The following is a 251,346-nucleotide window of genomic DNA, read 5'->3' on the forward strand; positions in this document are numbered from 1 at the left end:
AAAATAAAAAAATAAAAAAAAATAGATTTTAACAACTGGAATAACTATCTGAAATATGAACTGAAATAAGTCACCTGTAATTTACCTATCTGTTAATTAGTATTAATGTTTTAATAAGCATGCACCTTTGTTGTGATGAACGCCGACAAAATTTTACAGGTAAATTGCCGGTAGATCAAAGGATGTTGGCATTCGAGGAATAAACCCTTTATACAGTGGGTCAGATGTAGTGGTATGCATATTGATATAATTAATTACTGAAAAATAACTAATTAAATGGTCAAGTATAAATTTTTTTTTTTTTTTAAACTGGTGTATAGAGTTATTATTAGAAATGCTTTTAATAATAAGATAAACTGGTGTTTAGAGTTATATGAAAACTCAAACAATGTAATTCTGAAATATGAGCAAATCTAGACTATATACTAGTACTTAATAGAACTTTTAAAAAATAATTTGAAAAAAAAAAAATTTGGAATGGCAAAATGAAACTTGTTAAAAATAATGGAAATACGTTGCGTCTTTACGCATTATACAAGACTAACTATTATTACACAAAATATTCAAAGAACCACAGAGGTGCATTTGCAAAAATGATGTTGACTTGCCCTTATGAAAGCAAACCAGTTGTCGAACGGATCTGATCACCACGTTTTAACTACGTGTACGTTATATGCAAATTTTCGAACATTATTTGCTGAGGCATTTGAAATAATGATCTTTTAATATTTTACACATTGTATGATGGTGAGCAATTTATTTATCTTAACTTGATTCTGATAAAGTGTGTCATTACATTTCATGTAGAAGAAGTAGCTTTTTATACTAAGACTTAGTCTAGCACAAACAGAATTGCACTTAATTTTTATTATCCAAGTAAGGGCCCACAAGGAGCATGCATATTTATGAACAATTATAATTATTTTGACATTAACATCAACAATAACATACACAAATACATGTTTAAACAAGATAAACAAATATAACAAAATATACAACAAAATAAGGTGTTTTTACATGCATCACCTACGGTACAAGCAGATCTACTAACCCCCGTCTTCGTCTATCCATCATGCTTTGGGAGTACTTACTTAGTGTAATCCGCTATATAGATGACGTATTATCTTTAAACAATCATAATTTCGCGGATTTGATACATCGCATCTATCATAAAGTAACTAAAATCATACATACAAAATAACAAAAGTAAATGAGCAACTCGGACTCTACTAAAAACTGGGAGCATGGACCAGGTGCACCGGTAGGGTAAGCGTCCTTTGCTTTTCTAGAAACACCCGCCGAGTTGCTCATAAAAAGTCAAGTCCGGGGTAGACAAATGAGGGAAGGAAAACTATGACCCGTTGAATAAATCAGTTTTCATGGTGCTGATGGATACACCATAACGATCCACGAGTTCATGATGACGACCATAAAACTTCTGTAGTGATGACTTCAATCTTGTAGCAACATAACCCTGTTCCAGAAGCCTATTTGTTAGAGTTCTAGCGCGATACAAAAAGTCTGCGTAGTTTCGGCAAGATTATTTATCTTTTTGAAACAGATGAGAATTTTTATTACGTTGCCAAAACCTGTTCAATATTTTAAGTAGAAGGAATACTTTTTTATATACTTATATACTTTCAATAATGTATTTTATAATGTGTATTGTTGTATTATATGTTTAAAGTCTCTCACATTTATGATTATAGAATGGCACTTGTGTATTATAACTGTATTGGTTTGTTGTTTTAAATGTATTATATGTAATGTCATACAAGTGGTGAGATTATAATAAAATATTGAATCTCCATACAGTTCATTGTCTGGGCTCCAATAATCTACAGACGACAGCGCCGACCTTGTAGAGAGATTGTCACAGGCATCCTTACTAAATTGTTGGATTACAGTATAAACATCAAAGTATACAAATGTCTAAACGGATACTGATATCACGTGTTAAATCGTAAGCTATATCAGTTGACAGAAACACACACACATAACATCACTCAAAAAACAATAAATTATGTGTCCGTGAATGAAACATTATGTAAAAGAATGCTTGAAATATTCCTTTTACTTAGTCAGAAGTGCCCCTCTTAATTTTCTTACGATTCATTTGTTGACACAATGATAAGTGACTAGATAAGGCTCTTAGCAGTGTATCTTTTTCATCTCGTAATGCTTTTAATTCTACCAACATAGCTTCTTTGCTACATTCAAGCGATCCAATCTACAAAAAAAAAAAAAAAAACCAACAAAAAACAAACAAACAAACAAACAAATAAAATAATAAAAAAATAAAGGCGCAGCTTCCAGAGAGTGATAAGGAGACCAAAGTGACATTAACACCCGTACACTCATCCTAAACTTATTGGGATTCGCTATTAGTTACCAACGACAAAAACTGCGCCATATTGTACGAACGAAAATGTTCAAGGTCGTATAAAAACTATTGGTATTCCAATGGAAACAAATTCTGCATTTGATTTATAATTGCTTATTTTTTTTTCTCGAAACCTTGTGATTATGTTCAAACAGTTCTCTTTTTAAATAAACGATGGAAATGGTGGTACCTCTTCAAGTAAGTGTTTAGAATCCCGTTTACGCTGTCGAAATCGTCTGGCGGCCAATCTATTTTGCTCTCGTCTTCTAACAATTTTAATCTTTTCTTCATCAGTTAGCTGCATATTCAAAAGTGATGAAAAGTATGTAATTTGGGGAATGATTAATTCTTTGAAAAAAAACATTGTAGATTATTGCTTCTTCAGATCTTACTACGACAGAAACTATCACCGACATTTTCATGTCTATATAAATAGCCGGAAAGGTAATACGAATTTCGAAAATCCATCACCACAAGAAAGTCAAGTTAAAAAAATGACGAAACATGAGTTTTCAGTATGATATCAGTTTTGCTGTGTTAGTTTGTTGTTTTTTTTAAACATTTGAAAAAAAAAAGGTATTGAATTTTCTTCATTTCAAAAATATGCAGTCTCAACCTTGGTTGTTACAAAGTATGGGAATATTTTTATTGAAAGTACAAAAATTATAAATTGTATGTTTCGTTCTTTTTAATTTATCCTGTATTTATTTTTTTTTATTTAATTATTGTTGTGAAAACAAATGATAATAATATATAAACTAAACTGTCAGTTTTATACATGTTTTATAAGAGTTTTACAGATAGTCACAAAACGTAAACTAAATAGTAATCTACCTCATATTTTTTCTTTTCTGGAAAATCGACTTTTAGTTCTTCCAAACCATTTCCCAATCGTCTGGACTGAATTGTATATTTGAGTTCCTCTTTGACTAAGTGAGACACATTGCCCGTGACCAGTGTTCGTAGTAATGCCTTAGTTACACTGTCATCTTCACTATAACGGACAGCGTTCCATTCCTCCAATGATGACATTTTGTCGTATCACATTCACAACTTTTTCCACTATTTCCTTTTTTCAAAATTAAAAACATAACGTAGTCAAAAAAAGAAATCCTTATTTGTTGGACACTTGCACTACTCCACAAAACAATCAATGCAAGTAAGAAGGCATTACAAAATACATTTAGCTACCTTTATTACCCAACCTCTAGTGTGGCAGGTTTTATTCAATGCTTATATTTGCGACCAAGGAATCGTAATGCAGTAGTACTTTTATGTATAAAATGTTTGTATTAAACATGTATGTTATCTGAGCAGCTAACTTACTTGTACATTTGCCATGCCGACATTTGCAAAATATAAAATTGACATGACACTGCAATATATTTAAATATTTGTACATGACCTTGGATATTTCGGAAATCCCAATTACCACTCCTGGTCTTTATTGACATGGTAAAATCGGTTAACATTGCATTGTTATGTAAAAACTATCTTGATAAGTTCATTAAAGAGTTACAACTAAATGGTCAGAAAAAAGCGTCGATTCAGTATTTGTGGAATTGAAAATAAATACTGAGTTCTGTACAAAGTTATTGCAAATTGTAGACATTTATTATTAAGATAATTATAAAAATATAACAAGCAAAACATTTGCTAAGTTATTTTAGTAATGATGATCAAACTCTAAAAAAAAAAAACGTCATTCACTGTAGAATACGTATGGCGATTAAAAATATCTATGCTCAAAGTGTTTCGATCGTCCGGCTCTTAATCTTAATATATGGATCAAACAAATCCATTAACTAATTTGCTGAAATAATTTGTTACATTTTTGTTTATGGTAAAGAAATATATAATATCAGCATATCATAAAATCCTTGACTGAAATCAAATGTTCAGTTTTCGACGCCAACTTGGGCCGATTGAAAAATCGGACCTAAGACCAATAAGGAGCTTCACAAGGCGCAGCTTGTTACGACAGCAGAGATAGAATCAAGAACAGTTTAGATAACCAAGGATACAAAGATTTAGCTCAATACAGTTTGAATTGTGATTTAAAGTATATATATACAGCATAAGCTTCTAAATGGTGTGGAACGCAGTGGTATAATTTTGCAAATATCATACACGTACTTACATTCTTAAGTCAAGCTTGATTAAATTCTTAGGTATTTTGTCGCACTTGCCCATTTCTTTGCCTGTCAAAACTACAGCTAGGGTCATAACCCCCATTATCAATCATAACCACTTTTCTTGGAGATGGAACCTAGTAGTAAAATAGCACTGAATCGTCCTAAAATCATCAAAATGGTTGTTTGGCAATTTTCAGTCCCTTATTCCAAAATGGTTATGGTCATAATCTCGGAAAATAATCAAAGTCCCAAGCGTCTTATTCTGAAACAATTGAAGTCGTGATCCCTGATCAACACCATCTTTTATTCAATGGTGTATCCTTTTGTCAAATCTTATCAACAACCGTCGACATATATTGAAGTTATCACACGAAAACAATGTCTAAGTACAAACACAACAGTGACATATCAGTAATGAATGCGATTAAATGTTAGAATATGAACCAATCAACATATTTTGAAAACCATGACAAAGGCCACATAAAACAAAACATTGATGTTATTTTCATATCAAAGAATGATCTGGACTTTAGTTGTTTGTTGAAACTAAAGCTGTATTTGATTAAACTGAAATTCGTGCTTGCAGCAGTTAAACATGCAAGTAGAAATAAATTCATAACCAAACATTTAGCTGTTGTGAATTTGATTACAACTGACATTATAAGGATTTTTTCTGCATTTGGATAGTCTGTGATGTGCTTAAGACTGTATATACCCACGATTCACTACTTTGCCGTAAGCGTGCTCTTCTCCGTTATAGCGTCATTCACGGACTTAACCGGAGATTACAGTATATATGTATGCGTATTGTATTATTCAACAGTTGTCTCACCAAAAGCCACGGAGTACGTCAGGAAAGACAAAAATTATTGACCTTTTAATTATATTCTCCACAAGCAAATTTTGTACATAGGAATCACCTTGTCTGCTGGTATGTCTGTGTATCTTGTGAGCACATTAACGCCTCATAAACTTCAGGCAAGTTCAATATGAAAATGGAAGTGAATATCTTCAATATATTAATATAGATATTCTGGGAACACGTCATTAAATATCATTCAGTAGTGCAAGAGGAGTAACGGATAAGGGAATGGTACCCCTCTGAATAACGGACGTACAGACGGAAAGATGGACGCCCCTATCGCAAGCAGTGTATGATATAGATCCGACATGGAATTATGCTAACAATGCCATTGAAGGCAATTAAATTTTGGAATTATCTTGTCTGCACTCACTTGAATTTCATCAGTACGCTTGCAGAAGTTGAATCTTAAACAATTGGGTCAAATGTGGACACAACATGTAAGCTTGATACATCTCTGAATTTGATATTGAAATTAAATATTTGACACCGGATAACATGTTGAACAGAATAGAAGTGGTAAAAAACTAAAGTAATGGAGTGCATGGACAGACAAATACCCCACAAATTTTGTTGCCGGAGCGTATGATAAATAATAAAAAGCTTTGCAAGGCACAGCTTGATACGACCGCAGAGGTCAAACCCTGGACAGTTGGGACATGTATGGACACACCATTTAAACTTGACACAACTTTGAATTTGCATTACGATTAAACAATTTTACCAGAACTAAATGGTTTCAGTCAAAACTTGCAAAATCAATCCCTAGTTCTTGTGGGGATATAGCACATTGTGGTAAAATTTCAGAGCGATTCATTCCCTTTCACTCCACTTATTATTTGGGCATGAGGAAAATGCTTGTTTCAGGTTCCTAATTCCTACAATCCCCAAATGAAAAGCTTCGCAGAGCGTAGCATGATACGACCACACCGACCGCAGTCGTCGAACCCTGAACATTTTGGGCAAGTGTGGACACAATATTATTTTTTGACACTGCATAGGGAATAACAATTCATTGTGGAGACAACAACTGGGTTGGACATAATATAGCACAAACTTGAAATTCAAAACTTTTAAAAGCAGACCAAAAAATTAAGCCTATTTATTGGGGTGTGGCCCCTTTGACCCCTTATAACTCGAAAACCTTAAAGATATCTGAAATCTCATTGCAAAATGGAAGGCAGGGATTTTCATTAGGAATGCAATAAAAAAAAGAATTTGAAATCGGACCCGAAAATAAAAAAAGTTAATATTTTGGAGTGTGGCCTCTTTGACCCCTTATAATTCAAAAACTAAAAGGTATCTGAAATCGGTGGTATAGAATATTTTGGAACAATATCATAGACATTCCTAAGCTTTTACTGAACTTAAATAGTTGAGTTCTATGAAATGCTTGTTTTAGGTCGTTTTAGGTCCCTTTTGGTCCCTAATTCTAAAAGTTTGGGGTCAAAACTTCCAAAATCAATACCAACATTCCTTTAAGGGTTTGGGACCTTGTTATATAAATTTTAATAAAAATCAACCAACTAATATTCAAATCATCGCACGGTAACCAAGTGTCTACGGACGACGACAGCGTCATACCAATAAAAGAGTCTAATAATAAGCCCGCATTTTTTTGCGGTCATTTAAAAACATGGTTTGACTTGGTACAAATTTTTAAATAACTGAAACATTTTTGTAGTCTCTTCATTAAATCCGATCATAATTTCTAACCATACATACGTACATCATACATAGTACAAATATAAATTATCAGGTTTTATGCAAATGTTTTACTTGTAGTAAAACTTAAGTTCTCAAATATCACCGGGATAGAATAAAACTAGACTAGAAATTTCTTCGGTATATAGTGTTTTAAATCTCCTTCCACATTCGAGTATCCAATGAATGATGCCAGTCGTTCGGTTTTTAGCACAAATACTAGAAATTAATTAAATCCTACAGCATGCAAAATATATGTTTTACTTTTTTCTAGAATTTAAGGCGTGTTTCATCACCAAACACAAATCTGTTACAAATTGAGTGTTTAAAAATGTGGATACATTCTAAGCACAATATGCTTATATAGTGGTTGTTCTGCATTATATCACATGGCATTGACAACACCAAGTCAATTTTCCTCCTTTAAGAAGTAAGCCGGTAAAACATTTTTCACACCTCTTAATTCCTTCAGTGGGTCAGCCAATTTCCATTGTGTTACTATAAGGGCATACCAAGAGATGGTTGTGTAACATGGTCTGTAACTCATGACGCTCCTTCCGGAGACGAATTAGTTCCTTAATTTTCTTTGCATTGTCAGCTTCTAATTCCTTTACTTCCTGTCAAACAGAAAACAAATATTTTTATCCTGCAATTATGCACATAAAAAGAAAAGATGCAGTTATCACAAGTAATAAAATATCAAAACTGTTATTTATTATTTTTCTCTTAAAAATAATCAATTGATGTAGGCTCAACATCGTCTTTTCCTGTAAAATTACGTGAATTCACCTCTACTTCAAGTCTGTATGTTTGAAAAAAAAAATCTCCATTTAAATTCTACCTTTGCAAAAATCGGTCCTTTATCTTTCCGTCTTTGACGGAAACGTCTTGCTGCCATTTTATTTTGTTCTCTTCTCCGTCGTATTTTTTCTTTCTCGTCTTCACGCAGCTGAAACATAAAACATGAAATTTCGTAATATTTACAAATTATCTTGAACTTTATCGTATTAAAGACCAGTATAACCCCTCAAATCACATGACTTGTTTTAAAAGATTTAAAAAAAAAATAAAGAAAGACAGAGGGAGGAGGTTTCTGTCCAAACTGAAATTCTGCAATGTATATACTTACTTCTGATTGCTCTGGAAGTTTAAACTCTACGCCCAGTTCCCCTTGTCCTTTGGCCAACCTTCTGGATTGTATTGTATATTTAAGTTCTTCCTTTACTAAAGGAGTGAGAACTCCCGTTTCTAGGGCAGTAAGGGTGGCTTCGATTAATTCATCTGCAGTTCCTTTCTGTACATTTATCTCTGCTATATCTACATTTTCTTCGGATGCCATGGAATTCAATTTGAATGAGTCTGTCCATAATGTTGGATATTCGAACTCAATCATCTTGTGTTCATAAAGTAGGCATTTGCTTTATAAGAAACTTAAGTATTCAGCTGACATAAAATGCACCGTTCTGTGGACGTTTTAAAAATGACACTGGGAATGCTATTCGCAACATAAATATATATACATCACCACGGCTCGACCATGTTACTACCTGTTGTGAAATAGTCATTCATGGAATTTACCCATTTTATTTATAGACCTACATGTTATGAGAAGATGTGAAATTAAAATGACTCGTTCTCCCAGTTTAAGGCTGTGATTCAAACAAGGCATGCGTTCTCATTTTTTGCATCTGGACATTATTATTTTTTTGTTAAGATTGATATAAAGTTGACACGATTCATTAAAATATTGAATGGAAAGAAAACAAATGGGTCTACATACGTTGTGAGAATTTGTAAGATTCGATGTTCAAAGTTTGTACAGTTGAAATACTGGATTCAAACAGGAACTCACACATTGTCATATTTGCATCTGGCATTTATTTCTTAAGATTAGTAAAAAATGTACATGACTTTAACAAAAATTGAACAAGAATCTGAGAAAAAAAATGCATGATTCGCATATGTTGTGAGACTTTGTAAGATTCGAAGTTAAAATTACAACAACGCTGTGCAATAATCTCAGTATAAAAATACACAAAACCACAAAGGTATCCGGTTTTCCATCCATGGTATGGCTTTGAAACAAATAACAAGGGTCTGAGAAGAAAACATACCATAAGAAGTACATTTGACATATGTTGTGAGAATTTACAAGATTCGAGGCATAAGTTCTTACAGTTGAAAGATTGATTTCAAAGGGGGATTCACGCACTGACTTGATTTTATCTGGCACTTATTTCTTAAGATTTGTCAAAAGTTAACATGAATTTATCAAAAATTGAACAAGAGTCCCAGAAAAAAAATGCTTACTCTATGAGTTCATCCGTAAATGTTGCAAGACTTTGTAAGACTCCAATTTCATCTTGAAATTTTGGCGGGAAAATTGCAACATATCGTTTCAAGTTATTTTTAGTAATCTTGATTAACATGTCAATTCTACCACTGTACCAAATTTCAAGTTCCTGAGCACCTAGCCTTCCAAGATATTCCAATGTTCTATATTTTGACCTCTTTTCCTTATTAGGCAGCTATTTCAAAGCGGACGCCTTTTTTCCGGAATTTTGAAAACCTTAGGTACAAACTCAGATAGCACTGGATATGCGTGCAAAGTTTCGAAAGAATCTGCCATATAATTTCTGAGAAATTGTCTGGAAAATTTCATCGATAGGAAGACATAAGATGACAGAAAAATATGTTTATGGTAATTAAAGTTTACGTTTTGTGAAACGTGGGGCAAGTCACCTCCCGTACATATGATTGCCTCAAAATCTATTAATTTAGAAACGGCACATTATTTTCACTCTAAAAACTAAATTATACCCAAATTGGAGCATTTCTAAGTTTTGGCGGGAAAAACCGTCACCATGGCAATAGCGACTTTCACATGGTCTTGAAATCTCAAAATTAAGATTCAACATGTCATTTTTATCCAAAAAAAAAAAAAAAACCAAACAAATTTCATCCAAATCGGACAACTTTTTAATTTTGGGGAGAAATTGGAACATAGGTTTCTGAGATATTGCAATGTCTTATATTTTGACCTTTTTTCCTTATTTGGCAGCCATTTAAAATGGCTGCCTTTTTTTTCGGAATTTTGAAAACTTTAGGTACAACTCCAGTTGTTATGGGATATGTGTGCCAAGTTTCGTAAGAGTTGGACATAAGGTTAGTATACGTTTCACTAAACGTAGGGCAAGTCTTCTACCATACACAAATTGCCTTGAAATCTAAAAAATTAGATGCGGCACATTATTTTCAGTCTAAAAACCAAATTATACCCAAATTTGAGCATTTTAAAATTTTGATGGGAAATTTGGAACGAAACATCGATATTTTGGATGTACACTTTAAGACCTTTCAAATGGTATGCGACAACCCTACTTTCGAAAAATTTTTAATATGTTAGGTAATGTGATTGTTTACATTATACAGTATTTACGTCATACCACTACCACCTTATTGACTAATTTGTCTGCTGGTAAAAATACGTTTCTGAAGTTTAGTTTTAATTCGTGAACATTGATTGGGTTTTCTGTTATTTTCTAAGTTGTTTTCGAGGTAAGACTGGAGTGTTATGGTTAAGACTGGAGTGTTAAGGTTAAGACTGGAGTGTTAAGATTAAGACTTGATTGTTAAGGTTAAGAATGGAGTGTTAAGGTTAAGACTGGAGTGTTATAGTTAAGACTGGAGTGTTATGGTTAAGACTGGAATGTTATAGTTAAGACTGGAATGTTATGGTTAAGACTGGAGTGTTAAGATTAAGACTTGATTGTTAAGGTTAAGACTGGAGTGTTATGGTTAATACTGTAGTGTTAAGGTAAAGACTAGAGTTAAGGTTAAGACTGGAGCATTAAGAGTTGTATACTTTAAAAGAGGTGTGTCATTATTTTGGGTTCGAACTTAATCAAGAGTCCATGTTTTCTGGAACTCAGCGTAGTTTAGTGGTTCCTCTGAATTTTGTGCTTCCCTCTTCATAAAATGTACACACTGTGTTAGGCCACAGTATTGACAACAGTTTCATAAATGTATTAGAAATATTAGAGCATATCATATCGCGTGTTGTAAATGTTGAATTGCTGCGCCGCAAATGCATAGTTGATTCGATATTTTTTTTTATACTAACACAATTCCGCTTGCTCAAAAAACATTTTCTATATATTTGTAATGGCTACTTCAAGTCTACCTATCGAAGGGAAAACTATAAGTGACAAACATCAGTGTCTTTTGTATACTCCTTAGAATTTGTTATATTCTTTAACAATGTTTCAGATATACATTTTTTAAAAAATCAACACCTACATTTAAAGCAAAAATAGTATGAAATTACAATCTCTATTGCGTTTTAAGTTTTCTCGAATGACACTTTCAATGATAAGATTTTATAGATAATTTGGGAATTATCATGACACACAAATATTGAAATCTATAAGACGATTAATTTCAATTCCACGCTGTTTGTTCTTAATTTTTTAATTAGAAGAAATAGTCATTTATTGTCATTCCGTGTAATAAACCGTAATAGTTATGTAAATAGAAGTATATTCAACATCTCTCTTATTTGAATATATATATACAAACGTCTCAGAATGTGTGACGACTCTATATATACAAACGTCTCAAAATGTGTGACGACTCTATTCACTACATTGCTCCATCGGATCAAATTGATACAGGGAAGATATATAAACGTATAGAAAGGTCTGAAAAATTCCAACGATGTTAGAACTGTCAAATTTGCGATGCAAATTTTTGGTCGTTCCCTCCGCGGGACTCGAACTCGTACCGCTGTGACATCTATGGCAACACCGCCTGCACAAAGTCTAGCGCCCTAGACCACTAACTGGACTTTGTGCAGGCGGTGTTGCCATAGATGTCACAGCGGTACGAGTTCGAGTCCCGCGGAGGGAACGACCAAAAATTTGCATCGCAAATTTGACAGTTCTAACATCGTTGGGAATTTTTCAGACCTTTCTATACGTTTACATATCTTCCCTGTATCAATTTGATCCGATGGAGCAGTGTAGTGAATAGAGTCGTCACATTCTGAGACGTTTGTATATACATATATAGATATGCTCCATTTTCAATACCCTTAAAAGCCTGTTAATTACTCTTCCTTAGGACCAAATTAGTAGTGTATGATTTGCTAAGAATTTACATCTATAATGTCTTTGTTTTTACATTAGTCCTAGTTAAAACAGTTCTCTAGCAAAGGAGATGAAACTACATAATAGAAAACTGTCCCACTTACAGTCATGTACTCAACAAAAAAAAACATTTAACATTCTTATGGAACAAAAATATAATACCGGTATATAAAGGACTTGAAGGCTAAATTCATCCACACTGGCTCACAGCTAACACTTCAAAATCAATATTTCAACTAAATCTTGTATCAAGTAATTTTATCTAATTCTAAATAGTCACATATATTTGTAGCCTGGAAAGTGTTTCCTTGGACAGAAACTGTATACTTGTTTTGCAGCTGTATAAAATACATCAAGAGGCGCTGTCAGTATCATTTGGTTTCAGAACCAACATAACGTGTATGTACATTCAGCATTTCCCAACACTCTCATTAACTTTTCTTTAGAATCTTTATTTGTATATATACTTATATATATATGTAGACAATTGATGTGAGATGTTGGAATTCCGTTCTGTCATACCCCAAGCCAAGTAAGAAAAAAGCTTACCAGACAATCTCTAGCAATACTGGAGTAATAAATAGACCATCCGTTTAGGCCTAAAATAAAATGGTTCCGGTCACCATATACTGACCCTCCTTCAGACCCCCTACTCATAAGTTTTTATTTGAAATTTTGAAGAAAAAAATAACGTAAAAATTCTGCTGTCTTTCAGAAGAAAATTGAAAACACACATGCCATTAGCGTGCTCCCTTTTTGGAATTCGGCACTTGAAATATTTTTTTTTGTTTGTACCACCTCCGTCAAAACAAAAAATTACTCATGCGCCGAATCCGAAAAGGGATTAGGCTGTGGACTAAGCCTATTACATGTTTAGTCTTTGCATATTTGGTTTTCATTGTATCTTTATGACTTATTTCATTTCAAAAATATTAAATGAAAATAAAAATTCATACCTACCGACCCTACAAAATTTTAGAACAGTGCTCGGAAACATAACATTATTTTTTTCGGCCTTGGAAATTTCTCATCAATTGACTGGCATGCACCAATATCTGTCTTACATGCACTGGATAGTGTTGATTTTATCCCAAAAAGTATTTTGCTGGGTCAAAGATTCAGCAAATGCTGCTGTTGTGCATATTACTAATTGATTCGCGAGGTCACCGATCAACGTTAAATCATGTAATATACTCCTACAACGTAAGAGGTTGAAATTCCTTTCCTCCATGTCCCAACTTCTTACTTCCGAGCGCCATATTGCATAACACTCGTTCCGCCGTTCCTTTAAATCGGTAGAATTATAGTAAACTATTTTCCATTTAAAACGTTTTGTACAGTTTCTTTACCATTACACGGGAGAAGGTGACTAAAGAAAAACAATGACCTACCTGATGAGAAAATCCAGCAATCCTGAAAATCCTTTGTAAAAGGAACTTCATATTTGGTTTTTAGCCTTTCGACTGTGTAATTCCAGTTGATAAAATTACGGATTTTAAAATTTGCGAAACAAACATATCAAATTAACCAACGAATTGCCTTTACCAACTTTAAGTTCGTTTTGTCAAAAATATATTGTATTCCGTAAAATTAGTGACCTAATTCAAAATTGCTGGTCATTTTGACAACTGTCTTCAACACAAATGTTTTTCTAGGTATTTAACAAATATAAGGATTTTTATCGTTCGATTTCCGGTAGGTTAAACTTCTTTTAAGTAAATAAAAGACCTAAAGTATTTTAAAACACATGTTAGCTAATTAACATTTGCGTTGGCTTTCAACATGTCAGATGCAGGAGGTTAGGATGGCACCAAGTCAGAAAATAGCTTGCCAGACAACCTCTAGCATTGCTGGAGTACACGTGATACTGAATTTAATGAATGAACGTGGTCACATGAAAACTAATTTCCCCGAATACACACTGAATGACCCACATTCACGGGTTTGACTATGCCCGGGGACTGTGTGAACGCTTTGATGCTTAACACCGTCCGCGAGAAGCCCCAAACGACAGCCAAGGACGTTAAGAAACACCTCAGTCCGTCATGTATTGCACAAACGAGTGCAAACCGGGTCTATCAGTATTGAGTATACGAGTATATATGTTAGCACGAAAACGAAAATCAAACCAAGTACAGGAACAGTCAGCTGATTGTCAGTGTCACTCATATCGTGGAAATGATTGGCGAACACTGCGTTACGAAATATTTTTTTGTGGATTATAGTGCTTTATATCCACAAAGACAGTCGGATTATCTCCTTGAAGAAACTATGTTCTAGCCTTATTATGGATTAAATGAAGGATGTAACGGATATACGGAAAGTGCTATCATTTTCCACTTTATTGTTATAGTTTTATTTAACAAACTGTAATTTCGGTTGTTAAGTAATTCAATAATCTTGTTTTCAAGTGAGAAATTAAGAGAACATTTTTAATAAATTGGGCAGTGTTATACATACCTTGAAATAATCAAAGTGCTGTTAGCACTGGTGTTTTTAGTAGCCCTATATACTCAATTTCAAAGATTGCATGTGTAAAATAATACTGTAATCATAAATTTGCAGTTTATCAGTTACAAAACATTCACGAACGGATGAAGATTTAGACTGGTAAGAGTATTAAATAGAACATGTCAAACACATCTGATGCTTCTTAACACATTTTTGTAAAAACTTAATTTGATTAAAGCCCATTTATTACTAAACATCTTTCAAGACGAAATTTGAAAAAAAAAGAAGTCTCTCAAATCTTCAAGTTGTTTAGTCTAGATCTTAATTTTATTTGCAGCGGAGAGATTTTAATTGATATGAAAGGAATTATATATCGACTATATACTGTGAATTATTCAGAATCAGTAAGAAAATTCCAAACATAAACCGTTGACATAAGGTATTTTGATTCTGAAGGATGTCATACTAAGATGTAATTGCCAGTTGGTCAATTCTCATGCTATTCATAATAATCAGTGTTGTTATCACTGTTTTTTTTTTATTCTTGTGAAAACAGTACTATACGCACAATTTCACATGACCCAAAGATTGTAGTATGTAAAATAAAACTTAAATCATAAATTTGCATTTCCCATGTGATAAAGAACTGCGTTTCTCTTAAAAGTTTCAACTGAACGTAACATTTAATCTTTTACACTGACTTCAGAGATATGCATATATGTTAACCTTTGTAACAGTTCATGTGGGAGATTCTTCCCCACTGACATCTAATTTGGGAGATTTTAACTTAAGACCATTTTTTTATGTAAAAAAAATAATTATTTAGTATTTTTAACCAAAAGCCTACCTTAAATCTTACATTTTTTATGTGGGTGGGGGGGGGGGGTCTTCCCCTAATGTGGGAGGATTAGCATGAACTATTGATCAATAGAAAAACTGTTTCTTACTTCACGCATATTTACAAATTTTTCACCTTTTTTCAAGTTTTTTTTAAACTTATTCAAAAACTAATTTGTATTTATTCAAAAATTCTGCTTAAGAAAATGATTTCCTAAATAAATATTTTAATCAATTTGAATTTTCCCGCAAATATTTCTTGGTTCAATTTACTACTCTTCAATTATAAAATATTGAAGAAAGAGTGAAGATTTCGACTGAGAAGTGTGTTAAATAGAACATGTTAAACACATCTGATGCTTCTTGACACAATTTGTAAAAACTTAATTTTCGCAAAGATTTTCATTGATCATGCCCAGACAATAACTTCATGACTGGATTTCTTTGAAATGGAACCACAAAGGGAAGGCTAGGATTAATTTGGAGGTTTTAACTGGAACTATTTATGAGTGGGAGTCCAAAAAGGGCCACTTTGACCCTGATCAAATTGGTATCATGCGTCAAATATTTGATTACAATTCAAATTCAGACCTGTACCAAGCTTAAATGGAGAATCCGTACTTGCCCTTATTGTTCAGGGTTCGACCTCTGTGGTGGTATGTGAAGCATTTCATTTCAACTAGAGGATGCCCGCGAAATCGCGGTCGATTGTGCAAAGTGTAGACACAGTACTAATTTGACGAATCTAAACAAAATGAGTAAAGGATTCAGATCTACGATCATCTGAAATACATCAATGGTGTACAGTTTTGTGGAAATTGCTTTTAATTTAATGGTTTATGAGGAGTTGACCGTTTAACCTTTCAGGGGGACTTGGTTTTCTTTCGACTCCTATTTTTATTATAATATACATGTACATTTCTAACGAATTAATTTTTAGTCTCATTACTACTTTTTTATTTCTTAACTATTCCTTACCAAATTATCTTTTCTCCAGTCAAGATCTAAATATTTTTATCAACCAAAGAAAAAACCAAGCCCCCCACCCCCCCACCACGTAAGTTAAATGGTGTGTCCCTAAGCAAAGTTTCGTATCCTCATGCCAATACACTTGCCTGAAAAAAGGTTTAATCTAGGACTAAGAAGCTGCTTTATTGGTCCCAGATTAATTTGACGCAAGGGTGTGGGAGGACCTGATGTTTTACGACGACGATGACGACTCCGACAAATGCAAAGAGAAGAGGTTTAAAGTTGATATGGCTCGTTGAGGAAAAAAAAACTCCATAAAAATACATTAGCAATAAACAATCTGACTGCTCCAGACATGCGTTGCGTCAATGACGTATTTTTGCAGCGATCGATTAATTCTGGATTAGCAGTCTGCCTGTAACCCTGGTGCTATTAGCTGGTTATCCTGAGGCTTCGCCGAAGTTTTCACTCCATGGCCAGTGAGCAGCAACAGAGTAATCTTGATTATTATTTTATCAAGAATTCTGCTTATGTGCACGTTATAAGGGGCCCTTCTAAGTCTGGTTTGAGGGTGTTAACGTTTTTTTTCATTGTTGAAGATCCTCATACAACATCAAGACGCAGAAGAAGCACTAAAGCCCTGTTCCTTGATATCAGATATTTTCAATGTATCGTGTGAGTTTTTTAGACGCACATTCACTCCGTAACCACCCTTTTATATGTATATAGAAATATGTGATAAACCCCTTAACTGGAACTTGTTCGCTCGTAATTTTTTATGGTTGAATAGGCGAGAAAAGTCGAAAGGGGACTTTCTAGCATTTTGTCCTATTATTCTGCGAAATTTCCCTTAGTTATCAAAGAATTACGCCCAATAATGGTTTCAAGTAGGTTATCAAAATCTAACTTGTGCTTAACAACTGTACAAAGTTTTGTTTATCAAATGGAAAACGCCGGGAGACGAACGGACAGACAAGCAGACACTCAACTGAATTTTTAGGCATAATAAAAAGTTTAGGCTTCATTCACACTTTATCCGAACTGTGCATTTTGATCGAACAGAACTTTTTATCATATATATAAAGCAAGACAACTACATGTATACTATTAGCTTTTCAGACTAGGTACTACATTTTTAAAGCCATTCTAAATGTGAGAAAATGTCATTTCCTGTTGTTTGTGATTGATGATCCAGTGTTTTATTTATTTATTTTTTTTTTAGGGGGGGGGGTTGAACACCCTTTAATTTTTGTGTAAGTTCTGTTGCAACCAGTTTAAAGTAAAAAGGTGCATAATAAATTCTGTAATTTTAATTAATTCAAACTTTTACTCAAAATAATGGGTAGGGGGTTTACCAGTCATGCCAGTTTACACATAAAAAAGGGAGGGGTCCGGACTTCGGGGGCAGATGTTTACACATAGAAGGGGTAAGGTTTATTTCTACACGTTCTACGGCTTTCCATGTCTGGACGGTTTTGCACCTTAGAAAAATGGTGGGTGTACAGTGGGTGAACGTACAGTACTGTGTAACACAAGTACACGTGATCCAGACAGTACTTCGATTGAGCATGCGCGAAAGCGTATTATAACACACGGATTAATGACGGTCTCCGAATTGGGATATTTTCCCAAAAAAAATCAATCATTCGACCTTGTATGGTTCCAGAAGAGTTGCGGCTCAAAGAAATTGGTCTCTTCCTTTAGTAGTACAGATATTAAATGAATAAAATAAAAAGCTTCGCAAAGCACAGCTTGATATGACCACAGTTGTCGAACCCTGAACAGTTGGGACAAGTGTGGACAAAACGTTTTAGACACATTTTAGCATAGGGACTTACAATTCATTGTGGACACAACGACTGGATTGGCCACAATATTGCACAAAATATGAAATTCAAATAAAAATGTTCAAAATCAGACCAAAAATTAACAGAGCTGCGCTTTAAGCGCTTGACACGCCCGTTGCCCTTTTAACCTGTCTTTATGCTTTTAATGAATTGATATGATCAACTAGAAATACTGTGAGCCTTGTCAAATACCCGACCCCCCCCCCCAAAAAAAAGGGAAAAAAATGCACAATAAAATTGTCACCATCAAGGCTGCCTCATGTTTAACTAAGTTTGTTGTCTTGATTTTTAACTCATACATTTCTATCTTGTTAAAACACACTTTTCTGACAAGGTTACCAAGTATCTTTTATATTTATTACAAATGGTCCGTTTTCAACGATTTTTCAACGGAATAAATTTCTGTGGCCGTTTCCGCCTTTTTTAAAGAGTAAAACTTCATAACACGAGTTTTTGAGTAATTGTGGGAAAACTTGAAAATCCCCTCTTTTTTGTGTAAAAATTCATAACATGGAAACGAATAATGTGAAATTTATGAAAAATCGAAAAGGAGCTTACGTCATTAGATATGATCAATTCACCAAGTTTTATAAAAGTTGTTGAAAGTGTTTTTGAGTTTTTGTCCGAAGTGTTGACGACGGACGGACAGCGGTATACCATAATACGTCTCGTCTTCGACGGGCGTATAAAAAAGGAGATTTTTTGGGAGTGTGGCCCCCTTGACCCCATATAACTCGAAAACGGTTTAAAAAAGGATCAAATTTGCTCATACATTTGTTCTCCGAAATCAAATAAGGAACACAATAAAAATATTTATCAAAAGTGACACAGATGCCACAAGTTGTTACAATCTACTGGTAATCAGAGAATGAATACATGAATGCGAAATAAAAACTAGAGGCTCTAGAGAGCCGGAATCGCTCATCTTGTCAAATATAGTCTTTTCAGCATTCTGAAGCTGGACTCTTGATCCTATTGTAGTATAGTCACAAGAATCATTTAATCAATAGAGAGCATCTTAGTTATCCACCCGGTTTTCATTTTATAAATAAATCTCTCAGACATTTTCTGACTCATCAAGGGCAATAACTCGAACATCGGTCAACAGATCCTTATGAAAATTTGGGCATATGTTCGTCTCACCATGCTGACAAATTTCATGAAAATTTTGCTAAACCCATTAGTTTTCTAAATATTTCAACGAATCTCAATTTATAGTAAGGTGGCTATGTTTTTCGACAGATCAAAAATCTCCACACGGATATCCTAACAAACATTCATGCCATATAACGAGAATAGATAAGGAGTATAAGTCGAAGAGACAACAACCCCACTGGGATGAAAATGTCAGCCCAAGACCATTCATTGGTCTTCAATTAACGACGAGGAAATCCTCACACGAGGGCAGGCTGCAGTTGCCCCTAAAACACTATTCACAGGTACAGCGAAAGAGTTGCCCCATTTTACTCAAGTAACATAAACAAGAGGCTCCCAGGAGCCTGAATCGCTCACCTTGTTAAATATTTGCCTTTCAAGGGCAATAACTCAAACAAGGAGTTGTCCAACAATTTTTACTCAAAGATTTTGGCAGGATTTATCATAAGAATCATTTCATCAATGGAAAGTATTTTTCTATCTATTATAGTTTTAAGATATTGGCTGAAAACTGATAAAAACATCATTTTCCAACTTTCAAACACAATTATTCTAACAAGAGGTTGTCCAGCAACTTGGATCTCCACATACTTTAGTAGGCCTTATCATAAGGATTATTTCAGCAATTGAAGGTTTATTTATATCTATCATAGTTTTCAAGATATTGGCTGAAAACAGTAAAAAAAACATTGTTCCCCTTTCAAGCGCAATAACTCTAACAAGGAGTCGTCCGACAACTTTGACCCAATCAGACGTTTGTAAGCCTTATAATAAGGATCATTTCAGCAAATAATACAATTTGGTTGTACCTAACGGTTTTCGATTTATATGCAAAAAATCTTCGGTTGACCCCTATGTTCTAAGGAACATTCATCCCTCCTATGTTCTATTTTTAGTACTGGCGGCCATTTTTTTTTCAACAGATCAAATATCCCAAAATCAGTTCTATGCAGAATACCATTAAGAGCATTCATACCAAGTTTGATTCTAACTGGTCAAGGAGTTTCAGAGGAGAAGAATTTTGAATAATTGTCAACAACGACGGACGCCAAGTCGTGGCAATAGCTCACATGGCCTTTGGTCTGGTGAGCTTAAAAAAACTAAAGTTGCAATTCATGACTTGGGACATGCGCAAAAATGCGGAGGAGTTAAAGTACTTTGGCGTGATCACAAACCTCCACATTCAAAATCTGGTCACTGTGGAAAAATATTACACAATTAAACACACCAAAAAATCAGTTCAAAAAGGTCCGAGTCCCCTGTTACATCGGAAATAAAGAAATTGAATATAAATTACACAAATGTACAAACTAAGGACTACTAGCACTTAACTGACATGCCAACTCCAAGCACTTTAAACCTACATAAAGTTATGTCCCCATCGTATGTAAAATCAATCCCAATTCTTCTCATGCGGAGTTGAGAATCACTGTACATCATGCCATACAATAAGGATACAACCCATTTCATGTCAAAAACTGCTTTAAAATGCCATCTTTGGTTATAATTCATACTACTAGTAGTTTCAGAGGAGAAGATTTTCAAAGTTCAATATCCCCACTAAAAGATCGTTGAAGATGTTCTACAGAACACTCATGCTAAGTGTTGTTTCACCCCATCCAGTAGTTTCAGAGGAGAAGATTTTCAAAGTGGAAAATTTAAATTCCGGGAAAAAATCCAATTCAGGACCCATAACTCAAACATTCATCAACAGATCTTTCTGAAAATTTCGACATAGGTCCATCCCAACATGCTGAACAATTTTACTTCTGCCAGAATTTAGCTAAACCTACCTTTTTTGAATGATTTGCAAAATTCTGCAATTTTACCCCTAGATTTTTAGTAACAATAGTAGCAATATTTTTTGCCAGGTTTTTCGCCTCATCTAAAATCTCCACACAAGTTTGGTTATAATCTGTCAAGTTGTTTGAGAGGAGTATATGTTTGAAACAGTGTACGGACGACGGCGGATGCAGGATTCAAAGAGATGACAAATGCTCACATGGCCTTTAGGTCAGGTTAGCTAAAGAGGTCACACATTGAATAAAGTACAAACTTTCATACTCAAGCTCCATACCAAATTTCAAATCAACCTCATGATTTTTTTTTTAATTTTAAGTTGACGTGTGGTCAGTTAGATACATCACCTAAATGAAAGTCACACACATGGTGCAACCATCAGACTGAAGATTCATAGTTCCCATGAAAAGTTCTCAAGTTTAATAATATATGGTTAAAATTTATGGGAGACAGACAGCACTCAAACTAATTGACCTAACACCTGAAGATTTGGTTATTGAAATACCAGATCAAAAACTTTCTATCCCAATTATAGTTTCTTAAAGATAACGTATTAGTAATTAAAGATTTAATGACAATGCAACAAAAGATAACTCGTAAATTACTAGGAAGCTGACGGCTGTATTCAACAATAACATACGGTAAGTCAATATACAATATGTTTCAGGTATACAGAATTCTTCTGTCTTCCATTGTTAATACCACTTTTCCAGTTTGGTCTGTCTTCTAAATCTTAAGTAATTTTAATTCTCTTGATCCTATGATAATTAATATACAAGTGTCCAACTCCTATTATTAGACCAACACAGTATCCTAGTAACGTTCCTATTACACAAGTGATGGGCCATTCCTGAAAAAAAGGTTAATATTGTAAAATCATATCTTTAACATCTAAAAAACATAAAATTCTACTACAGTGCAAGATTTTGCTGAACAAAAAAAAATCTTGATACGACCGCAGTGGTCGAACCCTAAACAGTTAGGGCAAGTATGGACACACCATTCAAACATTGAATATTGATTACGATTAGACATTTGATACGGGAAAAAATGACCAGGACTGAAGTGGTCAATTTTTGGCCCTTATTCTTTAAGATTCTAGGCAAAACACACTAAATACATCCCAAACTTTTTGTGGCGATATGGTACATTGTAGCACTATTTCAAAGCCATCCATTCCCTTCCACTCAAGTTATCATCCAGAAATCAGAAAAAAATACTTGTTTCCGGTCCCTTATTCTTACTTGGCTCAAGCCTCTACCCCCAAAATCAATCCCAGCCTTACTCTTGTGATTTCGCACCTTGAGGTAAAACTGATATAAGTTTTACCTCAAGGTGCGAAATCACTTTTACTCAAGTTATTATACGGATATTCTAAAACGATTGGGGCCAAAAATACCACGAAAAACAAGTGTCATAGCACAATTTTTAGCGTAAAAATTAAATTATTCCGTATTTTTCACAGAAAATATAGTAATTTAAACAAAAAATCTTCCACAAATCTTATATGGCTAAGTTTAAACAGCCGTCATTTCTACATTTTTGCCCAAACATAAATTCCTGACACTATGCACATCTCCGTGTGATTATATTACACCCCACAAATTTTCATAACAATGCTCCAAGCTGCTAAAAAAATTATTCGAACAGACAGACGGACAGACAAGATGAAACATATATACCTCCAAACTTCTGCATGTTATTTTTGATTACTTCTTAACATCAGGTTATGGTAATGTATAAAGTAGTTACTTAAGGTAGAACATATCTATTACACGGAGCATATTTTTCTATCATACAGACATACATATTTTCTATTGTCTAATAGTGTTTGAAATGACGTAAACAGAATATATTTAAATTATTTCAAATGATTTTACACAAAAGTTAGAATGGTAAAATTAAAAACAATAATTAAAAAAAAAATTAAACAAGAGGCTCCCAGGAACCTGAATCACTCACCTGGTTGATTGTTTGTTTGTTGGGGTTTAACGCACAAGCAGCGATATTTCAGCTATATTCGGGCGACTCACCTGGTTGAATTTTGCCTTCAAGGGCAATAAATTTACAAGAAGTTGTCCAACAATTTTGACTCAAGAAGACTTTGGTAAGACTTATCATAGGGGTCATTTTAGCATTGAAAGTTTCTTTCTATCTATTATAGTTTCAAGATATTGGCTGAAAACAGTAAAAAACGTCATTTTACCCCGTTCAAGGGCAATAACTCTTACAAGGGATCGTCTGACAATTTTTATCCCTGAAGACATTTGTAGTCCTAATAATAAAGATCATTTCAGCTATTGAAAGAATTTGGCTAAAGCTAATGGTTTTGGAGGCATATGCGAAAAAACTACTGTCTGACCTCTTTGTTCTATTTTCAGTAACGGCGGTCATGTTTTTCGACAGATCAAAAATCCCCAAGTCAGTTCTATGCAGGATACCTCAAGGACCATTCATACCAACTTTGGTTCCAGTTGGTCAAGTAGTGTCAGAGGAGAAGATAATAGAAAGAAATAACATTAATAATAGCAAAAAAAAAAAACGTTGAAAGGGGCAATAACTCCGACATGGCCTGATGGATTAAAATTAAAATTTGACCGCAGATAGATCTCATCATGCTGAACACATGTACCCACGTCAGAATTTAGCTCAACCTAATGGTTTTGGAGATGTATGAAAAAAACTACTATCTGACGCCTACATTCTGTTTTTAGTAACGACGGCCGAATTTTTTTGGACGGATCAAAAATCCCCACATCAGTTCTATGCAATATAACCCAAGGAACATTCCTACTAAGTTTAGTTCAAATTGGTCAAGTAGTGTCAGAGAAGAGTTTTGAAAAATTGTTAACGACGACGGACGCCAAGTGATGGCAATAGCTCACATGGCCTTTGGCAAGGTGAGCTAAAAAGGGGGAATTAACTAGGAAAATGTTCAATTGAAAAGTAGAAGAAATTTCATTTTTTTTTTATTATTGCAAGAAAAAAGAGTTCGGTAACCCCGAATTTTCACTATAAAATGTACAAGAATGCCGGTTAAGTGTCGGTTAAAAAATTATCTACCAGTTATTTATAAGTTTGCAAAATATTGAAAATTCCCTACAGAATCCATATAAAATGAAGTAAAATACTGGCTTAAATAAGACTCAATTATCCCAGAATCAAATTCTGTGACATAAATGTACCTTTACATTAAAATTCTGAAGTATGTTCATTCGGGGTCATCTTTATCTATTAGAAGTATTAAGTGTGATATACCTAATTAAGTGACACACTTTTATGTTACATTCAATGGGAGTGAAAGAGGAAAAGAAACATTATCCTGAACAATACAGTTATACTACTAACCTGCCAAGGCCTATCCCAGTCTAAAGGTATAGGAAATGCTCCTAACCAGGCTCCAACTATACTACTCAATGTAGAGAAATATACAACTGATTCAATACCAAGCTCTGGACTAAGAAAAAAAAACATATTGTATCTTTATAATTTGGGTAGCGTGCAATGGTTTTTAGCAACCGAGATCTGTCAGAAGTAGCGTCACCAAATAAGGTCCATGGAATCAAACTGATTTGAAAATGATGTATATCTTACTTGTTAACTATCAATGCCGTTCTTACAATGCGACTCTAAGAACCAACTCTTTAAACTGAAGGGGGCTGGGATTATTTAAAAAAAAATGTTCCAAATTTGTGTCAATATTTTCTCTATTATTTAACAATGTAGATTTTCAAAAACAAATTTTAAAGCAGGCTGCTGCTGAAAAAAATAATGTAATATTTGACTAATATAAATAACAGAATGGATTTAACTTAGGTTAATTGCTCAAGTATATACGGTTTCTTACTAAATAAGTGTAACATATTTACTTCTACTACTTAAATGTTAGAATTTCTTATGTGTTTTTTTTTATCTTTGACTTCTTTGGTGAGTAGTATTGTCTATGCTATCTGTACCTTGTGTAGCAACCAAAAAGAATGGGGAGCAGAATTTACACGTAAGTTAATTTATTACTTTTCATCTTGCAGGAAAAACAAGTAAGTTTTAAGCAAATTGATATCAATTTTTTTAAGTACAATATTTTTTTTGGATAAATTTTATCTGGTAGTTTTTATTTTTAATTAAATGACTTGATGTACTCTACAGTAAGATATTACATGTAATTCATTCTGTCTTCAAACTTCACTTGATAACGAAAACTTTAACAAACTATAACAATGGCATGATTTTAAACATATATATAGAACAGTTCACAACGGTTTTCCCAATCAGTTTCAGTTTTTCATTCTCCTTATATCTGATCATGTTGATAACCAGCAAAACTGTGTGTTTTACTGCTGTGTTTTTTTTTAAAATTGGAGATAGATCTAGATTTTCAAGTCAAGAGACAAAAACAATACCAGAACCTTAAGAGGTAATACATGTAGTAGTAGGTATCACTTGTGTAAAGAAAATGTTTAATAAAAACCAGAAGAAATGACACAGATGCCCTTGTCATTCCTAAAATTTTAAAATTTAAAGATACAATATAAAGGTATTGAATTAAGCACATAGCACCCTCACCCAACCCCCTCCCCCCAGGAAAAAACTGAGATAATGTAATTCTCTAATAGAGAAATACCGATGTTTCATTTTTCTCTCAATGGAACTGAAATTCCAATCAAAAATAATCATAAACACCTAGGTATTACATTTACTAGTGATGCAAAGTGGTCCATGCATATTGAAAATATAATAGCTAGTGCAAAAAGTATCTTAATGCATTACAAAAATATATATTCCAAGAAGATCGTAACGTATTGGAAAAAACTATATCGTATATTCAACCATTGTTAGAATAAGCCCCTGAAGTATGGGACAACTGTAATCCCTAGTTACTCGCCGGAAGAATTGTAAATGGGTTACCGGTGTTTACAAAAATTATAGACATATGTAAAGAAGTCAATTGGGAGACACTAGAAAACTACAAATGCTATGTATAATCGAACAATAGCATGCCTCTGAATATCTGTGTTATCTTCTACCTAATTAAGGTACAATCAATATCCAACTATTCATTGCAAAACGGAGAGGACATTTTATTGCCGCACTGTAGATTGTCTGTAACAAGGGAATCTTTCCTTCCATCTACTATTTATGAATGGAACAATCAAGACATTACAATAAGAAAGATTGATTCAATATCCAAATTTAATTCGGTCTTAATCAGGAAAAAGGATTGATCCAATGTACCAAGATACTTTTCATACGTGCCTAGAACATGTTACGACAAACAGTTCCGGATTCAGAAAAAGGACCCCACTGAGAAAATAAATACATTAATGAACTTACCAGACGTGTACTATCACCTTCGGCCAGGCGAGCTAAGAGTAATCAAGGGAACCAAGATTTTAGCGGAAATCAAAAGAATTTAATCCAGGGACAAAGACGGCAAAAAACAAAAAGTAACTAAAATAATACACACAAAGTAACAACAGTAAATGACAACTCGGACACCTAAAAAAAGCCGTCATTATTCACCTTTCAAGGACAATAATTCTTACATGGAGTCGTCAGACAACTTTGATACCTTGGAGACTTTTGCGGGCCTAATAATAATACGGATCATTTCAGCAATAGAAGGATTTGGCTAAACCTAACGGTTTTGGAGATTTATGAGAAATACTTCTGTCTGACCCCCATGTTCTATTCTTATTAAAGGCGGCCATGTTCTTTGACGGATAAAAATCCCCACATCAATTGCAGGATATCCCAAAGAACATTCATACAAAGTTAGGTTCTTACTGGTCAAGCAGTGTCAGAGAATAAGAATTTTGAAAGAAATAACATTAAAAATAGCGAAAAAAAATGGAAAAGGGCAATAACTCCAACATGGCTTAACAGATTAAAGCAAAAATTAGATCACAGATAGATCTCATCATGCTGAATACTTTTACCCTGTCAAAATTTAATTTTTCTAAACCTAACGGTTTTATGTGCTAGTGGGTTGTCCACAGGGCAGTGGTATGCGTCTAGTGACGTAGTGTGGTTGGTACTATTCCAGTCACCGGTGGCTAGCTTGCGTTTGTAAGTGCAAAGTGAGCAGTATGTGCAAGTCTTTTCTGTCTGTACATAGCCTCTACACCGTCACGACTCCATGTAGCAACAGCACATGGGCTGAGTCATCTCCTGCAGTATCTGCATGGGGATCTCGGATCATCAAGGGTCCCAGAGATGCAGTGTGTAGGCCCACCGGTGCGTGGACACGTCCTAGCAGTAATCATCCTTGCCCCATCGCCTTGTGTGTGACTTTGGAAGGTCGAAAGCTATAAAAGTAAATCCAGACAGAAAATCCCGGTAGATAGAACTCGATAGCATATGCAATCGTCTACAGGTTGGATAACCCTAACAGAAAACCCCGTCCCTTCACGCAAGAGGTTTTGCTTAGGGCTAACAACCCCAACATGTGAAAAAGGAGAGTTACAGAAATAGCAACAAGGACCTTAACCAAAACTGCTGTGAATGAACGTCTCCAAAATGCTGGTAATCCACCATGTACGAATGATGGTAGTCGAAGCCAAAAGGAAGCTACTCACATGATAAAGGAGACGCTTAGCACTGCAAAAACAAAGATCCAGGTTACATCCTGGAATGTAAGGACAATATATGCTACAAGGAAGTTAGCTCAATTTACTGAAATGAAACGGTACGACCTCGGCATATTGGGTATCTGTGAAAGCAGGTGGACTGGATCTGGGAGAATAGTAACAACCTCAGGATAATTGCTTCTCTATTCTTGTCGTGAAGATAGTCATCATCAGAAAGATGTGGTTATTATACTCAAGAAAGGCTAGAAAAGGACACTGATTGAATGGAAACCAATTAATAACAGACTGATAAGTGCCAGAATACGGGGAAAACACACCAACATCAGCATTTTACACTGTTATGCCCCAACAAATGATTATTATTAAAGACAAACTTGGAAATTTATTTGAGAATAACCAGGAAAAACGCTGGGTTGGAGCCCTTCAGTGAAGTTTAAAATCGACCAACACCTCATGAAGAATCTAACATTTCTGAGTCTGAGCATAAAATCAAAATCAACATTAAAACACCAGAATTTCCTGAAATAATATCAGCCACAAAGTTTGGAGAATGGTAAAGCACCAGGCAGCGACAACTGGAATGCAGAACTTTTCAAAATTGATACATTGTACCAACTTGACTGCAAATGTTTTATATCCAATTTTCACGTGGAATGAAGCTGTTATACCTAAAGTTTGGAATAAAGAAGCCATCATCAAAATACCAAAAAGGAGAATTTCATGATTGTAACAACTGGAAAGGAATCACACTCCTTTCCATACCAAGTAAGATCATGGCAAAAATTATCATCAAGCGAATTTCAGAAACCATTGACAGCACTCTCAGGAAAGAACAAGCAGGATTCCGCAAAGGAAAAAGGTTGTACTGACCAGATTTTTATACTCAGAAATATTATTGAATAATGTACTGAATGGCAAAGACAACTCTATATTAACTTTATTGACTTTGAAAAGGCCTTTGATAGCATCCACAGAATCAGCCTATGGAAAATAATAAGATCTTATGGTATTCCACAACACCTCATTAATCTTGTAAGGGCATTTTATGATAACTATGAATGCACTGTTGGGAATTCAGAGATAGTCTTCCAAGTAAAAAACAGGACTTAGGCGAAGATGCGTCATGTCATCAACCTTATTTATCATAGCCATCGACTGGGTCTTACAACAAACAAGTCTGACACCCCAAGAGGCATCTGATGGGGAATCTTTTAACCTTAGAGGATCTTGATTTTGCTGATGATCTCATCAACATATCCACGAAAAAACCAACAGATTGCAATCTTTTTTCCAACCAAACCGGCTTACGAATCAACACCAGAAAATCTGGTCATGATTCTCAACAACTCCAACTCAGCAACAGTACTACTAAATGGACAAGCATTACCTCAAACAGATACATTTACATATCCTGGCAATACAGTCAGAGCAGATGGTGGTGCTGCTACTGAGATTAAACAACGTTTGTCAAAAGCAAGTGCTGCATTCATCAACTTGCAGAATTATGGAAATCCGGACAGTACACTACACGCATCTTGATTGATTGATTGTTGGGGTTTAATGTCCGAGCAGCAATATTTCAGTTATATTCAGACAACACTACATGCATCAAATTGAATCTATACAACAGTTTGTTATACTTACCCTGTTGTATGGTTCAAAGTGCTGGAGAATGACTGAGGCTGACAAACAAAACTATCCACCTTTCATACAAATTGCCTAAGGAGGATCCTTCGAATACTTTGGCCAAATAAGATCACTATAAAGTCCTCCATAGATGTAATCAAGAAGATATAAGCAAGATCATAAGAAAAAGAAGGTGGGGATGGACTGGACACGTCTTAAGATGTGGCGTACCTTTGTTGCTGCCCCACATGCCATTGGGCGTAATGAGCAACAACATAACAGTTTTGGAGATATATGCGAAAAACTATTGTCTGACTCCTATGTTCTGTTTTAGTAACGGCAGTCATGTTTTTGACCGATCAAAAATTCCCACATTAGTTCTATGCAGGATACCCCAAGGAACATTCATACCAAGTTTGGTTCTTACTAGTCAAGTAGTGTCAGAAGAAAAGAATTTTGAAAGGAAAAAATATTAAAAACAGCATAAAAACATTGAAAAGGGCAATAACTCCAATATACTTCACAAATTGAAACGAAAATTCCAAGCAGATAGATCTCATCATGCTGGACGCTTTAACCCTACGTCACATTTTGATTAAATCTAATGGTTTTTGCAAAAAAAAAAAACTACTGTCTAAAAAGCAAAAGGAATATCAATGTACACGAAAAATCGACAAACATTGGACTACAGGTTTTTGGCTTGGGACAGGAAAAATGAAGTAGCACGGTGGCAGGGTTGAATATGTTTGTGAGGGCTCCTCTAACCTGTGACAGCAGTGGTGGAAAACTACAATAAACAAACTACAAAAAACTGTTCAATTTGGATTTAACTCTTGAGATCAATACAGAATATAAACACTTTAACAAATAGAACAAAAGACAACAAGCTGTATCACTTACTTTTTTGTGTAAGTTAGTTCAAAATCCAAAAGCAACTGATAAGCACACCTTGTTTACTCAAACAAAAATATAGCAAATCTCAAATCAATCCTACAATCTTAATTTTCATTGTGATTAGATATTTGACACAGGATAAGACTTTTACCAAAATCAAAGTCGTTCAATTTTTGACCCTTTATTCATGAATGGTTCCCTTAACAACCTCCAAAATAAATCCTAGCCTTCTTTGAAGGGAGTGGCACCTTTGGGTACAACATCAAAGTGATAAATTTACATATAGTCAAGTTGCTGTCCAAACAAAACGAAAATGCTAGTTTCTAGTCTCTTTTTGACCCTTGAATCCTAAACAGTTCGAAGTCACAAGCCCCAAAACCAATCATAGCCTTCCTTTTATGGCATGGCATCTTGTGGTACAATTTAAAAGAAATCCATTCACTTGCAGTCAAATTATTGTTCAGACATCATGAAAATGCCTCTTTCTTACCACTTTTTGGGCCCTAAATCTTAATTCAAACTGTAGATGTCACAACTCTCAAAATAACTGAATTCTTAAAATGATCTATGTCATAAACCCCAAAATCAATCCTAATCTTTTTTTGTGTTTTTTTTTGTGACATAGCACCTTGTGGTAAAATTTCATTATGATCTATTCACTTATACTCAAGTTTTTGTCTGGACATGAAATGTCAACAGACAACAATGATGAAGATGATAACAGCACGATAACAGTATATATATATATATATATATATATATATATATATATATATATATATATATATATATATATATATATATATATATATATATATATATATATATTTATTACACAGCAATTGTTTCATGGTCCTATGAAAAGCAAAAAAAAACCTGTTTGGGCAAACATTAAAATATGTATGACCAAGTCAAAAACCTTATACACACTACAAATTATCAAACAGAAGCCGCACACATGAAATCATTTTAAATCCTTCCCATGAAAGGATATCAAGATGTTTGTGATGATTCATTGGACTAACTACCTAAAAACGCATTAATTTGTTCAAGCAAACAGGAAGTTGTAAAAGATGAAGCTACATACTGAGTTTTAGATCATCCTGACATCATAAATGGTTGAGATTTTCGTGTCAAAAATTCAAGAAACCCCAATATGAAAAAGTAACAAATCAATCTGAAATGCAGTTGATGTGTGACCAAGCTGATAAGCATACACACCTTAAACTTCAAGATGAAACTGCACAACATATTTTAAAATCATTTCCATTGAGTTTTGCTGAAAAGTTTTGCAAAAAAAAAAAAAAGAAATTTCAATGCTATCCGAATGCACCATTTTTTTGGACGGGCACCTGACATGTCTATCATGTGTTTACTGGTTTCTTCCATGGCCCTAAATCTGTTTTTCAAAACATGGATCCTTAGCATCTGCTATCACTTTGAATTTGCTGTCTCTTTTACATCAATTAACATGGAAAATTTCTTTACAATCTATTTCCATTAATATTTAATAGAGACTGATCATTCCATTGATTCTATTTATATCTACTTTAACCTTTTTACTTAAACAACAAAATAATTGTTTCCAATTAATGTTAAAAAGTTTAAAAAAATTCTATATTTTTCCATCATTGTTGAATATATGAATTTTTCAATTGTTTGGAAGTACATTATTATTTCTCAAAACTTATGTCCCCTATATATTGGAATGATTGCACCTTAACATGTCAAGATTTCATAGTGCCACAACCATCCAATGCAACATATCCTTCTTTATTTAAAATTCCATACAGAACATTTCACCAATACTTAGCTATGACACCGTGTCCAGAATCTAATGATGCCAGAGACGACCAGAGTGTACCATTTCATGATAATAAAAAAACCAAAATGCAGGTGACTTTTTTTAACACTATCATACTTGCCTTTTGAAAATGTCTATGAGGGTTTTATATGTCAAGTAGTCCTTAGCAACCAAGAAAACCATTTCAAGGGCTTTCAAATTAATCAAAATGTTATTTTCTGGTTTCTTGACAGAAAAAAAAACAAAGCTAATACACCACTTACTTGAATATTGCTTTTTGAATATTTAAATTTTGGACCCCTCACACTCCCCTCCAACAAATAGTGAGAGTTGGCAGGTGTGCACTATAATAGGTATGAACATACTAAACCTTGATCTTTTTAAATGTAAGCCTTATTGTACACAAACCTGTTAAAAACAAACATCCTGGTCCAATGTGAAGTATTAGTACCTATAACACATATTACTGGTAACACAACTGTTACAGACATGGTCATTCCTAAGTGAAATGTTTCTGCTGATGATCTGAAAAAAAAAAAGACACATTGGAAATGAAGCCAAATTGTTAGCACATAACTTCTTTATTTGTATTACATTGTTGTAAATTCTTATACCCAAAAGAAGAAAAAGTTACTACTTCTGTTCTGAGACTTGTAATATGATTAAGTTCAGAGTTTGTAAGATAGTTAAACATATGAATTTGACCATACAATTTGTCATTTTGGGCCAAGAAATTTACCCAATTTATTGAACAGAGTCATTTTAATGCATTTTGATACATTTGTTTTACTGCATATATGAGGGAGTAAAGTGACTTTAAATTTAATGAGCTGTGTGTCAAACAGTGATGTGTAGCAATCTCATTTTTGTTCTTTCTTTTATACTTTTATAGGTTTATTTCTAAAAACTGCTATTAGTCCAATACATTAGTGTATTTCCTAACTGTAGTAGCACCCTGTATTCCTTAAATGTAGTAGCCCCCTGTATTCCTTAACTGTAGTAGCTCCCTGTATTCCCTAACTGTAGTAGCACCCTGTATTCCTTAACTGTAGTAGCGCACTGTATTCCCTAACTGTAGTAGCCCCCTGTATTCCTTAACTGTAGTAGTGCACTGTATTCCCTAACTGTAGTAGCCCCCTGTATTCCTTTACTGTAGTAGCGCACTGTATTCCCTAACTGTAGTAGCACCCTGTATTCCCTAACTGTAGTAGCACCCTGAACAGTAAGATTTTAAAGGTACTCATGCATCAGTTTTTGTCTTCCTAGAGTCATCTATTGAAAGTTTAAAGAAAAACCATCATAGTGAGGTTAACTCTTAATAATGATTGTAAACAGAACCAGAAAAACTGTGAGAATGGCTCACATAGTGATACATGTACCTCTTCCAAGAAACCATATAAGAAACCCAAAAAGCCATTTCGATAGCAAAACAATATAAAAAGTGCACAATGACATCATGAGATAAAGGATATGTATAAGATTCAACTTATTCCATTCAACAGTTCTAGAGGAGTTACAAATTGGAAGAAGCCCCGCAACCTGATCAAGTTTGTTTTGTAGCAGGAAACCCAGAAAGACATTCAAATGGAAAAACAACATATTAGGTGCAAAATGGCATCATGCAATAAAGATTTGTAAAAGTTGCATCAAATTTCATTCAGTGATTCCAGGAGTTGGTTGGGGACAGACAAATGGATAGCATGATCCCTGTATACCTCCAGCTTTGCCAATTGTGGGTGAGTAGAAATATCTGAGTCTTTTTGTTAATGAGATCAAGAAAAGTTGCTCTAAAACGCGTTACTAAAGAAGGGTGAAAACTCCTGTAAAATTCTTGAACATAGCGGTGTTAAGAATGATCCAGAACAAAAAGTGTCTTTATAATTATCCTACTACAGCTCTTAGTGGGGTTGTGTCTATAGGAGTTCATACACTGACAGTGTAATGAACAAAAACCAAGTAACTCCAATAAAATTTGTCAAGTCATAATGGCATGCATATAATCAATTGTAAATGGTTCCTAATAAGAATTATCACAAATCAAAAACATTAAATGGAACTTTTCAAATTCTTGTCTAATGGTGTTGTATAAAATGCACTATAAGATGTCCAAGTTGCTTCACATTTATAAGATTTGTTTAATCAAAGCAGTTGTGTGATTGAACATTTTTTGAATCAAATTATTACTAAAACATTAAGTATTGAACATCAATAAAATTCATTTGCCAGATATGGAGGGATTGTTGAGTTTACACAGAAATTGATATGAACTGGAAATTGTAGACCCCTGCTCTGCACTCAGCTGGCAAGTGGTAAAATAGTAATTAGGGTCTAAATAGAGAGTCTGGATCACTCCCAGTCAAAATAGTCTTTTAAGCTTTCTAAAGCTGGACTCTTGACCTTACTGTACTATTGTCAAAACGAATCATGCAATCAATATAAATCATCTTAGTTATCCACCAGGTTTTCATATCATAAAATAAATAACTCACAGTCATTTTTTCACTGTTCAAGGGTAATTACTCTAACATTGATCAACAAATCATGAAAATTTTGGGACAGGTCTGTCTTACCATGCTGCTCAATTTTATCCCATAAAAACAAGATTTTCCGGTAATTCCACAAATTCTCAATTATTAGTAATGGTGGCCATGTTTTTCGACAGATCAAAAGGATATCTTAACAAACATTCATACCTTGTTTGATTTTAATCCTCTCTACTAGAAGACTCAGAGGATATTTTCTAAGCAGGAAATGTAAATATCTGTAATAAAATCCATTCCAGACCAGTTACTCATTCATCTGTTTACAGATCTTTCTAAAAATTTCAGCATAAGCCCAAATCAACATGCTGAACAATTTTACTCCTGATTCAGATTTTAGACAAACCTACTATTTTTGACTTATCTGTATTCTGCAATTTGACCCTTATGTTCTATTTTTAGTAACAGCAGCCATTTTTTTTTGGCAAGGTCAAAAATCCTCACACACAAATTATCAAAGATGTTCTACAGAACATTCATGCTAAGTTTTATTTCAATCCATCCAGTATTTTCAGAGGAGAAGATGTTTAACATTGGAAATGTTAAATAATTAAAATTCATCTGTGTACAGATCTTACTGAAAATTTTGTATAGGTCTAACCTATCATGTTGAACAATTATAATTGCTGCCAAATTTTACCTAAACCTAACCATTTTTGAATTATGTTCAAAATTCTGCAATTTGATCCCTATGATCTATTTTTAGGAACAGCGGCCACGTTTTTTGCAAGATCAAAAATCCTCACACAATGAATATTAAAAATACCCTAAGAAACTTGATGCAAAGTTTGTTTCAATCTGTCATGTAGTTTCAGAGGAGAAGATGTTTGAAAAAGTTAACAGACATCAATGGAGGACAATGACAATGGAGGATGGACAAATAGTGATGGCAATAGCTCAAATGCCCTTATCGCCAGGTGAGCTAAAAACTATAAGTTTGTCATGTACTGGTACTCTAATTATTCTTGACACTTACTCAAATAATGGCGCACCAAACAGAATAGCCAAAACATGGAAAAATATTGACGAACAAAAAAGCAACAGTCCATTCTTTAGGATACAACGTAACTGAAAAAGAAAAATAGCATCATGATGGTATTTCATCACATTCTGTTGACTGAAAATTCATTAAATAAACAACACCTTAATACACCTGTCCTCATGATTGAAGGAAATGAAGTTTTATATTCCATATCATATGTTATGCTCAAGCACCATGTTTGACTTTTTTACAAATGAGATGTTTGAGAAGCAAAACACAGATTTTTTTTTACCATGTTAAACTTCTAACAAAGTTTAAAGTTTATTGAACGAGGGTTCTCAAGCTACAGTGTAATTATGAAAAAAAAAAATCCTAGATGAATTATTAAAAAATCCTTTGACTCTAAAACTGTAAATTAAAAATTTTCTCAAGAAAGTACAAAAATATAAACAGACCATTAGATCATTATAAATAATATGCAAAAGTTAACAGATGCCAACAACAATGATGACAGATTGATACCAATATATGACCATATAAAGTATATAGACTATTATAACTAACAATTTTGAAAAGTTTTCTTTAGGGGGTTCTCAAGTTATGATGTGACATGAGAAAAAAATCCCATAATAAATATGGAAAAAGTCATTACAAAAACAAGAGGCTCCCAGGAGCCTAAATCGCTCACCTTGTTGAATTTTGCCTCTCAAAGGCAATAAATTAAACAAGAAGTCAAGAAGTCTTTGGTAGGACTTACCATAAGAATCATTTCAACAATTAAAAGTATCTTTTAATCTATCACAGTTTTCAAGATATTGACTGAAATCTGTAAAAAAAAAATTCTTTCCCCTTTCAAGGGCAATAACTCTTACAAGGAGTTGTGTAGTCCTTATAATAATGATCAGCCATTGAAAGAATTTCGTTAAACCTAACAGTTTTGGAGATATATGCCAAAAACTACTGTCAGACCCCTATGTTCTATTTTAAGTAATGGCAGCCATGTTTTTTGACGAATCAAAAATCCCCACATCAGTTCTACGCAGGATACCCATAGAAACATTCACACCAAGTTCGGTTCTAATTGGTCAAGTTTCAGTGAAGAAGAGTTTGTATAATTATTAACGACGACAGATGCCAAGTGATGGCAATAGCTCACATGGTCTTTCCCCAGGCGAACTTAAACAATAGGAATTTCATCAAAATAAATACATATCTTCAAACAATTGTTACAAACAAGTGTATAGTTTGAAGTAAAATTGTTTCCAACATATGTGATGACATGTAAAACCTTGACCCAACCCCCTTCTTTTAATAAAGTCCTATAACTCAGAAACTAAAATTTCTCCAAACAGTAAACAGACAGTTAGTCTATCATAACCAACAATTGTATAATATTTAAAGGGTATTCAAATTATGTTATGTTATATTATTAATGTTATCTTGAACACCTCACTCAGCTGGGTGTGTTGAAACAGATTTTATATTCCACTCCCTGATTATAATCAGTTCTTGATGCCAGCCCAGCAGGGTGTGTTAAAATAGACTTTATATTCCACTCCCTGGTTAAAATCAGTTCCTGATGCCAGCCCAGCAGGGAGTGTTAAAACAGATTTTATATTCCACTCCCTGATTATAATCAGTTCCTGACGCCAGTGCAGCTGGGTGTGTTGAAACAGATTTTATATTCCACTCCCTGATTATAATCAGTTCTTGATGCCAGCCCAGCAGGGTGTGTTAAAATAGACTTTATATTCCACTCCCTGGTTATAATCAGTTCCTGATGCCAGCCCAGCAGGGCATGTTAAAACAGACTTTATATTCCACTCCCTGGTTATAATCAGTTCCTGATGCCAGTGCAGCTGGGTGTGTTGAAACAGACTTCATATTCCACTCCCTGATTATAATCAGTTTTTGATGCCAGCCCAGCAGGGTGTGTTAAAATAGACTTTATATTCCACTCCCTGGTTAAAATCAGTTCCTGATGCCAATGCAGCAGGGTGTGTTCAAGTAGACTATATATTCCACTCTCTGATAATAATCAGTTCCTGATGCCAGTCCAGCAGGGTGTGTTAAAATAGACTTTATATTCCACTCCCTGGTTACTATCAGTTCCTGAAGCCAGTGCAGCTGGGCGTGTTAAAACAGATTTTATATTCCACTCCCTGGTTACAATCAGTTCTTGATGCCAGCCCAGCAGGGCGTGCTAAAATAGACTTTATATTCCACTAACTGGTAATAATCAGTTCCTGATAGCAGCCCAGCAGGGTTGTGTTGAAATAGACGATCCCAATAAGAGGATAAGATATTCTTACTTAAATCTTATCATACACCTAAAAATTATATATAAAGGGAGATGGACTCAGGGTGAAAAAGTTAAAGGGGCAACAGGTACTAAGGCAAACAAAATTTGAGGCGAACAGACCCAAACTCAGCTTTCAGGTATTTTTGTTCTAACAAAGCATTTGTGAAATATACATGTATGATATATTAGAATATGGGAAAGTTGGTACTGCAGGTTAACCCAACTCTGGCGGTCAAAATATTAAGCCTCCCATATAAATTCAAAACTACAATTGATGGAAATGTTTGGTTATATACACAGAATCTGGGTATTCTTCTAATAAATGTTGAAAAAATTATCACGATTGTAAATGCTGACCTACTTAAGGAATGGAGTCATAGGCTGCCGTTATTGTTTGATATACCATATATGGAAATATGAGTTGATTTGAATATGTTAATTAACACTCTTGACCTGAACTTAATGACGTGTGATCCACACACACAGGCCCCTGTACTTCGTTATGAAAAATCCAAATTTGTGATTGTGCCTAAATTGGTTGCACCAGAATAAGTTGAACCACTATATACATGTAGCTACATTTTTGTATATTTGTACACGCCTTGAGACATATATGTTTTCAGCACACATGATACCTAAACACATGCTAAACGCCCGCCAAAGGCACAATAAATGAATGCTTCAATCATGCATTTAAACAAACACTACCATTGTGCATTAAAATGAACACTCCCATTGCGCGTATAAAACGAATGCCCATTGAGTGTGTCTAAACACATGAAAGACAAACAATAAAAAAAATAATAATATTAAATATTAATGACGAAAGAAAAAATCAAAAATAAAATAAATGAAAATACGAAAAATATAAAAATAACAGCTGAATAAAGGAAATAAAGAATGAACAAAAATAAATTTATGCTCCTATCATGCTTTAAAATGTACACTAACAGCATGTATTTAAACAAACAAAAAAACAATATGTAAACCTATGGTACCAAGTCGATTTGCCTGGTCTTGTCTCAGGTCGTTTTGCCTACTAAAGTAAGTTGTTTCGCCTAAATATGAAATATGCGTTAAACATTGAAGATTTCTGTACACGGGGGTAAAAATCATTATTATAAAATAATCAATTAAGGAAAAAAAAAAAACAACCAATGGATAGATTAAGGTTTACATTAAAATATAGTAATTTCAGAATCAATTTTTTTTCTTATCCATGAAAATGGTTATTTAACAAAAATTAAAAGTAAGAAAATGAAAGGATTTCTGAAAATCAAAATGCCATATGACTAAGTTCCTGCAGGCAATTAGTTAGTTTTGCCATTACCGGTAAATTAATTGAATAAACAAGCATTACTTTATTGTTGGTTAAATATAAATGATATTTCATTTACATTACATATTACTGGATGTTAAACTTACGTGACTGTTCATAGTCCATTTAAAGTAATTTAATATATGTAGGTAATTATTATACTGACTTACCATAACTATTATAATTATTCACCTACAGCTGTACTTATTTTTTTTACTTTCATGTTCAATATATACATATCTGTTAACGAAAACATTATTACCATGGTAAATGATGAGTTGCAAATGACAACGAAAATGTAGACAAAGCAACCCAAATTGAGATAGCATATAGGCAAAACAACCCAAGGCAAACAGGAAAGTAAGCGAAACAACTCTGAAAGCGAACAGGTTTCATTGCTGAACGATCTGGATTCTAAACGTACAATAAACGATGCAGGAACGCTTAAATATGAAAGTTTCTCTCAAGTAGTGTACCACAAAAAAGTCAATAAGTCTCTGTTTTTCATTTGCTTACTTTTAAACTGATCCCTGTGAGTTTTGAAGTACCGGCTGTTGGTAAAAAGTAGTTTTGATATACAACATTTGCCACAGCAATAAACGCCACAATGAGTTTAGTAACAAAAAGTCTATATTTGACAATACTGAGAAAATTGTCACGTGTAACACTTGTTATGGTAAAAATGAGTATGAGAAAGGATAGCAACAGATGAGTTCGAGTCAAAGAATTTATAAGGTCTTTCTGTGACAAACGGCTAACTATGGGGGCTGACATTTTTGTTTTGAAATAGCCTCCCTTGTATTTACATCCGGAAGCTGTCAAAACAGTAACACGCGAGCGTCACCAGGTCATGTTACAACACATCCTACATCATAATTTAATCAATTGTTCGATTTTAAAGACATTTTTAAACTGTAAGTTTCGTGAAATAGACTTAATATGACGATTTAGACTTTATATCTGGCATTACAACAATTGATGTATACGTACATGTATCTATATCGCATTTCATAGCTTTTCAAAGGGTCGTGGCATCACGCTATAATTAAGAGACACACGGCTGGCCAAAGTGGACATGATACACATATAGTTAATATTTAATATGTTAATATTTACAATACATTAAAGATAAAAAGTTTATTTATGATGTGTATACACCCCGAAATGTGTAACCCGCACCCATACCCCTACCCCTACCCCGTACCAAAATCACCATCTCACAAATTTTTCTATTATTATTATGAATTTAATACTGAAACTTGGTCCTAAAGTTTTTAAATGTTTAAAATGAATTGAAATTAAAACTAGCAAAAAACATTTATGATACATGTATTTTCAAAGTAAGTTGATTTAATGTCCTAAAAGTCCCAAAATGTGTAACCAGAAGGTACTGTACCAAACTAATAATTGACTATTTCTCACTTTCCAGCCGAAAACATCTAGAGGTTAAAACTTAACTTTAAGACTTTGGACTAGGATTTATATATACATTGAAGCATATATAGATATTTATATTTAACTCCTTGCTTAAAAATGGATAACATTTTGAAAAATTGTGTCAGAATCTGAATTCCATAAGGTACTGTAGCATGAATCCCCGTACCAGCAAAGAACGGATACAATGTCATCAAGAATGAAAAAGAAAGTGTCATAAATAGAATCTGATGTGGTTTTAATATATTAGCCTTGGGATATTTTAATGATTACATTTACATGTATTATGGTGTTCAAATGTAAAGTATATAATAGAATTGTACAAATAACAAAAATACTGGACTTTGATTTTGGGTACAGGAATTTTGGGTTACACGTCATTACTTTTGAAAACTGAAGATCAAAAAAAAAATCAAATTTTTTAAAAATATTTTAAAAATCATTTATTCTAGCTTAACCATCATATTATTTTGTTTATGTGTACAAATTATGAGCTGGAAATATCACATAATAATGAAGACATGGGTAAGAGGAAGAGTTGGTATGGGTTACACATTTCAGTATGTACAATGAAAGAATACATTTATGAATACTGCAAGGATTTTTATAGCAAGAGTGGAGAGCTGTACAGCAATATACGTGTGGGAGTAAGCAGTGTGCAAAAATTCATCATCCTGAAGTGAAATGTCGCAGAGAGAATGTAAAATAAAAATAAGTATCCCAAAAAATTCTTTTAAAAACTAAAACAATTTCTTTAACATAAAAAAATCTAATTAAAATAGCAAAAGAAGATTGAAAATATGTACAATGTTTACATTATGAGACATCACAATGCCATCAATGTCATTCATTTACTTTTGTCCCAAATTAGGTCAGAAGACAAACAATATTAAAACATCAGAATTTTAGGTAAATGAACAAATGCATTTGGGGTTCAAAACATACATATATATTTTTATATTTCAATAGGTCATATTATTCAATGATAATTTTATTTCAAATAAATATGAATAGTCAGCATTCTCTGCTTAAAGGCTAAATTGCCCGACCCTACCCACCTCCCCTATTTCCACTGGCAATCAAAATTTTTTTACCCCATTATCTTTCTGTCCTATCCCATTTTTCATTTATCATTATTTCAAGTTCATTTTATCATCCATTTCATGTTCATCACCTGAATATAGCTGAAATATTGCGGCTCGGGCGTTAAACCCCAACAATCAATTGATCAATCTGCTTAAAGGACTGCTGATGCATGTGCCTACAACAGTTTGTCATCTACAAAGAAACCTTAACTGCTCGATTATAGGCAATGCCTACTCCATATTACTAAATCTAGACTACTATAAAAATCCTTGATATTTGTAAATTATTTTTTAATACATACATGTATATGAATGAACTTAGTAACTTGCATATACCGATGCTTACCGTAGGCATTATTTACATTGGATATTCTTAGAGTTCCTGGAATTTTTTTCAAAAGCCTTCCTAGAGTCAATTAAGTTGATGAAAATAACGGAATTAATCAGCCTAAAAACTAAGAAATCTTCAGAATGAACTGAGCCATTTGCAAATTTACTATGTAAATATAGTTATGAATTACTGTAGATTTTAGAAATCCTGTGATCTGTGCTTGGTATTATTATCATTACACAAATGTAGCTGTAGCCAAACAATCAACACACAACATGCCTGACCCTATCAATTATATTGTACATACATTTTGCAAGAAAAAAAATTAGTTAAATATTTCGAGTATGTTTCAATCTTTTATTACAGTTGTGTGATCTGATGTACAATAAAACAATAGAAGATTTACCTGATGAGATATTGCTTTATATATTCTCGTTTTTTAAAATTGACACTCTGAACAATTCAGTATTGGTATCTACAAGATGGATGACTTTAATCAATCAATCAGACTTCTTATGGAAAAGATTGTGTGCTTCTTTAAATGAATGTAGAAGATTGATACAGAAGGACAGACAGCTGGGGAAATCATGGCAGGTATGAAAAAACCTATACGTTCTATATGTAGAGACATCTATACATACCCACTCTATATGCAAAATTATACCAAAAATTAAAAAAGTATATTTTTGGGGCATTGAACCCTTTGGCCCCTTATAACTCGAAAACCATGAAAGATATCTGAAATCTGATTGAAAAATGCAAGTGGGGAAAATGCTTTAAAATGTTTCAGAACCTCTGGAAAAATTTGGGTAGGGGCCCCCCTATGCCTTGTTATTCCACTAGGTCTGAGGGGGCATTAGCTCAGTATACATTGGCTGAAAGAGAACATAAAATGAAGTTAAACCATGACTATGCAACATTTCATCATCACCATTCAAGACAGGAGACCATGTTTATTGTATAAACAAAATATCCTTGAACTCAAAGCAATAAATGCTGCCAAGTTTTTTTTTCACGGATCAAAAATCCAAACAGTCATTTTGTGCATAATACCCTAAGAAACATTCATTCCAACTTTCATTGAATTCTGTACAGTAGTTTCTGAGAAGATTTTTGAAAGTAATAACATCAAAAACAGCAAAAAAGGACAATAAATCCCAACATCAAAAATTTGACTACAGAAAGATCTTGTCATTTTCAACACTTTAACCCCCATATCAGAAATGTGCTAAACCTTATAGTCTTGAAAATATATGCAAAGAACTGCTGTCTGACCCCTATGTTTTATTTTTAGTAACTACAGCCCTCGTATTGAGATTAAACTAATCAAGTAACCTAAAAACCACAGCTTAAAAAGTTGAATTGCAAAGTCCCATAACTCTTGTAAAATTTGTCGAATCAAAATGGTGACGCAAAAATGATCAGCTATGTGTACAAATGGTGACTAACAATCCAACAAAATTTGAACAAAATCCGTCTAGTGGTTTCTACAGAGTTGCTTCCTCAAAAGTGGCCGGACTGACAGATGGACACTGGTATTTCTATCCCCCCTTTTGCATAGCTGCAGGGTACAAAAATATAATTTCCAATCAGAATTGAAGTTGGCCTCCACAGGCTATCTTGTTAAACCAAGTGGAACCAAAAAAGGGGTTGTTTAAGAGTCTCTCCATTCATCATTGTAGTCAAGTTTGGTTTATTTACTGATTGATAATAGGGCACAGACCATTTTCTTCTCGAGGGGAGGGGGGGTCTGGAATTTTATGTTGAGTAATAAATTCTTTTCACACAAACACAAAAATAATAATTTTTTTTTTCAGCAGCAGCCAGGGTTAAAAATGTATTTGAAAATCTATATTGTTAAGTAATGGGGAAATATTGAATCATTTTTTTTTCTGTTCATGGCTTAATAAAAATAATTCTTTTGCTCAAATTTGGAATAACTTTTTTTTTTCAAAATAATCCCAGCTGCCCCATCCCCATTCCCTCAGTTTAAAAATGGTTGGTGCCTAACAGAGGATTGTGGCAAAGTATTAACAGAGACTTACATGGAACTTTTGTCCAGATTAACTTATAACCCATTAAAATGAAGCTCATTCAATTAATAAAATATTAATGTTTTTGATAATTTTTTTTTAGTTTGTATCTATTTTTCTTTTTCTACATTCAGGAGGTGTATAGAACAAACTATAACACAAATGATGTGAAGAGGAGATGGAGGAATGGGGACATGAGTAACCCACATTGTTACCATGCTTTACCAGCCAAACCTTTCTGTAGATTTGATGATGAAACCTGGGGCGAAATTTTCCAAATGGAATTGGATCGTTGTTGATATGAGTTTGAAAAAATATATTTTACAAAAGACTAATTGTCAGTAAATTGGATAGAATATGATTCTATCAAATTCTATGACAATCTGTGGTTATTAACCAAAATCCAGCATACTTTAGAATCAATCCTTGTCTATTAGTACATTAGTTTGTGTGTCCAAAAAGAGTGCCAGACATGGTACAGTGCTTGGAAAAGAAATTGTAGAAATGTAATGAACTATAAAGCACAATCGAATAACTATTGGTAACCATTTTTTATTCAAAGTATGTATTTATTTTTCAGCATTAAGTCGTGGTCTGGCACCACGCTATAGAAGTGTGTAGCTAAACATTTGTATGTTTTTGATAGTTAGTGGATATAATACTTTATTGTGGAATTGTTATTTACTTGTCACTGGCTTGGCTTGTAAAAAAATGTTTACACAAATATTTATATGAATATATTCAGAACTGTATACAACTACATATTTTTTGAAAATTTGCAGCTCAGTTTTAACGTAATAAAACTAAAGGCTCAGGAGAGCATGTATCATTCACGTTGAAAAAACAAATACCTTTCAATCACTGTTCAAAGACTGTATTTCTTCATTATAAAGACATAAGGAACATGTCATCAGTTTAAAGTTTCTTCCTTTCTATTATGGTATTTAAAGTAGAAGCGAAACGAAAAAAAAAAAAATGGCATTTGAATAGGAGTGTGGGATACTTTTATAGGCTTTGTCATAAGAATTAATTTCACAGGGGGTTTCTATCTGAACTGTATTAAATGGTTCTCAGAAGTATTTTTTTTGCTTTTCAAAGGGCAATACTTCTTATATAACTTCTACTGTATTTAGACTTTTGTATAGTTTTTATACAAGTGCAAAAAATTTGTAGTCATATAATGTTCTGGGGCAGTAATCGTCTGGGGACATTTCGTTTCTATGCAATAACTTTAGTTGTGGTTGACCAATTGTTCTGAAATTTTGATATGATTTTACTTACTACTAAAGGAAGGTTTCTATTTAATGTGGCCCCTACTGTTTTAGAACAAGAGGCTCTCAAGAGCAGGAATTCCTCACCTGGTTTACTGCTAAAATCTTTAAAAAGTTGAATACATCCAAAACCTTAAAATGGTCAAACACCTTTGACAAAATGTGCACAGATGAAATTTGTCATGATACTGAAATTTAAACATTAATCATCCTTCTACTTATAATAACTGAATAACATGCTAAAAGTGCAAAAAAATCATGAAAACATGCAATCAACAGCTTTTTCCAAAAATTTGCACCAATTATAGATCTTTACATAATTTTACATATTTTAAATTTACATTAATCATTAATCTGCTATTGGTTTGTTTACAACAGGCAAAACAGGGAAAACGGTCAAAATGACACTTTCTGGGGCCACAATACCAAGAAGGGTCAACAGATTTTTCTGAAATTTGCACCTACAATAGGTATTCTTGAAGTACTGAATATTTTATCAATTTACAACAATCTACTTTCATTTTATAAATAATAGGCAAAAAAGGGTAAAATTAGCTAAAAAGGGACATTAACTGCAAAATTAGTAAATTGATTATCTTTAAATTTTCAAGGAAGATAAATCTCTTCAGGCCAAACAGCCCAAGACATCTCAGATTTCATCTATTTGTTATGGTTTTTGAGATATAAACTAAAATATATAGTTATACTCTTGTGTTCTATATTTAGTAACAGTGGCTGGCCATGTTCATATTGAATACAATTTTGGGAGAATGGTAGACATACCCAAGATAATTGTCACTAAGTTTGATCAAATTCTGTTCAGTAGTTTCAGAGGAGAAGATTTTTAAAGAAAAATTAACAATGGTTGACAGAAGAGGATGACAGATGCCTAGTGATGTCTAAAGCTTTAATTTTTGCCTTTCAAAGGCAATAAACTAACAAGAAGATGTCCAACAATTTTGACTCACGAAGACTTTTGAAGGACATCATAAGGATCATTTCATCAATTGAGAGTTTCTTTCTATTATAGTTTCAAGATATTGGCTGAAAACTGCTAAAAACATCATTTTTCACCCTTCAAGGGCAATAACTTTTGTAGGTCTTAATCATAAGGATCATTTCAGCTACTGAAAGTTTCTTTTTAACAGTTTTTCAAGAAACTGGTAAAGAGTAAGCAAGGGAACCAAGGTTATAGTGGTAATCAAAACAATGTAATCCAGGGACTAAGACCAGACATGGAAGACAGACATACACAATAAAGAACATTAAGTAACTAAAATCATACATACAAAGTAACAAAAGCAAATGAGCAACTCAGACTCCACTAAAAACTGGGAGCATGGACCAGGTGCACAGGTAGGGTAAGCGTCCGCCGAGTTGCTCATAAAAAGTCAAGTCCGGGGTAGACGAAAGAGGAAAGGAAAACTATGAAACATTGAACAAATCAGTTGTCATGGCGCAGATGGATACACCGTAACGATCCACGAGTTCATGATGACGACCTTAAAACTTTTGTGGTGATGACTGCAATCTTGTAGCAACATAACCCTGCTCCAGCAGCCTATTTGTTAGAATTCTAGCATGATACAAAAAGTCTGCGTAATCTTGGCAAGCTCTGGCATAACGTATGAGTTGTGATACGAACACTCCATACGCAGGTGCTGAAGGGATGTTGCCACATATGAAAGGAAAGTTGACAATATTGAATGAAAAGTCATCATGTTTGTCGTAAAGTTTGGTCAATAGTTTTCATTTACCATCGATCTCTAAGTGTAGGTCAAGACATGAATCTGACTTCACAGTGTCTATAGTATCCTTTATCTCAAGTTCTTTGGGGTAGATGCAATGTATCAAATCCCCAAAAGATATTTAACATTGTCAAATATTTTTATCACATTGATTCATTGTCAGATATTTTTATCACATTGATTCTTTTCAACTCCTCAGGGCATTCATATTCTATCTACATACCAGAGTAACCATGCTCAACACTTACTTCGGGATAAATTCATAATGTCATCCATTATATGTACATATAATTTTCATTCCACTAAAAAGACCATGAAAATTATATAGAATATACTTCCTGCTTTCACAGGATATAATTAAAAACAATAATTAAATGTGTACATGTATTATGTATAATCTATGTTATTTAGGTCCTGATGCGATGATCATGAATATAAATGAGGATTTGGGCAATGGGGCACACTAAATAGGGCAATGTGATATGGGACTTAAGAAAATGGGTATAGAATGGCAGTTTGATCTCATAAAAGCTATTTACATTATTTAGACATTTTTTTTTCACATTTTTAGTTTTACTAAAAATCACTCCTTCAATGTTTTCACAGATCTAGAACACCTTTCAAACTTGATAACGTTGGAAATGATATCAATGAAATATTTTGTATCTTGTGAAAGCTGCATTGATGCAACAGTATTATAACTTCTCTCATGAAAAACTCTCCTTGAAAAAATTCACATCATCTCCATTGAGATCACAGCTATTATATAATTGGTCCTAGATAATACAGGTATCATCTGGTTTTTGATTGATGTGTGTATGGTAACAAATCCTTCATAGGAAATCCATGTAAAACCAGTAGAATTATAAGCATTGCTGTCACAGGTGTCACTAATAACCACTGGAGATCTTCCATAATTAACCGGTTAAACCTAAAGTAAAAACATAAGTATTTGACTACATGGATAGCTAAATATAACAGTATATTCCTCATATAAAGCAGAATATCAGAAAGGTCATAAATTTTATCATTTTGAGGTTTTATTTTAACTCTGCATTTGAATAATTTCAGTTTATATGCCATATGACTGTGAATCATTTATTTCAAGTTTTGAAGTCCTTGCAGTAAATGGTTTTATCATATCGTATTCACATAAGTTTTTAGAATATCTAATGTGGATGCACATATAATAGCAATGTCTTAAAAACCCAGAAAATATAAAAGAGGAGGAAAATGTCAAAACAATTGTTTTTGAAAAACAAGAGGCTCCCAGGAGCCTGAATTGCTCACCTGATTAAATTTTTGCCTTTTAAGGGCAATAACTCTAACAAGGAGTTGTCAGACAATTTTGACTCCATTTGATTCATTGGACACATTTGTAAGCCTTATAATAAGGATCATTTCAGCAACTGAAAGCTATTGGCTAAACCTAACAGATTTTTAAAGTAATAACATCATAAACAGAAAAAAAATGTCCAAAAAGGGCAATAACTCCAACATGGGTCAACAAATTTTCACCAAATTTTGACCGCAGATAGATCTCATCATGCTAAACACTTTTACGGTTTAGGAGATATATGCGAAAAACTACTCTCTGATCCCTATGTTCTATTTTTAGTAATGGCAGCCATGTTTTACAATGGATCAAAAATCCCCACATCAGTTCTATGCACAATACCCCAAGCCAGCACTCCACAGTTTAGTTTAGTTTCGCACTTTTGGCTAGGGATGAAAAATGACATAAATGGAAAACGGTGGTTGCTTTAGTGATTAAAAATGAAGAATCTATTGTTGATAAAACATTTTCTGAAAAAAGGGGACTTTTAAAAGTATTTTGCAATGTTTTATATATTTTCAATGTTGAAGGGGCTTTTTTTCAATGACAATTTGACTTCATTGTGAAAGTGAAAGTAAGTCAATTTTTTACCATGCTAAATTTAATAAGTGGATTACAAAGTGAATAGCTCAAAATCTAACCGGCGATGCCCATATGAGGAAGGGGTTTTTGAAGGGAAAATTTTGAACAGTTTCAGGGATTGAAATAAAAATTTCAGATATTTTGCGGTAAATTTGATATTTTTAAACCTGATTTTATGAACTTTTTTGCAAATTTTCGCATACTTTTGCATGGTTTCTATGGTAACCCTATATGCTGTGGGTAATTTTATTCCAGAAAATTTTTACTGCATCCTGAAGGCCTTGGCTTGAGCTATTTCTAGATATATAGATTTACAGATGCTTGACAATTTTTTAAAGTGATAAATGTTACAAAGCATCAGATGACAAGACCGAAATTAGGCAGTTCTACAATACTGTGGAGTGCTGGCTTAAAGAGGGCTGCCTATACCCCTACACATTTAAAAAATTGCTTTACATCTTAGAAACTAGTGTTTTTATGCTATGCTTTGATACAAGGGTTAAAACAATGTAACTTATGGTATGGACCTATGTTGTTGTTAGCTAATAAGTCCCTAGCAACCAAGTATGCAGATTTTTTGCAAAGTTAACAAAACAATCATTGAACTGATTCATGTGTGAATATGGCTCTTGCCATCACAAAGAATGAAATATATTTTTAAAAGCTAAATATTTGCGCAGGTTACATGTAAAATAGTTAACCGGGCAACTTTTAAGTGCACAATAAGCAAAGGTTTAATAACCTTAGACCTGGAGTGGACTTTTTAGTATTTGGTTTTCAGTTCTTTCAGATTTCTGTGATTTTTCATGTGATGAGCTTCGAATGCACTATTTTGGCATAAAACCTGTGTTAAAAGCTTACAAAACCCCAAATTTAGGGTTTATAAGTACATATGGGTTGCGATTTTGTATGTTTTAAGTGGAAATTTTCATTTAAAAGATGATTATAGCAAAACAGTGAAATGCATATCTGCACTTAGGTATAAGGAAAGTTCTCCACTAATGACGAGGAGATAGCCTAGTATGAGAATGCCTCTAAAATTGTTATCAATTGTCCAATTATGATAAATTTGGTATCATTTTACTCATAAGAAGGTAAGCTTTCAAGAAATAACTAGAAAATTACAATATTTAATATTGCATTCTGCTTAAGCCAGCACTCCACAGTTTAGTTTAGTTTCGCACTTTTGGCTAGGGATGAAAAATGACATAAATGGAAAACGGTGGTTGCTTTAGTGATTAAAAATGAAGAATCTATTGTTGATAAAACATTTTCTGAAAAAAAGGGGACTTTTAAAAGTATTTTGCAATGTTTTATATATTTTCAATGTTGAAGGGGCTTTTTTTCAATGACAATTTGACTTCATTGTGAAAGTGAAAGTAAGTCAATTTTTTACCATGCTAAATTTAATAAGTGGATTACAAAGTGAAATAGCTCAAAATCTAACCGGCGATGCCCATATGAGGAAGGGTTTTTTGAAGGGAAAATTTTGAACAGTTTCAGGGATTGAAATAAAAATTTCAGATATTTTGCGGTAAATTTGATATTTTTAAACCTGATTTTATGAACTTTTTTGAAAATTTTCGCATGGTTTCTATGGTAACCCTATATGCTGTGGGTAATTTTATTCCAGAAAATTTTTACTGCATCCTGAAGGCCTTTGCTTGAGCTATTTCTAGATATATAGATTTACAGATGCTTGACAATTTTTTAAAGTGATAAATGTTACAAAGCATCAGATTACAAGACCGAAATTAGGCAGTTCTACAATACTGTGGAGTGCTGGCCAAGGAACATTCAAAGTAAGTTTGGTTCCAATTGGTCAAGTGGTGTCAGAGGAGAAGAGTCTTGAAAGAAATAACATTGAAAATAGCAAAAAACGCTGAAAAAGCAATAAATCCAACATGGCTAAATAGATTACAATGAAAATTTGACCGCAGACAGATCTCATCATGCTGAACACTTTAATCCCGTGTCAGAATTTGGCTAAATCTAACGGTTTTGGAGATATATGCGAAAAACTACTGTCTGAACCCTACATTCTATTTTTATTTATGGCGGCCATGTTTTTTCGACAGATCAAACATCCCCACATCAGTTCTATGCAGGATACCCCAAGGAACATTCATATCAAGTTTGGTTCAAATTGGTAAAGTAGTTTCAAAGGAGAAGAGTTTTGAAAAATTGTTAACGACGATGATTGACGCCAAGTGATGCCAATATAAAAGAGAAATACTGTAAAAAAAACTTTTTAACAGTATAACTCTCCATTTTTCACTTAGACTTAATCATGCCAAAACCATAAAACTGGATCATCTTCCCTTGCATTCTTTTTAGATTCATCAAAACTTTCCTATAAAGTTTCAAAGAAACCCATGGAACAACAACAATAACTGCTTCAAGTAAAAGTACAGCATCCATATTATAGTTGAACAGGAACAAAATAAAAAAAAAAAAAAAAAAAAAAACAGGTGTAACAGCAAATACAAGACAATTTTAACAAAATTTATCAGATAAAAGTTACATACTAAACCAAAATTGACAATATTTTCATTAATTTTCAAAATTAGCCTCCAAAAACCAAATACTTTATCAAAATAGAATGCTTTGCAGGATGCAGCTTGATACTATCACAGAGGCTGAACCCTAAAAAGTTAAGAAAAGATTGGGCACAACATTAAAACAGTGCAGCTCTGAATTTGGATTAAGAAAAAATGTTTGACTCAGCAAAAGATTTGACTGAAATCTGCAGTTAAACGAATAAAAGAAGAAATTAATGCAAAATTTAAAAATTAAAAAAAAAATTAACCCCATTTTTTTCCATAATTCTTAAAACTCTAGAGCAATAACCTAACATCAAAAAAAATTTGTCTTTGTGGTGGGGCAGAATACATCTACATTTGATCAAATTTTTCTCACCTGACACTTCCATGTCACTTTCCTGATCGTTACAATATTTACCTGATAGAGTAAGAATCTATGACAATGAGTCCATGTTTGTTCCTAAGAATAACTACTATATGACCATGGCTTGGTTCCTCATAGGCGGGTATCTTTACACTGTAGACCCCAGGCAGTGCATGACTTGTGCTGATCAATAAATTCATGCCAAAGTAAACCTGTTGACATAATAATGACCTTTTCATTTTAACACATTACAATGATTCCAACTCTTCAAAATAAAGTGCTGCACCTGCAGTACATAATACCCCTATCCCCTTTCAGCATATTTTTATACTTTAAGTGAATATTAATGATTGACTGATGCAAGAGGAGCTCCCAGGAGCCTGAATCGCTCACCTGGTTAAAGTTTATCTTTCAAGGGCAATAAATTTAACAAGTTGTCCAACGATTTTGACTCAAGAAGACTTTGGTAGGACTATCATGAGGATCATTTCAGGAATAGAAAGTTTCTATCTGTTATAAATTTCAAGATATTGGCTGAAAATGGTAAAAATTCATCTTTCAAAGGCAATGACTCTTACAAGGAGTCACCTGACAACTTTGATCCCTGAAGACTTTTGAAGGCCTTATAATAAGGGTCATTTCAGCTAAAAAAATTTTGCTAAACCTAACAGTTTTGGAGACATATGTGAAGAACTACTGTCTGACCCCTTTGTTCTATTCTTAGTAATGGCAGCCATGTTTTTTGATGGATCAAAAATCTCCACAACAGTTCTATGAACAATACCCCAAGGAACATTCAAACCAAGTTTGGTTTCAATTGGTCGAGTAGTGTCAGAGAAGATTTTTGAAAGAAATAACATTAAAAATAGCAAAAAAAAAATGTTGAAAAAGGGCAATAACTCCAACATGGCTTAACAGATTAAAATGAAAATTTGACCACAGATAGATCTCATCATGTCGAACACTTTTATCCCATTAAAATTTGGCTAAACCTAGCGAAAAACTACTGTCTGGCGCCTTCGTTCTATTTTTAGTAACAGCAGCCATGTTTTTCGACGGATCAAAAATCCCCACATCAGTTCTATGCAGGATACCCCAAGAAAAATTCATACCAGGTTTGGTTCCTATTGGTCCCATAGTGTCAGAGGAGAAGAGTTTAAAAAAATTGTTAACGATGACGGACGCCAAGTGATGGCAATAGCTCACATGGCATTCAGCCAGGTCAGCTTAAAATGAAAAATCCCTCTTTTATTGTGAATAAACTCCCATGATCCTAAAGTGAAAATTTTATAAAAAAAAAAAAAATCAGAAAGGAGCTAACATGAATAAGAATAAACATTTTACCAAAGTTTCATGAAAATTGGTAGAAGCATTTTTACACCCAGGCACAAGAAGTGGTGAAGTATTATATGAAAAACTCTGAAAAGTTGAGTGTCTGTCAGTCTGTCTGTTCATCTCTGAAGGGTTTCCAGGTGATAACTTGAGAACAGATAAATGTTTTTTTTTAAACTTGCTCAGTTGTTAAGGGCCATAAAATACAGGTTAAGTACAATTTACAGCAAAATCTACAATGCCATTTTGAACATTTTGCCATCCCCTTTTTTTTTCACTTTTACATGGAGGGGTACCACTTAAAGTTCCATTAATGCCCTATTTCAGAGTTAGCGTTCAAAGCGTGAACAATGGATAGATAATGGTATACCATAATACATCAGTAAAGGGGATCCATAAAATATAATTACTCTATATATACAGTATCAGTGCTTGTCCTACATAGTTTCTTGATATCTGATTCTACACTACCCAAAGATTACATTTCAGATTTTTTAGTGTTTTAAAAGAAATTGAATGCATCCAAAATGCTACGGAAAAGGAAAGGGGTATTTTTTACTTAAATTTAATGAAGTTCAGTTTTTCACATTTTTCCATCTTTTTTAATTGTCAGGAAATTGTTAGTTTTATATATTTTTCCTCAGTTTGATTTTCCCTGGCTGTTTTAACAAAAGGATTAATGTTCTATGTAAAATGTTGTACACATTTCTTGACAGTTTACTTATTTTCATATTGTTATTACATGTGTTGTACTTTCTAAGTCCCTCCCTCCGATATTTATTTTTAAAGAAAACATTTCACTTGTATTCATTAAACATATTGTTGATTTCTGAACAAAAAATGTCAAAAATATATTTTACATTTTTTTATCTAAATAAAATTCACAATCATATCATAATTGTACTTGAATAGGTATACCTTGTTAATGTGCACATGGTTTAAGAACTTTAATAACTATAGACAATAACTCTAATATCAGACTCAATAAAAGCTCTTCAACCTGAAGACGAGGATTTTTCTTACTTTTTTTCAGAGTTTTTGAGATATACTTTGAAATAAGTGGCTTTACCCTGAATCAGGGTCCATTTGCCTACTACTTTTTCACCCTGAGTCCATTCTACATATACAGTCTATGATTTAAGTAAAAATATCTTATCAATTTATAACTGTGGCAACAAGAAGAGATATACATGCATATTTTTGCTCTTGCATTTGAAATGATAAAAAAAGTTTATTCTTATAAAAGTGAAAGTCTGTTGTCTAACAATAAAATCTAAGAAGAGATCAAAGAAAGCAATGACCTTACTGTCCTCAAGTACAAGTTAGTAGGATTAAGTTTATTTACATTGGAATGTTACAACACACACAAGAGGTCATTCAGTTAAAATTAATTTCCTAAACAAGAATATCTTCAAGATGTCAGTTCATTTATTATACATAAATTCATGTTATATTAAACTAATAATTAAAAAAAATATTGCATGATTTGTGTTCACTACTGGTAATTGATAGTAATTTAATTAAAAACAAAATTGGATGAATTACAATATAAGAAGGATTCATAATTCATTGGCACCAAGGACTTTATATAACCATAGACCTTTAATATTTTATATGATATAACACTCCCTGTAGGCACCTGTAATTCTTTGTGCAGCTCTTCTTTAGAGAAGAGTATGTTTTTACAAATGTTAACAATGATGACCACATAAGCTTACATGGACATAATTAAAATAAAAAAAAAGTATTATTGCTAAAAAAAAAATACAAGAGAGATTCAATTAAGAATTTCATCAATTTCTTTTTTTTAAAAAGTACAATCTGAACTTTATACTTCTGTATTTTGTTTGTAAACAAAACATAACATTATTGGTTATTAATTGTCAATTTATGAAAGGGGAATGGGAAATGGTTATATCATAAAGAAATATGTATCGTAAATGGTAAATAGAAAATGGTTCATCTTAAATGCTAAATGGTATTTGGGAAATGGTTAGAGTGGGTAGTTTACACCATGAGAGCACATTATACTGTTTTGGTTAGAGTAGGTAGTTTACACCATGAGAGCACATTATACTGTTTTGGTTAGAGTAGGTAGTTTACACCATTAGAGCACAGTATACCGTTTTGGTTAGAGTAGGTAGTTTACACCATTAAAGCACAGTATACCGTTTTGGTTAAAGTAGGTAGTTTACACCATTAAAGCACAGTATACTGTTTTGGTTGGACAATTCTATCATTAGTCTGGTACCACAGTATGGTAATACTGTATGAGTACTGAGAAAAAAACCTGAATTAACTTACCATAACTCTGTAAGGTCCAGGATTTTTTGATTCATCAGAAATATGATATTCTAGAAAGAACTTGGATCCTGTAACTTCTTCTTCCATTCTGCTATATTCTGTGATATATAAATTAGGCTGTAAGCAAAATAATATTAGTTTATTGTAAGGACAGTCACTGTAATATTCTCAGAACAACTATAGTTTAGATTCAGCACTACTGAGGAATAACTCTTCTCATATAGATCAACAGGTTTTAAAAATGTATACCAAAAAACTCATTCAGAATGACATTACACGCTCAAACCAGTACAGGTGGTATGAAAGTTGAACTAGCAGCAAATAAATACTATTTATAAACTTTATCATTTGTTTATTATTTCTAATAAACTATTACATTTTAAAAAATCATCGCATTACAACAAAACACACTCACAAAAAACCAATTCTCCATGTTTGAACTCACTTCTCCCTATCACAACAGAGAGAGAGAGAAGTCACTTCTCCCATTCACAGAAACCTAGATTATGCCCCGAAATAGGTAAGGAAATAAAATTGTATGTTTTTCTTATCTTTACCCTGCCTACCCAGCAGTGGGAAGATAGGTAGGGAAACAATGTTGTGTGTTTCTCCTATCTTCACCCAGCCTAGCCAGCAGTGGGAAGATAGGTAGGGAAACAATATTGTTTGTTTCTCTTCACCCAGCCTAGCCAGCAGTGAACAGATAGGTGGGGAACTAGATATCATTGAGATGGAATCCATCTCTGTGGACCCCGCTGATGTAAAAATAACATGGCCTCTGGTGGCTATCTTGTTAAATTAAATGGAACTGAAGGTTAAGTAGCCTCTTGTTAAAGGATCTTTTGTGAAGGCTCTTGAAAGCTGTTAGAGATATCTGGAATCTGATTGGCAGGCAAGGATTATCATAAGTAATCCAATAAAAAAAATTGAAATCAAATCATATTTTAAAAAGTCAATTTTTTTGGGGTTTGGTCCTTTGACCCCTTATAACTCGAAAATGTTCCAAAACACATTAAATCTGGTTAATACATTTGTTTACCAGAAATAAGTAAAGAACACAATAAAAAAAGGGAATAATCAAAATTGGATGAAAAACAAACATTCTACATGTGTTTTAACAAAACAAGTATTTTTATCCTTTTTGGCCACTTTTCTAAAACAGTAAAGACCACAAACTTAAAATAGTGGCTAGTAAAATCATATCAAAATTTCATAACAATTGTTCAACCATAACTAGAGTTACTGCACGAAAACCAAGTGTTTACAGACAACAACGACAATGATAACGACAGCACCATACCAATATACAACTACAACTTTTTATTCGGTCCTTTAGAAAGTCGACTTTTTAGGGTGTTGCACAATTTTGTAGCCCTTGAACTCTACAATTATTAAGGGTAAGTCTACCATGTAAAAAAAACTTTTAAAACAGAATTTCAAAAGGAACACACTGACACCTGAATTATAAAATTTGAATAAAAAATGAACTTTCCTATCAATTCTAATGAAAACACCTATTTTCCCAATCAAGTTTGTTTTTCAGACCAAAAACAGTTTAGGCAATGAGAAAACAAAGAAGTTTCTTGTAATGCTTTATTCTTGTCTTATGTTCTAATCGATAGAAACCTTTAAGAGCTACGATTTTATAATTCCTAATCTACAATGTGTTTTATTGAATGAGTGATTTGCAATTAAAAAAAAGGTAACAAGGCAAGTTGGTATGGTAAGATGTTTGATTTTGTTTTGAAAATAAAATTTCATGAGTCACCTTGTTTTTGGAGAGTCAGTTTGGGTTGGGAAAACAAACAATAGTTGAATTCAGGCCTTAGATAGAAGATATTCTAACCTTTAAATCTCCATATATAAAATCATTAGGGCTTCTAGTCTCACTCTTCACACTGTATTTTAAGTAGTCTTTGTTCTTTTCCTCATCAATAAATTTGTCTGCCTTTTCACCGCCAGTATTCCCCAAACACAGAAGAGTGCCATCATTTGTAGCAACAAGGATCTCCAAACCAACTGATTCCTCCACAAGATCTGAAGACAGAAGTTGAACAAGAGTTGTCTCCCCTAAAGGAAACTTCGTCCTGCATTTCTGATCCATTGACATAACATGTAAGTACCCATCATCTGTCAAAACCATCTGTAAAAAAAATCGAAGTGCTGTTAGCACTGGAGGTTTTTTTTATCCTGGTGAAAATAGTAACATACATACACAAAGACTTTTACGTCACTCATAAATTTGCATTTCCCATTTAATTCAGCATTGTTCTTTTCTTAAATGTTTAAACTGAATGTTAATCTTTAACACTGAACACAGAGATATGCATATTGTTAACCTTTGGAATAGTTCATGTGGGAGATTCTACCCCAGAGATACTGTCTCATGTGGGAGATTTATGTAAACTCAAATTTTTTATGTAAACATTCAATTATTTAGATTTTTTCAAAATATTGCAACTTTACCAAAAATCCCCCACAGATCTTACATTTTTACATGCCAGTCTTAATGTGAAAGGATTATCAGGTATGAATTTGACCTGTAGATCAATAGTCAAACTGTATCCAACTTCACACACATTTAAAATTTTGTTTTATTTATTGATCACATCTTTTTAAATATGTCAAAAAAGAAATATTTGCAATTACATTCTTGAACTCTGCTTAAGAAAATAATTTACTACAATTTTTTTTTCAATAGACACTTTTTATTAATTTTAATATTTCTGCTAATTTTACTTGGTTATAATTAATGCTCTTTACTTTCTGTTTATCAACTATATGGATGGACATTTTGACTGATAAGTGTGTTAAATAGAACATGCTTAACACATTTATTACTTCTTGACACATTTTACAAAAACTTAATTTCTTAACATCTTTCAATGCCAAAAAGAAGTCCCTCAAATCTTCATTTGATTGAAAGGCTAGATCTTAGATTTATTTGTGGAAATGATAGAGTACTATTTAGCTGAATAATTGTCTGAAACATATTTACTGATTTTGAAAGAAATATTGATTGATATAAAAGAAATTACATATGAACTATATTTTGTGTAGTGCTCAGAAACAGTAGGGAAGTTCCTCTGATGAACCAGTGACATAAGGTATTTTGATCCTGAAAGAACTAGAAACCAAAAAAATATTTTAAAAGTTTCAAAGCCAAGAATACTAAATCAAGAATTATTATAGTAGACTAGTATACTGTAAACATCTTTCACTAAACTAAGGAAAGTTATTGTTTATTTACCAGTATTATTCCAATACAGGTTAATCATGTGATTCATAACATGCAAGCTTGTAGTTATTACTTAAATAGCTTGGGTAACATTTACCATTATATATTATCTACAATGTCATTAAATGAACTTACAATATCAAGTATATTTGACATTTAACAATTTGTTAATTTTCTAACACCCAAAATTATGCTGCTGAAATCTTGGTACTTTAAACCTAAGATATAAATATCATCCTTGACTTTTGAGATATATAGGCACTTTCAAGGTGTGGTAGAAGTACTCAAACAAAGACACACAGATCCTTCACTTCTAAGTCCCCAGTCCTGGTGCATGGTACAATTTTAGCAAAGAATTTATTTGGTAATCAAATCTTAAAATCATCTTGAAGTTGATGAATTAAGGTTCATAGGAAAAAATAACAGCTGTTATAAACAACATTATTATCTGTTGTAATTTAAATCATTAACATAAATCTATTCTTTGCACTGTTTGAAAGCTGTCAAGACTTCAAATTTGAGGGAAAAAATATTTTCTTTTGAAATTTTTAGAGTGAAAGTAACTTTTTCCAAATGAAATATCCTTTATTTTTTAGCAGTATGTCTCACATCAAATTATGACATTTTAATATATAGTATATAATAAGTGCAGTTCCATATAAAAGTCAAGCAAACATATAAAAGTGTGTAACACATGGTGATTTCCTAATTTTAATTTAATTTGTTTTTTGAATATTCATATAGAAGTATTCAAATAATACTGGTAGCATTCAATGATCTGATAAGTCACTAAAACCAAATTAATTTGTAGTCCTTTATTTGAAAATATCTTAGAATCTCCCTTTTAAATTGTGCAAAGTGCTTTCTTTGTGAAAAAAAATCATCTCAGAAAGATATTAGTCTAAAGATAGTAGCTTTTAGTATAACAAGTCAAAGTATGTTAAAATCTGCAATTATTAATGTGTATTTTTAATTAATTTACAATTATCGATATTTTACTAGTTATCTCCCCTACTCAGTGAATTCTAAGAAAAAAAAACATTTTCACAGGAAAGTGACGATATCAGAAATTTTTTTTTTTAAATTTGAAAAGTATGAATATGACTCTACTAAATAACAGAAAAATCAAAACTTTGCAAAATCTCAAAATATAAGTTTAATTCCATTTCAACAAGCATGTTTCTTTATTTCTGATTAATAGCGTAAACCTATTAATTTTTGCAATTGCTACTTTTTACAGATTCTGTCTAGTGAACATGTTTGAGGTTATATTTTCACATTTAAAAAAATGATAACTGTTGAAAATCAATTTCACAAGCATTATTTTTTACGGTTTTCTGACCACCATGAAAATTAATATTCTATCATACATTTTTCCTGTTTAGTATGTGGATACATCAAACAAATAAAAAAACAAATAGCCTTCTTTTTTTAAACTTTCTCTGCTTGCCTAGAAGAAAAAGTTAAGCCTTAGTGTTCTATTTTTACCAAGTCAGGATTGTTGTGTTTTGTTGAAATTTTTGTCAATAGAACATTTGATGAAATCTTCTTTCCTAGCTGAACTGGCCAGTTTGGTAATATGGATCCATTCTTACCATCAACTGCAAAAATATCTCTGAAAAATAGAAACATTACCATTAACTTTAAAAAACCTGTAACATGTCTAGACCTGTGTCATCATTATAATATGTTTGTCAGCACATAACTTCAATACATGTATAAACACTATGCAAAGTTTAAAAACTATAGTATGAGAAAGTACTAACCAATCAATAGCATGTATTGCTGAACAGAACCTTAACTTTAACTGGTTCATATTAAATATTTGTCCACAATAGAAGGTTCACATCTGTAATATGTATATAAAAACTGTGCAAAGTTTGAATAATAATAGTTTCATGCTTACTGAGGTGCAGATTCCACAAAGTATCTTCCATCCAAAACATATAGTGATGAATATGTCACTGTCTTATGCTTAGGGAGTGTAAGGCAGTGTAGTGTTATCATAACAGCTGATTTTAATCAGATTGTGAAAATGTATGAGTTCAACACACTAAAAAGGTAGGAAAAAAATAATAAAATGTGTAACAGGTGGTGCATAATCTTCAATATGTATATGAACACTCTGTAAAGTTGGAATAATAGTGGTTCAATATTTACTGAGTTAAGATTTCACAAAGTACTGAAATTGTAAGTAATAAGTGAAGGATTTCCATAATAAAAGGCACACATGTTCAATAAGTATATACCAATAAAACACTGTGGAATAATAATGGTTTAATACTTAATGAGTTACAGATTACACAAATCATGGCTGCTATCAGACCTGCTTTCACCTTTGGTGAGGCAGATGAAACAGTGAATTCACTTACTGATGATAAAAAAGAGTCTGAATTATTTTCCTGTAAAGACCTGAACTTTTGTTTTACTCTATGAAAGCAATCATTCTGCATTTACACTGCCTACGAAGATACTTACAGAACTAAAAGTTTTTTTTGAAATTTTATTGTTTTCAAGACAAGCAAAAAAAGACAGCAAAACAGATATTCCTGCACAAATATGTTTGCCTTTGTGAGTTGGTTGACCAATAATTATATTTGTGTAACATACCTAGAATGGTGATTTGTGACACAGAAACCGTTTTAGATAAATTATTTGTAATACAATGTACTGTAAAGTCTTTAAAATTGAGATGCAATTTCTTGTAAAACCTGTTAGTAAAATAAAGTTTGTTTTTCTCATACAAATGTTCCAATCACAGTTTCGAACAAAAAAAGACTAAATACTTTACAAGTTAGTGATCTGACAAGGTTCAAAGTCCCAATTTTGGCAACAAAAATGGCCACCTTTATTTTGTCATCATATCAAAATTTGAAAGCAATCAATTAAATACTTTTTAAGTTATTGAATGGACAAGATTCAAAGTCCCTATTCCCGCCACAAAAAGGGCCTCACTTGGAAACTGATATTTGTGAAGATTGAATTTGACCTATTTTCAGTCATCCCAAAAAAATTTGAAAGCAATTGGTGATGTACTTTAAAGTCATTGAACAAATAAAGTTTAGCAGCCATCCTCCTGCCTAGTGGCCCTCCTGCCCAGTCACTGTTTATCCCCTGATTTTTATCCTTCAGAAAATCCTTTCAAAAATCAACAGCATTAAAAAAGCAGTGTGTGGGCAAAATGCTTGTAGAATACTAGTAAAAATAAAGACATGATTTGACATAAAACCATCATATAAGTCTCAATCATTCTAGATAGACATATTATCTAAAGAGAATTAGACACTGCTTTAGACAAATAAATATATTAAGAACATATCCTTAAGTTATATACGACCTGAATTAGTGGTCGTCAGAATCTTAAGTTATATAAGGTAACATAACCGACATACCCTGAATTAGTGGTCGTCAGAATATCTAAAACTTGATCATTGTTTACATCATACAGACGGCTCCCATCTGTGGAAGTACCTGTAATCAGTGTCTCCCACTGTAGTTGACCATTAGTGTTATAGCACAGTATAGACCCACTGTTATCAATAGCAATAAGGTCTAATACACCATCACCATTCAGATCAGCTACAGTTATCTGTAATACATGTTATAGTCAATTTTTTATAGTTAACCAGTGTCAAATAGTACAAAATATAACACTTAATGTGACAATCCAGTGGTCTACGTTTGTTTGAAAGTTCCACAGGAAACATCTAAATGAAATTAGCATCCTAACAATAAAGAATTGCAGCTTTTAGAACATAACAAATTGTTTAAAAAAGTCATGTTTTCAACTTTCAAAGGGCAAATGGAACATAACCACTTATTTTCACTCACTGAAAGTTCACTTGCCCTATGTGACAGGAAATGGGAACTCAATAACACACTCAACCTACACCTCCTGTTTGGTTCATTAACAGTCAAATACTCAATCTGACAATTTACACCTCATGCTTGGCTCACTGTCAGGCATGTACTCAATCTGACAACCAATACCTCTTGCTTGGGTCATCATGTTGATCCCATTATCTGTTACAAATTATGTATGTGAGTTGCTGGTGAAAGTTTTCTCATACAATATTTTCATCAAAAAGCATTCTATAATCATTGTATTGTACATGTTAGACAGACAACAGCAGTATACCATATGTAAAGCATAAGTAAAATTTTGGGCATAAAAATCCAAGGCAAATCTGGATTCTATTAAAAAATTCTACTATTTTCAGGAAGTTTTTCCTCATGTATCATGTCATATATTCATGTGAGTACATGAATATCAACCATTCAATTAAACTAAAAGGAATACTTCGTACATACCTGTCCATGTATAGATCCTAATGGCTTTGGCCATCCATTTTTTACAGTGCCTTTGTGATCCAATATGTACAGGTTACCTGCAGAGGTACCAAGGACTACCTCCAGTGCACTGAAATCACCCTCTACATCAACTAGTGTTGGAGGGAACAGATTGTATGCCGGAAACTCTGCACTTATCTAAAACGATATCTTAAAGTAGTTAATTTTTTTTTTAATTGAAAATTAGATGTAAATTTGATTTGTAACAAGCCCTCTGATTGGGTGGTTCACATCTGGCAAGTTCATTTATTTTGAATAACCTGCCTTGGGACTGTGACATCTATGAGTCAAAACTATCATAGCTCTTTCCCTTCATTGAACAAGAAAACAACTTGACATTTATTATCTTAGGGTAAATTTTCACTGATTTAAAAAATACTTTGTGGTTAAGAAAAAAACCTGGTAAAAAACAGAAACAATCTCTAATTTGAACATTTTAAGGATAATTTGTGTAGTGTATCATAGAGAACTGTGCCAGTGTAGACATTTTATCTGGTGTCAAGAGTCATCTGACTGATCTCAAAAATGGTTAAATTTTCATTTACCACTCTTTAGTTATTTTACTTAGTAACATCTATTAATTTTTACCTGGGTAAGGTCCAAAATCTTAGTCCACACAGGCTCCAGAGAAGTTAAATTTACTACAGTAATTCCAGACAATAAAAACTTGCCAATGTCTTCATATTTCATACCATTTAACTGATCTTCTTTACTGTTTCCTTTAGCTCTAAGAAAATCATATTGCTTCATTTGTATTTAGATACATATAAAGAGCTTCATGGAGCACCGCATGATACAACAGCAGTAGTCAATTCCTGAACAGTTGAGGGCAATTGTGGACAAACTTAAGCATAGGAACTTATAGTTCATTATGGACACAACAACTGGTTTGGACTTGATATAGCACAATACTGAAAATCAATTAAAAGTTTTCAAAATCATACCAAAAATAAACAAGAGGCTCCCAGGAGCCTGAATCGCTCACATGGTTAAATTTTTGCTTTTCAAGGGCAATAACTCTAACAAGAAATTGTCCGACAATTTTGACTCCATGAAGACTTTGGTAGGACTTATCATGAGGATCATTTTATCAATCGAAAGTTTCATTCTATCTATTTTAATTTTCAAGATATTGAATGATAACTGCAAAAAAACGTAATTTTTTGCATTTCAAGGGCAACAACTTTTATATGGAGTCGTCTAACAACTTTGATCCCTGAGACATTTGTAGACCTTATAATTATAATCATTGCAGCAATTGAAAGTTTCATTCTATCTATCATAGTTTTCAAGACAAAGGCTGAAAACTAAAAAAAAAAAAAGAGAAATTTTTCACTTCTCAAGGGCAATAACCCTGACATGGAGTCGTCTGACAACTTTGATCCTTTGGAGACTTTTGTAGGCATTATAATAAGGATATTTCAGCAATTGAAAGATATTGGCCAAACCTAACGGTTTTGGAGATATAGGCAAAAATCTGCTGTCTGACCCCAATGTTCTATTTTTAGTAACGGCGGCCATGTTTTTTAACCGATCAAAAATCCAAACAGTCATTTTGTGCAAGATACTCTAAGGAACAATCATTATAAGTTTCATGCAAATCTATTCGGTAGTTTCAGAGGAGACGGATGCCAAGTGATGGCAATAGCTCACATGGCCCATGGCCAGGTGAGCTAAAAAGTCATTTTTTGGGGTATGGCCCCTTTGACCCCTTCTTAATGGTAAGAGATAACTGTTATCTGATTGAAAAACACAAGCAGGGATTTTCATAAGGAATTCAATAAAAAAAATTCAAAATCAGACCAAGAAAGTTTGGCTTGGTCCAATTTTGTACTCCTTTAACTTTAAAGCTAAGCCTACCCTGTATAAATTATTCAAAACAGACTTTTAATAGGAACAGATTGACATCCAAAATATAAAAATCATATCAACAATAAGCTTCTTCTATCAACCTAATGATAATGCTTATTTTCCTCCAATTAGCCCCTTATTTTCAAAAGGGGTAGGGTAAAAACTATGTTCCAAGGAAAAATGTGTTAAAATTTCACATTGGGTGGATACAATACACAACAGTTATAAAGCTGAGACATTGGGTGGATACGATGCATAACTGTTATAAAGCTGAGACATTGGGTGGATATGATGCATAACTGTTATAAAGCTGAGACATTGGGTGGATATGATGCATAACTGTTATAAAGCTGAGACATTGGGTGGATATGATGCATAACTGTTATAAAGCTGAGACATTGGGTGGATACAATGCATATTTATGTTCATTTACCTTGTAAAATGTAAAAGAATCAAAATACAATTTTCGTTTATTTTTGCGCAATGAGGTATAAAATGTGGTAAAAAAATACAATAATGCTTCAATTATTTTTTTTTTAAACAAAATCTTAAAAGTCATATTAGAGTTGATGAGTGGGGGGAGGTTGCACAAGGGGTTTTCTCAGCCCATGTACAAATGGTCATACAAATAATTTTGGGCATATAGGCTGGCTCCACTTTCCCAAAATTGGTGGTGAAATTGACAGCTGGCAATGTTTTTTAGCAAAATTTTTTAAGCTATAGCAGTCCCCATCAATCAGAACCTTATTTGAGGAATGAAACAATTTCATAGAGAAATAAATTTATATTCAAGTCATTGTCCATAAACCAGATAATGCTTGATTTTGGTCCTTTAATTCCAAAATTGTAATTTAAGAATTGTTTTCAACTGTTAGTTAAAATATTGGATAAACAACTTTGGGAAGTAGTTATTGTTAGAGTGTAAACCGACCCAAAGTCTTTCACATTCAATATACAAACCGATTCCTATATTTTGATTAAGATAAAAAAACAAAACAAAAAGCAAAAATAAACCAACAACAAGAAATTGTTTTTTCTTGACATTAATAACATGGATCAACATTTTTTTGAATCATTAATCAATACTGTCAATGTCACCAATTAAAAATCGTATAATTGTAATTTACATGCATGCTTTAATGTATCAGGATACCATTGAAATAGTTCTGTAATAAGGGGACTTGGATAAATTACCAAGTTAGATTACAGAATATGGAACTACTCAATTACACTGAACTGTTCAACATTTCAAAGCAATTAAAAGATATGGTCTCCTAAATCAATGCCAACCTTCTCCTCCTTCTCTAAGTGGTACTGAATCTTGTGTTTCATTATTCAATATCCCCCTTGGCTTGCATCTAGGGAATTGAGAACTTCAGGAACATAATACAATATCTCCCTGTGTAGACCCGTAAATGACAATTTCTGTGACAATAAGATAATAAAGATAATAAATTGAAGTAAGAAATATATCAAACTGTAGCGACAATTGATATTTACTTTTGTTTTGTGCAGTACCATATCACAATCAACACTTACCTGAAATCATCCTCTTCAAAAAAGTATGAGACAGAAATGACAAGCTCCTCCAGCCTCATATCATTGTTGAGATCAACTAACATAGGAGTAGACAATACATGGGCATCTACTGGTACAACATGCTGATACTGAAATAAAAATATCCTAGAGCACTATTAAGACAATACATTGCCATCTACTGGTACGACATGCTGATACTGAAATAAAAATATCCTAGAGTACTATTAAGACAATACATTGCCATCTACTGGTACAACATGCCGATACTGAAATAAAGAAGATCCATGAGCACAGTGGAGACAATACATTGCCATCTACTGGTACAACATGCTGATACTGAAATAAAAATATCCTAGAGCACTATTAAGACAATACATTGCCATCTACTGGTACAACATGCTGATACTGAAATAAAAATATCCTAGAGCACTATTAAGACAAAACATTGCCATCTACTGGTACAACATGCTGATACTGAAATAAAAATATCCTAGAGCACTATTAAGACAATACATTGCCATCTACTGGTACAACATGCCGATACTGAAATAAAGAAGATCCATGAGCACAGTGGAGACAATGCATTGCCATCTACTGGTATAACATGCTGATACTGAAATAAAGAAAATCCATGAACACAGTGGAGACAATACATTGACATCTACTAGTGCGACATGCTGATACTAAAAAAAAAAAAGATCCTAGAGCACAGTGGAGACAATGCATTGCCATCTACTGGTATAACATGCTGATACTGAAATAAAGAAAATCCATGAACACAGTGGAGACAATACATTGACATCTACTAGTGCGACATGCTGATACTAAAAAAAAAAAAGATCCTAGAGCACAGTGGAGACAATACATTGCCATCTACTGATATATCATGCTGATACTGAAATAAAGAAGATCCATGAGCACAGTGGAGACAATACATTGCCATCTACTGATATATCATGCTGATACTGAAATAAAGAAGATCCATGAGCACAGTGGAGACAATACATTGACATCTACTGGTACAACATGCTGATACTGAAATAAAGAAGATCCATGAGCACAGTGGAGACAATACATTGACATCTACTGGTACGACATGCTGATACTGAAATAAAAAAGAACCTAGAGCACTGTGAAGATAATACATGGCCATCTACTAGTACGACATGCTGATACTGAAATAAAAAAGAACCTAGAGCACTGTGAAGATAATACATGGCCATCTACTAGTACGACATGCTGATACTGAAATAAAAAAGAACCTAGAGCACTGTGAAGACAATACATGGACATCTACTCATACAACAAGATAATACTGAAATAAAAAAGGTGCCCGATACATGATCATCGACTGGAACAAAAAGTTAAACAGTAACATAAAATGAATGTTACTTATAAAGATGAAGAGAGTAGCAGAAGAGACAAGCCTTATTACAAGAACTTTTTAAAGTAAGTGGTTTCTCTTAATGACCTCTCTTATTCTGAATTTTGCATTTGGGCGGAATGGCACTTCATTTGGGTGAAAAAATCTTTCTTTCATGGGCTTGTATTGCATTTAGGCAGAAAAAAAAAGATTTGACTTTTAGGCGGAAACCGATTAATTTACCTGTGCAAGTAATATATATATGTTGTAATATAGAACTACTTTACAATTCTGCAAGTTGTTTAGGAGTTGCTGACATTTATATTTTGGGAAAACAGACAGACAGACAGACAGACATAAAAATACTTGACAATATGTACATCTCCATATGATACCCTACAACCACGTTAAGTTTCATGCCTGTCTGAGGTGACAATAATCTATGGTTTCCTAGAGAACAGTCGCTTGGCTTTCTCGAAATTTACATGAACTGAATATGCTGTAAGATTTAATTTTGCTCATCACATATTTTGAAAATGAACGCCAACAACTCTCTGTAACACTGTTCCGATTTACTAGGTAGTAAAGCAGACAATAAGAGGGGGCATAGTTGCCATATTTACATCTGTAAATAGAGTAAAGTTGATAAAATATTTAGGACAACTTTTAAAGGTTTCATCTACAAATATTTCATCAACAGTTTTACATACGCACTCCAAATTTGAATCAGTGGTGAGAATAACACATTGTTCATCATTTAACAGCATAGAGTTTTCTGATTTGTTTGTCTCAATTTTCAAATCATTCAAACAATGATAAGAATCGGTAGAACTTCATGGCAAAACAGAACACTCTGGCAAATCACCTAAACTACTGTACCTTATAATCTCATTATTTTCTTCTACCAAAACATCCCATAGAAAATTAAGAGCAACAAACAAAATGGAAAGGTGAGTTAATTCTCTCATGAATGGGGAAAATTTAGGAAATTTAAATGATGAACATCTGATAAACCACTGCTCTCAGATAGCAGCTATCTATATAATTAATGTTACATTTAAGGATGTTTGACTAAATTTTGGATTTACCTGATCACCTTCAGGTTTTCTTGTAAAGGCGTATTTCTCTATTGATGGAACATTCAATATCAGCTCATACTGGTACCATGCTTTAGACACATAGACTGGCTCAATCTAAAAGTATAAATAGGAAAAAGATTATATCACAACTGGGCCAGTTTCATTAAAAACTGTAATTGAAATTTCCTAAAATTCTTCCTCAAAATTATTATGCCTGAGCTTGTAGCAACTGTTCTTACTAAAAGGTTATGCAATATAGTGGAAACAGTAACTCATCGAGACAAATCTACATACCAAATATCAAGTCAATATCTCAAATGTTTTTCAGGACCCACCCTGATATAACTGTATAATGTTGGGGCAAATATGGACAAACAATTCAGATTTGAGTGCCATTAGACTTTGAAACAGAAGAAGAATTTAAATGGCATCATGTTTTTACAATGTCAAACTGATTAGTACAGAACATTATGGAACAATATACATCAAACCTCCATATGCTTTTATTGGAGTTACATTATGTGAAAGTACTTTAATTCTTGGATACCAATTTTCATGGAATAGGGAAGAAACACAAGTTCTTTGATTCTTGAATTCATGGTTTTGAGGTTTTCAGTATACACATCAATGGGATTCTCATTTTTGTTGGGAACCAAATTTTGTGGTTTGGTCTTTAGCATTTCCCATATTACATGTATTTAGAATTTTTTTCCTTATATGTATAAACTGAATGAAAGTCTTTACTACTGATATCTGAAATATAAATTGTAATCAATAGTTAAACAGCACTGAACTTCACACACATTTTCAAATTTTGTTCCATTTCACTTTTTTCACAATTTTTTTAAACTTTCCAAAAGATAATTGGCAAATTACATTAAATAACTATTTTAATAGTGTATTTATCCCACACAATAATTACATGTATACTCAAATTAAACTAATTTCAACTTAAGAATATAATTTCCTTGATGAACATAAGATTTTCCATAACTAGACATTTTTTTATCAATTTGAATTTTCCTGCCAATTTTACTGTGTTAAAATCACTGCTCTTCAATCCCTGTTTATTAATAAAATATTGATGAAAGAATGAAGATTTTGACTGATAAGTATATTTAATGGAACATGCTCAATGCAATATGTTTCCTGATGCATTACTGCAAGAACTATGTTTCCAGAATGTAAATTTATTACTAAACATCTTTCAAGGCCAAAAAGGAGTCCCTCACATCTTCAGTTGATTTGAAGACACTGGGAGATCTTAATTTTATTTGCAGAAGTAATATAGAATATCATTGAGTTAGTTCTGAATAGTTGTCAGAAAAATATTTACTGGTTATAAAAGAGGTTTTGAATGATATAAAAGTAATTACATTGTAGTGAAGTGTAGGGAAGTTCCTGACATGAACTGGTAACAAAAGGTATTTTGACCCTGAAGGATAGAAAATTAAAAAATCTGTACTGACCTTTCTTGTGTAGTTAAGAACCTTGTTATATAATTTAGTAACAATCAACCAACTGATATTTAAGTTATTGCACTAAAACCAAGTATCTACAAACAACAACCTGGCCAGCATGGATTAGGGCAGCATCATACCATTATATGACAGAATTTTTTTGCAGTTGTGTAATAAGTCTGGACATCTGAAAATTTTATCAAAATATATATTACCACATAATCCAAATGATCTGCAGAAAAACTAGGCCTTGAGTTGCCATTTTTCATCTCAGTGGGGTTATTGTCTCTTTGATATATTCACCATATCTATTCTTGTTATACAATAAGGGGATATAATTACCTGATATGTCTTATCCTTTAACCAATGTCCATCTGGTGTGTAAAACCTCAGTTCTCCTGAAGACAATGTAAACAAAATGTCTAACATCCCATCATGGTTTATATCAAACTGAAAATTCAACATAATTTAGCATTGAAACCTTGATGATTCCATTAATACTTTCCATATGAATGATTATACAAGAATTTTGAAAATAAGAACATGAAGGTGTTACACATAACATTGTGCTAAGAATACCTGAATCATTTATATCAAATTAAGTCATATGATACACAGGAAGTGTGAGGAATAAGGAGTCATAAAAAAGCAATATGTACCAAATATTTAGCATTCCCTCCCAGGTGTGTAGCTGCCATTAGGCAAAAAAGCTTTTGCCTGCACTTAATTTTGCCATTTTTTTTTTTCTTTGAGATAAAATACATCCAGGAGAGGCATAAAACGCTAAAAACACTAAAACGCTATCTCCGTGGAGCCCCCAGACCCCCTGCTGTAATTTTGCCTACACTTCAATTTGGCCTTAGCTATGCGCCTGCCTCCAATTGAAGGACTGATAGATGGACAAAGTTTTTTTTAAGAATTGTTTTAATTTTTGACTAAGTTATGTGAAATATCTAACTTTGGGGCAGTTCAAGCTTCATGAACCGTGAAGCAGTTTATGAACAAAGGTAAACCGTCCCAAAGTTGGTTAGGCATGAATGAATTGGTAAAAAATTAAAACAATCATTATAATTTAATTTTGTAACTTCTAATCAATTCCATTTTAAAATTAAGCTTTGTTCCTTCATACAAGCTTTATTCAGTCAGGAATTATTTTAATTGAGGACTGTTAATCAACCACCATTAATGACACCACAGTACCAATTTAGTCTATGAAAAATAAACTATCCTGCCCAAAAGAAAAATAATCAAACAAAACCTTTGTGACATATAAAATTAAATTATTGCAATATCGCCTCAACTCAATTGAGTTGGAGTATCATAAAATTCTGAAAACAGTTTTGAAGAAAAAAGTACCAATACACACCTGTTAACATTTGGAAATAGATGAACTTCATATAATAATGCAGCAAAAGATAATGATATCACATAAAATAACAGAACCATACAATGTTTATAAACGGTAAGGAACATTCATTATACTTTACAGATGTTATTCTCCTTATTATATTTGTACCTAAACACTTATTCCACTTTTATCATAGCATTTTGTTCTTTTCTCTCACTTATTAATTTTCCTCTATGTTTCCTTATTTTTCTTTAAACAGTCTTCTTTTAACATTGTCTTTTTCAGTCTATTAATTCATTTAAAATCTTTTCATTATCTATGGCGCAGTATTAGCATCAAAAATAAAAAGTTTTGCCTAGCCTAAAATAAAGATATGCCTAGCCAAAACTATTTATGCCTAGCCTAAAGTAGTTTAGCCTAGCCTTAAGTAATTTTGCATATGCTAAATAAATTTTGCTGAACCAATCATCTGCCTTGTAACAAAGGGTTGCATAATATTCCACGAAGCCTGGATGTTAATCACGTTCTGATTGGTCAATTAATACAATAGTGGCTAGGCATAGTTATTTTAGGCTAGGCAGACCTTTTTATTTTTGATGCTAATACCATGCCATAATTATCATTAATAAATCAAGCACTGTTTAATAACAATTTGACTTTTCTGTTTCTATTATGGTTAATAAAAAGAAGTATGAATTTCATTTATGTATTTTGGTAAATGTAATTGATGAAAATAATGGCATTATGACAAACTGTGTATGTTTTTTGTGTTTTTTAGTTCTGATTATAAAGAATGGGATTATGTAGGAATAGCCTGTTGCTCAATATAATTCATATTATCTTGAATTAATTTTGTAGAAACAATAAAGAATAAAATCTTTACATCGAATTCATAAAATGTCTTATTTATACATAAGTTGATATCTTTATGTATAACTGAATTAAACAAGCTGTCAAAAATCAAAAAAATTATTGGAAGTGATGACATAAATTACCTGAATTGGACTGGCATGAACTGAGTTATCTAAATTGACAGCTGGCCAAGATGAGTGGTGAAGAATTTGTCCATTTTGCCCACTTAACACAGTGAAACTTTCACTGAAGGGTGCAGCAATGATTTCCTGCCTACCATTACCATCAACATCACCAATCAGAGGTGAAGCAGCAAATGGTGAATGGGCAAGCTCTGCTGTCCATAGAGTGTCAAGGTCATAGCCACACCTAATAACAGATGTATTAAGTATTTAAAAAACAGTAAATATGTGCCTACATAAATTTGGAGCAGTTTTCTGCTTGCTCAGACATCACAAGTTTCATAAATTGAATTGATTACATTAATCTGTTAATTAGTTTACAAAAATATATATCTATAAGGTAATATTATATTTTACAGTGGGTTGACTTTTACTTATGACTTTGTCGAACTTGAGTAGCCCAAGGTAAATACCAGTTTTGCAAAATGAATTCATATATTGAATTAGTAACAATAGAGCTTAAACTCTGTGGCAATTTAAATAGACAGTGTTAGGTATTTTTTTGCAGTACGCTATATTACTGAAATACATACATTTGTGTAAAGATAAAATGCATTAAAAGAGGAATGTCAAAATTTACTACTACATTTGTAGCTGAAATGACAACATGAACAATCAAAATATAACTTGGAAAAATAAAACAATTTCCGCTTATATTGTTTGGTTCAGTCATACTTTTATTTTGTCATCTAAAATGTATGTTAAAAAGATATATTGTCTACCTCAACACAAACATGCATTGTTATAGACAACTTGTGTTGACTTGGACATTAAATAAAAATGTCATCATTTGTGCGCTGATTTTGGACAAAACATGGCTACATAAAATGTTATAGATTTATCTACCTCAACGCAAGAAGTGTTGACACCGACATTTTTTAACAACACCCACAAAAATTTGATGTTGACATTTTTCCTCAACTCAGCACTAAAAGGGTTGGCATATTAGCCAATTATTGTTGAACTGAAAAAAAATCATGCTGAGAAAAACAGACACATTTTAGGATCATGGTAGACAAAATAGAGTGTTTCTTTTACTACTGGATATCATCTTACACTGTCAAAGCCACCAAACACTAAAAACTACAACACTACATCCCTGAAACAGCATACAAGTACTCTAATTTAGCAATTCATGTACATGTACAAACTATAAACATCTGATTTAAGAGCTTTTTAAGTTAAATCATACCTTATATTTTTTTACTACAGCTAATGTTAAGTGAACAATTACATGTAAATTCTAATTAAAAAAAACACAGGTCATCACACCTGATTTTGAGATAACTGAACCTTAATAATGGAGATTTTTTACCAGATTTGATGGAAACTTTTTGGGGAATTTTTAGGGGATTTTAGGGAAAACATGAGTTTGTGATCACTAATGGATGAAAACTTGTTGGTAACAAAGTCTGGTATGTGCAACCCACTGCTTTGGTTGTCCATTTGTAGGTTGAAGGTCAATGTAAAAAGGGGCCAAAAAGCTTACTTAACTATATTAAGTCTATGTGCATGGATCTCTGTGCACATTTACTTTACTATACTAAGTCTATGTGCATGGATCTCTGTGCACATTGACTTAGTATAGTTACATGTAAGTAAGCCTTTTGGCCCTTTTTTTACATTGACCTTCAACCTACATAAATAAACAGAACCAAGGATTTTCTATATTTAACGCCTTGACAGAACTAATTAATGGTAAACTACATGTATGTATGATTCATTCCTCACCAAAGTCTGATGATAATGCAATGTACGCAGGACCATACCTACCAACTTTTGAAAATTTCCATGGGGGTTTTTCAGGCATATATCATTGCAGTATATGAGGAAATGTAACAAAAATTCAATAGTGCAGCTACCAAATTTCAAAAATCATCACAATTTACAATATATAGTATTTCTTTTAACTATTGCAAACAAAACTTTTGGGAAATATACTGTACTGTTGAAGGAACAAAAAATAATTGAAAATTGTAGGGGAGGTAACTCATTTTGTATAAACAATGGTAAATTTATAATTTGTTTATGTGGTTCTACAAATTTTAGACCTATTAAATTGACAGTATTTGACACATTGATTGTGGAGCAGAAGTTATTCTTAAAAAAAGTGATTGGCTGTTCATAAAATAGTGGTAGATCCAATCAAGATTTATTTTCTAATTGTCAATCATCATTGATAATCCCGATCAGCTGATCAGGAATTATTTACTTGTCATTAAATAATCCTTTATCTGTTTAGACAGCAATTAACACCTTTTGTCAGATTAATGATGCTTCTAATCAAAGGAATGTGATTGAAACAAGAATTTGGGGTTTGAATTAGAATTTTTCTGGGTAATTTTGACAAAATCAGGTTTTGGGACAAATTTGACCTGAAAAATCGTGTTAGATAGATTGGTCAAAATCGTGAAAAACACACTTAAATCATGTAAGTTGGCAGGTATGTGCACAACTGAAAATTTCACATTTGCACCAGAACTAGGTACAACAAAAACAATAACGGCAGCGGATGACCCTTATTATAGGTTGAAGATCACTGTTTAGATTTCAATTTAATTTTGAATGCATACAACAATTTTTAGGATGTACAGCAAATCAGATTGGTGAACTTATGAAAAGAATATTATACCCTATATGAAATTTTGAGCTATTTCACCCCTGATCTGACCTTGATGGCCTATGATCCATATGCGCAGGCCCTTGACGGCCTTGTTATTTGTTACAAAAAATATCCGAGTTTTTAATTGCACCAGATATATACCAAAGGTTGTACCCAAAACAGGTTAAAGCATAAAAAAAAACATGAAAAAAGTTATTCCAAATTTGGGTGTGCCCAGCTTCAACTCATTTTTTTTTTTCAAATAAAATTTTGCTTAAATAAAATTGAACATTTACTAAGTGACAAATCAATTTCTTTCCGTCACATGAAAGTAGGGTATTTGGTTGTAATACCTTAAACGCTCCACACGTTCTGATTGTACTTTAGAAGAAATTGGATCCAAGCAATTGACTGTGTTAATCAAAATTAATAGTATTTTAGTAATCATAGTTCAGGATGAGCTGTCCATTTTCTTTTGGATTATGCCCCTTAGAGAGGATGAACTGTTTTTGTTATCATTCGGAAACCAGTCTACTTTCACTTTGCTATGTCCCAGATTTTGCACTCTGAACGCCAGCTGCTCATACCTACACACCTTTTGAGTCTATGATAGAACGCACATGTCCTATATTGTGGAATCTGACTCTCGTTCATCACAATGTTGTCCAAAAGACCAGCTGCGTTAGCTTTGAGGTGCTTGAACACAGCCCAAATTTCTTATGTAGGTTTCAAGTCAAGACTCAAGTCAAGTCAAGTAAACTTTACTTACAGTCGATGTAAATCAAACAATAAACATTAGCTCTTTTAAAATCGACAATAAATAAAACACAAGACATACATATTAACTTAAATCAACATGACATTTACAAATTATAAATAACATCCAAGTAATCAAGCACATAAAAAAGCATTAAAATAAAAGCAATTCAGACTAAATTTAAAAGCAGATGTTACTAAGCAGCTAAAAGCATTAAAATTAAGATGCCAGCAAGATTAAAGTAATAATTGAAAGATTTTAAGGAGATGATGTTGCACCTGTCAGTTGCGTAAGCCAAACTATTGGCAAAAGGAACAAGAACATCACTTCCCCTCCCACTTTTTTTTATCAAACTTTTAGATTGATCAAGTCCCATGTCCCCTCTTAATTCATTTGGAAGTTGGTTCCACAGTTTAGCTGCCCGATAGCTGACAGAGTGCATGCCATACCTGGTTGCATTTACTCTTGGTATGTTCACCAAGTTTGTATACCTAAAAGAGTAAGAACTTTCTTTAACAGTTATCATATCATGTAAGTATACAGGAATAAATTTGTTTATTATTTTATGTACATGTATAGCTAAAAATCTCAATTGTCCAACTCTTAAGGATGGCATCTTAGACTTCATTAACAACTCTTTACATGTACTTTTATCATCATTATAAATAAAGCATAAAGCTCTTTCTTGAATCTTTTCTAACTTTTTTGTACAGGTATAGCTCAAAAGGATCAAACACCTAACTTCAGAAGTGAAGCATCTGTAAAGATGTGCAAGATTTCTTATAAGTTTTTTTATAGATCAAATTGTGTTTTGATAACTTACTCCATTATCATCCAGTCCATACTCCAACAACGTAAAAGGTTGGAATTCTGTTCCTCCATACCCCAACGTTAGGATGGCACCAAGTCAGAAAATAGCTTGCCAGACAACCTCTAGCATTGCTGGAGTAATCCAGTCCATGATATTTGAATTTTTCTCATATATGTCAGATTTTATTATCATACCTTTAATTCTATAGAACGGTTCATGTAGGAGATTCCCCCACTGACACTGTCTCATGAGGGATATTTTTACACCAAAGCAATTTATTTATTATTTTTATATAAAATTCAATTATTCAGTATTTTTCACTGAGAATATAGTAATTTTAACCAAAAGCCTCACGCAAATCAAATTTTTTTATGTGGAAAATTTAAATATTTCATTGATTTTATGAAAGTCTCTCCCCCTTATTTGTGAGGGTTAACAGTATGTATTATGAAGCAATACACTAACTTTAAAGCCAAAAACCTCCCAAAAATCTAATATGGAGTAGACATTGCCTGAATCAGCAAGCACCGTCTGTTCAAGACTCATAAAAATAGTTAAGGACATAAGGATGATCCTTTGGAATAATTGAACTTCTTACAATTGTTTCTGACAGTGTGAATCAACATTTTTTTTCGTGTCCAGGCAATAAGCAATCTCAGAGGGTGTATTCTCTATTTTAAAGCTGTACACTCCTGTCACATTGAATGTTAAACCCCACCCTTTATGCAAATTTGTGCGTAAACTGGAAACAGCTTCACAGATTTGTAATGAATAGTGCTCATGCCCTATGAATTTTTTTCACATCCGGAGTAGCAAAGCCTATAAGCTAGCAGAGTGATACATAGTAAAGCACTGGAAGCAGTTATAAGTCTTCAGAGGAGATTGGGCAATAACATGAGTAAAGATATAAATCTCTATGAAATTGTACTACTAGATTCCATACCACAAAAGGAAGGTTTGGTAGATTAAAGGTCAAAGGGTCATGGCCTTTACCTTTAAGAGTAGCTTAAGCAATAAAAAGCAATAAGGAATTAGACTAATATATAAATTGCTTATATCTTTTGCCTAACTCCCAATTTTGAAGTTTTTTTGGCCATTTTGATTCTTATCAAAACTGTATAAAATATTGAACCACAATCTACTTTAGGAGCTGTATCAAGTTTGAATTCTACTTCTTCTTAAGGGTTTCCAGTATAAGTGTTTATTACTTGTCCCAACTATTGAAGGTTTGAGCTTGGCAGCCTTATAAAAACACACTGTGAAACATTTTATTGTCTTTGGAGTTGCATTTCACATTTAAAAATGTTCTTATATATTCTAGCTTAGAGAGATACTACCCAATTAGAAGAACTGTTGCCCAAATATCCTTTTTTTTATTATTATTTCAAGTCAACATGGTTTTTCTGTGAAAAATAGTAGTATAATTATACTTAATTTCATTAACCAGGGTAAAACCCAGAAAAGGAAGTAAATTTTGTTAAGGTTCACCGAGAAGGTTAGTAATTAACAGTCTAGTCTAGGGTTGAATTACATGCCATTCTTTTAATATGTAATTGTTGAAGATGTACAACTAGAATTATATTTTTTTAAAAGGTACAGAATATGAAATTCCATACAAGAAAAACACAAAAGATAGTATTTTAAAGATCTTCTGGAAACTCTTAATTTAAGATTATTTTCAGAATACCACATCATTAAAACCTATGATTTTTCAGCTCTTTATACTTGAATTCCCCACACTCAGTTAAAGTCCGGACTCCAAAACATTATACAAGTTGTTACTTCAAAAAAGAGGGTACACCTAGATACAAATATGTAGTTCTTGGTAGAGATTCCACTTACTTATTTCCAAACCAACTTTGTATTTGTCCTGTGTGGTGGACGCGTTTTTCAACAAGGGCTCGCCATTCCAATGGGAACCAATTGTGCTCCTCTACTTGTTGATTTATTCCTTCACTCTAGCTGATCTGACCCATAAGAAAGAACATCGTTTGGGTAGATCCTTTAATCTCAATTTCCGCTATGTAGATGACGTATTATCGTTAAACAATCCCAGTTTCGGGGAATTGATACATCGCATCTACCCCAAAGAACTTGAGATAAATGATACTACAGTGTGAAGTCAGCCTCATATCTTGACCTGCACTTAGAGATCAATGGTAACGGAAAACTACTGACCAAACTATACCACAAACGCGATGACTTTTCCTTCCGTATTGTCAACTTTCCTTCATCTGTAGCAACATCCCTTCAGCACCTGCGTATGGAGTTTTCACATCACAGCTCATATTGTACACCAGAGCTTGCCGTAATTACAGAGACTTTTTGTATCGCGATAGACTTCTTACAATTAGGCTTCTGGAACAGGAATATGTTGTTACAAGTTTGAGGTCATCACTACAGAAGCTTTAAGGTCGTCGTCATAAACTCGTGGATTGTTCCAGTGTAAACATCTGTACCATAAAAGCTGATTTGTTCAACGTGTCATAGTTTTCCTTTCCTCTTTCGTCTACCCTGGACTTGACTTTTTATGAGCAACTCTAGAAGAGTAGAGGAGGCTTACCCTACCGGTGAACCTTATCCATGCTCCCAATTTTAAATGGAGTCCGAGTTGCTTATTTACTTTTTTTTTACTTTGTATGTATTATTTTAGTTATTTTATGTTCTTTGTTTTATGTGTCTGTTTTCAATATCTGGTCTCTTCCCTTGAATACATTCTTTTGATTTTCGCTAGATTCTTGGTTCACTCGATTACTCTTATAGTCCAAATTTTGAGCATTCATAACCTTTTCTTATATATACTTTATTTTTTTTCAGGATGCAATAAGAAATGGAATTGTTGGTATGGTAGGGAGGTGAGTTCTCTTTGTATTTTGGATGATGTAAAATTGTATATTAGGTATGGTTTACAGTATCAAAATGTCAAATTTTCAACTCATTTCAATAATTATTTAAAAAAAAGATATTTGATCTAAATTTTATATTAAAAAAAAAAATAATAAATAAATAACATAACTGGTGCAATACGTTTTTTCACTAGCTGTGAATGTAATATTACTGCTACAGTACTGACATACACATACTTGAATTTATAGTTGTCAGATTTAGAATATATAGTGTTTTTTCAAATCTTTGTTAGTTTGTTGATTTTTAATTCTATAATTTTATTGTAGCATGTCCGTCTTCACTATAATATAATTGATAGCACTATAAAAACAACGTACATTCGTAGCCCAATGAACAAAAGTTAAAAATTACTATATTCATACAGGCTTGGTATATAGCCTTGGCCTCCGATCATAAACATTCAGATCATTACTTTTTACTAATTTTTATTCGATCTAAAACAACTATATAAATCACTGAGGGAGACCTCACAGTCTGTATCGGCTTGCCAAAAAATATGAATAATGTTTTGCAGGACACCATTGATTCGACTAAATAAAGTTAGTAAAGAAACCGGTAAGATGTCTATTAATTTTTGTTCATATCCAATGATTTATTAACTGAAATGTGTGCCTAGTACGTGGACATAAAAAGGAAGTAAATGGTGTATGACTGATTTTGAAGCGGTGTGTCTTTTTACAACCGAACATGCTAAAACTACCAAGGAACCCGCAATAAACTTGCATGTTAAGCAATACAAATTATAAAATTTTGTTTTATGGGCTTTTTCCTCAAAATGGACACATCAAAGAAGGAATATAAGGTGGTAAAAAAAGCAAAATGATTTTAACCACCGCACATCTTTAAACTGATTTTAGTGTCTTACTAATAATTTCATTGGAAATCTATTGAAATGAATTTTCGGTGCATTCTTTATCTCTAATCGCATGAAGACTAAGATATTGAATAAATTAAGGAGGTAGTCCTAAGGCAAGGGACATAACTCTTACAAATAATTGGAACGTTCGTATTCACCATTTTAAATCAATCTCATATAAGTATCAAAGGTATAATACCACTGTTAAGGGGAACCAGTCGCCTGCACATAGCAGAAAGTAGTGCGTAAAAACAAAGTAGTTCCTATGATGCATTGTATATTTTTTTGTGATTTAGCCAGTATATGCAAACTGGGTATCATCTGAAGGCTTATCATGTCAGGTACACACTGAATACAACAGGTTTGAACTCTGATGTAGAGAATAATTTGTTACTAGAGTCTAGATCTTAAGATCGGAAGACCTGCCACAATCATTGCTTCCTTTGTGACATATTTCATTAGTGGGTTATATATAATTCACATAAGGCCATCTCAGATGCCAAAAACTTTTAATGGTTGCATCCAGTCTGATTGCTATCAGCTAGAGACATATCTATGAGCATCTGGGAAATTCTTCCCCTTTTCCTTACACACATATCTTAGATTTTCAACACAGTTCTGTAGTAGTTTAAAGATACTCGGATGTATTTGATGAATAAGAAGGCGCACCTTTCATGGTCAATCCTCATACCGAGTTTGAAATCATTTCCATGAGAAAATCTCTATGAAAATATTTTTAGAACCCCCAAAAAACCAAACCAAAAGTCTTACACTAGTACGCCAAGCCCCATTTCAAAGCGTTGGCTTTGAGACAAACCTTTAAACATTGTATAGATACAAACTCGTACAGCAAACAGGAAGGTTATGCGTGTCCAAATTGAAAGTCTATACACGTCGTCAAAACCCATTATGTTGTAAATAAAAGCCCAGACATAGGTTCATGCCATTACCAGGAGTTTCTGCGACTAAAATTTACGAAAATTGAATTGAAGCAACAACGAATTAGTCCAATAGATTAATCGTTACTGTTCGACTGAGCTGTAAAATCCCTCATGCTGAAACTGCTTAGTTTGCGCCGATTATATTTATCCCGTGAGAGGGGAGCTGGCATTTGATGTCGAACAAGACATATTTATCGCCAAGCGCAAAAAAGCTTTATTCATATTTCAACAGCATCCGAAATCAATAATTTTATTTGCAAATCTGCCTTGTAAAGTAATAGGGAAAATATAGAATCGTTATATTTTTTCAGTGGATGAATAAAAAACTTTTTCCACAAAATTTGGTGCCGTGCACAATTTTAAAATCTTTTAACCGAAGTGTTGCTGAGATTACTCGGGCGATAATGACACGACAGATGCACAGACACGTACAACCAGATGTAAAACTTATCGCACATACGCCTAAAGAAGTGCATAGAAATATATATCCGAATGTAGTTTTTATAGCCAAATAAAGCTATTTTAGCATTGACTACGAATATTGCGGTTGAATTTCGGCATTTGGTTCTCTGATAAATCATATTACATGCTGCAGTTACGGTATTTTTAAGAGAAATATAGACATTTTGTTTCCATATTTTGATATATCATTTGTTTTCATTTTCTTTTTAGGTTGTGAGATTCTAGCAAAGGCTGAATTTTGTAATGGTGGCGGTTCAGTAAAGGACAGAGCTGCATTATTCCTTATTAAAGATGCCGAAGAAAAAGGTTGGTGTTAAAATATGAGAAAGACATAGAAATCAAAAGGTTCGTCTGTTATTGCTTGAGGAGGATCGATAGTCGTTCTGTTTTGCTTTGTATCAAGAAATTAGGTGTAACTTTTTGCATGAGTAGGTCCTTACCAGAAGGGTAGGTTTTAAAGTATGAGGAGGACATATTGCTATGTTATTCTTCATTTAAGAGTCTGTCTCAGAGAGGTCTGTGCAAATTCGTCACATAGCGATAATTTCGAAACAGATTCGTTTCTTGCTTAAAATTGTCATATGGACATGTACAACTAACACAAAATATTTTTTTCAATTTGTTTTGTCTACTATGGATATAGGGAGGATATGATATATGCCTTATACCGTGCAAAAAATAACTGAGGAGACCTGAAAATTAGTGTTTTTTACCCATATTTTTTTCTTTAACCAAATAGAGTAGCAAAATTTTATTTTATCCTGTGGAATATATACATTATATATGACAAAAGATAATAAAAAAACATTAAAAACATATTACTCTGAATTTGAATTTCATACCATTAGGTCAAAGATACCCATAAAACCTAAATTTGTAGTATTTGCTTAAACTAGACAGTAAAAAGGGTCCATATCTCCCATGGGGGATATAGTAAATACATTTTCTGTCCATTTTACCAATATTTAGTTGTCAAAAAATTGAAAAATTGACCTTTGGCAAATTGAAGATAAATAGTTGGGGTAAGGGCAAAAGTTAAGTGCACATGCACTTACCTAAAAAATTCAAAAAATAAACAATAAAACAACAACAGCCTCCACAAGTCTGACAAACATGGAAATGTCTTATAATTCATCAGATAAACTTATTTCAGGTATCTAGATCAATCAAATTTATTTTTTTTTTAGAAAAAAAGGGGGATGATGGAGAGGAAAAGGGTAGGGGGTTTTGTGATGTTTGCAATTTCGATGACCTTTTGAATTTTGCATCATATTTATCAAATGCCAACATGACATTAACCCTATAATACATAGTTGTTCTGCCCTTACTTAAATGAAGTATAAATCGAAGATATGGATCTAAACCTAAAACCATTCATGTGTATATAAGTTGCAATGACCTTATTCGTATTAGATGGTGTCATACTACATGTACCTCAGTCTCGCACATGTGTCGTGCTACCCAAAATACATCTACTGGTCATTAGTCTACTACATATAGCATAGACATCGACCTAAACCAAAAACTTAACCAAAGTCGTTTGTGAGTAAAATATAAGTTGCACTGACCTTATTCATAGTGGGTAGTGTCATGCTACCAAAATACATAAGAACTTAACCAAAGTGTGATTGACGTATAGGTTACAGACCACCAATTCAACCAATGAGCATTTGGAAAGTACGCAAAAATAGTCCTACGCAGAAATTACCCCTGTTCCTCATAGTGCTGTGAAAAAAGTTCTCATCTTATTTAAAAAAATTAAACAGTTTCTGAAAGGAAAAACATTTCTGTACATTTTATAGGTGCATTTTGCTTCTTGTGATGTGAAGCCTAATCTCCATAATGGTTTCTAAATATACCCCTATCTTGTGAAAACACTGGGATTTCCCATGTATTTATAGACCCTTCACTTCCAGTGACCAGTACTGCACTGCAAGTCTGCTAACCCCACATGCCATTCTGAGGATTGTGAGCTGACATATGTAGAATCATGCTGATATATAGTCCTCTGCAGGTTAAAGTTAAGGTAAAGTCCAGAGAAGCCATTGAATATTGTGAAATTAGCATAGAAGCCTATGGGAAGTGGAATTAGTGGTTTCTAGCCTTAAGCTGAAGCCATGGCAAAATGAAAAGTTTCTTGGAATAGCTTTAAACTACTTGAAGATCTTGTAAACTTTGCCATGAGAGGAATACACTACAAAAATCCTTCAAAATATGCATTTTTTTAAGTTATAGGTCCAAATTATGGAAAATTGGTCTTTTTGGCTGATTTTTATGTCCTATCTTGTAAAAAGTGTAGAAAATTTAGTAAAAATATCAAATATTAAACTTTGAGGGCTACATTTACCTCAATATGGTGGTAATTAGCACTTGAGATCAAGTTTTGTGTAGATTTGAGCAAAAATTTGGTAAGAAATGAGGAAAAACTCACTTTTATTACTTCGGTTAAGGATATATAAGCATTTCCTTATGGCAACATGGAAAATCCATTTTTGAGTACTTTTTTTGCTTTAGGTGTCCTTTACTGGTCATGTTTTAATGTGAAAACACTGTATTTACAAATTTAAAGCCAAATATATCACCTTTTGTGAAAATTTAAATATTTAGGATTTTTGACATGTGATCAAGAAAAAGGGGGAGGCATGTCAGACATAAATTTTCAAAAAATAGACCAATTTTTCAGAAAATGATTACTTTTAAAGGCTATCTCTTTATTAATATTGTTGAAAAACAAGTCATGATTGATTTGTTTTATTTGAAAAGTCAGAAAAAGTTCTTTGCAAATATTTAATGCATTTAAGTATGGTAGAATATTGTCACTTTTTTGCTTGCGCAACTTGGTTACCCTATATTTAAAAATCAAATATTTAAAAAAGTGCTTGTCACATTTCACTGAAACTTTGCAAATGCATTCAGTATGTGTATAGGAAGATACTTGTATAGTTATTTTTTTTTTCTAAGACAGAAAGTGACTCTTTAGGTTACAGACCACCAATTCAACCAATGAGCATTTGGAACGTACGCAAAAATAGTCCTACGCAGAAATTACCCCTGTTCCTCATAGTGCTGTGAAAAAAGTTCTCATCTTATTTAAAAAAATTAAACAGTTTCTGAAAAGAAAAACATTTCTGTACATTTTATAGGTGCATTTTGCTTCTTGTGATGTGAAGCCTAATCTCCATAATGGTTTCTAAATATACCCCATCTTGTGAAAACACTGGGATTTCCCATGCTATTTATAGACCCTTCACTTCCGGTGACCAGTACTGCACTGCAAGTCTGCTAACCCCACATGCCATTCTGAGGATTGTGAGCTGACATATGTAGAATCATGCTGATATATAGTCCTCTGCAGGTTAAAGTTAAGGTAAAGTCCAGAGAAGCCATTGAATATTGTGAAATTAGCATAGAAGCCTATGGGAAGTGGAATTAGTGGTTTCTAGCCTATATACAAATGTAAGAATGGACAAGTTTAACATTTTATGTCTTGACCACCTAAAAAGTTTATGTGAGTGATAAATTCCTATCAAGCTGCGACTGTGGTTCTGCAACCATTTTTAAAATTGCAATTGGAAGTCAACTGCACTCTCTTGGATCCACAAGTTCAAGTGATAGTTGAATGAATTTTCTTATATTTTCTATAGTTGATTTGTTGTTGTACTTGTTACATTTACTAGTAACCTTTCTTATTCAACAAGAAAATGTGTCTTGAAAACCCAGATTTCAAGCTTGGAACATTTTGGCAGAACTTCCCATCAAAAAGTTTTTTTATCCATGTTACGATGTGTAAGGGTACAAAGTTTCAAAAAAATAAAATAAAATAAAATAAAATGTACATCGTGCTAGGAATGTCTCCAATCAAATATCTTAACATTCCCTATAATAGAAGCTGAGAAATATATTACGAAAAGTGTAAAGGACTGACGTACTGAAGGACAGATATGGTGATAGAGTAATAAAGGGAACCAAGGTTATAGCGGTAATCAAAAGAATGTAATCCAGGGACAAAGACCCGACATGGAAAACAGACATACACAACAAAGAACATAAAGTAACTAAAATCATACATACAAAGTAACAAAAGTAAATGAGCAACTCGGACTCCACTAAAAACTGGGAGCACTAAAAAAATTGGCAGGAAAAGACACCAACCTTGATTATGGTTGCCCGGAACAAAGTTGCATTATCACAATTCAAATCATGATACCATGTTTCCTTTAAAGATGAAATATACCGTAATTGAAATCCTGTATCCAAACAAGCTATTTTTTAAAGAGGCTAAATGGCCACCCTGAAAAAATTTTGTTACGGCTATTCAACTCAGAGTATAATATTTATCTTTAAAACGACTTTTTTGTTCACTTATCTACTTCATAATTAATGAAAAGTTAGCAAAATGGGCATCTAAGTAGCAAACATGCTATAGATCATTCGAGGATTTGCGTCAACAATGTGGATCGGACGGTAAAACATCTGAAAATTACTTGACAAGTTGACTTTTATATGTGTCAGAAAATACAAGCGGGGGCATCAGATGTTTCTCTCAGACACAACAATCTTCTCATAAATGAATTTTGACAACCAAACATTATGCGGTAGCTGTGTTAAAATAGAGTGCGGGGCATTTCTTTTTCTAGATTAATGAACAGAATACTGGAAAAGTTGGCCCTACAAGTCCTTTAGTTCTTTTTTCTCAGTATAAGATTTTTCTAGCTAGTAATGTAATTTCGAAATTATTTCTCCACTTAACGGTATATTTAGGAGATGGAATTTCTTGTACTGACTAATGCTGACCAGTTTAACGACTTTTTGGTTTCCTAATGGAGTCCGAGTTGCTCATTTGCTTTTGTTAGTTTGTGTGTAGTGTATGATTTTAGTTACTTTATGTTCTTTGTTGTGTATGTCTGTTTTCCATGTCTGGTCTTTGTCCCTGGATTACATTTTTTTGATTATCGCTATAACCTTAGTTCCCTTGATTACTCTCCTACATACGTATACAAACACTGTCATCCGAATGAATTACGTGAAACGTTAGGTTTTGGTAGATTACGGTTACAACGGCATGAAAAAATAAAACCAAAGATATTCTTAATTCGAGTGAACAGTATGTGTCATCTGTTGACACAAACTCGTTTACTAGAAGGTTTTAAAATGTCCTCTAACTAGGTCTCACTAGAAAGAAATAAAAATACAATGCATCTTAGGACTTTATGTATGAGTAGGTAATACCAAGCTAATCGTATTGTTACTTAACATCTAAACAGCATGTATAAACTTAACTAATTGTTTACTCGATGTTTTGAAAGATGTATCGGCTTCTAAAGTACCACCAGGCCGCAAGTCGAAGCTTATGTCCAATAATTAATAGTTTTGACTATTTGAGGTCGTTTGTCATGTTTAAAACTAACACTCTATAGCAGGGCAATAGATATTGTGAAATCTTGGAACATACTGGAAATGATGAACTGCAAAGGAACTGGAGGTTTAGCACACTATTAAACCTGGTTTACCAACCTTTCATGTCGGAAACGCCTGTACAACGTAGGGACGGGACCATCTAACTTTCTGTTTTTTACCCTGATATTGTCATTTGTTATACGTACTTTCCTTTTTACAATTCCCAGATTTTAACCGTTCGTTAATCTTGTTGTTACCCTCAATCCACTAAATGTATGAAAACAACAAAGGAAGTTGCATTGTTACTAAACAGAGAATACTTAGTAGATAATAAAGGTAACAACAAAATAACCGAACACTTATCCGATCCGTAATCAAGTCAAGGCCAAAATAAATCTGCCAAAATAGATATTACACCACCGGAGCAGGTGGTAATTCCATGTATCAAAAACAACAACTTAAAGGAAGCTGCATTGTTATTAAACAGAAGTACTGAATAAAAAGATAGGTTGAAGAAATTCGTGTGTGAATGAGACAAAGAGAGCTACATTGATAATACTAGTAAACAGAGGTATTGAATATAAAGAGTTCCTTGTGTGAATAAAGACAAAGAGTGCTGCATTGTTATTAAACAGAGATGACCAATAGAAAGAGAAATCAAAGAAGTCCATTGTGAACAAGACAAGATCTGCATTGTAACTAAACAAGGATGCCGAATAGAAAGATAGATTGAAGAAATCCATGTGTAAAGCTATATTGATAATAAACTGAGATGCTGAATAGAAGATAGATTGAAGGACTTCATGTATGGATCAGACATAAAGAGCTGCATTTTTACTTAACACAGATGCCGCATAGAATAATAAATGAAATTTCAGGTATGAATATGACTAAAAGAGCTACATTGTTACTATACAGAAATGTTAAATAGAAAGGTAGATTGAAGAAATCCATGGGTTAATAAGAGGAGGAGAGCTGCATGCATATTGTTACTGAACAAAGAGTTATCAAGGGAACCAAGGTTATAGCGGTAATCAAAAGAATGTAGTCCAGGGACAAAGTTGCCGAACAGAAAATTGATTGAAGAACTCCATGTATGGATTAGACAAAAAGAGCTGCATTGTTACTAAACGGAGATGCAGAAGTTAAGACTTAAAGTTGATGTATTTGGAGAACAAAGAGGGCTGCATTGTTATTTATTTACTAGTGTTGCAGAAGAGAAAGAGAGATTAAATATTTTGAATGAAGAGGAAACACCTGATACTATGAAAAGACGGTCTTATTGATTATGCGAGGAGGACAAGAGTTTTGCATTGTTTCTTATCAAAGGTACTGAAGAGAAAGGTATGTATCAGTGTTTTTTTTTAAGTTAAGGAATTGAGTTGTCTTTCTTAAATCAGTTTTATTATTCCTATTCCACACACATTGAAGGGTGTTTTATCTGTAATGTTGAGGAAACTATTGTAATATGTCTAAATTAATCAAACTAATAATTCGGATCACATATACCCTTCATCAGCTTATAAAATGACTTTAATTTAAATTGAAGATAAAATGAAGAAAATACATTTTTTTCTAAGAAAACACAATCCTAAAAAAGGAGAAAGAAAACAATATCATAATGAAATTAAACAGCAGCGGAACCATGCACAAAGTTACAGTATGGTAGTATATAATCTGTAGATTGGGGCCATCGAAGGATTTCTCTGGTTAAATCCATTCGACAGAATTGCATGCATCCTTTTCTTCCAAAAAATAAAGCCCCGAGAAACACTCACTCTTATGACACGTAAAAACTATTTGTTATGGTTTATAATGGCAAGGGTGAGGCTATAGAGAGATCGTTCTCGGTGTGACCGGCAGATCTCTGATGGACTTAAAGGGAAGTCTGGTTCATATTTGCAGTCACTACAACGACCATTCCCAGTTTGTTGATAGGTTGTTATGTCTCATCAGCACACGACACCGGCACTGGAGAATGTACATATATACGGTATTTTTGGTTTTGCTAGTTATGTTGGAAAGGGTTGTGTATGTCATTCTATTGCCGTATATTTTTGAAGTATTGGGTGTGCAGTATCTGTTCACAGATCTTACATTGTTTGTCTCTACATGCTTGACGCTGTCCGTATTGCTTTGTTTAGGTAGGTTTAAATCTAAGCTCTAACCAGGGCATCTCGTAGACTCCTAAGTCTACGGAAAGCAAAAAGATGTGCCTTGGGGTAGACTTGAGGGTAGGATGCTTTTTGATGGCTTCCTAATTAGACTGAACCAGCTGGGAAATGTTCCTAGAGGCTGGATGTTAAACAAAAAGAACCTTTTGTTTATACTGTAGAAGAATGTTGTTCGCTCGTTAAAACCTATATCAACTGATTTTTAGACACGCGATGTCAAGTGGCCGCTTAGTTCATCTAAACCATTATTTACTGACTTGTTGGAGTGCTCGGCTGTATGGTATGTTTTTAGAGAAATGTTTGGAGGACTACTGTTGGGAGACAGTACTGTTAACTATTGGTGGGTTTACTATGAAAGTCAATCGACACATCGCTCTCACTAACCGAAGTAGTAATATCTTCTTAATTTGTCGAGCATGGTCTGAATAAATACATTATTTAAAAACTGTCATTTAACTCTGATAACATATCAATTTTGTATCTGCAAACTTCGAAAAGAATCCAAACATTTCTTTTAAACATATTAAATATCTGCTATATATATAGGTTACAGACCACCAATTCAACCAATGAACATTTGGAACGTACGCAAAAATAGTCCTACGCAGAAATTACCCCTGTTCCTCATAGTGCTGTGAAAAAAGTTCTCATCTTATTTAAAAAATTTAAACAGTTTCTGAAAGGAAAAACAATTCTGTACATTTTATAGGTGCATTTTGCTTCTTGTGATGTGAAGCCTAATCTCCATAATGATTTTTAAATATACCCCTATCTTGTGAAAACACTGGGATTTCCCATGCTATTTATAGACCCTTCACTTCCGGTGACCAGTACTGCACTGCAAGTCTGCTAACCCCACATGCCATTCTGAGGATTGTGAGCTGACATATGTAGAATCATGCTGATATATAGTCCTCTGCAGGTTAAAGTTAAGGTAAAGTCCAGAGAAGCCATTGAATATTGTGAAATTAGCATAGAAGCCTATGGAAAGTGGAATTAGTGGTTTTTAGCCTTAAGAAGAAGCCATGACTAAATGAAAAGTTTCTTGAAATAGCTTTAAACTACTTGAAGATCTTGTTAACTTTGCCATGAGAGGAATACACTACAAAAATCCTTCAAAATATGCATTTTTTTAAGTTATAGGTCCAAATTATGGAAAATTGGTCTTTTTGGCTGATTTTTATGTCCTATCTTGTAAAAAGTGTAGAAAATTTAGTAAAAATATCAAATATTAAACTTTGAGGGCTATATTTACCTAAATATGGTGGTAATAAGCACTTGAAATCAAGTTTTGTGTAGATTTGAGCAAAAATTAGGTTAGAAATGAGGAAAAACTCACTTTCATTACTGCGGTTAAGGCCATATCAGCATTTCCCTATGGCAACATGGAAAATCCATTATTGAGTACTTTTTTTGCTTTAGGTGCCCTTTACTGGTCATGTTTTAATGTGAAAACACTGTATTTACAAATTTAAAGCCAAATATATCACCTTTTGTGAAAATTTAAAGATTTAGGATTTTTGACATGTGATCAAGAAAAAGGGGGAGGCATGTCAGAAATAAATTTTTAAAAATAGACCAATTTCTCAGAAAATGATTACTTTTAAAACTATTTCTTTATTAATATTGTTAAAAAACAAGTTGTGATTGATATTTTTTATTTGAAAAGTCAGAAAAAGTTCTTTGCAAATATTTAATGCATTTAAGTATGGTAGAATATTGTCACTTTTTTGCTCGCACAACTTGGTTACCCTATATTTAAAAATCAAATATATAAAAAAGTGCTTGTCACATTTGACTGAAACTTTGCAAATGCATTCAGTATGTGTGTAGGAAGATACCTGTATAGTTATTTAATTTTTCTAAGACAAAAAGTGACTCTTTAAGAAGAAGCCATGACTAAATGAAAAGTTTCTTGAAATAGCTTTAAACTACTTGAAGATCTTGTTAACTTTGCCATGAGAGGAATACACTACAAAAATCCTTCAAAATATGCATTTTTTTAAGTTATAGGTCCAAATTATGGAAAATTGGTCTTTTTGGCTGATTTTTATGTCCTATCTTGTAAAAAGTGTAGAAAATTTAGTAAAAATATCAAATATTAAACTTTGAGGGCTATATTTACCTAAATATGGTGGTAATAAGCACTTGAAATCAAGTTTTGTGTAGATTTGAGCAAAAATTAGGTTAGAAATGAGGAAAAACTCACTTTCATTACTGCGGTTAAGGCCATATCAGCATTTCCCTATGGCAACATGGAAAATCCATTATTGAGTACTTTTTTTGCTTTAGGTGCCCTTTACTGGTCATGTTTTAATGTGAAAACACTGTATTTACAAATTTAAAGCCAAATATATCACCTTTTGTGAAAATTTAAAGATTTAGGATTTTTGACATGTGATCAAGAAAAAGGGGGAGGCATGTCAGAAATAAATTTTTAAAAATAGACCAATTTCTCAGAAAATGATTACTTTTAAAACTATTTCTTTATTAATATTGTTAAAAAACAAGTTGTGATTGATATTTTTTATTTGAAAAGTCAGAAAAAGTTCTTTGCAAATATTTAATGCATTTAAGTATGGTAGAATATTGTCACTTTTTTGCTCGCACAACTTGGTTACCCTATATTTAAAAATCAAATATATAAAAAAGTGCTTGTCACATTTGACTGAAACTTTGCAAATGCATTCAGTATGTGTGTAGGAAGATACCTGTATAGTTATTTAATTTTTCTAAGACAAAAAGTGACTCTTTAGGTTACAGACCACCAATTCAACCAATGAACATTTGGAACGTACGCAAAAATAGTCCTACGCAGAAATTACCCCTGTTCCTCATAGTGCTGTGAAAAAAGTTCTCATCTTATTTAAAAAATTTAAACAGTTTCTGAAAGGAAAAACAATTCTGTACATTTTATAGGTGCATTTTGCTTCTTGTGATGTGAAGCCTAATCTCCATAATGATTTTTAAATATACCCCTATCTTGTGAAAACACTGGGATTTCCCATGCTATTTATAGACCCTTCACTTCCGGTGACCAGTACTGCACTGCAAGTCTGCTAACCCCACATGCCATTCTGAGGATTGTGAGCTGACATATGTAGAATCATGCTGATATATAGTCCTCTGCAGGTTAAAGTTAAGGTAAAGTCCAGAGAAGCCATTGAATATTGTGAAATTAGCATAGAAGCCTATGGAAAGTGGAATTAGTGGTTTTTAGCCTTAAGAAGAAGCCATGACTAAATGAAAAGTTTCTTGAAATAGCTTTAAACTACTTGAAGATCTTGTTAACTTTGCCATGAGAGGAATACACTACAAAAATCCTTCAAAATATGCATTTTTTTAAGTTATAGGTCCAAATTATGGAAAATTGGTCTTTTTGGCTGATTTTTATGTCCTATCTTGTAAAAAGTGTAGAAAATTTAGTAAAAATATCAAATATTAAACTTTGAGGGCTATATTTACCTAAATATGGTGGTAATAAGCACTTGAAATCAAGTTTTGTGTAGATTTGAGCAAAAATTAGGTTAGAAATGAGGAAAAACTCACTTTCATTACTGCGGTTAAGGCCATATCAGCATTTCCCTATGGCAACATGGAAAATCCATTATTGAGTACTTTTTTTGCTTTAGGTGCCCTTTACTGGTCATGTTTTAATGTGAAAACACTGTATTTACAAATTTAAAGCCAAATATATCACCTTTTGTGAAAATTTAAAGATTTAGGATTTTTGACATGTGATCAAGAAAAAGGGGGAGGCATGTCAGAAATAAATTTTTAAAAATAGACCAATTTCTCAGAAAATGATTACTTTTAAAACTATTTCTTTATTAATATTGTTAAAAAACAAGTTGTGATTGATATTTTTTATTTGAAAAGTCAGAAAAAGTTCTTTGCAAATATTTAATGCATTTAAGTATGGTAGAATATTGTCACTTTTTTGCTCGCACAACTTGGTTACCCTATATTTAAAAATCAAATATATAAAAAAGTGCTTGTCACATTTGACTGAAACTTTGCAAATGCATTCAGTATGTGTGTAGGAAGATACCTGTATAGTTATTTAATTTTTCTAAGACAAAAAGTGACTCTTTAAGAAGAAGCCATGACTAAATGAAAAGTTTCTTGAAATAGCTTTAAACTACTTGAAGATCTTGTTAACTTTGCCATGAGAGGAATACACTACAAAAATCCTTCAAAATATGCATTTTTTTAAGTTATAGGTCCAAATTATGGAAAATTGGTCTTTTTGGCTGATTTTTATGTCCTATCTTGTAAAAAGTGTAGAAAATTTAGTAAAAATATCAAATATTAAACTTTGAGGGCTATATTTACCTAAATATGGTGGTAATAAGCACTTGAAATCAAGTTTTGTGTAGATTTGAGCAAAAATTAGGTTAGAAATGAGGAAAAACTCACTTTCATTACTGCGGTTAAGGCCATATCAGCATTTCCCTATGGCAACATGGAAAATCCATTATTGAGTACTTTTTTTGCTTTAGGTGCCCTTTACTGGTCATGTTTTAATGTGAAAACACTGTATTTACAAATTTAAAGCCAAATATATCACCTTTTGTGAAAATTTAAAGATTTAGGATTTTTGACATGTGATCAAGAAAAAGGGGGAGGCATGTCAGAAATAAATTTTTAAAAATAGACCAATTTCTCAGAAAATGATTACTTTTAAAACTATTTCTTTATTAATATTGTTAAAAAACAAGTTGTGATTGATATTTTTTATTTGAAAAGTCAGAAAAAGTTCTTTGCAAATATTTAATGCATTTAAGTATGGTAGAATATTGTCACTTTTTTGCTCGCACAACTTGGTTACCCTATATTTAAAAATCAAATATATAAAAAAGTGCTTGTCACATTTGACTGAAACTTTGCAAATGCATTCAGTATGTGTGTAGGAAGATACCTGTATAGTTATTTAATTTTTCTAAGACAAAAAGTGACTCTTTAGAAGAAGCCATGACTAAATGAAAAGTTTCTTGAAATAGCTTTAAACTACTTGAAGATCTTGTTAACTTTGCCATGAGAGGAATACACTACAAAAATCCTTCAAAATATGCATTTTTTTAAGTTATAGGTCCAAATTATGGAAAATTGGTCTTTTTGGCTGATTTTTATGTCCTATCTTGTAAAAAGTGTAGAAAATTTAGTAAAAATATCAAATATTAAACTTTGAGGGCTATATTTACCTAAATATGGTGGTAATAAGCACTTGAAATCAAGTTTTGTGTAGATTTGAGCAAAAATTAGGTTAGAAATGAGGAAAAACTCACTTTCATTACTGCGGTTAAGGCCATATCAGCATTTCCCTATGGCAACATGGAAAATCCATTATTGAGTACTTTTTTTGCTTTAGGTGCCCTTTACTGGTCATGTTTTAATGTGAAAACACTGTATTTACAAATTTAAAGCCAAATATATCACCTTTTGTGAAAATTTAAAGATTTAGGATTTTTGACATGTGATCAAGAAAAAGGGGGAGGCATGTCAGAAATAAATTTTTAAAAATAGACCAATTTCTCAGAAAATGATTACTTTTAAAACTATTTCTTTATTAATATTGTTAAAAAACAAGTTGTGATTGATATTTTTTATTTGAAAAGTCAGAAAAAGTTCTTTGCAAATATTTAATGCATTTAAGTATGGTAGAATATTGTCACTTTTTTGCTCGCACAACTTGGTTACCCTATATTTAAAAATCAAATATATAAAAAAGTGCTTGTCACATTTGACTGAAACTTTGCAAATGCATTCAGTATGTGTGTAGGAAGATACCTGTATAGTTATTTAATTTTTCTAAGACAAAAAGTGACTCTTTAGGTTACAGACCACCAATTCAACCAATGAACATTTGGAACGTACGCAAAAATAGTCCTACGCAGAAATTACCCCTGTTCCTCATAGTGCTGTGAAAAAAGTTCTCATCTTATTTAAAAAATTTAAACAGTTTCTGAAAGGAAAAACAATTCTGTACATTTTATAGGTGCATTTTGCTTCTTGTGATGTGAAGCCTAATCTCCATAATGATTTTTAAATATACCCCTATCTTGTGAAAACACTGGGATTTCCCATGCTATTTATAGACCCTTCACTTCCGGTGACCAGTACTGCACTGCAAGTCTGCTAACCCCACATGCCATTCTGAGGATTGTGAGCTGACATATGTAGAATCATGCTGATATATAGTCCTCTGCAGGTTAAAGTTAAGGTAAAGTCCAGAGAAGCCATTGAATATTGTGAAATTAGCATAGAAGCCTATGGAAAGTGGAATTAGTGGTTTTTAGCCTTAAGAAGAAGCCATGACTAAATGAAAAGTTTCTTGAAATAGCTTTAAACTACTTGAAGATCTTGTTAACTTTGCCATGAGAGGAATACACTACAAAAATCCTTCAAAATATGCATTTTTTTAAGTTATAGGTCCAAATTATGGAAAATTGGTCTTTTTGGCTGATTTTTATGTCCTATCTTGTAAAAAGTGTAGAAAATTTAGTAAAAATATCAAATATTAAACTTTGAGGGCTATATTTACCTAAATATGGTGGTAATAAGCACTTGAAATCAAGTTTTGTGTAGATTTGAGCAAAAATTAGGTTAGAAATGAGGAAAAACTCACTTTCATTACTGCGGTTAAGGCCATATCAGCATTTCCCTATGGCAACATGGAAAATCCATTATTGAGTACTTTTTTTGCTTTAGGTGCCCTTTACTGGTCATGTTTTAATGTGAAAACACTGTATTTACAAATTTAAAGCCAAATATATCACCTTTTGTGAAAATTTAAAGATTTAGGATTTTTGACATGTGATCAAGAAAAAGGGGGAGGCATGTCAGAAATAAATTTTTAAAAATAGACCAATTTCTCAGAAAATGATTACTTTTAAAACTATTTCTTTATTAATATTGTTAAAAAACAAGTTGTGATTGATATTTTTTATTTGAAAAGTCAGAAAAAGTTCTTTGCAAATATTTAATGCATTTAAGTATGGTAGAATATTGTCACTTTTTTGCTCGCACAACTTGGTTACCCTATATTTAAAAATCAAATATATAAAAAAGTGCTTGTCACATTTGACTGAAACTTTGCAAATGCATTCAGTATGTGTGTAGGAAGATACCTGTATAGTTATTTAATTTTTCTAAGACAAAAAGTGACTCTTTAAGAAGAAGCCATGACTAAATGAAAAGTTTCTTGAAATAGCTTTAAACTACTTGAAGATCTTGTTAACTTTGCCATGAGAGGAATACACTACAAAAATCCTTCAAAATATGCATTTTTTTAAGTTATAGGTCCAAATTATGGAAAATTGGTCTTTTTGGCTGATTTTTATGTCCTATCTTGTAAAAAGTGTAGAAAATTTAGTAAAAATATCAAATATTAAACTTTGAGGGCTATATTTACCTAAATATGGTGGTAATAAGCACTTGAAATCAAGTTTTGTGTAGATTTGAGCAAAAATTAGGTTAGAAATGAGGAAAAACTCACTTTCATTACTGCGGTTAAGGCCATATCAGCATTTCCCTATGGCAACATGGAAAATCCATTATTGAGTACTTTTTTTGCTTTAGGTGCCCTTTACTGGTCATGTTTTAATGTGAAAACACTGTATTTACAAATTTAAAGCCAAATATATCACCTTTTGTGAAAATTTAAAGATTTAGGATTTTTGACATGTGATCAAGAAAAAGGGGGAGGCATGTCAGAAATAAATTTTTAAAAATAGACCAATTTCTCAGAAAATGATTACTTTTAAAACTATTTCTTTATTAATATTGTTAAAAAACAAGTTGTGATTGATATTTTTTATTTGAAAAGTCAGAAAAAGTTCTTTGCAAATATTTAATGCATTTAAGTATGGTAGAATATTGTCACTTTTTTGCTCGCACAACTTGGTTACCCTATATTTAAAAATCAAATATATAAAAAAGTGCTTGTCACATTTGACTGAAACTTTGCAAATGCATTCAGTATGTGTGTAGGAAGATACCTGTATAGTTATTTAATTTTTCTAAGACAAAAAGTGACTCTTTAGAAGAAGCCATGACTAAATGAAAAGTTTCTTGAAATAGCTTTAAACTACTTGAAGATCTTGTTAACTTTGCCATGAGAGGAATACACTACAAAAATCCTTCAAAATATGCATTTTTTTAAGTTATAGGTCCAAATTATGGAAAATTGGTCTTTTTGGCTGATTTTTATGTCCTATCTTGTAAAAAGTGTAGAAAATTTAGTAAAAATATCAAATATTAAACTTTGAGGGCTATATTTACCTAAATATGGTGGTAATAAGCACTTGAAATCAAGTTTTGTGTAGATTTGAGCAAAAATTAGGTTAGAAATGAGGAAAAACTCACTTTCATTACTGCGGTTAAGGCCATATCAGCATTTCCCTATGGCAACATGGAAAATCCATTATTGAGTACTTTTTTTGCTTTAGGTGCCCTTTACTGGTCATGTTTTAATGTGAAAACACTGTATTTACAAATTTAAAGCCAAATATATCACCTTTTGTGAAAATTTAAAGATTTAGGATTTTTGACATGTGATCAAGAAAAAGGGGGAGGCATGTCAGAAATAAATTTTTAAAAATAGACCAATTTCTCAGAAAATGATTACTTTTAAAACTATTTCTTTATTAATATTGTTAAAAAACAAGTTGTGATTGATATTTTTTATTTGAAAAGTCAGAAAAAGTTCTTTGCAAATATTTAATGCATTTAAGTATGGTAGAATATTGTCACTTTTTTGCTCGCACAACTTGGTTACCCTATATTTAAAAATCAAATATATAAAAAAGTGCTTGTCACATTTGACTGAAACTTTGCAAATGCATTCAGTATGTGTGTAGGAAGATACCTGTATAGTTATTTAATTTTTCTAAGACAAAAAGTGACTCTTTAGGTTACAGACCACCAATTCAACCAATGAACATTTGGAACGTACGCAAAAATAGTCCTACGCAGAAATTACCCCTGTTCCTCATAGTGCTGTGAAAAAAGTTCTCATCTTATTTAAAAAATTTAAACAGTTTCTGAAAGGAAAAACAATTCTGTACATTTTATAGGTGCATTTTGCTTCTTGTGATGTGAAGCCTAATCTCCATAATGATTTTTAAATATACCCCTATCTTGTGAAAACACTGGGATTTCCCATGCTATTTATAGACCCTTCACTTCCGGTGACCAGTACTGCACTGCAAGTCTGCTAACCCCACATGCCATTCTGAGGATTGTGAGCTGACATATGTAGAATCATGCTGATATATAGTCCTCTGCAGGTTAAAGTTAAGGTAAAGTCCAGAGAAGCCATTGAATATTGTGAAATTAGCATAGAAGCCTATGGAAAGTGGAATTAGTGGTTTTTAGCCTTAAGAAGAAGCCATGACTAAATGAAAAGTTTCTTGAAATAGCTTTAAACTACTTGAAGATCTTGTTAACTTTGCCATGAGAGGAATACACTACAAAAATCCTTCAAAATATGCATTTTTTTAAGTTATAGGTCCAAATTATGGAAAATTGGTCTTTTTGGCTGATTTTTATGTCCTATCTTGTAAAAAGTGTAGAAAATTTAGTAAAAATATCAAATATTAAACTTTGAGGGCTATATTTACCTAAATATGGTGGTAATAAGCACTTGAAATCAAGTTTTGTGTAGATTTGAGCAAAAATTAGGTTAGAAATGAGGAAAAACTCACTTTCATTACTGCGGTTAAGGCCATATCAGCATTTCCCTATGGCAACATGGAAAATCCATTATTGAGTACTTTTTTTGCTTTAGGTGCCCTTTACTGGTCATGTTTTAATGTGAAAACACTGTATTTACAAATTTAAAGCCAAATATATCACCTTTTGTGAAAATTTAAAGATTTAGGATTTTTGACATGTGATCAAGAAAAAGGGGGAGGCATGTCAGAAATAAATTTTTAAAAATAGACCAATTTCTCAGAAAATGATTACTTTTAAAACTATTTCTTTATTAATATTGTTAAAAAACAAGTTGTGATTGATATTTTTTATTTGAAAAGTCAGAAAAAGTTCTTTGCAAATATTTAATGCATTTAAGTATGGTAGAATATTGTCACTTTTTTGCTCGCACAACTTGGTTACCCTATATTTAAAAATCAAATATATAAAAAAGTGCTTGTCACATTTGACTGAAACTTTGCAAATGCATTCAGTATGTGTGTAGGAAGATACCTGTATAGTTATTTAATTTTTCTAAGACAAAAAGTGACTCTTTAGGTTACAGACCACCAATTCAACCAATGAACATTTGGAACGTACGCAAAAATAGTCCTACGCAGAAATTACCCCTGTTCCTCATAGTGCTGTGAAAAAAGTTCTCATCTTATTTAAAAAATTTAAACAGTTTCTGAAAGGAAAAACAATTCTGTACATTTTATAGGTGCATTTTGCTTCTTGTGATGTGAAGCCTAATCTCCATAATGATTTTTAAATATACCCCTATCTTGTGAAAACACTGGGATTTCCCATGCTATTTATAGACCCTTCACTTCCGGTGACCAGTACTGCACTGCAAGTCTGCTAACCCCACATGCCATTCTGAGGATTGTGAGCTGACATATGTAGAATCATGCTGATATATAGTCCTCTGCAGGTTAAAGTTAAGGTAAAGTCCAGAGAAGCCATTGAATATTGTGAAATTAGCATAGAAGCCTATGGAAAGTGGAATTAGTGGTTTTTAGCCTTAAGAAGAAGCCATGACTAAATGAAAAGTTTCTTGAAATAGCTTTAAACTACTTGAAGATCTTGTTAACTTTGCCATGAGAGGAATACACTACAAAAATCCTTCAAAATATGCATTTTTTTAAGTTATAGGTCCAAATTATGGAAAATTGGTCTTTTTGGCTGATTTTTATGTCCTATCTTGTAAAAAGTGTAGAAAATTTAGTAAAAATATCAAATATTAAACTTTGAGGGCTATATTTACCTAAATATGGTGGTAATAAGCACTTGAAATCAAGTTTTGTGTAGATTTGAGCAAAAATTAGGTTAGAAATGAGGAAAAACTCACTTTCATTACTGCGGTTAAGGCCATATCAGCATTTCCCTATGGCAACATGGAAAATCCATTATTGAGTACTTTTTTTGCTTTAGGTGCCCTTTACTGGTCATGTTTTAATGTGAAAACACTGTATTTACAAATTTAAAGCCAAATATATCACCTTTTGTGAAAATTTAAAGATTTAGGATTTTTGACATGTGATCAAGAAAAAGGGGGAGGCATGTCAGAAATAAATTTTTAAAAATAGACCAATTTCTCAGAAAATGATTACTTTTAAAACTATTTCTTTATTAATATTGTTAAAAAACAAGTTGTGATTGATATTTTTTATTTGAAAAGTCAGAAAAAGTTCTTTGCAAATATTTAATGCATTTAAGTATGGTAGAATATTGTCACTTTTTTGCTCGCACAACTTGGTTACCCTATATTTAAAAATCAAATATATAAAAAAGTGCTTGTCACATTTGACTGAAACTTTGCAAATGCATTCAGTATGTGTGTAGGAAGATACCTGTATAGTTATTTAATTTTTCTAAGACAAAAAGTGACTCTTTAGGTTACAGACCACCAATTCAACCAATGAACATTTGGAACGTACGCAAAAATAGTCCTACGCAGAAATTACCCCTGTTCCTCATAGTGCTGTGAAAAAAGTTCTCATCTTATTTAAAAAATTTAAACAGTTTCTGAAAGGAAAAACAATTCTGTACATTTTATAGGTGCATTTTGCTTCTTGTGATGTGAAGCCTAATCTCCATAATGATTTTTAAATATACCCCTATCTTGTGAAAACACTGGGATTTCCCATGCTATTTATAGACCCTTCACTTCCGGTGACCAGTACTGCACTGCAAGTCTGCTAACCCCACATGCCATTCTGAGGATTGTGAGCTGACATATGTAGAATCATGCTGATATATAGTCCTCTGCAGGTTAAAGTTAAGGTAAAGTCCAGAGAAGCCATTGAATATTGTGAAATTAGCATAGAAGCCTATGGAAAGTGGAATTAGTGGTTTTTAGCCTTAAGAAGAAGCCATGACTAAATGAAAAGTTTCTTGAAATAGCTTTAAACTACTTGAAGATCTTGTTAACTTTGCCATGAGAGGAATACACTACAAAAATCCTTCAAAATATGCATTTTTTTAAGTTATAGGTCCAAATTATGGAAAATTGGTCTTTTTGGCTGATTTTTATGTCCTATCTTGTAAAAAGTGTAGAAAATTTAGTAAAAATATCAAATATTAAACTTTGAGGGCTATATTTACCTAAATATGGTGGTAATAAGCACTTGAAATCAAGTTTTGTGTAGATTTGAGCAAAAATTAGGTTAGAAATGAGGAAAAACTCACTTTCATTACTGCGGTTAAGGCCATATCAGCATTTCCCTATGGCAACATGGAAAATCCATTATTGAGTACTTTTTTTGCTTTAGGTGCCCTTTACTGGTCATGTTTTAATGTGAAAACACTGTATTTACAAATTTAAAGCCAAATATATCACCTTTTGTGAAAATTTAAAGATTTAGGATTTTTGACATGTGATCAAGAAAAAGGGGGAGGCATGTCAGAAATAAATTTTTAAAAATAGACCAATTTCTCAGAAAATGATTACTTTTAAAACTATTTCTTTATTAATATTGTTAAAAAACAAGTTGTGATTGATATTTTTTATTTGAAAAGTCAGAAAAAGTTCTTTGCAAATATTTAATGCATTTAAGTATGGTAGAATATTGTCACTTTTTTGCTCGCACAACTTGGTTACCCTATATTTAAAAATCAAATATATAAAAAAGTGCTTGTCACATTTGACTGAAACTTTGCAAATGCATTCAGTATGTGTGTAGGAAGATACCTGTATAGTTATTTAATTTTTCTAAGACAAAAAGTGACTCTTTAGAAGAAGCCATGACTAAATGAAAAGTTTCTTGAAATAGCTTTAAACTACTTGAAGATCTTGTTAACTTTGCCATGAGAGGAATACACTACAAAAATCCTTCAAAATATGCATTTTTTTAAGTTATAGGTCCAAATTATGGAAAATTGGTCTTTTTGGCTGATTTTTATGTCCTATCTTGTAAAAAGTGTAGAAAATTTAGTAAAAATATCAAATATTAAACTTTGAGGGCTATATTTACCTAAATATGGTGGTAATAAGCACTTGAAATCAAGTTTTGTGTAGATTTGAGCAAAAATTAGGTTAGAAATGAGGAAAAACTCACTTTCATTACTGCGGTTAAGGCCATATCAGCATTTCCCTATGGCAACATGGAAAATCCATTATTGAGTACTTTTTTTGCTTTAGGTGCCCTTTACTGGTCATGTTTTAATGTGAAAACACTGTATTTACAAATTTAAAGCCAAATATATCACCTTTTGTGAAAATTTAAAGATTTAGGATTTTTGACATGTGATCAAGAAAAAGGGGGAGGCATGTCAGAAATAAATTTTTAAAAATAGACCAATTTCTCAGAAAATGATTACTTTTAAAACTATTTCTTTATTAATATTGTTAAAAAACAAGTTGTGATTGATATTTTTTATTTGAAAAGTCAGAAAAAGTTCTTTGCAAATATTTAATGCATTTAAGTATGGTAGAATATTGTCACTTTTTTGCTCGCACAACTTGGTTACCCTATATTTAAAAATCAAATATATAAAAAAGTGCTTGTCACATTTGACTGAAACTTTGCAAATGCATTCAGTATGTGTGTAGGAAGATACCTGTATAGTTATTTAATTTTTCTAAGACAAAAAGTGACTCTTTAGGTTACAGACCACCAATTCAACCAATGAACATTTGGAACGTACGCAAAAATAGTCCTACGCAGAAATTACCCCTGTTCCTCATAGTGCTGTGAAAAAAGTTCTCATCTTATTTAAAAAATTTAAACAGTTTCTGAAAGGAAAAACAATTCTGTACATTTTATAGGTGCATTTTGCTTCTTGTGATGTGAAGCCTAATCTCCATAATGATTTTTAAATATACCCCTATCTTGTGAAAACACTGGGATTTCCCATGCTATTTATAGACCCTTCACTTCCGGTGACCAGTACTGCACTGCAAGTCTGCTAACCCCACATGCCATTCTGAGGATTGTGAGCTGACATATGTAGAATCATGCTGATATATAGTCCTCTGCAGGTTAAAGTTAAGGTAAAGTCCAGAGAAGCCATTGAATATTGTGAAATTAGCATAGAAGCCTATGGAAAGTGGAATTAGTGGTTTTTAGCCTTAAGAAGAAGCCATGACTAAATGAAAAGTTTCTTGAAATAGCTTTAAACTACTTGAAGATCTTGTTAACTTTGCCATGAGAGGAATACACTACAAAAATCCTTCAAAATATGCATTTTTTTAAGTTATAGGTCCAAATTATGGAAAATTGGTCTTTTTGGCTGATTTTTATGTCCTATCTTGTAAAAAGTGTAGAAAATTTAGTAAAAATATCAAATATTAAACTTTGAGGGCTATATTTACCTAAATATGGTGGTAATAAGCACTTGAAATCAAGTTTTGTGTAGATTTGAGCAAAAATTAGGTTAGAAATGAGGAAAAACTCACTTTCATTACTGCGGTTAAGGCCATATCAGCATTTCCCTATGGCAACATGGAAAATCCATTATTGAGTACTTTTTTTGCTTTAGGTGCCCTTTACTGGTCATGTTTTAATGTGAAAACACTGTATTTACAAATTTAAAGCCAAATATATCACCTTTTGTGAAAATTTAAAGATTTAGGATTTTTGACATGTGATCAAGAAAAAGGGGGAGGCATGTCAGAAATAAATTTTTAAAAATAGACCAATTTCTCAGAAAATGATTACTTTTAAAACTATTTCTTTATTAATATTGTTAAAAAACAAGTTGTGATTGATATTTTTTATTTGAAAAGTCAGAAAAAGTTCTTTGCAAATATTTAATGCATTTAAGTATGGTAGAATATTGTCACTTTTTTGCTCGCACAACTTGGTTACCCTATATTTAAAAATCAAATATATAAAAAAGTGCTTGTCACATTTGACTGAAACTTTGCAAATGCATTCAGTATGTGTGTAGGAAGATACCTGTATAGTTATTTAATTTTTCTAAGACAAAAAGTGACTCTTTAGGTTACAGACCACCAATTCAACCAATGAACATTTGGAACGTACGCAAAAATAGTCCTACGCAGAAATTACCCCTGTTCCTCATAGTGCTGTGAAAAAAGTTCTCATCTTATTTAAAAAATTTAAACAGTTTCTGAAAGGAAAAACAATTCTGTACATTTTATAGGTGCATTTTGCTTCTTGTGATGTGAAGCCTAATCTCCATAATGATTTTTAAATATACCCCTATCTTGTGAAAACACTGGGATTTCCCATGCTATTTATAGACCCTTCACTTCCGGTGACCAGTACTGCACTGCAAGTCTGCTAACCCCACATGCCATTCTGAGGATTGTGAGCTGACATATGTAGAATCATGCTGATATATAGTCCTCTGCAGGTTAAAGTTAAGGTAAAGTCCAGAGAAGCCATTGAATATTGTGAAATTAGCATAGAAGCCTATGGAAAGTGGAATTAGTGGTTTTTAGCCTTAAGAAGAAGCCATGACTAAATGAAAAGTTTCTTGAAATAGCTTTAAACTACTTGAAGATCTTGTTAACTTTGCCATGAGAGGAATACACTACAAAAATCCTTCAAAATATGCATTTTTTTAAGTTATAGGTCCAAATTATGGAAAATTGGTCTTTTTGGCTGATTTTTATGTCCTATCTTGTAAAAAGTGTACAAAATTTAGTAAAAATATCAAATATTAAACTTTGAGGGCTATATTTACCTAAATATGGTGGTAATAAGCACTTGAAATCAAGTTTTGTGTAGATTTGAGCAAAAATTAGGTTAGAAATGAGGAAAAACTCACTTTCATTACTGCGGTTAAGGCCATATCAGCATTCCCCTATGGCAACATGGAAAATCCATTATTGAGTACTTTTTTTGCTTTAGGTGCCCTTTACTGGTCATGTTTTAATGTGAAAACACTGTATTTACAAATTTAAAGCCAAATATATCACCTTTTGTGAAAATTTAAAGATTTAGGATTTTTGACATGTGATCAAGAAAAAGGGGGAGGCATGTCAGAAATAAATTTTTAAAAATAGACCAATTTCTCAGAAAATGATTACTTTTAAAACTATTTCTTTATTAATATTGTTAAAAAACAAGTTGTGATTGATATTTTTTATTTGAAAAGTCAGAAAAAGTTCTTTGCAAATATTTAATGCATTTAAGTATGGTAGAATATTGTCACTTTTTTGCTCGCACAACTTGGTTACCCTATATTTAAAAATCAAATATATAAAAAAGTGCTTGTCACATTTGACTGAAACTTTGCAAATGCATTCAGTATGTGTGTAGGAAGATACCTGTATAGTTATTTAATTTTTCTAAGACAAAAAGTGACTCTTTAGGTTACAGACCACCAATTCAACCAATGAACATTTGGAACGTACGCAAAAATAGTCCTACGCAGAAATTACCCCTGTTCCTCATAGTGCTGTGAAAAAAGTTCTCATCTTATTTAAAAAATTTAAACAGTTTCTGAAAGGAAAAACAATTCTGTACATTTTATAGGTGCATTTTGCTTCTTGTGATGTGAAGCCTAATCTCCATAATGATTTTTAAATATACCCCTATCTTGTGAAAACACTGGGATTTCCCATGCTATTTATAGACCCTTCACTTCCGGTGACCAGTACTGCACTGCAAGTCTGCTAACCCCACATGCCATTCTGAGGATTGTGAGCTGACATATGTAGAATCATGCTGATATATAGTCCTCTGCAGGTTAAAGTTAAGGTAAAGTCCAGAGAAGCCATTGAATATTGTGAAATTAGCATAGAAGCCTATGGAAAGTGGAATTAGTGGTTTTTAGCCTTAAGAAGAAGCCATGACTAAATGAAAAGTTTCTTGAAATAGCTTTAAACTACTTGAAGATCTTGTTAACTTTGCCATGAGAGGAATACACTACAAAAATCCTTCAAAATATGCATTTTTTTAAGTTATAGGTCCAAATTATGGAAAATTGGTCTTTTTGGCTGATTTTTATGTCCTATCTTGTAAAAAGTGTAGAAAATTTAGTAAAAATATCAAATATTAAACTTTGAGGGCTATATTTACCTAAATATGGTGGTAATAAGCACTTGAAATCAAGTTTTGTGTAGATTTGAGCAAAAATTAGGTTAGAAATGAGGAAAAACTCACTTTCATTACTGCGGTTAAGGCCATATCAGCATTTCCCTATGGCAACATGGAAAATCCATTATTGAGTACTTTTTTTGCTTTAGGTGCCCTTTACTGGTCATGTTTTAATGTGAAAACACTGTATTTACAAATTTAAAGCCAAATATATCACCTTTTGTGAAAATTTAAAGATTTAGGATTTTTGACATGTGATCAAGAAAAAGGGGGAGGCATGTCAGAAATAAATTTTTAAAAATAGACCAATTTCTCAGAAAATGATTACTTTTAAAACTATTTCTTTATTAATATTATTAAAAAACAAGTTGTGATTGATATTTTTTATTTGAAAAGTCAGAAAAAGTTCTTTGCAAATATTTAATGCATTTAAGTATGGTAGAATATTGTCACTTTTTTGCTCGCACAACTTGGTTACCCTATATTTAAAAATCAAATATATAAAAAAGTGCTTGTCACATTTGACTGAAACTTTGCAAATGCATTCAGTATGTGTGTAGGAAGATACCTGTATAGTTATTTAATTTTTCTAAGACAAAAAGTGACTCTTTAGAAGAAGCCATGACTAAATGAAAAGTTTCTTGAAATAGCTTTAAACTACTTGAAGATCTTGTTAACTTTGCCATGAGAGGAATACACTACAAAAATCCTTCAAAATATGCATTTTTTTAAGTTATAGGTCCAAATTATGGAAAATTGGTCTTTTTGGCTGATTTTTATGTCCTATCTTGTAAAAAGTGTAGAAAATTTAGTAAAAATATCAAATATTAAACTTTGAGGGCTATATTTACCTAAATATGGTGGTAATAAGCACTTGAAATCAAGTTTTGTGTAGATTTGAGCAAAAATTAGGTTAGAAATGAGGAAAAACTCACTTTCATTACTGCGGTTAAGGCCATATCAGCATTTCCCTATGGCAACATGGAAAATCCATTATTGAGTACTTTTTTTGCTTTAGGTGCCCTTTACTGGTCATGTTTTAATGTGAAAACACTGTATTTACAAATTTAAAGCCAAATATATCACCTTTTGTGAAAATTTAAAGATTTAGGATTTTTGACATGTGATCAAGAAAAAGGGGGAGGCATGTCAGAAATAAATTTTTAAAAATAGACCAATTTCTCAGAAAATGATTACTTTTAAAACTATTTCTTTATTAATATTGTTAAAAAACAAGTTGTGATTGATATTTTTTATTTGAAAAGTCAGAAAAAGTTCTTTGCAAATATTTAATGCATTTAAGTATGGTAGAATATTGTCACTTTTTTGCTCGCACAACTTGGTTACCCTATATTTAAAAATCAAATATATAAAAAAGTGCTTGTCACATTTGACTGAAACTTTGCAAATGCATTCAGTATGTGTGTAGGAAGATACCTGTATAGTTATTTAATTTTTCTAAGACAAAAAGTGACTCTTTAGGTTACAGACCACCAATTCAACCAATGAACATTTGGAACGTACGCAAAAATAGTCCTACGCAGAAATTACCCCTGTTCCTCATAGTGCTGTGAAAAAAGTTCTCATCTTATTTAAAAAATTTAAACAGTTTCTGAAAGGAAAAACAATTCTGTACATTTTATAGGTGCATTTTGCTTCTTGTGATGTGAAGCCTAATCTCCATAATGATTTTTAAATATACCCCTATCTTGTGAAAACACTGGGATTTCCCATGCTATTTATAGACCCTTCACTTCCGGTGACCAGTACTGCACTGCAAGTCTGCTAACCCCACATGCCATTCTGAGGATTGTGAGCTGACATATGTAGAATCATGCTGATATATAGTCCTCTGCAGGTTAAAGTTAAGGTAAAGTCCAGAGAAGCCATTGAATATTGTGAAATTAGCATAGAAGCCTATGGAAAGTGGAATTAGTGGTTTTTAGCCTTAAGAAGAAGCCATGACTAAATGAAAAGTTTCTTGAAATAGCTTTAAACTACTTGAAGATCTTGTTAACTTTGCCATGAGAGGAATACACTACAAAAATCCTTCAAAATATGCATTTTTTTAAGTTATAGGTCCAAATTATGGAAAATTGGTCTTTTTGGCTGATTTTTATGTCCTATCTTGTAAAAAGTGTACAAAATTTAGTAAAAATATCAAATATTAAACTTTGAGGGCTATATTTACCTAAATATGGTGGTAATAAGCACTTGAAATCAAGTTTTGTGTAGATTTGAGCAAAAATTAGGTTAGAAATGAGGAAAAACTCACTTTCATTACTGCGGTTAAGGCCATATCAGCATTCCCCTATGGCAACATGGAAAATCCATTATTGAGTACTTTTTTTGCTTTAGGTGCCCTTTACTGGTCATGTTTTAATGTGAAAACACTGTATTTACAAATTTAAAGCCAAATATATCACCTTTTGTGAAAATTTAAAGATTTAGGATTTTTGACATGTGATCAAGAAAAAGGGGGAGGCATGTCAGAAATAAATTTTTAAAAATAGACCAATTTCTCAGAAAATGATTACTTTTAAAACTATTTCTTTATTAATATTGTTAAAAAACAAGTTGTGATTGATATTTTTTATTTGAAAAGTCAGAAAAAGTTCTTTGCAAATATTTAATGCATTTAAGTATGGTAGAATATTGTCACTTTTTTGCTCGCACAACTTGGTTACCCTATATTTAAAAATCAAATATATAAAAAAGTGCTTGTCACATTTGACTGAAACTTTGCAAATGCATTCAGTATGTGTGTAGGAAGATACCTGTATAGTTATTTAATTTTTCTAAGACAAAAAGTGACTCTTTAGGTTACAGACCACCAATTCAACCAATGAACATTTGGAACGTACGCAAAAATAGTCCTACGCAGAAATTACCCCTGTTCCTCATAGTGCTGTGAAAAAAGTTCTCATCTTATTTAAAAAATTTAAACAGTTTCTGAAAGGAAAAACAATTCTGTACATTTTATAGGTGCATTTTGCTTCTTGTGATGTGAAGCCTAATCTCCATAATGATTTTTAAATATACCCCTATCTTGTGAAAACACTGGGATTTCCCATGCTATTTATAGACCCTTCACTTCCGGTGACCAGTACTGCACTGCAAGTCTGCTAACCCCACATGCCATTCTGAGGATTGTGAGCTGACATATGTAGAATCATGCTGATATATAGTCCTCTGCAGGTTAAAGTTAAGGTAAAGTCCAGAGAAGCCATTGAATATTGTGAAATTAGCATAGAAGCCTATGGAAAGTGGAATTAGTGGTTTTTAGCCTATATATATGTTTTGTTTAGATTTGTTTTTGTTTGTTATTATTTGTTTTAATGAATGAATATAGAGCTTCTATTTTAGCAAAAAAAAAGAAATTTCATTTGCTAATAGGTACTAAATAATGAATAATTTCATATTTAGATTCATTACTTCTTTTGAACCTATAACCTAAGTAAAGGACATTGGGTAATTTTCCTCAGATTCTGTTCAATGCTGTAATTAGGCCATTTAAATACTTTATGAATCGATTAAATATTTGCCCGGTTGTGTAGTCCTGGATGAAAGGGGTTTTAACACGAAATACTTATTATACACAGCATAAGACTGTAAATGACAATAAGAGATAATATTCAACTAAAAGCGGAAAGATTAACCAAGGGCAGGCTCGAATTGTAAACATTTCCCTACAACGGACATTGGTAAGAACTTCATTTGGGTTACGGGTACTTTTGAAATACTCATTGTAATAAGATATATATGTCCAAGTGGTAACGTGTTTAATTTTTAAACAATAAGTTGCATTTTCACCTAATAGCGCCGTGTCAACCTTCTGGTGAAACTGCATGAAGTGTTTTTCTTCAATCACTGAACGTGTGGTTATAATCTTGGCCCAGATTCTTTAGTGAAATACTTATGACATCCTTTTCATATATCGTTTAGTGTACGTAATGATAAAGATTTTAATCACTGATATCTCTGCACGTATAGCTAAGGAGTAAGTATGTTGATTCCATTCAGGAGTTTGCTGTCCATAATTTTAGATTGGGATAGAATTTAACCTAGGACGTTTTGTTAGATTGTTTTTGGTATTGAATGAAAAAAACTGGAATAAATACATTTACTCAAACGTCGAAGGACGAAGATAATGGCAGGAAAACAAACTGAAAGCAAGCACAAAAATATTGTAGCCTCTTCCACAAGTGGATTTAGCGCTATGTGTTAATTGATTATAAGAACTAATCAATAGTATAGTACATTTTTTAAACAGTTATAATTACTAACCTATTAGTGAATAAAGTGTTCTAGAATAAAAGTAACTGACTCGATAAACAGGATTAGAGTTATATTATGCTTTTATTTTAAGGGCTCATTAAACATGGTGGAACAATTGTTGAAGGAACCGCAGGAAATACTGGCATTGGACTTGCTCACATGTGTTTAGCCCTAGGGTACAAATGTGTTATATATATGCCCAACAACCAATCACAAGTAAGTCACGAAATATTCATCCCGATTGGCACTAATTAATGTAGCGAGCATTGTCATATGTCAACCATTTCAGAGTAATTGAGATTGTCTCCGCTTGAAGTAGGTTTCATGTTGCTCGATTCTGTTTGTTGTCTTTTTTTTGGTACTCTAGATATTTGATTGATTTAAGGGGCTGTTACTTGAGCCAATGTAGAATTAAGGACCAAAACAAGCACTTACCTGGCTTATGTGCTTATTTGAGTGAAAATCCTTTGATTCTTGTTAATTCCTGTTACAAGGTTTTATACCGCATAATGAAGGTTTTGATGAGTTTAAAGGGTTAAAACCTATCCTTTCAACACTTTCTATGATGACAATACTTGCATGACGTCGCAGAATTTTTATCAGCAAAATGAATTTAAGTATTTTTTCGTGTGTTATACAGCAAACTGTGTTGTGCAAGATTTTGTTTTACTGAAAACGGTTAAACTCGTATTGGGTTTTCAGTACAATTTTGGTGAGTACAATACTTCTTGTATTGTACACTAAACTGTATCATTATCCACTGTGGATGTAAGTACAGGAATGGTCCTATACATGCATTGTGTGATTTACGATGCAGCAAACAGGGTAAGTAATTGCAGTAATGTCCAATACGAAGCCATTACGGAAAATTAATGATAGTCGAGTGTCATCCACCAGAGCTTTTCATTATCATTGGTTTACAAATACAAAGGTATAACTATTGCCTATTTAATATTTATCATCTAATGTGGATTAATGTTTTACGCTAATATAAATTCAACTGCAGTATATAACACGGGCAAGCAAATAAGGAAATAAATCTAGTTTCATGTATAAAATGATCAATTGTAAGTCGGATTTGATGGATTACATAATAACTCCTATATCGCATCTTTTTGTTTGCGGTCGTATAATGTTGTCGACGTCGTACGCAGAAATTTGGTTTCTGTATAATAACTTGAGCGTATGAATCTTTATGAAATTCCTCAAGTTTAAATTCAATACCACAAAAGTCAGGGTAGAAGTGTGTGTGTGATTAACTGTTAAGGAATTAAGTACCAAAAAAAAAAACTAAAAATCTGGATTCCACACAAAATCTTGATTACCGGTAAATGTACTTGGATCTGGATAACTCGAGGTTTCTTACTAAAGAATGTTGAGATAGGTATTTGGGGGGGGGGGGGGTTATCACCCCTAACCATTTAGGAATAATGAACTAAAACAGTGACTGGTGCAATCCATAAAATAACTTTAACTTTTAAACACAATGTTTTTATTATTGTTGTTTCTTTCATTGTTTGTGTTGACTTGGTTTTGTGCTAAAAACCGCCGAAAGATCTATATAACTTGACTAAAATTGTTTGGATATCTTTAATATTGTCTTAATATTGGTGACAGTTGCATTTATGTAATGTATTTTTGAAGTTTGAAGAACAATATGTGTGTTTTGTAGCCCTTTCGCCTATGTTGTACTTAACTTGTCTCGGCGGTCGAATTCAGAACTGCCGATATTCTTATTTATCAGATTTACACGTTTGTATTAGTGGGTCCTAGTTTAGAGAATGATTTTTTTTTTTCTGAATAAACCATACTAGACCTACAATTCTGTATTGATATTATTACAATATATGATTTTTTTCAACTATTGAGAAATTATTATATAAATTATTAAATATTTTTTTTCTACTAATATTGCTATAGATATGGTAAACTTACAGAATGATATGTTGTTATTCAGGCCGTTGTTTGTCCCGATTTATACCATGTTTATTGACGTTTTAGCAGGTTCTTAAACAAACCATTCCTATTGAGAAGACACACATGTTAAACAATTGGATAGCCAGTAATTGGTTCATAATTTTACCTTACGGTTGTACGAGTAGTTTTATTTGTTTGTGAATTTGTGTTCTCATCTTTGTTCCTTGTATAATGTGTTATCTATATGTACTTTCTATTATTCACTCATCTTTATAATGCTGGTTATATTAGTCTTTTATTGGTAAACTATCTTGTACTGATCAGCAAAGGAATGAAAAAAAGAGGTTACAGGTATATATTTTCCCAGCTTATACATGTAGATGAGTCTTAATCTGTTGCTGCCTATCGTGGAGCCTTTTTCTATTTGCAGTTGAAGATAGTATTTTTAAAATGAGTTTTGCGAAACTAAATTAAAATTGAAATGAAATATAGGCCTTACAGAGAAATGTGTTTATACCTTGTACAAAAGATTTAAGTAACAGAAGTATTTTTAGTTTGTTCTTATGTGTATGTTAAGCAATGTGGTAAATTCGGACTAATAATTCACAATAACATGTATTTTCCGGTCCGTATTGGTCCGCGTACTAAGTCGTGGGAAATTTTGAGCGAATCTGTTGATTTAAAACAATGCTAAAATATTACTTAGGTTAAATATATTGAAACAATTGTCTACTATAATGTTGACACGTGTACAGTTGTCTACTATACTGTTGACACGTATAAAGTTGTCTACTATAATGTTGACTTCTGTACAGTTGTCTACTATAATGTTGACACGTATAAAGTTGTCTACTATAATGATGACACGTGTATAGTTGTCTACAATCATGTTGACATATGTGAAAGGCAAGGTTTTTCAAAGAATTTTCCATACTGACCGTAGTTGCAAACGTCGACCAATATCAGTCCTCGGACGAAGCTTTTGGAGTTGATATTAAAGTCTTGGTTGATGCACCATTAAAATATTAAAATTTGAATTTAAAAATTAAAATGTTATTTTGAATATGTAGTTTTCATAATAATTGAGTTTGTGAATTAAATAACAAGATAAGCTAGGTAGGAATATTCTTGGGGTAGAATTCATTTAAAATCAACGAATATATTTTTAGCAGGGTATGGCACGCCTTTCTTTGGGTCCGCGTGTGTAATCGTTTGGGATATCATATATGCTATTATACAGATTTTTAAAAATATGCTAGTTTAATGTCAGTCTGAATGGCAACTACATTGGAAAAATGACATATCATATAAGACGTTTTCAGTGTGGACAACAAATGTAATAAAATCAACGGTAACAAGACGATTAAAATTATTTCAAACCAAACTGAAAAAGTAATAAAATAGTAATAAAATGACACAAAGACACATTGATGGCCAACATCTTTTGACTGTAGACAGGCGCATGAGGTACCAGTATCGTATTGCATATCCCTGAGCAGGTGTACGTCAAAACAAGGATGCTATAAAAATATAGTGCATTTTCTTTTTGCCTCTCTACAAACTAATATTTTGTCAAAAGATATGAACAATGACTTATAAAATAGAGCAAACATCACACTGTAAGATGAAGAACTTTTTCAAAAGAAAATCTAACATAATATCATAAAAATGTTCCACTGAAAAGGTTGGTTTGGTGAGTGCAAAACGAAAGTGAAAGTAGGGAAAATGGCTATTTATAGTTCGAGACTACTTTTCTGTCCGATCTTCGTGGACTCACCCTATTTTCTTTGCGGGAAATTATTTTTTCACATGTCCTTAGAAATGCTACATAAGTGAAAGTTTTATTGAATCAATTTACATATTTTTAAAAAAAATCCTAAAAATATGCACTTCACTATAGAAGTCTATGAAAAAATTAATACGATACTGAGACCATGAGATCTGCCATGGGGTTAAAGCCCTTGTTTTTGTTAGGTCAAAAGTGAACTGAAGCAACAAACACAACCACCATTAAATTTCCAATTATCTCCATTGAATACCTCAACATATACCATACAGATAAAAGTGAGATATCCACTTAAAGAACTCTTGCAATTACTGAAAACTACTTCAGAACATATTGAAGAATGAAATACCGTATAAACTACCAGCATTAGAAATAATCGGTCTCTACAATTCCAGTAGACTGTCGATAAATCCATCGGATTTTGTTTGAAAGGATGTGCTTTATAGAATATATTTCGGTGAAAAAAAAAACAAACTGGATGAACAGTTATACTATTTTTAAGAACCTGTAAGTGCTATTATGTTTTTTGTAAAAGTTTCGTAACGGTGGAACATTTTAGTTAATGTTTTCTAGAAGCTTGTGATATCGAAACCCCTGGTGCAAAGCTTTTCTGTGAGGAATTAATTGCATTCATTACAAAAATCTACATGACACTTAATTACAAATATTGGCAAAACGAATCAGTTGTGAAATGTAAATCGCCTAAGATATGTGGAGATTTATTTTAACTTTTATCATTAAGGGTTTATAATTGCTAGATAAAACATATAAAAAAGGAACGCGGTATATGTTCTCTGTACGATACCAAGAAAACGCTCGACATAAATTCGCATTGTTCTTTATTATTATATTAGCCATTTACACTTTCTACAACTGTGTATTGTCATTATTATTTTTTATGTAGACTAGTTGGAATAACTTTGATCCAACATATAAAATCCTTGTAATTTATTAAGTAATTGATAAAACACTAATAAGAACACAAAACTTGAAACTTCTCACTTGAGCAGAATGGATCATTTGTCTTGCATAATATTTCCATACTTCTTCTTGTCCATTTGTCAGTTATATGCAATATGAGATTGACTGTCATGTCGAAATCTGTTTATGTGTTGCACCAAACTGAATTGTACTTTTGGGGAGTTGGAGGATGGTGTGCGCTAGCACAACACGTAAGCTTTAAGTTTAGCATTTATAATTGTGAACGTGTAAATCAATCCATCTAAACGTCAGTTTTGGTGACATAGTACACCTGCTTTCATTTTGTGAGATGTGAAATTAGATACTCTCGAGAGAGGATAAAACCCGAATCTGTAAAAACAGGTGTGCTATGTAGATCTCATAAATGTTTGTAATTAAAGTAGGTGTGATGTTTATTTTTATACTTACCCTTCATACTTTCCGTATTAAATATTTTAAAAATAAACAGTTCTAGCAAGGTTCAAACTGAGTAGATGTTGATTAAGTGGCGGTTCGTGTCATAATAGGGATTTTTCTATCGGCTTACTTTTTTCTATCGGCTTACTTTTGAAAAGTATCGGCTTACTTTTCAAAAGTATTGGCTTACTTTTGAAAGGTAAGCCGATACTTTTTGATAAGTAAGCTGATACTTTTTTCATTGGTGTCATAATCAAACTGACCAATAAAAAACGGTCGTTATAAGTTAATAGGAAAGTGATTCTGCATAATTCTAAATTCAGTAGTAGGTACCGCAACCAGCAAACATCCCTTTGACCTTATTATACTGTATCAAACCGATAAATTAAGTAGATACATAATATGATAAAAGAGGAAAGTTCTCAATATTATCAAATCAAAAAGGTTATGAAGAACAAATGGCTTTTTGGTTGACATCAGAAATTCAAAAATTTGAATGTATTGCAATGATTTTAGAAATGATATTCCCGAGAGAGAACCGAAGAACTTTCGATTCACCGCCTATTTATTTATTCTTACAAAATGATTATTTTGCTGTTTTTTCTGTCTATACCTCGTTATCTACCATTTTCGATATTAGTCTAGTTCTGAGTCTGCAGACTTTCTTAGTTGCTAAGCCTCGAAGAGACTCAAATTTTTTTTTTAAAAACTTCGAGAAAACATTTTGTTTTGTAAATTCTTCAATTAAATTATTTCAGTGAATCAGTCATGATATATCTACATGTACATGTATATAAATTAGTATTGTATATTCGGATAAAACTGTGTATGTTTGCCTCTTGTTACAATATATATTACTGTCTAAGTGTGTCTTTTAATTATTGGGTGTTAATTGACTGAAGGCTGATAAAACTATATAGTGACCATATTTAATGGATAAGATTTAATTAGTGGTGCATGTGGGTGATGAAAACGGAAAACAAACTTGAATTTGCAAGATTTACATAATCATATAATAACTGAACGACATATTTCTTGGAAACGTGCCCTTGATCCATAGAAATATTCCTAGCCAACCCTTCATCAACATTTCCGTGAATTTTACTTGGATGCAATTCATATAATATATGCAATACGAAGATATTGTTACGCAAGTAGATTCAGTGCATATCAATTGACAGGTGGAACATTGAAGACCGTTGGACCCCTTTTAGATATACCGGTTCATTATGTCAGAGGATTTTTTCAAACTTCGTATCAATCTATTGCAAATAAATAGATATATTTCCTATACAAATTATCAGGTTGGACGATTCTTGTGAGATTTACAGCACCCTGCCCACTTCGAGAGAAAACTTGTTATATGGGAACCCGTCCTTAACTCGCCGTGTGCATTTCATCGACTGCAAATAATTCTACACGCTTTCCCATTCAAAGTGGTGGTTCTTAATCCAGGATGAATACCGTGATTCCTTACTTCCGATAAGAAGTAAAATGATCTTTAATTACCGTAATAATATTCTGTCGAATATTGATGCTCAATCGATTTATATAAATAAGAAATAAGTAAGTACTTCGTTTGGGTGGGGGAAAATCACAAGATAAAAAAACCAAACAAAAACAAACAAAAACAAACACAAATAAAACTGAAGGAAAATGAGAATGTGACTGGGAGAAAAAAAGGAACTGTCAATATTTATCGGCTATGGAGATGGGTGCGATGCATATTCTCATTAAAAAACCTTTTCCTATCTTTTAAAATTACAAAAAAGTTAATGTCCTTTATATGTGCCCTATATCTTTATATTATAAATTACTCTTAGAAATGGTTTAAAGCATGGAATCATTCAGTATTATTGTTAATAAAATAAGTAAATTGAATTAAAATTTGAGAAAAAAAACTTCTTGATTTAGGTGTTTTTTTCATCAATACATTTGTAATACAAAAGTTTCTATCAGTGTATAGCATGACAATACACTTGGAATCCTGTCAGAATGTACGGGGGAGAAGCATTTTGCATCAGACTCAAGGTTAACGTTTATGCATCAAATAACCTAAGGCTTACATTCCTACTTACATTGTGATGCGATAAAGTCACCTGAGAAGGAGAGTGGTGACACGGTTTTTGTTGGAAATGGGAAAACCGGATCAATATTTATTTAGAAATCAGAAAAGAAAAAAAATAATCCTGTAAAGCTTTTGGAAGCGGATATTTTATTTATTGTCCCTCATTGATGTTTCTTAGTCGTCGTTCGAATCCCGGCTTCCTTGATTTCAATTTTATATGTAGTTAACTTGGCGTTTTGTTTAAAATGTTTTAAAACTGATGGTCTTGTAGTCCCGTTTTGATGCAATGATAAAACTCAACTTTTAACCAGTTCTTACTAAGCTGTAACGAGATACCGTTATGCTCACCATCTCGAATCGATATCACCTGCCATATTTTTACAAACTAGACACCAGCGTAGTTCATAACAAGGTTGTGAAAGCTATAGAATATCTATTGACTAACAGTTTATTCTCAGTCACTTCTTTTGTGGTGAGACAAATTCCAAACTCTATTAAACCTTAAGGAAATATATTAACCCAGAACATTTTGTTATAAATTTCCATATTTTTCAAATATTCCACCAAAAAGAACTTTGTATTTACGTAGATTTAAGTGTCAGCAAACACATGCCGGTAACTAGAAAGCAGGTTTTAGCGTCAAATAACCCAGAGGTTCTGAGTGCATATGGGCCCCATATCCCCGCTTAATTAACTGCTTCCTGTTTCATCGCGAAATCGGTGCACTGCTGCCATGCATCATCAATTTGTGTGTGTGTGTGTGTGTGTGTGTGTGTTTTATTTGTAATGTCCTTTGTAATCAGAATGGTGTATTCAAAAAAATATATCAGAGTTCAATATTAATCATTTAAAACAGTAATGTTGTGTTTAGATACGTTTGAATTCGACCCCTGTACTTTCCTGTTATCCCATATTTTTACAATCTGACGATTATTTGAGGCGTAAAATTTAAACAATGGATATAAATTGATTCAGTACATGAGTACTTTGATTTATTGGCGTGTTCTTTTTATCTGTATGTTGAAACAGTCTTAAAAAGCAGTATAATTCGATAAATATTCATGCAAGTTCGTTAAAATGCTTGAATTGGTCAACGAACTAGTTGGGAACGAACTGCAATTTTGTTAAAAGCTCGTTCTTTCAGAGCGCGTTCCTTTCTGTATGGTTGACAATCGTTTCCATCTTAAAAAATTATTTTAGAAAGATATGGGTTGCTTTCAGTATCTTTATTTCGATATAAAAACACTTAACAACTGAGAGGGACTTTGGTGTAAGAAATACATAGAAGGTTGGTTATATATAGTCCAAAAAATCGAAAATCCCATTCTTTGCAATTTTTGATCAATTCTGACTTTGAAAATCGACACAAGTCATCAAAAGAACCCCAGAAGTATTAATTATGATAGTACTAAATAAAAAATACTAAATAAGCCATTTTTATTGAAGTGTAATTACTTTAGGGGTTTTAACATTGAAAAAAATGTGTCAATTTAAGCGATTTCTCGATGGGGTAGTTTGTACGTATTTTTTTAACTGCAACTTTTTGGTACCAATGGAAAGCTAATATATTTGGCTGTCTGACAAAATGTACTTCGATTTGAAGAAAATAGAGGTTAGAAGAATAAAAAAAAACCAAAAACATTGGATTTTTGCCTCTAAGATGTACAAAAGTGCCCACAAAATACAAAAATACTTCAGTTTATTTTTTGGCGATAAAATGATTTGTCTATGAAAGGTATAAGGGTTCCTGAAAATCATGTTTTGGTTAATTAGTGGGGTGCGCGGAAGTTATCTCAGGCTATGCACTATTAAAATATGTATATACATGTAGGTAGCTTCACAGTTTATATCATCTAAGTCGGGTTGGTCGAACGCCCCTCCATCTCATGAATATTATTTGGAGATCGATTTCCTACAGGATAGTTCCAATGTTGGACAATATTCAGTGATATCTTTACACTAATTAAAAATTCAAAGCTGCATGTATTCAGCTTGAATTGTGTGTCCATATTTGCCCCGTCTGTCATGCAGGGTTCTACCTCTACGGGTGTATCTAGCTGTATTTCATTTTATATTTCTATGCGAATTTCTTGCAACTTTTTACTTTAACTATAGACTACAAAAGACCAAAATGCATTTTTGATTATGTATTGGAATAAGTTCCAATGTGTTTCATTATCGCTCTCTTTAAATATTATAAAGCTGCATTCAGTAAAAGTTTCTTATTGTTTTCTATTAATAATTTCACTATAATACATCATTACTTTCACTAACGAGTCTCAGACGTTTTCAAGTATGATTTTTCAAGTGTCTAAATTTCGGTATCTACTTTTGAAAGTTTTTGAATGCACCAATAACTCTACACGGTTAATTTTGCTCCCTAAACGTAGCGGGATAACAAGTTGTTTTTGTTCCACCTTGACTTGGCATAGTCTATTACTTTTGTCCGCGGAACTCCTCTGAAACGGCTGAATGAATTTAAACCAAACTTTGCACAGAAATAGGGACCATATATAAATGTTCCCAAACATTTTTAAATTTTAAACCTGGTCACCGTTTAAAGACGTGAAAAATCATAAAAATTGGAGAGAAAAAATGTAGACTTGATGTTTGGTTTAAAAGAACTTCCGATCAGCAAAATTTAAGATTTTGAAAATGGCCGCCATTCCAAGATGGCTGCAGGTCGAGAATTTAAAAAAAAAAAAAACTAAAAACAAAAACAAAAATAAAACTAACTAACAAATTCCTGAAGCCGTAAAAAAGCTGATTTTGGGATCTCCTGTGACAATAGGAATCGGTGTTCGTGTCCAACACAATTGATACTAGTTTTCGTTCTGTTTCTGAACGTGGCGAATTATAGTCTCGCCTTTTATAAAGCCTTTGAATACAACATATGGGTGTGAGCTTGACCTTATAAGGTACTGGAAAGTCTCTTCTTTGTATATTGTTTTATATCTAAGACGGTAGTTGAAGAAATCTGTCAACTTCAAAAACAAGGATATTAGAGAACGACGAGCACAACTGACCAAAAAGCTGCGTCTTATTTTAGTCCCTGCTCAAGTGTCAACAGATGTATATTAAAAAAGATCAGTTTTAAATGAAACTGTTGAAATAAACTTGGGATTTCTTGTAATTCGTCTTTCCAGTAAGGTAAGAAATGCAAATGTTACTTGAAAATCAGGAATTCTGAATATGTAAAAGAGAATGAACTTAAAACCATTTAACGGAAATAAACGAAATCCCGAGGTATAACAAAATCTTTCCTTTCTATTTGTTCAGCTAAATGAACTACATTTTTATGCATTACATTATCTAACTGATCCAAACTCAAAAGATTAAGACATAGGCAAGATGTTACAATGTACTGACGGGACCGTGACGCGTAAGTAGAAACTTAGCTCTCCCTCACCATTGCAAATGTATATATAGAAAAGAAAAGGCGTCAAAAAATGAGGGACGATCAAGAAATCGTTTTTCTGTTCATCATTCCTTTATTCGATTGACGTAGGTAAATCCCGATCAACAAAGGACTCAAAGTCAAACGAAAAGTAAAATCAAGAAGAAACCAAAACAAATAAGAGCAACACTAATCGTGATAAAATTTGAAGTCTAAACACGCCCAGAATGATGTAATTCTTATTTCATTTAAGAAAATTCTCTTGAAAGTCTGTTATCAACAATATTGTGACAGTATTATGCAAAATGCAATTAGTTATGTTCATGTCAATGTATGCGGCATATATATATATATATTAATCGTCTAAATAATAGTCAACAATCACTCTTACGGGGTGATGGATCGTGAAAAACGATAAACGTCTAAATATGTTTAACATCACCAGAAGATGGTAAAATTTAAATTGAATTTTTCGGATAACAGATATCCTTCCTCAGCATAAAACTCATAAAACTATTTAAATTGAATATTTCGGATAACAGATATCCTTCCTCAGCATAAAACTACTCATAAAACTTATAGTTTTATGAGTTTTATGCTGAGGAAGGATATCTGTTATCCGAAATATTCAATTTAAATTTTACCATCTAATGAAAGACCGAAGACTTCTATTCCTGTTTATATGTACCATGCATATGTACACTCATTTTAAGCTGTATTTATGGAGATTTCAGTAGGTTTAGTAGTATTTCATGGTTGTTTTGGGCTTTGTTTCCCTGCCTATGCTTATAATAATTATTTTCTTGTCGTTATCTTTTGAAATATATAAAGCTCGTACATTTGTTCTCAATTTTATACACCGTCTTTTGTTAAAGTCTAACCACGAGAGGAATCTCGGACATAAGGGCTATCTGATTAATCAGGAACTTTATATTGCATTAATATACTAGTGCACTCCCTGGATTAATCCAACGAGAAAGTGACCGCAGAAAGATTATGAGAACTATTTTAGGCATATCTCCCCCGTCTCTTCTACGAAAACCCCTGCTATATCTGCGTTTTTTTCGGCCGGGTGGGAGTACATTTTTCCTTTTTACCACAAAATCGTAAGTGTTACTGCAATTTTCTTGGTAACATTGTAAAGCTGAGACAATGGGCTATACGACTATTTCTATATTTGTTTAGTTTGTTCATACATGCAAGGCCAGGAAGGCTAAGACGCTCAAACAATTGAGTCACAAAAATCTTGGCTTTTTGACCCAGTGGAGTACAAATATAGGCTTATACTGAAAAAAAGAATCCTAGATTATTCTTTGGCGACAAATTGATTCGGTAAAGGGAGGTATAAAGGTACTTAAAAATCACCATGAAGTTGATAAGTGGGAATGGGTGCACGGTGAACCCTCCCAGCCCACGGACTATTGTAGTACACAAATCCCACACGTGTGTCGTGAAAAGTGATCCACTGGCTTATATCAAATCTGTTTACATAATACTTAGTATGTATAATTATATTGATTAACAAGTTAAGTTTAATTTCGTAAAATCATAGTCAAGTAGCATCTGTCGATAAGAATGTAATGAAATCAAAATTTACTGTTGTCAACGAAGTATGCACCAGACTCGAATCAGAATTACAAATTATCACATTTTAGTACGTTCTTATCCATTACGTTTTAGAACGGTTTAAATCCTATATGAACGGGAATTTGATTGGCTGACAGATTTGCAAAACTTGAAAAGTATCGGCTTACTTTTCAAAAGTAAGCCGATACTTTTTACTTTATGCATTAAGTTATTTCTATCGGCTTACTTTTCAAAAGTAAGTCGATACTTTTAAAAAGTAAGCCGATACTTGTTGAAAGTAAGCCGATAGAAATATCCCTATTGTGACATGATCCACCACTCATAGTGATCGAATGCCTCGAAAAGACTGTAAATATTTATACAAGAAGAGTATTTAGAATATGAACTTTTACTTTTATTTTTACCTTCCAAACTTGCAAAGTAGGGGTATATAGTCCTAGGAGTCCGTCTTTCTTTCCTTCCGTCCGTACTTTGTTCCTTCCGTTACACAGGGGGACCCATTTCTTATCAATTATTCCTCCTACACCGTTGAATGGAATTTAATAAAACTTTCACAGAGTCTTACCAATTCCAATTGTGTACCACCTACTTTAGATTTTGATCTGAATGGATTTGGGGTTTCACATTGCAAAACATGGCCTTTGTTACTTATGAATATGGAGACAAGGAAGGGAACCTATTTCTTATCTGTTACTGCTCTACATCTCTAAATGTGATCTGATGAAATTTCGTTCACCTTCTAACTTGGATTTCGTTCTGACTCAATTTGGGGATGTTACATAGCAAAATACTTACTTTGTCATTGATGAATATGGGGACATTTGGACCCATCCGGAATCTGTTACTACTCTTATATGGAATTTAATTAAACATTTACAGAATCTTTATAACTTTTTACCATTGTGCACCTTCTATTTTAGATTTTGATCCAAACCAATTCGAAGGTCAAAAGGTGTATGATGTGGGTATCAATTTAGGGAGCATTGCTCACAGTTTTTCTAGTTTTAGCTGCTTTGCAGCAATATCCACATCATATAAATGGTAAATACTGCATGTATCAGCATATGACCTTATTTTCTTAATGACCAATAGGACATCACATTCACTGAAAATGTAGTAATTTCGAATTCGTATTTTTGAGATCTTTAAATACTAGATGATTTTTTTCTTTTTAATTTGAACACTAAATTGTTGATTGCCCTAGAACTCCTGTTAATAATTATTATAGATAAGAAATTCAAATTTACTGGTAACTCCCATCAAAAACATCTTTGTCATAACTATTGATTCGGATCTGTTACTCAGTAGGGTTATTGAAACTATGATTTTGTTATTATTATTATTGTTCTAAAAAGTGTTTATTTTTATCTACGAGATTTTTTTTAAAGAGGTTGATCGGTATTTATACCGTTAGGAATACTAGGGTTACAATTAGTTCTATATATTCCTTGACTGTCGGATATTTTTACAAAAAAATTAAACATAGACTTCATGATTGCATAGTGTTTCTATTTGACATCTATAGATTTCATAATTATACATATGCTCTAAGCATGCAGGAGTAAGTTCATCATTTAAAAAAAAGTACTTTCTTGCAATGTTGAAATTCACTATTTTAATTCTTCAAAGATAAGTTGAGTTGTCATTGTATGGCGAGTTTACTTAACTTGTATTTCGTTAATATGTACGGGCTATTACACACACTTTGTTTGGTGTAGATACTATGTAGTGGTATACTGAAGTTGATAAGGATAATTAATTTGTTTTAGGAGAAGATTGATATGCTCAAGTTGTTAGGAGCTGATGTTAGACCCGTCCCCGTTGTTCCTTGGACAGATACGAACAACTATAACCACCAGGTTGGTATACCGTTATTTTAGCGATTGTTTACTTCAATAAGAGTGCTTAAAAGTTTTTGTATCACAAAAACAATGCAAGAAAAACAACACAAACTGGGAAGCAGTTTAGAGTTTGGTTAGTATCTTAGTATGGTGTCTGCCACAGACCTCTTGTTGGTCATTACTCGTTAAACAGTATTTGACTATCGTCTCTATCACTGAACGTCAATATTCATAGATAGAATCCTGTTAACATCTGTTATGCAAGTATGGTAAAATAACTTGTTGTATTGTGTTGTTTTAAATTATATATTTTGTTACATAGTCACTCCCTGGTGTGGTTTTAAAAATGACGATTTGCTTTCCTTTTTATTTATTACAATCGATGAAAACAAAGATGTAAAATTTTGAAATCCTAACGGAGTTACTACATCTAATTAATTTTGTATTAAAACTTGTATTTACCATTTTGTTCACAATCGATGTGTTCAGTCAGGTAAAAAAAAATGCCTACTTGTCATATTAATGCCAGTACAAAGCTTAGCAGAGCAGATTGTTCCATTAATTTAATTTTTTTATGAAATAGTGTCGTTTAAATTTTAAAATTGATGAAAACACAAGGATGCAAACAACAGAATAAAGATATCGATTTCTTGGGTTATGGCCCCAACCGTTTATAATAAGGGACCTAACACACATTTCATAGAACTTAACTATAAAACTAAAATAAAAGCATCTATGACATCTATGATATTGTTCCACAATATTCTAAATCATTAAGCATAAGACTGGGACTAATTCTGGGGGTTTAACTTTTAACCTTTCAGGAAAAAGGGCACAGAAAGGAGCATTTCCTGAGGTCCAGACATTACCTTGACTATTACTAATTTGATCTCTTTGAAATTCTCCCACAAGGTGTCATGCTATCAAAGGGAGGCTGGGATTGATTTTGTGGATTATGACTTCAACCATTAAGATATATCAGGGGTAAAAAGCGTTTTTTTCTGATATCGGGACAATAATTTAATTGACTCTGAGTAAATAAATCTTTTTGAATACCCTTTTTAAAAGGTGCACAACGACGAAAGGAAGTCTGGTGTTAATTTTTTGGAGAGATGGTGGTGGGAGGGCATGTGACTAGAGGCCATTAAGAATAGTGGGTCACAGATAGAACAGAAACAAGCATTTTTCTTATTTCTGGGTGATAACTAGAGTAAAAGGGGATGAATCTCTTTGAAATAGTGCCACAAAGTACCTTACTCTAAAAGGAAGATTTAGATTGAATTTGGAAGTGTGGGAACCATTCAGGAATTAGGGACAAAAGGGACCACTTTGATTCTGGTCAAATTCGTATCCTGTGTCAATGTCTAATCCAATCAAATTTCATAGCTGTGTTAAGTTTAAATGGTTTATCAATAGTTGCCACAATTGCTCAGGGTTCGACTTCTGCGGTCATATCAAGCTGTGCTGCGCCCTGCAAAGCATTTTATCATACTTTCATATCAATGATCATGCAGTTAAATTATAGGCCAAAAGATTTGCAGAAAGTATACAGAACGCAGTATGGACAAATCAATTTGACAATCGAGCAAACAGAAGAGCTCATATAGAAACAACTGGACCAGAAATATGGCAGGAGACCAGTAGGTATCATGCTATTTTACAAAAAACTGATATCATGATCGATGATTTTTGTCCAGTCCGTTATGTTGATCAGACGTAGGTGGTTTGTTCTGATTTTTGAAACTAAAAGCTATATGCGAAATTTGAAAGCACGTTCCAATTTTAAATTAGGTCAAAATTGAACGACTATACCTTGTGTCAGTTATTTCCCATTTTCCTTCAAAATTATCGACAATAGGCAACACTGCAGATTTGATGATTGTGCAGAATTGAAAGGACTGCAATTGTTTAAACAAAAAAACTTCATATCACTACCACTAATAGAATAGAATTATGTCCAGGTTAGGGTATAGATGTATTACCTCTACGATTGGAAAGCTTTTTTGTTGAACTCGTACGAACCTTTTGTACTGTGTTTAACTTCTTACAGATACGAATAAGAGCAGAAGGACAAGTAATTGCTTCTAAGTATATGATTTGTCAATCATTGTAATGTAAGATTATTTTCCATTTGTCATTGTTTTTACTTATATAGACCGTAAATGACCGTCGTCGTCGTGCATAGACATTTGGTTTTTGTGCTTTAATTTGAGTATTAGTTCGTTGATCTATATAAAATTTTATATCAAAGTTACAAACTTCGAAAGGACGGTTGGTATTGATTTTGGGGGTTATGGTCCCAATCGTTTTAGTATTTGGGGCCAAGAAGCATAAACTTTCATAGAATTTAACTATTTAACTCCAATAAAAGCAAAGGCATGTCTACGATATTGTTCATAATATTCTTTACCACAATGGTCAGACGGATTGATTTGGGTGTCAAGATTTGGAACTTTTAAGAAATTAGGGGCCAATTAGGGGGTCCAGAAACATTCCTCTGATGTCCAGACAATAAATTGAGTATTACTGAGTAAATCTCTTTAAAATTATATTACAATGTGCTATGCCACCATAGGAAGACGTGGATTGATTTTGAGGGGTAAAACTTGAATCTTGTAGGAAAAGGGAACCATGAAGGGCCCTGAAACAGGTATTTTCCTTATGTCCGTATAATAATTTGAGTACAAGAGAATAGATTTCTTATACATTACTTCAAGGTGCCATACCACAACAGAAAGACGGATTGATTTTTGGGGTTATGACTTGAGTCAAGTAGGAATAAGGGGTCACAGATAGGCCAGAAACAAGTTTTTTATTCAGATTTCCGAACGATAACGAATGATCGGCTTTGAATTTGTACCCAAAATCCACGTCCCCACTTGAAGTTCGGGATCGATTTTGCAGGTATTGGCTAAAACCGTTTAGGAATAAGGGGCAAAAAGTGTCTACTGGTGTTTTGTCAATTTTTTTATCCTGTTTAATTCTAATCAAAATTCAAAGATGTGTCAAGTTTGAATGGTGTGTCCACACTTGTCCCTACTCTTCAGGGTTCGACCCATGCTGTCGTATCAAGCTGTCTACTTCGAAACACTTTATTTTGTTTTCTTTTGGAATGTTTCATGTTATTGCTGTTTCCGTTTTGTTCCCATGTCTCTTGTCCTTTCTTAGTGTGTTCTAGTATCACTTCGCCCCTACTCTTCAGGGTTCGACCCATGCTGTCGTATCAAGCTGTCTACTTCGAAACACTTTATTGTGTTTTCTTTTGGAATGTTTCATGTTATTGCTGTTTCCGTTTTGTTCCCATGTCTCTTGTCCTTTCTTAGTGTGTTCTAGTATCACTTCGTTTTCATTTTGTAAGAGAAAATCGACAACGTAAAATGTGTTTCGAATTGTACTATATTTGGATTTGGTTCCCTTCATAAGTAATGACAAGTTTCAATATTAAATCTTCTGTAATATGTATTTATATGGAACAGTATATGAGCAAGTCTGCAGTGTTTATGAAACTGTGATCACAACACGTAGTATTACATTTGGCTTTTACTCCCAGTTTTTTAGGCCTAAATTCCTTTTAGTGTTTACTTTGAATTGCTTTATAAAATTATTTCTTGAATTTTCATTCAGATATTGTTCTAACATAATTTCAGTTTTAAAATCCATAAAATCAAGTCCGAATTTGTCATGTACTTTGCATGTGATCAATATCATCTATTTTAATTACATCTATATTTGTAAATGTCTTTCAGTTATGTTTTGCCATATATTGTATTGCAGATGGTAAAGTGAATGCTGTAGTATTTGGTACCGGCACAGGGGGAACTCTAGCAGGTATTTAGATTATGGATTACGGAGAGGACTCCTTTAAGTTTGAAAACTTGTGTTTTATCCCTTTTGTTCCTATTTGAACATTAAAATATGTTTAAACTAAAACTTAGTTAGTTCAGTTTAAAAAATGATTTATTGTAATATACATCCATTTGTTTTTTTGTTTTTTGTTTGTTTGTTTGTTTGGTTTTTTTTTGGTAAAACAAAAAGTAAGCAAAGGTTCTTGTACTTCCATAACTTATTTTCTTCAGTTGACATATCAGCAATAGTGATCTTCATAAGAACTATTGATGTAATTCAATCATTAATCTTGAAACATGTGTTACTAATGTCACAATTATTTTAGTATCTTCTGATACTAGTAGAACAATTGAAACCAAACTTGGTATGAATGTTTTTAGGGTATCCTGCATAAAAGCATAAAACTGATTTGGGGATTTTTGATCGGTCGAAAAACATCGCCGTCGTTACTAAAAATAGAACATAGACAGTAATTTTTCGAATATATGTCCTAAACTGTTAGGTTTAGCTAAATTCTGACAGAGTGAAAATATTTAGCATGATGAGATCTATGTGTGGTCAAATTATTGTTTCAATCCATTAAGCCATGGTGGAGTTATTGCCCCTTTTTTAACGTTTTTTTGCTATTTTTGATGTAATTTCTTTCAAAAATCTTCTTCTCGGACACTACTTAACCAATTAGAACCAAACTTGGTATGAATCTTTTTAGGGTATCCTGCATAGAACTGATGTGGATATTTTTGATCTGTTGAAAAACATGGCCGCCGTTACTAAAAATAGAACCTAGGGGTCAGACAGTAGTTTTTCGCATATTTTATATGAAAAAAAAAACATGTTTAGCCAAATTCTTTCAGTTGCTGAAATGGTCCTAAGGCCTAAAAAGTGTCCAGGGATAAACGTTGTCAGACGACTCCTTGTAAGAGTTATTGCCCTTGAATCGTGAAAAATTACCAGGGATCGATTCTGGCTCCTGGTAGCCTCTTGTTTTATTTAACACTTTCTGTGTTTTATATATGTATGTTTAAAAAAATTTTGTCATCTATATAAATACATTTATATTTTTTAAAGGTGTAGGAACATATCTGAAAGAGAAAAATCAGAAAATCCAAGTCTTCCTTGCAGATCCTCAAGTATGTCAATTATCTTTCTATTATCACCGTTTGAAATAATTACTCCCTGCATAAAATGGTAACTCCTGTATCGTGACATCAATACTAAAACATTATAATATATAATCATTAGTCATTCTTAATAGCTCAGGGGCCTTATTTTGTTTTGAAGCTGTTTGAAGTCGAATGTATTTCGATATTTTACAGATAGTTGCTGTTATTTGTAGTCCTGAACGATATTCAGCAAATTTTCTTCGAAATATATGAAATTGTACCACAATGCTCCAGACTACAAAAAAGATGGCTTTGATCTATGACTTGAATAATTTAGGAAGTATGGGGCTTAGAAGGACCAAAACAAATATTTCCCTCGTGACTGCACATTTAAAACATGTCAATGAGTATAACCGTTTTGAATTAACATTTAATAAGGGTTCAAAAACGAGGGTGAAAATAAAATTAATTTTGTTTCCGAACAGTTACTTGATACAACCTGTATTAAATTGGAATATTGCCTCGTTAGATTTATTTATTAGTGCAGCGGACGGCTAAGGATTTTTTAACACATTAATGGGCCTAAAGGATATACGGCTATATTAAATGTCAATGGAAAGATAAATCAATGTAGTTTTTGAATATCACTCTTTTCTAACTGAAAAGTGGTAAAGTTTTCTGCTTTTCTGTATTAATTAGAGGAAGGGTCAAAGATTAATCGACCCAAATAAACTTTGATAAGTAATTTAAATGAAACTGTTCATTCTTGGTATTGAAATTGTAACTGTGTTTGTTGATCACGGACAGTTTCCCACGTAAGTTTTGTGATTCTAGTTTTCGAATAAAAGCAGGCCAACACGCAAAAAGGTCGCCAATTTAAAGCCCGATTTTTAACCGAGTTGCAACGAAGTTGAATAGGGCTCTAGGTTTGGTGATGGTGGAAGGGCGAGCAGAATTGCGTCAACATTGGTTCCGGAAGAAAAATAGATGGAAAAGTTTGTATCAGATTCAATTGAAAATTTGGGATATTGTTACAAACCGGGTAAGCTGGATTTTGTTTGGGTGAAATTTTGTTTTATATGTCAAGGTCACAGCGGCCAAAAAACACCAGTTTTTTTTTCATAAAATTGAGGTTTCTGGACGATAACTCAAAGTTTACTTCTGATTCAAATCAAACTAAAGTGCAAATTCTATCGATTCCAAGGAAATGTCTTTCAAGGTCAAGGTCACAGTCATCAAAAATCTTGTTTTGTCCGAAAAAAATGAGGTTTCGGACATTAGTCCAAAAGTTTGCCTCTTGCCTCTGATTCAAACCAAACGTTAGGATATTGTTACATGCCAGATAATTGAAATACTTATTGATTTATTGATTTGGGACAAGTTTCAGACAAGGTCAACGTCAAGTATGCCAAAATTCTTTTTTACATTTTTTGCATAAAAATTAGAGTTCCAGACGATAACTTAAGTAGCACTCAAGATAAGAATCATGTAAAATGTGATTCATGGTATGAAAGCCTACATATTTTTATTTTTATTTTATTTAAAATATTATTGTAAACAGAAAATAACATGTGGCTTTTCATATAACCCTAGTTTTTAGGAGATATAAATTATATAGAGTGTACTGTAGAATTAATATTAAGGGAGATAACTCTGTAAATGACACTGAAATGTAATAGAAACTATTGGATTTTCATTGTTGATAATCTCTTAAGAGCAGACAGGTTGGAATGAATAAGTATACATTTTATCATGAAGACTCATAAAGCAACATAATAAGAAAGGTAAATTATGTAGCATTTTTTTGGGCGTATCACATATTACAGATTCTGCATGATTCTTACAAAGACTGCTGCTTAAAATTTTTTACATCTGAAACGGAACTGTTACATACCAAATAAATGAAAACACTGTTGATTTTTGAAGAATTTCGTTAGCAGTCAAGGTTACAGTTACAACAAAAATCTTTTTTTAACTAAAAATTAAGTTTCTGAATGACAACTCAAAATGTGCGCATCTGACTCAAACGAAAGACTCTACCTGTATTGATATAAGGCTGAGATTCTTTGCTAGTGAACAGCGTATTATGAAAACGTGATACAAACCAGAGCTCTCTTGTGAGGTGAAGAATGAGGTCTCAAAATGCCCACATCTAATAAAAAAAACTCAAAGATATTTTTCTCTACAATAGGGATGCAACTCGGCTTGTGCATCCTGGAGCATTTCGATTTTTTAATTACACAACCACAAAAACTGTTTACTGTCGCAAAACCCTGTCGTCGTTGATGTCGTCGCTTATTTACGATTACTTGATTCTAAGCACCAAATGGTATTAATATCTCATGCTCTCTATGAGGCTTGAAAATTTCCTAGTCTTGCATTTTCGGGAGTTTTTTTATTATTATTTCTTGCTTTTAAATTTGAATTTGTGATTAATAATTCAGAATGCCACATGCTTGTCGAAATATTTCTTGGTATTTACTACAGGACGTCATAAACCTGTGGGTTTGATAAAGAAGTCTCAAATAGAAATATAAATATCCTTGTCCTAAAATCCTTCCCCATGCCGTATTTTTTTCTTTTTAACAGGATTCTTATTTGGCTTTACTATTTGACTTGAACAAAATCATGATATTGACCTTTTAAATAATAATAATCCGTCCTCAGGTTAATCCATAACTGTCAAAATAAATTATTTAAAGATAAAGTTATGCAATATTCTGGATTATTAGTAACAGTATGCGCTTTTTGTTGTAAATATTTATATTTATTTACTTATTTCCCGTAAATGATTAAAAGTGTTAAAACTCTTATTAATATTTAATCCTAGACAAAGAAAGTGAAGATGAGTTTATTTAGATACAAAATGAATTGACAATAATGAAACAAAAATCAATTTAAAAGAAAAAGGCTTACTGATTATTCGGTAATGTATAGAAAACTTAAAAACAAAATGTGAACAAAAATAACATTCTGATAAATATGATAAGTATGCTAACCAATTCATAAACTATCAAGATTTTTGTTTACCACATTTATCAATCACAGAAATATATGTAATTTTATTTGAAAAAGACGGAAATAGTACAAATATCGATACTACTTTCAGTCAAACACGTGTGTCGTAAAGTGTTACAACAAAATTATTATTTCGAATGTGGTAGTAAGTTGTTTTAGCTTGGAAATGGTATTTTCATGCGTAATGTCTAAAATGCCTTGACATTGGTATTTTGCATGAAACTTACAAAACAAAAATTAGTAATAATAAGTAAAAACAGTACTTAATGTTGACTTACTATTGAATTGTTGTTTCAATGTAGAGATAAATAAAATAATCAGCTTTGCAAATTACAAGATTGTAGATTGACTTCAACAAAGTACATAAAAACCACTAATTCCACTTCCCATAGGCTTCTGTGCTAATTTCATAATATTCAATGGCTTCTCTGGACTTTACCTTAACTTTAACCTGCAGAGGACTATATATCAGCATGATTCTACATATGTCAGCTCACAATCCTCAGAATGGCATGTGGGGTTAGCAGACTTGCAGTGCAGTACTGGTCACCGGAAGTGAAGGGTCTATAAATAGCATGGGAAATCCCAGTGTTTTCACAAGATAGGGGTATATTTAAAAATCATTATGGAGATTAGGCTTCACATCACAAGAAGCAAAATGCACCTATAAAATGTACAGAAATGTTTTTCCTTTCAGAAACTGTTTAAATGTTTTAAATAAGATGAGAACTTTTTTCACAGCACTATGAGGAACAGGGGTAATTTCTGCGTAGGACTATTTTTGCCTACGTTCCAAATGCTCATTGGTTGAATTGGTGGTCTGTAACCTGTAATGAAAAACTTCAGTTAGCTGTTAATGATATAAATGTGCATTGTTTGTGTCATCTATACTTATATTGCCTCAAATAAATTGTGTTGTAAAGATATTAGCAAACAATACAAGAGCGAATCAAGTCTCTGTTATTAAGTTTAGAGACACGTTTTACTCATATTCACTCATCTAGAAAAGCAGGGGACGCTTACCCTACCGGTGCACCTGGTCCATGCTCCCTGTTTTTAGTGGAGTCCGAGTTGCTCATTTGTTTTTGTCACTTTGTATGTATGATTTTAGTTACTTCATGTTCTTTGTTGTGTATGTCTGTTTTCCATGTCTGTTTACCGCTATAAACTTGGTTCCCTTGATTACTCTTATCACTGACATCGATTTTTTTAGAAAATAAAGGACATCTGCTTGAGACTAATACAATCTTTGGTTTTGTTTACAGGGTAGTGTGTTATATAATTACATAAAACATGGTAAATTAGAAAGATCAGAGGGTAGCTCTATTACGGAAGGTATAGGCCAGGGTCGAGTTACCGAAAATTTGAAAGGAACACCAATAGATGACGCATTGTTAATCAAAGATTTAGATGCAGTTGAAATGGTATGTGAAAACAATATCTATATTTTCATATTTTCTTGTAATAGATTGTAATGGAGAAACGAAATGTGATAAAACCAACGTTCGACGACATCAGAAATACACTATTAGAAATAGCTGCTAGAGTTCGTAATTATTGTATAAAGTAGAATTTCCAATCAAGGCATTCAATATCTCAGATTACTGTCAACAAGGAATGACAACATTTTTTTTGTACGCTTTTAAAACAAAGTAATGTAATTAATGAAACATTTGTATAATTGATATACATTGTCAATGAATGTTGATCCTGTTATTACTATGAATGCATAGCACATATTGTTTATGTCAACTTTGTCTGTCGCATACTTCGGAGACACCTACAAGCCCTCCGAACTTCTATATTAAAAACTTGTCGGTTTTACCTTCAGATGTTGAATTTTTTTATCAATCACTTCAATTTCAAGATTTTAAATAGTATGTGGAATAAGATAATGAAAGGAGTTGCAATACATTTGCGAAGTTGGTGAAATCCGTGGACAGGAAACAGAAACAGGAAGGCTGGGATTGACTTGTGGGGTTGTAACTTGAACCGTTCAGGAATGAGAGTCCACAAAGTGGCAAGAAACAAGAATTTTCCCAGTATCTGGAGAATAACTTGGGTAAAAGTAAATGGAACTCTTTCAAATTGTACAACAAAGTGCCATACTACTAAAGGAAGACTGCGATTAATTTTGGGGTTACGTATAGAACGGTTAAGGAATAAGGGACCAAAAAGGTGCAAGATACATGAATTTTTCTGATGTCCCCATTTCACTTGAGAAAAAAAGGTGTATGTGTTTGTGAAAAAAGAGTGTTCAAAGTTACCTTTATAGATATAATGTACTATAGTTGATGTTTCCATGGTAAGGCATATAAAGTGACACATCAAGGCAATCACTTAATAATACGCATGTCGCTGATAACACAAATACTATTAGTAAGTAAATTGTCCGAAGTTATTGTTTGTTTGTTTGTTTGTTGGGGTTTAACGTCCGAGCAGCAATATTTCAGCTATATTCAAACGATGAACATGAAATTGATGATAAAATGAACATGAAATGATGATGAAATGAAAAAGGGATGGGACACAAGGACAATGGGATCGACAAATTTTGATTGCCACTGGAAATGGGGAGAGGTGGGTAGGGTCGGGCAATTTAGCCTCCTGTGGCGGAGCCCTATGGTTCCTACTCCGGGAGAATACCACAGTAGGGTTCTTTAACGTGCGACCAACGTGGCATCCTTCCTAGCACGGTGCACCACTATGGTTTGCGGTCAGCTTTTCCGTATTATAGCCTGACAACCCCAGCATGTAACACGCCAGGGGGTACCCCATTCCATCACCTGGGGCACACATCCTAGTTGCTCTGTGGGTAGAGCGCCCTAGCCCCCGGCTAAGGTTCTGAGCACTATTTAGTCGCCTTTACGACAAGCTTAGCGCTGCTGCAGGCCTATTCTTTTAACACCCGGACCTGCACGGGGCGTACGCCGCTCTTTAACTGTTAAACATCTAAACACAGTGTTACTACTACTATAAGGAGTTAAGTAGCAGTCCGCCTAAGAATCATGCAATTTTCACTGAAAGTGATTTATTGATGTCAGATATTTTATCCAAATTGACTTTAAATCAGTTGGATATATCAGAAAAACAATGAATAAAATGAAAATATGAAAAATGTTTACACCGTTACCATAGCAACAACCACTCCTTAGCAACCACCAATTTAGGGCCTAATAATCACAAAAATGTCACAATTTGAATGTATTTTTTTATAACTAATGGTGGAAATTTACCAAACTAAATAATTATATTAATGAAGTGTGTATTATGGAAAACAATTTACAATAAAGTACAAAGCAATCTGATTGGTTAAGATCTTGTTACCATAGCAACCAAAATTCTTAATTTCTGACAATTTGAAATATACGAAAATAGGCTATGTTTAGACCCGTTTTGTTAACAAGAGCAAGAAGATATTATCCAAATGTATGCATGGATGTGTAGTAGGTGCTCTCCACTGAAACATATCAAAAATAAAAATATGTAGCATACCTTTGTTTTTTGCTCATTTGGGCCGTAAATCACCCCCATAAAGACTTTTCTTCTTCTTAACGCTTTTTATACAAATTTTGTCCAGACCATAACTTTTTTGTCTTTTGACCTGGACTTCTAATATTTAGTATATTGGTATATCCTCTCGGGGTGGAGTGTCGCGTACCAGAGTGGGTGACCTTTGACCTTGACCTTTACATCAAGGTCAAATAACATACAAATTTTGGCAAAATACGATACACAATTTTTTCTGGTGCCATTACTTTTTGGTCTTTTTACTTAGATATCTGACCTGTTTGACAATTAAGTAAATCACATCAAGTTAGAGTGAAATGTTCTAGATTGGATGACTTTTGACCTTGGCCTTTGACTCCAAGGTCAAATGACATACACAATTTTGTCAAAGAGTAATCAAGGGAACCAAGGTTATAGCGGTAATCAAAAGAATGTAATCCAGGGACAAAGACCAGACATGGAAAACAGACATACACAACAAAGAACATAAAGTAACTAAAATCATACATACAAAGTAACAAAAGTAAATGTGCAACTCGGACTCCACTAAAAACTGGGAGCATGGACCAGGTGCACCGGTAGGGTAAGCGTCCTCTGCTTTTCTAGAAACACCCGCCGAGTTGTCAAAATATCATACAAAATTTTGCCCGGGCTAAAATTTTCTTTTGTCTTTTTTCTGAGACATCTGATATTTGGTATGGGGTTATGTTTTCTCAAGGCGAGGCGCCTTGTAATAGATTGGTTGACATTTGAACTTGACCTTTGACCTCATGGTCAAATAACATATCAACTTTTGACTTGATGACTGTTAAGGAGGACAGATGTCATATGACTGATACTAAATTGTTTTTTTTTAAATTTCTGTATTTTGAGAGAATTCAATCAGACCCAAGATTAATATTTCTTGTTTTTGTTGATCAACTCTTTCCATTTTTTAACTCTTGTTTTACTGAAATGCACATCTTATCAAAATGTCCCAGGATTACATTCTTTTGATTTCCGCTAGAATCTTGGTTCCCATGATTACTCTTGTAAACGTGAACATGTATGTTCTTGTTTACAGAATATTTCAAAATGTTTTATAATTTTGTTGTTTAAAATAATACACAATACTGTGACTTACTCAACATGGAATTTTGATAAGAATAAGAACAACATTAAATTTTATAATATATTATACAAACATTATAAATGGATAACTAGAGGCTTAAGAGAGCCTGAATCATTCACCTAGTTTACCATTTGCTTATTAGAAAAAAATGGCAATGAGACAGGCTAAGTTAAAATTAACTGAATAGTCAAATGCAGGAAACGCTTTTGATAACATTTTATGACCTGAACCAGAATTGTGCTGAAGGCAACATTTTTTGAATTATTTAAAAAAAAACTCTTCTGACCCCTATGTTCGATTTTTAGTATAGGCAGCCATATACATTTTTAATGGATTAAAAAACACAAGTCATTTCGAGCAAAATACACTATAGAATTAATGTGCTTTATTTCCATTAACTGATCTTAAATGGTTTAAGAGAAGATTTTAAAAATTGCACATATACATGTGGAAAAATTAAGAATTGTTTCAGGAGCTATAACTCCGACATTAGTGAACGAATCGTTTCGAAAATGTTGGTATTGGTCAATTTTTTTATGCTGAACTATATAATCCTCCAAAAAAAGGGCAACAACCTTTGAGTTGTTTGCAAATAATTGCCTTCTGACCCCTATGTTCTATTTTTAGTAACATGGGTTATGTTTTTGTCACGGATCAAGAATCCCAACATTTATTTTTTTTGTGGAATACCATACAGAACAATTGTTTTTGAGGAGAATATTTTCAAAGTTGTACATACGAGGAATTCCAAAAAAACTTTTATAGGGGTCATAACTCCTATATCAGTTGTAAATATCGTTTGCAGAATTTCGGCATAGGTTTTCTCTTAATCCTGGACAATATTATCCCCTGCAAGAATTACGCTGAAGGCAACGGTTTTTTGAGTAACTTTTAAAAAAATACCTTTTGACACCTATGTTCTATTTCTATTAACGGCGGCTGTTTTTTTCACAGATCATAAATCCCGACAGTCATTTTGTGCACAATTATCTAGAGGAGGGGAATTTCGAACATTTGTCGACAAGGAGGGACGCCAAGTGATGGCATAAGCTTACTTGGCCTTTGGCAAGGAGAGCTAAAAATAACAAATGTTTGTTTACTGGCCTGTTACCCAACATCTGTTACTTGAACCTGTCCAGAAACTATTTGAGAACCAAACATGGGTAACCTAAAATTATACATTTCATCTTGTATTGGCATTTAAGAATAAATTGCATAATTGTAAAATATGAACTACTTTAATTTATAGTCAACAAGTTAACATGATCTTTCTACTTATTATTGCCCATACATGAGATCAGAAGTAAACTTTAATACAGTCAATGAAATGTAAAATATAGGTTGCAGACTTTGTTTGGATACTGATTCAATATCCTAATGTATCCGTATATGACTTCAGTTATATAATCCTACCATTTATATTTAATGAGGTATGATACCAAAAGTACTAAATCGTGATGTTTTTACAAAAAAGTTTTTTGTCTTCTGTGGCATATTCCTTTATATAGTTTCCCTATATTCAACTATGCTGGAACACAGACATAAATATGTAGGTAGATTGATAAGAGAAATACATTTAGAAGGACCGAAATAAAAAAGGAATTAGAGTGTTAAGTCAGGTGTAGAAAAGATTGCAACAAAAATGAAATTTATAAAAGATTTTTGAAAATGATTTTTATAGGCATTAGAAAAGATTGCAACAATATAAAATAAAAGATTTTTGAAAAAGTCAACAATGACAACAGACAACTACAATGAACACAAAGTGATGGCAATAGCTCACACTGACCTTCGTCCAAGATGATCTTAATTATAGGATGAGAAAACCAACCTCTTCTAACTAAATTCTGTTACTCAGAATGTTAGTTTAAAACGCCAGACTTTGATTAATTTAAGTTTTAATTAATCTGAATTAAATATCATCTATTGGAACAGAATGTAAACTTGACCTGTAACTTATCATTGTGAACTTATCATGTCATCATCTGCAAGCGTTTAGGAAAAAAGTCCTTAAAACAATTGTTTCTGTAAATTTTGCTAAGTTCAAGGCCCGTAATTTCAGTAAAATCATCGTAGTGAAACCAAACACAAACTTGTATTGTAACTTATCACGGTTAATTTATAATAAAAATCATGTCAATATCTGCAAATGTTCAGAAAAAAAAATGTCAGGAAAACCGTTATTTCTGTGAATTTTGATGATTACAGATTCCGTAATTTCGGTAAAAATTATCGAAAAGTATACTTGTCCTTTAACTTATCATGGTGAACTTATTAACCAAAAAAATATTTCAATATCTGCAAGTGTTTAAAAAAAAGTCTGGAAAACTTAAGATGGACTGATGGACTGACGATCAGATGGACGGGTCAAAGACATTTTATCCTGCGCAACTGCATTGCATGGGATATAATTATTTAAACTCAGAGTTCTTCTCTTTGAAATTAAGAGAACCAATATTCCATAACAGATGTAAAAGATTAGTACTGCTACTGGAAATGCGCACAATCAGGTGATAAAGGGCAAGTGATTCTTTACAATTACGACATACTATTAGGTGAAATATTGCATGAAATCAGTCATGAACTTAAGCCAAAATTGTGTATGTCATTTGACCATAAGGTCAAATGTCATGTTCAAAAGTCACAAACCTTAATTGGTACATGACACTGGACCTTGGCGTAAAATACACACATACCAAATGTCAGATATCTTAGTAAAAAGACAAAAAGTTATGGAACAGGCAAAACTTTGGTGGTATTTTGCCAAAATGTGTATTTTATTTGACCATGAGGGTGACAGGTTAATTCAGGTAAAATTTCATCTATTCTGGTATGCAACACTCCACCTTGAGAGGATATACCAACATACTAAATATTAGAAGTCTAGGTCAAAAAGACCAAAAAAGTTATGGTCTGGACAAAATTTGTATAAAAAGCGTTAAGAAGAAGAAAAGTCTTTATGGGGGTGATTTACGGCCCAAATGAGCAAAAAACAAAGATATGCTACATATTTTTATTTTTGATATGTTTCAGTGGAGAGCACCTACTACACATCCATGCATACATTTAATTAATATCTTCTTGCTCTTGTTAGCAAAATGGGACTGAACATAGCCTATTTTCGTACATTTCAAATTGTCAAAAATTAAGAATTTTGGTTGCTATGGTAATCAGATCTAAACCAATCTGATTGCTTTGTACTTTACTGTAAATTGTTATTCATTAGACATACTTCATTAATATAATTATGTAGTTTGACAAATTTCAACCATTAGAAACAAAAAAATACATTCAAATTGTGATGTTTTTGTGTTTTTTAGACCCAAAATTGGTGGTTGCTAAGGAATGGTCGTTGCTATGGTTACGGTGAAAACATTTTTCATTTTTTTGTATTAATTCTTGTTTTTCCATTAAATCCTACATATTGCAAGTCAATTTGGTTCAAATATCGAACACCGATAAATCACCCACTGCATAATTCTTAGGTGGACTGCTACTTAAAGCCTTATTACTCACCTTAAGCATAAGCTCATATGAGCGATTGGGGTTATTTGGAAATTTTGTCTGATCGTTTTAAAATTTTAATATAGTATGATAATAAAAAAGCGTAATACCCGTTAATCTGTCCATCCGATCATATACCTTGCCTAACACACCCCTCTAATCGTTTAATGAGTTTTGATAAAATTTATTGAAAGTTAAACAACAAATGTAGATGTACATGAAGCAAGATAATTATTGACGGAAGCTTACAAAAGAGAGATACTGTAACTTATGTTTTTATGGGGTTCATTTGAAGCGCAATGCGCAGCTTCTCCATAATCCTTCTATGGATTTTGGTGAAATTCTAAATAAAGGTTTTGCATTCTTTGTGGATATTCACGAAGAAGATAACTTGAAAACAGTGGTTTGGATTAACATTATGGGTCAGTTTGAATGATCTTAAGAATTTCAGTGGGCCATTCTTTAAAAGTCATAGTAAATATTCCTGATTTTGATGATAATTTTCAGGTGGAATGTGATAAAAGACACATGGTCCTTTAATCCAAAAAAACCTGTTATAAGATACGATAGGAGATAATCCAAATCAAGGATGTTACATGCTGCAAATGGGGCGTGGTGGTATTAGAAAATTTTACATTTTTACTTTATTTTGTAAAAGGTATTCCGCCTGTTACATGAAGAAGGGCTATTTGTTGGAGCGTCCTCTGGACTAAATGTAGTTGGAGCTGTGCAGGCCGCTAGACTTATGGGTCCTGGACATACAATTGTTACATGTCTTTGTGATACTGGTCAGGTATGTTAGAATCTGCGAGAGTTCTTGGTTAAATGATTATTCTATTTAAGATCGTTGCAAGTTCAAGAATCAATACTTCCTCTGTCTTTCATTGTGAATATTCACCACCTTTTTTCGTCTATCTTTCGCTTGATAATTTTTTTCTGAGTGTTTTAATTCCCTACTGGCGACAGAAAGACGCCGAATGACACTCTAGGTTTGCACTATGTCCATCTGTCGGCATGAAGTTGCTTTCTGTTCTATTTAACCTATTTTTCTCCCTGTAGGAGACTTTATGGTGCCATGAAATACTCTTAGAATGATTGTTTTGGTCATTTTTAGGAAATTATTGATAGATTAATTTTTATTTATAAAAATAATGTGTAGTTCATATATTGAAAATATATACATGTATATCATCACGATTTCATTATATTTCAAAATTGCAAGTCATATTAAACCGTGTATACACTACAGCAACAATTTGTTTGGTTTAAACAAGAATCGAATTTTAGGGATATTTGTATGCTGAATCTAGTTGTGCATCTAGATTTTAGTTGTTGGTTCTAGATCTAAACCATACAGGTATTTTTACCGTATATATATGATTTGAATCATACCGGTATGACTTAATGGTCGGGGGTCAGTGACCTGATCCTTAGGAGTATGTAGACCATGTGTGTAAACCTTTAAATTAACTCAAAATTATTTACAATATTAAAACAAGACGAAAAGAAAAAATCATCAAATAGCATAAAAAATATTGAGACACCTTAAGGTAAAGTGTTTCTTCTTCAAATTGCATGACAATAGACCTTCTACAGTTTATCACGACTTTAATCCATGGTCCAACTGACTAGACAGTCTTTATTTGTAAAGAAATTGTTTTTAGGTCGAGTCTTATTCTTGTATATGTATATATTTCCCTGTTTAGATCTGGAATTTACCATCATGTCTTTATTCATTTATTTTATTTAAAAATCTTATATTTCTTTGTGTTTAAGTAAATCAATACAAAGTTGGTAAACTTAAGTTTATAGTTCAATGAATCCGTAACTTTTAACAATTTTGATGTTTTCAGAGATACTATGCAAAACTGTTCAGTAGACGAGTGCTGGATGAAAGAGGTAAGAATATTTACAGGTATTAGTAAAAAGTTTTGTAGGAGCTGATGTACTCGGTGTTATAACTGACTTATTTTTTTCTGTATCAAAAGAGGATGACCAGGATTTATATTCGAAATTTCCCTAGCAAATCTACTGTACTATAAACAGAACAATGAGTTACATTTTGTATTTCTCTTTATTTTCAAGTTTTCCAGTGCTTTCTATGTATTTATTTCGTAATGCCATTTCAGTGAACTTCAAATCGTCATTATTTTTCTTTGTACACGAGTGTTTGATCTCTAATGGATGATTTTGTAGAGGGATACAATTTTACAACAAAATTTGGCATGTTCCACCCACTGTCTGGGTCTTCCATGTACACCCTTAATGAGTGATAGAGTGAGATAGGTAAACGTTAAATTATAAAAAGGTAATAGGTGATAGGTCGAAAATAAAGTAATAGGTGATAGGTCAAACATAAATAGATGATAGGTCGAAAATAAAGTAATAGGTGTTTGGTAAAAAATTAATTGATAGACGATAAGTCGAACAGTAATTGGTGATAGGTCAAACATAAAGTAATAGGTGATAGGTGAAGTAAGAGCTGTCAACAAGGAAAGGATAAGAACACTAAGATGAGCAGAGAACTTCAGAAAATACAGAAGAGACAGAGCGAGAAAGAGATCCCAATTAAGCTAATCCATTCAACTTCGTGAAAAAAAAAATGCTTGAAGATCAACGATCTGTCCGCTTCGATGGCCCAAAACAGAAAGTCGAGCAGCATTTGAGGGAAACCCATAGTGACCCAGAGATGAATACGGATCTTAGAGAATAACACAGATTAATTAGCGCAAAGAGCCAACAACAGAATTTGATATGTCAGAACCAAAGCTGCATGAAGTAATGTCAACTTTAAAGAAGGCGAATGCTGCTTCAGCACAAGCCCAAATGGCATTCCATATAGAGTATATAAGAACTGTCCAACTGTCCAAACCTTGCAAAATAACTATGGAGACTCAGTAAAGTAGTTTGGAGGAGAAACCGGTTACCAGAAGAGTGGCTTAAATCTGAAGAGTGTTTTATTCCATAGGAGGAAGAGTCTAAAGAGCAGATGAAGCTGTTCAGAACCAATTCACTGCTTAGTGTTAAGAGAAAGAATTGCTTAGCGATCTTGGCAAAGCGTGTCACAACACATTTGCTCAAAAACAAGTGCATTTACACCTCAGTTCAGAGAGGAGGATAACCAGAAGTACTGGGGTGCCAAGAACACATTAGCGTTTTGACAAAGAACATTCAGGAATCCAAAGAGAACAAATGCGATCTGACTATGCTGTGGCTAGACCTGGCAAACACTTATGGAAGTATTCCACACAAAATGATAGACTTGACCTTAGACGAATATCTTGTACCAGAAAGAGTCAGAGAATTGATGCAACACTATTTTGACAAATTTGTAAGGAGGTTCACCGTTGCTGACTACACAACTACATGACAAAGGGTAGAGGTAGGCATTGTTACAGGATGCACCATATCCGTGATTCTTTTCTAAGCAGCAATAAACCTGCTTGTAAAATCATCAGAGAAGATAGGTAGAGGATCTGTAATGTTATCAGGGGTCATTCAACCACCAACAAGGGCGTTGATGGATGACATGGTGATAACAGCCAAGTCAGTTCTGGAAGGCAGGTGTATGTTACATGGCCTCGGAGAGCTTATAGACTGGGTACTCATGAAGTTCAAGCCGGCTAAGTGAAGGAGCCGGATATTGAAGGACAGTAAAAAAGCAGAATCGGAGGCGAGATGATCCCAACAATCATGGAGAAACCAGTTAAAAGCTTGGTCAAGTGGTTTTGAGATTCCTTGAACGACAGAGAAAGTGCGGAAGAAATCGTATCACAGACTGGAAAGTGGATAGAGATTATTAAAAAGTCTGGTTTACCGGGGAAGTACAAGGCATTGTGCTATTAGCATGGAATATTACCAAGAATCACATGGCCACTGTTGATGTATGAAGTACCTTTGACCAGAGTTGAATGTCTAGAAAGAATGTTCAACGGATACTTGGGCAGATGGCTTTGGGTTCCAAAGAGTTTTAGAAGCATTGATTTTGTGTAGCACCAGTTCAAAACTTCAACTACCGTGGTCTTACATTACAGAGGAGTTTAAAGTCACCAAAACCAGACAAGTTATGATATTAAGGTACAGTTAAGATGACAAAGTTAAAGGAGCAAATGTTGAAGTGAGGAAAGGACGGAAATAGGTAGCCAAGAATACAGATGAGAGAACCGGTTAAAACATAGAGACATAGGGGGGTGGTAACATCACGACTACTTGGTTGTGGAAACATCCAGCAACCGTTGTGGCAGTTAGCTTATTCAAGACAAAGACGAAAATTTGTTAAGAAGGGAGTTTGTCGCGGGAAAGAAGAATGTTGCAAAGTGAACGCCGTAGTATAAGACAACAAGGTCAATATATGAAGTGGGAATCGGCAGGACAAGGTATTGATAGTGATGGGGCATATTTTGAAGGCAATTTTGATTGCTGTCTTGTATTAACATTCTATTTAGCGGATTTTTTAGAGCACATTTATGGTAATGAAAATTTCCGTCGTAAAAATTCAAATTCCCATTGATTGGAATGATTTGAAATTTTGTGAGCAATTTAGGCTGCTGTCTGATATCAACTTCCTTTTCTGCGAAACTTTAAGGGTATACGTTTCCTAAAATTATTGACTCCCTCTGATTAATTTCAAAATTTGTTAACAGCTTCGCTCTTAATTTCTGTTGCTGTCCAATGTCAACATTCTGTCGAGCGGAGTGGTGATAATTTATACGCTCGACAACGTTAAAACATGAAATTGTTTTACAAACCCCTGCATCACATTTATGTGTGCCTGTAATTGTATGTAAACAGAGTTCCGAATGTGCTTAAAGTTAATTGTATCCATTTAGTCTTAAGTTTGATGAAAGTACTTAGTTGTATCTATCTAGTCTTAGTTTAACATATAAATTACAGAGTAGTAATTGTTTTCTACAGTGCAACCTTCCTATATATAATTCATAAGTACACAGAATTTATCTTTGAAACATTATAGTTACACAATATGCTGAATTATAAAATTAGAACCTAACTTACCAAATAACCGCTTTTTTAAAAGATCTTCTAAAATTAACAGAGACAATTTATAAAATAGTATGATAAAAAGGGTGTGGTCACTCATTAAGCACGGGTTTACTTATTGATTGTGTAGTGAGTGGGAATCTCATTTGACTTATTAGTGTTATGAGATCAAGTGAAGATCAAAAGCAAAAACATGGTTATATATTGATCTGCAATGAAAAACAACACTAATATTTTCTACAATGGGTAAATGAAAACTGCAGCTTAATTCAAAATTTAGAATTAAACTATTTCAAAAGAAATTTTGAACTTTGCATAAATATGTTATCTTCATGGAATAAATGTTGTCAAAATATAACTCATATGACAAGTAATATTTGGTACGTCAAAATGTATTATAATGGATACATTTATAATAATGATTGTAGTAAATTCAAAGTTATTTACTACCGTCATTAACATTTAATTTGTATAAATTAGCCGGCGACACTTTCTATAATGATGTGAAAAAATAGAAATTAGGACGAGTTTTATTTACCATTTATTATATTTGACAGGTTTGCTTGAGGCAGTACCATTAGAATGTAGAAGTTCTCTTCATGATTAGCTAGCCATATATCCTAAGGTAGTACTGATACAACCGTGTCAAAGTTCAAAGTTGAGCAGAAGATCTGTTTATTTTACTCTTGCCATTCATTCAGGGATGTTTTATGCTTAACTTTCATAAAATATTTTTAGATGTGCCATATACCGCTGTAATGTTATAACATTGATCCTTATAAACCAAAATGACCAAAAAGTTAATTTGAAAAATACCTATTTCATGTTTCTTACAACTGATAATTTATAGCATAATTTTATATTCATTATTATGTACAATAATAAACAAATGTAAATCTCATTAGTTGTAAATTTGTGCAAATTCAAAGTCGACAGTCGTCTTTCAGTCTTATTGACGCCAGTTGAGAAGAAAACTTTCATTAAAATTCATACAATTTATCCTTTATCATATGTTACATTATAACTGCCTTCTTCAACTGCTCACCATTCACGAACTGGTATCAAATATGATTAAATTCGACTTCCGGTACTGTTGAGCATGATTCGTACTATTAGTCTCGATAAACGTGACAACTGAGAATATAATGATTTGTATGCTGTCCTTTTTATCGGTTATGTCGATGGAACCTTTGAAAGAACTATGTATATGCACTAATACACTACATCTTACAAGTCGTTCTTGGAATTAAATCTAGTTTAAGTTAGCTGCTCGCATGATCGAATGATTAAATAGAACAACACTTATCTTTCGGTATTACTGATGAAGAGAAATACTGGCAATCTTTAGTTCATTCATTGCATATGAATCTTAAAGGATAGGGATCACTAAATTGTAGTGAACATGTGGTAATAATATCAGCAGTAATAACAGTTAGAATGTAGTGGATTCTAAAGGAATCACGTGGTTTAACTTTACTATTTATGTGGTGGTTTCTGGGTTACATTCTTTTGATTTGCGCTAGAATCTTGGTTCTCTTGATTACTCTTTCTAAAGGAATCGCAAGGTTTTAACGTGACTATTTTTTTTTTCAATCTGTAGTTCCAGTATGCTTCGACTCTTATTAAAATGAGAATTAAGTCATCTTAGAGCTTAAATTCATACACACGTGTATTGCTTTTTGCATTGTTTATATATTCTGTCAGACTTCCTTCTTAAAACATGGAAATAAAATGAAAAACATTTGGTAAAATTAAAAAGCAAAGAGGAAAACTTACACTTCAAATACACAGGCAATGTCAAAGGTTAAGCAAAATCCTCTATACATGGAAAGAATAATCTTGTTATAAGAACAGAAATGACTCAACAAAAAGTGCTTACGGTGAGCAAGCTGTTATTCTTTACTGCATTTTATTTCAAAGATATTAAATAGGATTAGAACGACAAATATGCTTTCATCATATGAAGTACCGAACAGCTTTTAATGTGATATAGAAGTTTTCCCCTAGAATGAACACAATTAAACCTGTCCAATGTGACTTTCCAATTATGAGCAACATCATGGTCACACAAGACAGGTGATCCTTATTATAGTTTATTTACACAGAATATACTCTATACAGGTTTTTGAACACGGATGATCACTAAAGCAAGTAGTTGTATATATTGGCGAAAAAATGCACGCGTAACTGCTGTAGTTTCTTTGTAATACAATCAAGGGAACCAAGATTCTAGCGGAAATCAAAAGAATGTAATCCAGGGACAATGACCAGACATGGGAAACAGACAAACGCGACAAAGAAAATAAAGTAACTAAAATAATACATACAAAGTAACAACTCGGACTTCACTAAAAACTGTGAGCATGGACCAGGGGCACCGGTAAGTGTCCTCTGCTTTTCTAAAAACACCCGCCTAGTTGCTCATAAAAAGTCAAATCCGGGGTAGAGGAAAGATGAAAGGAAAACTATGACACTTTAAACAAATCAGTTTTCATGGTGCAGATGGATACACTGCTCCGTAATGATCAAGCGATGTTTTTGTTTGTTGGGGTTTAACGTCCGAGAGCAATAATTCAGCCATATTCAGACGATGAACATGAAATTGATGATAAAATGAACATGAAATGATGATGAAATGAAAAAGGGATGGGACACAAGGACAAAGGGGTCGACAAATTTTGATTGCCACTGGAAATAAGGAGAGGTGGGTAGGGTCGGGCAATTTAGCCTCCTGTGGCGGAGCCCTATGGTTCCTACTCCAGGAGAATACCACAGTAGGGTTCTTTAACGTGTGAGGAACGTGGCATCTTTCCCAACACGGTGCACCACTATGGTTTGCGGTCAGGTTTTCCGTATTATAGCCTGACAACCCCAGCATATAACACGCCAGGGGTACCCCATTCCACCACCTGGGGCACACATCCCAGTTGCTCTGTGGGCAGAGCGGCCTAACCCCCGGCTAGGGTTCTGAGCACTATTTAGTCGCTTTTTACGACAAGCTTAGCTCTGCTGCAGGTCTATTCTTTTGACACCTAGACCTGCACGGGGCAAGCAAACGATGTCACTCAGACATATGTACAGAAATGAAATGTTTGGTGTTTATAGGCTAAACGTTTCCATGATTCTTCTTTATATTCAGTGCTACAATATACACGTCATGTTTAAAATAATTACGCAATGTATTGGTTTTTTGTTAATTATTTATTTATTTCTTGTTCTCGACGGAAACTTCTTTATGACATATAATAGACAAATTATTGTAACCATTTTTACAATGCCATGAATTATAAATAATGAAATTATTTTGAATGTTTTGAAAGATTATATATAAAAGAAGCCGTAAAGTATATATATTATTCGGGTTATCAAGTATTACTATTGTAAAAAGTATCACATTAGTTCTTGCATAACAGCAAATCTGAAGTACTTCATTCTTCCAACGGTAGCAAACAAAATGTTTATAATACGTTGTTCGCCATGGCTTTGTAACTGTCTATGCTAGAATGTACGACAACAGATTAATCAGTCTTGCATTAATTTTACCATACACTTCTACAGTGAAGTGCATATTTTTATGATTTTAAAATATTTATATATATATATATAGGTCTGAAAAATTCCCAACGATGTTAGAACTGTCAAATTTGCGATGCAAATTTTTGGTCGTTCCCTCCGCGGGACTCGAACCGCTGTGACATCTATGGCAACACCGCCTGCACAAAGTCCAGCGCCCTAGACCACTCGGCCAGCTAGGCTATATAAAAATATAGCTTTCGCTGGCCAGGTCATTCCTCCTCGTAGGATTAATCTAGGGCTGTAACTTATTACACGATGTATGGTAGTACGGGACAGTTCATTTAGATGTTATTATGTAGGATAGAGGATCAAATTAATGATGCATGTCACAACAAATCAATATTATACAACGTCTCAGAATGTGACGACTCTATTCGCTACACTGCACCATCGGATCAAATTGATACAGGGAAGATATATAAACGTATAGAAAGGTCTGAAAAATTCCCAACAATGTTAGAACTGTCAAATTTGCGATGCAAATTTTTGGTCGTTCCCTCCGCGGGACTCGAACTCGTACCGCTGTGACATCTATGGCAACACCGCCTGTACTACCATACATCGTGTACTAAGTTACAGCCCTAGATTAAACCTACGAGGAGGAATGACCTGGCCAGCGAAAGCTATATTTTTATATAACCTAGCTGGCCAAGTGGTCTAGGGCGCTGGACTTTGTTTTTCATTTTATTTCCATTTTTTAAGAAGGAAGTCTGACAGAATATATAAACAATGCAAAAAGCAATACACGTGTGTATGAATTTAAGCTCGAAGATGACTTAATTCTCATTTTAATAAGAGTCGAAGCATACTGGAACTACAGATTGAAAAAAAAATAGTCACGTTAAAACCTTGCGATTCCTTTAGAAAGAGTAATCAAGAGAACCAAGATTCTAGCGCAAATCAAACGAATGTAACCCAGAAACCACCACATTAATAGTAAAGTTAAACCACGTGATTCCTTTAGAATCCACTACATTCTAACTATATATATATATATATATATATATATATATATACAACGTCTCAGAAAGTTGCCATAGATGTCACAGCGGTACGAGTTCGAGTCCCGCGGAGGGAACGACCAAAAATTTGCATCGCAAATTTGACAGTTCTAACATCGTTGGAATTTTTCAGACCTTTCTATACGTTTATATATCTTCCCTGTATCAATTTGATCCGATGGTGCAGTTTAGCGAATAGTCGTCACTTTCTGAGACGTTGTATATATATATATTCAAAAGAACTTTCACTTATGTTGTATTTCTAAGGATATGTTGAAAATTAATTTTCAGCAAAAAGAAAAAGGACGAGTTCACAAAGATCGGAAAGAAAAGTAATCTTGAACTATAAATAGCCATTTTCCCAACTTTCACTTTCATTTTGCACTTTTCAGAGGAACATTTTTATGTTATTGTGTGAAATTTTCTAAACAAAAAGTTTGTCATCTTAATATTTTATTATTTATAAGTCATTGTCATTTTGACAAAACTAGAAACGCACCATAATTTTACCCTCCATTTTTTTATGTACACCCCCTCAGATATAAGAAATGCAAGACTGGTATCTTATGTTATGTCATGTGATAATAGTTTCTGAGTTAAAGATCCAACATCGGCAAATCGTTTTCAAGCAGCGGAAGAATTAATCATCACTCATATACATTTGCAAATAAAGGACCAAGTACAATTTGAAACGGAGTAAAATGACAAAGTCATTAAACATGTCATTTATTTATGCTTCTATTCCCTGAGAATCGAAATCAAAATCTGTTCTTATAATTTTTCTACGTTTTATTAAAAAAAAATACAGAGGTTACCAAAATTTTAAATGCTGATATATAGTGAAAAAGTCCTGTATTGTATGTGACGTAAGTATTGTTTGTGTGTGTGTCTACAAAAAGGTTTTTGATCGTCGTAATGAAGTCGTGGATATCTGCATCTTGAGAACAACTTTGTTCACAGTTTAAGTTTACCTTTCCTCTACCCCGGAAGTGACATTTTATTAGCAACTCCGTGGATGTTTCTAGAAAAGCGAAGGACGCTTATACCCTATTGGTGCACCAAGTCCATGCTTTCAGTTTTTGGTGAAGCTGGGTTGCTTCTTTGGTCGTGTTATTTTGTTTATTCATTTTTTTTTGTATGTCTATTTTCCATGTCTAGTCGTTAACCTTGGATAATGCTGGTGCTGAATAGAATATAACTTTATGACCTATACATGATAACTACATTAGCTTTATGTTGTTATATTTTTCTCAAGTGATGAAATGTTATGAAATGTTTGTCCCTTTATAGTATATAAAAATGGCATTGTTCTGTAAGTACTTGCTAAACGTATGAATAAATCATGATTTAACACCGACTGAACGTTCATCCGTGAAATGCTTACCGCACAGAGACAATTAAACGATGAATATTTCATTGATAGACGAATCTAGCTCTGAATGAGCATGATAATACCTTTGATAATACAAATATTTTCAAATGTCGTTATGGTCTTATATATTCAGGATTACTATCAAATTGAATAAACAGACATTTTTGTTGACATGGCGCTGCCTAGGTTGTTATCAAATTCACGTCTTCATTGCTATTTTACTTAGTCTGTTTTGCGGACGTAAATGGATAAACTCTTTTTGTATTTGTTTTACTTTTTTTTTATACCCAAATGAAATAATGTTTGAAATACTATATAGGAACAATCATGTCCGCCCATATGCAAGTCAACTTTTTTTTTGTCTCTTTGTAGCTTGTAAGCGCATATCTTAAACCGTTTGAGTTGTACCAAAAAAAAATATAGACCCTATACATTGCCAGTGCATAATTGCTCCGTCTGTGTTAATAAGACAATATTCAAAATTAGGCGTAGAATTCGTACTTTAAAATCATATATTTAATTTATTCTATTACATTCTATGTATTTACACGTGTAAGTAACTTTGTTTCCATGATGTCAGATACCACAAAAAGATAAAATGTGGGTTTTCGGTATTACTTATGGAAGGTCATTTAGGATTTCTTTTTCAATGTCAAGTTATAAAAACGTTCAAGATCAAGAATTAGAAAGACCGAATCTTTGGGGCTTTGCCAAATGGCTTTATATCAAGTATACAAATGTTGTCTTATATTGAACTTCGTTGCATTTGTTTACATTTTGCCTTCCGGAATTTCTTTTCATTTTTAAAGACTGTTTTTTGGGGTTGTTTTAACCCTTCTGCTCGTCCATCAAACTTCATATTTTGCTGTGATATAATACAACTAATATGTACATAACTTGAAAGATACCTTTTCCTCTGGGAAATATTTTCTCTTTTGATATTCAAATTGAAATGTCTGAAAAGAAAGAAATTTTTTAACAAGACGGAACACTCGTCCCGTTGGTTTGCTAAATTCATTTTTTGCCACTGGAATATTAATTGGTATTTTGATTGTAACCTTAACGAACTCGGAGAAATATGTTTCCGGAAATGATATGTTTGAGACACTTGTGTAATGGGGGCATGATTTAACTCGAAAGATTATACCCTGCACCACCGGGGTTCCAATTTTAGACCGCTCGGCAAAAGAGTTAAGTCATTTAACTGGCTGTTAACTATCTTCTTGAATAGTTGGCCGCCCCGCCACACTTCAAATTGATTTAGCGATGCCGAATGGAAAAGTCGTTAACAAGAGAAAAGTAAAACAATTCGACAGTCTACATAGGAGTACTTCGCCTCCATGCTGTCAGTTAGCAGACTAGGTGAATAAAAGTCTCAGTTTTCTCAGAGATTTGAATGTTGTGATACTGCAAATTTCGGTAAACAGTTCATAGATATGCTTTGTTTTATCCTACGCATTTTTGTCTTCATTTGATGTACAAATTTTCATAAATGCGAACATATGTGGACCCATATATAAGCTGCCAGTTTTATTTCCAGTTATTCTCTTAAGAAGCTGAATTTGGAACTGACAGCATACATATGTGTCTACACATGTTCGCATTTGAATGGATAAAATTGTTGTTTTTGGTTTCTTAATGATCGTTTACTGATGAAATGGTAAATCGAAAATACCAAAAACTGCCAATGAATATGGGGTTATCAAAAAAATGGCACATTTTAGGACAAACATATAAACTGACAAAAAACAAATAACAAGAAGGACAGAAAAGGAACATAGAGACGAGCAGTAAAACACCTGGGATTAATTTGGGTGCTCAGGAAGAGTGAGCATTTCCATCTTGCAAGTCATCTACCATGCTGCTCGATGACGGTCGTGTATGTCAAAGACGAAGAATTCCCCTAACGTACATACAGTAAGTACTTTTACTTATTTCAGCCAGAACTATTTGCGATTGATGGTTTTCAAACATTTTTGCAAGTATTTGAGTTTGCGTGGTCGAAAATTACTGTATGCTAAACGTTAAATATGTATTTTCGTGAGTACTTATTTTGCGATTAATTACTGATCCCTTTAATTCATGAAAACAAATACACCACAGACATAAGAACAGAAGTTCTGGAAAAAATCATAAACAACTAGATCAAGCTGACGACCATAGAATTTTCGAAATGATTATTTCAGTCTTGACAGAAAATTCTTCTTAAAATAGTTTCTGTGCTAGCCGCTAAACGCTTGCAAGAAAATCTGCCAACTGACAATTTTTTGGCTTAAATGTACAAGCTGTGAAATGAAAACTCCATTCGCTGGGGCAGTTAAAATGTAGCCGAGTAGAAAAAGGATATTTGACAGAAACAAAAGTCGTCACGTTTGTGGTAGAGTACTATTGTTAACGTTCCTTCATTCTCTCTTTCGAGATAAAGGTCAAGATACGAGACTTAGATGTGTTCGTTGCTACTTTTATTTTAAGCTGTTTTGATACACTGAATGAAAAAAATGACCAAACCGAGGATTTTCAGTGAAAAAATGCGTTATCTGTATTGCAAAAGAAGAAATTGAATGACTAGACTAACTTGCATTCTTTTTGTCACAGTGAACCCTTTATAAAATTTGCCTCGTGGAAATGTAGAAACAAATCAATTACCCAGATGTGCAAAATTTGTACCCATCGGTGTTCCGATTGTTAGTTGAAAAGATAATCCAGTAAAATGAACAAATACATTGTCAATCAAATATTTCATAATAGTGATAATTTCATCATCGGTGAATTTGTCATTAGATTTTTGAATGATCTTGAACAGAGTGTGTCCTATTATTACCTAAAACAAGGTTTTGATACCTACGTTTTCCTTTTTTTCTTTAAAATACAGCATGGAATAAAAAAAAATTGATGTGTTCTTCAGTTGTTGATATGGAATTGAAGTATAGAGCAGAGAAATCAAATGTTTTAAAGCGCTTGCATTCAAAGATCTAGCTGTAAGATTTCTTACAGGGTTTTATGGGTTTTTCAAAATCGCCATATGATTAATTCCGTTTCTAGCATAGCAAGTATTACAATAACTGAAGACCTGTATTCACAGCTGTGTTGTAGCTGTATGTGTTTGATAATCAAATGTACAAACAACTCCCATTTATTTAATCAAACAACTAATATACTAGTAATGTCTTTTACAAATAAACGCAATGCTATTATGTGATTTATCTACAGAGACAGGAGCGTATTTTTCATGCACTGGGGTTTGCGTTTCTGTGTTTCGATGGAAGTTTCGAATTACTCATTTGATTGATACCTCTTTTGGTTTTTAATCAATAGTAGTTTTGTGCAAGTTGTGTTCTGATCTTTTGGTGTTCGCTTATCAATGGAAGATTTGCCTTAATCTTTTGGCACAGGTTAATCAACTGTAATGGGAGCGGGGTGGTTTAACGCAATTTAAAACCTGATTTATCAGAAATGCCTGTACTAAGTCAGTGCGGTATTTTGGTCAACTTTGTGTTTTTAGCTTGATATTGCCATTTGTTTTGCGAACCTTCCCTTTTGACTATGGTCTAGAGTTCATCAGTTTGGATTATTCCTTCTGACTATGGCCTAGAGTTCATCGTTTTGGACTATTTCTTCTGACTATGGCCTAGAGTTCATCAGTTTGGACAATTTCTTCTGGCTATGGCCTACAGTTCATCAGTTTAGACAATTCCTTTTGACTATGGTCTACAGGTCATCAGTTTTGGACTATTCCTTTTGACTATGGCCTAGATTTTATCAGTTCGTAAATTTTGTTATACTACCCATCACTTACTGATTTCTTGATGTCTGTTATCCATAGAATTTCTTTATTGGTCTCCTAGCTGTAGTTTATCAATGAACGTTTTTTTGTTGTCTCTTGGTGTTCTTAAACCGTTGAATTTTATTTTCTTGATTTATCTTTTATATTTAGTTTATCAATCGAAGTTTTGCCTTGATCACATGTTGTACATTAATCGATGATAATTATGTTGATCTCTTGGCGTTAGTAACGTTCGCCTTGGTTTCTTGGTGTTCATTTATCGATGGAAATTTTGTCTTGATCTGTTTGCGTTTGTTTATCGATGGAGGATATGTATTAGTCTATTTGTTGGTTTGAATCGATGGATATTTGTCTTTCTTTGGGCGTAAATCAGTAGATGTTTTGTGTTGGCACTTTGGTGTGTAATTATCTATTGAAGTCTTATTTTGATCATTTTACAAGTGTTTTTTTTTTCAGTAGAAGTATTGTCTTTTACCTCTAGGTGTTTATGTATAAAAGAAACATTTGTCTTGTTTTAGAAGCGTTTGAATCGATGAAAGTTTTCGTTTTTGTTTTAGCATCATGGTTGATCGATGGATACAGTGCTCAAGTGGGTAGACTGGGTCGGTGTGTCTACTAGAATTCATATCAGTATTTTGTTTTAATGAATATTGATTTGTTGAATTATTTAAAAAAAACAAACTATAAATTAGCCTTCAAGGTATGATTTTTAATCAGTAGGTTTAACAATGTATTCAAAGTTGCTAATTTCATGCTAATCACAAGCCTTATACCATGAAAGCGCCCATTTTTAGAAAATAATTTTTTGAATAAATATGTTTATAGCATCAGATAATGTCTTCGTTAAATGAAAATCAATCATCGACATTTTGGCCTATAAACTGATAATGAATACTGTGAATTGTTCTTTTATGTAGGTGTTTCGATCCTCAAATAGCCTTGAACTATTTAGCTGTATTGATTTGATACCTTTTCTTGTTTCCAAAGCTATGAATGCCGTTTACGGTAATATCAAGAGGAAACTAATCAGCAATATATCGCTTCAATATTTGCGTAGGGTGATATGAACAACTCCCTTGGTAGCTTATACAGTGGTAAATTATTAACACATTCGCCTACTTATATTGCTATTGTCTACGCACAAATCGTTTATTATTTCTATTTTCTAGTTGCTGACGTACTTACGGTGAAGGGATCTTTGTTTCTTAGATTGTCGTTGATTTTAATCTTTTAAACTTAATATGGTATTTCTTTGAAAACTAGTATCTACCATTGAAACATGATGCAATCTTTTTTCTAGAGAAATAACGAATTCGAATTTGTTGACATTAGATCTCCTCTTTTTTTCAATTTTTTTCCTTTTATTATATGCAATATTGATAATCCGTCAGTACTTGAAATTGAATTGGCTCTTCTTCAGTTACAAAAACAACACAGCAGTTGTTTCTCACCAAGACATTAAGCGACGAAATAAAGGAAATGGTTTATACATTTATTAAAACAAATTTTAGTAGTAATAAATCGTAAGTAAAATTTAATACCCACTATATTAAGATGAAGAAGCCTTGCAATTAAATTGATCTAGAATACAATCATTAAGCATAAATTATAAAATAAAAACAAGACGAAGCTTCTGTGTTTTTAGAAATGAATGTTCTTGTCTGATATAGCATCAATATGTGTACTCCGTACGTGATTTTCATTATAAAGACTCAACATTTTAATAAGAAATGAAATGTAATAATTTCTTCCCCTGTGCGAATAGATAACCAAACGTAATGTCTTTTTTCTTAAGTTGGGTGAAAACGTCTGCTTTCTTTTTCTTTTCCTGATCAAGCCCATTCCAATATATATATATGTGTGTGTGTGTGTGTGTGTGTGTGTGTGTGTGTGTGTGTGTGTGTGTGTGTAAGGGTCTGAAAAATTCCCAATGATGTTAGAACTGTCAAATTTGCGAAGCAAATTGTTTTGGTCGTTCCCTCCGCTGGACTCGAACTCGTACCGCTGTGACATCTATGGCAACACCGCCTGCACTAAGTCCAGCGCCCTAGACCACTTGGCCGCTAGGCTATATTAAAATATAGCTTTCGCTGGTCGAGTCATTCCTCCTCGTTGGATTAATCTAGGGCTGTAACTTAGTACACGATGTATGATAGTGTGGGACAGTTCATCTAGGTGACCCGGCCAGCGAAAGTTATTTTTTTAATATAAAATTCTATGCTTTTTTCTGCCCCTTTTGATACCTAATTCATGACACAGTTGGTGTCGTAACCCCCCAAAACAATACCAACCTTTCATTTGTGGTTTAGAATCTTGTTATTAAGTTTCATAAAGATCAACTACTAACTAATATTCAAGTTATCAGAGAAAACAGTGTCTACGGACGACAGCGCCGTAACATTATTTAACCGCACTTTTTTTCATACCTTCAGATTTCATGTGTAATCTTTTTTCTTCGATTCGCATTGTGTATGTGGATCGTCTCTGTTTAATGTGTTCACGTTTAGCCCGTGTTTTTTCGAATTTAAAATGTACGCTCTGATTTCCTCTCCCTTTCGATCGATTTTTGTTGTCTGCAATATATTGTTACCTCGGCGTACAATATGTTGTGTGTAAGCAGAATAATGCACAAATGCTGTATCCTGTTATCGAACTTCAAATTGAAGTTGGCATCCTTTTTATATTATTTTAAAAAGCATCACTCTATAAATGTTTACTGTGATCATTTTAAATATTTATAAACTGTCATTAAGTTTCAATTGCACTTAGTGGAAAGAGGAAGTTGACGTTAATAGTTGCTATGGCGATTAATTCATATTTGACTTAACGCTTTGTATTTCCGTTAGTGCGTCATCAATAGTGTTATCCTGAAAGATAATGTTTCCTCATGGGGTATTGATTTTACAAACGTGTTTAATTTTTAATCGTCTTTGTAATACGACCATGTAGTGCTGCGTTTTTTTAACATGTCTATGGTACTTTCCCTCTGCAATTTTAACAAAGGTGTCATTTTAATGGTAATGTTGTGAAGTTTCTACTCCCATAACTATTCATCCTCTCTCTTTTTGTCCTATCACCCTGTAAATATTTAACTGCAGAGGACATATTTTGAGTCGTGATTAGATATTCAAATTATTGAGGTCAACCAATTGTAAAAAGCTGTTAATATTAATATCTACATATGTATTTATGAATAGTTAATCAATTTGTTGATGCAGTCATGTGTTTTATTATCTAGAAAATTTCGACCATGCCAGGTAGTTGGAAAGAGAGATCAATAACTTCGAGCTCTAAAAAGCTAACAGGTATATACTATAAATACAGGTTTTTTTCTGATTGTTTTACACAGTGTATATTAAACCTTATTATGCGATTAGTGTTCTCTTTAAATTTTAATTTTTAATTTTTTTTGTGTTGTTTTATGTGAAATAGTTCCTTTTTTATTAATAGTGTAAAAACAAATCGTTCGGCAAGTTTGTTATTACCTTTCAGTCACCATTGTTATAAATGCACATGTACATGAATCTAGAGTAAATTATTGTTTCGAAGTTTTCACTGAATGTTTATTCCAATAGCATTTGACTAAACAGGATGTGCATTTGTCTTCCTTTTCTAAGATACGAGTCCGACAATTCCCTACATTATAATATTAGTAATTCGCATAGAATCAAAAACTGTTATTTGATTTTATTTTTGGTGCAATATTGCCACATTGACTCGACTTTTTAGATTCAAGGATAGAGATCATATAGGCGTTATTCAGTAATCAAGTAATTCAAAAAAACTTTATTAAACAAATATGTAACAACAAATCATTTAATAAAGCTAAACATAGTGACTCTGGCCCGCAGAAATCACGAGCATTCAATGACATGTTTCTCCTTACTGGAGGCACGTTCAACCCATCTATCCTCTATAAGGGTGTATTCGATCTGAATCTCCCAACTCGAGGGTTCAAACATTTAAACAATAGCACTTAAAAAATAAAACCATTCTACAGTAACTGTTAAATGCCATTTTCTTCAACCATGAAAAAGAATACCGTTAAGGGTTATCTAATTTCTACCGTTACTGGAAAATAGTTACTCTAGTCTTTGGGGTAAACATTGATTGATGAAATGGAAGAGGGCCAGCCTCGTTTTGATCAGCTTTGAATGAGAGAAAACGTTCCAGAATCAGAAATAAAATCCTACCTACACATGGACAGCCGCCAGGGCTGTTTATGAACAGAAATTATAAATGAATCCAAAACGAATTCTCTATCATATTACAATAGCAGCATCAAATTGATGGGGAAATGAATGATGTGCAGTGAACGTCCAGCGTTACTTGTTAAAATTTCATACATACAATAATTAGCATATTTCGATAACATAAAATATAAAGCGTTTTTTTAAGATTTTCTGCAACCTGTGCAACGGGTTCTATATAAAAAATTATTACAGTATAACGAAAAATGCGACCAGCGCAAATTCACGCAAATATGTACATGGCAAATACTCGAAGGTCATTTCAATGTGTATATATATACGTAAAGTAACAAAATATAAATGTAAAAATGTCCGACCAGCAGACAGTCTAATAAAGCAAAATCCCGGCCAGCGGGTAAACGCCGATCTCCATACTCTTCTGCCAGCAGAAATAGGAGGTGACGCATAGGCAATATGCCTTACATATGAATGGTCGTAAGTCGTAACTTACACGTTAGCCTACTGGGAGTCTTCATTGGAATTAATGGCACCTACAAATACAAAAGTAAAATGTCATTGTTGTACGACAGATTTAAAAAACTTAATGTAATACTTGAAAGTATACCCGTTATTGAAAAAAATAAAGGCATCATTCTTATAAAACTAATTTCAAATCTATTAGTATTTACATATAAATGACATTACTGTTTGAAATTTTGGGTTTCATATACATTCCTTCCTTATTGTCATGCCGTGAAAAATGTTTACACTGAATCTACTTACCACTTGGTGTCCAAGATGAGATGAATTTTCTAAGCTGATGCAGCTCAGTTTCACCTGAGTCACTGACCATTTGAACATTGCCAACCTTTTCCAAGTCTGGTATAACCCCTTGACAAGGTAATTTGAGTGACTGCAACATCCAATTGTCGGGATCCATAATGTCGTCATAGTGATCAGAATCTAAATCTGATTCAGGCGTCAGCGCACAGTAGGACAATTCATCACATGATAGCCTGTCCTCAGTAATTGACGAAACAGGAGACAAGGGAAGCGAGTTTGTATGACCTTCAGGCACGCTGAAGCTATTATCTCGGACTTCTATCTTTATATTAATGGATTTCCCGCCATTCATCTCCGGTTCTGGGTCGCTCAAAGCCAGAATATCCTCCACATCAAATGAATCTGTTTGCTTGACATCAATAAGATCGTCAATGTCTATCGGCTCCGTTTTAATCATTGGCTCCTTATCAATATTGTTTGTGTTAGGAACGACTAAGGTTCCTAGCTCATCGAAGAAGGAATCAACAAAAGAGACATCTAGACTTGGTAATTTTTTGGCTTTTTTGTCTTTTTCCTGAACTCCAGTTAGCTGCTTTTGTTTAAGGGTGCAAATGTATTTTGCCACTAAAACTGGATTAAATGAATGTACATCAGTGGTAGCTCCACTTTCTTTTGATGGTTGTGGTGATGATACTGGAGATGCTTCGGGTGTAAGGTAGCAAGACGGCACTGTTATATCAGGCACAACTTGCTCATTATTGTTTTTGTCTTCCATCTTGACAACTGGCTTATAAAGACGATCTGTAATTATTGGTCCTTTCTTCTGTGCTAGTGTTCGCTGTATGTCTCGACAACTATATAGCATTTGCATTGGACCATGATCAAGGGCTGGTCCATTGAAGCTGCTCTGAACGGGTGGAAGAGACTGACACATAACTGGTTCGGTTTGCATGGCTGAAACAGGAGATGAACCTCCCATTCCAAATCCATTATTTGGATGATGCATCATTCTTGCTAACTTCGATGGTTTGCATGACGGTGTTGTATAGTTTTCTTGGATTTTCCTTTTCAATGCACGCAAGGTATCGTTACGCCCCTGGCGGTCTGCCAAAGAGTTGGAACAGGTTTTGGTGCAAAATGATTTGTGTGGAGGAGGTATTTGGCCATGAACAGGTTGAGGTACTGTTGCAAATGGCTGGTCGAAAATCTGTTGGCCGGAGAAAAATGGTGATGGGAAAATGTTTGCTCCAGATGAAATCATCGGTGCTCCATCATTGGTACTTGGTATAGGAGCACAGAAAGTTGATCCAAAGAAGAAGTCAGGTGTCCGAGAAGCATACAGTGCAAATAGCTGCCCTTGTAATTTGAATTGAAACGCCTCTTGTTCACTGTAAAGACAAGATAAAATATTTTAAACAAATGTCACCTACTAATATATTGCCTATCACTGTAAGTATTGTCCAAATAAAGTGAGTTTAGAGCTTTTTAAGCTTACCGATGATAAGAACATACCTGACAACTTGGTTAATGCATAATATAACCGGTTCGTCACTGTTGGATAGTAAGGCTTGTCGAACTTGCATCACAATGTTGACCCAGATCACTTCATCGGTCCCTGTTATCATTCTAACTGTCATCATGCAACCCATCTCATGTCTAGATTTTATCACTGAAAATACAGTTTGCTTTTATTCACCTTTTTCATTTAAATAAATTTAGAAATAGCATCAGGGAAATATTCCTTTTTATCGTATTTATTGTCCATGTTTAAAAATAATGAAAATGGAAATTATTCGACATTGTCTCATAAAAATAATATTTGTGATGTTTCCAAAGCATAAAACAATAATGATAAGCATCTTACACTGGGTGTGTTTTTCTTTGGCTTCCTGCAAGTCTTCTGGGTATATGTAACTATACCATGATTTATTCTGGACATCATCAGAAGAGGTCTGCAAGTGGTGTTCTCCACTGTAATGTACACAAATAGTAAGCTGCACTGTGGTTAACTATTGTGAATTCGAGAATAAACAGAAAATTTACACGTGTGTTCAGGAATGTGTGTGGTAATCTAACTTCATGATGTAATCTGTAGTAGATATTAAACTAAATCACTTAACTGCTAGGTTATCTTGTTTTCTAAGTTTTTAACTAATATTTTTGTGGAAAATATTTTCTGAAAAACAAATGCGTGTGTTGTATTTGTTTGCTTAGAGTCTTACTTACTTCATTGTGAGTTCAATGAAGGACATATCAAGATTATGAACAGATTTGAAAACCATGGTGTTATTCTGTATAAGGCTTTCTTTCACATCTGGTGTTATCAACGGAGAACATACGGCAATAAACACTTGTTGTTCAACATCCGATTCTTGGGTTGGTACAGTAACAAAGTGACCTTTAACATGCATTACCTAAAAATCGTACATCGTACATTAGCTATAATTGTCATTTTGTAGAATTATACATAACAGTGTAATGATTATAAAAGTATTTAATTTTAGTTATTATCGGCATGTGTCATCGAACCTTGGGAACAATCATCTATCCAACATACATCAGTAGTTATTTCACAACAAATGTCATTTTCACTTGGCTCAGTGCCATGATCTAAATATAAGCAAGTAGTTGAACACTATCAGAACAAGTGTTATAGCTATCAGCTTGAGATATAGTCACAGATACGCCTACTTAGCAAGGGGCTCAAAGCGGGGTATTTACCTTTACATCTCCAAATCCAGCTTGTCTTTTGAGAGTTCTAGACATGTTCATGCGACAGAAAAAGCTGGTAGGAATATCATTTGACAATTTTCCTCCACCATGTAGCAACTGTGCCTGCACAGTGCCATGATCACGTTTATCTACGATATCAAATAAGCTATCTCCTTGTGTTTTCATGTCCACCTAGAATGAGAAGAGGTATGTTTACAGAACAAAGCACTCTAATGTACAAGAGTTCACTTAATGAAACCTTTTAAATTATTATAATATTATATGTGCTGAGAGTCATGTTTACATTTTAAGAGTTGTTTGTTACTAGTATAAAGCTTCACCTTATGGACAAACTAATTATAAGTAATTAAAGCTTACCATTGAATGTCCTAAGTATTCAGTAACATTTTCTGATATATAGAGTAGTTTTCCGTCTCTTGTTGTCAGCAATAAAAATCCAGTCAAAGACTATAAAACAAATGATCAATTCATTACATTAGATTTTATTTATTTCATCATTCTTTTAACTCAAATCGCTTTTCATTGAATAGGTACTTTTAAATTCCACTCCAATACCTACCGTTCCCCAAGGTGTAGAATGTAGACAGTGCTTCTGACGTCAACAAGCTATTTTTAATAAGTATGTTAAGTCGACCATTAAAAGTTTATAGATCATAGTAATATATCGTCTGTTGGTAAATGTACAGGTAAATGCACAATATATTACTTTATAAAAGGATCTTGACAAGTTGTCATCCTTGATGTATGATATATCTTAGTGTATCTCATAAATGTCCTTAGGTAGCCTCAAGCAAATCTTAAGAGACGGAAATGTGTATCTGACCTTTGTCACTTTATGACGCAAATACTAGTCAAATACAAAGAAAATATTGTCTAAACACAGTACTTGACCCGATTGTTACAATGTAGTGTCTTACCTGTGAAAAATCACAAGGCGCATCGCAACTATTTTGTTGGGATTTTACCACTGAAAAGGAAAAAAATATTTTTTTATCTTTGATGTTACTCCTAAAACAAACGTCGTATTTAGACAGAAAACTATCATAATGTTGTATTGTGTTTTTATTAAATCATTGCTGATTTCATTTATACGACAGACACACACACACAAAAAAAAAAAAAAAACAAAAACGTAAATGTGTCTATTTAATACAATATTGAGTTTCCATTAAGCGACTGTATCAGTAACTGATAAAAAGAGACTTACTCTTTTGTAGAACATTACATTTCCTGATGAAGACACAACTTAGGGACATGATCTGCAACTGTGATAAGCGTTGTCTTGCGCTTTCTGGAAGAGGTAGTAAATCCCTCATTGTAGATATTTCACCATTAATTTGATCTCTTCGTTGTTTTGATGCCCCTTTATTTGATCTGAAACGCCAGACATTATGTAAGATTCTAGTGGTAAGATCGCTGAATGTTTCGGCTGTGAGTCAGTTTCTAAAAATGGCTGTTACAGATTGACTTTTTCATTAATTTAACGTTCAGGAAAATAAAGTACTTTCAAAATCAATATTCATCTACACTTAATCCATATAAAAACTTCGTGCTTGCGAATTATTAAGAATAATTCTGAACAGTTGAGAATCGGTAATAAGAAAAGAGCCACTCCTTAATTAACTAATTCTGGTAAAAATGTTGCTTACCTTTCTAAGTCCATGAGAGCCAGCTCTTCTACGGGACTAGGTGCCATTACTTTAACTTTAGAAATGATATTTACATCGAAGTCCAAAATCACTAATAAAATTTCAGCGGACCAGCCGCTGTAAAATCCGCAATGTTAACTTTGACAATAAAATGCTTCGGTATTGCTCTGACGCATTTGTCATTGAAAGGCGATCATGTGACCAGACGCGATTGGTTGTTCCGCACCACGTGGCCTAATTACATATTTACTAAATTGTGTATTGATTTCAGTCTAAAACAGGTGAACGATTGCTATCATTTTACAAAGTATGACGTATTTCAATATTGGGAAAGCTTATACATTAATAAACATGGCATATAATGAAGATGATTTCTAATATATCTGAATAATACAATCATTTGTTGGAAAGAAGTCTCCCAGTGTGTATTACCTACGATGACATTCAATGGTGTAAGAAATATTTATATGCAATTTCAACCCCTGCCATTATTATTGTGGGCTGTACATGTTCGTCAGTCTGTTTTCATGAAGGACGTACATTACGCCTGTCGGGTACCTTACTGCTCGATGAGTCGGGGCTCTGTAGTGATCCATGTATCCATCCACTCAACTACTCAACAGGTTGTTGACGAGTCCTGAAATAAGTGGTAACCCCTCTGTCTGAGTAGTGCACGTACTAATATTGTGGATTTTTAGTAACTTTTTTTCTTTAAATGATACAGATCCATGTAAAATGCAATACTTTTTAGTTTCTCAAAATGGTGTGTTATCCCTGATTTCAAGACTTAATTGTTCCCAACCTGCTGAAAGAGAGACGATGTTTCGGGACAGTACTGTTCAGGATTTATCATGACCCTAATTTCAATTGCATAGGTATCTTTTACCACCAGATCAACTTTTGTAAAATCTTGTTTGTTTTATTGAATTTAAACATATGTTTTGACCGTTGTTTCCATGGCAATGCTGCAAAGTGTCATAGTTTTCCTTTCCTCTTTCGTCTACCCCGGATTTCTAGAAAAGAAAAGGACCCTTACCCTGCCGATGCACCATGGTGCTTATTTACTTCGTCTTTGTATATAAATATTTTGGTTATTTTATGTTCTTTGTTGTGTGTCTGTTTTCCCTGCCTGGTTTTTGCGAAGCAGATTTTTGGTTGTTCCCTCCGCGGGACTCGAAATCGTACCGCTGTGACATCTAAGGCAACATCGCCTGCACAAAGTCCAGCGCCCTAGACCACTTAGTCAGCTAGGCTATTTAAAAATATAGCTTTCGCTGGCCGGGTCATTCTCCTCGATTAATTTAGGGCTGTAATTTAGTACAGTTAGACTTCTTATATATATTATATACTTGGTGTGGTTGCATGTATTCGTATAATGTTGCAGATCCTCTACTGTCTTACCCGATATTATCAGAGGTTGTCCTATTCAGTTACATCATGTGTTAATGTTAGCTCTCTAGATTCACTTACGAGGAAGTATCACTTGGTTAACGAAAATCATATTTAAATATAGCCTAGTTGGCCGAGTGGTCTTGCGCGTTGGACAGTGCAGATGGTATTGCCATAGATGTCGGAGAAGAGAAGGGGTTCGAATCCCGCTGAGGGAGCGACCAAATTTGCATCGCAAATTTGCAATCTTGCATCGCTTCTAGGAGTTGTAGTGTTCCTTAGGCTTGATAATATATATTTTATTTGTTTACTTTTTTTTGTAAACGTACAGGCTTTATGTTTCCGATATTGAAATCTTTTATATGGACCATAGACTTATTTAGCTTGTACTAATTTTCTCTTCTCCAAAATTGAACATAATCTTTATCCTTGCTATTTGTATTTGTTTTTATTGATAGATTTTAAAAAACTGAATACACTTTATACTTAAAGATGTATTTTGCATGTATAAAGTAGTTTATCTATGTTCAAGGAAATTTTACATATATATGACTAACGGAACAATCTGGCGTAAAAAGTTGAGGTTGTTTTTATCTCATCATAAACAGAAGTTCGATAGTTTCGTTTTAAAATTAAGCTTTTGTCTGTCTGTTTGTTTGTTTGTTTGTTTTTACTAATCTCCTCTGCGATTAGTCGTTCTCCTTGTTCGATATTCTCTTAGAGGTTATACTCCCTGAAGTTCAGAATTACGTACAATTCCTTCGCCTGAATTAAGGATCAAGATGAATTGTGAGTAAATATTGTTTTACTCCAGGGATATATGGGTGTAAAGGGTTTCTACTAGACCGAAACGAAGTTTAAATGTCGTTACTGGTTTAAACGTGGTATCTACCACAAATTGTCTGAAAAATATATGTTAATTCATAAAATATCCATGTAAGAGCAACAAACGAGCAAAGCCGGATTAACAATGTAGTATGTTTCATGAATACTAGATAATTGGATCAAGTTTTGATTGAAAATTTCAACTGTTAAATGTATGAAATATTACTAAGATTATAGGGTCATTTCAGTTCATTCTTTTGGGGGGAGCGGGGCTGGTGTAATAATGAATAATACATTCATACAATGTATTATCCTATAAAGAATCGTATTGATATGATGGTTATGTTGGCTGTCTCGTTTCATGTTAAGTGGTATATTACATTCTTTCTTTAACAGGATAAAATTTCTACTTGATGCGACACCTTTTCGTGTGTCGTTTAGATAACTTACTTGGACATTTTGTTATAGATTTTATTTTAGTAAGATGCGATTTTTTTTCCTATCAGTAAAATTTCCACAATAAATAACCTAGTATAGTTTATAAAGTGTAACGTTAAACAGTCACTAAAGCTTGTCAAGGTTGAGTTAAAAATGTTTACAAACAGGACACAATTCGATTGACGTCAATCACTGTGTGACGTAAAAGACTGGGACGATCCAATCTTTATATATATATCTTTTTTCTAAATTTAATATTTTTTATTTGAAATAAAACCTGATACTGTATCTAGAGTCTCGGGTATAATACATTTAATACATTGATCAATGTATGTCATTTAATTTCCTCATAGGCGCTGTTATCCTTCCACGACCCAAATCGGACCTCGGGCTAAAGTCCTCAGTCTGATATGGGTTTCGGTTCGAAACAGGGGCCGATATGGTAAATAATTATTTCTAATTAAACATCAAAACTCGAGACTTTCATCAGATGTTCATTGCCGGAAAGATTCAAAATGTGTACGAGCTTTAGAAACGGGCCTGATCGCAGAGTTTTCCGAGCGATTTGGACTGTTTCGTAGCGAGTACATGTGTCATTTTGTATCCCGCAACTGTATTTTTTAGTGAAAAATCTCAAATATACCTATAGTTCATGGACTGGGAAGGTCCAACGTGCACCCCCTTCTCGTCAACGTCATGATGATTTTCAAGTACATTTATAACTCCCATTTACGAATCAGTTTATCCCAAAATAATATTCTCTAACGCTTTCAGTGTAAGCTACATTTTGTATCTTTGTACACCACGAAATCAAAAAGTCAATTTTTTTCCCACTACATTGTTTTTGGAAATTTAATAGGAATAAACAGTTGACTGCCCCAAAGTTGGTTATTTCGCATAACCTGGTCAAAGATATCAAAAGCAATCCTTAAATAATCTGCGATTTTGTGAATATCTGATTTTCCTCTTTCGAAAGAACTTGTTACGCAGAAGTGTGTCTATTATCTAACTTGTCTCTAATCTCGATATTATATTCTAAAATTGATCCCAAAACTTATAGGCTTTTGCTTTTCCTTTACATTTTAGAAAATGCTCAGCGGCTTCAACACAAAACTGCTAAACAAGGCTAAGAAGCTTTAAAACTGTAAGAGCTGCAGAAAACATTATGAGTGTGTTTTAATCGGATTGGTTTTTCTTTTTTCCTTTTTCCTATATATGTATAAACCCTACTGCTTATATTCATTTAAACCTTACTGCCTATAAATGTATACACCTTACTGCCTATATTTGTTTTAACCTCACTGCCTATATATGTTTAAACCCTACGGCCTAGATTTGTTAAAACCTTTCTGTCTATAAATGTTTGAACCTTACTGCCTATATATGTACAACACTTACTGCCTATATATATATTTAAACCTTACTGGCTATAAATGTTAAAACCTCCCTTCCTAAATATATATAAACCTTACTGCCTGTATATGTTTAAACCTTTTACTACTTATATGTGTATTAACCTTACTGCCTGCAGATGTTTAAACCTTTTACTACCTATATGTGTATTAACCTTACTGCCTGTATATGTTTAAACCTTTTACTACCTATATGTGTATTAACCTTACTGCCTATATATGTTTAAAACTTACTGTCTATAAATGTATAAACCTTACTGCCTATAAATGTATATACCTTATTGCCTGTAAACGTACAAACCTACTGCCTATGTTTAAATCTTACTGCCAATATATGTTTAAGCCTTACTGCATATATATGTTTAAACCTTACTGCAAATATATGCTTTAACCTTACTGCCTATATATGTTTAAGCCTTACTGCCTATATATGTATTAACCTTACTGCCAATATATGTTGAAGCCTCACTGCCTATATATGTATTAACCTTACTGCCTATATTTGTTTAAAATCACTGCTTATATATATCAAAAACGTCTCAGATAAGTATGTTACATTTATCAATGCACGGTAAATCAACAGTCATCACTACAGAAGTTTTATGGTCATCATCATGAACTCGTGGATCGTTATGGTGTATCCATCTGCACCATGATAACTGATTTATTCAACGGGTCATAGTTTCCCTTTCCTCGTTTGTCTACCCCGGACTTGACTTTTTAGGAGCAACTCGGCGGGTGCTTCTAGAAAAACTGAGGACGCTTACCCTACCGGTGCACCTGGTCCAATCTCCCAGTTTTTAGTGGAGTCCGAGTTGCTCATTTGCTTTTGTTACTTTGTATGTATGATTTTAGTTACTTTATATTCTTTGTTGTGTGTGTCTGTTTTCCATGTCTGGTCTTTGTCCCTGGATTGCATTCTTTTGATTACCGCTATAACCTTTGTTCCCTTAATTACTCATTCATTAGTGTATTGTAACATTTTGTAAATTTTAGCCAATTTCACCACATGACTAAAAGGAGTGAGTACTATGTGTGAGGTGAAGATGATTATTTTCAGAAGTCAACTACATTCCTCTCTTCATCATCAGTGTATTCATCGTTATGAAATGAATTTCTTGCCGTTAAACTTTCTTAGGTTTGGTCAACTTTCACTTTTACCAGATTTGTGCCTATGGGAATAAACTGTCATTCTGGAGAAAAATATAATTCAGATTTGAAACGCAATCAAATTGCCAAAAATAGAGAAAGTGGTTTGGTCAGTAGGTAAACATTATACGTAGAAAGCTCACACCTTTCGTAAATGCATAAATTCCAATAAATGTGAATATGATAATTAAAACATTCAAAAATTTAAATGCGCGAAATGATATTATCTGCTTTATTCCATTCGTTTGCGGCATCATATATTCAAACCAACATTGTTGAAAGAATATGATTATCAGTTGCCCCGTTTTTCAAATATTGGTATTGAAAACCATGCTGTCACGTTGTCGTTTGAATGCCCCCCTTTACAATGTCAATTTCGGGAGTCAGTTTCATTGAATGAGTCTATACGAGAAGAAATAAACACTTTATATATTTCATATAGTTTGGAATCTGAATTATACAGATCATGTTTTCTCTAGAATTCATGAATGTGTAAAATCAAACTATTCACTCACAAACCTGACATAACAATAACTTAAAAGTCCAGACAAAAAAACACGAAATCAAGAGCAATATTTTTTAACCAAGTGAAACTGGCGGAAATATTCAATTTAATAAAAGGGTATATTTTCTAGTTCTTGGTAGAGATTCCTCATACTTTGTAAAAAATAACTCCAAATCATCTTCCAAATATACAGAAGATGTTTTCAAAATGCTGGAATTTTTTATCGACAACAAAATTTGTCCAATGTGGTGGACGCGTTTTTCAACAAACTGTCAGCATTCCAATGGGAACAAATTGTGCTCCTCTACTTGCTGACATCTTCCGCCACTCTTATGAGGATGACTTTACAGTTGATCTGATCCGAAAGAAAGAATATAGTTTAACTAGATCCTTTAATCTCAGTTTCCGCTGTATAGATGACGTATTATCGTTAAACAATCTTAGTTTCGGGGATTTGATACATCGCATCTATCCTAAAGAACTTGAGATAAAGAATAGTACAGACACTGTGAAGTCAGCCTCATATCTTTACCTACACTTAAAGATCGATGATAAAGGAAAACTATTGACCAAACTTAACGACGAACGTGATAACTTTCCATTCAGAATTGTCAACTTTCCTTAGGTCAAGATATCAGGCTGACTTCACAGTGAAACATGTGTACAGCTAGATGTTCATTCATTAAATATATGTATGTGATACTTACATGATTTTTTAAAAATTTCTTTGTCGTCTCTTTTACAGACCTCTTATCTGTCAAACATTTTTTTAAAGCAACACTTTTTGTAGAAAAAAATACAACAGTATTGTTTACTTTTGTGCTTTATGTATACAACAAAAACAATGGATATTCAAACTTAAAAAAAAAGTTACGTTGCCTCCATAGAGGTTTAGGTTGTTGGTATGGTTTAGTGATCGATATGAACAGAAGTGACAGATAAGGTAATACATTTGACGATTAGATCAATTCTGAAAATTTGGTCTCATTTTTGTTGAAATAAAGCTGTTTTGTAGCAGTCCGCACAGAAATTTCAAGTGTTTTGTCATAAAAAAGTACATGTTTTTCTTATCTTTGGTGTGTGGATGTTCAAGAAATTAACAAGTAATTTAGTGATTATTGTTATAAAAATCCAATAGCCATGGTAACATACTGCAACTGAGTTTCAGTACAAATCAGGGGGGACTTTTCCAAAACTAACGGCCAAATACTATCTTTTATAGGACGCTTACCCTACCGGTGCACCTGGTCCATGCTCCCAGTTAATAGTGGAGTCCGAGTTGCTCATTTACTTTTGTTACTTTGTATGTATGATTTTAGCTACTTTATGTTCTTTGTTGTGTATGTCTGTTTTCCATGTCTGGTCTTTGTCCCTGGATTACATTCTTTTGATTACCGCTATAGCCTTTGTTCCCTTGATTACTCTTTTATAAAATATCAGTCACCTAGACACTAGCACAGGATGACAGAATTTATGGCCGAGGTGGAAAGTGGGTAAAAATAATAACAACCTTTTCGATACATTTGCTCGCAATTTTAGTTCCTACAGCTCGTGCGAAATTATGTATTTTGAAAATCAGCCAGCCACTGTTGAGGTATCAGTCTTGTATTGCATATTCCTAAGCGGGTGTACGGTCAAAACATGGAGGCTAAACATATAGTGCGCTTTCTTTTTGCATATTCCTCTTTTTTTTTTTTTTTAGTTTTTTCGCAAATGATCATCACAAGTATAGGATAAATATCAAGCTATGACACAAAAAAAAATCTTGTTTTTGAAGAAAAACAGTATTTTCATGAAAATAATGCTTCAGAAAAGGGGTCTATTTTATGAACTCAAAATAAAAGTGAAAGTAGACGTCTATTTTTAGTTTGACCTGTTCTGGTGTACCAAAGTTTGTGCCCTTTTTTTCTAGGATGGACCTAAAATTATTTTTGACATTTCCTTAATGGAAAAATATGGTCAAAAGTTAGATTGAAACCCCATGTCTATTTTTTTAAAACATCACGAAAATTTATGGTTTATAGAAGTCTACGGGGCAAAGAATACAAGACTGAGACCCTGAGGAAAGGGACTGAAACGTTCCGGATACCATTCTTCATTTAAATTACCATTACATATATTATTTGATCATTACTTAACTACATTTAAACAATATACCCACCAAATTTCAACTTTTCATTATAAGTTTTACAAAATTAGACCGCGTCAACTTGGTGTGCGAAGGAGCGCGCCTATATGTAACCGCATAGTGCACCCTGATAATAAGACCGTCGAACTTCTTCCTTCACAGACGTTCTTTCTGTAAACAGGCATAGTCGCTGGTGTTCCACAAGAAACAGAAACTGCCAATCCAAGTTTTAAAAGGCTACGCCCTTTTGAGTATACTTGTTAGATTCATTATGGTATATAACTTTCTTCTTTTTGTTGCTTTTTTTTGGTCTGGTCTTTGTTTTGTCATTGTATTTCTTCTTGTTCTAGGCTTCAGTAATTCTGTTTATCATTCTTTATTCGTGAAATAAATATAGTTTTTAAAAACAGTCCAATAGATTTTAACTTGTTTTTAGTACCGGAAAGCAGTTATGTTATCAATTTATGTGCGTCTTCTCCTTGACATTTATATACGGCCAACGGGTTTTTAACTTTGCGTTATTGTTAGCGCGTTACAAAAACTGCCACTTTTCATAAGCCTACAACAGAACCAAGTGTCAGATTTTCACCACTTGTAGTCAGGTCAGTGGGTCATTGCCACCAGATATGACTTCCTTCGAATATTAAGTTTCTGTTGATAAGGCATGCAGGTCTTAAAAAGAAGTCATCCCGGTTAAAGTTGGATACAAAAATAAAATAGCACATGCAGATTTTTAATTCAAAATAACGTTACTCAAACAGTTTTTTTATGGAAATATATTCTATAAAGCACATTCTTTTAAACAAAAGCCAATGGATTTTTCAACTGCTTTTTATAGATTTATTCACAGAGGATACGAAATCATTGTTTATTCTTTGAACCTTTTTTTCACAAATACAGATATTCGATCTCTAATTGCAACCGTGCTTAAAAACTAAGTCATTTTTTTAGTATTGCACTGCATCAAATCTTTCCTTGTTACTACTCCAAATCCATCCTACTGGAATTGAATTATTTCTAATGCTTGTAATGTCATTCTTTAACATGTTCTTTGATTGGATATCTCATTTTGTCTATATGTTGTATGTTGAGGTATTCAATGAAACGAAGGAGAATTGGATACAAAGCGAATTTTATGGTGTGTGTTTTTTTGTTTTTGTTTTTGTTTTTTTTTTTCATTCCTTTTTTACCTAGACGTAGCGTACGGTGCTGGTGTCATTTTTGGTAACGTCGAAATCGGCAAAATTTGACGTTTTTTTGTATTGCGACGTACATCGTTCTATAATTGTTACATATAAAAAGAAGTGTGCTTAATTAATTTTTACATAAAATAACACACACGACATGTTTTATTATTTAATTATCCGATTCGACAATAATTTTTCGTACGTTTTAGTCAATTGAAATGATCAGATTACATCCTGATATGGTAAATAGTTTAGCATCAACCATTTATAAATGCGTTGAAGGAAATTTTATCTTGTGAGAAAATATTAGGAATTATGTAAACAATTTTCGTGATGCTGAAAAAAAAATACCCTCACTAAAACAGGAAGCCAACAAACCTACAAGCAAAAAAGTTTCGAAATTTGTTATTTCATTGGATTCTTCATTGGTTTCCTCATTCATAATCCTACCTGCATTTTTCAATCAGATTTCGGATATCTCTTACGGTTTTCGAGTTATAAGTAGTCAAAAAGGCCACACCAGAATAAATCTTTTTTTTTGTTTTGTTTTTGGTCTGATTTATAAAAAAAAAACAAAATCAAAAAAATATTTTTGCTATATTTGCACGGCTAGCTTATTACATCTTATAGCTAAAATAATTGCCAAGAGGTAATTAGACGATCATGAAATACGTTGACTTTACGATATTTCACTAGCGAATGTGCACATTTAAACATACTTTGATGCAGGCATGCTGATCCCGATTTCACCAGGACATCATTGCATCTGAACAGACAGGAGTGCGCGCAAGGGCTTTCTTTTTCTTGTTTTCTTTTCAACATTTCTTTCATTATTTTATCAGATTCGCTAAAATCGTATTTTTTTATTCATTACGTCCACAGTCGTAATAATTTAATCTAGTATCGTAACTTTTCAATACTTTTATTGTTTTCAAAATTGACGTTAAAAGAGTTTTTACGTCGCAAAGCAGAACGTTACTTTGGAAACGACAAAATGCGCTTTGTGATAGTTTTGTTAGACACGTTTTTATACATATATATGTAACCCATTTGTTAAGCCAAAGAAAAAATGAAACGATTAATCCATAGAGGAGAATGAATACATTTTTCAGTATATGAAGAAATCGACTCAACACCATTTGCCTTTTTGAACAATTCGTTCGAATTTCGCATGGTGTACGCGTGAATAAATAAAATATACAAATTTTAGATGTTGTGACATTTTGGTTAAACACAGACAAAATGCTGGGCTTAGATACATGTTCAACCAAGTACCATTATTTTTAGAATATACTATCTGCAGCATATGTACATGTAAAATTCAAAATTTCATTGTTATAAGTTCACTCAAAAATAACGAAAAAAGCTTTTGATAAAGACTGGGTAGCACGCAACGTGTAGAAAACGTCGGGAAAAAGACAACGTGACATCACAACATACGTGCGTATTTATCTACTATTAGACCATAAAAATCATTATTTTTTAGAATAAATATGATATTCTGAATATTTATACAGTCCTTTAAGCGTGAATATACTGTGGTAAAATACTATTCGTTGTTAAATCTTACAATCGTAAGCAAGAAAGTAGCCAATGGCCAACGTCGAAAAAATAAAGATTTGTGATGTAATTGAAATACGGACAAAAACGCTTTTTAACAAAAAGACTGATTGAACATTTAATATATAATTCCATTGGGGTTATATAATAAATTGTCAATAGAGTTAATAAAAGTCCCTATTGAAAAAAGCTGTTCGCATAACTTCAAAAAAAAAAATGTCTTAACATTTTGTCTTCGATTCGGTTCCTTTCCATTTTTACAATGTCCACATCAAAGGGGATAATTTGTGATATTGTAATACGCTTTGATCTTGTCATTATGTCATGAAAAATATGACATTGTCTGCAGCACAAACCGCTCTTTCCAAAAAAGTTTGTTTTATCAAAATACGCCAAGAAACAACTTAGATATATTGGTGAAATGGGAAGCAAGCATTTCTTAAGATTACAGACCACCAATTCAACCAATGAGCATTTGGAACGTAGGCAAAAATAGTCCTACGCAGAAATTACCCCTGTTCCTCATAGTGCTGTGAAAAAAGTTCTCATCTTCTTTAAAATATTTAAACAGTTTCTGAAAGGAAAAACATTTCTGTACATTTTATAGGCGCATTTTGCTTCTTGTGATATGAAGCCTAATCTCCATAATGATTTCTAAATATACCCCTTGTGAAAACACTGGGATTTCCCATGCTATTTATAGACACTTCACTTCCGATGACCAGTACTGCACTGCAAGTCTGCTAACCCCACATGCCATTCTGAGGATTGTGAGCTGACATATGTAAAATCATGCTGATATATAGTCCTCTGCAGGTTAAAGTTAAGGTAAAGTCCAGAGAAGCCATTGAATATTGCGAAATTTGCATAGAAGCCTATGGGAAGTGGAATTAGTGGTTTCCAGCCTTAATTTTACCCGTCCACATATGGAAATGGACGTTCTTGTGATCGAATAATGGTTTCCCTCCACAATTAATGGCATCTTCCAAAGATTTATGATTGTAATCCTAAAACATCAACCATTTTCGAACATTTGAATATTTATATTGCCATTGATAACTCCACATTCTAATAGCAATATTTCGGTTTTCATAACAAGCCCCGGTTCAATCGAATGTGACACCCAGAACGTACGCAACGCCCTTACATTAAAAGGGAGATGGTTAAGGTCTTATAAAACTAGTTTGACCCCACCGCAAACATGCGCCTGTCCACAATTAGGAGATGTTGGTCAATAATGTATACAGTGGTTTCCAGTAAACCTGTCAGATCCACCATGCAGCTTTTAGTCCTTTTTTGTACCTGTTCTATCTTTTGTCGAAGCGATGGTAGCAATGTTTGTTTACGATATATACATGGAGCTTAAACTGTTGTAACATTCTTTTTTCAAATACACCTCTAACGAACTTTGACAGGAGTCAGACGAAAAGGTACTGGACTGACACTAAATTCCAACCGATACAGGGATGTCGTGCAAGGATGCCAGTTACACTAATTACTCAGAGTTAAGAGGATTGGGGACTTATAAAATCTTGACAAAAAGATGGATAAAATAAAATATATACTCAAAAGAGTTAAATTCGATGCAAACCAAGTGTAATTTAAGGATTATTAATTTTGGTGTTCCGGAGGACATTTAGACTTTACCTCGGTGTTCAGAGATTAGCGGAAAAATGAACCTCACTTCGTATTTTATACCTATAATACACAAATATTATAATACAATAAAAGTATATTAATACAATAAATATGGTAATATTGGGTTAAAATTATGCATTAGGGGTAATAGGAAACTTTTTAAGTAGCTAATATCGTTAGCGACTTCTTGCACGCTTAATATCAGTACTATATGTTCGCATATGATTTGCATAATATATATAACTGCTCCACGTTATGCAGAAGACCTTTGCCGTGTTTACCACACCCGAGTCTTAGTTCTAGCTTCACATGAGAAAAAATACCTCATAAATATCACACACGTGTGTTCTACGCGTTTATCTTGCTTGTATGAGAACGTGAAGTTTTCATGAAATGATACGTTAGCATTGAACATTATCCAGTTTCCGATTCAGGCACAGGGGCTCGTTACAAGACTATATCTGTCATATACATTAGCAGCCCCCCGATATCTATAAATATTTATTGCCAGTTGATTAATCTGGTTCCCTGGTCAATATCACAAGCGACCCAAAGATCGCCAAAATGTATGTTTTAAAAACATATCATACACATGTCTATGTGCGTTTTTTGCTTGTATGAGAACGGAAAGTTTACATTAAAAGATGAAATAATCGGTTAGCACTGAATTTATGTAATTTCATCCAGTTTCCGATTCAAATGCAGGGGCTCGTTACAATTGACTATACAGATCATATACATTATCAGGGTCCTGATATCTATATATAGCCATTGCCAGTAGTTTAATCAGGTTTCTGGTAACCAATTATTTCGGTTGAAATCATTCCAGTCATCACGGTTACGAAAAAGTAATCATATTAAGGGAACCAAGATTCTAGTGGACGTCACCCGATTTTAGAGCATATCGCATTCGTGCCATTTCGGATATTGAAAGCAAGCCAAAATCAGAGGCAGAGAATATCTGACGATTAGTGACTTCGAAGAGGTCAGTCTTTAATTCTATTTTATTTTATTTTACGATGATTTTCATGGTATATGTTTTCAGGCTGTGTTAGAAATGTCTTTGCCATTTTTTTTAAATTCTGGTGAAAAATTTTTTTTAACGAAGATTTTTTTCATAAACCTATAGAAATCAAATGGACTATACATGTGAAAGAAAAAAAAAACAACACATAATTAAAGTTTTTTTATTTCAGATCAATAGTCTCCTCATAAAACGAAATAAAACATAAATTGTTCATCAAATGAACAGAGTTAGTATTTCTAAAAATTGATTATTTCTTCTAACTACTTAAAACAAAATTATTACAGTTTGCGATGACATAAAAAATAAAAATGGGGAATAAGAAGCTAGAAATATTGTAGGCAGGAAGAGTACCCTCGCTTCAATATCCCTAACAAGTGACCTTGCATTAATTATCCCATTCATGTACATCTACATATGATGTCTAACTTTTTAGACAATATCTTTAAAACTTCATTTGAGTCCCAAACCATATAAAATTCGTGATCACCTTTTGAAGTGACATATATATATCTTCAATTATGCACTACTTTAAAGGATAATAAAATTTATATACGAGGCCATCAAATTCTATTCAAAGGTTATGAAAGATTTTTTAATTTATTTATCCATGAAGTCTGATTAACCTCCCTTTGCAGACATCAGACGATGAAATATCTTCATCTATGCATTTCTACATATACTACGCCTAAATAGTCTACGAAATCTCATCAAAATTGAATGAGATTGTAGGAAGAAAGCGATTACAAGACAAAGCCATTACTATACTTTGTTTGCGGGTGGATTAAAGATGGATAGCTCTTTATTCTGTAAACACAGGAAATATATATAATACATTTACATGAAAACCACTCCATATTTAATTAAAATAATTGTTTAAATCAATACAGACCCTTGCACATGCAGGGTAGGGGAGATGCACTCATCTCTTAAAGTTTAAACATTTCTTATTTTTTTTTCTGCAAAAGATAAAGAACCCTAAAAACTTTAAATAATTTCATCCCCATGATAATTTCTCGCTATATACCGACCTCTATTCACCGAGATATTCATTAGACTTATCATTTAGTCTGATCAAATAATAAGTATAAAACAAAAGGCTCCCAGGAGCCTGAATCGCTCCCCTGGTTAAATTTTTGCCTTTTAAGGGCAATAACTCTAACAAGGGGTTGTCAGACAATTTTGACTCCATTTGATTCATTGGATACATTTGTAAGCCTTATAATGAGGATCATTTCAGCAAAAAGCTATTGGCTAAACCTAAAAGATTTGGAGCTGTATGCTAAAGTCTGCTGTTTGACCCCATTGTTCTATTTTTAGAAATGGCAGCCATGTTTTTTCAGCGATCAAAAATCTGTCATTTCGTTAGGGATACCCTATAAAACAAAAAATATCAACTTTCATTGAATTCTGTAGAGCAGTTTCTGAGGAGTTGATTTTTTAAAGTAATAACATCATAAACAGAAAAAAAAACCTCCAAAAAGGGCAATAACTACAACATGGGTCAACAAATTTTCATAAAAAATTGACGACAGATAGATCTCTTCATGCTGAATAATTATACCCCATGTCAGATTTTGGTTAAACCTAACCATTTTGGAGATATATGCAAAAATCTGCTGTCTGACCCAATATTCAATTTTTAGTAATAGCGGCCATGCTTTATAACAGATCAAAAATCCAAACGGTCATTTTGTTAAGGATGCCCTTTAAAACAAAAATACCAACTTTCATTGAATTCTGTAAAGTAGTTTCTGAGGAGAGGATTAAGGGCAACAACTCCAACATGGGTCAACAGATTTGACCGCAGATAGATCTCATCATGCTGAACACCTTTACCCATGTCAGAATTCAACTAAACCTAACAGCTTAGGAGATGTATGCGAAAAACTACAGTCTGACCCCTATGTTCTATTTTTAGTAACGGCAGCCATATTTTTCAACGGATCAAAAATCCCCACATTAGTTCTATGCACAATACACCAAGGAACATTCATACCATGTTTGGTTCTAATTAATCAAGTAGTTTCAGAGGAGAAAAGTTTTGAAAAATTGTTAACGACGACGACGGACGTCAAGTGATGGCAAAAGCTCACATAGCCTTCGGCCGGGTGAGCTAAAAAACAACTAGAATAAATTCTGATAAATACTAATACATGTACCGATATATAGATATATTTATCCATAAATGTTAGTCTAAGGAAGATGTGTATTGAATGCACTGGCACATTTTACAGTATTCATTTTAAATGTGCTATTGGCCATACTTTCCAGAACTCAATGTAAAAAGTCCATAATTAAAAAAACAAAAAACAAAAAAAACAAACCTGCAAAATTTTGTAGGCCTTATCATGAGGATCATTTTTCAGCAATTGAAAGTTCCATTCTATCTTTCAAAGTTTTCAAAATATTGGCTGAAAACTGTAAAAAAAAAAAAAGAAAAAAGAAGGTCATTTTTCACCTTTCAAGGGCAATAACTCTTACAAAGAGTTGTCCGACAACTTTCATACCCTGCAGACTTTAGTAGGCCTTATCATATGGATCATTTTGGAAATTAAAAGAATTTGAATAAACTTTTGGAGTTACATGAAAAAACACAACTGACTGACCCCTATGTTCTAATTTTAGTAACAGTGGCCATGTTTTTTTTCCACAGATCAAAAATTCCCACATCAGTTCTATGCAGAATAACCTTAGGAACATTCATACCAAGTTTAGTTCAAATTGGTCACATAGTTTCAGGAGAAGATTTTTGAGAGTAATAACATTCAAAATAGCCAAAAAAAAAAACATAGAAAAAGGGCAATGACTCCAACATTGCTTAACAAATTTACATGAATATTTGACCAGTGATAGATTCCATCATTTTGAAGGCTTTAACCCTTTGTCAGAATTTGGCTAAACCTAATGATTTGGAAGATATATGTGAAAAATTTCTGTCTGACCCTTTTGTTTTATTTTTAGTAATGACATCCAGGTTTTTTGACAGATAAAAAATCCCCTCAATAGTTCTATGTAGAATACCCTAAAAACATTTATACTAAGTTTGGTTCTAATTGGTCAAGCAGTTTCAGAGGAGAAGATTTTTAAAACATGTTAACGATGACAGACGCAAAAATATGTGAATATCAAAATCTTTTAATAATTTTTATAGTAATTGTATATTCTATAGGTGTACCCTTTCATGTTCTATCAGCCCATTCAATTTTTGTAAAAAAAATGTTGGTTAATTATAACATGAACCCAGTAGAAGATTTAATGTACTCTAGGGATATACAACATGTACATGGCTTAACTGAGTCCTAATGGAGACACTTCTGATTCTATACCTAAATCTACTGCCACAGGTTGTAGAGGACTCCAGGGTAATAGGACAGACAACAAGAATTACACATTTTTCATAAATTTGGGTTACTTTTTTTTCAGTTAAGAACTATAATGTTCACCCCATCCCCTGAAAAAATAGCATTTTTTTTAGCCTAATTAAACAGTCCAACATTTCCATTTCAGCAAAAGTTCTAGAAGGATTTTCATCAATGAAAGGCTGAGAGTCTGGTTTTGTTTTTAGTTCTTCCTTGTTATAAGAAAGCCAAGATGCACAATAATAAAAACAAGACATAGAATATACATTAACTTCCTTGTTGTTGTACAACAATATGCATAACAATGACCCTTTCAAGAATTAACAATTCTTAGGACAAATATAAAGCAATGTATACACATTGTTTAAAGCTACAATAATTAATGAATTACCATCATTACATAAATATGCCATAACATCAACAAAGGCAAATGTCAATATCCTTCTTTAACATGTTCAAAGTAATAAATACAGTTTTTCTGGGTTAAAGGTTCAACATCATGTATCCATAATATCCATCCTAGAAAAAAAGCATAACACATTCAAAATGAATGAAGTTGCATGATTGATATTGAAATATGTCTAGGTGTTGAAACACGATTTCTTTCACATTAACCAAATATTTGCTTGACCAAAAAAAGACCTTCAAGCAAGATTTCATGTTAATATAATGTCTTGGGATTGTAATGGCATGCGATATGAAAAAAAACATGATATTCTACATTTAATGATATCTTCAAGTACTGTACCATAGGCATCAGTTCTAAAATATTTGTGTCTAAAAATATATGGCATCATTTTTATTTAGTTCTTGTGGGAAGTGTGAACAACCAACTGACAGATGGACAATAATACATCCTGTCTAGACAGAGGGACACTGGTACACCATAATACATCCTGTCTAGACAGATGGACACTGGTATACACACATACCATAATACATCCCTCTAGACAGATGGACACTGGTATACACACATACCATAATACATCCCTCTAGACAGATGGACACAGGTATACACACATACCATAATACATTCCTCTAGACAGATGGACACTGGTATACACACATACCATAATACATCTCTCTATACAGATGGACACTGGTATACACACATACCATAATACATCCTGTCTAGACAGATGGACACTGGTATACACACATACCATAATACATCCCTCTAGACAGATGGACACTGGTATACACACATACCATAATACATCCTGTCTAGACAGATGGACACTGGTATACACACATACCATAATACATCCCTCTAGACAGATGGACACTGGTATACACACATACCACAATACATCCCTCTAGACAGATGGACACTGGTATAGACACATACCATAATACATCCTGTCTAGACAGATGGACACTGGTATACCATAATACATGCCTCTAGACAGATGGACACTGGTATACACACACACCATAATACATCCTGTCTAGACAGATGGACACTGGTATACACACATACCATAATACATCCCTCTAGACAGATGGACACTGGTATACACACATACCATAATACATCCTGTCTAGACAGATGGACACTGGTATACACACATACCATAATACATCCCTCTAGACAGATGGACACTGGTATACACACATACCATAATACATCTCTCTAGACAGATGGACACTGGTATACACACATACCATAATACATCCTGTATAGACAGATGGACACTGGTATACCATAATACATCCCCCTAGACAGATGGACACTGGTATACCATAATACATCCCTCTAGACAGATGGACACTGGTATACCATAATACATCCCTCTAGACAGATGGACACTGGTATATACACATACCATAATACATCCTGTCTAGACAGATGGACACTGGTATACACACATACCATAATACATCCTGTATAGACAGATGGACACTGGTATACCATAATACATCCCTCTAGACAGATGGACACTGGTATATACACATACCATAATACATCCTGTCTAGACAGATGGACACTGGTATACACACATACCATAATGCATCCCTCTAGACAGATGGACACTGGTATACACACATACCATAATACATCCTGTATAGACAGATGGACACTGGTATACCATAATACATCCCTCTAGACAGATGGACACAGGTATACACACATACCATAATACATCCTGTCTAGACAGATGGACACTGGTATACACACATACCATAATACATCCCTCTAGACAGATGGACACTGGTATACACACATACCATAATACATCCCTCTAGACAGATGGACACTGGTATACACACATACCATAATACATCCCTCTAGACAGATGGACACTGGTATACACACATACCATAATACATCCTGTCTAGACAGATGGACACTGGTATACCATAATACATCCCTCTAGACAGATGGACACTGGTATACCATAATACATCCCTCTAGACAGATGGACACTGGTATACACACATACCATAATACATCCTGTCTAAACAGATGGACACTGGTATACACACATACCATAATACATCCCTCTATACAGATGGACACTGGTATACACACATACCATAATATATCCTGTCTAGACAGATGAACACTGGTATACACACATACCATAATACATCCTGTCTAGACAGATGAACACTGGTATACACACATACCATAATACATCCCTCTAGACAGATGGACACTGGTATACACACATACCATAATACATCCCTCTAGACAGATGGACACTGGTATACACACATACCATAATACATCCCTCTATACAGATGGACACTGGTATACACACATACCATAATACATCCTGTCTAGACAGATGGACACTGGTATACACACATACCATAATACATCCCTCTATACAGATGGACACAGGTATACACACATACCATAATACATCCCTCTAGACAGATGGACACTGGTATACACACATACCATAATACATCCCTCTAGACAGATGGACACTGGTATACACACATACCACAATACATCCCTCTAGACAGATGGACACTGGTATAGACACATACCATAATACATCCTGTCTAGACAGATGGACACTGGTATACCATAATACATGCCTCTAGACAGATGGACACTGGTATACACACACACCATAATACATCCTGTCTAGACAGATGGACACTGGTATACACACATACCATAATACATCCCTCTAGACAGATGGACACTGGTATACACACATACCATAATACATCCTGTCTAGACAGATGGACACTGGTATACACACATACCATAATACATCCCTCTAGACAGATGGACACTGGTATACACACATACCATAATACATCTCTCTAGACAGATGGACACTGGTATACACACATACCATAATACATCCTGTATAGACAGATGGACACTGGTATACCATAATACATCCCCCTAGACAGATGGACACTGGTATACCATAATACATCCCTCTAGACAGATGGACACTGGTATACCATAATACATCCCTCTAGACAGATGGACACTGGTATATACACATACCATAATACATCCTGTCTAGACAGATGGACACTGGTATACCACAATACATCCCTCTAGACAGATGGACACTGGTATATACACATACCATAATACATCCTGTCTAGACAGATGGACACTGGTATACACACATACCATAATGCATCCCTCTAGACAGATGGACACTGGTATACACACATACCATAATACATCCTGTCTAGACAGATGGACACTGGTATACACACATACCATAATACATCCCTCTATACAGATGGACACTGGTATACACACATACCATAATATATCCTGTCTAGACAGATGGACACTGGTATACACACATACCATAATACATCCTGTCTAGACAGATGAACACTGGTATACACACATACCATAATACATCCCTCTAGACAGATGGACACTGGTATACACACATACCATAATACATCCCTCTAGACAGATGGACACTGGTATACACACATACCATAATACATCCCTCTATACAGATGGACACTGGTATACACACATACCATAATACATCCTGTCTAGACAGATGGACACTGGTATACACACATACCATAATACATCCCTCTATACAGATGGACACAGGTATACACACATACCATAATACATCCCTCTAGACAGATGGACACTGGTATACACACATACCATAATACATCCCTCTAGACAGATGGACACTGGTATACACACATACCATAATACATCCCTCTAGACAGATGGACACAGGTATACACACATACCATAATACATCCCTCTAGATGGACACTGGTATACACACATACCATAATACATCCCTCTAGACAGATGGACACAGGTATACACACATACCATAATACATCCCTCTAGACAGATGGACACTGGTATACACACATACCATAATACATCCCTCTATACAGATGGACACTGGTATACACACATACCATAACACATCCTGTCTAGACAGATAGACACAGGTATACACGCATACCATAATACATCCCTCTATACAGATGGACACTGGTATACACACATACCATAATACATCCCTCTAGACAGATGGACACTGGTATACACACATACCATAATACATCCCTCTATACAGATGGACACTGGTATACACACATACCATAATACATCCCTCTAGACAGATGGGGTATAAAAAAGTAAGTTTATGTCCTCACTGACAATGACATTGATCTGGTCTTTAATATAACATTTGTACTGTAAATCAGCTATTCGAAAAGCAATCAATTTTAGGGCAACCAGTATACAATAATTATATCAAATAAGGTCAATTATTTTCAATACAAAGTGTAATATAAGTTGTGCTCAAAGAATCAATTTCATATGCAGATATAGTTTCCACTGATAACATTTTTTTAATTAAATTCTCTATCATAGCAAAACTTCAATGAAATTTTAATTATCCTTTACTAACTAGAAAAACTGTGAATAAAACTCACAAAGGATACCACAGCTACCCATATTTTCTTATACTGACTTGAGTCACTGACGCTTAAACATTTTAATGCTATAGTAAAAACCATTTAAGATCAGATTCAGATGATATGGTATGAATATAAAAAATCCTATACTTTTAACTAAAATTCAAAGGTCAAGGTCATTTACAATTCAATGAAGCAATATAGTCTTCTGGCAATTCACCCGCATACTGAATTTGAAAGACTACATCAAAAGATAAAAAAGTCATGTCTCAGACAAAAAATGTGCCAAATATGGTATCCCTAGGTTGAAGAACAAGGAAGGTACGGCGTTGACACAAATCTGCACAGACAGACCAACAGACAGATTTATTCCTTCACACCCAATGTACTTTGCATCGTCTCATGGTAGTACACCCATGTGCCAAATATGGTATGAATAATAAAACTCCAATAACTTTCACTTGAGTTCGAAGATCAACATCATTTAAAGGTCATAAATGTCTAGAAACATTGTTGTATGGTGATTCAACCCAAATTGAAAATGGAATGCTTACATTAAAAAAAAAGAAGTTGTGTCCTATACATCCATGTTTTAACAAAATGCTTTGCAGTGTGCAGCTTGATAGGACTGCAGAGGTCATACCATGAACAGTTGGGACAAGTAAAGACACACCATTCAAGCTTGATACAGCTCTGAAGTTTGATTTCGAATAAATATTTGACACAGGAAAAGATATTGATAAAAGTTGCAGTTGCCCTTTTTGGCCCCTAATTCCTCAATTAGCACAACCCCCAAAAACAATTCTAGCCTTCATGTGAGAGTATGACACCTTATGGGAATTAAGCTATAAAACACTTTACGTTTTCCGTGTGTGTTAAGGTGATTTTGTTGTGTCTTTCTGACATAACACAACGACAATAAATTTGTATTCCTTCACACTTTTCCCTTCACTAGTTTATTCGTCGACTTTTTTAGTGTTATGACCAACATAAAAACCTGCAAAGCAAAAGATTCCAAAGCAAAGATGATAGGGAAACAGGGAAGCTGTTATAAGACTGTTGGCAAAACTTAATGAACAAAAGAAGATAGCCCTCAACCTGAGATAGCAGAAGTTCTGATTTTGGATACTACAGATTTTTAGGGATTTGAATCAGATGCATTTAGTTGGTATGCCTATGTTGAAGAACAAAGAAGTTATGATCTAGTTAAAAAAACCCTATAATTTTGACCTTCAGGTCAAGGGTCAATGTCATATAGAGGTTATGAATGTACAGGACATATTGTCTCATGGTGAAAGACCCATGCACTACTTCGGGTATGCCTATATTGAAGAATATGGCCTGGACAACAGAGTGATTCCTATATACCCCCCCCCCCCAGAATTTTGAAGAGGTTATAACTATACAATTATTGGTAATCATACCTACCTCTCATTTTGCAGTCGAAGGGTTCTTTCTGGAGTATTTTAACATGAACATGTCCCCACATTCATCAAGTATATCTATTGCCTGAAAATTGAAAATTCTTTTAAAAGGTATGAATAATTTTAAAGTTGAAAAATTTACCTTTGTCTAAGTCATGGAGTGATAACTATTGTTAACAATATAAAACTAGAAAAACTGTGAGCACAGATACCCCTGCTTTCCTCCTCTGAAGTCACTTAGATGAAACATCTGATGAAGAATGTGTGCAAGTTATATTGAATTTCATCCAGCTTTTTGAGAGGAGTTGGGCATTGGAAGATGATCTTCCCCTTGGTTAATGAATGACATAGCCAATATTTTGTGTCAGGAAATCATCAAAATCATTCAGATGGAAAAACAATACAAAAGTTGCACAATGGCATCATATGAAAGTTTTATTGAATTTCATTCAGCAGTTTTAGATGAGTTGTACTGTGAAAGTACTATTGTTCTTGGGGTACAAATTTTGTCGTTTTTGTGGGTAGGCCAAATCATGAAATTTGGTTACCAACATAAACAAGATTTCCATTGATGTGTATACTGAAAACCTCAAAACCATGAATTCAATAATCCAAGAATTTGCATTTCTTCCCTAATCCACGAAAATTGGTACTCACGAATAAAAGAACTTTCACAATAAATGATAACTGGGGATGGACAGAGAGCCTGATCAGTATCTACCTAGATGTGCATTTCAAGCTAAGGGTTTAATGAAGGATTCAGTAAATATGTGGACAGGGCTACAGTATGAGTATGCCAGAAGTAATGGGGGACTCATTTGATGTACTGTATCACAACAGGACTACAGTATGCCAGTAGTGGGGGACTCATTTGATGAATTACTGTTAGAGGTAACATGAAGGTATTAATTTTTGTGGTGTACTCATTTTCACTATTTTGGCAGCTGACAGATAAGCACAAAAAACTGATATTTTAACACTTTAAAATGCTAATAATCTTTTTCAAAACCAAGAAAATTGATACCCATGAAAATGTTCACTTGACTGAATCCATGAAAATTAGCAACAATGAATATTAATAGGTTTATGGTGATGGATGATCAGTAGATGTATTAGCAGGACAACAATAAAAATAGAGGACTCACAAGATGTGTAGACAAGAATAAACTAGAAAAAAAACTGCGAGGAATGCTCACTAAATCAATGCCCCTCCCTCAAAAATGATCATATACACAGAAATCTTAATTGTAGGCTAGATACAGACCCCCCCCCCCTCCAAAAAAAAAAAAAAAAGGAAATATTTTTGGGGATTTAAAGTGTCCATGAAATTCTGATATTTTTACCCTAGTTGGGACATTGTCTCTTTGACATATTATCAAAATCCATTCCTGTTATATTCAAAAGTGCATGTACATGTAACCTTTGAAGTGTTTAAGGTTGAGTGAGTGTCCCCAGTGCTACTGAGAGGCTTCATGGTTACTAGCTAACAACACAAATTTTAAATTAATTTAATAATTTGTTACGTAAAGCTGTAATCTGTATGTAGAAATACCTTGAAAACTCAACTAATCACTATATCACCAAACATCTAATCATTCCTTCCAATAGATGCTAAGAAAGCTGCTATGGAAAATGTTCTCAACACCACATATGTAAAAATTCCCTGAGAAAACAGGAAGTAGATGACCTTGAAAGCTGGAACGAAGAGACACTGTACAAGTCATCATGCTGAAGCCATAAACCCAAAATCTAATCATAACTTCCAATGGATGGTGAGAAATCTGCCACAATTTTTTCCAATACCTCACATGTAAAAATTCTATGTTGCTCAAAAAACAGGACGACGATGACCTAGAAAACTGGAAATAGGAGACATGGTACAAGTCATTTTGCTTAAATCATATACCAAAAATCTAATATACCAAAGTCTAATAATTCCTTCCAGTGGATGCTGAGAAATCTGCCACGCTAAAAATTTACCAATACCCCACATGTAAAAATTCTATGTCGCACAGAAAACAGGAAGTAGATGATCTAGAAAATTGGAAAGGGGAGACATGATACAGGTCATCATAGCTTAAATCATATACCAAAAATCTACTCATTCCTTCCAATAGGTGCTGAGAAATCTGTGGCAGAAAATCTCACAATATCTCGTATGTCACTCACAAAACAGGAAGTAGATGAAGTAGAAAGCTGGAAAGGGGAGACATGATACAAATCATCATACATAAACCATATACCAAAAATCTGTGACAGAAATATTTGTTACAGATGGAAGGATGGACAGACACTCTTATCACTATTTACCCCTAACACATAAAACAGGGGTATAACTATGTTTAACTGGACCAAGTTTTTATAAAGCATGTATTTACATTCACATGTTGCTCTAATGTGACAAAAATATCACCAGCTATGTTTCATATCTAACCATTTTGTATAATGCCTATAATTTCTGTCTTCAAAATCAAAACTGGCCATAATTTTTAATTATTTGCCAAGTTGTGCTTGCATAAAACTTGTATTACTAAGAACATACACACTCGTTTCTCTAGATCTGCTATGGATCTATTTGATCTAATACAAATTCTCTATTTGATTTATTCAGAGTAATTTGGTTCATGCATCTATGACTTACCTACCATGTACAGGAATTCAAGATTCCAAAAACCTTCTATGTTTTTCTTGTACATACTTCATTATAATCTTGAAATGGTGAAATTAATAACAGAAATTGGTGACAGTTTGAGCATATTTATTTCATGCTGATAACTTGGCTGAAGTTTGCACAGATGGAAAATCAATGAGGAAATTTATTTAAATTATGCATGTAATTTCAACATTCTATTGAATGTTAGCTGAATGACTTTCAAATTATATAACTATACATAGGCTTAGTCATATAATAAATAGGATCACAACTCACATTAAATTTTAAATCAATATTATCTTAATGTGTACCATATCTCGCTTTAACCATATCTTATGTTTCATCCTACCCTTTTTTAAGTTGTACCATATCAAATGTCTAACCATATCACATGTCTCAGACTGCCCTACAATATGTCTTATCTATCCACTGTCTTACCCCTTCAATATGTCATACCTATTTCATGTTTTATTTATCCAATGTCTTATCCCTTCAATATGTCTTATCTTTTTCATGTTTTATTTATCCAATCTCTTACCTTACAATATGTCTTATCTATTTTATGTTTTATTTATCCAATGTCTTACCCCTTCAATATGTCTTATCTATTTCATGTTTTATTTATCCAATGTCTTATCTTACAATATGTCTTATCTATTTTATGTTTTATTTATCCAATGTCTTACCCTTCAATATGTCTTATCTATCCCATGTCTTACACTATCTAATATCTTTCCATGCTACCCATGTCTAACCCTTCATTTTGTCTAATGCTACCCCATGTCTTACCATATCTTATTATCTCTTACCCTATCTAATGTTTCTTTGGTATGAGCAGCTGAGAGACACAGTCTGGCTCTGGACTCTATAATTGGTGTAGCTGGAAATCCAACAATCACTATACCTAAACCTTTCTCTATACAAGTTCTATTCAAAGACCTAAAACAGAGACATAGTTTATGGAAGTCTGAACTACACTAAATATACTCCTGTTGTTTTGGTCAAAATATTTTTCTTTCTTCCATAAATTAATTTTCGCATGAGACAAGCCTGTTTATTTAACAAATAGTTATTTTGTTCCTTTTTCATTATAACTAATTCATGGATAACAAATGACACAAACCTATCATCTTTTATGGAGTCAAACAAAAAAGTTTTGGTTGTTTATACCTAGTATTAACTGCTTCACAGATCAATTTAGGTATGAACAGTTAAAACATCATTTCTAATATAGTTTTGAAGGTCATATTAGATGTACTTCTAACTCCTTTTTAGTTTAAGATCCAATTCAAAGTATAAATATTAACTTACAGGAAATAAGCAGAAGCAGAGATTACATGCACAGGTAGTCTTTGTATTTTTAAGACTTAAAAGGTCCTTGTAAGATCTGTTTAAGTAAACTAAAACTCATGTTTTCCCTTCCCTAACTCATACGCAATACATTCTATGTAGTCAGAAGCAGCAGAGGTTTATCAATTTAAAAAGTAAATCATAAATTTGACCTTGAACCTAGTGCTAAAGGTTAAACAAAGGTCGTAATTATAAGCAGCACACTGCCTAATGATTATATATATATCCAAATTCCAAGTATAAGGCCTAGGTGTAAAGCCAAAAAAAAAAACAAAACAAAAAACAGTTATGGCCAATACAGATCATTCTTAAAACAATGTGCATGAAATTGACCCTGAAGTTAATGATTGTGATCAAGATCACACAAAGGTCATCATGGTACACAACATACTTCCTCAAAGTGGCAGATTCAGGAGTCTACTATCATGTTAAAAGAATATAGCATGGACCAAAACTTGTATAAGAAGAACTAGAACCAGGTGAAGGAAAAAGCACATTAAACCAATACACCTTTTTAAAGGGAAGAGATACTTACAGATAATTTCTGAACTGACCAGAAATTCCATGTAATTCTTGATTATACTTAGTTCCTGTAACATATACATTTAGCATTTTGCATGCCAACATGCCTATTAAGAAATGGGACCATGGTTTATAAAATATGTTAGTATTCCATTGATATGGACACAAGAGCAACTGTAAACATCTTAAATGCAGAAAGAAATAGTACATTTTGAAGTAGTAAGTATTGAAACTAATGTAAGCTCATTTACAATTTTGTATTTATTTGCAGTAATTACCAGATACGATCCTTAACCTTTTTAAAACAGGATATTGAAAATGAGAAAAGACCCATGCACCTATTCAAATGAATGTTGTTTTATTCAGGCCAAAAATCCTTATCTAGTGGCTAAGCTCTCACTAGAAATTAAATTGTACAATTTTGCATTATTTGACATTTTGTGATTCATAAAACTATTTGTCCAAATAATCGAAGTGCAATATGCAAATGAATATGCAAAAATCCATCCACCATAGATGAAAATATCGAAATGAACAATATGCAAATGACCATAAAAAGAAAATCCATCCACCAATGACAACAATAGTTGCAGAATGACTTTGATACTAATGTAACTCTATCAATAAAAAAGATGCACTCTAAGTGTGTACTTACAAACAAGTTTATGTAGACAGTTCAATCATGCCACCGGCCAGTGTGTACATTTGATCTGGACACCAAGACAAAAAAGATTGCACCAATAACCACAGAATGATTTTAAAACGAACTTCTAAGAAATATAGTTGGATACAAAGATGAATTTATTTCCCCATTATATAGATAAGCAAAATCATAAAAAAAATATCGTTATTTAGACAGCCGGTAGATTCTATTGGAGAGTGAGGCATTAGACAATTTAATCCTATCAAAGATCTTATTGCAACTAACTAACCATTCATTCAAGATTGAAGGAAATCTGTTAAAATAAAGGACAATCCAAGCAACAATATACTGCAATAGACAGACTGATGGAACACATCAAAAACAATGCAACTTCTTGTTGGGGGTTATAATTTGCAACAAAACTGATTAAGCAAACAGGAAGCAGATAATCAATAGACCAAAAAAGCTACACACACTTTAATCCATCAAGTTGAATTAGCTGAATACTGAATTTCAAATGATTCCAAAGAAAGGCTGCTGAGAATGTTAAGTGAAAATTTATAGGACAGACACCATAAAAAAGCAACAAATTGGTTCATCAAACAGGAAGATAATGTTTTTGACTGAAATTTATTAGACAGAAATAAACTACATACGTAATGCAATAAAACTTAATGCCCCTGATGCCTTATTTAAAAAAAAAAAGTCATCAAGCACAAATATTATATTCCAAAAAAGGGCATCTAATAGGACATTAAGGTTCTGTCAATATCTAGGACATTCCTTAATGAAATGTTTTCATTCATAGTTTTAATAATACACTAAATTAAAAACTGAAACATTACTAAATGCATCTTTATATGTATATAACACACAAGCATAAGTCAAACTTAGGAACAAATGTTTTATACATTCTAGATAACATTAACAACAAAAATGTAAACAGCCTACTTAAGAATAAATCTACAACTGTCAAAAACAAGATTTGAAGTCTGAAATTCATATAGTTTTGTTCCTAAATGTACAATGCAGTGCAAGCTAGAATTAATTTTCTTGAAAAAATTGCAATTTCTTTAAATTTAGATGAATTGAGATATTTTATATCATGATACAGCTAAATACCAACACCAATAAACATGAAATATTAAAGTTTTTGTTCAGATCTAACAATTTGTCACAAATAATTGCTATCTTGCACTGCATTTTTCATTTAGGAACAGAACTATATGAATTTCAGATGTCAAATCATGTTTTTGACAGCTGTAGATTTATTCTAAAATATGTTGTTTACATTTTTGTTGTTAAAGTTATATAGATGTTATAAAACATGTGTTGCAAATGTTTCAGTGCTAAATTTAATGTATTATTAAAACTATGAATGAAAACATTTCATTAAGGAATGTCCAAGATATTGACTTTAGCTGAACCATAAATGATACCCTGTCTTGTGTCATCAATAACTTTCACAATTCTTTAATACTCAAAGAAAGATAACTCCAATTCATCAAAAAAATATTCAGAGGTAAAAATGACATAAATGGCCATGACTTTTGTGTAAAAAATTTGATCAAACTGATTTTGAGCGAACTGTATTTTATGACTATTCAATAACTATACAAAGTTTCAAAAAAAACCTTCAATATCTACTAAGTTACCATCTGGAAATCATTTGGGACAGAGAGACAGATGGACAGAATGATAGATACACAACTCTTTCAAGCGTACCACATAATACCTCACCGCTTCGGTGGCAAGGTATAAAAACTTAATATTCAAGTATCATGTACCTAAGAATGAATTTTTAAAAAATAGAATACTTACGCTAATTTGGTTGGAAAGAATACAAGTAAAGGCACAACTGGTGAGTCATCATTTCCATAAATAATAAATCCTTTCTCAATCAGCCTCCGTCTGAAATACTTCGCATTCCATTTTAACTGTTCTATTTTTTTTCTGCCTAAAAAGAAAAAATACTAATAAACATTTTTTTCTATTATTACAATATTTGGCATCAGTTATTTTTATTACCATCTTAGAACCAGTTGCACTCCCCTGTTTAGTTGTAGTTTCCCTAAGGGCAATAACAGGCTTTCAAATAAGTTTTTTGAGGAAGTAAGGACATTGCTATAGACAATTTTTGTAAAGAAAAATAGAAAAAAAAAGAAAAACATAGAAAAACTGTAAGCAAAGCTTATCAAAAGATACTAAGATTACTAAAAAAGGAGATCATGTGGACCATGTATAAAACCATAACAACATGATATGGCATACTTATATAGCACAGCTATCAAAATATCCAGTGGCTGTGACAAGTAGTCATTGAGAAACACAGAATACAAGGTCAAAATTATAAGCTAAAAAGGTCTTAACAATAGATATACATGTATAACTTATAAGTTCAATGATGTGAAACTTGGGGAATCTTTCACAGTTTCCTTTCTCATTTGAAACTATTTGACAATTCGGGCTATACTTAATCCAGTAATCCTGAAGACTTCCACAGAATGTAACTTCCTTTCAAGACTGAAATCAGGCTCTCTGTGCTTCTAGGGCTTTATAATAAATTTTGATTTTATCCTTGTTAACTCTCTTTGGAGTTATCCAAAAGTAAAGATATTCCTTAATGCACATACCCAACCTTCTTAAAAAATAACATCAAAATTTGTTAAGATGGTTTAGGAGGAGTTGTGCTTACGACATTTAAACATGTTAAGCCATTAAATATGGATTACCTCCCTTTGGAGTCATCTGATAGCAGTTGTGTTTCTTAATGCATGTGATGCATATATATTCACAACATATTACAGGCTGCAACAAGTAAATGTAAAATGAAAATACTGACTAATCACAATAAAAGAATGAACACATTAACTATACCTTACACAGTCTTTACTGAACATGAGATATAATGAATTCCCTTGAGGGGTTTTGGACAAGTTTCACTTACAAGGTTATAACGTGTAAAACCCTTAATTTGGATTATCTCCCTTTTGAAGTCCTCCAACAGTAATTGTATCCTGTCCTAGCAAATCAGGTGAAAATGAATAAAAAAAGTTTTTGCGTCGAATGTTGTATTGTGAATGGAAAAGCGTAATAAACATCACATAATATAAACGTAAAAATAAATATAAATGATGTAAATGTCCTCGGGTTGTGTAGCACTATATATTTGTGGCAGAGTGGAATTTAACCAGGAATTGACTGTGGATACAATATTCATTTAATGTTACTCTTTCTATATATTTATGTATTGTATTTTATTTATTATATGATATATAATTTGAGATTAATAAACGAATGGTTTATATGTTTATTAAAACTTACTCACATTTATATTAAAATGTATACATATTGTTACTTGTATCAGTGTAATTGATAACCATTTACTTTGACTGATGGATTTACCTATCAGCTGATGAGCTATTTATAGAACTCTTTATTTCTCTTTTATTTATTGGTCTATTCAGGTCACATGTACTTTAAAATTCTCTTTGGGGTTTCCTTTGGAATGTGAGTATTATTCTCTTTGAGTTTGCTGAGCTGGATGGCAGACATTGATTTCCTTGAGATTTTTATAACTTAGTCTATAATTTCTGCCTAGTATTTCAACATAAATCTACTTTGGAAGTTTAGTTGTATTGCTGAGTTTCTGGAACTTGTATTTGAGGTTTGTTTCTATATTTCTAGCACTTTATCCCACTAAAATAACTTTGTCTTAACTGAGCAGTAGTATGAGGTTGAATGTTTAGTTTGAATTTGAGATTGAATTTGCAGTATGAAAATGAACTGAGTGAATGAGTAAAATCTATTTAAACCATTTAAAGAGACAAAATGATATAAAGGATTATAAATATTTAAAATAGTTAATAATTGAGCTATTAAACCAAAAGTTTCAAAAGAGACAAATCTTGAATGAATGTGATTTCTTATAAATAAATAGGATATAAATAATTGATTAAATGGTTAAATTTTAATATGTTAAATAATATTTTTATTTAATGATGTACTCTAAGTGTTTGGTGTTTGTAATGAATGTTATTATTGTTCCATGAACACATCAGTTATGAAACATATATTTGCTTCAGGTTTTGTATGATGTGTCATACTGTATTATACCAGACAGTTAACCTGACTTTTTCATCTATTTGAGAGGTAAGCAGTAAGTTGTGTTTTTATTATAATTTTTTGTGTTAACATACCATTTGTGGCAATGTTTGGCAAACTTATGTTTTGCTGTTATTTTAAATCTTACATGTTGCATACAATTAATAGAGTATAAGAGATCTGTACAGAATACTATTATGTCAGAAGTTACAAAACTATATTGATATGAGATTTATGTCAATCATGAATAATTATAATTCATACATGTAGATGCAAGATATATTGAGTCTTAGAGACAAATACATGAAAACATAATCTATATTTTATTCTAACAATATTGTACAGGTTGACTGAATATGTTCTTTATTTAAAAAATAGAGTTATCTTTCTTTTCTCTGTACTTAAAGTATTTTATTGTATTACAGGGTCAATTAATTTATTTGTAACAGATTCCAATCTGCCTTATCAATAAAAGAACCCTAATCATCCATGTGTATTTTGTGGATCCCAATATTGGTTTCATATTCACAACATACTACAGGCTGCAACTAGTAAATGAATGAAAATACTGACTAATCACAATAAAAGCAGTGCTCGCCTTTAGCCACTAGCCATAGCCCAGGGCTAGTGAAATGATGTGTACTTTTCTTGTTTCGGGCCAGTTGAATCCTATACAGTACTCTTTTATTAAGTTGTCGAAAATTTTGAAGGAAAGGACTGTAAAAGAATGAACACATTAACTATACATTACACAGTCATTACTGAACATGAGATATAATGAAGTTATCTTATTCATTGTTACTCTACTGGGAAGGAATGTCTGTTTATACATAAACTGCTATAATGTTTTAGGTTGCAGTAGTGGCTATTGATTTTGGATCAGCAAGTTCCTACTTGATGACCATTGAAACAATTTCGACAAAGTATCTTGTTATATAAGCCATATAAATCAACCATTAGCGTCACTGTCAGGGTAATGTTATCAAAGGAAATGCAATTTGTAAGAACACAACTTCACCCTGAATTCATGATATATTCCTTCATGCACATCTACAAAATTCCTGACCTTCCTATAAATATACTTCAAAATTCCTTGAGGTTTAGGAGATGTTGTAGTAAAAGAAATATGGACAGACTGACGGACGAACAGATAGGGTGATTCCTATATACCCCCCAAACTTTGAGGGAGATTTTAAAAGGCTTATACAAAGTACGACTATTTGCACTGAAGCTGTTTATCATTTTTCAAATGCTCCAATAGAGGTTAGCTGAGAAAAAAGTAGGACAGATGTGTACATGTAGCTACAGCCCTTTAAATTTAATGCCTTGATGCCTTAAGGTGAAGGCATAAATATGAACAAAAACCTTATGTTAATCTTTCCTTGTCCTAATAAACTAAATTAATATGATGAAAGACAAATTCACATCTTTACCTTCTTCAGTTCCATCCTTGCCCATAATAATTCTCATAGATGATATAACTTGTTGAGCTACTGCTGGAGACATGGTACAAGAATATACAGATGCATGGGAATGCAATCGAAGGTGGTTGATCAGTTTCTGAAATATTAAAGCATAAAATTATCTTGCTGCATGCACGTCTTCATATGATTCAAAAGGAAAACTAGCAATACAGAAATACAAATGAGAGTGTTGACAAAGCAATGCTTCATGGGAACACAAAATGTAAAACATATAAAAGATAAACAAACTAATAATACAGTGCACAGAAAGTAACATACAGCAAGAACATCCCAAGAAACTTGGGTGATCTCAGTTGAAGGGTGAGTAACTCCTGCTTCTTGCTAGACACCCGTCATGTGGTTTGTTGAAGGTCAGTTCCAAGTAAAAGATGGATGTTGATGGTAAAATTGAAAATAAATACTTCATAATAGTCAGGTCATAGTTTTGACTCTAGAACTTTTAAATAACGATGTAATGAAAACTTTATATTAAAAAGTAAAGCAATTAAGCCTTGCATACACTCTACAGTAACTAATCTCCTTTATGTGCATTTCATGCCAGACTTTCATATTGGGTATAGTAAGATCTACTGAAAGATTCAGTCAGAAGGGGTATCACTTACAAGCTTTAAACATCTTAAACCCTTAAAAAACTAATTAATTAAATTTATGCCTGAGCTGTGAACAAATCAAAACTTGGATAAGATTCTGTTGTAGGCATTAATGCATAAGATGCCACACATTCCTATAGAATTCAAATCAAGTTTAACCTTAGTCCCAGCCATTCAACAACTATACCAGTTTAAACAAGTTTTTCCTTGATCCCAGCCATTCAACAATTTATACCAGTTTAAACAAGTTTTACCTTGTTCCCAGCTATATATCCACCAGCAGCACCAAAACTTTTGGTAAAAGTCCCCATCATAACATCTACATCATTAGGATCAAGTCCATAATAGTCAACAACCCCTCTACCACTATCTCCAATAGCACCTATACTGTGGGCCTCATCTAAATATAGATAGGCCTTATATTTCTTCTTTAATTGCAGTACTTCTGGAAGACGTACTATTGATCCCTCCATACTGTAAGTAAAAACAGAATTAGTAAAGTACTGTTTCAGTCAACCCAAACCCTTTTTCATTACAGTTTTCTTCTATTCAACTTGTTATAACAGAAGCCTTATATAAGTATGCTGTATCATGGGATTCAATGCATTAACTTCTTGTTTGACAACCTTTTTTATACTTTGACCATATGGTAATTTGGGTGGGGGTATGTATTTTTTTCTAGTTTTGTATTGTCTATGTCATATAGTAAATTGTTCTTAATTCAAGGCACTGAAAATATCCAAGTACAGATTATCCTTTTTCTGTAAATTGGCCTTTTTAAGTTAAGATGACTAATTTTTATTTAATGTGTAATCCAATCAAAATGCAGTCATCACGGTACAAAAGGTAGTCCCTGTTTTTGTTTACAATAGTAAAAAGATCGATATTTAACTATTAGAGATTGTTATTCAATAAACAAATTTTATTTTTTGAATGTAAAGAAAGATTTTTAAAGCATTCAAGTGATAAACATTAAAACAAAACAAAATATTTTTTTCGGAATGAACTATTTACATTGTTTTGTACATACATGTAAATGTACATGTATCATCTGCTGTTTAATACTGCAGAAGGTTGAAATAACCAGAAAAACTGAAATCAGTTGAATTAGAGAAGAAATTCTTATAGGCACTTACATGTGTTGTTTGGAAAAATTTTATGATAGAAGTTTTCTGGTCTTTTCGCAAATGGAGCACAAAGGACCAGCAAAAGAAAATTTCTATTCCTTGACTTGTAAAAGATTACACCACCTTTCCAAACAACATATGTAAGAACATATCAATCTTGCATACTTCTTCAACAACAAAAAATGGTATCTTTATCCAAGTACAAACATTTTCCATCTTGTATACTCCTTCAACAACAATGATATTTTTCTTCAAGTACAAATGTGTCCATCTTGTAAATACTCCTTCAACAACAATGGTATCTTTCTCCAAGTATGAATGCATCCATTTTGTATACTCCTTCAACATCAATGGTATCTTTTTCCAAGTACAAATGCATCCATTTTGTATATACCTTCAACAACAATGGAATCTTTCTCCAAGTACAAATGCATCCATTTTGTATACTCCTTCAACAACAATGGTATCTTTCTCCAAGTGCAAATGCATCTATTTTGTATACACCTTCAACAAAAATGGCATCTTTCTCCAAGTACAAATGCATCCATTTTGTATACACCTTCAACAACAATGGTATCTTTCTCCAAGTACAAATGTGTCCATCTTTTAAATACTCCTTCAACAACAATGGTATCTTCCTCCAAGTACAAATGCATCCATTTTGTATACACCTTCAACAACAATAGTATCTTTCTCCAAGTACAAATGTGTCCATCTTGTATACTCCATCAACAACAATGGAATCTTTCTCCAAGTACAAATGCATCTATTTTGTATACACCTTCAACAACAATGGAATCTTTCTCCAAGTACAAATGCATCCATTTTGTATACACCTTCAACAACAATGGTATCTTTCTCCAAGTACAAATGTGTCCATCTTTTAAATACTCCTTCAACAACAATGGTATCTTCCTCCAAGTACAAATGCATCCATTTTGTATACACCTTCAACAACAATGGTATCTTTCTCCAAGTACAAATGTGTCCATCTTGTATACTCCATCAAAAACAATGGTGTCTTCCTCCAAGTACAAATGCATCTATTTTGTATACACCTTCAACAACAATGGTATCTTTCTCCAAGTACAAATGTATCCATCTTGTATACTCCTTAACAACAATGGTATCTTTCTTCAAGTACAAATGTATCCATCATGATCTTGTTTACTCCTTGAACAACAATAGGATATTTTCTCATCTACAAGCAGATCTTTAACAATGAGGTCTTTCATGAATTATAAGTGTCTGTATCTTCCTGCTGAAAAAAATAGAATCTTTTTTTCCCAAAATGACTACTGTATACCTATAATCCCCTTGAACAACAAGCATTTTTTTTTACAAAAACACATATTTTCTACCTATATACTCCTTCAACAACAATAAGAATTTTCCTCCAAGGACGATTTCTTCTTGGTTGCCCTTCAACAACAGCTGTTTTCAATTTTTTCTCTAAATCCACCACATCTATGAAAATATTTAAATTCAATAATGAAATTGGCAATTAACAACAATGTGTAACTTTAGTTGGTCATTTTTTGTTTTTGCAATAAGAACAAAAATCTGCTTCGGTCAGTGTGATAAATATGTTTTGCAGTGCACAGACAGATACAACCATGAGAGGTCGTATCCTGAACAATTGACAAGTACATTTTGTACTGACATACAATTCAAACAGCTCTAAATTTGAATCGTGATTGAAGTTTCTTCAAACTTGGTCAAATGGTAAAGGATACACTTTGTATGCCCTCATTAACAAAATGGGGTTTTGACACGTTTTGAAACAAACTTAGTCTCAAGGTAGAAAAGGATGCATTGGCACTCCTCATTTTAGCAATTTACACTTAAAAACAGGTTAAAATAAGACTTGAATTTGTTTATGTCCATGAGACACAAATGATACTGCCATTTTCCCCTATCAAGGGCAATAACTCTAATAAGAAGGCATATGACAAATTTTATGCCTGAAGACTATTGTAGTCCTACAAATATTTTATTGATATATATAAGAATTTGGCTAAACCTAACGGTTTTGGAAATATATGCGAAAAACTACTGTCTGACCCCTATGTTCTATTTTCAGTAACAATTGCCATGTTTTTTGACGGATCAAAAAACCCCATTTCAATTCTATGCAAGATACCCCAAGGAACACTTATACCGAGTTTTGTTCCAATTTGTCAAGTAGTGTCAGAGGAGAAGATTTCTGAAATAAATAAATAAATAAAAAAAAAAATATAGCAAAAAACGTTGAAAAAGGGCAATAACTCCAACATGGCTTAATAGATTACAATGAAAATTTGACCGCAGATAGATCTCATCATCCTGAACACTTTTACCCCGTCAAAATTTGGCTATACCTAACCGTTTTGGAGATATATGTGATTGATTGATTGTTGGGGTTTAACATCCGAGCAACGATATTTCAGCTATATTCAGATGATGAACATGAAATGGATGATAAAATGAACATGAAATGATGATGAAATGAAAAAAAGGGATGGGACACAAGGATAATAGGGTTGACAAATTTTGATTGCCACTAGAAAAGGGACGGATGGGTAAGTCTGGGCAATTTAGCCTCCTGTGGCGGAGCGCAAAGGTTCCTACTCCTATTGAATACCACAGCAGGGTTCTTTAACGTGCAAGGAAGTGACATCTTTCCCAACATGGTGCACCACTATGGTTTGCGGTCAGGTTTTCCGTATTATAGCCTGACAACCCCAGCATGTAACATGCCATGGGTACCCCATTCCACCACCTGGGGCACACATCCCAGTTGCTCTGTGGGCAGAGCGCCTAGTCCCCAGCTAGGTTTCTGAGCACTATTTAGTCGCCTTTTAGGAGAAGCTTAGCGCTGCTGCTGGCCTATTCTTTTAACACCCGGATCTGCACGGGGCGAGATATATGCAAAAAACTACTATCTGACCCCTTTGTTCTATTTTAAGTAATGGTGGCCATGTTATTTGACTGATCAAAAATCCCCAATTCAGTTCTATGGAGAATACCCGAAGGAACATTCCTACCAAGTTTGGTTCTAATCAGTCCAGTAGTGTCAGAAGAGAAGATTTTTGAAAAATTGTTGAAGACAACAACAGATGTCAAGTGATGGCTATAGCTAACATGGTCTTTGGCCAGGTGAGCTAAAAACTACTGTTTGACCCCTTTGTTCTATTTTTAGTAATGGCAGCCATGTTTTTTTTTCAACAGATAAAAAAATCAATACAGCAGTTCTATGCAGAATACCCCAGGGAACATTTAGACTAAGTTTGGTACTTATTGTTCTTGTAGTTTCAAATGAGAAATTTTTAGGAAAATTGCTAACAATGACGTTGATAAGACCCCAAGTGATGGAAATTGCTCGCATGGCCTATGGCCTGGTGAGCTAAAAAGTTCATTTCTTGAGGTGTGGCATCTTTGACCTTCTATAACTAAAAAACTGTAAGAGGTATCTGAGATCTGATTAAAAAAACGAAGGTACAGATTTTCATAAGGTATCCAATTAAAATAAATTTCAAAATGGAACCAAAAGTGAATAATAGTCAAGTTATTGTCTGGACAACAAGATAATGCATGTTTCTGCACCCCTTTTGGCCCCTAATTTCTTAAGTTTAAGTCTTTACCCCTAAAATCAATTAATTGTGGTATAGAATATTGTGGAACATAGGCATTCCTAAGCTTTTACTGGAGTTACATTGTTGAATTCTATGAAAAACTTGTTTTAGGCCCCTTCTTGGCCCTTAAATTCCATAGTAACCATCCCTTTGTGGTTTGTAACTTTATAAAGATCAAACCACTAACACACAAGTTTTGCAGGAAAACTAGGTGTCTACAGAAAATGATGCAATTTTTTTGCAGTCATGTAAAAAATAGCAGTGAAAAATTATGATTAATTTATGAACTAGAAGTCATTTAATAATGATGGTTATTAATCGGATTCGGACAAAACATAGTATATTTCCATGATTTGTGTCAGGGAAATTTTTTTTAGACTTGGGGCAGGCTTGAAAAATTGGGTCAGATGAGACTGTGAATATAGAGAATATTTCTTACGGCCTAATCTAAATAAATGGATGTAGAGATGGTAGGAATGATTGATACGCCTCACAACTTAAAGTCACTGGGCATAAAAAATATTGATTTTGTTTTGGTCTTATGACAAAGGTTGATGGAAAAGTGGGCATTATAAGTCAAATTTTACAAGTTGAAAGATGCCACACTGCCTTGCCCGTGTTTTAATTTCATCATGAATTTTCACAAGAATCCAGTTTTTCTTTAAATGGATGGAGCAGTCCTTCACACAAGTACTATTCTATTGCTGTAAGGAGTTTTTGATACAAGTACTCAACAAGTACATGCATGTATGTCACTAATTTGTACTACAGATAATGACCAAAAAACCAAAACTACACTGTCAATCTACTGAACTGTTCAGAGTCAGTGGAGAAACAATAGAGGGTCAAACTTAAACATGTAAAAAAAAACTTACTATTATGCTTAAACGTTCTAATAGATGCTCCAGATAATCTAGCACCAAGCACTAAAGAAGCATGGTTCAGTTCATCACTTAGTATAAGGCAACCCTAAAATAAAATCCTTTGTTTAGATATATGAACACACAAATTTTGCAGACTTAGTAGTTTATTAGTTTGACCCCAAGTTAATGAGTTTAAATCATTTAGAAAATGTAATATGTATATGCACACAGTTTCTTTTAAAATAAAAACCTCTAAAATGAAATGCTTCAAAATAACCAAGCATGAACTCAGTTCATCACACATTGATAACTGTCATTACCCATCAAAATTCTTTTAAATATTTTCTTTCATATAAAAGTTAATTTTGCTGATTTGTCAATTCAAAAAATGTAGTCAAGTATGAAGCATTAATGAAAGTCATCAACTGGAAAGTGCTAATGAATAGAATGGAAAAACACAACACTCAAATTTAATTAAACTCACATTTTTTTAAGCTAGAGGATATAAAGAGCCTCATTGTTCACCTGGAAAAATTATTAATTTAGTGGCCAGAATATTAGATAAACCAGAGATATACGGACATTGCATGGATTGACATACTAGGTATACCCCCACTCATACAGGAAGTTGATGTCAGACAGCAACCAAAATCACTTACAACATATACCCATCTAAATAAAACCTTACACCAAATTTGAAATTAATTTATTAATTGGGAGCCGAGATAACTGTAAAGAAAGTCAGACAGAATGATGGGTAGATTGACAAGGTGTTTCCAATTAACCACAGATTTTATGGTTTCAAAGACACAAGCTCATCCTAACACCACTGGAGATTTGAAAGCCTTATCATGAAGAAAATTTCTTTTCTGTCTATTATTGGCTCCAAGATTTTACCTTATAACTCCAAAACCTCGTTTTTTTGCTTTCAAAAGGCAACAAATCAAGAAAACAAAAGGTTGTCCTATGACTTTTATCCAATGTAGACTTCTGTATGCCTTCAATTCTTGAGATAAAGCATACAGAAGTCGTTGGGTAAAAGTCATAGGACAACTTCTTTTTAGATTTATTGCCTTAAAAATATGAAGACATTGAGAGGTTTTAAAAAAATTATCAAAAACAAAGTTTGACAACAGGTGCTAAGGGACACTCACATAAACCTTTGGTTCAAACCAGCTGAAAGGGGGTTTGTTACATCATACAAAAATGTCACCACTACATTAAAATAACTCACTTTCCCAACTAGACTTGGCATGTTCATAGAATTGGTAGCAAACCCCATAGGTAAAGTAATAGCTGCTTCCACTCCTAAATATTCTGCTACTAAACAGTCTAAAGTCTGATGAATATCTAAGTAACCTAAAATAAACAAAATAAGTCTCATGAATATCTCAAGTTGTCTGCTACTAAACAGTCCGGTCAATATCTCAGAAGCCTGCCACTAGACAGTGTGATAAATATCTCAGTAACCTGCTACTAAACAGTCTAAAGAATATCTCAGTAACCTGCTACTGAACAGTCTGATGATGAATATCTCAGTAACCTGCTACTGAACAGTCTGATGATGAACATCTCAGTAACCTGCTACTGAACAGTCTGATGATGAATATCTCAGTAACCTGCTACTGAACAGTCTGATGATGAACATCTCAGTAACCTGCTACTGAACAGTCTGATGATGAATATCTCAGTAACCTGCTACTGAACAGTCTGATGATGAATATCTCAGTAACCTGCTACTGAACAGTCTGATGATGAATATCTCAGTAACCTGTTAATAAACATTCTTAATGCTGGTTAATATCTAAGTGACCTGACAGAAACAAGATAAGCTTGATGAATATCTCAGAAATATGCCACAAAGTAGCCTGTTGACTATCTGAATAACATGCTACTAAATATTCTGATGAATATCACAGCAACCTGCTACTTAACAGTCCTATGAATATCACAGCACCCTGCTCCTATACAGTCTAATGAATATTTCAGTAATTCTGATGAATATCTCATTAACCTGCTATTAAACAGTGTGATAAATATCTCAGTAACCTGCTACAAGACAATGTGATAAATATGTCAGAAACCTGCTACTAAAAAGTCTGGTGAATATCTCAGAAGCCTGCTACTAAACAGTCCGGTGAATATCTCAGAAGCCTGCTACTAAACAGTGAGATAAATATCTCAGAAGCCTGCTACTAAGCAGTGAAATAAATATCTCAGAAACCTGCTACTAAACAGTCCGGTGAAGATCTCAGAAGCCTGCTACTAAACAGTGAGATAAATATCTCAGAAGCCTGCTACTAAGCAGTGAAATAAATATCTCAGAAACCTGCTACTAAACAGTTCAGTAAATATCTCAGAAGCCTGCTACTAAACAGTTCAGTAAATATCTCAGAAGCCTTCTACTAAAAAGTGTGATGAATATCTCAGAAGCCTGCTACTAAAAAGTGTCATAAATATCTCAGAAGCATGCTACTAAACCGTCCGGTGAAGATCTCAGAAACCTGCTACTAAACAGTTCAGTAAATATCTCAGAAGCCTGCTACTAAAAAGTGTGATGAATATCTCAGAAGCCTGCTACTAAAAAGTGTCATAAATATCTCAGAAGCATGCTACTAAACCGTCCTGTGAATATCTCAGAAGCATGCTACTAAACCGTCCTGTGAATATCTCAGAAGCCTGCTACTAAACAGTTCTGTGAATATCTCAGAAGCCTGCTACTAAACAGTCTGACGAATATCTGATTTACCTAAGACCAATCTAATTAGAAATTTAATTAGAACTACTAAGCATTCCATTCATTCAGTGCATGTAGGATCTTCAATACTACACACTACTTTTTGTTTATTAAGATGACTTTTCAGATCAGCCAATCATGATTTCAACTTTCATGATTATAAAAATATAATTTAAAGAGAAAAACTTGAGGTTTCTTAAAAGGTCACCTGAACAGGAAGTAAAATTGGGAGTTGTTAAGACAAATCTTACATTCATTGACTGAATGGAACAATTAGTTAATTTGATTTAATAAGATGAGCTACAACAAGAAATGATATTCTCTCTATAGTCTAATGAATATCTAAATAACATGGAGTTACATTATAAATGTGTAATAAAATCTACCTTCAATTAACTTGGGAATTTCCCAATACAGTCTTAGGCCTGACTCTGGATTATAGTGTAACTTTTAAAAATTCAACTAATTTCCATTTTTTTTTCCAAAAGCTGTTTGATGTAAATATACTAGTTTTAACTTCTAGTTCTGTTTTTCTCTGCATGTTAATATGAAATTAATGATTTGGTCATACAATTTAATTTAAAACCCCATCAAAGTTTTCCACCACTGTATCTACACACTTTTTTCCTGGATTTTAACCCACTTTGGGTTCTTTATAGACTGTGGTATACTTATATACTACACTCAAAACAGCTGAACATATTTCAAAATGTAATCCCTCGATAACTGAATTCCTGCTACTTTTTTTTTTACTATTTTTATGTCATTGTTGGCTTTCTGTGGCCGTTGTCTTTCTTCCCTGGGGTCATCTCAGGTAGTTTCACTTCCAATTCTTAATCAATAGAACCTGAACCTGAGTACTGTTGAATATGAAAGTGTTGATATTTCATATACTGTTTTTTATTTCAGTTCCCTTTTTATATTGGCTGTTTGTTCCAGCAAAGATCGTTTCTTATCTTTAATATCTGCAATACCTCCTCTCACTATACAAACTCCAAAGTACAGTTATTGGGGTTTTATAGAAATCTGTACTGGTTTAGCTTCATTTCTACAGAGATGATGAATGAGCATTCAAATTTTTGTATAACTAGAAGAGTGCTAGTGCAATAAATCCCTCATACCTAATTTCTTGTCACTTAAAAAAGAAATGGCATCATCACATTTAATGAACATTATTATCTTAATCATGTCACATGTGATAATTACCAGAGGCAGTTGATAATGTTTCCATATCAGCCCACTTAAGCTAAATTCTGAAAAAGTAACAAATTATCAGAAATACATTTGCATAAAATTTTTATACAGTGTTATACATTGACTATTAAAAAATAGCAAATTATCTATTAAAAGTAAGAGATTAGGCCTAAAATAACTAATGAACTAAAAAAAAACTTAATAATCATCTGTCATCAAATTCTTTGTTTCATCTTTTCAGTTGGTGGAGCCCTGCATAGTTTGGGCAAGTATGGACACACCAGTCAAGCCTGAAAAAGCTGTAAATTTTAATTGCAATTGAACATTTGACAAAGGATAAGATTATGACCAAAACTAAAATGGCTCTTTATTCAAAAAGTCAAAGTCACAACCCCAACTATCAAACCAAGCCTTCAGTATCTTGTGATAAAATTTCAAAAAGATCCATTCACTTTTATGTTCCAAGTTATTGTCCAGACTTCAAAAGAATGGTTGTTTCTGGTCCATTTTCAGCACATAACTATCAATTAGAGTCATTTACAACCCCCATATTCATTCCAAGGCTTACTTTGGTGTTATAGCTTTTTGTGATACAATTTTAAAGAGATCCATTCACTTTTACTCAAGTTATTGTCCTATTATTAAAAAAATGGGTTCTCCACCCCTTATGGCCCTCAATTCCTTCATGGATATGCTAATCATTCCTAGCCTACTATTGAACCTTGTGATACATATCAATACACATATACTTAATTTACATATAAAAATTATTCAATTCATAAATGTTTACGTTGACTGTTTTTCTGAAAAGTGTTATAACTCTAAAAATCAATAAAAACCTTCCTTTTGTGGTTTGGAACCCTATGGAATGATTTTATAGAGATCCATACTGTTTACAGTAATTATCCAGACATCAAGAAAATGCTTGTTTAAGACCCTAATTTCTAAACAGTTCAGGTAATTAGCCCCAAATCAATCCAAGCTTTCCATTTGGCAACTTGTGATATGATTTCAAAAAGATCCATATGCTTGTACTAAAGTTGTATAAATAAGTTTCATGAAATGCTTGTTTTTAGTCAAATTTAGACCCCTAATTCCAAAATGATAGGAGTCATAGCCCCATATAGCAATGCAATATACCAACCTTCTGTTTTTGTGACTTGGAATTTTGTTGTATAAATTATTGAATGAAAACTAAGTGTCTAGGGAGAACAACGAAGATGACAATAGCGCTATACAATTATATGACCACAAAGTTTTTGCTGTCATATAGAAATGTTAAACACTGCCATTGATTTTTTAAAATCTAAATTGGAATTATGAATCCAATTTTTTTTCCCTATCTACCTACTTACAGTGAACATTATGAGTCTGGAAAGGACAAACAAACAATATTTAAATTAAGACCTAGACATAAGCTATTATATACCTGCACCTTATTTAGCAAAAAAAGCCTGATCAACTTGTAAGTGCATACATGCCAAAAAAGTATTCTTTCAAGAAAATTAACACCTATGTCAGTTAATAAACACTGAAAGGAGAAAGTTCGGTAAGGACCCCTTTTTGCCTAATAATTTAGGCATTTTAGAAAATTTGATTAAAGCTGATTTCTAGGTAGTAGTAGTAGTGTAGTAAAATGATCGCAAACACTAAATATAAGATGTTTTTGAGAAGCTTTAAGACATTATTCCAGAAATAACAGTATGCATTTATGTAACTTGTACAAAAACGTTTAACTTAAACATTTCTGCAATTTTTAAGATGGTTTTTGTGTGGAATGGAAGCGCCCACACATCAGCTGACTCAAGATATTTTTACATGAGTTGTAACTGGTAATTCTACACAAAATATATGAAGCAAGAGAATCAACATGCATGTGGCCACTGTTAAAAGTGTAAAACTGCACAAAATTTGGTGTTTTCCAGCCTTCTTAACAGATTTTCCCAATCTTAGCCAAGTTTGAAGGGCATATATGACTGTATATGTTCAAAGAGTAATCAAGGGAACCAAGGTTATAGCGGTAATCAAAAAAATGTAATCCAGGGACAAAGACCCGACATGGAAAACAGACATACGCAACAAAGAACATACAACAACTAAAATCATACATACAAAGTAACAAAAGCAAATGAGCAACTCGGACTCCACTAAAAACTGGGAGCATGGACCAGGTGCACCAGTAGGGTAAACGTCCTCTGCTTTTCTAGAATCACCATAAACCAATCAAATCAACTATAAAACACATTAAAGAGCTTGAAAAACAACATAAAATTTTCTTCATATAGATTTTGTTTTTAAGGCCAATTTTTACCCTTACCGAACCAAATTCTTTCCCTTACATGTATTTTGTAATAAAATCTCTCTGCAATGAATGGCAAAAAAGATTTTATTGCATAGCATCATTTTATTAACCACATAAAGCTTCCAAATGTCACAGTCAGTGTGCAATACAATTTCATATTGCAATAGTGCAAATGTAGATACAAATTTATGATGTCATTGGAAACAAAAAAAAGCATTTCAAACAATGTTGCTTTTATAAAAGTGTGAACTTATTAACCCTTTTATCATTTAGAAAATATTTTAGACATCAATATGTGCTTGTTTTGATAAGACGCATTCTTTCAACAAATATATTTCTTTTTAACTTAGTTCTAAAATCAATCAAAACTTGATAACTGAACTAGTGCACCAGTTTCACTAGTCATAAGTTTCTAAAAATAGAATACTATCCAAGTCATTTCAGAATGCCTCGTTTTGGTTAATATCTGCGGTGAAAATGTAAAGATTTATTGCACAGTTGTTTCTTGGGATTTTTCAATTGAAATCAATAGTAAAATATTGAGTACTTTATAAATGACAATATTATCCCTCATAGTTTTGCACTTTCAAGCTTGTCACATGTGCAGTAAACATGAACTACTATATTACCACATGATCAAAATTTTTAAGACAGCACTTTCAAGAAACATCAAAACATTAATATCAATTATTTACCATGAGTAAATACAGTATGAAATTAATACAATAATAGAATCAATACTGAACGGCCAAAATATATCTGAATACATGTAGTTCACATAAATGATTGAGTTAATTATTGTATTGTTACCAAGTTCCTGTCTACTGGCATTTGTACCGACTCCATATTTTTCTGTAGTTTTATGTACAGCATTGGCACAAGGTCCTTCACAATCAGAGAATCCAAGATAGTTGTAAGACCCCAGGTTGATCACATTATGACTCTTCCCAGTTATCCTATTGAGAGAGGATAATTTGAAAAAAAAAATAAAAATAATTATATTTAGTTTAAAGAGTTTGACGAATACACTTTCTATCTACTTGTATTCATTCTAGAGTTTGAGCCACAAATTATCAAAAAGTCGTCAAAAGGGAAGGTTATGTCAGGGATTAAACTGACTTACATTTGGATTTCTCCTTTGCCTCTTTTCAAATAAAATGAATACCACTAAAACATCTTTCAGATATTTAAGACCACATGATTCTAATGGGTCAATATGAAATATATGTCAGTCAACCTCTGACACTATTCCTAACTTTAAGACATAAAATGGGTAGCTTCTTGACAACTTAAGTACAGGTCAAATTAGCGTTAACTTACTGACAGCTCCACCAATGGTCATTAGTTGTTCTCTCTAGAATTTCCATTGTAGCCCCGGCAACTCCTCTGACTGGTATGTTCACACAGTCTCTTATTCTACGGTAAATATGTCTTGTGTAAAAACTTTCCCAACTTTGATACAGTGGTACAAAACCCTTAAAAAAAGAGTTTATATGATCTATGATACTACCTTAACTATCCATCAGGAAGTTGATGTGTTAGAAATCTGGTTGTTGAAAGTATTTGCCAGTAATTGCAGAGGTACAGGTGGCAGAAGTTTTGTATTTGAACCATCATGACACAATATAAACAAGGTTGTCAATAGAAAATTCACAATTTATTAGATGCCCTGGATTACATTCTTTTGATTACCGCTATAACCTTGGTTCCCATGATTACTCTTGCAAGGAGTCGTCTGACAACTTTTTTCCCTGGAGACTTTTGTAGGCATTAAAATAACAAACATTTCACCAATTTAAAGAATTTGGCCTAACCTAACGGTTTTGGAGATATAATATGCAAAAATCTTCTATCTGACCCCATGTATGTTCTATTTTTAGTAATGGCAGCCATGTTTTTCCATAAATCCCTTCATCAGTTCTATGCAGGACACCCTAAGAAACATTCATACAAAGTTTGGTTCTAATTGGTCATGTAGTGTCAGAAAAGAAAGTTTTAAAAAATTATAAATGAAGATGATGACGACAGACGCCAAGCGATGGCAATAGCTCACATGGCCTTTGGCCAGCAGTGTGGGAAACCATATTTTTTCCCATCTTGCCATTCTGGCTAGTGGAAAATTGATCTTGCTAGCCAAATAGAAATTCAACTAGCCAAATTTTTTTTGTTTTTTTTTTGTCTGTACTATCATCTGTTTTCTCTTAGATTTGACTATCTTCTGCCTTTCTTTTTCTTTCTTCGACTATCTTTTCATTTGTTTCTAAATTTTTTCAAAAACTTTTCCAGTTTCAAATATTCCCTCCCATTGAAGTTTTTCAAGTACTTAAAGTACTCCATTTTTGAACTCATATTTTAAAAATAAAATTATATTACAACAGATTCATCATTATGAAACAAGAAAATGTTTATCATTTGCTTCTTGTTCATTTTTATTTTGACAATAAACAACTAATTTGCAAGGTAACATTTCATAAATTACCCAGATAATTTTGTTTGACTACTAATACTAGACCGTCGTGTAGGTTTTGGCACAGAGAAGATTTTTGACAGAAATAACATTAAAAAATACCTTGAAAAAGGGCAAAAACATGGATTGTAATGAAAGTTTGACCTCAGATAGATCACATCATGGTGAACAATTTTACCATGTCAGAATTTGGCTAAACGGTTTAAATGCGAAAAACTACTGTCTGACACCTATTTTCTAGTTTCAGTAACAGCAGTCATGTTTTTGATGGATTAAAAATCCCCACATCAGTTCTATTCAGGATACCTCATGGAAAATTAATACCAAGTTTGGTTCTAAATGGTCAAGTAGTGTCAGAGGAGAAGTTCTGAAAAATTGTAAATGACGACGACGACGGACGACAGACAATGACGACAACCATGATGTACACTTAATGATGGTAATGAAAGCCATGTGAGCTAAAAATTGGAAAGTGAACAAGAGGCTCCTAGGAGCCTGAATCACTCACCTGGTTAAAGCAATAACTCCAACATGGTTTAATGGATTAAAACAAATATTTGACCACAGATAGATCTTATCATGCCGAACACTTTTACCCCGTGTCAGAATTTGGGTAAAACCTAACGGTTTTGGAGATATATGTGAAAAAAACTACTGTCTGATCCCTGTTATATTTTTAGTAATGGTGGCCATGTTTTCGACCGATCAAATATCCCCATATCAGTTCTATGCAGGATACCTCAAGGACCATTCATATCAAGTTTGTTTCCAATTGGTCCAGTAGTGTCAAGGGAGAAGATTTTTGAAAGAAATAATATTCAAAATAGCAAAAAAAATCAAAAAAGGGCAGTAACTATAACATGGCTCAATGGATTAAAATGAAAATTTGACCTCAGATAGATCTTATCATGCTGAACACTTTCACCCTGTCACAACTTTGCTTAACCTAACGGTTTTGGAGATATATGCTAATAAAGAGCTGTGCTTTAAGCTTTTGATACACCCTTTGCCCTTTAACTTGTCCTTATGCTTTTAATGAAGTTATATGATCAACTAGAAATACTGTGAGCACTGTCAAATACCCTCCCCAAAAACAGTAAGTAAAAAATGCACAAAAAATTGGGCACTATCATAACAAATGGTCTGTTTTCAAGAATTTTTCAATGAAGAAATTTCCTTGGCCATTTCGGCCTTTTTTTTTAAAGAGTAAAACTTCATAACATGGAAATGTAAAATTTGACATTTATACAAATCGGAAGGGAGTTTACTTCAATAGATATGAATAATTCACCAAAGTTTTATAAAAGTTGGTGAAAGTGTTTTTGAGTTATTGTCCGAAAACTTGAAAATCACCCTTTTAAAGTATAAAAAATCATTACACGGAAATGAAAAATCTGAAATTTATAAAAATCCAACAAGCGCTTACAGCAATAGACATGAACAATTCAGCAAAGTTTCACAAAAGTTGGTGAAGAGTTTTTGAGTTATTGTCAGAAGTGTTGACAACTGACGAACGGACGGAAAAAAGTATACCATAATATGTCCCAGTCCCATCTTGGACGTGCGCATAAAAACTACTGCCTGACCCTGTTCAATTTTAAGTAACAGCGGCCATGTTTTTAGACAGATCAAAAATCCCCACACCAGTTCTATGCAGGATACCCCGAGGATCATTCATACCAAGTTTGGTTCAAATTGATAAAAAAAAACGTCAAAAAGGGCAATAACTCCAACATGGCTTAGGTCTCACTTACCACTTCCCAGTCAAATGGCCACCCCCCTATGCAGTACCAAAAAAACAATGAACCTAGACCTATGCATTTTAAGTGCATTATTTGTGTGTATTCTGATTAAAAGTAGTCAAAATAAAGCTGAGAATGTGTACTTTAAAACCATGTATGTAATTTACTACAAAGGTGTATGAATATTGTTTACATGTGTGAGTAATTTGCCTCTAGGCTCTATGCAGTCAGTTAGCAGAAATGGTAAAAATGTGGATTTTCAGTATTATTTATTCAAGTAAATTTTGTGAAGAATTTCTACAATCATCGTAGCATTGGCATAATGATTTTGAAAGCCTTATTTTCCCAGCTTCGCAATGGTATGCAACTTTAAGATGTCATTTGTCCTTGGAATTCACAGTGAAACTTTGAAAATTACTTTTTAACATGTAAAGTAATGGAAATGTTAGAAGTGGTTAGTGAGACCTTAAAGAATTAGAAACAATTAAAGCACTTAAAGATCTCATCATGCTGAACACTTTTATCCACTGTCAGAATTTGGCTAAACCTAACGGTTTTGGAGATTTATACGAAAATCTTCTAACTGACCCCTATGTTCTATTAGTAACAGTGGCTATGTTTTTTGACAGATCAAATATCCCCATATCAGTTCTATGCAGAATGCCCAACGGAACATTTATAACAAGTTTGGTTCTTATTGGTCCGGTAGTTTCAGAAGAGAAGAGTTTAGAAAAATTGTTAACAACGACGGAAGCCAAGTGATGGCAATAGCTCACATGGCCCATGGCGGGGTGAGCTTAAAAAAAAAGATACCATCAATGATGTCTTAATTGGAAGATGGTAGACCTGCAATTTTTCGTTAAAATATGAATTTGTTCTGTTGTACTGTTTTGAGCTAGATTTTGAAAATTTACAGATTTTAAAATAAAGGAATTATCTGTGAACAACACCTTCCATTTACTGAAAGATTCTGAATTGATTCTTCTCATTAATCAGACAATAAAACATTTTTTGTATCTGTTCCATCTGAACTATCAACTTTTCTATTTAATAAGCAAAGTGTCATTCTCCAAATATTTCAAATGCAATTTTCCATTAGGTCAATTTTGTGAATATTTCCAGCACTTACAAGTATAATTTAAATTCAAGGAAACAGTAAAAAAGAACTAGAACATCTGTGTCTTGAGATTTTATAACGAAATAAGATTCAGAATTATGGTATACTATACAGTTATACATATTATTGCAAATAAAAATAGTACATATCTTCTTACTCCTAATTTGATATACAGAAAGTCCCTATTCATCAGGAGGTACAAAAAATGTGTTATAGCAGAGAAATGGATAAACAGGGAATTATAAGAATAACATAAATTTTCTTCTTAGACCACTAGCATAGCACCTTAAAGAATCAACCTTTGTAGTCAGACATTTCAAATTAATTGGAGCTCTGCATAAGACTTGAAACACTATTTATAAATTACTCATTTTGTGGATATAAATAAAAGGCTAGAAACCACTAATTCCACTTCCCATAGGCTTCTATGCAAATTTCACAATATTCAATGGCTTCTCTGGACTTTACCTTAACTTTAACCTGCAGAGGACTATATATCAGCATGATTTTACATATGTCAGCTCACAATCCTCAGAATGGCATGTGGGGTTAGCAGACTTGCAGTGCAGTACTGGTCACCGGAAGTGAAGTGTCTATAAATAGCATGGGAAATCCCTGTGTTTTCACAAGATAGGGGTATATTTAGAAATCATTATGGAGATTAGGCTTCACATCACAAGAAGCAAAATGCACCTATAAAATGTACAGAAATGTTTTTCCTTTCAGAAACTGTTTAAATTTTTTAAATAAGATGAGAACTTTTTTCACAGCACTATGAGGAACAGGGGTAATTTCTGCGTAGGTATATTTTTGCGTACGTTCCAAATGCTCATTGGTTGAATTGGTGGTCTGTAACCTAAAATGTTGTGGGGTCAAAGCCAAAGCCAAAATGTTTTATTGGATCTTTACCATAAATGCAATTTGCAAACTTGCACTGAGTCTTCTTATACATATACATAAGAAACAAACATTCCCATTTGTTAAGCATATGTACACCATACAAATGTTTTTATAATTTCTCCTTTAGCTAAATTTACTGATTCAATCCTTTCTTTATTTCAATGACCAAGACTTTTTACAATCCCCATTAAAATCATCTCCTAAATCTACAGTCTGAGTACTAGATGTCAAAAGTGCACATTGACCATTATAATCCGGAATTACCATAAAATGTATCATACTCAGATTTGGTGCGATATTTATAAATCTCACTTGAAACAATTAAGCCGATATACAAATAAAACCACAGATACAAAATTATATCAAAGATGCAAACTAAACAAAACACACCCAAAAGAATAAATAGTACATACAACATAATGAACATATCATCAGCAAAACACAACACAACAGTGTATTTTTTACTAAGCATATGAAATTCCGCATTTATGAAGTAGCTTGTACCACCAAGAATGACATTTTTGTCAACCAATTGAAAATACTTCAAATCATTGCACAAAATTGAAAGTTCATTCAGAAGGTACCTGGTCGGTAAACATGCATGAGTTTTATACAATTGATAACAATTTGCTTAGAATTAACACAAAAAATACGGTCTGCAAAACTACGACAATATTTAATTAAAAATAACAGCTTCTTGTAATCCTTAATGCTTATTTTGAAAGACACTTAGATCATTAACATAATTTTTTCATGTTTTCATAATCAAAATTGACTTTTTAATAGCCTGCATTTGTGGAGGAAAACAGGGCACCCTCACAAAATACAAAATTTTACAAATTGTGACCACAATACATTTGTATGACAATTCTAATTTTAAAGTAGAATTATTTTCCTAAAAAATGATACCAAATATATCCATATTATATTTTTGAGCATTAAACTTTTTAAATCTCTGCTATCATACTGTAACTAGTACACTACTTACTGGTAGTTTTGGTTCAGTACATGCTTTATCATTCTCTATTCCAGAGTTCCTTAAGAAATCTCTGATATGCCCAATAAGCACCAGTATTCCATAACTCAGATACGTAAGAACAGCTATCAAAATTGGTGTTTCTTCAAAATTCTCATGGAATTCTTTCTTCACTTCTTTTATGGACTGCAATAGAGAAATGTTTCAAGCAATGTTTTAACATCTTTATGAATGTACATGTTAGTTTACTAGTTGATAATTTAATATACAGAATTCAGTTGCCATTTCATCTACTCAATAAAAAATCACAGACTAAAGTCTTCAAAGTTGCTAATCATCAAATATTCTATGCAACTGAATTTTTGGCTTGCTTTAAACATCTAGACAAATTCAATGCTCTCCTCAATCTTAACTCCCTATCAAAACAACTTATAGACTAGGTGTTTCTCAGCCAAATTACAGAAAGTCCAATGCTAACCAATCATATCATCTTTTGATGCAAACTTCTCGCTCTCATACAAGAAAAAACACAAATATGACACATGTGTAAAGAGATACATTTAGATCACGTATGAAGCTAGAAATGACAGTTCAATGGCATATGTCTGCAACATAAGGTGGTGTAGTAATATATAATCATGCCAATACAAATGTACAGTACTGAAAAGTCGGTAACAATATTAGCTATTTAGAAAGACATCTGTGGAGCACCATCTTTATGACAAAAAAGATAAAAAGCAGCCAGAAAAGGGGAAGATATAATAATTTTACACTATCTCAAGATAGGTAGCATAGGATTTCTTGCATCAAAGGAAGAATGAAGTCCATGTTTTGCTATCTGAAACCCCAAATTGATTTTGGATCAAAATTTAAAATAGAAAGGTGCACAATGGGCACATGTAATAAAGATATTGTGGAAGTTTCATTCAATTCCATTCAGTGGTATAAAAGGAGTAACGATAAGAGATTAGTCCCCCATGTCCCCATATGCACAACTGATAAAGTCCATGTTTTGCTATGTGAAACCCCCAAATTGATTTGGATCAAAATAAAAAATTGAAGATGCAGAATTGGAACATGTAATAAAGATATAGTGAAAGTTTTATTCAATTCCATTCAGTGGTATTAGAGGAATAACGGATAAAAGAGATGAGTTCCTCTGTGTAACGGAAGGAAGGAAGTATGGACGGAGGGACAGACACTCCCATCACTATAATCCACACTTTGCAAGTTGGGGGTATAAAAAAAAAGATTTGTTTCCCCTCACCCTGACCAACTGCCAAAAATAGCCGCCAACCTATAATAATTTTTTTCAAGGTTTGCATTTCTTTTTCTACTGTATCATAGTCACATATGTGTGATTGATTTAAAGCAGACCATTATTTACACTTTTCACCTGTGAGATCAATAACGTCAGAGAATGACCAAAAACAAAAAAAATTAAGTGGAGGTTACACACAATGTTTCAATATCAGGCCTGCAATATCCTACAAAACTGAAATTAAATTTAATGACATTGGAAAGAGAAAGCCCCTGGTTGTAGTCTTTATTCTTTCAAAAAGTGATCATCATGGAAGGAGGTGTTTGGAGGCTGTTACTGTTAAAGGGTAAGGGTAAATTATTGTGACCAAATACCCCGGTACTAATCGTGCTTTACAAAATTGAGGAATGTTATATTGATTAAAGTTCTTTGTCTAAATGGTGTGTTTCTTGGTGTATAAATATGAATTCATCCACAATTATAACTGTGTGTACCAGATTGTTAGATAGTAGAACTTTATCTAAGGCCATAAATGTATCTAATTAAGGAAGGAGGCATAACATGTGTGAGACATAATACTATCTAGATGAAATCTTTTCTTATGGATATGATTTCCTATTTTTTTTCCACAGGATACTTTTTCATTATGAAAAATTTTCCACACCTATTAAATTGTTTCCCACAGCTTGATTAATGATAGTACTATAAGTTTTTAAGAAACAGCTAGAGGTATTGCAAATAGTTACAGGATATTCATACCATGAAATAAAATCCAGTATAGTTCTAATATGACGAACAGAATTCATACACAAAAAAACAAATCAAGTTAAGAAAATTAAACATAACAGTATTTATGAGTAGATTTAGTTGGATTTGTTTATGTATTATTGTCTATAAACTGAAAATTTTCACTGTCAAGTGTAAAAAATCAATGTGGTTGGAATTCAAGAAGTAACTAAATCAAAACATGGATATTCATGCTTTTAGGAACATGAACTTCAACCAATGGAAACTTTTGTAGGCCTTATCATGAGGATTATTTTATCAATGAAATTCTTACTACATGTATCTATTATGGTTTTTAAAATATTGGCTACAAGCTACCTAAATCTTTATTTTTGCCCTTCCAGTGCATTAACCCTTTTAAAGGTAGATCAAACCCACTACTGGGCACATTCTGATCCATTTCTGTTATCTTGCAAAATAAACACAAATATTTTCAATGAACTCATCAACTTAAAATGATGTAAAAATAAAATGTCTAAATTAATTTAAAAGAATTTTGAACATAAAAATTTGTATGGTTAAATTACAAATATAATTGTAAAAAGCCTCTTTCAAAGGTGAGATAATTGGCAAGAAATTCAGGTCTAACTTACCACTTCCGCGACAAATGGCCACCCCAATGTAATACCAAATACACACTAAACCTAGATCTATGCATAGTAAGTGCATAATTTGTGTATATTCAGATCAAAAGTGGTCAAAATAAAGATGAGAATGTGTACTTTAAAATCATATTTGTAATTTACTACATAATTGTATGAATATTGTTTCCATGCATGAGTAATTTGCCTCCATGCTGTCAGTCAGCAGAAATGGTAAAAATGTGGATTTTCAGTATTATTTATTCAAGTTAATTTTAGGAAGAATCGTACAATATACATAATGATTTTGAAAGCCTTATTTTCCAAGCATCGCAGTGGTATGCAACTTTAAGATGTTATTTGTCCTGGGAATTTACAGTGAAACTTTGAAAATTACTTTTTTAACATGTAAAGTAATTGAAACTTTAGAAGTGGTTAATGAGACCTTAACAGGAATTTTAGTCTTTTAATAATTCAAGAATTAAATTTTGGTGAACCCCCCCCCCCAAGTTTCTTTTGGAAATATGGAAGAATGTCAGTTAAAAGTTCTTAATACAAATCTAGAAGATATACCATCTACTAGTTTTTTAATAGTTTGCTAAAGAGTGAAAATTCCCCACAGAATCCATATAAAATATTGAATTGCCTTAACTAAGAATCAATTATCTTGAAATTAAGTTTGGTGACCTCTGTTTTTTAAATTAAAATTCTTAAGTATGTTCATTCAAAATCATCTTTGAGAAAAACTAGGAAAAATATTAGGTATGATCTACTGGTGCAGTGGACAGGTAGAGATTTTTAGAATTGAATTTTAATGGGCCTAGAGAGTATACAGCTATATTATATGTCTATGGATAAATCAATATAGTTTTTGAAAATCATACTTTCTGAAGTGAAAAACTGTAGTTTTCTGCTTTTTTGCATTAATTAGAAGAGGGGTCAAAGATCAATGGACCCCAAAACACTTTGATCGGTAATTAAGTGAAATTGTAGGTATCAGAAAACAGATCATTGACCTGTTCTTAAATACCTACAATTTCACTTGAATTAACCATCATATGAAAAGATCACATGTATAGAACTTCAAAAATGTAAAAAATGACTTTTCTGGCAGTCAATTAGGTCTGTCTTCTTTTATATTTGAGCTACTTAATGGTTCACTTTTTGAATTCTGATTGGCTGGAAAACTAGGTTAGTATATAAATACCGATAAAATTTAAACTGAATCTTGGATTTATCACATACAAAGTTCTGTAAAGGCATTTTGATGCAAAGGGAAGGGGACAGGACCCTATCCCTTAGCTAGCAAAGATGCTGTAAAAGCTAGGGATCAGATATAAGCCACTCATAAACTTTTGAAAAGACTATGCATGTATGATCGTACACGAACCGATTTCATTTGAAATAATCGATTTACAAAAAAAAATCTTTGTAACATTCCTTTTCACTGCCTTTCCAATTATACTAGATGACCTTTTAGTATTTGTGTTTGAGTATCCATTAACTACTATGCATTTTCATTAAATTGAACCCATTAGTAGTTAAAATGTGGCGATCGCCACATGTTAAAAATGCTGGAGTTCTCTTCCTAAATGTTTAAATCCTGATATGATATCATTTAAGAATAGCTAGACAGGCACGTGTAGAAAAACAGGGGGAAAGCATTTAATTCATATACCATCAATAATCCTGGTCCACATCTCCAGTTTTTATTTATCAAACGTGGGGTTGCTGATTGATTCTTTAAATTTATATATACTGGTATTATTCTTAAAATTATGATTTGTATAAAATTGTGCTTTAAAATTATCTGTTAATCAGTTTATTTTTCTTGTCATACATCTCTTTGCTTTATATCAAAATGAACATTATTGGGTGTTCAATTATTGAATCAAAGAAAAAAACATGTTAAACTATTATCTATCTGCATAAAAAGCATTTCAAATTATTGATCAAGTCGAAAAATAAGTTTGATAATATACATGCTTTTCTGTTGTACCATTAGTCAAGAAACAATGCAGTTTTTCCAGAAAATGATTCTGTATTTTACAACTTAATGACAATTAGTACATTTTTAGATAAAATATATGAAAATCTGCAACTTCAAGCTCATTTTGCAAAGCTCTTGTTGCAGATCAAATTGAGCATGTTGTATTTATCTTATTTGCAACTCAGTTCAGAATATTTAGATATACATTGTAATATTCTAAAATGTCTTATTACATGTACATGTATCTATTAATCATTGAAAATGCACTAAAAAGAAACTAATGTTAGGGGCTTTTTTGTTGAGTGAAAATAGATTTTTTAGTCTGAAAAAGTAATTTTTTACATTTTTGAAATTCTATACATGTGATCTTTACATGTTACCTGTTTCCGAATACCTAAATTGCATGATTTAACTTAAATAACCCATCTAAGTGTACTGGGGTCAACTGACTTTTGACCCTTCCTCTAATTACATTTGTAATGTAAGCTAGTAGAAAACTCTAGCAGCAATATACCTGAAAAGAGTCTGAATTTCTCACTTGAAACTCGTTTCATAGCCTCATAAATATCTAATGTCAGGAATACAAAGAGCTCCAGAAACCTACTCTCTATCTGCTATACATGTAGTTTTCTAAAAAAAAAAACTACTTAAATCTTAATGCAAAAATGACTGATTTTTATCTTTCAATTTTCGTGGGATGTAATCTTTTCTTACCATGGATTCAGTAGAATCTATTGTATGGCTGATCAGAGGAAATATTTCATTCACTGAAATTTCCTTTCTATCTTTTATGATTTACAAGATATTGTATTAAAATTAGTCTAGAAGTAAATTTAAAGGAGAAGACCATAGAATAATTGTTAACAGATGACAACAATGGACATCAAATAACTGCAATTGTTGTGAGCTAAAATGGAATTTTTCTACATTTCTAATAATTGAGATACTACACTCTAGAATGTTTTCTACTTATCCACTTACCTTCTAAACTCATTATATTTTTTGAAAAAACATGTCCGCAGCACTTTTACACAAGCTTATTTGTCATAATTTGTGCATTCAATGATATATATACATTTTGTAAAGCAAACTTTATCAAATTAAAAATTAACTACCAAGAGCAGATTTTTCTATCTACATGTACTTTAAGGAAAAAAATATGATTTTCCCTTTGCAAATATCTATATTCACAAACTTGTAAAGGCTGATTATTACTAGTTCATTCATTCATTCAGACACAGTGAGTGTTACAGAAGTGGTCATTTAAAGCAAAACACTGATAAACAAGCAGAGCCTTACTTCCATTTAGGTGGAGGAGGTGGCCAAGGGCATTTAGAAATCCCTCTGCCCATCATGTATTACAAATACCACATATGAGTGCAAACCGGGTCTAACAGTATTGAGTATATTTGGTAGCAGAAAGCGAAAATTAAACCAAGTATAGGAACAGTCAGCTGGTGGTCCGCGTCACTCATATCGTGCAATTGATTGGCTAACACTGTATTGTGAAAAATTTCGGGGATTTTTGTGGTTTCTTTCCACAAAGACAGTCGAATTACCTGCTCAAAGCAACAATATCCTAGCTTTATAGTGCACGAAATGAAGGGTGTTATGGATATACGAAAGTGCTATTATTTTCAACTTAATTGTAATAGTGTTATTTAATAACCTGACACAGTTAAGAGAATAAATCCTTTATATTAATGGATCTTAATAAAATGTTTATTATGAAAGCTGTATTTGTGGGTTTTTCATTATAAAATTTCAGGTCTTTTTTTTATCAGTGATTAAATTGCTTACAAAAGAATGAGTGTGCTACTGATTGTGTAATTTAGCTTCCTGTTTATCAACTTGATTGACTTGTTACAACATTATAAGTACATTTAGATATGAAGTGTCGGCTATTGGTCAGAGAGTAGATCTCGCCAATTTCAAGGCGGTAGCAATTCTCACCAATCTACATGTACTCATCATAAGTTTATTCCACAATGAAATTTTTTGTATGAAAGGACATTTTTGATAGCAAAATATCAGCAATCTGTTAGACTTTTTGTCTTAAATTTGGGGCTTGAACTTGTTTCGTAGTAGAGGACAAAAAATATGTTGGCGGGAAGTACTTGCCGGTGAGAACTACTCTTTGACCTGTAAATATTTACACACGGTCATTGATTTCACATTAATTAAAGCTTAAATCATCCTTAAAATTATCATTTTTACTATTAAAAAATTAACACTTCAACAGATGCCAGAATGATACACAAGAAGGGGTCCAATATCCCTAATTAACACTTTTCTGTAGGTACAATGTCACATGTTCTGACCACCATCCTGCTGTGATCTGTTGGTGCAGATAAATGTCATGCATATACAGTGTATATACATGAATAGGTTACACACATCAATGTGGCAAGCTAAAGTGGACAAAAATCAATATTTTGTTATATTAGGAAATGAATTTCTAATATTACAAAATCATTTTTTTAATATTAGAAAAAAAAATTTCAATATTAGAAATTCAATTTGTAATATTACAAAGTCCTGATTTAGTAATATTATAAAATATCACACATTTTGTAATATTACAATTTGAATTTGTAATATTAGAAAATGAATTTGTAACATTAGAAAATCAGTCACATTTTTTAAGTAGCTGTCTTTGTAAGAATCACGCAAAATCTGAAAAATGTGATACACCCCAAAAAAGGCTACATATTTTTATTTTTGTAATCAAGTTGTTTTATCCGTCTATACTATGAAATGAGTAATTATTCATTCAAATCTGCCTGCTCTTAGGAGATAATCAACATTGAAAAACCAGTAGATTCTATTGTATTTGAGCGTCATTTACAGAGTTATCTCCCTTAATTTTGAAATCTACAGTGCATTCTATACAATTTGTATCTCCTAAGAGCACAGGTTATATGAAAAAACACGTTATTTTCTGTTTACTATGACATTTCAAACAAAATATCAAAAACAAAAATATGTAGGCATTTTACCCATGAATCACATTTGCATGATCCTTAGCTGGTGTGCTACTTAATATTATAAAATGATTTTCTAATATTAAAAAATCATCATTGGATATGACAAATCCATTTTCTAATTAGTCTAATATTAGAAAATCAATTTCTAATATTCAAAAATGTTTTTTTAATATTAGAAATTCAACTGAATTCGTGATATAAGAAATCCAATTTGTAATATTAGAAAATTAATTTGTTATATTAAAAAATCATTTTTAATATTAGAAAATGCTCATTTTTGTCCACTTTGGCTTGCAAAACTTAAAGATAAAAGTGGCATTAAAAGAGCAATATAGATTAAGTAAATAACCAAAACTTAAAAATGACAAAAATATGACGTATTCCCGAGATGTATTGCATATGACCTTACAATACATAAACCATACCCCTAACTCCAAATTTACAAAATTTACTGTACCTTAATTTTGTCATTGTGCCCATTTTTCCTCAGAATCAGGCCGTTGACTGCGTTGTTATTTAAACCTTTCTTAATAGCAGAACTCATCTTCCTCTTTATCGGCTTTCAATCAATCTGCAACACATCCATGACATCACATGATGATCCTTTGTATATCTGTGTATGAGGCTATGTAGATGAACATGAGCAGATGGCGTGTGGTGCTTAAAACACCTTGTACATTAAATTAATGCACATTTAAATATAACATAATGAAAGATAACACTATATACAGTGGTCTAGACAATATCATATTACTCCCACCTGACTCGACTGCACAAGGGATTTTTAATGACTTAATATCATATGTTCAAATTCTCCCGCAAAAAACTTAAGTTCGGAAATTAACTTGACCTTGATCTTGACAAGTCGTTCGATCGTACGTTTATTCACTTCGATGGGTTGATGACGTCATGATGATTCTCTCATGTGCACCATTTGCACACGTGCACACCAGTCTATTCTGGCTTATTTATTCCCAAATGAGAAAGACCGTATTGTTTTTTCTAATGTGTTTTTTTTCTTCCAACATTTACTTTGACATGAACCTGTTTCGTTTTCTTTCAAGATATCATTACCAAATTTGGACCACCGATAGAGCTCGTTTGGGACTTCCACATGACTCTGCATGAAGAATTCCATCATCCATTGAAGAGTTATCTCCGCTTCATTGGCATTTTTTTCTTAATCGGTGAGGAAAAGAAAATTCTTGTCTTGCTTTGCATGGCATTTGATTTAATTAACGCCCCCCTTAACTCAAATCCTAGATCCGCCACTGAAAGCCATATTTTTTAATATTCAAATATGATTTTTAATATTAGATATTGATTTGTTAACAATTATATTAATATCAAAAATCCTTTTCTAATATTAGAATCTCGTTGATTTTTTTTAATACTAGAAAGTGAATTTTTGATAATAAATATCCATTTCTTAATATAAGAAATTCATTTTCTGATATTGAAAATTCAATTTCTAATATTAAAAAATCAATTTTTAATATTAAAAATTCAATTTCTTAGATTAAAAATTATCTTTTTTTTAAAATTATTTTTAAAGTATAAAAATGTTTACAAGAGCCAGACTGTTAATCAAATTTTTATTTTTAATATAAAAAAAATCTTTTCTTATATTGAAGAATAATTTTTTAATATTATAAATTGAATTTCTAATATTAGAAAATTCATTCATTCATTCATTCATGTCTTTATTAATTCTAATAGAGATTACAATATACTTTACTATATATAAGAATATCGAGCTATATGTACATGAACACAAAAGATAAGCAGTTATATAACATATCAAAATGAGAAAAAAATTGTAAAAACAAAATATGCAATATTATCATACATTTTAGCATCATATATTGCTGACAAGCTAATAGGGATCGAGCACAAGATCGACTTTATTTAGAGCTCAACGCCCCCCCCCCCAAAAAAAATTGCAAAGCATGGGTTGTCAGGGGTAGATATAGGCGGTTTTAGGTTGTTACTTTAATTTCTCGCTAATTTTACCACAATAGATATCTACATTACACCCCACTCTAGAAAAATATTTCAAAAATTTAACCTAAAAAAATTTAACTGTGCGCCCCCCTCCAAACTAAAATCCTGGATCCGCCCCTGCAACGTATCATGAGATCTATGGAAAAAATTTCGATTATCAGTTCAAAGAAAATATTACGTTGATCTGCAGTATGACTACACTCGCAGGATGAATTCATCATTACGTCCCAAAATGAACGGTGAGACGTAGGGTATAACCCTTATCTTCAGTATCAGGTACTGTGACGATTAATTTCGCAATCAAAATGCCGTTCTTAGATCAAATTAAATCATATTGGACAGATGTAATAGCGGTAGTCACAATGCATTGTTTGTTAAATGTCCATTGAAAGTGCGATTTAAATCTATTTTTGCTAAAACCCATAATGTATGATTTTGTGGCACTAAACAGGAATATCCACTTACTAGCATAATTAGAACATTTATCAAGCATCTGTTGGAGCTTAACCGGCGAATTTGCTAATCGATATCGTCATCAAGACCTGGTACACAAGAAGTTATTTAGTCAACACCCATTTTTGGATTACATGTTTCAAGTTCATTTATAAATCATTAATGAAGACTACATATAACATACCAGATAATACTCCATCTCGACGCACCCCTTCATCAACAGTAAAATATCTAGATTTGCATTGATTCATTACAACTGTACTTTCAGTTTTTGAATACAAATCATCAATGATACACCAAGCTTTGCCCCTTACTTTCATATATAATTTATACATCAGGCTGTATCGTAAGCTTTACGGCTATCAAGGAATGCAGAATAAACATTACTGTGTAATTCCGTATTGTGGAATATAGTTTCATGACAGATAAAAGGGGCTGGCACACAGCCTAAACCGCTCTGAAATCCCTGTTGGAGGGGTTAGGAAATCAGGCGAAAGAACATGGGACTGTAAACGAGATAACAAGTTTCTCAAACACTTTCAGTATACAGGAAAGAAGACATATCTGTCAGGAAAAGATTTATTCTTCTTCCCTCCTTTGTAGATCGGTACAATGAAACCATTTTCCACTGCGTTGGAACGTGTGCTTGAGTCATTATACTATTAAACTGCAAAGTAAGTGTTTTTACTGCGATTTGTCCACCATATAACTATTGTTCGTTTTGTATATTATCGGGACCAGACGCCTTTTACTTTTTAAGTTCATTAATAATCAAAGCTATTTCATCTTCAGTTATAATGCCTCCCGGAAGTAAGTTCCGACCATTTTACAGATATTATGCGGATTGTTGAACTTGTTCATAATGTCTTCGAATGTTTCATCATCAAAGGATGGATCATATGATTGTGTATATAATTGTTCAAAATACTGAGCAAATCCCTCTGTTACAGATTCAGGGTTTTTATACGTAACGTCAGATGGGATTACATCGGTTACACATTGTCTTCGTTTAGGCTTTTGGCGATTTATCATTTTCCAAAAAAGTCTAATGTCACATTCTGCTGCATGATTAATGTCATCGAGCGTCTCGTTAATATACTTTTCATACGCTGCTTTCTGAATATTTCGAAAATCACGTTTGGCTCGTTTATAATTGTAATATGATTCATGGATCATACCACGGGGTCGTCCCTCGAATACCCTGATGTTACGCACGTCTCTTTCTGCTTTGTGTGCTTGTTTCACGTTGAAGTATTCCAGTAAGGCTTCGTGATATACTGACGTAAAACAAGCACACATAATGTAATAAAATGTTTCTAGAAAAGCACAGGACGCTTACCCTACCGGTGCACCTGGTCCATGCTCCTAGTTTTTAGTGGAGTCCGAGTTGCTCATTTACTTTTGTTACTTTGTATGTATTATTTTAGTTACTTAGTGTTCTTTATTGTGTTTGTCTGTTTTCCATGTCTGTTCTTTGTTCCTGGTTTACATTTTTTTATTTCCGCTAGAATCTTTGTTCCCTTTATTATTCTTTAAGAGTTATGTCTCTTTAAAACAATTTCTTTCAATCGCTCATGCCTTGAAAACCATAGATAGAATTTATCTGAAAACTGTTTCATGGACATAAGCAGAAGACTTAATGAATAAACATAAACATGTATTTTGTTATCAAGCCATACGGGAGTTATATCCCTTGAAATTTCCTACTAAAGGTTGAAAATTTATATTTCGAGAACCGGAAGTTGTAGCGACATGGGACCTTCATCAATGGTATTGGTCCATGTGACCTTTCATTTGCACCCAAGGACAAAGGTCACAGAGTGCTTTCTTTTAACCTTTTCTACGATACCATTTAGGACTTTTATAGGATGACCTTATGAAGAATTTCATTATCTATTGTAGAAGTTATTTCCCGTTTATTAGCGTTTTTTCAACATGGTCAACATAATCCCCGAACTCATTTCCAGGATATCATGATCATACCTTGTAAACGTGTAGATGTCTTCATGTTTTATTTGAAAATGGCCCTGCTAAGGTCTCACTAACCACTTCTAACGTTTCCATTACTTTACATGTTAAAAAAGTAATTTTCAAAGTCTCACTGTGAATTCCCAGGACAAATGACATCTTAAAGCTGCATACCGTTGCGAAGCTTGGAAAATAAGGCTTCCAAAATCATTATGCTAATGGTACGATCATAGTAGAAATTCTTCGCAAAATTTACTTGAATAAATAATACTGAAAATCCACATTTTTACCTGTTCTGCTAACTGACAGCATGGAGGCAAATTACTCACACATGTAAACAATATTCATACACTTTTGTAGTTAATTACATATATGATTTTAAAGTACACATTCTCAGCTTTATTTTGACTACTTTTAATCATAATACACACAAATAATGCACTTACAATGCATATGTCTAGGTTCAGTGTGTTTTTGGTACTACATAGGGGGATGGCCATTTGACCCGGAAGTGGTTAGTGAGACCTAAGGATTCCATAATCATCTTAAGAGTTATGTCCCTTTAAAAAAAAAACTGTTTTATATATTGTAAATTTCGATATGCTGTATACGTGTTTCAAGGAGTAACCTCTCATCAGCAGCATTAAAACCAAATATGAAGGAAGATCATAATCAAAATATTAGTTGTATACAAAAAGTGCAATTTCTTTCAAACAATTTCTTTCAATCGCTCATGTCTTGAAAACCATAATAGATAGAATCGTTCTGATAACTGTTTCAAGCACGTAAGCAGAAGACCTAATGAATATGGTATAATACCACTATTAAGCGGAACCAGTCGCCTGCACATAGCAGAAAGTAGTCCGTAAAAAGACAAAGTAGTTCTTATAATGCATTGTATATTTTTTTGTGATTTAGCCACTATATGCAAACTGGGTGTCATCTGAAAGCTTCCCATGTCAGGTACACACTGAATACAACAGTTTTGAACTCTGATGTAGAGAATAATTTGTCAGAGTATAGATCTTAAGCCCGTTGATTTGTCAAATTTCCAAAAGGAAAGTAGTATTTTTAGTACCTGTCCACCTTCACTTCACCGTTCTTTCTTAGCAGCCATTAAATGTATGCTTCAACTTTTATGAGAGAGTCTTTAAAGGGTCCCCTCTATGATAAAACCTGTTAAAGTTCATTTTAACAACAAACTTAAAAAAAGATTGGGACCTTGAACATTGCTTAATTCAACATAGAAAATAATGGGACTTTTAATAGTGGTTTTACACCATAAACATAAACATGCATTTTGTTACCAAATCATACGGAAGTTATATCCCTTGAAAATATCCTAATAAACTAATGTTTGAAAAAATTATATTTCGAGAACCGTTAGTTGTAGAGAAATGGAATCTTCATGAATGATCTTTGGTCCATGTGAACTTTCATTTGCATTCAAGGTCAAAGGTCACAGAATCCTTTCTTCCAACATTTATTACACGGCCCTGTTAGGTCATCTCATCTTGAATATTAGAAATTGAATTTTGAATATCAAAAAATAAAATAACGATTTTTTAATATTAGAAAATTATTTTTAATGTAAAAAATTTTACAATCGTTTTTAATATCAAAAAATCGTTATATCTAATATTATAAATTCAATTTCTAATATTACAAAAAATATTATGAGGGACATGGATTCCGCGGGAAAACCTTAAACGAACCAAACTTAGTTTATTTACATCTTTTAACTCATGTCACCAGGGAGTGTAATATAAAGTCTCTGTTGTCAACAACCAAGTGCTATATAGAATTTCATTTTAAAGTGCAGCGAGATTATGTTTAATATACTAGTACATGATTCACGTAATGATAAGTACCATTGATTACAAAACCATTCTTTCAATGTCTAACATATCAACCAGCCTTTAGAGGCTTATGAATCACTATCAATTATAAATATCTCAAATATAACATTAAAACAAATAGATAAATATTCATAAATAATATTACGTAAATATGAGTTTGTAAAAGCGGATAGTTTCTTAAGCTAAATTTAAGTTTCAAATTGATACCGAAATGAAAATAGAACTTTCGGTAATAATATGAAAATATTCTAATGTAATTAATCTAAGGTTCAAATAGCTTTAGTAAGACATTTTTATATACAATAATACAAGGATTTATATATAGCTATAACTCCTTGAATAATAAAGATAATATAGAAATCAGTTTTCATTTAAACATTAATCAATAATAAAACATTACTTAGGGCACTAAACTTTGAACAGTCTACTAGTTTCCAAATATAAATAAATGAGTTAACTTGTCTTAGTTCAAATAAGCTTATTCACAGAAAAAAAAACGAATAGTTTAACAAAATAAAACATATTAAAATAATACCCAAATAAATACGCACCTTAAGCCAAAGTGTACATAGTCCGAAATATTGAACATCCGTATTAAAAATTTCCAACAAGTATCTTATTTCCTGAAGTCAATATAACTAATACTATATCGCCTTTAAGAATTATGTAATATTGTTATGATTTGGCAATACTAGTTCTATTTACCCCGAGGTCATTTTTGAACATATTTTGATTATAATTATCTTTTTGTTATTGCTTTATAACTTTTGCCAATAAACAACATTAGTTTTATTTATATCAAAGTCTGACATTTATCATTGAAAGAAATCAAATTCAATATAATTCTTTTGGTTTTTCACTTATTTTTTCTTCGTTACATGATTCCAAATTAATCTATTGTTAACCACCATCAGCCTTTTTTTTTCAATCTTAAACAATATCAAACCATGTAAAAAGCATATTTTGTCGATTTATATGTCTCTGTCACTGTGTATTAAAACAATCATTGAAAAAAAATATTTTCCTGAGAATATATATTATCATATTTCTTTCATGTATTTTCTGTTGTATTGTATTTATCATTAGTTTTTGTTGTTGTTGTGTTCATTATGTTCTGTTTTAATCATCGGGAGAACACCAAGGTTATCGATGGATGCATTTTCAATGAATTCAAGTCTAAAATAAAACTTGTACTGACGTTCCCTGTCCACGACTATATAAAGAAATAAAAACAGAAAATAAATAGGAATTTCTAAGTATATCGCACAACTGAAGAGTGAAAAAAATCTGTACACGACATGTCTAAAATTCATCGAAATGATTTTATACTTTTGTAGTTACGTAGTTAGATACTACTTATGAATATTTTGATATCCCACGCAAATTATCTTAACCACGTTTTAATATTTTTCAAATACTTGGTATGTGTAAAATTCATCTTTAGAATTATCCTACCAATGTGCTCTTTGTTAAGCTGTGAGTTGGTATTTAGCGATTAAATATGTAACATCAAAGTCTCACTGTTCTCCTGGTGTATAATCATGCTTCTTATTTTATGTTCTTTAAGTTTATCGGTTTGCAATTAAACATAAGGACTTACCGTCCTTATATTGGATGTTTCTTATAAAGTCTGTGTCAAGGAGAATTCATTGTTTTTATCTATGAAATTATGATCAAAGTCGTGTTGTGACGGCGAATTTACATTTTTGCTTTGATTCATATTGGACCACACGTCCATCACTTTTTAACAGATATTTAACCCCTTCATCCCTTCATCGTTTTGCAATATGCGGGATTAGGTCTATTTTTGTCTTAGTTTAGTATAGTGAAACTTTGATTTTTTATACAGAGTTAATTTTCAATATTTAATTCAGCTGTCTTTCTATCTCAAAAATAGCACATGAAATCCAGGTCTATTCTGCAAAATATGTATGGACATAAGTTAACACTTCTTGAAGATTTTTTGATGGTCTCTGATAGCATTTTATGCTATTTTGGATTTAAATTTGAAGCCAGTGCATTTGTTGCATTTTCAACACCATATCCAATATGACGTTGCAATTGATGAACTGGCCGCGGTGACAAAAAATCATACAGTAGCGGGAAAGTTACTTTTCTTTCGACAATTGTCGTTAATCGATAACATTTGTTCAATGATGTACAGTTGATCTAAGGGTATTATTTATTCAGGTTTTTTTTTGGCTGTGAACTCTGTTTCTCTACTTTTCCAGTGTTAATGTCCAAAATGTGCGTCAATTCAACATTGTTCAAAACCCGCCCAGTTTTGTTGCGTTCTTTTGTTAACAAGAACATTTACGGTTGAGTCACGAACTTTTTTGGACGGTTGCGTCTAAAAAATTCGACAAAATAGAGTACGGCTGGGTGTATAATTTACCTCAAGATGATAAAAGTTGAAGATCTATGAGTTTTAATTCTTTTGGTAAATTTCTTCCCTAAAGAAAGGCCTAAACCATATCTTATTTCACTACGGTCACGAGCGGGGTGGGGGACTTCCTATATAAGTGGTGGTGGGGATTTTCCGACAATCGGGCCCAAAGATCTTTCCATAGTTGCTACCACCATTCTGTAAATTAAAATTGATAATATCTTTTATATACATGTTTGGAAGTGTTAGTATGTCATCATATTTGACTTTACAGCTACCCATTTCCTACTTAAAATGTCCAAAGGTCAACACATGACAGTATCGAACACTTGAAATCCAGTGGATTACTATGCAATATTAACATAAATCTCAAAATTAAGAACAAATAAAAAATAATCTGCAGAGAGATGCAACTGCTCGTCAGTCTGTCGGACGCGGGGAAAAGGGAGGGGGCGATCGACGATAGGACCGGCAAATTTTTCCCCACATTTTTTTGGTTAGACAATTAAAATTCTTTAATTATGCCTTAGTTCGATCTAAAATCAAATTTTATTTATAAACTATATAAAACAAATAAGGATGGCAGTGGACTGTGCCGAGATTTAATCAGTGTGTTTGTAATCATTATAGGAAAATGTCCACTCGGAGCGGGATTTTTTTGTAATAGTACAAGTGTGGAAACAGACTGGCAATGCCCGAGGGGCAGGTATGGACGCAGACTGGTATTGCCAGGAGAGCAAATTTGAACATACACAAGTTTTGTCTGAACGTGTTTGCATTGTCTAGAAAACTTCTCCATTTATTGATATCAGTAATTGAATTATGTCTGTCAATTATTCTTCCTTAGGACCAACTTAGTAGTGTGTGATTTGCTAAAAATTTACATCTATAAGGTCTTTGTTTTTACATTAGTCCTAGTTAAATAGTTCTTCAACAAAAATGAATAAAACTGCTTAATGGAAAAAAATTCCCACTTATAATCATGTACTCAACAGATAACATTCGAAATTCTTATGAAACAAAATTACAATACCGGTATGGCTAGATCCATCGATACTGGCTCACAGATGACACAAAATCAATATTTCAACTAAATCTTGTATCAAACAATTTCAATCAACTTCTAAATAGTTATATACATTTGTAGCCTGAAAAATGTTTCCTTGGACAAAAACTGTACACTGTAGTACTTGTTTTGCAGCTGTATAAAATATATTCAGAGATACTGCCAGTATCATTTGGTTTCAGAAGCAATGTAACGTGTATATGTACATGTACATTCAGCATTTCAAAACAGTCACTGACTTTTCTATAGAATCTCTATTTCATTAAATCCTGTAAATCTTCACAATTTAATAAACTTAGTTATTTTTACATGTGTAGTATTAATGTCTTGATACTATACAAAACCCTCATCCTTTTAACAGAAAAGCGAATCATCCATGTCTATCCGCAAATATGAGAAAAAGAGTAGACATTTATTTTTAATACTTTACAAAATAATCAAAAATGTTTTTTTTAACATACATGTAGTTGTATATCAATGCCTGCATTTGTTGATTGAGTGTATGGTGTTACTCTATATCTTTAATCATATACAGTAAACTCTAACTGTGCAATTCAATATCAGTGTCTGTTGAATATTCTAAGGAAAACACCATCTGACATCACTATGGCTATAAAACACCATCTGACATCACTATGGCTATAAAACACCATCTGACATCACTATGGCTGTAAAACACCATCTGTCATCACTACGGCTATAAAACATCATCTGTCATCACTACGGCTATAAAACATCATCTGACATCACTACGGCTGTAGAACATCATCTGACATCACTACGGCTATAAAACATCATCTGACATCGCTATGGCTATAAAACATCACCTGACATCACTATGGCTATAAAACATTATCTGTCATCACTACGGCTATAAAACACCATCTGACATCACTACGGCTATAAAACATCACCTGACATCACTATGGCTATAAAACATTATCTGTCATCACTACGGCTATAAAACACCATCTGTCATCACTACGGCTATAAAACATCACCTGACATCACTATGGCTATAAAACATTATCTGACATCACTATGGCTATAAAACACCATCTGACATCACTATGGCTATAAAACACCATCTGACATCACTATGGCTGTAAAACATTATCTGACATCACTATGGCTATAAAACACCATCTGACATCACTATGGCTATAAAACATCATCTGACATCACGATGGCTGTAAAACATCATCTGACATCACTATGGCTATAAAACACCATCTGACATCACTATGGTTATAAAACATCATCTGACATCACTATGGCTATAAAACACCATCTGACATCACTATGGTTATAAAACATCATGTGACATCACTATGGCTGTAAAACATCATCTGACATCACTATGGCTGTAAAACATCATCTGACATCACTATGGCTATAAAACATCATCTGACATCACTATGGCTATAAAACATCATGTGACATCACTATGGCTGTAAAACACCATCTGACATCACTACGGCTGTAAAACATCATCTGACATCACTATGGCTGTAAAACATTATCTGACATCACTACGGCTATAAAACATCATCTGACATCACTATGGTTATAAAACATCATCTGACATCACTATGGCTGTAAAACACCATCTGACATCACTACGGCTGTAAAACATCATCTGACATCACTACGGCTGTAAAACATTATCTGACATCACTACGGCTGTAAAACATCATCTGACATCACTATGGCTGTAAAACATTATCTGACATCACTATGGCTGTAAAACATTATCTGACATCACTACGGCTGTAAAACATTATCTGACATCACTATGGCTATAAAACATCATCTGACATCACTGTGGCTATAAAACATCACCTGACATCACTACGGCTATAAAACACCATCTGACATCACTATGGCTGTAAAACACCATCTGACATCACTATGGCTGTAAAACACCACCTGACATCACTATGGCTATAAAACATCATCTGACATCACTATGGCTGTAAAACATTTTTAAAAAACATTACACGTGCAGTGTATTTTAACTTGCATGCACATATGTGTACAATATCATAATAAAATGAGCTCAGAAAAGGAGGTTATAATTACAAACTCATTTCAATTTCCTGAACTATTTCTCCACTTATTATGCTAAAGCTCAAATGTTGAAAATCAAATTTTACCATCCTCAATGGAGAAATGATACGGAGGGAGAATCTAGATTAATACAAATACATACACATATAAACAGAAACCTGAAAAATAATCAAATGTTTATCAAGTTAAGATAATACATACACGTATTTAAGTGTTTTGATTTCAAAAGCCAGTTAACCGGGTTACCCTTAATGTACTTTTGTACATGTATAAAACATACTTGATTTAACAAATGTAGATTTGGCGGACCCGTCGTACTTGTACAGTTCATAATTTATTCACACACACATGTACATGAAGTCATAATGTGACGGTTTTTCATAAATCGGAAATTTAACAAAATAAGTAATAAGTAAACTTTAAGTATTAAAAAAGATTTTATGTGGTAAACATCTTTAAAAAGAGACATATTTACTTGTACAATGTTTATGTATGAAGGTGATTAAAATTTATTTTCATGTATCTATACAAACTTTACTTTATTTGCACGAAGTCATAACAAAAAAAAATGGTTAAATTAAAAATCATATTTAGAGTTGTCAGTACATGCAGTCTGACATATACATATATAGCAAAACTAAACATCTTTGGAGCTAGCTCTTCGCGAAATGTACTTACATGTACAGAGTACTTTATGTGCACATACCCTCTATATGTATACTGTAGAACCTCCGAAACTTCTTGTTACAGTAATGGGCAGCTACATGTAATTGGATTACCCCAAGTTAACAGATTCCTCAATGCCATGTGTTTTGCTATAAAACGTCAAAAAGTTCATATATACACCTACGTGTATGGAACATGAACTGTTAAAAGATGTAAAAGGAAGGTCCTATTTAACCTTGGTACCCATTTTTTTCTCCGGCCAAATTTGAAGAAATATGGACCATATTCAACTTATGCTCTTAATAAAAGGCAGTTTGAAGAATCTATACCTACCTCCTGGACTGCTTCATGAGCATTTTTCATTGAAAAAATGTTTATAAATTTGAAAAAAAATCGATTTCAGAACCTCTTTTGAAAACACAAAACCCAAACCTCATATTATCTGTATATACATAGCCCACTACTACAATGTAAGAGATTGGAATTCCGTTCCTCCATACCCCAACCCAAGTCAGAAAATAGCTTGCCAGACAACATCTAACATTGCTGGAGTAATAAATAGACCATCTGTTTATGCCTAAAAAATGTCCCCGGTCACCTATCGACCCTCCTTCAGGCACCCTATCCAAAAGTTGTTATTTGTGATATTGAAAAAATTGTTAAAAAGTCTGCGGATTGTCTTTCAGGAAAAAAGATGAAAATATAGCCAAAGATGTTTTATTCTATCCTAGACGGAAAAACAAAGAGTTAGAAATACTGGTTGTTTATATTTAGAATCGATTGTAAACACACATGACGTGAGTCGAGGATAATCCCTTTTGGGATTCGGCACTTGAGATATGTTTTGTTTTGATGGTGGTGGTCAAAACAAAACATATCTCAAGTGCCGAATCCCATAAGAGATTTGGCAGTGGACCAAGTCTAAAATTATTAGTTGTTTAGTTTTTGCATATTTGGTTTTCATTGTATTCTGGGTTTGGTGTCACTATAATGATTTATTTCATTTCAAAAGTTTTAAATAAAAATAAATCCCTACCTACCGACCCTACACAATTTCAGAATGGTGATCGGAAACATAACTTTATTTTTTTAGGCCTTGAAGATTTTTCATCAATTGACTGGCATGAACCAATAAGTTGACTTACCTATCTGTCTTACATGCACTTGAAACTGTTGATATTATTCCGAAAAGTATTTTGCTGGGTCAAAGATTCAGCAAATGCAGTAGGCTGTACAATACAAGCGTACAAGGTTTATTAACCCTTTCTTTAGGGAAGAAATTTACCAACAGAGTTTAAAGTCAGTGACTCAACCGTAATTGTTCTTGTTAACAAAAGGACGCAACCGAACAGGGCGGGTTTTGAACAATGTTGAATTGACGCACATTTTGGACATTTACACTGAAAAAGTAGAAAAACAGAGTTCACAACCGAAAAGGTGAGTGAAAAATTCTCCTGGATAAACTGTACATCATTGAAAAAACATTATCGATTATCGACAATTGGCGAAAGAAATGTTGCTTTCCCGCTATAAGTATTTTTTTTTTTCACCGCGACCAGTTCATCAATTAATTGCAACATTATACTTGCATTTATATTGTAAACAGATATCACAGAGAAAACGTTATTTAAACAGCTTTTTACTGGTCTCAAAATTATCAAGATATATTGTGAGTAACGCAGACAAATTAGTATATAAATAGGTGCTTGCCTTTTCGATTTCAAAGACGACGCCATCTTCGGAAATGACTCAACTTATACTAACGTATGTAGCTTACACCCTACCGGTACACCGGGACCATGCTCCCAGTTTTAGTGGAGTCCGAGTTGCTCATTTGCCTTTGTTACTTTGTATGTGTGATTTTAGTTACTTCATGTTCTCTTTTGTGTATGTCTGTTTTCCATGTCTGGTCTTTGTCCTTGGATTACATTCTTTTGATTACCGCTATAACCTTGGTTCCCTTGATTATTCTTACACCACACTGAAATTCATTTCATAATTTGCAACGCACCATAGTTACAATGGAAAAAAGAACGTATTTATTGCAATGCAACAAATGCATCAGCGTATAACCTATTTACAAAATAGACAATTCTTTTCAACAAGTGCATGTAAACATATACCTTTAAGTGAGCTCTGAACGGCATCGGCAGCAAAAGCAATAAAATATAACGACAACAGAACGATAACATAAATACTAAAAGTAATTTAACGACACAAAGAAACATTAATGACCAAAATCTCATGACTGTGGACATGCGCATACAATCTGGGGTGTAACTAGTTTCATAACGCCTTTCCCATCCCCTTTAATGAAAGGTCAAAAATGAACTGAAACAACAAACAAATCGCCATGAAATTCATTCATTAATACTTCCTCCATGAAATAACCGAACATACACCATATAGACAAAACGGAATATCCACTTAAAGAACGCTCGCAGTTATTGAAAGCTAGCTCACAGCATTATAAAGAATGACAATGCCATCAAAACTACCAGCATTAAAAATATTCGGTCACTACAATCAAGTAACCTGGATTTGAAGTAGTAAAAGGCAAAATTCGAAGTAGTACAATAGTCATAAAATGACTTGGTTTTGCGTAGGGATGCAATTGGGGGTCGAATAACTCTATTTGCGAAAACAGATCAATTTGAAAATTGTATTCTTTAAAATACGATTTTTAATTGGGAACCTGCAAGTTCTATTATATTTATTTATTATATTTAGTTTTGTAACTGTAAAAAATATTATTTGTGATATCGATTCCCTTGGAACAAAAGCTTTTCTTTGATGAATCTGTTACGTTCATCAAAATCTGCATGACACTTAGTTTTCATACCACAACTCATTCGTTATGCCAGAGTTTGCCGTTAACTACGCAGACTTTATGTATAGCGCTAGACTTCTTACAATTAGGCTTCTGGAACAAGGTTATGTTGTTACAATATTGACGTCATCACTACAGAAGTTTTATGGTCGTCATCATGAACTTGTGGATCGTTACGGTGTATCCATCTGCACCATATAAACTGATTTGCTCAACGTGTTATAGTTTTCCTTCCCTCTTTCGTCTACCCTGAACTTGATTTTTTATGAGCAACTCGACGGGCGTTTCTAGAAAAGCAGAGAACGCTTACCCTACCGGTTCACCTGATCCATGCTCCCAGTTTTTAGTGGAGTCCGAGTTGCTCATTTACTTTTGTTACTTTGTATGTATTATTTTAATTAATGTACGTTCTTTTTGGTTTTAAAGTGTAAATACCGTAGGAGGGTGCTTCAGAAGTTTCAACACCAAGGAATGGAAAAATAATATAAATAGCTAATTTAAGAGGAAGAAAGAATAAATGTGGGAAAGTGCAGTGTAACTACATTTATGAAATTTATATGTAAAATGAAAAAGGACTTCGATAAAAACAACAATCGGCAATTACATCAGCTGAAACACCTGAGCTGTGTAGCTATCCAGCATCCGGTTCCACGTGAGGTTTAGGTTGCACTATACACATGGGATTAGGGTGCAATGTTTCGTACAATAAAAGCTGTTTTGTTTTTTGTTTGTTGGGGGTTAACGCCCGAGCAGCAATATTTCAGCTATATTCAGGCGATGAACATGAAGTGGATGATAAAATGAACATGAAATGATGATGAAATGAAAAATGAGACGGGACTCAACGATAATGGTGTCGACAAATTTTGATTGCCAGTCGAAATATGGAGAGGTGGGTAGGGTCGGGCAATTTAGCCTCCTGTGGCGGAGCCTTATGGTTCCTACTCCGGGAGAATACCACAGTAGGTTTTTTTAACGTGCGAGGAACGTGGCATCTTTCCCAACACGGTGCACCACTATGGTTTGCGGTCATGTTTTCCGTATTATAACCTGACAACCCAAGCATGTAACACACCAGGGGTACCCCATTCCACCACTTTGGGCACAGTTGCTTTGTGGGCAGAGCTCCCTAGCCCCCAGCTAAGGTTCTAAGCACTATTTAGTCGCCTTTTACGACAAGCTTAGCGCTGCTGCAGACTTATTCTTTTGACACCCGGACCTGCACGGGTCTAATAAAAGCTGAAACTTGGTGGAAATATTGATTGTGGGCAGTAGAGCATTCGTACAAAAATAGATGCAATAATTATGAATGTAAAGAGGTGTAAAATGCATGATTTATTGGTTTAAACAACGGTTATTACAAGTGCATGTACATGTAGATTTTTATTGTAAACATTATTATGTTATGGAAGTTATATATGTATTTTTTTCAAAGGTCCAGTAAATTTTCTCAGGAATGAATCCCTGACCTCTTGCTGTATTAAGTGGAAAAGAAATGTTAATCAAAGCACCGAAGATGCTGAAACTCGAAAGTCGCTTGGCGTGCATCCTGCAACATAGATTCCCGATGTTTATTGCATTTGTTTATAATTACGTTCTTGAGACCTTAAACATGAAAAAAGGCAGCTGATGATGTTGATTGTGACACTTTTTGATAAAATGATTTTGATTATAATATCATTCACGGGCATAGTTAAAATCCAACCCCACCCAAAGAGAGATAATTCCAATTAAATTGTATTGGCTTTGAAATTACTACGCGGCCATGCGCAAAAAATAGTTTGGCGTCTCGATTTACCAGTTCGACAATATTAAGCTGAAAATTTAACACTTAAAATGTTTGAAATATCATTCAGTTGGGATATCGGTGATAGTTAAAGTTTAAAAGAGAATCACGCATTAATTTGAATTAAGCATTTCCGTCCGTGAAGTTAGGTACCGACCATTTTTATACCGAGGGGGTGGGGGTAGGGCCTGGGATTTTCAATGTTGATAAATAATTTTTTTCTGCTGTTTTTTTTTTTTTTTTTTTTTTTTTTTTTTAATAGCAGATAGCAGTAGAATTATTATTATTATTATTATAATTTTTTGGTAGTCAAATTTACGATAAACAATAAATGTAGAATATTATGTAAATATCAAGGCTGGACATAAGAAAGTAAAGACTAAGACAATCAGATATTGTATTCTCGTTAAGACCATATTAAATTAATTAATAGGTTTACACCCCCTCCCGCTCCTAGAAAATGACATTTTGTTTTTAAATGGGACGGGAATTTCAAAATCGGGATTTTTTTTCACTTCAGTTTCTTGTATTTAGGCACTATACTCTACAAATCTTTCAATTCTTGGTGACCAAGATAATGTTTCTTCTCTAAATTTGATGTTGCTATAGATTTAGAACATGTCTATACACCAAAAAGATAAAATTAGGCCAGCAAATATCTGGTAAGGAGTAAAAAGTAAAAAATAAAATCCATGGCTTCGTCTGTAGCCAGGAATTGATGAGGAGCTGCTTTTTTTCTAAACCATACAGAGCACGAGAATTAAAGTTTGAGACTCGTGCAGGCCGGTATTAGCTTCCCCTTCGATAACACGAGAAAGTCTGAGACTCGTGTAGACCGGAAATTTAGCACCCCAAAATATATCAAATAGGCAAGAAGCAATTTATGAGTAAATTCATGATTGTATATTAAATTCTTGCACACTTATATAGAAACTAAGGGGTGACAGGAGACAACCTTGGAGTATTCCTTGTATGTTCATTGAAGGATTATGAGAGTGTTGAATTTTGGATGACTTGGCATTTGGTGTTTTTGTAGAGTCCTTGGATAATCTTTACAATTTGACAAGGATTCTACAGTGTCTTAGTATCTTCCAAAGTGCATTTCTGTTAACTATGCTAAGGCCTTCTTGAAGTCCACGAAGTATATGTAGAGGGCTGATTGCCATTCTATTTACTCCTTGATGATGACCCGTGATATGGCAATTTGGTCAATACATGATCGACCGCATCGGAATCAGGAGAGTAGCAAAATTCCTCTCCAGTTTTTGGCAGTTGCTCAGGTCGCCCTTCTTTGGAAGCATAATGATGTAACTTAAACTCCACTCATCTGGGATTTCGACTGTTTCCCAGATGTTTTCAAACAGGTCATGCAATGTGATGTAGGGCCCTGTGCAGGTCCGAGTGTCAACAGAACAGGTGAAATATTGATGCTCGGGCGTTAAACCCCAACGATCAATCAATCGAGATGTTGTAGGTTTTTTCCGGGTTGATCTTCAAGACCTCGGGTGGAAATTTGTTTCGGTTCCAGGGCTTTTTCAGTCCTTATTCGAAAGGCTTTTATGATTTCATCCTTTGAGATTGGTCCAGTATCAAGGTCCTCTCCAGGAGGTAGATCAAGAGCATCTGATATATATATTCTCCATTTAAAAGTGGTTGATCTAGGTTTGTTATCACATTGCCATATTTGTCTTTCACTGATTTGGATGTGTTGGTCTTTTTACCTGTCAGTTGGCGTGTGATGTTGTACGCAGTTTTTGTGTCATTTCTGCCCATTGCATTCTTTGCTTTTGAAGCGACCTCGTTGATGTAGGTTTTTAATCCTGTCTGTTCCGTTCTCTTTACTTCTTTTCTAATGTTTAATATGTTCTCTCGTCAACCATCTTGTCTTGACCTGGTCAAGTTATATCTTAACAGACCTACCCTTCTCAGTTGTCTCTATTGTATCGTCAGATAACCATGGCTTGTATTCCTTCTTTGAGAATCCTAATTCTTCTTGGCATGTGGTGTTATGTGTGGAATTTACTCTTTCCAATCGTTTGTCTACTGCGCCTCTTCCTTATGTTATACTTTCGCCTTCTAATCTGATCTTGTCTGGTTGCCATGGCTATCTTGATATTCAATTTAGCCACCACAAAGTGATGATCGGATGCTATATCAGCACCTCGATAAGCGCTAACGGCTGTCATGTTCTTACTCCATCTCCTGGCGACTGTAATGTGATCTGTCTGGTTTCTAGTTTTCATCTCTGGAGACACCCGGGTTGTTTTGTGTATATCCTTGTGAGGGAGTTGGAATGTCGTACCTCCTATGACCAGATCGTTCTGGGAGCAAAAATCTGCATTCTGAGTTCTCCATTTTCGTTGATGTTACCAATTCATTCCTTCCCCATGATGAGTTCTCTCCCTGTGTTATCTTTTCAAACTTTGGCATTCATGTCAACCATTACAATCAAGCTGCCCCAAGTGTTATTCGATCTTGGGTAACTTGGAGCTGGTTATAAAACTCTTCTTTGTCTTCTTCCTCTGCTACTTTGGTAGGAGCGTTGCATTGAATGACTGTTACTCTTTGTATCTTTGACATAAATATTGCCACGATAAATCTTTCACTAACAGATATCCATTCGATGAATGATGATTTGTCCTTCATGTTGAGTGAGATTTCTACTCCATGTTGATGGTTGTCATCCTCGTTTTGTGGTTAAGAGTACAGAAGAGTTTGCCCTGAAGATAATATGACCGCTCCAGATGATGTCATTCTAACTTCGTCCCAAAATATCAAGGTTGTAGCGCTCCACTTCTATTGCAGTCTGAGCAGCTTTACCGGTTTCGTATAATGTCGCCACGCTCCAGCTTGCAATCATTGTGGCAGTCGTAAGGGAGAAAAGTTTCATCAGCGGATGAAAAATTTTAGTTAAGTGAAATCGAATGTATTTTGTATTAATACATATACACATATCACAAGTATATTTCAGGAATGTTGCATTGGCTCCAGATCATATAGTGAAAATATTAATTAGTTTCGTAAATGTATCATGTAAAAGATGCATAAATAAAGAACGGTATATACATATGATGATTTCATCTTCAACAGATAAAAAGATCTATGGAGTAATATTTATAGTTTAATTGTTCATGAAAGACGTGCATTATAAAAGTTTGACCAGGGTCTGCTTTAGTGGTGGTTCTGATAGTTGAGAGCATTCAGGGTCATTAACTATATAAGACTAGTGCTTTCGTAACAAATACGAGATTGTATGTAATATTGGATAGTATTTTGTTACAAATGTTAACAACTTTTTATTTTTTTGATTGACTTAGAGCACACGCTCTGCTAGTGGGCAGCACAAGCTGTATATTTTGCAGTCAGTAACTTTTGAATTAAAACTTTTTGAGATTGTGCATTAGGCACATTGGACTACTATTCTTAAGTGTCGTAAGGTTTCATTTGGATTTAATTGCATTTTCACTAAGAAATTTACTGAGGACTTAAATAACGTATAAGTAAATTTGAGTAGTTCAGGTTCTTATTAGCAATGTTAAATAACATTTGACGTTGATCAAAAGACCCATTAAAGACAATAAAGCCATCATCTCTGAGCTTGTTTTGGGAACTTTTCAACCACAAAGTTAATAAGTTCTTACACTTGTATGTCGCATATGTCAGGGCTAGGGATTGTCCTCATTGTACATCACATTAAGAAATAATTCTAGTAGAGCAAATTATAATATTGGAAGTACTAAGTTCTCATTACTCAAAATTGTAGCATTGTCTTCTTTTTTTCATTTCAAAGTGAACGTTTTCAGCCGCCTTCATTAGTTCATTACTGAACATGCTTGTATTCGTGCGTACCCAAGTTCCTTAGTCTTCAACTATAGGTAGCAAAAATAGTCAAGAAGTCTACGCAATTTCCCCAATGGTGAATAATCGGACGGATGGTATTCTTATCTCTTCTCTATTGGAGATAAAATCTAAATTGGTTGTAATGTTTAGTGGTAGTTTTTGCATCTTTCTAATAGTTTGTTTAACAAACTGGATTAATATGACACCAAAATCTCTGGATATTGATATCCATTTAGTTGCTCATTATAACATTATGAATTTTTGGACTATAAACCGTAAAAATGTTAATATTAAAGACATTTGTTTCATACAATAATTAATCGTACCAATCGAGTTCACCCGACAGTGTACTTTTACATTCTTAAGTTTGAACTCTAGTGTATATCTACAATATTATCAATCAATAAGTAATGATGGATTCAAATACCACCAACCTACCAAAATAAGCATCTATAATAAAAAAAAAAAAAAAAAACAATTCTTACCACTTGAGTGTATCTTGAGTAAAATTAATGGTCCTGGCCAATTTAAACATTACATATACAGGAATGTGTCCTGAAACCAAAATACAAATGTAATACAATGCACTAGCCGTAACCTTTTAATAAATAGTTAAAAAATGTACAACTTACAAAATGTATTAGAAACGTCCAGTGCTGTCTACCACTATCATGTCTAATTAGATGTATATCATACATGTATACTTGAACATGGCAATATTGAACTCAATGCAACAAGGACTAATCTCAGGAACACGTCTGTACCATAAGAAATCCAAAATCCGTCTCCCTACCAATGACAATAGAATTCACACCTACCGTCAATAATCAAACGAACGAATCAAATCTTCAAACCAGGTATACTCGATTACAAAATTGAATAGCTTTATGAATTTATGAATATTCATAAGTACTACTAGAATTTTCGGAAAACGAACAGCTAAACTGTTATTCTTTATTCATGATTTACGATCAAAATACAATACTATTACATAACTACATTGAAATAAAATTTAATATCGATGACAGAAAAATCACTCTGCTACATTTGAAACAGACATTGTTTATGTTTCTGCTTTGAAATCATTTTAATTTAACAATTTCATGATTTGAATGTTTATTTTCTAGTTAAAATACTTCATGTTGTTTGTTACATGTATGTTTATTCATGTACAAGTACACACTGCTTGCATTTTAAATTCATGGCATCAAATCAACACATGATATATGTAGGATTTACATGCATTTAATATTACAATGTGTTTAAAATATAAAACAATCTGAAAACTCTTAGCATATGTAAAAATATTCTTTTATCAAATTTTTTAAACAAATTCCTGTAATTTACATATACTATACATAGAACACTTCCAAACCCTCATGACCCATCTGACACAGGTGGATCCACACACTTTGAAAATGAGGGGTGGCACCTTGGGTTCCTCAGAAAAAGGGGGTGCTAGGACATTATTTGCCATTTTTGTCAATTTTACACGTGAAAATTACAATTTTCCCATAAAAAGGAGGGATGCCAACTCCCTCCACCGCACACTCACTGTAATCATAAACATTAAAACTATACTTATGTTTTTTGTACATCACAAAAAGCGTACATTGCAGCTCCGAAAATCCGTTATTTGAAGCTCCCGACATTCTCAACAGATTTTTATAGTCATGATAGTAGTCTATATTTAAATCCTTGGTAAGATTGACAAAAAATTAAAACTTTCAAGCTAACAACATAAAGTGTACATTGTAGGTAAAAAAACCGTCATTAAAAACTTCCGACATCTTCTTGTGAATGTTTGACCGGGTTGCTCGAATAACCAAAAACCTCGGTGTTAACCGAGAACCAGATTGAAAATCCAAAAACCTCAATAAAACACGTTTTGGAGTGGTATAATTGCTCACTTGCAAATAACCTTTTTTATTAGTATTCCAGCACTTTCTAGCTACCTAACGAAAGTCTGTAATAATCAATATGGCGTCAGTACTTTGAAATTAGTCACTTGTCCTTCCGACGCCATATTGTTTTCTGTTATTGGAGGTACCGTGTTTGACCTGCGTCAGATCAAGTAGAAAAAAAAAGAGTCCTACTCGCTAAGACAAAATTCAAATTGTTTGAAATAAGCACATAATCATAGAAATGTTGCAATTCAAAAAACATTACTAAAGATTTGATGTCATAATACTTCCATCTCTAACGAAAAATAAAACATCACATATTAAACTTGTCACGGGGGCGTTGACAATTGAATGATCGGCGGCGGAGCGATATACTAACGTAATTTTGTAAGGTGGAAAAGGAGGAGGGTAAAGAGAATAGACCGCGGAATATTTAGGCGGTTACACGTGGCAATATCCCACTTCCGGTTGAATCCCACTTGCCGACGATCGCCAAGTAAAGTTCTGGCTATAAATAGCCTCCCTTGACAAAAACCGTTCTTAAGTTGCACTATACAGATGGGATTGAGGTGCACTGTTTCTTACACAAAACTGACCCAATCCAATTTTGTAAAACTTAAAAATAAAAGATGAAACTTGGTGGAAATATTGATTGTAGGTAGTAGAGCATTCGTACATGAATAGGTGCAACACTTGTGAAGGTAAAGAGGTGTAAAATGCACGCTTTAAGCTATCCGGACAGATTCAGGTCCTCGCTGGAATGGGTTCTCTTCCCTGCACCGACTGGCTGTTTTTCAAACAATGCAAATTTTTGCATGAACTTTAAGAATTAAAATCATGAACAAATGAGCATAAAAAAGGTCAACTTTTGTTTGTTTTTTTTTAACAATAATACCATGCCCGCTTACTTTTCTGGCAGGTTTAAAGTGTCTGATATTTTAGGAAACCAGTTTTTGACAATTAATTTTGGGAAGGCACCCATAATTTGTTATGAAAACTGCTATATAATTTTATTATGTTACCATGGCTACAGATTTGCATGACAAAATAGAAAAGAATATCTATCTCTTTTTCATGGATCTCTATAGTGTAAGGTTTTGAAAATTATGTACTTTTTACAAGAAAAAATGATGGATTTACTTGCTCAAGTGTTTCAATATATCTTTATTCCCACAAATTATCATAAAGTTATCTGCAGTGACCTATCTATATAGTGGAACCTTAGGAGCTAATTCATATGGAAAATCCAACAGTTTCTATTGCATTTCAGCATTTACAGAATTATCTCCCTTAATTTTAAATTCTACAGTACATTCTTTATGACATTTATCTCCTATGAACAAGTGTTATATGAAAAACCACATGCTACTTTCTGTTTACTATGACATTTTAAACAAAATATCAAAAAATAAAAACGTGTAGGCTTTCAAACCATGAATCACATTTTGCATGATTTTTATGTGGAGTGCTATTTAAATTGTCTGTCGGTTTAAAAATATATTAGGAATGCACGTCCCAATACATGTACATGTTTATCTTACTGCTGCGTTGGCTCCGAAGTTGATAACCAAATATCAGAAATACTGAAAGACGATTCGAAACAAATTCACTATTGAATTAAGAAGAAAAATTACTTTCTTAACTAAGACATATTCCGTATATTTATCATCCTCCCAAGTCAGGGTTTTGAGTCCACCCTCGCTGCCTCAAACAAATATATATATATTTCAATTCAGAAAGTGTGCATACAACAAGAGGCCCCAGGAGCCTGGATCGTTCACCTAGTTGAATTTTGCTTTTCAAGGGCAATAAATTTAACAAGAAGTTGTCCAACAATTTTTACTCAAGACTTTAGTAATACTTATCATAAGGATCATTTCAGCAATTAAAAGTTTCTCTCTATCTATCACAGTTTTTAAGATAATGGCTGAAAACTGTAAAAAAAGTTATTTTTTCCCCTTCAAGGGTAATAACTCCTACAAGGAGTCGTCTGACAACTTTTATCCCTGGATACTATTGTAGGCCTCATAATAAGGATCATTTCAGCAATTGAAAGAATTTGGCTAAATCTAA

The 251,346-nt window shown here is 33.0% G+C and overlaps 8 protein-coding genes and 1 long non-coding RNA gene across 15 annotated transcripts; 2 read left to right on the top strand and 7 right to left on the bottom strand.

Moving 5' to 3' along the window:
* Positions 1-902: 902 nt before the first annotated feature.
* On the bottom strand, positions 903-5,055 carry LOC148623750 (uncharacterized). 3 transcript variants are annotated; one of them, XM_088565828.1, is made up of 4 exons: positions 4,524-5,055; positions 3,218-3,452; positions 2,574-2,681; positions 903-2,230 (listed from the first exon to the last, which is right to left on the bottom strand). In XM_088565828.1, the coding sequence occupies exons 2-4, from the start codon at positions 3,413-3,415 to the stop codon at positions 2,078-2,080; spliced, it is 459 nt and encodes a 152-aa protein (XP_088421954.1). In that variant the 5' UTR covers positions 3,416-3,452; positions 4,524-5,055; the 3' UTR covers positions 903-2,077. The 3 variants fall into 3 exon arrangements, with proteins under 3 accessions (XP_088421954.1, XP_088421953.1, XP_088421952.1); XM_088565827.1 differs by lacking the exon at positions 4,524-5,055 and adding an exon at positions 3,710-3,758; XM_088565826.1 differs by lacking the exon at positions 4,524-5,055 and having other exon boundaries at positions 3,218-3,703.
* Positions 5,056-7,055: 2,000 nt separating this feature from the next.
* On the bottom strand, positions 7,056-8,645 carry LOC148623751 (uncharacterized). Its single transcript, XM_088565825.1, has 3 exons — positions 8,214-8,645; positions 7,926-8,033; positions 7,056-7,701 (listed from the first exon to the last, which is right to left on the bottom strand). The coding sequence occupies exons 1-3, from the start codon at positions 8,475-8,477 to the stop codon at positions 7,561-7,563; spliced, it is 513 nt and encodes a 170-aa protein (XP_088421951.1). The 5' UTR covers positions 8,478-8,645; the 3' UTR covers positions 7,056-7,560.
* A 13,198-nt stretch (positions 8,646-21,843) lies between these two features.
* On the bottom strand, positions 21,844-40,117 carry LOC148623752 (GPI ethanolamine phosphate transferase, stabilizing subunit-like). Its single transcript, XM_088565832.1, has 5 exons — positions 39,860-40,117; positions 35,718-35,809; positions 32,610-32,726; positions 24,639-24,747; positions 21,844-22,140 (listed from the first exon to the last, which is right to left on the bottom strand). Exons 1-5 carry the CDS (start codon positions 40,115-40,117, stop codon positions 22,024-22,026), a joined length of 693 nt encoding a protein of 230 aa, XP_088421958.1. The 3' UTR covers positions 21,844-22,023.
* Position 40,118: 1 nt separating this feature from the next.
* On the top strand, positions 40,119-45,043 carry LOC148623753 (F-box only protein 48-like). Its single transcript, XM_088565834.1, has 3 exons — positions 40,119-40,257; positions 42,560-42,787; positions 44,361-45,043. Exons 2-3 carry the CDS (start codon positions 42,572-42,574, stop codon positions 44,523-44,525), a joined length of 381 nt encoding a protein of 126 aa, XP_088421960.1. The 5' UTR covers positions 40,119-40,257; positions 42,560-42,571; the 3' UTR covers positions 44,526-45,043.
* Positions 45,044-47,615: 2,572 nt separating this feature from the next.
* LOC148623754 (uncharacterized) lies at positions 47,616-76,081 on the bottom strand. 2 transcript variants are annotated; one of them, XM_088565829.1, is made up of 13 exons: positions 75,924-76,081; positions 72,930-73,155; positions 70,929-71,036; positions 69,136-69,240; positions 66,685-66,812; positions 63,883-64,021; positions 63,256-63,432; positions 62,337-62,533; positions 60,433-60,559; positions 57,553-57,849; positions 55,707-55,823; positions 52,125-52,282; positions 47,616-48,176 (listed from the first exon to the last, which is right to left on the bottom strand). In XM_088565829.1, the coding sequence occupies exons 1-13, from the start codon at positions 76,016-76,018 to the stop codon at positions 48,038-48,040; spliced, it is 2,013 nt and encodes a 670-aa protein (XP_088421955.1). In that variant the 5' UTR covers positions 76,019-76,081; the 3' UTR covers positions 47,616-48,037. The 2 variants fall into 2 exon arrangements, with proteins under 2 accessions (XP_088421955.1, XP_088421956.1); XM_088565830.1 differs by lacking the exon at positions 52,125-52,282 and having other exon boundaries at positions 48,040-48,176.
* A 22-nt stretch (positions 76,082-76,103) lies between these two features.
* On the top strand, positions 76,104-147,327 carry LOC148623755 (uncharacterized). The gene is made up of 13 exons (XM_088565831.1): positions 76,104-76,291; positions 79,956-79,993; positions 80,560-80,600; positions 82,515-82,610; positions 111,455-111,579; positions 125,265-125,354; positions 126,862-126,976; positions 129,111-129,164; positions 130,251-130,312; positions 134,569-134,727; positions 142,087-142,221; positions 143,282-143,327; positions 146,984-147,327. Exons 1-13 carry the CDS (start codon positions 76,229-76,231, stop codon positions 147,031-147,033), a joined length of 1,074 nt encoding a protein of 357 aa, XP_088421957.1. The 5' UTR covers positions 76,104-76,228; the 3' UTR covers positions 147,034-147,327.
* Positions 147,328-159,930: 12,603 nt separating this feature from the next.
* On the bottom strand, positions 159,931-165,700 carry LOC148623756 (uncharacterized). The gene is made up of 10 exons (XM_088565835.1): positions 165,515-165,700; positions 165,073-165,239; positions 164,783-164,832; positions 164,223-164,312; positions 163,854-164,036; positions 163,359-163,546; positions 162,997-163,103; positions 162,645-162,801; positions 161,133-162,520; positions 159,931-160,900 (listed from the first exon to the last, which is right to left on the bottom strand). Exons 1-10 carry the CDS (start codon positions 165,559-165,561, stop codon positions 160,869-160,871), a joined length of 2,409 nt encoding a protein of 802 aa, XP_088421961.1. The 5' UTR covers positions 165,562-165,700; the 3' UTR covers positions 159,931-160,868.
* A 13,216-nt stretch (positions 165,701-178,916) lies between these two features.
* LOC148623757 (serine palmitoyltransferase 2-like) lies at positions 178,917-233,295 on the bottom strand. 3 transcript variants are annotated; one of them, XM_088565839.1, is made up of 14 exons: positions 233,277-233,295; positions 226,899-227,012; positions 218,849-219,022; positions 212,955-213,109; positions 212,445-212,590; positions 206,636-206,760; positions 205,414-205,507; positions 202,286-202,391; positions 200,052-200,271; positions 199,157-199,283; positions 195,441-195,576; positions 191,914-192,043; positions 188,456-188,536; positions 178,917-182,650 (listed from the first exon to the last, which is right to left on the bottom strand). In XM_088565839.1, exons 2-13 carry the CDS (start codon positions 226,983-226,985, stop codon positions 188,459-188,461), a joined length of 1,578 nt encoding a protein of 525 aa, XP_088421965.1. In that variant the 5' UTR covers positions 226,986-227,012; positions 233,277-233,295; the 3' UTR covers positions 178,917-182,650; positions 188,456-188,458. The 3 variants fall into 3 exon arrangements, with proteins under 3 accessions (XP_088421965.1, XP_088421966.1, XP_088421967.1); XM_088565840.1 differs by lacking the exon at positions 233,277-233,295 and adding an exon at positions 227,202-227,256; XM_088565841.1 differs by lacking the exon at positions 233,277-233,295 and adding an exon at positions 223,969-224,084 and having other exon boundaries at positions 226,899-227,194.
* A 4,308-nt stretch (positions 233,296-237,603) lies between these two features.
* LOC148623758 (uncharacterized) lies at positions 237,604-241,117 on the bottom strand. 2 transcript variants are annotated; one of them, XR_015920161.1, is made up of 4 exons: positions 241,037-241,117; positions 240,059-240,142; positions 238,954-239,062; positions 237,604-238,150 (listed from the first exon to the last, which is right to left on the bottom strand). It is a non-coding gene; the product is annotated as an uncharacterized LOC148623758 (long non-coding RNA). The 2 variants fall into 2 exon arrangements; XR_015920160.1 differs by lacking the exon at positions 241,037-241,117 and having other exon boundaries at positions 240,059-240,300.
* Positions 241,118-251,346: the final 10,229 nt, after the last annotated feature.

Source organism: Perna viridis, chromosome 2, assembly GCF_037379345.1.
Source record: "Perna viridis isolate PV_CMFRI_1.1 ecotype Kerala chromosome 2, ASM3737934v1, whole genome shotgun sequence".
In the NCBI taxonomy this organism is placed as follows: Eukaryota; Metazoa; Mollusca; class Bivalvia; order Mytilida; family Mytilidae; genus Perna; species Perna viridis.

Coding starts and splice junctions, on each gene's coding strand:
- LOC148623750 (XM_088565828.1), bottom strand. CDS start 3,415: ATGTCATCATTGGAGGAATGGAACGCTGTCCGTTATAGTGAAGATGAC. Junction 2,682..3,217: donor CAGAAAAGAAAAAATATGAG/GTAGATTACTAT, acceptor TTGAATATGCAG/CTAACTGATGAAGAAAAGAT. Junction 2,231..2,573: donor CTAAACACTTACTTGAAGAG/GTACCACCATTT, acceptor TTTTTTTTGTAG/ATTGGATCGCTTGAATGTAG.
- LOC148623751 (XM_088565825.1), bottom strand. CDS start 8,477: ATGATTGAGTTCGAATATCCAACATTATGGACAGACTCATTCAAATTG. Junction 8,034..8,213: donor AACTTCCAGAGCAATCAGAA/GTAAGTATATAC, acceptor TTTATGTTTCAG/CTGCGTGAAGACGAGAAAGA. Junction 7,702..7,925: donor AAGGACCGATTTTTGCAAAG/GTAGAATTTAAA, acceptor TCTGTTTGACAG/GAAGTAAAGGAATTAGAAGC.
- LOC148623752 (XM_088565832.1), bottom strand. CDS start 40,117: ATGTCAGCCCCCATAGTTAGCCGTTTGTCACAGAAAGACCTTATAAAT. Junction 32,727..35,717: donor TTTGGTGCGCCATTATTTGA/GTAAGTGTCAAG, acceptor TTTTTTTTTCAG/ATCATCAGCAGAAACATTTC. Junction 22,141..24,638: donor ACTGGGATAGGCCTTGGCAG/GTTAGTAGTATA, acceptor CCTTTTTTTCAG/GAATGGCCCATCACTTGTGT.
- LOC148623753 (XM_088565834.1), top strand. CDS start 42,572: ATGTACAATAAAACAATAGAAGATTTACCTGATGAGATATTGCTTTAT. Junction 42,788..44,360: donor AGCTGGGGAAATCATGGCAG/GTATGAAAAAAC, acceptor TTCTACATTCAG/GAGGTGTATAGAACAAACTA.
- LOC148623754 (XM_088565829.1), bottom strand. CDS start 76,018: ATGATTACTAAAATACTATTAATTTTGATTAACACAGTCAATTGCTTG. Junction 71,037..72,929: donor TTCATGCCAGTCCAATTCAG/GTAATTTATGTC, acceptor TTGAATTTTCAG/TTTGATATAAACCATGATGG. Junction 52,283..55,706: donor CTGGACCTTACAGAGTTATG/GTAAGTTAATTC, acceptor TTATGTCAACAG/GTTTACTTTGGCATGAATTT.
- LOC148623755 (XM_088565831.1), top strand. CDS start 76,229: ATGTTGTCCAAAAGACCAGCTGCGTTAGCTTTGAGGTGCTTGAACACA. Junction 80,601..82,514: donor TAAAGTTAGTAAAGAAACCG/GTAAGATGTCTA, acceptor TTTTCTTTTTAG/GTTGTGAGATTCTAGCAAAG. Junction 82,611..111,454: donor TAAAGATGCCGAAGAAAAAG/GTTGGTGTTAAA, acceptor TTTTATTTTAAG/GGCTCATTAAACATGGTGGA.
- LOC148623756 (XM_088565835.1), bottom strand. CDS start 165,561: ATGGCACCTAGTCCCGTAGAAGAGCTGGCTCTCATGGACTTAGAAAG. Junction 164,313..164,782: donor CGCCTTGTGATTTTTCACAG/GTAAGACACTAC, acceptor TTTGTTTTATAG/TCTTTGACTGGATTTTTATT. Junction 162,802..162,996: donor CAAAGAAAAACACACCCAGT/GTAAGATGCTTA, acceptor CTGTATTTTCAG/TGATAAAATCTAGACATGAG.
- LOC148623757 (XM_088565839.1), bottom strand. CDS start 226,985: ATGAGTTCTGCTATTAAGAAAGGTTTAAATAACAACGCAGTCAACGGC. Junction 206,761..212,444: donor TGCCAGTAGACAGGAACTTG/GTAACAATACAA, acceptor TGTTTATTTTAG/GTTACTTAGATATTCATCAG. Junction 205,508..206,635: donor TGCCAAGTCTAGTTGGGAAA/GTGAGTTATTTT, acceptor ATTTTATTTTAG/GGTTGCCTTATACTAAGTGA.